The sequence below is a fragment of the Heterodontus francisci genome, chromosome 6 (assembly GCF_036365525.1).
Source record: "Heterodontus francisci isolate sHetFra1 chromosome 6, sHetFra1.hap1, whole genome shotgun sequence".
Taxonomy (NCBI): Eukaryota; Metazoa; Chordata; class Chondrichthyes; order Heterodontiformes; family Heterodontidae; genus Heterodontus; species Heterodontus francisci.
The window spans coordinates 99,608,719-99,897,076 of record NC_090376.1 but is presented as its reverse complement, the minus strand read 5'-3'; the positions used below and the strand labels follow the sequence as shown (position 1 = coordinate 99,897,076).

Here is a 288,358-nt window from a genome sequence, read left to right as displayed (position 1 = left end):
CTACCAGATGTTGAAAGTCAAGCATCTCTCATTTGTTATAAATAATGTACAACCATTCCACATTTAAATTCCAAAATCAACTGCTGATGTTGTGCAAGATTTAATAGCTGATAAAGAACCAATCAAGTTGAAAGGATTTTCTGTGATTGGGCTTCTCAGGATCAAGCAGCAGAAATCATGGGCTTGATTTTTACTTAACTGACCTATCCGGAGTGGTGAGATCGGTAAGGCACGGGGACGCCGACAGTTGGGATTGCCCCACATGCCGTGGAGTCTTAACTCCACAGTGTATGTGCAAGGACACCCACCAGTTCCCACCCAGAAGCCAGTCTGATTGATAGGCTTGGCTTCCAGTCAGATGGGGAGCAGTTCGGTGCGCCTGGGGTGGGACTCGATCCTAAGTGTCGGGGTGGGAAAGGGGAATTGGAGGCTGGTGGGGGATCGGAGGTTGCGAGAGGAGCTCGGGGTGAGGGTCGTTGGAAATCAGAGGCCAGTGGGGGTTCGGAGAGTGGGGAGAGGGAAAATTGGAGGTCAGAGTGGGGTGTATGGGAGTGATCGGAGGCTCCATGGAACCCACCTCCTTGGAACAGGCTAACTTCCCATCTACCATCCCGCCTCCATTAAAATGGAAGTAGGCAGTTGGGACGTGAGTTTAGGTCGGAATTCAGGTTTTTAATATTATCTCCTCCCACCTGCCCGTTTTTGAGGTTAAAATTCCACCCCCCCCACCCCCCACCCATCGCCATAACTTTTAAGCCTAAATGCTAACTCAGTAACAAAACATGTAAAGACAGTGCAGACAATTATGTAGGATCCTAACATACGAAGCACCTACCCACCAGAGAGATTCTCTGGTTCTCAAACTCATATTACTGATTATGCGCGTATCACTAAACCGTGAATAGAACATATATAATTGGCAAAGGCCACTGTGCTAATAATTCTGTGCCTCCCAAATCGTCTGCACATTCATCAAGTACAAGAAAAGAGAGACTTGAATTTAAATGCTGAAGGCTGTTTTTCCTGTTTAGCATGTCTAGAACTAGGGGTCATAGTTTCAGGATAAGGGGTCAGCCATTTAGTGCTGAGATGAGAAATTTCTTCACTCAAGGGGTTGTGAATCTTTGGAATAAAAACAGAAAATGATGGAAATATTAGCAGGTCTGGTAGCATCTGTGGAGAGTGAAACAGTGTCAACTGCCAGGATTTTACAGCTCTGAAGCAGTCTGCAATGAAGATGGCGGGGGTGGGGGGGGGTAAAATTGTGTGGGGTGGCATCAAGACAGACCTCTGATGTCATCATGTCGGGTCTGCGTTTTATCAGTGACAGATGGCAAGTCGAGTGAGAATGGAGAGCACTTTTTCAAAACCAGTAATTGAGAGCTTGTTAAGATGGTTGAAGACCTAATTCAATGGCATTTCACATGCCCATTTGAATTTTATGAGGAGTGCACAGGGGCCACGGGGCCTCGGAGCCCCAGCAGATATTTAAGGGCAGCAACGGGGCAGCAGCAGAGGTCATTGCAGCATTCAGCAGCCATAGGGTCAGGATGCTCTCCTTCATGGGAGGGCTGCTGCAGCACAGCCAGAACATTTAGCATGGAGGAGAGCCAGGGATCTGGGATGAAGCCTCCATTGTGCCATCAAGCTTCTGGCATGGGGCTCAATTGAGAGGGGCTGCAGAGTGGTGTGGGGTGGTCATTGTTGAGGAAGCAACTGGCAGAAAGACCCTTCAGACAGGGAGTGCACAAGCACCATGGGCATCATCAATTCAGGAGGCAGGTCCTCCAGCAAGGTGGAGAACTTGAGACAGAGTGGGGTGCAGGCACATGGATCTGGTCAGCAAAAAAACATCATCATGGCCACCTGCAGGGGCAATCTCGGAATGGGGAAGCGGCAGAAGGCTGCATCGGTAACGGCTTCACCCTCTCCCATTGGCAGGTCTACACTGCTGGCTGGATTCTTCTGAGACTGCTACAAAGGTGGTCACAGGCTGCTGGGGAGGAAGGTCTGAGACTGCTGGGCAGGATGATCTGAGGCAGCGTTTCGGTGCTGGTGACCTTTTAAAGATGGCGCCAGCACATCCAACAACGTCAGCAGATGACACAACCACTGCCTCAGATCCCACCTCCAGCCAGTGAATGGTTGGCCACCCTGCCTGCCATTAATTGGCCAGTCAGTGCAAGATTTCTCCAAGAACAGGGACCAGAGCAGAAACACCAGCGCCAACCATTTCCAGTCCCGGCTTCTCCTCCCCACCGGGTCATGTGAAATCCCAGCCATGGTTTCAGATCGATGACCTTTCATCAGAACGTGCAGGCTTTTCGTCAAGAGTTCTGACAAAGGGTTATTACTATCATAATGTAGGAAATGCAGCAGCCAATTTGCACATGGCAAGTGCTCACAACAGCATATAATCTGTTTTTATTTTATCGTGATGTTGGTTGAGGGATACATATTATTCAGGATGCCAGGGAGAACTACACTGCTCTTTTTTGAAATCATGCCCTGGGATCTTTTACATCCACCTGAGGGGCAGGTGGTTTCACATCTCATCCAAAAGGCAGCACCTCCGACAGTGATTGCTCCCTCAAGAACAGCGATGAAATGTCAGCCTGCATTTTATGCTCAAGACTCTGGAGTGGGATTGAATTTACCAACTTTTGGAGTTGAGAGTGGTACCACTGAGCCACAGCTAACAACATTCATTTTCAGTTTTATTCACTTAGAGCAGGCGCATTAATAAGCACTGACTAATATCTAACATGTAGAGTTATTCAGATACAGAAAAGAAAGTTAGCAATCTCAGCATGATGTTTGAGATCTGTGCTTGGATTTGTTATTTGGTTGTGATTGAAGCCAAAAAGGAAGCAAATAATAGTGTATCACAGAACTGTAAGGGCTGACCTCTACTCTTCTTCATTAACATGCTCCCTGGCAAGATCCAGCAGGAAAGCCCTTTCATTTTCACTGAATGTCAGTCTTCAAGCTGCTACAGAGCAATTGTTCATTGCAAGATTATTCTTTATTACCTGGAATTGTTTTATACACAAAATAGATTGCCTTAACCTTGTCTGACTAATTGGCAACCATTATTAAAAGGTTGCGTGCAACATTGGATGTTCTATTTTCAAAAGAATTGTAGTGCTTTAGAGAAGGTTGCATAGAATTAGTTTTGGATTGCCCTAGCAAAGAGCCAACACAGCCACAATAGATCAAATGGCTTTCTTCTGTGCTCTAAACTTCTATGGTTTGAAGAGAGGACAAAGTGATTCTAGCACTAATCTGTGATAGGACAACTATAGTTGGTCTGCATAACCTGCATGGGTTTAATTTCTTAGATTGTCATCATAGAATTCTACAGCACAGAAACAGGCCATTCAGTACATCGAATCTGCACATATGTTTCTCTTCACATGAGCTATCTATGCGCTTATGGACTCCAAATTCCAGAAAAAATTTCTGTAAGTTAAATCTGCTGCACTGTTGGAGATGCTATCATTCAAATCAGATGGTTAACCTGCCCTGTCAGGTAGAATAAAACATTGCTCGGCCCTATTTGAAGAAAAGTAAGTGTTCTGGACAGTAGTTAATCCTCAGCCATTATCATTAAAACAGATTTGCTGGCCATTCATCACATTGATCTTCTTGGGATCTTGCTGTGTGCAAATTTGTGTTGTTTTCTACACTACAACCATGATTACACTTTAAAAGTACTTCATTGACTGAAACACCTTGGGATGCCCTGAGGTCAAGAAAGGTGCTATATAAATGCAAGTTATTTCTTTCACTCTGCTAAATTACGTTTATCGTGATGAACAAAAATTCTCATATATGGATTTGTATGAGCAGAAGACAAAATTGGATTAAAAATTTGATTGTGTTGCATTGCAGGTGCGGGGATCGCCATGCATGATTACCCTGCCCTTCGCCCTGTTGAGGTGATGCAGGCAGAACGCAAACTTCGTGCTGCCTGCTCATCAACATGATTGTGGCATGCAGCCCAGCACTAAATGTGCTGCTGATTGGCTGCATGCTTCGTTGGGGTCCCAGGTGTGTACGTGGCCCACACAAGTTAAAGCTAGCTTGCACTTCTTAAAGGGAGCCTGCACCTGTTGAAGGAAAGGTGCATTTAGGCTGCAGTAGTTGGTTGAACTGTAGCAAAAGGTGGTTCAGAGAATGAATAAGTGTACCAATGGAGCAGCAGGCCAGAGAGGTGGACTCTCAGGCTATCTGATGTGATGCTGGAGGGCTTAGTCCAAGAAATGGAAAAGAGGAGAGTGGTCATGTTTCTGTAGGGAGCCAGGAGGACCTCCAGACATACACTGCAAAGGGAATGGGAGCAGGTGGCCATGGAGGTCAATTCAAGTAGCATGGCCCTGAGGACCTGGCTGTTGCGCAGCAAAAAGTTCTATGACCTCACACAAGTGGTCAAGGTCAGTGAATACAAGGTCAGTGAATGCATCTTCAAATGCCATCTCCTACCCATTGCACCACCAACCTCACACACTGCTCAAGGCACCGCACCACCATCACTCACTCATCGGAAATCTGTAGCAATCAAGACTCCTGCTGAACATTCAGGTGCTGCACCTCACCTTCACACATTTTCCAAGGCTGCAAGATTCACACCCACATCTTGCAGCTTCCACATTCTTCCAGCTGTTCAGTTATGACAGGGAAATCACCCAAACACATTGCAACACACTCACTGACAGTCTTCCCTCAATATCGCAGGAAGAGGTGGCACATAACAGACAGCAGTAGCAGAGAACTGACAGGGGACGGGCACACCTGTATTTCCTGAGTCCCTTGGAGGAGATGGCGCTGCAAATTATTATTGGGCCGACAATGACTGAGGCCATTGCAATCAACATTGCCAAAGTTATCTAGAATGTCTTCCTGTCTTATGCACCTTCTCAGATCCAATTTTGCCCTTATCCTGCTATCTAACATGAAGTGCAAGCTGCACATAGTGTGACCATGAACATCTTGCTTTCTACCCAACCCCCTGTTCTCTCACCCCAACCTCCCTTCCTGCTTTCATATACCCAAGAACTGATGCCTGTCCAGCCAGTGCAGCCTCACAGTGAAGGGCACATGCAACAGCACATGTCTGATGAAGAAGTGCCATCACTTGATCTGACACTCGCAAACACCAGCTCAGATTTTGGCATTGCAAGTACTTTAGAGAGCAGTATAGATGCAGAGGGTCAGTACATGGTGAGTCATCAGGCACAAGTGGGCTGCAGGAAGGTCAGGGGAAAAGGATATCATGTGTGCCAGAATCCTGGTGGGTGAGGTCACAGACAAGTTCTGCTGCAGGGGACTCAGGTGATGATTTTAACTGGGTGACATACAGGAGAAAGCTAATGGGAATGCACAGAGAGACGGTTGGTGCATTGGCAGGCCTGCCAGAAAGCCTGCTGTCATTGTTAATGAGCATGGAGGGCTCCAGCTTCAAATTGGCACAGAGCTTCCTGAAGAGCTTGGAGCCCATCCCTTATAGCTTGAAAGTGGAAGCCAACTCCATGACGTCACTTACAGATTCAGCCATGGTTTGTAGCATCAAACGGCCAATATCTCAGCATCCATTGCAGCACGGGCAGAAGCCACCCAACATCTCAGTGCTGCAGTGAAAGCTCAAACTGAAGTCCATCCTTGTTGCCATGCAAGCCCAACTTGGTGCCATACAGGCTCAGACTGCTGCCATTAGGACTGCGGATACCAGTGCTCAAAGGGGAATGCAGTCTTTCACAGCAGTCCAGCAATCTGTTCTCCAGCAGATTACTAGGATTGGGGAGGCGCTGCCTTGGGGGAGTGGTTGTGGCTCCATGGTGAGACCCTTCTGTTCTCTTTCAGGAGGACAGCATTCATGTTTCCACCACTGGTACTCTGCTAGTGTCCCTGCTGATGGTCAGTCAGCCAAGCCAGATTGCTGTCCATGTAAGGTGGTGTGGTCTGAAGCTGAGCCCTTAAGGCCCATATCTGCGAAAGGGTGTACTGCAAGGCAATCTGCAGTCACCCCCAGTGAAAGTCAGTAGCCTTTTAACAGCCACTGAGGTAGCACTGTGTAGGAACACCAGGTCAAAGGCACCTGCAAGTCAGGCACTAAGAGCTGAATAGTTCAGTTTTGTACGAATTATTGGAAGTGTTGGATAAAGTTATTATGGAATTTTTTTGGGGGGTGTCTTTTATTTCAGGATTTTGGCCAAAGGACACTGTGATGGTTTGTAGCAGAGGGATGGAAAGGTTTGGAATTGTGGAGCAATGGTGCTGTGGTGATGATTTTAGGGGAACCAGAACGTCATTAGCTGTTCACCGGCAGCCTGTCCAGGGCGATGGGGTCCCAGATGCTTCCTCCCTTCCTCCTACTCTTTGTCCTCCTGAGGTCCTCACTGAAGGCCTGGTGGAAAGGGCTGCACTCTTATGAGTCTGTTTGTGTAGCAGCAGACTACTGCAAATTTGGATTATTGTAGCAGTCCTCTGAACTGTCCAGGCAGTAGAACCATTGTTTTAGAAACCCAATGGTTTGCTGTATGGTGGTCCTGGTGACAATGTGGCTCTCATTGAACGGCACTGTCCACGTGTGGTCAGCTGGTGGAAGGGAGTCATGAGCCATGTGTAGATCAGGTAGCCCTTGTCAGAAAGTAGCCACCCTCTGGTTCTTTGTGGCGGCTCAGATATGATGGGAATGGCTGACTGCCACAGGGTAAAAACATCGTGGCTGCTGCCAGGATAGCTGGCGTTCAGAAACATGATGTTTATTTTTATATTTTATTTATATTTAGAGATACAGCACTGAAACAGGCCCTTCGGCCCACCGAGTCTGTGCCGACCAACAACCACCCATTTATACTAACCCTACAGTAATCCCATATTCCCTACCACCAACCTACACTAGGGGCAATTTACAATGGCCAATTTACCTATCACCTGCAAGTCTTTGGCTGTGGGAGGAAACCGGAGCACCCAGCGAAAACCCATGCAGACACAAGGAGAACTTGCAAACTCCGCACAGGCAGTACCCAGAATTGAACCCAGGTCCCTGGAGCTGTGAGGCTGCGGTGCTAACCACTACGCCACTGTGCCGCCCCCTGCGCCACTATGCCGCCCCATGTTCTGTACATGGTTTCACACCAACTGCTCGTTAAGCGAGTTGTCGTTCCAGTATCTCTCCATTGAAATGAGGTGCTTGTAGAACCACATGCTTGCAGTTGATAGCTTCCAGTACCTTTGGGAATCCTGCTAGCCTGGCAATGCTCGCTCTTCATGCTTCTCGCTGGTTAGAGAAAAGACAATGAAGTCACTTTTCCTTGTGTACAGGGACTCTGTTACCTCCCTGATACAGCGATGCATAGCGAACTGCGAGATGTTGGCGATGTCACTAGTTCCAGTCTGGAAGGATCCTGAGGTGTAAAAATTAAGGGCCACAGTGATCTTGACCATCACTGTAAGTGTTGTCCTCACCCTGCTCTGTGGCTGCTGGTCCAGTTGGAGATGGTGGCACAGCCTCCTCAGGCGCTGCTCCTGGCTGTGGTGGAGTAAAAGTAGTGCTCCCCAAATATCTAGGTAGCCACTTGTATTGAGGGCTCTTCTCCTTCTCACTCTGCACACAGCTTCCCCTCTCTGCTGCCTGTGCTCCATTTCCCTGTCATGCTGCAGCCCAAGAGGCACTGTAACCCCATTAGTGATAGCAAGCTTTCTGCTCAGAGGCCTTCAAACTCCACTGAACTCCTAGGAAAAGTCCAGCACAGCTCCATTCTGACTGCAAAAGAGACTTTTCAGAGCTTCTCCAACAACATAGTACACAGTGCTTCCACTAACTCTGCAGCAGCAAAAGAAAGTCAAAAGCACCTCACCTGAAAGTCCTATGCTAATACTTTTAAATAGTGTTAGCTGCTGTGTGACATCATGATCTACTCACTCTGCATGCTTCCAGTACACATAAGGCATGGCGCGCCACACAGCTGCACCGGAAATGACTGGAAGTGAACGGAAGCCATTTTCAGGACTCCGGGCTCCCTTAGCATCGACAGCAGTGGTGCTACAGACCTCAATTTTGTGGCCATTAAGTTTTCAGGATTAAATTACCAGGATAAATAAAATGGAAAATTACAGTGATTTTAAATCACTGGGAAAACACCCAATGCCTTCTTTGAAATAGCGCCAGGGGATAGTTTACTTACACTTGAGAGGGAGACATAGCCTCAGTTTCACATCTCATCTAAAAGACAACATCTCCAACAGTGCAGCACTCCCTCAGTACTGTACTGCGTTGAAGTGTCAGCCTGAATTTTGTGCTCAAGTCTCTGGAATGGGACTCCTACCCAGAACTTTCAAAAGTGCTACCACTCTAAAAGTACTATTCTACAGCATTGGTTGAAACTCTACCGCTCCCCAAAGTACCGGCCTGTAGCCTGGGTCAATTGCTCCCACTAACAAAGCACTGAATAGCAGACAGAGAGAAAGACAGGGGAAAAAAGGAGAGTAGAAAATATGAAAGAAATCACCAAAACTCAAAAAGGGAAAGAATGGAAGGAGACAGAGAGAGAACTAGAAGACAGAGAACTAAAAAAGGAGAGAAATAAATGAGAAAAAGGTAATGTAAGAACCAGAGAGAGAATCAAAGAGATGAAAGACAGTGAGTATTTGTGACAGAGTGACATGAGAGTGGGTATATGTGTGAGACAGTCACTGAGAGACAGGGAGTGCATCAGACAGAGTTCAAGAGAAATACATAAAGACAGAATGAGTATGAGAGTATCTGAGTCAGAGAGTAACAAAGGGTGACCCATTGCAATCCACTACAACATATCCACTGCCTTCCTCCAGCATGTTCTGGCCTATACATATGAAACTCAGCCTTCTCCAGTGGCCAGAGCCTCCCACTTCCCCAGCCCCAACGGCCAACCTTGGGTCATCAGGTGCATCCCTGATCCAATCCCTGAACTGTCCCAGTATTCAGACAGCTGTTTCTCCAATCCCTCCATAAGATCTCTGTCAGCCCAAACACCTGAATAGAACCAGTTTAAAACACAAAAAGTATTTAGTACGGTCTTGATCACCGGTATGTCGGCAAATATTGTAACAGTAGTTTTTGTATTTAAAACTTCATTACGGCTGGGAACAAACCTCAGACAAGTTTAGTCACATGGTCCTGGACCCACTCCATAAGCCCATGAGCCCACTTCTGTGTTCACAAGCTTTCGGGCCATCCTCCCAATGCTACAAGGCCCTGGAACCTCCCCCGCCGCCACCCACGCTATCCAGTGCTGCCATAATCTAAGACTGTCTCCCCAGTACTACCACATTCTGGGAGCCCCAATATAACCATCAACACATTGAGCTGAGTTTTATGCGGGCAGCAGGAGTGAGATTGAACGTGTGGGGGCCGTAAAATCAAGATAGACGCGCTCGCCCAGAAACCCAACATTGTGATGTCTGTTCCAGATTTTGTCAGCGGCAGGAAATCTCCAAGACAGCATGGCCGCCACAACGTGGCAGGACTGCAGAACAACTACTTAATATGAATTTGAATTTGAATTGAAGCTAATTTTATGGGGTGGGGGGGGTTCCAATTTAGTCAACTGCAAATGAGAATGACATGCCTTCTGATCCCTGGCCATTTAAAAGTGGCAGCGCAGAGGCAAGGACTCAGTATCGCCACGGAAAGGCAGTCATGGTGAACAGGAGTTAGGGGAAGAAGGGAATGTGGAGATCAGTGTTTCTACCAGTTGAGAAAGGGGTCTAGGGGTTCCCTTTCAGCCTTTTCCTGGTTTGATCGTAACAGGATTTAATTTTTAAAACACTGTGTTTTTAGCTTCCCCTCAGTGAATCCTTGCTCACTGCTCTCCAACTGTAATGGCAAAGAAATCAACCAAACAGATTTTCTTAAACTTACACCTTTCTTGTTTAAATCTATTAACCTTAAAACTCTAATTCGGTTCAAACTACTAAAAATGCGTGACACAACCACGCTAGCATGCATATGCAATGAACACACATGCAAATAGAGACAGAAAAGAAGAAAGAATGAAGGGGAAACGTTTGAAGCAATAGCTGGAGTTCATTTACTGTCCTTTGAGTTTGATGTAAAGTCTTTGATTGCAGTTCAATCTTGCCATCTTGTTGGGGCCCAGTGCATGCTTCCAAACTTGTTTCAATGGTTTCTGTCTTCTTGAAATCCAGTTTCAGTCTCTGCTTTTCATGAGAGAGGGAGAAAGAGAGGGGGGCGATGCTCTCTCTTCAAGTTCAGTTGCGGTCTGACCTCAAACTGTTGTGTGAATACAATTCAAACCAAACCTGGGCCAACAGGCCAGTCATATGACTAGCTCTTTTATTGGGACAGCCTGCCCAGCGAATTTTGTGGATTCTTTCAATCTTAGTAGATAGATATCCTCAGTATGGGGCTGGAATGCTGGCTTTCACACAGTCAATGCCTTGTGATCAAGATCCATTTGGTTAATTGAATCAGGGAGCAGTTCCATTGTCTTCTCCAGACAACTGTCTCTTAGAATTCAAATGTTTCCAGCCACTGTCCTGTTAGAATGCTGGTGCAGCATGTTTTCAGTCCAGTCAGAGTTTAAAATTAATGTTCCATATGATGAAATTAATATGCCTCTTCTTGGCAGGTATGGTTTTCATCACACCAGTGTCAGCTTGCAGTGCTGGGCTCTGTGCAAGGGTGGGCGCATTGTCGGGTGCTGGACTCTCTTCAAGGTTGGGTTAATTCCTGGGCTGTGGGCTTGCTGCAAGGTGAACACTGAGGGGTATTAATGCATCAGAGCAGAGTAGCAAGAGGAAGGCCCCAAGACAATATTGTATCTCCAAGGACAGCACACAGGAGGAGCAGAGATCAGCTAGCATGGGTCTCATACACCCAGTTTTTATGGACCCCTGTGCTGTGTAGCTGCGGGTCATTGGGAGGGAGGGCCAGTATCCAGTTGGACATGCCAGTAGCATTCGAATAGGAGAGCAGCAGCAGCAGACCATACCAGGAAAAGCCTATCCATGCCAGACAGTGTACCGGACTTGCCTCAACTGCCTGCAAATGGCTGAGTTCCAGGGAGTCCATCACTAACTTATGTGCTGTGCTGCAGGACGACCTGCGACCCATGGGCTTCAGCGGACACCCTAAGTCTGTGGCCTTCAAGATTACCGTAGCACTCAATTTCTAAGCCTCTAGCTCTTTCCAAGGATCCACTGGGAACATGTGTGGGGTCTCCCAGGCAGCAGCCCACTGCTGCATCAAGGAGGTGATCAATGTCCTGTTCAAGAGGGCCAGTTACAATGTGCGTTACTGGACCGACACTGACAGTCAGGCAGAGAGGGCCATTGGATTCAGGGCCATCGCTGAAATCCCCCAGGTGCAAGGTCTGATAGACTGCACACATGTGGTCATCAAGGCTCCAAGGGACCTGCTGCCTTTATCAACAGGAGGGGCTTCCATTAAACAAATGTTCAACTGGTCTGTGACCACCAAAAGCATCTCCTGCAGATGCCTACATACTTCAACAGTCCCAGGTGTCACAGCTTTTCAGGCGCACCTTTAGAGATGTATTCTCAGGACAAGGGCTACTCGTTGAAAACATGGCTACTAACGCTTGTGAGGAATCCTCGCAGCAGAGGAGAGGTACAACACTTGCCACGGTCCACCCTAGTGACCATCGGGCATGCCACTGGGCTGCTGAAGATGAGATTCCATTGCTTAGTTCTATCCAGTGGAGCCCTGCAGTACGCCCCAGCGAGGGTTATGTGTATTGTGGTGGTCTTCTATGCCCTGCACAATCTAGTACTATAGAGGGGGGAGGCCTTGCATGAAAAGGACATGATTGATCACCACTCCTCATCTGACAAGGAGGATGTGGAGGAGGCTACTGAGCAGGCAGCACTCAATCTTGCTTCCCTTGCACTGAAGGCCAGGGCCATTGCGAGATGTGCAAGGGGGGCACAGGACAATCTCATACATACCTGCTTCCTGCCACCATGATAACCTCTGAAAGTGAACTCAATAAAGACTCACCTCACTGTATTCCGCCTGTCACCTCCTTCCTATCTCACTCCAGTGCCTAGTTCCAAGGTTCACCACGCCTATCTGACATATCTGTGCCTACACTGGCAGCCCATTGAGGGAGCAAGGGTGAAGGTTCCAAGGCAACAGTGAAAACATGAGCCATTTACAGCAATGATTCTGACCTCCATTTATTTACACAATTGGAGCAACCAATGACAAGGCCAAAGTTCATACACCCGTGAAATCCCAAATGCACCTAAATGTTCTTCTATATACCATTTTGTGTGGCTGTACATGGTGCAACCACTGAGCTGGCAGCTGAGGTTAAGGCAGGCTGCTGAACATGCTGTCCCTTGGCCTGGGATGTCTTTGGCGGATGTCCTCTGGCTGACTGAGGCCTGGAGGGCCCCGACTAGCTGAGGGGTTCCTGCACAGGTGCAGGACTCTCCTTAGGCATTGCGGCTACTAGAGTTGGGCTCACTGGCGGAGGGGCTAAGGAGTCACTGTCCACACTCAGAGCGCCTTTAGGGGAGCCCTCAGATGTGGAGGGCAGTCTCTACTCTTCCCTTTCAAGGTTCACTTGCACTTCTCTGCTAACCTGAGAAGGACTAGGACCTGGCAGATACTCCAGTCTTCTCATCCTTCTCTCATCTTGCTGCATTCAGCTCATGGCCAAGATGATGGTGTGCAGGTTTGCATGCATCTGTGGGATCTGGCTCTCCATCAGGGTTGGCAACTTCTCAAAGGAAGAAACCATACGCTCACAAGCCTGGCAGCACTCATGGCATGGACGGACTCCTCCATCGTCCGCTCATGGCTGCGCATGGCCTCTGGCAGCTCTGCCAGATGTTCCCTTACCTCTTTGAAACTCCAGCATGTTCTGTGCTGCCAACACCAGAGGCTCATCATCAGCCTGGGGTTGAGCATAGGCCCGGCCTCCAACAGTTAGTGGCCTCGCCTGTCACAGGCTCTGTCAGCTGCTTGGGTATATGTAAGGTGCTCTCACCAGCTTGTTGCCCTGAATCTATGTTGACAGGGCTCTCAACCATGTCCGGCCCATTTCCCGCACCTCTACCCTCACCCCTTCCCCTCCCTCCCAGAACTGCAATAGGGTTCCCCTTGTCCTCGCTTTCCACGCTACCACTCTCCACATCCAAAGGATCATCCTCCGCCATTTCCAGCACGTCCAGCATGATGCCGCTACCAAACACATCTTCCCCTCCCCTCCCCTGTCAGCATTCCAAAGGGATCATTCCCTCTATGACACCCTGGTCCACTCCTTCATTACCCCCAATACCTCGTCCCCTTCCCATGGCACCTTCCCATGCAATTGCAGGAGGTGTACTTCCTGCATTTTTACCTCCTCTCTCGTCATTATCCAAAGCCCCACACTTTTCAGGCGAAGCAGCGATTTACTTGTACTTCTATCAATTTAGTATGGTGTATTCGCTGCTCACAATGCGGTCTTCTCGACATTGGGGAGACCAAACGCAGACTGGGTGACTGCTTTGTGGAACACCGCTGCTCAGTCTGAAAGCAGGACCTCAAGCTTCCGGTTGCTTGCCATTTCAACACTCCTCCCTGCTCTCATGTCTGCATATCTGTCCTGGGCTTGTTGCAGTGTTCCAGTGAACATCAACGCAAGTTTGGGGATCAGCATCTCATTTACCGATTAGGCACACTACAGCCTGCCAGACTGAATATTGAGTTCAATAATTTCAGAGCATGAAGGGTACACCTTTTTATTTTCAGTTATTTTTTATTTTGATTTTACTTTAGTTTGTTTCATCATTTTTTTTTACCATATGCCTGCTCAATTTTTTTTTCATATTTGTGCTTTGGGCCAGGGCTGTTCATTTTTCTGTCAATTAACACCCTCTCTGCACTAACGTTTTGTCTTTCAGCACACTATTAACATATTTAATTAGCATTTAATATTTATAGTAGAAATCTAGCACTAGGGACCATATAGTTAATAATAACAATTTAGTAAGGATTTATTTAGTTTATATTAATTAACTAATTAGTGCGAGAAATGACAGTTAGAGGGGTGAAGTGCTTCACATGCGAGATGTGGGAAGTCCGTGACGCTTCCAGCGTTCCGGACGACTACATCTGCAGGAAGTGTACCCAGTTGCAGCTCCTCACGACCGCATGGATCGGTTGGAGCAGCAACTGGATGTACTTAGGAGCATGCAAGCGGCAGAAAGTGTCATAGACAGGAGTTTTAGAGAAGTGGTTACACCCAAGGTGCAGGCAGATAGATGGGTGACCGCTAGAAGGGGCAGGCAGTCAGTGCAGGAATCCCCTGTGGCTATCCCCCTCTCTAACAAGTATACCGTTTGGATGCTGTTGTGGGGGGGATGGCCTATCAGGGGAAAACAGCAACAGCCAGAGCAGTGGCACCACGGCTGGCACTGTTGTTCAGCAGGGAGGGACAAAGCGCAGAAGAGCAATAGTTATAGGGGACTGTATAGTCAGGGGCACAGATAGGCACTTCTGTGGACGTGAAAGAGACTCCAGGATGGTATGTTGCCTCCCTGGTGCCAGGGTCAAGGATCTCTCTGAACGGACAGAGGGCATTCTGAAGGGGGAGGGTGAACAGCCAGACGTTGTGGTACACATCGGTACCAATGACATAGGCAGGAAGAGTGATGAGGTCCTGCAGGGGGAGTTTAGGGAGTTAGGTAGAAAGTTAAAAGACAGGACCTCTAGGGTTGTAATCTCAGGATTACTCCCTGTGCCATGTGCCAGTGAGGCTAGAAATAGGAAGATAGTGCAGCTGAACACGTGGCTGAACAGCTGGTGGAGAAGGGAGGGTTTCAGATATCTGGACCATTGGGATCTCTTCAGGGACAGATGGGACCTGTACAAGAAGGACGGGTTGCATCTAAACTGGAGGGGCACAAATATCCTGGCTGCGAGGTTTGCGAGCGTCACTCGGGAGGGTTTAAACTAGTGTGGCAGAGGGGTGCGAACCAGAGCAGTAGGACAGCAAGTGAAATAAATGAAGGGGAACTAGTAAATACGGCCAGTAAGACTAAGAGGAAGAGCAGGCAGGGAGATGTTGCGGAGAACAGCGGGACTGGTGGTCTGAAGTGCATTTGTTTCAATGCAAGAAGTTTAACAGGTCAGGCAGATGAACTTAGAGCTTGGATTAGTACTTGGAACTATGATGTTGTTGCTATTACAGAGACTTGGTTGAGGGAAGGACAGGATTGGTAGCTAAATGTTCCAGGATTTAGAAGCTTCAGGCGGGATAGAGGGGGATGTAAAAGGGGTGGGGGAGTTACATTACTTGTTAAGGAGAATATCACAGCTGTACTGCAGGAGGACACCTCGGAGCGGTCATGCAGCGAGGCAATATGGGTGGAGCTCAGGAATAGGAAGGGTGCAGTCACGATGTTGGGGCTTTACTACAGGCCTCCCAATAGCCAGCGGGAGGTAGAGGAGTAGATATGTAGACAGATTTTGGAAAGATGCAAAGGTAACAGGGTGTAGTGGTGGGTTATTTTAACTTCCCCTATATTGACTGAGACTCACTTAGCGCTAGGGGCTTGGATGGGGCAGAATTTGTAAGGAGCATCCAGGAGGGCTTCTTGAAACAATATGTAGATAGTCCAACAAGGGAAGGGGCCGGACTAGACCTGGTATTGAGGAATGAGCCCGGCCAGGTGGTCGAAGTTTCAGTAGGGGAGCATTTCGGGAACAGTGACCATAACTCCATAAGTTTTAAGGTACTTGTGGATAAGAATAAGAGTAGTCCTCATGTGAAGGTGCTAAATTGGGGGAAGGCTAATTATAACAATATTAGGCAGGAACTGAAGAATTTAGATTGGGGGCGGCTGTTTGAGGGCAAATCAACATCTGACATGTGGGAGTCTTTCAAACGTCAGTTGATTAGAATCCAGGACCAGCATGTTCCTGTGAGGAAGAAGGATAAGTTTGGCAAGTTTCGGGAACCTTCAATAACGCGTCATATTGTGAGCCTCATCAAAAAGAAAAAGGAAGCATTCGTAAGGGCTGGAAGGCTAGGAACAGACGAATCCCTTGAGGAATATAAAGACAGTAGGAAGGAACTTAAGCAAGGAGTCAGGAGGGCTAAAAGGGGTTATGAGAAGTCATTGGCGAACAGGACTAAGGAAAATCCCAAGGCTTTTTATACGTATATAAAGAGCAAGAGGGTAACCAGGGAAAGGGTTGGCCCACTCAAGGAGAGAGAAGGGAATCTATGTGTGGAGCCAGAGGAAATGAGTGAGGTACTAAATGAGTACTTTGCATCAGTATTCACCAAAGAGAAGGACTTGGTGGACGATGAGACCAGGGAAGGGAGTGTAGATAGTCTCAGTCATCTCATTATCAAAAAGGAGGAGGTGTTGGGTGTCTTGCAAAGCATTAAGGTAGGTAAGTCCCCAGGGCCTGATGGGATCTACCCCAGAATACTGAGGGAGGCAAGGGAAGAAATTGCTGGGGCCTTGACAGAAATCTTTGCATCCTCATTGGCTCCAGGTGAGGTCCCAGAGGACTGGAGAATAGCCAATGTTGTTCCTTTGTTTAAGAAGGGTAGCAAGGATAATCCAGGAAATTATAGGCTGGTGAGCCTTATGTCAGTGGTAGGGAAATTATTAGAGAGGATTGTTCGGGACAGGATTTACTCCCATTTGGAAACAAATGGACTTACTAGCGAGAGGCAGCATGGTTTTGTGAAGGGGAGGTCGTGTCTCACTCATTTGATTGAGTTTTTTGAGGAAGTGACAAAGATGATTGATGAAGGAAGGGCAGTGGATGTTATCTATATGGACTTCAGTAAAGCCTTTGACAAGGTCCCTCATGGCAGACTGATACAAAAGGTGCAGTCACATGGGATCAGAGGGGAGCTGGCAAGATGAATACAGAACTGGCTCGGTCATAGAAGACAGAGGGTAACAGTGGAAGGGCGCTTTTCTGAATGGAGGGCTGTGACTAGTGGTGTTCCGCAGGGATCAGTGCTGAGACCTTTGCTGTTTGTAGTATATATAAATGATTTGGAGGAAAATGTAGCTGGTCTGATTAGTAAGTTTGCGGACGACACAAAGGTTGGTGGAGTTGCGGACAGTGATGAGGATTGTCAGAGGATACAGCAGGATATAGATCGGTTAGAGACTAGGGCGGAGAAATGGCAGATGGAATTTAATTCGGACAAATGTGAGGCAATGCATTTTGGAAGGTCTAATGCAGGTGGGAAGTATACAGTAAATGGCAGAACCCTTAGGAGTATTGACAGGCAGAGAGATCGGGCGTACAGGTCCACAGGTCACTGAAAGTGGCAACGCAGGTGGATAAGGTGGTCAAGAAGGTATGCTTGCCTTCATCGGTCGGGGCATAGATTATAAAAATTGGCAAGTTATGCTGCAGCTGTACAGAACTTTAGTTAGGCCACACTTAGAATATTGCGTGCAATTCTGGTCGCCACACTACCAGAAGGACGTGGAGGCTTTGGAGAGGGTACAGAAGAGGTTTACCAGGATGTTGCCTGGTCTGGAGGGCATTAGCTATGAGGAGAAGTTGGATAAACTCGGATTGTTTTCACTGGAACGACGGAGGTGGAGGGGCGACATGATAGAGGCTTACAAAGATATAAGCGGCATGGACAGAGTGGATCGTCAGAAGCTTTTTCCCAGGTGGAAGAGTCAGTTACTAGGGGACATAGGTTTAAGGTGAGAGGGGCAAAGTTGAGAGGGGATGTGCGAGGCAAGTTCTTTACACAGAGGGTGGTGAGTGCCTGGAACTTGTTGCTGGGGGAGGTGGTGGAAGCAGGTACCATAGAGACGTTTAAGAGGGATCTTGACAAATACATGAATAGGATGGGAATAGAGGGATACGGACCCCGGACGTGCAGAAGGTTTTAGTTTAGGCAGGCATCAAGATCGGCGCAGGCTTGGAGGGCCGAATGGCCTGTTCCTGTGCTGTACTGTTGTTTGTTCTTTGTTTGTTCTTTGTTCTCTACCGTTTGCCTTTGTTGCATGACCTTCTGTTCAGTTATTCTCTGTGACCCTGTCCTATCAACAACTTCTCTTTTATTATCTCTTGCCCTATCCCCGTTTTATTTGCATAAAACCTTTTACACTTCTGACCTTTACTGACCTGAAACGTTAACTCTGCTTCTCTCTCCACAGATACTGACAAATGCTGGGTTATTTCCAGCATTTCTTGTTTTTACACCTGAGAGTATCTGCACTGGTGAAGGGTGCAGGGGAATGATGTGACGGTGCATCCTCTGACTGTTCTCCTCCTCCTCAGAGGTCAATGGCAGGCCCCCGTCCCAGTCGCTGAGCTTGCCTCCAAAGTGCCATGATGTGCATGAGAGAACACAAGCATTTGTGGGTTAGGTTGTTCAGATCTCATCATGCCAACCATTTGGGTCTCCAGAAGTGTGGTGGAAGCCACATGAACACAGTGTCTCCTCACTCTCTTGTGTAGACATTCCAGTCTCACCATCCACTGCCCTGGGCCCCTTCTAACTCCAAAGACTCCTCCTTTGCCGGCATCAGAGAATGCACATCAGGGATCCCAATGCCAGTCTTTGATGTCTCCCTGGTGTTAGGGCCCATTTCTACTGGAAGCAGAAAGAGGGATACAGTTAGACTTTGCATGAAGAACAACAGAGCATTTATGCTAGTGGCAGCCCCTCATCACCTGATGGGGTCTCCTATATAGCTCCTCCTCACATCCACTCTCAGGACAGAGTGGGGGTAAGTTCTGAAAGAAGGCAGCCTGTCACTGAGATGCAACCATGCATCTGACTGGATGTGCTGAGGCCTCAACCCCTCTTGCCGCCTCCTGGTTGGTCACTTCCTTTCCATAGAGCTCCCTCCTGCATAGCTACATGCAAGCCCCAAGGAGCAGATCGGTATGAAGAATTCATGTTGGCAGAGCAAACGAGGTTCATTGAGCCTGTTCAGGCACTGGACCCAGTTCCAGAGGGGTGGGGGAGGTGGGGTGACCACATGGCTGCTGATCTCCTCTGCAATCTATGTCCAGCCTTACTTGCTCAGGCAGGAGGATCTCTTCTTGCCATCCCTTGGGAATAGAATCTCCCACCTTTACCTTGTAGACTGGAGGAGAATCTCCAGGGAGGCATCGCTAAACCATGGGGTCACCCAGTGTCTTGTCTCAGACATTTTTTTATTTATTTTATTTAAAGATACAGCACTGAAACAGGCCCTTCGGCCCACCGAGTCTGTGCCGACCAACAACCACCCATTTATACTAACCCTCCAGTAATCTCATATTCCCTATCTACACTAGGGGCAATTTACAACAGCCAATTTACCTATCACCTGCAAGTCTTTGGCTGTGGGAGGAAACCGGAGAACCCGACGAAAATCCACGCGGTCACAGTGAGAACTTGCAAACTCCGCACAGGCAGTACCCAGAATCGAACCCGGGTCTCTGGAGCTGTGAGGCTGCGGTGCTAACCACTGCGCCGCCCTGGTCCCAGTTTCTCCCCATCCATCTGTTGGGTTCTCAGTTCTGGCACAGGGGCGCAGGGGGGTCCAGTGGCAATGACAGCAGTGGAGGATGGTCCAGTAGTAACAGTGGGCTGGGTCCAGCAGCAGTGGTGGGAGGGTGGGGGGTGGCAACAGTTACAGCAGCAGTGTTGGGAGGGGTGATGTCCAGTAGGAACAGAAGCAGTAGATGGATCCAGCAGCACTTCAGAGTTACTGCATCAGTGAAAGACAGCAGTGCGAGCAGGGCCGACAGCGCTTTAAAGATGGCACCAGCAACTGCCTTTTCATCAGCTGACACCGCACTTGTGACATGCACCAACAGCACCCACTTCCAGTGCCACTGCCAGGACCCATGCGGGCTGACAAAATTCAGCCACTGTGTGCAAGGCAACAAAGAAATCTGCTAATATTCCAGCTAAATAACGGTTAAAGTTTTGGGTGTCAGCAATGTTTCCAGTGGTCTAACAGCGCCAAGTCTATCTTGGATGGAGCTTATTAGTTTCTGACATAGGTAACAGAAAGAAATATGCAAAGCTGTTGCAATAACACCAATTAAGCTCATGAAGTGGAGGAGTGCATCCAATTAAAGCAGGCCATTTCATAAGGTTGGATCACTGAAGCAGTCTAAAAACATGTCGCCTATGAGTTGAGCTTGGGGATGGTGTTAATGAAACTAACCCCATACCAAATTTGAGCAAATTGGAATTTTGTCCTATCATGGCTGCCATCGTTCCTTTCAGATAAGGAATGAGATGAACAAAAGGCGAAAGAAAATACATTGCTAGCATTTCAGTTAAAAGAATCTCCTGTGGCAAGGTGAGAATTTTTTTTTTATTCATGGGATGTGGGCGTCACGGTCTAGGCCAGCATTTATTGCCCACCGCTAATGGCCCTTGAAAAGGTGGTGGTGAGCTGCCTTCTTGAACAGCTGCAGTCCATGTGAGGTAGGTACATCCACAGTGCTGTTAGGGAGGGAGTTCCAGGATTTTGACCCAGCAATGGTGAAGGAACGGCGATATAGTTCCAAGCCAGGATGGTGTGTGGCTTGGAGAGGAACTTGCAGGTGGTGGTGTTCCTATGCATTTGCTGCCCTTGTCCTTCTAGGTGATAGAGGTCACGGGTTTGGAAGGTGCTGTCTAAGGAGCCTTGGTGAGTTGCTGCAGTGTATCTCATAGATGGCACACACTGCTGCCACTGTGCATTGGTGAAGGGAGTGAATTTTTGAGGATGGGGTGCCAGTCAAGTGGGTTGCTTTGTACTGGATGGTGTCGAGCTTCATGAGTGTTGTTGGAGCTGCACCCTCCAGGCAAGTGGAGAGTATGCCATCACACTCCTGACCTGTGCCTTGTAGATGGTGGACAGGCTTTGGGGAGTCAGGAGGTGAGTTACTCGCCATAGGATTCTGAGCTTCTGACCTGCTCTTGTAGCCATGGTAATTATATGGCTACTCCAGTTCAGTTTCTGGTCGATGGTAATCCCCAGGATGTTGATAGTGGGGGATTCAGCATTCGTAATGCCATTGAATGTCAAGGGGAGATGGTTAGATTCTCTTTTGTTGGAGACGATCATTGTCTGGCACTTGTGTGGCACATTCCAAAGTGCTTCACAACCAATGTGGTATTTTTGAAGTGCAGTCACCATTGTAATGCAGTGAAATGCTGCAGACAATTTGCACACAGCAAGGACCCACAAGCTACAATGAGATAAATGGCAATATAATCTGTGTTTTTAGTAATGTTGGCCAGGACATTGGGAGAACTCCCCTTCTCTTTTTTGAAACAGTGTCATGGAATATTTTACATCCACCTGAGAGGGCAGATAGGGCGTTGGTTTCACATCACATCTGAAAGCTGACCACCTCCAAAAATACAGAATTCCTCAGTATTGCACTGGTACCTGTAGTGAGGTTTGACCCACAATCATTTGACTTAGAGGTAAGGGTTCTGAAACTGAGCCAAGACTGATAGAAAGCTGGGGGGATTGTGGTGGGAGTGGGGGGGTAGGAATGATTGTAAGCAGAGAATTTGGGGAAATGTGAAATTGGCCTTCGGCAGTCTCACAAAATGGCCTCATATCAAATCGGCAACTTGTTTTGTGCCGGATCCTAGTTTCTTTTCCATTGAAGTCAAAAGAAAATTGAGCATGCCATAAAACAGGCTGCTGATTTCCAATGAGGATGTTTCACACTACTGGCGAAGATCAATTTCACCCCTGAGCTGCCTCTGCAGTTGTTAGTGCCTAGTGCAATAGCAATGGTGTGACCGCAACTTCGGATGTGATGTGTGAATGGAGATTAGCAGTTGTGATCTAAATCCCAGATAATCTGGAATGCTATGTGAAGAAGAAAGTAGGAACATAGGAACAGTAGTAGGCCATTCAGCCCCTTGAGCCTGTTCCTCCATTTACCTGTCATTGATGCATATTTGATGATACCATAACCCAGCATCAACAGCATTTTGGGTGAGTGAATTCCTGATTTTCACTACCTTTTCTGTGAAGAAGTGCTTCCTAATTTCATTCTTGAATGGCCGAGCTGAATTTTGTGATTATGCTCCTTTTTCTGGATTCTTCCAGCAGAGAAAATAGCTTCTCTGTAACTACCCTGTTGAATCCTTTTAATATTTTAAACATTTTAGTTAGATCATCTTCAACCTTCTAAATCCGAGTGAATACAAGCCAAGTTTATCCAACCTGTCCTTATATTTTAACCCTTTAAGCCCTGGTATCATTCTGGTGAATTTGCAGTGTACTCCAACAAAGCTAATATATCCCTTCTGAGGTTTGGTACCCAGAACTGAACATAATACTCCAGATGGGGTCTGTTTGAGATGTCAGTTGGATACTACAGAATCAAAAGTATTGTTAGTGTGTGGGCTCTGCAAGGCAAATAATGGAATTCAGGGCTAACAATCATTAAAATAAAAGCAAAATACTGCAGATGCTGGAAATCTGAAATAAAAACAGAAAGTGCTGGAAATACTCAGCAATTCTGGCAGCATCTGTGGAGAGAGAAACGGGTAATGTTTCAGGTCTGTGACCTTTCAAACTCTGTTTCTCTCTCCACAGATGCTGCCAGACCTGCTGAATATTTCCAGCACTTCCTGTTTTTATGGCTAACAAACACAATTGACAGCATCTTTCCCAATTATTAAAAACTACATCAGGGAAATTCTACAGAACTGATCCTGCTTTGCCAAATTTCTGGGAAGTTAATAACAGCAGAAAGGGACAAACTCCAAGTAATTTCCTGACTTAGTTGCAGAGAATAATTGACACGTAAAGGAGGATGTTTACCAGATTCACTGGGTGGCTCTCCATATCAGCCTCTGGCAGCCTCTCCATATTCTCCACATCAGACAGTCCCACTATGATTCTTCTGCTGCAATGCACTCTATAAGGTTCCGTTGCCTCCTACCAGAATAATATCAAGGCCTGTCTTCAGTTCTGTGGAGAGACTAGAGAAGATGGGATTGTTCTTCTTAGAGTAGAGAAGGTTAACAGGAGATTTAAAAGAGGCATTTCAAATTGAGGGTGTTGATGGAGAAAATAAAGTTTCCACTAGCAGAAGGGTCAATGAGCAGAGGACATAGATTTAAGATCATTGACAAAAGAACCAGAAGGGAGATGAGGAATTTTTTTTTTACAGCAGGTTGTTATGACTTTGAATGCACTGCCTGAAAGATTTGTGGAAGCAAATTCAATGGTAACTTTCAAACATAAATTGAATATATTCTTGAACGGGAAAAGAATTGCTAAAATATGAGGAAAGAACAAGAAAGAAAGGAACAAGAAAGAGCCAGCACAGACATGATGGGCCGAATGGCCGCCTTCTGTGCTGTAAGATTCGACATTGGGGGCACACTAGTGGTTGAAGGCCAAAAATAGAAGTTCAGGTATAACCTGGGCCTTAACAGCACCAGCACCAAAAAAGGGATAGGCACATAGACGAATCAGAAGGATTTTCTTTTACACACACTGGAGCACAATTATTATTCAGACACAAGCTGATGTTGAATGGTAATGTATGTGTGCCAGAAACTGTTATTTTCAAATCAGTGGTCTTTTTGTTTGTTTAATGGTTATTTCCCTGTGAATAGTCAGTATTGCTGTGCTATGGATAGGATGGCAGCAGCACCTTAAGCAGTAGCCGTGACATCCCTACAATCTGCCTTAATGGAAACTGGTTGCGGTATTTGGACTGAAAGAACTCACACAGAGACTCTACTTAATCAACCATGTTGTCTCACTCTTTTATTCATCACTCCCCCCAACAGAGAAGGCATTATTACAATGTGATCAGCTCTTACCATATACTACACTCCCCACTTTAAAAAAACTCACAATACAATATGACTAACCAATCTTAACAATACCTGCAATTTAACAGGTTGGGTTGCATTTTTGTTTTTCCTGCAATCACGACCAATACATATATGATTGGTACAACCAGAGTAAATAACATGTTAAAAAAAACTTCTTTTGCCTCAACACCAGTATGTGTATAACGAAAATCATCATTTAACAAGAAATAATAAGAATAACTTTTTTTTCCAGAAATAACACTGCAATATGTAAATGTATCTTGCATTTTGTGTACTATTTGCATTCACACAGCCTCTAACAGCACTACTTCAAGTCTTTGTAGTCAAATATTTGATGTATCAAATTGAAAGAAAAAGAGTACAATTCAGCGAAGAGTAGTGACAGGTCAGAAGATTGGACAGAATATTAAAAAACAGCAAAGATTGACTAAAAGAATAATGAGAGAGAAATTAGAGTATGAGAGAAAGCTAGCTAGAAATATAAAAATGGATAGTAAGAGTTTTTACAGGTATTTAAAAAGGAAAAGAGTAAGTAAAGTGAGTGTTGGTCCTCTCTCGAGAGAGTCTGGGGAGTTAATAATGAAAAATAAGGAAATGGCGGAGTAATTGAAAATATTTTTTGCATCTGTCTTCACTATAGAGGGTACAAATAACATCCCAGAAATAATTGTGAATCAAGAGTCGAAAGGGAGGGAGGAACTTAAAACAATTACCATCACCAGGAAAAGGGTACTGAGAAAATTATTAGAACTAAAAGCTGACAAGTCCCCAGGTTCTGATGGACTTCATCCTAGGGTCTTAAAAGAAGTGGCTGCTAAGATAATGGATGCATTGGTTTTAATTTTCCAAAATTCCCTAGATTTTGGAAAGGTCCCATCAGATTGGAAGATAGCAGATGTAACTCTGCTATTCAAGACAGAGAAAAACAGAAAGCAGGAAACTTCCGGTCCTGTTAGCTTAACATCTGTCATAGGGAAAATGCTGGAATCTATTATTAAGGAGGTTATAGCAGATCATTTAGAAAATCTCAGCGCAATCAGGCAGAGTTAACATAGTTTTGTGAAAGGGAAATTGTGTTTAGATTTTTTGAGGAAATAACAAGCAATGTGGATAAAGGGGAACATGTGGATGCGATATATTTGGATTTCCAGAAGACATTTGGCAAGGTGCCACATCAAAGGTTACAAAACAAAATAATAGACTATGGTATAGGGGGTAACATATCAACATGGATAGAGGGTTGGTTAGCTAACAGGAAACAGAAAGTAGGCATAAACGGGTCATTTTCAGGTTGGCAAGCTGTAACTAGTGGACTGCCACAGGGATCAGTGCTGGGGTTTCAACTACTTACGATCCATATCAATGACATGGATGAAGGGACAGAATGTATGGTTGATAAATTTGCTGATGATACAAAGATAGGTAAGAGAGTAAGTTGTGAAGAGGAAATAAGGAGTCTGCAAAAGGATATAGATAGGTTAAGAGAGTGGGCAAAGATTTGTCAGATGGAGTATAATGTGCAAAAGTATAAACTTGTCTGGCTGGAAAAATAAAAAAACAACATGTTATTTAAATGGAGAGAGATTGCAGAACTCTGAGATACAAGGGGATCTGGGTGTCCTAGTACATGAAACACAAAAGATTACTAAGCAGATACAGCAAGTGATTAAGAAGGCAAATGCAATGTTGTTGTTTATTGCAAGGGGAATGGAATATAAAAGTAGGGATGTTTTGCTACAGTTGTACAGGACATTGGTGAGACCACATCTCGAGTATTGTTTACAGTTTTGGTCTCCTTATTTAAGAAGAAAGGATATAATTGCATTGGAAGCAGTTCAGAGAATGTTCACTCAGCTGATTCCTGGGATGAGAGGGTGATCTTATGAGGAAAGGTTGGACAGGTTGGGTCCGTATTCATTGGAGTTTAGAAGGATGAGAGGTGATCTTATTGAAACATATAAGATCCTGAGGGGACTTGACAGGGTGGATGTTGAAAGGATGTTTCCCCTTGTGGGAGAGACTAAAACTAGGGGGCACAGTTTAAAAATAAGGGACTCCATTTGAGACACAGATGAGGAGAATTTTTTTTTGTCAGAGCATCGTGAGTCTGTGGAACTCTCTTCCCCAGAGAATGGTGGAGACAGGGTCATTGAATGTTTTTAAGGCAGCCGTAGACAGATTCTTGACAAACAAGGGAGTCAAAGGGTATTGAGGGTAGGCAGGAAAGTGGAGTTGAGTCCACAAACAGGTTAGCCATGATCTAATAGAATGGTGGAGCAGAATCAAGGGGCCAAATAGCCTGCTCGTGCTCCTAGTTCATATGTTCGTATGTTCATATTTCAACATACCATTTACTGTAACGGTCTTTTATCCAACAATAAAAAAATACTTAACCTCTCTTGAAATGGGAAGTCGACTTATACTTCCCATTTTCCAATTCCTCTTACGTTCTTGCTTCTTCCTTCCTATATACTTTCAATTAACCCATTCTTCTTCTGTCTGGGTATTTTCTTCCATTTCCATTTCCATGAGCTTGACTCTGCTCTCTCAACATCACAGCCTCTATCAAACCTGAACATTGACTTTGTTTACCAATTAATGGTTGGGATTGTGACATTGGCTGATCAGTCTTAATCAAAGCCTCTGGCTCACTTTGTATTCTGCAACAAGTACAGAAACAGAAAAGTAATTTTTTTTTGTTCAAAAAGTCAAAATAAACACCTTTCTTGGCAATACCCTTAATACAGAAAACACCTGAACCAAACAGCAGCCTGGAATCAGTAGGGCCAGGAGTCTCTGGGAACGGTTTGACTCTGAACTGCACCAGGTGTCATTAGAGGAAGTTCCAAGTACAGAGGGCTCTGGAGCTTATTTGCATAAAATTTATATTGTCGTGCCCTCTTCAGCTGCTGCCAGGAACAAATACCAGAAAAATCAAAGAGTGAGTTTGAGTGCATTGCTATTCAGAAGTAAAACTGGAGCAAAGAAAGAACATCCATTCTTCCTTTGCAATGCACCCATTTTTTGGGCACTGCCTGGCAGAAGAAAATAAGCCCCATATTGTCTTCAGCACACCAAGAGGAGCAGCTCCTGTCACCAAGTTGAGTGGAATAGTCCTCATTTTACTTAGATGTTCTAGCATCCTGACAACCTGGTCAGGACTGTTTAGCTGTCTTACTTTAGGTTTTGATTTGTTTCACGATATTCCTTCCCAATGAAAATAAGCATTATAAAAGTACACACTGCAGCAAATCCCACACCTGTACATGTGCAAACCTAACATGGTTGCCAAGTTAAGAGCAAACAACAAAGTTTTCAAAGCAGCCTCTTCCTGTCTTTGATTTAGGATGCTAAGCTTGCTTGAAAATCCCTGTTAAGGTGATAATACATTTTTAACTTCAAATAGCTCAATTGTTAGGCAGTGTATATTTGCTGATTTTACCACTTAGAAATCTGCTCAGCTTGTTAGACCTTACTGCACTGATGAAAGATTGTGGTTTAAGATGTTAAAGGAGAATGATGGATAAATAGTGTGTGATGAAGTTCTGCATTTCATAGAAATGGAATGTGCTTTGCATTTTCCAAGGAACATTTTTTAAGGCTATGAATTTGAAAATTATTTTTAAAAGGAATGAAAATATTGTTACCTTTTCTAAAAGAAAAATTGTTCCATTAGCAAACTCCACTTTACTAAAGTGGTCCATTAAACATTCACTACGCATCTATTGATCTGCCTTCAAATAACTTGGACCTGAGTTTTATGAACTGTATTTACAGTGCTTATCCCTAAAAGGACAAAATGGCACACTACTCTTTGAATAGAAAGAAAGAAATTCCATTTTATACAGCACCTTTCACAACTTCAGAACATCCCAAAGTGCTATACAGCAAATGAAGTATTTTTGAAGTGTAGTCACTGTTGTAATGTAGGAAATGTAGCTGCCAATTTGCATACAGCAAGGTTCAATGAACAGCAGTGAGATACATGACCAGATAATCTGTTTTAGTGATGTCGGTTGAGAGGTAAATATTGGCCAGGACACCAGAGAGAAATCAGCTGCTCTTCTTTGAATTAGTGCCATGTCAATATTTATATGTCTATCTGGAAGGGCAGATGGGCCTCAGTTTAATGTCTCTTCTGATAGACAGTAATACACTCCCTCAGTACTGCAGTGAAGTGTCGGATTAGATTATGCGCTCAAATTTCTGGTATGGGACTTGGACTCAGAGGAAATAGGGGCTACAACTAAGCCACAGCTGAATATTGATCTTTGACTCCCAACTTTCATTTTGGTAAATGGTGCCCAAGCATACTTTTAAGTTTAAAGCTCACATTGGCTTAGAATCCTGCTCACTTTTTTATTCCTTGTCCACCCGGGCACCAGCACACTCTTCACCCTCTCAAAGGAATACAAGCTCAACTAATCCATCACAGAGCTCTCTGATCAATGGGATGGGTTCCAATCCAGAATCTTTCACTATAGCTATCCAACTCGCAAAATAATTACTGAGATTCACAACCCTAAGACCCCGTCCTCCACTTTACATCCTCATAACCCCACATCTACTTTACCTCTCTCTTGCCACTTGGCACACAGGCCTCAACTGCTAACTTTCCTCTCATTGATTCTGTCTGCTTGAAGGACAAAATGACACATAATTCCCACTATAGACAATGCACTGGAGGAGGATTCAACAACCTTAAGTATCGCACCCCTTTTGAGAAGAAGGTGATGGAGTTCATGGGGAGATTTTCAGCTCTTGCTATGGGAGATGGCAAAGTTGGCAGAATCTTTCTGGCGCCAGGTTACAGACTGAACACATACACTGTCACTATGGAATCCCTGTGAAGAAGCCCACAGACAGAACCTTCCAGTCCCCTTATTCCAGACTCCCTCACCAGCAAAAAATGTTTCTGTCTTTCTACCCTATTAATTCCCTTCAAAAATCCTAAAACTCGCAATCAAATTAACACTTAACCTTCAATATTACAGGAAATATATAACAATAACTTATATTTATTTAGCACCTTTAATGTAATAAAACATCCCTAGGTGTTTCACAGAGGCATTATAAAGCAAAATATGACACTGAGCCACAAGCCTAAGGAGATATTAGGTCAGATAACCAAAAGCTTGGTCTAAGAGGTAGATTTTAAGGAGGAAAGCAATGTAGAGAGGCAGAGATGTAGGGAGGGTATTCCAGAGTAGTGACGTCAACAATCAGGTAAGGAACCCATCACATTGGGTTTTAAAAACTTAAAAAAGCTTTACTTTTTAAAAGTCTGTTTATCTTTATCTTAGCCTCTGTCTTAATATAGCCATACATTTATTTTGCTATCTAAAAATTCAAATTAAAAATGGAAGGGTTTTAAGTGCTTTTAACTTCCTGGTTTGTTGCATGTGAATAATTTAATTTGATTGGTTGCCTACTTGCTTGCACGGTAAGACAACCCCTTTATTTATTGCCAGATTTAAACTTCAGTGGAAAAAGGGAAAATTCCCACCACAGAGATCTCTAGGTCTTTGTGGGAAGCTTTCTTCGAGGTCATTGGCAAATATCCATGCTTTGCCACTGACTGCAAAATCCAGGCCATTGTCTTTGTACTTGGTAGAGAGACCAAAAGGAAGAGAGATAGAGGGAGAGGGGAAGATAAGAAATCAAAGGAGAGCAGAGGCCAAGATTGAAGAGACTGAGATTAGAATAGTCTCATCTTTCACACCCAGATTTTTTCTATTACAACGTGGCCCATAAGCAGATGTGGCCTTTCTAGTCAGTTGGGAAAACATTCTTTTTGCAGCCCCTTTGTTCCTCAGTATTTACATTTGTTGTGGGATTGGTGGGAGAGGATGTTACAACTCAAATAGCCAAGCAATGAAGAATAGAGCTGAGTCAAGTACTTACACACTTACAAGCTTTTATTTTGTTGTTGGCTGTCCCTCGATTCAAGACCATTGTCTACTCAGGGTTGGAATTTCTGCGATGGGTCTTCATTTGACTGAGCAGGCCAATTTTCAACCTGCAGATCTTTGGCCACATGGGGCTGCCTGTCCCACAAGGTAGTAGGATCCGGAGTGAAGAATTTGCTTCCTTTTCTTTCCTTCTATGCTGTCACTCTGCCTCATCATGAGAGGTATAGACAGGGTGGATAGCAAGAGGCTTTTTCCCAGAGTGGGGGATTCAATTACTAGAGGACACGAGTTCAAAGTGAAAGGGGAAAAGTTTAGGGGGGATATGCGTGGAAAGTTCTTTACGCAGAGGGTGGTGGGTGCCTGGAATGCGTTGCCAGCGGAGGTGGTAGATGCGGGCACGATGGCGTCTTTTAAGATGTATCTAGACAGATACATGAATGGGCAGGAAGAAAAGAGATACAGACCCTTAGAAAATAGGCGACATGTTTAGATAGAGGATCTGGATCGGCGCAGGCTTGGAGGGCCGAACGGCCTGTTCCTGTGCTGTAATTTTCTTTATTCTTTGTTTGTTCTTTTTTTTTTATCATTAAGGCATTGGGACTCGAAGCACACTGCAGCTTGGTGGACAAGTCGTCGCCATTCTGAGCAGTTGGTAGAAAATTCCTTCCAATCGTTAAGGTAACCAAGAGGCTAATAAGAGTGAGGAACTTAAGGTAATTAATATCAGCAGAGTAAAAATATTGGAGAAACTTAAGGGACTTAAGGGACCTGAAGGCCTACATCCAAGGGTTCTAAAAGAGGTAGATGCAGAGATAGTGGATACACTGGTTATTATTTTCAAAAATTCCCTAGATTCTAGAATGGTCCCACTCTGTGTCCCCTAGTCCTTGTACTGTTAGTTAATTGCTACAGCTTTTCCTTGTCTAACTTATCTAAGCCTGTCATAATCTTGTAGACTTCTGTTAAATCTCCCCTCAATCCCCTTTGTTCTAAGGTGAATAAACTCAGCTTTTCCAACCTAACCTTGTAACTAAAATCCTCCATCCCTGGAACCATTCTGGTAAAACTCCTCTGCACCCTCTCAAGGACTCTCATATCTTTTCTGAAGTGTGGTGACCAGAACTGGAAGCAATACTCCAGTTGGGGCCTAACAAAAGCTTTATAAAGGTTCAGTATAACTTCCCTGCTTTTGTACTCAATCCCTTTATTTATAAATGCCAAGATCCCTTATGCTTTACTAACCACTCTCTCAGTATGTCCCACCAGCTTCAAAGATCGATGCACATGCACCCCCAGCTCCCTCTGTTCCTGCACACTCTTTAGAACTGTGCCATTAAGTATATATTGCCTTTCCCATTCCTTCTGCCAAAATGCATCACCTCAGATTTGTCAGTCTTAAATTCCATCTGCTACCTCTCTGCCCATTCTGCTCGCCTATCTATGTCCTGCTGCAGGCAGTTCAGATCATCCTCACTGTTTGCCACACCTCCAGGTTTGGTGTCGTCAGCAAATTTTGAGATTCTACTCCGTATTCCAAGATCCAAGTCATTTATATATACATCAAAAAAAAGTAGTGGTTCCAGCACTGACCCTTGGGGAACACCACTGTCTACCATCCTCCAGTCTGAAAAGCAACCATTTACTACGACTGTTTCCTGTCCATAAGCCAATTTTTTATCCATTTGGACACTGGCCCTCCTAGTCCATGAGCTTCAATTTTCAACCAGCCTTTTATGTGGTACCTTAACAATTGCTTTCTTAAAATCCACATAAATAACATCCACTGCATTTCCTTCATCAACCTTCTCTGCTACTTCATCAAAAAATTCAATTAAATTTGTCAAGCATGATCTGTCTTTTGTAAATCCATTCTGGTTATCCTTAATTAACTTGAACCTCTAAGTGTTCGTTGATATTTTCCCTGATTATACTTTCTATAACCTTACCCACCACTGATGGGTAAGGTTAAACTAACTGGCCACGCGCTGCCTACTGGAAGAACCTCCAAGACTGGGTGAGAGCCTGCCACCTCTGAGGAGGATGACGGAGCCTCAGAGGTTCCATCGTCACCTCATGCCCCTGCACTCTCCACCAGTGCAGGTGCTCGCATGTCAGTGGGTTTGCGCTCACCGTTAGATTCAGGTTCGTAACCTGGTGGACAGAGCACGCACGCACCTGAACAGCTGATGGAGGTTGTGACAGCCCAGGGCTCTGACAGTCGGAGGACTGTGGGCAGCCAGGCCCATGCTGAACCCCAGGCTCATGACATGCCTCTGGTGTCACCAGCATCACGGAAAATGCTTAGGCTGCAGCGAGAAGTCAGGCAACATCTGGCAGAGATGCCAAAGGCTATGCATGCCCAAGCACGGGTGATAAAGAAGTACATCAGGCTTTGAGCTTGGCACTCTCTCTGACTGGTGCATGAGTGGCGTCCTCCATTGAAATATTGGCGGCTCTGATGGAGAACCACATCCAGCAGAGCACTCAGTGTCTGCAGGAAATTCGTGCAGACCTACATACTCTCATCTTGACCATGGGCACAAGGCACCAGCGGCAAGGTGTGAGGGTCAGGGGACCTGGAGTCACCACCAGGTCCTCTACCCTCTCAGCTGAACAGGGAGGCAGAAATCTGCCTTGCAAGGGAGGAGGAGCAGCTGCCCTCCGCTGCTGGGTTCTCCTCTCATGGGGCTCCTGGTGCAGCCAGCAGTTCTTCAGCTGCTCTGCCAGTGATGCCAGGGCCTCCATCATCTCTAACAAGACAGGGTGCTACTGCTCTGTGCAGGAGGACCCCAACATGCTGGGGCCTTCCATGCCTCAAGAAATCAGAGGCCAACTGCCAAGTTTATCCCTAGCCAATGGGCAGCAAGGCCAGCAGCCTGCCTGCACTTCAGCTGACAGCGCTGGGGAGCACCTTGTAGAATTGCACATCAAAGAATGAAGACGAGCACCTAGAGTCACTGGATTTTCATGGGTGATTGTGTATTGTAGTTGGAAAGAGTAGCATCTGTTGTTGTTGAAACCTCTTCTGTAACACCTTAAGCACTTCGTATCAACCCAGGCTCTGTGAAGAGGCTCGAGCTGAGGCATCATGCTGCGAGGGGTCCAGTCTGGAGCCTTGCCAACTCAGCGCTGAACAACTGATCAATGAGTTTTGCTGAAAATAGAGACGTTTTGTCAAAGCTTTTTGTCAGGACAATTTGCAAAAATAGCAATGTGAGGGAAACAACAAATTTATACTGTTTGAGAAGAGAGTGCTGGTTGGTTGGCAAGTGGATTCCAATTGGTCGAGGCATTGTCATGGAGAAGGCACCAGTTCATGGTGACTGACAGTTAAATTTTGTTTGAAATTTAAACCAGGTAGCTCGACTCTGATTGGTCAAGGTATTGCCCTGAAGAATGAACCAGCGAATGGCTGCCACTTATTTTTTTTAGCTGAAACAGGCGCAATATGTGTACATGTTCCTTCTGTCTGCAAAGACCAGAACCCTGTGTATTAATATATGAAGCTTCCAGTATGCGCAAATTTGCAACACTGCGAACCTGACTGACAATCTTAAATTGGTTGTCAACATAATTCTTACTACAGTGTTGTCATGCAGGCCCCACCTGCCAAGAATGAGGCACATTAATTTCACCACATGGACATTAAATTTCAAATTGTTGCTGGAAAGAAAAGAAGGCCTGTTACAAGGGCTGCCAAACTGGCTGGAAAGACATTTTTGCATATCAACAGACAGTACTTGAAAGGACAAAGGGACTATTCCCTGTTCCAATTTAACCCACACTGGACCTTTGATCACCAGGTATTCTGTGCAGAGGAGACATTCCAAGGTCTGCCAGGACAAGACAATCCACAAGGGCCAGGACTGGTTAGGTGAGCTGGTCACATGACCAGCAGGTTTTTTTGAACTTGACATAGAGAATTTGAACTCAGAAAGCTCTGTGCTCCTGGATTGAAAAGACCTCCTCTCCTCCTGTCTGCACACATCTCTTTCTCACCAACTGCAGAATCCATTGACGACACATGAACCTCCAGAGAGAAAAGTCTCCTACAGTGAACAAGCTTTAAGAAGAATACTGGGCCCCAATGAAAAGCAAGATCAACCTACAAAATGACCCTACAGTGAGCTCAAAGAATCGTAACAAACTCTTCAGATATAGCCTCAAACCTCTCCACTTTATGATTCTTCTGCTCTTTTCTGTCTCTATTTGCATGTGTGTGTCGCGTGTGCATGCTAGCATGGGCACGTCGTGTATCCACAGGCGTCAACCACATTAGAGTTTAAGTTCAAGTTTTAATAAAATTTCACCTTTCTTCTTTAAACCCAAGAAAGCCTGTCTGTGCTCATTTCTTTGCCTTGTAACTGGAAAGCGGATTCACCAAGGGGGAACTCAAAATGCAGTGTGTTTTTAAAAAAAACCCTGTTACAGTAAGATCAGGTGAAGGCTGAAAGGGAACCCCTAGACACCTTTCTCACCTGGTCGTAACAGAAATTTGGGTCCGGAATTTTACCCACAGACAAACGACAGAAATTTGAAGTGGGAAGCCAAATTGTTCCCAATCAAAAAAAACAGCAAGATTAATACAGGTTTTCTTGTGGTTGTGTATGATTGAACACTAACATGTCTGCAATTGAAGCTAGTAGCTCTCCAAGCCAGGGTGAAGCAACTTGGGATAAGTTAAAAGCACCATCAATGGAGGAATTGAGGAAAATGGCTGAGCAGTGTGAGATCACTGTACGCGGCAAGGCTAGGAAGTCTGAACTCCGAAGGCTAGTGGCCAACCATATTTCCCTTGAATCTGAAGAAGCAGAAGCAGTGTTAGAAGTAGACCCAGACAGGGTACTGTTAGCAAAGATACAAATATACCACCTTTCTCACCTGGTTGTAACACTGTGGATTCATCTGGCGTTGCTTGGCCAGCTTCCTCCTCCACATCCTCATCGTCTGAGGAAGTGTCGCACTTCTCGCTTTCTTCATTGTTCAACGCCTCCGCCTTCTTTAGCGCCAGGTTGTGCAGTGCACAGCAGACCACCACGATACGTAAGACCCTCGCCAGGGCATACTGAAGGGCTCCACTGGACCGATCGAAGTACCTAGGAATCAATAGCCTTCTCTATGATTGCTAGTGTTGTACCGTGACAGGTGCTGTACCTCTCCTCTGCATATGTGCATGGGTTTCTCACAGGTGTCGGTAGCCATGTCCTCAGTGGGTAGTTGTTGTCTCAAAGGATCCATCCCTGAAGGTGGGAGGAAGGCTGGAAAAGTTCTGGCACCTGGGACTGCCTCAAAATGTAGCCATCATGGCAACTTCCATGGAAATATGCACAGACCTGAAGGATCCATTATGGTGGTCGTAGACCAGTTGTACATTGAGGGAGTGGAAGCCCTTCCTGTTGATGAAGGCCACTAGCTGTTGTTCAGGAGCCTTGATAGTCACATGCGTGCAGTTGTTGACACCCTGTACCTGGGGGAATCCGGCAATGGCCCCGAACCCGATGGCCCTCTCAACCTAAGAGCTGGGATTTGTGCAGAAGCTCACATAATTGCTGGCCCTCCTGAAAAGGGCATTGGTGACCTCCTTGATACACATGTCGTCAGTGAATTTCTGGAATGATCCAGAGGCATAGAAGTTCATCCATGGTGACCTTTGTTGTGTGATTGCCTTTAAGAGTAATGGACCTTGAAGATGTTAGTATGCTAATGAACTAAGTGCCAGGATGTAATCATGTGACTACATTCCAGTCTCACTCTGCTACTGTAACACCAAGAGGCAGGTCCTGTAATAGTTAGCTATGTACTGTATATATTAGCTGTTCAATAAACCTGTTTGAAAACTTCAATCAACTGGACTCCACGCATCTCATCAATGTTGCATCAGACAACATAAAACAAGCTTCTCATTGCATGGTGGCAGCTGTGGTGAGAACAAAATAATCCAAGTTTGAAGACCACAGGAAAACAGCTTTTATAAACTAAAAGCAAAATTCTGCGGATGCTGGAAATCTGAAATAAAAACAAGAAATGCTGGAACCACTCAGCAGGTCTGGCAGCATCTGTGAAAAGAGAAGCAGAGTTAACGTTTCGGGTCAGTGACCCTTCGAGTTCCGATGAAGGTCACTGACCCGAAACGTTAACTCTGCTTCTCTTTTCACAGATGCTGCCAGACCTGCTGAGTGGTTCCAGCTTTTATAAACTACCTCCCTACATCTGGAAGAGAGAAAGTTAAAGAAAAATAACGGTCCAAACAGGGAAAGATGAAAGTACCTACCTCAAGCTGTAGAAGACAGAGCTGAATGACGGGCTGCAAGGAAATTGGGTGAGTCGTTCTACCGACGGGCAAGCGATACTGCTTTAAAAAAAAAGCTTTGAAGTCCTTCAGCAGATCAATTTTTTTTCAAAAAGCTCTGAAGTGCTTAAAAATTGATCTTTTTCAAAGCCTCTGTTAAAAATAAATGGAGAAGACCTGACTTCCCTCCCAGGCAAAATGGTGGTCGGTGCCATTACAGGAGGTGCCCGACAGCAAAAAGCATGGGAATCCTCTTCACACAGATCACAACTGAAGCTATAAAAAGAAACCCCATTAAAACCACTCAACCGTGAAGGGCTTTCATTCACGCAACCTGAGATTTTAAAAAACTCATAAAAACTGCCTATGCAGAAATTCTGGCTGCAAAGAAACAGCCAGAAGCCACGGTAGGACATGAGCCAACAGGAGACAGGTGCAGCAGCAATGCAACAGCAGCAAGGAAAGCATCAGAGATGTGCATAATCGCCAGAGACATGCATAATCGTAAGCCAATACATGAGGTCCACAGCAAAACAGATCTGAGACAAGACCCAGAGAGAAGTAAGTCGAGGATGAGCAGGCGTTCCACATTGTGAACCTGACGCATCATGTCGATGAAGTCAAGCAACTGGAAGCTTTCACCACCATCAACATCACATGCCCAAAGAAAACTGGCAAACAGACATTCAAGGCCAAGATTGACACCGGTGCTAGTGCAAATATCCTGCCAGGCCGAATCCTCAAAGCTATGTACCAGAGGCATTGGAGATCGATGATACAACTGACAACTGCCAAACTATCTGCATACAACGGGTCACCCATCCCTTGCAGTGGCACATTAATAATACAATGCAAATACAGCAAGTCGGCATGGAAACCACAAATGTTCTACCTAGTAGACACAAGCGGACCAGCAGTGACAGGACTACCAGCGTGTAAGGATCTCAACATCATAAGTATCCAGAAGAGCAATGCCAAGGAAAAATCTTCAAGGACTGCAGCCTGCTCGCAGATTCTAACCAGCATCAAACAGTGCAATCTGGAAACCCAGCAACAGCACAACTATGCGCGACTTTGCTTCTGCTCTATAGAGAACCGCAAGCACTAGAACGAGCCAGAATGGACAGGTATCTTCCTGAGACCAAGTACTGTTCCCCCAACAAGTCCTCGACCTTGAGCCCCAAGCCTTCAGATGAGGAGGATGAGGAGAGGCGAAGGACACGCAATGTCCTGAGGAGGAATGAGTTGAAGCAATGTCAATTGGCTCTTCGAGATGAGGTTCCGGAACTTTCCAAGAATGACGAGACTTGAGAAAAGCAACAGAGTACGTTAGCAGGCTGAAGGCAGAGGAACAGAAAATGAATGTAGATAGGGAGAAACTGCAGAAAGAACAGCAGCTGATGAGACGCAAAGTCCCCGAGCAAGAGTTGTGAAACCACCAAGACGACCTATGGACTTTTGAGCCTCTATTCTTGTAAATTTCATAATCTCTAGCCATGTGTAAACAATTTTAATGTTATTGAGTTTTATGTATTTTCTACTTTTAGCATACGAGACTTATCTTTGGAAGGAAGGGGGATCTTGACTGTGCCTTTAAGACTAATGTACCTTTAAGATCTTAGGATGCTAATCAGCGAAGTGCCAGGATATGGTCATGTGACTACATGCTAGTCTTACTCTGCTACTGTAAAACCAAGAGGCAAGTCCTATAATAGTTAGCTCTGTACTGTATATATTAGTTACCTGTTTAATAAACCTGTTTGAGATTTTCAATCAACTGAATTCATTTATATTGCATCAGATGACATTGCATGGTGGCAGCTGTGGGATTTTTTTTTATTTGTTCATGGGATGTGAGCATCGTTGGCTAGATCAGCAATTATTGCCCATCAACCAAAAAAAAGTTTCTCATTGCAACCTTCAGCAGCACTGGCATTAGATTTTCACCAAGTCCCCTGGGGCACAGCTCACCCTGCATCATAGTACATTGGTCAGTGACAGCCTCCCTGGAGAGGTGGAGTCTTTGTTGGTACTGCCTCTCTGACATCTGTAGGTAATTGAGCCTCGGCCTGTAGACCCTCTCTGGAGGGTACCTCCTACTGCACAGGGAAGCCACCTGTCCTTCTTCTCTCTTCCTTCTCCACTGTCTGGAGGCTGCTACTGACCCTCCTGTGCCATCACAGGTAGTTGCGATGCTGCATCTCCACTTCAATAGGGTTCCCGAAGCCTGAATTAATAAGACCCATGATAGGTGGCCTCACCCTAAGTACAAGTCCTTCCCTGCCAGCGACCCCCACCCCATCCTTGCCCCCACTTGTCACCTCTGATGAGGTGGCACTTACCCTTTGCCCCCCCCCCCTTGGAATGGCACCCTCGCATTTCTGGGACCTTTGCCCCCACTCCTCAGATGATGCCTGATGTCCTCCCTTCTCCACCCTGCCTGGCAGTCAATGTTGCCGCTCCTGATTGCCTCCCCTTGCAGTCAGCAATTAACTCCCACCTCCATGTTGCCTCTTTGAAAAAGGAGAGCCTCTGAAACCCTGTGAATCTCGTGTGCCGTTTATAAAATGTCAAACCAAGAATAAAATTGGCCTCTTAAATACCTTAATTACCCTGCCCACCACATCGCTGCCTAAACCCCACCCTCCATCTTTGCTACCATTGATAAAATCGGGGTGAGACATCACAACGTTGGACTTCCTGTCTGACATCTCCCAACCCGATTTTATGGCCCCCTGCACCCACCCCCCGCCTCCATTCCCATCCCCAAAGTCCGCTTGAAATTCTGCCCAGAGAGTAGGACTAAAAGGACATTTTCAAGTTGGCAGGCTGTGACTAGTGGAGTGCCACTTCAGCTGTTTACAATCTATATTAATGACTTAGATGAAGAGACCGAGAGTAATGTATCTAAGTTTGCTGATGATACAAAGTTAGGTGGGAATATAAGCTGTGAGGAGGATTCAAAGAGGCTGCAAAGAGATATAGACAGGTTAAGCGAGTGGACAATAATGTGGCAGGTGTAGTATAATGTGGGAAGTGTAAGGTTAATCACTTTGTTGGCAAGAATAGAAAAGCAGAATATTTTTTAAAGGCATGAAACTTTCAAATTTTGATGTTCAGGTAGACTTAGGTATACTCATACAAGGAACACAGAAAGTTAGCATGCAGGTACAGCAAGTGATTAGGAAGGCAAATGGCATATTGGCCTTTATTGCAAGGGGTTTAGAATACAAGAATAAGGATGCCATGCTACAATTGTATAAGGCTTTAGTGAGACCACACCTGGTGTACTGTGTGCAGTTCTGGCCTCCATTGTAAGGAAGGATATACTTGACCTGGAGACAGTACAGCGAATGTTCACTAAATTGGTTCCTGGGATGAGAGGGCTGTTCGATGATGAGAGGCTGAGTAAATTGGGCCCATACTGTCGGGTTTAGAAGAATGACGGGTGATTTCATTTAAGCGTACAAGATTCTGAAGGGGCTTGACAGGGTAGACATTGAGAGGTTGTTTTGCCTGGCTGGGGAATCTAGAACATAGGGGCACAGTCTCAGGATAAGGGGTCAATCATTTAGGACCGTATATGGACTTCAGTAAAGCCTTTGACAAGGTCCCTCATGGCAGACTGGTACAAAAGGTGAAGTCACACGGGATCAGAGGGGAGCTGGCAAGATGGATACAGAACTGGCTCGGTCATAGAAGACAGAGGGTATCAGTGGAAGGGTGCTTTTCTGAATGGAGGGATGTGACTAGTGGTGTTCCGCGGGGATCAGTGCTGGGACCTTTGCTGTTTGTAGTATATATAAATGATTTGGAGGAAAATGTAGCTGGTCTGATTAGTAAGTTTGCGGACGACACAAAGGTTGGTGGAGTTGCGGATAGTGATGAGGATTGTCAGAGGTTACAGCAGGATATAGATCGGTTGGAGACTTGGTCGGAGAAATGGCAGATGGAGTTTAATCCGGACAAATGTGAGGTAATGCATTTTGGAAGGTCTAATGCAGGTGGGAAGTATACAGTAAATGGCAGAACCCTTAGGAGTATTGACAGGCAGAGAGATCTGGGCGTACAGGTCCACAGGTCACTGAAAGTGGCAACGCAGGTGGATAAGGTAGTCAAGAAGGAATACGGCATGCTTGCCTTCATCAGTCGGGGCATAGAGTATAAAAATTGGCAAGTCATGCTGCAGCTGCACAGAACTTTAGTTAGGCCACACTTAGAATATTGCGTGCAATTCTGGTCGCCACACTACCAGAAGGACGTGGAGGCTTTGGAGAGGGTACAGAAGAGGTTTACCAGGATGTTGCCTGGTCTGGAGGGCATTAGCTATGAGGAGAGGTTGGATAAACTCGGATTGTTTTCACTGGAACGACGGAGGTGGAGGGGCGACATGATAGAGGTTTACAAAGTTATAAGTGGCATGGACAGAGTGGATAGTCAGAAGCTTTTTCCCAGTTTGGAAGAGTCAGTAACTAGGGGACATAGGTTTAAGGTGAGAGGGGCAAAGTTTAGAGGGGATGTGCGAGGCAAGTTCTTTACACAGAGGGTGGTGAGTGCCTGAAACTTGCTGCCGGGGAGGTGGTGGTGGAAGCAGATACGATAGAGACGTTTAAGAGGCATCTTGACAAATGCATGAATCGGATGGGAATAGAGGGATACGGACCCCGAAAGTGCAGAAGGTTTTAGTTTAGGCAGGCATCAAGATCGGTGCAGGCTTGGAGGGCCGAATGGCCTGTTCCTGTGCTGTACTGTTCGTTGTTCTTGACTGAAATGAGGAGAAACTTCGTCACTCAGAGGGTCGTGAGTCTTTGGAATTGCCAACTCCAGAGGGCTGTGGATGTTCCATCATGAGTATATTCAAGACTGAGATCTGTAGCATTTTGATCTCTCAGGGCATCAGGAGATATGGGAAGAGGGCAGGAAAGTGAAGTTGAGGTAGAAGATCAGCAATGATCGTATTGCATGGCAGAATAGGCTCGCTGGTCTGAATGATCTTCTCCTGGTCCTATTCGTTATGTTCTCATGTTCTTAATTCTATCACTATGAATGTTAACTAATGCATGTAGCTCCTTGAAAGGGAAAGGATGGGCTTTAATCACAAAGTCGGTTGCTAGATCATTCATTTGCCGACAGTTAATTTGTAAATAGCTGTTGGTATTCCAGTATAATTTCTTTAAAACTGTGCTCCAAACAAATATCAAGGCCTTTAATACATCTGTCCTTGTTGGACTTGTGTTTCCTCTGTGCTTCAGTGGAAGGACTCACACCTCTGACTCAGATAATTATAGGTTCAGAGTCTCACTCCAGAGATTTGAGCATTAAATCCAGGCTGATACTTCACTGTCATACTGAGGGAGTGCCACACTGTTAGAGGTGCCATATTTTGGATGAGATGTTAAACTGAGGTCCCATCTTCCCTCTCAGGTTGGTTTAAAAGATCCTTTGGCAGTATTTGAAGAGGAGCAGTGGAGATTATGTTGGTGGCCTGGCCAACATTTATGCTAGGGTACCAACACCTAAAACAGATACCTGATAATTCATTTCACTGCTGTTTGTGGGAGCTTGCTTTGCGCAAAATGATTGCTGTGTTTCCTATGTTACCACAGTAACTACATTTCAAAAGTACTTTGTTGGCTGTAAAGTGCTTTGCGATGTCAAGAAAGTTGCTATACAAATGTAAGTCTTTTTTTTTTTAAAGTCCAGTCATAAATTGGAACTTCTATACCCAATCCTTGCCCATCAAGTGAGATTGTGTGGCAGGAGTGCCCTCTCCAGATATTCATCAGAAATCCATCTCCACTGAGTGGCACCAGTGAGCAGATATTAAAGGTTTCTACAAGCCCCATATTTCACTATTACTTTCCCTGCCATATGTTGAGAGGTTTGCTCTGCCATTCGACATCAAATGGTTTATGGATGCTGTTGAATTTTCAGTGATTTTTTTTATGTGGATGTAGAAAGTGAATCACTTTGCAATTTACAACAAATCTTTTGTGGCTAATAAAATAAATTGCTTATTTGACTTTCATATTTCCCACTGGCATAACTTTTCCCGCTATTTTTTCACAACAATTAAATTCTTTACTGCCTGGCAAATAAATCACAGTGGCAATAAGTGATGTCACCTGGCTTATCCTGAAAGTGTGTACAATTAACACCATGCTGTTTTTAAAATATAAAAATGAGGCAAAAGTGATTTTAAAATGGACATTACATTAAATAAGAATGTCTGCCAATGTTAACAATAAAGTTTATTTAAATATTCATATAAGTACAATTGCTATTTGTACATCCGTGGTACTAATATATTTATTATTGTGTGTATTCTTGATTGTTTTTCCCCCAAAACCTGTTCCTGTCATTACTTTCGCCTACATTCCCAGCACATCAATGTTCTGTACCTATCTCTCCATAGTAATTGCAGTATTTGTTTGTTTCTTCCTACTAAAATGTAACAATTTCAGCATTTGGAAGGAAGAGCCACCAATGAATTGAGCAAATAAGCAGGAGTACAAATGGCAATGTTTCAAGATGAGCTCCTTTTGCACAAGTTATTGTAAGAGAGTCAAATAAATTCAGGAGTACAGAAGGAATCATGGATATGCATTAATTTCTCAACTTCCAAATTTCCTTTTGTTTTACTGTTTAATTCACTGCCACTTCTGTTCCAGGAATGCCCACCTTGAAGAAGTTCTGCTCTTCTACCGGTATCTCCGAGAACCCTCATGTTTTGCTCCGATGGGATTTCTGTTTCCATTTCTGATGAAGGGTCACCGACCTGAAACGTTAACTCTGTTTCTCTCTATACATATGCTGCCAGACCTGCTGAGTATTTCCAGCAGTTTCTGTTCTCATTTCAGGTTCCAGCATCTGCAGTATTTTACTCTTACTCATTTAGTGCTTGCTCTTGCCTATTGTGGTATCTTAAGGGACAGCTACCAATCTGAACTGATGGATTGTTGTTTAATCTGGAATGTCACTGCATAATCATGGGAACATTCACTGCCTCCAAATAGGTCATGGTGCTCTGAATTTTGGAGGGAACCAGCACCATTGCTTCACCTGACTGCACATGCTTGAAATACTTAATTTTAAGAAGCCCACTGCACAAAGGAGGGTCAGATTCACACATGTAAATAATGAGCATAGCTTCTGTGCTTATCATGACATCATGATGTGCACTGGATGTCTGGGACATTGTGTTGATTCCAGCTGCTACATTGAACATTCAGATGCCTGTTGATTGGAAAAGCTGCAGGAGTGCCACTTACAAATGGAGCAGTTTAATGTGGTGCATGCTATCATATGATGTTGAAGCTACACCAATACCAGTGCATATTCAGCAATCAATTAGCAATGTGCCCATAACATCAATATTTAAGAGGAGAGGAATTCACAGCCAGAAAGGAGCATTTTTAAAAGGGCAACACTGAAAGATGCAAAATGACAGAAAAATTGAGGAAGCAGGGTGACACAAATAAGATAAAGCTGGTGGGGTGGAAGTCTCTGAAATAAGTAAGAAGGCTTAAATAATGTACATGGCAGTTCTCACAAGGCAAACTCTGAAAGTAAAAAAGGGAAGAAAATTAAGAAAGAGCTTCAAATAAAATAGTAGAAAAGATGCCCAGGTATAATTGGCATAATAGTTAAAGGCTGGGGGAACAGTGAACCGAATATTGTCAGCCTTGGCTCAGTGGTAGCATTCTCGCTCTTAGTTGTGGGTTCAAGACCAACTTCAGAAACTTGAGCTCATAATCTAGGTTATTATTTCTGTCCAGTACTGAGGGATTGCTGCACTGTTGGAAGTGCCATCTTTCAGCTGAGATGGTAAACCGAGGTCCCATTTGTCCTTCAGCTCACTGTAAAAGAATCCATGTCATTATTCGAAGAAAAGCAGATGAGTTATCCCTCAACCAATGCCTAAAAAGTAGGTAATGTGATCATTTATTTTGTGAGCCTTGCTGTGCCCATATTGGCTGCTGTGTATCCCTACATTAAAACAGTGACTATACTTCAAAAGAATTTCATTGGCTGTAAAGTGCTTTGTGATGTCCTGAGGTCATGAAAGGCACTATGTAAATGAAAGCCTTCCTTTCTTTTCTTTTAGTGTAGCCCATGAAAATGTAATTGTTCCCATTAAAAGCTAAGGGCATGGAGAATAAAAATCTTTAACGAGAAGCTTATGGAGATGAGCTGAGAGCAAGCATAATTGGCATAACCTAGACATGATTGAAATCAGATAATGGCCAGAAAAATAAAGTTATTCAAATTTAAATTGCGGTTTTAAAATGTTTGGAAGGGAAAGGGACATGGATAATAGTGTAAGGCTGGAGTAGATTTATTCCTCAGGATGGATTTAACATTCACTGAAATAATAGCCACATTTGACAAGAGATCTGAAAGAAATAATTTTAGTTAACATTTATGGCAATAGAGATATGAAAATATTTGGAACCAACTAGTGAAGATAATCAGGAAGGAGCTGCATCACTGGGACGGGCTCCACTTAAAGTGGAATGACATAAGGTCCCAGCAGAAAGGATAAGTAGGGTTGTAGATAAGACTTCAAACTGACAGTACGGCGGGGGTGGGGGGTGGGGGGGGGGGGTGGTGGTGGGTGGAATCTGATAGAAATAACAGTAACCTGAAGACAAAAGAAATAGGAGATGAGAGTAAAGATCAGGCCAAGGTAAGGAATAAGTAAGGAACAGATCAAGTTAGACAACAGAAGTATAAAATAACTGTTCAAAATAAAACCAGAAGAACAATTAATAAAAACAAATTAAATTGCCTGCACAGCAATGTACAAAGCATTCAAAACAAAATGGGAGATGTGGAGGCAATAATTCATATCAAGGAACCGGATGTAGTGAGGATAACTGAAATATGCCTTCATAAAGAAGAGGATTGACAGCTAAAAATTGCAGAGTACAACGTATTTAGAAAGGATAAGGAAAGAAGAGGAGGGTGGGGCTGTACTAATTAGAGATAACAATGGTAGTAGAGAAAAAGGACGGAACTAAGATTAAGATGGAAACCCCGTGGATTGAGATAAAGGATGAGAAGGAATTTACCATATTAATAGGAGTAATCTAACAGACAACCTAATAGTGGATGGGAAGTGGAGGGAGAAATATGTAGGCAAATCTATTGGATGAGTAAAAGTCAGAGAATAATAATCGTAATAAATTTCAACTACTCCCAAATAAGTTGGCAAGCAGAAGCAGTGAAAAGAGAAAAGGGAATGGAGTTTTAATACACTTTTTTACCCAGTACATAAGAAGAGAGAAATCACTGTGAATGTGATGATGGGAAGTAATCTATAACAGTTAAGAGAAGTAACTATTGGGGAGCATCTAGGCAATAGCGCTAACAACATGAAAAGTTTTAAAGTAATGATTAAGAGAGACACGAGTAAGACAAGGACCAAAATAATGGATCGGAAAAAAGTTAATTATGAGGGCATGAGGATGGAACTGGGGAAGGTTAACTGGAAAAAGAATTGATAAAGAGATAGAACAGTAACGGGCTTTTTTTGAAAGGTGATCAATATAGTTTAGGAGAAATAAATTCCGCTAAAAAAAACAAGGACAAAATTAGGAATAAAAAGGCATACATTAAGTAAGAAGCCAATAAAGGAAAGGATGACAAAAGGGGAGTACAAAGAAGTTAGAAAAGAAGAAAAAAGGAAGGAGTTAAATTATCAAGGAATATAAAAAGAAATAGTAAAATATTCTATAGACACATAATTAACAAAAAGAAAATGAAGGGCTGGATTTTTCGGTGTTGCCCGAAGTCTCACTACCGGGACCTGAAGCAGGAGATGTTGCCCTTCGGCCAGGGGTGTCGGACTGGGACGTGCTATTCTCCGGTAGCTGGCCAATTAACCCCGTGGAGGAGGAGGCACTGGAACTTGAAGGGATAGCATGGGGGCCATTCCATCACTGATGATGAGGCAGGAGTGGAGACATGAGAGAGTGAGTGGCCTAATGAATGGGTACAAGAGAACCTTTGGTGAACACAAGGCATTGTGCTTATGTGTCCACCTAAGGTCACATGATGTTGCACACTAGGAGTGGACTGAAGGGAGTGATGGAATGAGCATTATCCTCTAATTAATCTCTCTTACCCAAGTCAAAGGGAAGAGAAGACAGCTGAAGAGACCAGGAGGAGGAGGGAGCATAAGAGGACACACCATCACATCGTTTCCCCCACACCTTCCATTCGTGGAGATGCTGTCACATCTGTGGGCATCCTTTTGCAAGTAGATCTGGGATGACAATCTGGTGAGAAAGGTACAGATGCGCCTGAGCAGCTGACGTAGGCTGTGACAGCTGAGGCCACTGACACTCGAAGACTGTTGGAGGGCCTAGCGATGCTGAGCCTCAGGTTGATGACATGCCTCTAGAGTTGTCAGCAAGGTGGCAGATGCTGGAGCTACAGCGTGAGGTGAGGAAACATCTGGTGGAGCTTTCAGAGGCTACGCGCAGCCTGTCACAGACAATGGAGGAGACTATGCAGGCCATGAGTGTCACTGTATCTCTGTCGTGTGCATGCTTGGCATCCTCCATTGAGAGTTTGGCCCGACATCATCGAGAGCCATATCCAGCATACCACCCAGTGGATGCTGGAGATGCACACAGACCTCTCCAGCATCCAGTGCCTGGTCATCATCTTCCTCCATCGCTTCATCTTCAGAGGAGGCATCATACACAAAGATATTCTAATTGTTCAAATGCTCTCCCCTTTGTAGCGCCAGGTTGTGCAGGGCAGGGCATGGCACACCACCATACACAAGACCCTTGCTGGGGCATATTGAAGGGCGCCAGCAGATTTGTCCAGGCACCTGAACGACATCTCAGAAGGCACACAGCCTGCTCAACGGTTGCTTGAGTTGTGCTGTGGTAGGTGTTGTATTTCTCCTTTGCATCAGTACTTGGGCTCCTCACAAGCATCCGTAGCCACATATTCAATGGGTAGCCCTTGTCACCCAGTATCCATCCTTGAAGGCGTATGGGGGGGCCTGAAAAGATCTGGCACTGAGGACTGCCTTAGTTTATAGGCATCATGGCTGCTTCCTGGGTAACATGCACAAACCTGTAGGAATCACTTGCGGTGGTTGCAGACCAGTTGTACATTGGCCCTTCCTCTTGATGAAGGCTGCAGGCTGGTCTGTGGGAACCTTGTTGGCCACATGTGCAGTCGATGACACCCTGCACCTAGAGAACTCCAGCGATGACACCTAATCCTATAGCCCTCTCAGCCTGGCTGTCCCGATTGGTACGAATGCGCACGTATTGGCTGACCCGCTTGAAGATGGGTATTGGTGCCGATTGATGCAGCGATGAACTGCAGACTGGGAGATCCCACATATATTTCCAGTAGCTCTCTGGAATGATCTGTGGTGTAGACATTTAGTGCCACAGTGACAGTGAAGAGAATTCCAAAGACTCACGACCCTCTGAGAGAAAAGATTTCTCCTCATCTCTGTTTTAAATGGGCGACCCCTTATTTTTAAACAGTGACCCCTAATTTTAGATTCTCCCACAAGGGGAAACATCCTTTCCACATCCACCCTATCAAGACCCCTCAGGATCTGATATGTTTCAATCAAGTCACCTCTTACTCTTCTAAATTCCAGCGGATACAAGCCTAGCCTGTCCAATCTTTCCTCGTAAGACAGCCCACCCATTCCAGGTATTAGTTTAGTAAACCGTCTCTGAACTGCCTCCAACGTGTTTACATCCTTCCTTAAATGAGGAAACCAATACTGTACACAGTACCCCAGATGTGGTCTCACCAATGCCTTATATAGCTGAAGCATAACCTCCCTACTTTTGTATTCAATTCTCCTCTCGATAGACAATAACATTCTATTAGCTTTCCTAATTACGTGCTGTGCCTTCAGACTACCTTTTGCAATTCATGCACTAGGACACCTCTGCATCTCAGAGCTCCGCAATCTCTCACCATTTAGATAATATGCATGTAGATTCACTCAGCCTCCAGGGCCTCTTTCCATCCCTGTTTTATCCATTTAAGTGCCAGCTTCAATATGCCACACTGGTAGTATGGCTCCGCAGATCTGGCACCGTTTCCCCTTCTCCCGAATGACTCTGCCAATGTCCACACTATTCCACCCTTTCTGCCGAGGCATGCTAGGACTCACGGTGGCTGTCGTTTGGAGCCAGAACTGACCTCCCGCTAGCTCACCGCCTCCTTATACCTGGCAAGGTGCTGAAGCCCCGTCGTTACTGTGCACTTCTAGAAAAATCAGAAAACCCTGCTAAAATTCAAGCTAATTGCCTTTTTAACAGACTTAATTACCTGCCCATTGAGTGCAAGCCCGAGGTCTACCTGCCATGCTGGCCGCCCTTTGGAAGATCCAGTTAGGATGTGAAGACATTGCAGCTTTTAACTGATATGGGAGGGTCAACGGGTGCTGATGCTACAAAGTAGAAGGTGGGAAGTGGTGTCCCACATGGATTGGTGCTGGGACCTCTGCTGTTCACCATTTACATAAATGGTTTTGATTCGGGAATTGGAAGTACAATATCAAAATTTATGGATGACACCAAATTGGGAGTTTAGTTAATAGTGAGGAAGACTGTGACAAAATACAGGACAACATTAACAAACTTGCAGATTGGGTGTGTAAATGGCAAATGGATTTCAATATAAATAAGCGTGTGGTAGTGCATTTTGGTAGGAGGAATAAGGATGCAATCTACACATTGGAAAATAAGTGACTAAATAGAGTAGAGGTGTAAAAGGATCCGGGGTACAGATACACAAGTCATTAAAAGTAACAATGTTGGTTAAAAAGAACATTAAAATGGAAAGCACTGAGATTCATTTCTGGAGGAATAGAATTCAAAAGCAGAGAAATTAAGTCAAACCTATGTAGAACCTTGGTTAGGCACGCAGTAGTGATCTCTACAGAAGGAAAATAGAAGTGCTGGCGAAAGTATGGAGCATAGACACCGGTGTAGATCTGCTATTCTAAATGGCCTGTTCATGTGCTGTAAATGCTATGTAACTCTATGGAAGAGGGCCTCATGGAACGAAAATTCTTTGGGCAGCTGACTTTGATTTAATTTTAGGGAGTGGCTTTTAGATTTTGTGAAATAAATTGGGAACAATTTGGTTCATTGCCATAAACACATTTAGAATTTGTGCAGTATTACTCTTAACACAAGATGCAAGCTGGAGGAAAAACAGTTCATAGTGCCCCAGAATCTGTATATGAGCAAATATTCACGAGATTATAATTTTATTAGATTTCTTCTTCCAAATAAGCTGACAGTGAAAAGATTATACTGATGCAGTGGAGACATTAGGAAAGACTAATCAGAAATTAGAATCACTGGGGAGTATGTCAGAAGAAAAAATGAATTTAGGAAAAGTTTTAAGCACCACAATCAAAGTGTGATATAATGATGTACTGTAATTTAACTCTGAAGGTTCAAGTGAGTAAAGAGGGCATCAAAGATTGATGGAGTGAAAAGATAGTTTATTTTGGAATGAGGGAAAGAAGAAAACTGAAATCATAGAATCATACAGCACAGAAGTGCTATCTTGCCTATGCTAGCTCTTTGAAAAAGCTGTCCAATTAGTCCTATTCCCCTGTTTTCTTGCCATAGCCCTGCAAATGTTTCCTTTTAAAGTATATATCCAATTCCCTTTTGAAATATACTACATTTCACCACCTTTCAGGCAATGCAAACCAGATCTGAAAAACTCATTTCATTTCTCCTCATCTCTCCTCTGGTTCTTTTGCCAATTATCTTAAATTTGTGTCCTTTGACTACTGATCCTCCATCAGTGGAAACAGTTTCTCTTTACTTACTTTATCAAAATCCCTCAGTATTTTGAATACCTCGATTGAATCTCCCCTTAATCTTCTCTGCTGTAAGGAGAACAACCCCAGAATGCAGAAAAATCCAGGGACCCAACATTCCTTTATCACAAAAAAATGGAAGATATTATGATTTCATTGTTTTTTTAATTTCTGAATTAAGAAACCATTATCAAAATTGAAGATCATAGTTTTGAAACCTGTGGACTGGAATTTGACCTTTTTTGTCGGCTCCGTGTTCCGGGAGGCGGAGGCGGGTGCAGAAATCGCTCCTGCTCCTCGCCTAGCTGCCGCCGCTATCGTGCACTAATCATTCAATTAGTGGCTTGGCAGCGTATTTCTATCAGAAAAGGGCGCGCGCGTGCGGGAGGGTGAGTGGCGGTGAGGATGAGACTAGAGCCGGAAGAGGGTGCTGAAAGCCATTTAAAAGAGCTTTCAGCACCTCAGTGGCTCTGAGAGGCTTACCTGCAGCAAACAGCATGTTTGGATGAGCAGCATATTGGAAAAAGGAATACAGCAGCCTGAGGGTGAAAGGAATGGAGCAAGAATGAAAGGGCCTACCCATCCAGAGACCCACCAGAGGCCACTTGCAGCAATGGAAGGGAGATGCAGCCGCATGGCACCCAGGTTCTCTGAGGACTCCTTGCATTTCCTCCTCCAGGAGGCTGAGGCAAGGCGGAAGGTCCTCTTCCCATCAGACGGAAGGAGGAGGCCTCCCCAAGTCAGCAAGAAGGCGTGGCTGGAGGTTGCAGAGGAGGTCAGCAGCTGCGGGGTAGTGAGGAGGATGTGGCTCCAGTGCCGCAGCGAGACAATTACCTTCTGCGCTCTGCCAGGTTAAGGGGCATTCCGCAGACATCGCAGCTTTTAACTGATATGGGAGGGTCAATTGGTGCTGATGCTGCAAAGTCGAAGCCATCCATCTTCAGTGATTGACTGCAGCCCAGCCTTGAGCCATATACTGGGCACATCTGTGATGCACAAGGTCCAGAGGTGTGCCATCAAGGCACTTCAATGGCATTGGCTTCAGATGCAGCATGCAGCACAAGGGATGAGTGGGTGCTCTTTCAAGTCAAGGGACTAAACTAATTGCCTTGTGTCTCCACAGGTGAAGAGGGCACATAATGCCTGAGAGAGGGCCCGGATCGGTGGCGGAGTGGCCAACCTCGCCTTTTAAACCACATTGGAGGAGGATGCGTTGACACTTGCAGGCAAGGACAAAGGACGCTCAGTAGCTGATGTGAGGCCGTAACACCTGGCCAGGAGAGTGAGTTTCCCAGAGTGTGGTCGAGGGGCAGGTGCGGGGGGGGAGGGCCACGATTGTTTCAAGCAATGAAGGTTGCTCGCAAGGTTAAAATCACACACATGTGGCCACACTGCAGTCTATGATACGTCCTTCAGTCAGGAGTGCTGATCACAACTGATCATTCTGATTTTCCCTACAGGTGAAACACAGCAGCAGCCAGGCAGCATCACCGGGGCTCATCCGTCCACCTCTGAGGAGGAGGAGTGGACCTCAGAGGGTGCAGCGTCACATCCTCACCCCGCACCAAGCGCCAGCTCAGAGACGTTCACCTCGGTTGGGATGCGTGTTTCCTCGGATTCGTAGTCACAACCTGATGTCAGCACCGCACAATTGCCGGACCAGCTGCCAGAGGCAGTACCGGCCAATGCCTCTGACACTTGGAGGACTGCGGGAGGCCAGGCCAGTGCGGAGCCCCATGCTGATGATGAGCCTCTGCTGACATCTATTCGGTGGGACATGCTGCAAGTGCAGCATGTGGTGCGTGGAGATCTGGCAGAGTCGCCAGAGAGATTGCGTGGTATGACTCGGACTTTGGAGATCTCCAACTAGGCCGTGAGTAACTGCCCATCAGACTTCCTCCACTGACAGATTGCCAGCTGCTGTGGAGGGCCCAATCCTGGAGGCCCCGCAGAACTTCACAGAGAGAGTACATTTCATGGACCAGTTGCCTTAGAGATCTGGCTATGAGGCTGCTGCGACATTTGGAAGTTGCTCATCCCTCTGAGGTCAGCAGACAGGACCAATTGCCTCGAGAGGGCACAGGGGCAGCAGCAGGTTTAATATGGTAGCTCCTCTCAGGGCGCTTCTGATGCATTCTGCAGCTCCTTGTCCCCTCTGCTCATGACATCAGCACCACATAATCCCAGCGTGTCAGAGGGTGCTCCTGAGACTGCTCAGGGTCACCTCAACATGCTGGGGCCCGCACGGCCTCGGGCAGGCAGAGGACGCCCGCCAAAATCACCCAAAGTAACGGGGCAGCCTGCACAGCCACCTGCCTCTGCCGTGGCTGGCGGCGAGGGATCGTCCACACGTGTGAGTACTCGCAACCGTTTCAAATAATCACACGAACTGCACTACGGGGTCACTGGTGCAATTTGTTAGCATTTATTTGCTGTTGAAACTCACAAAAATTATTAAATTTTTCATTTGGCATTTTCATCTATCACAAGTCAATGCTGATGTTTTAGGTGATCTGGTTGTTCTGTATGAGAAGGATACTTGGGGAGGGGGCACATTCGGGCCGTATGGTGTTTGAGGGAAAGATGGGCTGTAGCAGCTGAGATTTTTCCCCAAAGGTGAGTGCTCCTGTGCTCCCAGCTCATGTGAAGGCCTCGTTTCAGACTGACATGTCAGTTGCTGGGTAATGAACCTCCGTTCAGGTCAAACATTTGAGTATTAGAGCCTCCCAGGCTTCCCTTGCACTTAACTCCCGCAAACCTCCAGCTCCCTCTCCCCGCCGTTCAGGTGTCTGCGCCCCCTCTTCCTCAGCCTCAGCCATATCACCATCCTTGTCTGAGGATGCCTTGTGCTGAATGAAGTCATCATTCTCCAGGGCCTCGCCCCTCTCCATCGCCAAGTTATGTAAGGCACAGCAGACGACAACAATGTGAGATACCCTTGCTGGCGAGTACTGGAGGGCACCACCTGAGTGATCGAGACACTGAAATTTCATTTTGAGAAGACCTATCATCTGTTCTATGGTCACTCTGCTGGTCGCATGGCTCGCATTGTAACGTTCCTCTGCCTCATTCCGTGGGTTCCTCACCGGTGCCATCAGCCATGTCTTCAGCGAATAACCCCTGTTGCCAAGTATCCATCCTTGCAGGCATTCAGGAGGGCTGAATAGTGCTGACACCTGGGAGTTCCAGAGAATGAATGTATCATGACTGCTTCCAGGATAACGAGCACACACCTGCAATATACCCTTACGATGGCCACAGACATGTTGCACGGTCATTGAGTGAAATCCCTTTTGATTAATGAAGGTCCCTGACAGATCTGTAGGTGCTCTAATGGCTACATGAGTGTAGTCAATTACACCTTGGATCATGGGGAACCCAGCGATGGCACTGAAGCATCTGGCTCTCTCGGCCTGACTGGTGGTGTCCGTCTGGAACTTGATGAAATGGTTGGCACGCCTGAATATGGCATCAGTTACCACCTTAATGCAGTGATGCACTGATGATTGCGAGACTCCGCACATGTCTCCTGATGAAGCCTGGAAGGAGCCTGATACACAGAAGTTCAATGACTGTTAGCTTCAGTGTGACTGGCATTGGATGGCCACTCATGCAGTTGGAAGCGACCTCTGCTGCCAGCATCTCACAGAGATGTGACAGTCTCTCGGGACAGGTGCAGTCTTCTTCAGCACCGGCGCTGTGACATTTGCAGAAAGCTCAAATGCGGGCGGTAGACCCTGCCTGCTGGGTAGGCTCGTCTCCTCACAGATGGTTGCACCCGGCGCACTTTGTGGCCTTCTTCCCCTCCCCCATTATCAGGCTGCACTTTGCCAGCAGGTTGCTGATTTCCCTGGCCAGTTGTCCTCCTGTCTCTCCTTGTGGCGTAGTCTTCCTCATTAGATTAGCCGCCTTCAGAGTGGACAATTCCCATGGCCGCAGTGTCCCAGAGATGTTATGAGGACAGGTATTAGCAGCCTGCTGCTCACAACCCCCCTCCCCTACACAGAATAAATCAATACTGCTGTGGCCCAACCAGGAGTAACTAACACTCAGGTGAACCCTGGTGAACCAGCAGAAACAACCCCAAACTTAAAGGTAGCGCACAGAAATATCACAGAATAATGAAAAAGAAGTACCTCCAACTCCTTCACAGAGACACTGCTTGCTGCTCTTTTAAAGCTGCCGGGTTCCCGACTCCACCTTCGACTCATTTGGCAGACGTAAAATTTGACAACCGACATGAGGCAAATAATGTGACACTGAACCAGTATGTCAACTAAAACATTCATCCAGCTGTGGAATTATACAACATTTGGCGAAAGTGATTGGACAACAACAAGGAAAAAAAGCAATTTAACAACAATGCTATGCTCGTGCAGCATCAGTGCAAAGCAAGGACATTTTTAATGAAATGTTAGTAAGTGTGTACCAAGTAATATATTAGAAAGAGAAGACGGCATAGTTGTGCAAATTACAATAAGTGCCTGCCATAATAGAAACTAAAAATTATTACAGGGAGGAATTGCAATAGGCCAAACATCTTGGTCAGTAATCTGCTTGGAGCTGCTGCTGCTCAGCTACTGAAACTTCGCAAGATATACGACAAAAGTCCCGCTGGCACGTTACTGCCATTGCACACCCCACAAAGTTACGCTGACCTTCAGGAGAAGCTCTGAGGGAATTTCACAGCCCCTGGTCTCAGTCCCCATGTGATTTAAAGCAAAACTAGCACATAAAAGGAGCGGGGGGGTGGTGTTGGCAGAGCAGGCAGCTTCTGGTGGAGGTCCATGGATTGGGGAATTTTCTTCAGAGCCTATGACTCATTTGTCTTGGAAGAAAGGTTGAGCTGTGGCGATTAAAGGAGAGAACAAAACTAAATGCTGGAATTTTACCAGACCATTCAGAGTGAGTTTGGAGATGTGGCGGGTTGGGTGGGGACGTTGGTGAACATGACGTTACTTCCGGATTTTACCAGTGGTGGGAACCGTGGAGGGCAGACCCCTAACATCAAGGCGGCAGGACACCAATTCAGGTATTTAAAAGGCCAATTAGCTCCAATTTTACAGGGTGTTTTGGATTTGATCAATGGGACATGGGAACTATGGAGCTTCTGGGGCCCATCTAGTGAAATGGGCAATGGCAAGGAAGCAGGGTATGTGCTGCATCTCTAACAAAATCATAGGGAGAGCCTTCACACAGTGACAGGAAGGGCGGTGGACAAAGGAAACTGCCAGATGTCAGCAGAAGTGGGGAGAAGGTGACTCGAGTATGAAGACATGTGACTGGGGTTACATTGGAACAGTGGCACTTGCCTTGAGAAGAGGACTCAGGGCAGGTTTGGAGGGTGAGGAGGGCCATCCTGGTGGAAGGCCAAAGATTCAGAGAGGGGCTACCTGCCATGGTTCTCATTCACTCAAGTCTCATGGCCCCCGTTGAGGAGGAGGGACAGCTCAGAAGGAGGGAGGGAGGTCCAGGCACTGATGGAGCACATCACCAACCTCACGAACAGCAAGAGGGCCAACCTCGAGGGGGGCATGGTGCAGAAAGGTGCAGAAGGGAATACCAACTACTATATGAGTGCAGAAGAGCCTATCCTCAGGAGAAAGTGTACTGCCAAGGCTCAATTATCTCCAAATGTCCAAGCAGCAGCATCAGCGAAGACTGTAGCTCTCCAGTGAGGCTGTCACTTATCTCTTTGCCAGACTGCAGGACAAGCTGAGACCCATGGCGTTTGGTGGACACCCAATGCCAGTGGCCCTGAAGATCACCATGGCTCTCAACTTCGATGCCTCCGGCTCTTTCCAGGGATCCACTGGAGATATGTGTGGGATCTTCAAGTCTGTAGACCATCAGTGCAACAAGCAGGTGGCCAATGCCATGTTCAAGAGGACCGGCAACTATGTGCGCCATCGCTGGATTCCGCCAGTCCAAGGTGTCATCAACTGCACACCTATGGCCATCAAGGCTCCCATGAAGCAGGCAGTGGCCTTCATCAACAGGAAGGGCTTCCATTCCATCAATATTCAACTGGTCTGCGATCGCTGAAAACGGATCCTTCAGGTGTGCATGGTTCCTGGGAAGGAGCCACGATGCCTACATACTTCAGCAATCCCAGGTCCCACAGCTTTCCCCCCACCCACCCCCACAATGTGATCCTTCAGGGATGGATAGGCGGAAACAAAGGTTACCCACTAAAGATATGGCTACTCATACCTATGAGGAGCCCATGCACGGATGCAGAGGAAAGGTACACCTGCCGCAGGTCAACACGAGCGACCATTGAGCAGGCCCTGGCCTTCTGAAGATGTAATTCGGATGCCTAGACCGAGCCGGTGGAGCCCTTCAGTCTGCCCCACCAAGGGTCTTGCATATCGTGGTCTGCTGTGCACTGCACAACCTGGAGCTGCAGAGGGGAGAGGCATTGAGCAATGAGGACATTGTTGATCACGGTGCCTCCTCCGATGATGAGGAATCCCTTGAACCATAGGCAAGGCAAAATGAAATATGCGCAAAAGAAGTTTGGGGCCCTCTAATACCATCTCCTGTGACCCTTCTGCCCCTCCAGAAAGATTCCAATAAAGCTTTACCTTTAATTAGTCCTGCTATCACCCGCTTCATTTTGCACTCCATCACCCATTGCCCAGGTGCACAGCACACAGTAGCATTGCTGAGGAGCTGAATGAGCTTAGTCCACCGCTTCAAGCCAATTGTGGGAGTAAGGGTCTAGATGCAATGTCACAGGGCACCAAGAAATAGAATGAAAAGCAGAAAGATTGAGTGAAACATTTATTGGGGTGTGCAACAAAAAGGAAACTTAACACCTCGGTATTGCATCACCTGTGAATCCCAAGTGCAACTCGGTGCCTTTCTTAACTCTCTTGCGAGTGTTCCTACCAGGTGCAACCCCTGTGCTTGTGGCTGAGGTGGAGGCCCTGTGGATTGGGATGACCTTGGGGGTCATCCTCTGACTGCCTGAGGCCTGGAGGACCCCAACATTCTAAGGGGCTCCTGCATAGTCCAGGACCCTCCTTTGTCATCACAGCTTTCTGAGGTGATGGTGCCATTGGCAGAGGGGCTGTGGAGCCGCTGTCCACTCCAGGAGCGCCCTTGAGAGGAGCTTCCAGAAGCGGAAGGCAGCTACTCCTCCTCCCTTGCAAGGGACACATACTTCCCTGCTGATCTGAGAAGGACCAGGACCTGGTGTAGACTCCAGATGTCTCATCCCCCTCTCGCCTTACCCCACTGCTGCATTGAGTTCATTGACAAGGTGATGGCATACAGGTCTGCACACATTTCCGGCATCCACTGAGTGGTCTGCTGGAGCTGGCTGTCCATGAGGGTCACTCCATCATCTGCGCATCAGTGTGTATAGCCTCTGGAAGCTCTGCCAGATGTTCTATCACCTTTCACTGAAGCTGCAGCAGTTGCTGTGTAAATGGCCAAAGGCACGACTCCAAAGTCACCTCATCAGCCTGGGGCTCAGCATACGTCGAACGTACCAAAGTCCTCCGACCTGTGGTCTCAGTTGCCACAGTCTCCATCAGCTGTTTGGGCACATCCGTGCTCTGCTCACAAGCTTGTGACCCTGAATCTAATCACGAATGCATACCTGCCGATGTATCTGTGCTGGTGGAGGGTGCGGGAGACATGATATGACCCTGCACCCTCTGAGGATCCCTGCTCCTCTCAACCTCTTCTTGTCTCTGCTTGACACTGACCTGCATGTGAGAACATAAACATGTAAGGGTTAAGGAATTCTGATTTCCTCATCCCAGCCATGCTTGCTGTGGAGCTCCATGTGTCCAGTGTTGGTCACATGGGCACTATGACTTCAGTGTGCCAGATGCACCCTTGTGTTCCTGCACTCGTTAACTCATCCTCTTGGTTTGGCACTCCTGTTTTGCCATGAGCAATTGCATGGCCGCCCCGGTGGCCTGCCATCTCCAAGGCCGCCTCCTCCACTGGGGGTTAGGATGCAGAGGTATGGCACCCCTTTGACGGTCTTGGCCCTCTCTTTAGTGTTGTGTACCATCTTTTCCTGAAAGCACAACAAGAAAGACAGTTAGCTGCCCCACGGAAACAAGCACAATGCCTATACTGGTGGCAGCCCAGCAGTTCCCGAAGGGGGGCACACAAAGCCACCTTATGCGGCCACTCTTGAAGGAACATGTGGAGATCAGCAATGCAGACGGCCGCCAATCACCGAAAGGCAGCTATGCCTCTTACCAGATATGCTTCCGCCTCACCCCCTTGCCACAGACTGGGTGGTCACTCCCTCGGCACCAAGCGAAGCCTCTCGCATTACTACGTACCAGCCCCAAAGGGAAAAGAGGTACAGAGTACTCACCTTTGCGGACAGAATGAGGTCATTGATGCACTGGTGGCTTTGGATCCAGGTTTGGGGTGTGACCCTGTTATCTTTTTGATTGTTTGCTGGATATTTTATCCCGCTGCTTTATCTTAGAACAATGCAGATATGACACTAGTCCTAAATCAACAACAGGTTTATTGACAGTACTTTAAAATATCTCAGCACTTAAATGATTTCAGTACAATGTCTTTCAGAATACTCTTGTATTTACTAGAATATTCCAGCCTGTAGTTTCAGTTTCAAAACGCTAGGCTTAAGTAATCAAGCACAGTGAACACTGATCAGTGAACAGACTAATCAATCGAGCCATTGAACACTACAACCCCAGGGCTGCTGACCTCTCTGGAATCGCCATCCAGGCATGCTTGGTCAGGCATTGCCCTCTACTCCTCCCATCCCTGGGGAAGAGGCCTGTTGACCTTGCCCTTGCAACTTGGAGGAGAACCAGCAAGGAGGCATCGCGGAACTGTGGGGCCACCCAAGGTCTTCCTTCTGCCATTATTGGTATTGCCTTCCAGTGAGCTCCTGGGTTGCTTTCAGTCTTCAGTGAAGGGAGATCTAGCAGTAGCAGGATGTCTCAAGGCAGCAGGAACAGGTCAACTCAAAGCAGCGGGTACAGGAAGAAGTCTTTTTTTTTATTCATTCCTGGGATATGGGCATCACTGACAAGGCCAGCATTTATTGCCCATCCCTAATTGCCCTTGAGCAGGTGGTGGTGAGCTGCCTTCTTGAACCGCTGCAGTCCATGTGGGGTAGGTACACCGACAGTGCTGTTAGGAAGGGAGTTCCAGGATTTTGTCCCAGAGACAGTGAAGGAACAGTGATATTGTTCCAAGTCAGGATGGTGTGTGGCTCGGAGGGGAAGTTGCAGGTGGTGGTGTTCCCATGCAACTGCTGCCCTTGTCCTTCTAGGTGGTAGAGGTCGCGGTTTGGAAGGTGCTGTCGAAGGAGCCTTGGTGCATTGCTGCAGTGGTAAAGGGAGTGAATGTTTATGGATGGGGTGCCAATCAAGCGGGCTGCTTTGTCCTGGATGGTATCGAGCTTCTTGAGTGTTGTTGGAGCTGCATTCATCCAGGCAAGTGGAGAATATTTCATCACACTCCTGACTTGTGCCTTGATGGTGGACAGGCTTTGGAGAGTGAGGCAAAATCGAATGTAGTGCTGGCAGCCCTTTAACTATGGCGCAACACCTGCTATGGCATCAACTGATGCCAACCTCGCCACCCGCGTTGCCGCCTTGGGCCAGGATAGAACGGCTCCCCGCACTTCACATTCCTTAATTGGCCAGTTTTTGTGAGATCCTATGTGGCCAGCCGCTTAACACAGAAACGGAAACAGCACCCACTTCTTCTGCTGTCGCTGTGGCCCACACTCTCACAAGAAAATACAACCCAATAGTACATACCAAAATAATCATGGTGGGTGTTATTAATAAGCACAGTGTATTCCTTATAAATAGCCCTACTTCTGCAGTAAAGGCTTAAGAGCATAACCTTGCTTCAGCTGTGGCTCAGTGGTAGCACTTTGATCTTTCAGTGAGGAAAATCATGGGTTCAAGCTCCACTCCAGAAACTTCAGCACACAATCCAGGCTGACACTTGGTTACAGTACTGAAGGAGTGCTGCACTTTTGGAGGTACCATCTTTTGGATGAGACATTAAAGCAAACCTGCCCACTCAAGTGGACATAAAAGATCCCAAGGCACTATTTCATGAAGAGCAGAGGAGATCTCCCTGGTGTCCTGGCCAATATTTATCTCTCAAACAACACCTGAAACAGATGGTCTAGTAATTTATCTTATTGCTGTGTCCAAATTGGCTGCTGCATTTCTGGCTATACAACAGTAGATACACATCAGAAGTACTGTAAGTGATTTAGGATGTCCTGAGGCCATAAAAGGTCCTAATTAATTGTAAAGTCTTTTTCTTTCAACTCTAAGATGCAATCATGACTGACTCCAACTCATTGAGCAATGGTTATCTATCAGAGCGACTTCGAAACCTCATTGATAACCATTGTTCTATCACACAGAGATCAGTAGGTGTTGTAAAAGGATGAACTCCATCTGTGGCATAGGGAGTTGCAGCTGGCCAACAGTTATGCCAGTGATAATTCTGCCGCATCACTGGTTCTGAGCAGGTGATAATAACCATCACCTCTGAAAACCCTGAACCCACAATGACTACAGCAATAAAATCCTCAGTAATAGATAAAATATAATCAGGGTTAGTCACAGATACATATAGTAGGCTTTGGAGCCATCCACTGGTGCTGCTCCCTTAAAAAAGGAGAGCAGTTTCAGTAGGGCACATCCAAGGAGAACGTTATGACACACCAGGGGCAGAAATAGCAGCAAAACACATCAAACATGTGCATTACTAGCATTGAAAATGAACTCACTTTTAATATATCTGCCAGTCTATCATTCAGCAGAAAATGAAATGTAAATTGTCTACAAGGCAAACAAGTAAAAGAGTTTGATTCCTTGTCAGTTCCCTGTGGGTGCCTGGAAGGTCATTAAGGTTGAGGCCAGTGGTGACATTCATTACCACAATAGTGCATTCCCAGATGGCTCACTGCCCCTCAAGTGCTTGGTAGACCAAATGGCACAATTCCATCACAGTCTCCCGAGTGAACCTCAGTCTTTTCTATCATGCACAGATAACTGACTCTGTTTTGTTAACACAGCAGTACTACCTGATACAAGCCTTGTGTCTCCTGTGCCCTCTGCATTTTTCGATTACTCTTTCCTCCTCCACTCCAATATTTCTATCACTGACATCTTCATCCATTGTCTTGATCGGCAAACTCCTCTATACCATTGTTTTCTATGGTAATATTTTGAAATCTTTCCTTCATTGAGTTCACTAACTCCAAGTCTCATCGGGAGTAAAGTAAGAAAGAAGTTACATTTATATAGCATCTTTCACAACCTCAGGATGTCCTAAAGCACTTTTCACCTAATGAAGTATTTCTGAAGTAATGGTCACTGTTCTAATATTGGAAACACGTCAGTCAATTACTGCACAGTAAAGTTCCACTAATAGCAATGGAAAAAATGACCAAATGTTTGTTTTTTTACAGTTGGTTAAGGTATAAATATTGGTCAACACACCAGGAAGAACTCCCTTACTTCTTCAGAATAGTGCCATGGGATCTTTTACATCCACCTTAGAGGGCAAATGGAGTCTCCGTTTAACATCTCATCCAAAAGGCAGCAGCTCTGACAGTGCAGCACTCTCTTAGTACAGCACTGAAGAATCTGTCTGGATTATCTGTTCAAGTCTCCAGAGTGAAGTTTGCACTCACAACCTTTTGAAGCGTGAGAGCTAGCACCGAGTCAAGGCTGGTGCCATATTAACTTGACTCGACAGCTCTAGAATGTTATGTGTGTTTATCATTACTGAATCAAATGACCTTTAACAAGTATGTTATTTTCTCACTTTTGCTTAGCCTTTTTTGCACTTTATTGGAGGGAACGGCAACATGGCAGATCATCCAATTGTACATCTATCAACACTGCCCCATTAAAAAAAAAGCCTACTTTTTTTAGCATAGGCAAACAGGAATATTCAAATCTTATGGACTCCTAAAAATACATTTGGGAAACCAAAAGAAAACTGATGAACAAAAATATTTTTTGAAGTACAGATACCAAGAAGACATCAAATCATTTCTCAGTTACAGTTAGAGCAAACAGTCGTGAAAAAAATGTTAAAGGTAGTCCTGAGTTAAATGACAAAGACATAGCTGAGATTCTTAGAATGTTTTCCCATGAGTATTTATAAGCAGCTAATTATAAAAATATCCAGAAACATGAACCTGAATTTTTCCTGATGCCCAGTAGAGTATACAAGTTCAAGTACTCAAGGAAATGTAATTAGAAAAAGCTGAAAGAAGTTATGCCATTCTGTCAAACAAGGATGAATCTGAAACTATTAAAGCAATTGAAGGAAGATGTACTGGGGAACTTTGGAACAGACCTTCTGTAGTTCATGAAAAATAAGCGCAGTGATAATAAACTACAGGATAGTTAGTGTAACACCACTATTCAAGAAAGGCCAGAAGCACATGCTTCATGAACTGCAGGTTTGACTTCGATCTTATGCAAAATATTATGGGGAAAACAATTCAAGGGCCATTAATCTAAATTGAACACGATCAATGACAGGCAGTGTGGATTTAGAAAGGGGAGGTCATGCAATATGACTCATGCTTTACAAACTCATTATGTTATTTTTCTGATGTCGTGGCAACAGCAGAGGAGCAGGGACAGTTGACAAGACATATCCGGATTCTCAACAAGCATTTTATAAGATGAAAGACTTTAACAAGCCTTTCACCAAGACATGTTTAAAGAAGGTGATGCTCATACACTAAAGAAGGGAATATGGAAATTGTGTAAAAAATTATATTCCGCTATCAGTGTGCTTATACATGATACAATTAAAATTGCGAAGAAAAAAGCCATTTCTTTGTGCCCACTGCAAATCCATTAACTAGCCACCAAGTCTATCCCTCTTCCTTGGTCACTCTCTGAGACTGTTAGCAACCTTGGGCATCCTATTTGTCCCTGAACTGAGTTTCTGAACTCCTATCATCTCCATCACCAAGACCACCTACTTCTACCTCCATAACATCATCAGTCTCTGCTCCTGCCTCATCTCACCTGCAACTGAAATCCAAGCCTTTGTTAACTGTAGACTTAACGTTTCCAATGCTTTCTTGGCTGGCCTCCCACCTTTTACGCTCCATAAACTTGAACACATCCAAAACTCTGCTGTCCGTATCCTAACTCACACTAAGTTCCATTCATTCATTACCCCTGTGCTTGCTGACATGCATTGGCACCTAGTCTGGCAATGTCTCAATTTTAAATTCTCATCCTTGTTTTTAAATCCCTCCATGGCCTCCCCCTCCAAATCTTTGTAACTTCCTCCAGTTCCACAGCCCTCTGAGATATCAGCGCTCTTCCAATTCTGGCTCTTGCGCATCCCTGATTTTAATCGCTCCACCATTGATAGCTGTACCATTAGCCACCTAGGCCTGAAGCTCTAGAATTCCTTCCCTAAACCTATCTGTCTCTCGATCTCTCTCTCCTCCTTTAAGATGCTCCTTAAAGCCCTACCTCTTTGACCAAGCTTTTGGTCACTTGTCCTAACACTTCCTTATGTGGCTTTGTGTTGAATTTTGTTTGAAAATGCTCCTGTGAAGCACCTTGGGACATTTTATTAGGTTAATACCACTATGCAAATGCTGTTTGCAAAATATTGTTGTAACCTTGAATTCAAATAATCGTTAGATTTCTCAAGCTGTAGTTTGTAGTGCTTTTCTTTCTCCCCTTGTGATTGGCTTCTAATGCAGATAATCTAAATTTGATGATGGTACTTTTGAAAGGAGTACAGAACTGCAACATCTCAAGAAAAATAAAGTAGAAAGCTGAATATGATACAAATATTTAAAGTGGTGAAGGGGGACTGGATGGTACAATGGATTATAGAATGGCCTTTCAATCATGGGACATGGATTTAAATCCAGTTCAAAATGATGGGTGCAAAATCTTCTCTAACAGCTGACTTCGAGGTCCCATGTAAAATTAATATGGACAGTTTCAATCTAGTTCCTAATGGGTATGGGTCACAATGTGAAACTGACCCTGCTGCTTCTCTCTGCTGTGCCGAGCAGCACATGATACAATCCATTTCTTCCACTGCTTTTTCTGCAATGATGACCCTTTGCATCTGGACAGGTTGTCAGTCTGACTTACAACACCCTACCTGCTAAACCAGTTAGGTGCAATGGGGTGGGGAGAGGGGTTGCCACTACATTCCTGTCAGACACAAGTGCCCCATGATACCAACTCAGTATTCAAAGGCAAGAGTTTGCATCTCCACCTGCTGGAGCTATCTGGAGTGGGATTTCAAAGAAGGACTTGCATTTATATAGCACTTTTCATGACCACCAGATGTCTCAAAGTGCTTTACAGCCAAGGAAGTATTTTTGAAGTGCAGTCACTGTTGTAATGCAGGAAACTTGGCAACCAATTTTCTCACAGCAAACTCCCACAAACAGCAATGAGATAATGAGCCCACAACTTTCTGACTCAGTGGTGGGTTTGCTACAACTGAATCACAATTAACTCCACTTTAGAATCAATTGTACTAATTAACAATTTCAGAGAAGCAAGCAGATGCAAGGTGTGGGTAATGGATAAATATAGAAATAAATAATTTATATAGTACATTTCCTAATCTCATGACATCCCAACGTGCTTTACAATGAATGAAATATTGTTGTAGTGTACTCACTGTTGTAAATTAGGGAAATGCAGCAGACAATTTAGACACAGAAAGATCCCAAAACAGCAATAAGGTAATAACCAGACAATCTGTTTTAGTGATGTTTGTTGAGGGATAAATATTGACCAGGACAACTGGAGATCTCTTCTAATATAAAAGCAAAATACTGCAGGTGCTGGGAATCTGAAATATAAACAATAAGTGCTGGAAATACTCAGCAGGTCAGGCACCACCTGTGGAGAGAGAAGCAGATTTAACGTTTCAGGTCTGTTCTGATGAAAGGTCACAGACCTGAAACATTAACTCTGCTTCTCTCTCCACAGATGCTGCCTGACCTGCTGAGTATTTCCAGCACTTTCTGCTTTTAATTTTGGAGATCTCTCCTGCTGTTCTTTGAATTAGTGGCAGGGATCTCTCCCTAGGAAGACAGACGGGGCTTCGGTTTAACATCTCATCCAAAAGATGGCACCTCCGACAGTGCATTGCTAGAGTACCAGCCTAGATATGTTCAAGCCACTGGATGGGTCTCAAACCCAAGACCTTCTGAGTCAGAGGCATTAGTGCTATGATTGCGGCAAGGCTACCACATCACACTGGTGTAATTAGGGACATTAATGTAAAGTCAAACTAAAGCAAATTGTTAATTCAAAGTAATGAAAGCATTATATACCATAGAATCATGCCTATAGCTGACCTGAGAGCTCTTGATATTGACACAGGGCCCCAAGAAATCTATGTCTTAGGTCTTACAACCATCACTTTGATAACTATAAAACTCAGCTAAGAAAGTAAGAATATGTTAAACAGGAGTCATAATATTAATTGCAGTGCATCCCACGTATATTGAACCCTGGAAAAGAACAGTGAAATGAAACCTGATGTTGCTGTCACAGAGCATTAAAACCCTTCTGTCATTACACATCAAGGACATGGTCCACACTGACAGCAGCACAAACCACCTAGAAATGGAACACAACTGCGCAAACAAAAGCATGTCTGTTACATAATGCTAGTATTGATCTGGGTTGTGTTCTGCCTGTCAATTACACTTGATCAATTGTTTACTTGGCATCTGGTACTGTTACAAAAATTGTGATTATTATTAGTCTAGTAGGCATTCTCAGGTATAGAACTAGTGATCAAATGGACAGTGAATGGCACCATGTCCATAAGCTACCAAGTAATCTACAGATACAATGGAACTGGTCAGTTAGACTGCTGTACTCTTTCCCAAGCTTCTACCTTCCTATGTACCTGGAATCATACAATCATACTGCACCGAAGGCTCATCCTGCCTGTGCTATCTCTTTAACAGGGGTATCTAATTAATCCCACTCCCCTGCTCTTTCCCCATAGCCCTGCATTTTTTTCTTTTTAAAGTATATATCTATTCATCATGCAAGTAAATTTGAAGCTTATCTGAGTTCAAAAAACATTTACAAATCCATCCTACATCCTCTGATAGATTACAGCTTCCCACCTCCCATGCACTATTTATTCTATTTGCAATGAAACTCTGCAGCTTAGTTGGTGTAAAAATTTGGAGAATGCAAGTTACCAAATACTTCTTCAGAAATCTCTTGCAGAAGGTAACTGCCACATGGAATAAATTGGCATCAGCTAGACCAAACGGTAAAAGCACAGCTTCACTAAAAAATTCATTAAACAGGAATCTGAAATATTTTTGATATGTGTAAAAAAATGCATTTAGATAGTGTTTTTTCACAACCACCAGACATCTCAAACCACTCTACAGCCAATGAAGCATGGTCACTGTTGTAATCCGAGAACTTAGCAGCCAATTTGTACAAAGCAAAATCCCACAAACAGCAATGTGATAACGATCAGATAACCTGTACTTTTGTGACATTGATTGAGGGATAAATATTGGCCAGGACTGCAGGGATAGCTCTGCAGTTCTACTTTGGTAGTGCTGTGGGATCTTTTACACCCACCCAAGCAGACAGATGGAGCCTCAGTTTAACATCTCATCTGAAAGAAGCACCTCCAATAATGTAGTGCATCCTCAGTACAGCACAAATTTTTAATCTCAAGCTCTGGAGGAAGACTTGAACCCAAAATCTTAAAACTCAGAGACAAGCATGCTACCAACTGAACCACAGTTGACACTGATTGAGAAGAAGAATCGGATTTATAGATGTTTGTGCTTGAAGTGAAAAGCTGATAGAGACTGACTATATCATTAATCACTGATGCCTGGAACATAATGGAGCCAGCTAAACTGTCAAAATGGGCTTGTCTTGTTCCTGATTCCTTGCAAGTGGCTACCTGAAATTACATCCACATTAACTGTCACCTCAATACTTCAGGATCTAAATGTTTATAAATGGCTGCCTTCAATGCAATATTTTGGCAAGATGTCTTTTGCAGCCAATTTCTCAAACTGTTTGCCAGTAAACAGTTGCAGTGATATTCTTAATAAGAGACGATCACAAGGGGTTTTAGTGACTATTTTAATAAGGTGATAGAACCTTATCCATTTAGAGACACATGTGCAAAGAACACAAAACCCTGAGCTAATAATTACAAGGACAACAGTCACATTGTGAAATCTCCATTTATTCCACATTAAGAACAATTTAATTTCACAACTCTGCCTGTTAGGATTGTAGACATCTGTTGTGTGCTGTAAATATCTCCAGCAACCAAAGTGTCAGATGCCAGGGTAGAAAATCCAGATTTGTACATTTAATCTTCACAAAGCTATAAATGGTGAAGCTTCCTTATGAATATTTAGCAGAAATATAGAACTTGCTATATAGGGTATATAGAATAAAATATATTAATCACAATATTGACTGGTGTGTAACATATCAAAACAATTAATACTCAGGTGCACATATTTCTCTAACAATTCTGTACAATTTCTATGTTTTTAATTCATTAAAAATTTATAAATTAAATGTATAGAATCATCTTGGTTCAGTAGTTCACTTGTCTAAGTGATGAAAGTGTTTAGTGTAAGTCCCATAGCTGTCGTTCATTGGCACACAATTGTTTCAGTTGAGGAGTAGCTTCTGGTCTGACAAAGGACTAGAATGCAAGGTGCATGTCACTTGTACGAAGACTGGCACAAACAGGAATACAGCATCTACACCAAATACCAGGGATTAGTTCCTGAGTGGATCTAACTATAGTTACATTGAACACAGTGCAGCAACAAAAATGTTTTGATTTGGAATTAGAAATACTATGAAATGTGAAGAATCATAGTACTAAAGTGGTCAATTACTGAAGCTGTTGAACAGAAATCTCAGGCTTTCTGGACCCATATATGGATCAGACAAAACTCACTGGGCTGGATTTTAAAGGGTCCCTGACACTGAGAATGGTGGTGGGGGGTGAGGGGCATGAAGATCGCTACGGATGAGGCCTGCCACCGACCCTGACGCTGGCAGGGCCCGGCCCGATCTCAACGGAGATGGAGAGGCCTCATGGCGGCCTCCCCGCTGCTCGGCAACGGGACCACGATTTCCATATGTAAATAAATTTACCTACCTAAATAGATGAAGGTCACGTTGCCTCCTTATTTGCCCCACCAATCTTCATTCTGGCAGCCGGCAATGCCACACCTTCAAATCCCCATCCGGGGAAAGGAGGCGCGGCTCCTTTGGGGAGGGTACTTTTCTCAGTTCGGGAGTGGGGGAGCGGGGTCAAACTCCTTGGATTGGTTGGGGGAGTTGATGGGAAGGGGTAAAGGACAAAGGTTCTGCACTTTGAGGGCAGGGAGGGAAGGTCAGATATTAATGGTAGGTATTCTAGGAGGAGTATTTGCTGGAGTGGTTGGGGAGGGTTTAAACTAAAATGGCAGGGGGATGGGAACCTTTGCAAGGAGTCAGAGGAGGGGGGATCAAAGACAAGAATAAAAGACAGTAAGGGAATAAGAAAAGTGATAGGCAGAGAAATCAAGGACCAGAATCAAACAAGGCCACAGTGAAAAATAGTGGGAAGGGAACAAGTAATGTTAAAAAGACAAGCCTTAAGGCCCCTAGTATAGGTAGGTGGTAGGGAAATATAGGGACAGGTGGGGATGTGGTAGGAATATGGGATTAGTGTAGGATTAGTATAAATGGGTGGTTGATGGTCGGCACAGACTCGGTGGGCTGAAGGGCCTGTTTCAGTGCTGTATCTCTAAAACAAAAACAAAACACTAAGGGGCAAAAAACATTAGTGGGGGTTGTATATAGACCCCCAAACTGTAGTGGTGATGTTGGGAATGGCATTAAACAGGAAATTAGAGATGCATGTGATAAGGGAACATCTGTAATTATGAGTGACTTTAATCTGCATATCGATTGGGCAAATCAAATTAGTCACAATACCGTAGAGGAGGAATTCTTGGAGTGTATACGGGATGGTTTTCTGGACCAATACGTTGAGGAACCAACGAGAGAACAGGCCATCCTAGACTGGGTGTTGTGTAATGAGAGAGGAATAATTGACAATCTAGTGGTGCGAGACCCCTTGTGGATAATATGATCGAATTTTTCACCAAGATGGAGAGTGACGTAGTTGATTCTGAGACTAGGGTCCTGAATCTTAGTAAAGGAAACTACAAAGGTATGAGGCGCGAGTTGGCTATGACAGATTGGGAAACGTTACTTAAAGGGATGACGGTGGATAGGCAGTGGCAAACATTTAAAGAGTGCATGGATGAACTGCAACAACTGTTTATTCCTGTCTGACGCAAAAGTAAAACGGGAAAGGTAGCCAAACCATGGCTTACAAGGGAAATTAGAGATAGCATTAGATCCAAGGAACAGGCATATAAATTTGCCAGAAAAAACAGACCTGAGGATTGGGAGCAGTTTAGAATTCAGCAAAGGAGGACCAAGGGATTGATTAAGAAGGGGAAAATAGAGTATGAGAGCAAGCTTGCGGGAAACATAAAAACTGACTGTAAAAGTTTCTATAAGTATGTGAAGAGAAAAAGATTGGTGAAGACAAATGTAGGTCCCTTACAGTCAGAAACAGGGGAATTTATTATGGGGAACAAAGAAAATGGCTGACCAACTAAATGCATACTTTGGTTCTGTCTTCACAAAGGAGGACACAAATATCATACCAGAAATGTTGGGGAACACAGGGCTTAGTGAGAGAGAGGAACTGAAGGAAATCAGTATTAGTAGAGAACTGGTGTTGGGGAAATTGATGGGATTGAAGGCCGGTAAATCCCCAGGGCCTGATGGTGTGCATCCCAGAGTACTTCAGGAAGTGGCCCTAGAAATAGTGGATGCATTGGTGGTCATCTTCCAAGATTCTATAGACTCTGGAACAGTTCCTACAGATTGGAGGGTAGCTAACGTAAACCCACTGTTTAAAAAGGGAGGTAGAGAGAAAGCAGGGAATTATGGACCAGTCAGCCTAACGTCAGTAGTGGGGAAAATTCTAGAGTCCGTTATCAAAGATTTTATAGCAGAGCACTTAGAGAACAGTGGTAGAATCGGGCAGAGTCAGCACGGATTTACGAAAGGGAAATCATGTTTGACAAATCTTCTAGAACTCTTTGAGAATGTAACTAGTAGAGTTGATGAGAGGGAGCCAGTGGATGTGGTTTGGACTTTCAGAAGGCTTTCGACAAAGTCCCACATAAGAGATTAGCATGTAAAATTAAAGCGCATGGGATTGGGGTAAGTGTATTGTGATGCTTAGAAAACTGGTTGGCAGACAGGAAACAAAGAGTAGGGATAAATGGGTCTTTTTCCGAATGGCAGGCAGTGACTAGTGGGGTACCGTAGGGTGCTAGGACACCAGCTATTCATAATATATATTGATGATTTCGATGAGGGAACTAAATGTAATATCTCCAAATTTGCAGATGACACAAAACTGGGTGGGAGGGTGAGTTGTGAGGATGATGCAGAGAGGCTTCAGGATGATTTGGACAAGTTGAGTGAGTGGGCAAATGCATGGCAGATGCAGTATAATGTGGATAAATGTGAGGTTTGGTAGCACTTTGGTAGCAAAAACAGGAAGGCAGATTATTATCTGAATGGCAAAAACTGAGAGAGGGGAATATGCAGTGAGACCTGGGTGTTCTCGTACACCAGTCGCTGAAGGTAAGCATGCAGGTCCAACAGGCGGTAAAAAAGGCAAATGGTATGTTGGCCTTCATAGCGAGGGGATTTGAGTACTGGAGCAGGGATGTCTTGCTGCAATTCTACAGGGCCTTGGTGAAGCCACACTTGGAATATTGTGTGCAGTTTTGGTCTCCTTATCTGAGGAAGAATGTTCTTACTATAGAGGGAGTGCAGCGAAGGTTTGCCAGACTAATTCGTGGGATGGTAGGACTGACGTATGAGGAGAGATTGAGTCGATTAGGATTATATTCGCTGGAGTTCAGAAGAGTGAGGGGGGATCTCAAAGAAACCTATAAAATTCTAACAGGACTTGACAGGATAGATGTAGGAAGGATGTTCCCGATGGTGGGGGAGTCCAAAACCAGGGGTCATAGTCTAAGGAGACGGGGTAAACCATTCAGGACTGAGATGTGGAGAAATTTCTTCACCCAAAGAGTGGTGAGCCTGTGGAATTTGCTACCACAGAAAGCAGTTGAGGCCAAAACATTGCATGTTTTCAAGAAGGAGTTAGATACAGCTCTTGGGTGTAAAGGGATTAAAGGGTATGGGGCAAAAGCGGGAACAGGTTACTGAGTTGGATGATCAGCCTTGATCATAATGAATGGTGGAGCAGGCTCAAAGGGCCGAATGGCCTACTCCTGCTCCTATTTTCTATGTCTCTATGTTTCTATTCCGGGGTGGTGGGGGAGGCAAGAATGATGTGTAATGCCAATGGAGGGGTGAGAGAGGGCATGGGAAGATTTTTAAAAATCATTTATAATAGTTTTTAATCCACTATACCTTTAAAAATGTAAATGGTCATTTAGGGCTGTAAGCCCTTTAAAAATGGTCATAGAGTCATAGAGTTATACAGCACAGAAACAGGCCCTTCGGCCCATCGTGTCTGTGCCAGCCATCAAGCACCTACTTATTCTAATACCATTTTCCAGCACTTGGCCCGTAGCCTTGTATGCTATGGCGTTTCAAGCGCTCATCTAAATACTTCTTAAATGTTATGAGGGTTCCTGCCTCTACCACCTCTTCAGGCAGTGCATTCCAGATTCCAACCACCTGAGTGAAAGAATATTTCCTCAAATCCCCTCTAAACCTCCTGCCCCTTACCTTAAATCTATGCCCCCTGGTTATTGACCCCTCCGCTAAAGGAAAAAGTTTCTTCCTATCTAACCTATCAATACCCCTCATAATTTTGTATACCTCAATAATGTCCACCCTCAGCCTTCTCTGCTCCAAGGAAACAACCCTAGCCTTTTCAGTCTCTCTTCAAAGCTGAAATGCTCCAGCCCAGGCAACATCAATGTGAATAAAAGCAAAATACTGTGGATGCTGGAAATCTGAAATAAAAACAAGAAATGCTGGAACCACTCAGCAGGTCTGGCAGCATCTGTGGAAAGAGAAGCAGAGTTAACGTTTCGGGTCAGTGACCCTTCTTGGGAACTCTGTTCCGAAACGTTAACTCTGCTTCTCTTTCAACATCAATGTGAATCTCCTCTGCAACCTCTCTTGGGCAATCACATCTTTCCTATAGTGTGGTGTCCAGCACTGTACACAGTACTCCAGCTGTGGCCTAACTAGCGTTTTATACAGCTCCATCATAACCTCCCTGCTGTTATATTCTATGCCTGGCTAATAAAGGCAAATATCCCAAAAGCCTTCCTAACTACCTTATCTACTTGTGCTGCTGCCTTCAGTGATCTATGGATAAGTACACCAAGATCCCTCTGACTCTCTGTACTTCCTAGGGTCCTACCATCTATGGTATATTCCCTTGCCTTGATAGTCCTCCCAAAATGCATCACCTCACACTTCTCAGGATTAAATTCCATTTGCCACTGCTCCACCCATCTTATCAGCTCATCTATATCATCCTGTAATCTAAGGCTTTCCTCCTCGCTATTTACGACACCATCAATCTTCGTGTCATCTGCGATCTTACTGATCATACCTCCTATATTCACGTCTAAATCATTAATGTACACTACAAACAGCAAGGGTCCCAGCACTGATCCCTGCGGTACACCACTGGTAACAGGCTTCCACTCGCAAAAACAACCCTCGACCATCACCCTCTGCCTCCTGCCACTAAGCCAATTTTGGATCCAATTTGCCAAATTGCCTTGGATCCCATGGGCTCTTACCTTCTTAACCAGTCTCCCATGTGGGACCTTATCAAAAGTCTTACTGAAATCCATGTAAACTACATCAACTGCTTTACCCTCATCTACACATCGAGTCACCGCCTCGAAAATTTCAATCAAGTTAGTTAGACACGATCTCCCCCTGACAAAGCCATGCTGACTATCCCTGATTAATCCCTGCCTCTCCAAGTGGAGATTAATCCTGTCCCTCAGATATTTTTCCAATAGTTTCCCTACAACTGATGTTAGACTCACCAGCCTGTAATTACCTGGTTTATCCCTGCTATCCTTCTTGAATAAAGGTACCACATTCGCTGTCCTCCAGTTCTCTGGTACCTCTCCTGTGGCCAGAGAGAATTTGAAAATTTGTGTCAGAGCCCCTGCTATCTCCTCCCTTGCCTCACATAACAGCCTGGGATACATCTCATCTGGGCCTGGGGATTTATCCATTTTTAAGCCCGCTAAAACAGCTAATACTTCCTCCATTTCAATGCTAATATGTTCAAGTATATCACAATCCTCCTCCCTGATCTCTTCACCTATAATCGTCCTTCTCCTTAGTAAACACAGATGAAAAATAATCATTTAAAACCTGACCTATGTCCTCCGGCTCCACACACAAATTGCCACTTTGGTCAATAATGGGCACTACTCTTTCCCTGGTTATCCTCTTGCTCTTAATATACTTATAAAATACCTTAGGATTTTCCTTTATCTTGCCCGCCAGTGTTTTTCCATGTTCCCTCTTCGCTCTCCTAATTACTTTTTTAAGAAGCCCCCTACACTTTCTATACTCCTCTCATGCCTCTGCTGTTTCCAGTGCTCTGCATCTGCCATATATCCCTTGACATCCAGAGTTCCCTGGACGGGAAAGTCCTGGTGCAGCGCCTATGCACTGGCGCAGGACGTCAATGCCGGGGACAGCTCGCCTACCCCCTCCATCTCATCGGGGGTGGGCAGCCGCCTTGGCCATGCTAATGATCCGCTGCGTTTGGAATCATGGCGGCTCCACAATATGCGCCCCGTGTGTGCGGACCACCATGTTCTTTGCCCGTCACTTATTTTGATGGCGGGCATTCAAAATGCAGCCCACTTAATGACCCGGGTGCAATCTTACCAGTCCCCCAAATTGAATTCACAGGTCATGGCAAACCCTTTCACTTTGCCTGATGTTTCATGCTTCCCTCTCCCTCTGCTATTCCGCAGCAATCATTTAAACCTCCTCTGGACACATCTTTCATTTCTATACTTGTCTCATTATCATCCTCTTTTGCCTCACACTATCATCCCTTTTATCATCTCATCACTCCTGCTCTCTACCTATCACAGACGTCTCCGTTTTGTTCTTTCCCTGCCTCCCTTTCCCCTGACTCTGCACTTACTTAAACACTGTGCATCTCTAACATCTTTCAGTCCTGATGGAAGGTGATCAACCTGAAAACTTGACTCTGTTGCTCCATCCAAAGATGCTGCCTGACATGCCGAGTGTTTCCAACATTTTCAGTTTTATTTCAGATTTCTAGCATCCACAGTATTTTGCTTTTGTTTGAATGGTGCACCCTGCTGGCTAATTGTTAAACAGCCTCAAGGAAATCCTGTTGGAACTTCGACAATGCTGGTATGGGAGAATATTCTGCTTGAGAAAGTGGTATCATCAGAGACAAATAAAAGTTGACTAAATAAAAACTGTAACACCACTTTCCTGAATCTTCCTAAAGTGTAAACTTAATATTTCACTGAAAAACAAATATCTATCATGCAATTTTTACAATCTTTATTTTTCTTAATTTAAACTTCTTCAATTTGAAAAGTCCAATAATTGCATTTTTAACAATAACTTCCAATTTTTCTGTGTCATTTACATTACTTAATTTGAGTTAATGTATAATTCAAGTTTTTCAGTGTAAAAATGGCTTTAAGTTATCAAGAGTAGCCTGTATTAATTTTTCTGAAGCAATATCATGATTTTACTTTACTGAGAATCTTGCTTTACAATCAGCCCTAAATCATTGAAGCCACATTTATGATATTACCTTGGAAATGACAAGTAGATTCATAGATAAAGGACAATGTTAAGCCAATGTCAATATTCCTGTGTTCATTAGGATTTTACATTTTTTGTTCTTATTCTTATGTTTCTCTTCAGTTGCATAGTTTATCAGAATCACACATACCTCACATACCTTTAGAATTTCAGGAATCACATCTCTTGCCTAAAATGGTCACTGACTTCAATCAAAATGGCTACCACAGCCAAAACATTCCAAGTTTTCAAAATGCACAATATCCGAGGGTGCAAGACTTACAGGCCAGGCAGAAAGGCTGCATTCTGCCATGTATTTTCTGTCCCTTTTGGTTGCTGTGCAAAGCTTACAACACATAGCAACCAGTTTCTCTTCTCTGCATAATTTTCAGTGAATTAACTACTGACATGATTTTCTGGTTAAGCTACACAGCACAAAAAAGCCTTGAGAGGCTGATCAGAGTAATGTAAAACTAAGCAGAAGAGAAACAGCAGAGAAAAAATACATTTTTTGAAGATCAGAAAAAATGTTGAAAAAATGAAAGGAAAACAAAGAAGTCACTAGAAGAAGAGGAAACAGTCAGAAAGAAAGAAAAGAAAGACTCACATTTATATAGTGCCTTTCATAACCTCAGGATGTCCCGAATTGGTTACTTTTAAAGTATGGTCACTGCTATCTTTTTCTTTTCTTTCTTTCTTTTGGGCCTCCTTATCTCGAGAGACAATGGATACGCGCCTGGAGGTGGTCAGTGGAGTGACCTCTCCATGGCGCATGCCTGGGCAAATTTATGGAGGTTGAGAGTTGCCCAGTCGTCAAAACCTATAACGTAAGAGAATGTGGCAACAATTTACCCCAAGCAGCAATGAAATCAATGACCAATACATCTGTTGAGGAGGTGGTTGAGAGATAAATGTTGGCCAGGAGACTGTGGAGAACTCCCCTGCTCTTCTGTGAATACTGGTGTGGGAACTTCTACACCCACCTCAGAAGGCAGACAGGGTCCCAGTTTAATATCTCATCTAAATGACAGCATCTCCAATATACAGCATGTACTTAGTACTGCACTAAAGTGGCAGTCTAGATAATATTCTCATGTTTCTGAAATGGAGCTTGAACCTACAACTCTCTGATTCACAATTGAGAATGCTACCACTGAGCCAAGGCTGAATGAAGAGTTCGCGAAACATATTTCAGAGAAATTCTGGGACAAAATCATTGAAAATAGTGGAAATATAATTGCAAGTCTTCAATATAGATAAAATATCAATACATAAAGAATTTTTTTAACTTTCTTCCTTATTTCCTCTTTTATAATCTTCCTTTATTCCTGGACCAAAAATCAGTTTATGCGCAATGCTTTTCCCAAGGTAGCACGTATTGGATCAGGAACTGGGGTTGATCTTGCCTTTGTATGACAGAGTAAAATAGGTGATGGTGAGCCTGTAGCTTATTTTACATCTACTTGAAATGAGTAGAAATAAAAATGGGGAGAGATGTAAAATCGGCTACCAACTTGCTACAATCCATTTTACGCTATCACACAAAGTCACTAACATTAAAATAAGCAAAATAACAGTAATGAAGAAAGAAATGGCACTAAAGAGTGACAAATCCCCAGAACCAGCTGATTTCCATCCTAGGGTTTAAAGGAAGTAGGTGAGAACATTGCAGGTGTCTTAATTATAAAGTTCTTTCAATTCAGGAAATGTTCCTGTAGACTGGAAAATTGCACATGCCATTCTGTCATTCTGCACTGAGTGTGAAGAAGGGAGTTTGATAAGAGAGGGAGTTCAGGAAGGATAGGCATTATAAATTAAGAAAAAATAAATTTGACTGCACTGAGAGCTGCTTTGAGTGCACAGAGTGTAAAATGGGAGTTTGGTGCATGAGGGGAGGCTTTCTCTTTTTCTCTCTCTGTCTTTCTCTCTTTTGTACAGGGGAAGAAGCTGACTGGTGAGTAACTGGTAAGTTATTCTATTGTAATAAAACATTTTTAAAGTTCTCTTATGGCAAGTCAGCTCAACCAAGTGGAATGTACGTCCTGCAGTATGTGGGAAGTCATGGACGCACCACATGTCCTAGACGAGCACATCTGCAGGAAGCGTCACCGGCTGCAGAAGCAGGAGCTCAAGTGGCGGCTGGAGTCACTGTTGTGCATCCACGAGGCAGGGGACTATGTGGATAGCACGTTTAAGGAGGTGGTAACAGCACAGGTTAGGAGATGCAGGCAGAGAGGGAATGGATGACTGCCAGGCAGTCTAAGAGAACCAGGCAGGCAGTGCAGGAGTCCCCTGATTCCAACTTGCATGCTAATCTGTTTTCCATATTGGATACTGGTGACAGCGATGGTTTCTCAGGGGGGGTGCAGCCAGAGCAACGTCCAAGGCACCACAGGTGGCTCAACTGCATAGGAAGGGAGGAAGACTAGTGGAAGAGCAATAGTGATAGAGGATTCGATAGTCAGGTGATCAGACAGGTGATTCTGCGGCAGTAAACGTGACTCCAGGATGGTGCGTTGCCTCCCTGGAGTCAGGGTTAAGGATGTCACGGAGCGGCTGCAGGACATCCTTCTGGGGGAGGATGAACAGTCAGAGGTCGTGGTCCACATTGGTACCAACAACATAAGTAGGAAGAGGGATGAGGTCCTGAAAGCAGATTTTAGGGAGTTAAAAAGCAGGACTTCAAGAGCAGTAATCTCAGGATTACTCACAGTGCCATGTGCTAGTGAGCATAGGAATAGGAGGATTAATCAATTGAACACGTGGCTGGAGAATTGGTATAGGAGGGCGGGCATCAGATTTCTGAAGCATTGAGACTGGTTCTGGGGCAGGTGGGACCTGTACAAGTTGGACGGGCTACACCTTAACAGGACCGGAACTAACATCCTCGCAGGGAGATTTGCTGATGTTGCTGGGGAGGGTTTAAACGAGCTTGTCAGTGCGGGGGGGCGGGGGGGGGAACCTGAGGTGTAGCTCAAATTGTAAGGAAGTAAAGCTGGTAACAGGAGGTAGAAAAGTGGCAAGTGACATTAGAAGGCAAGTGAAAAAAAGGCAAACATGAACTCGGATCAGAATGCAGAATAATGTCAAGAAGACAAGGTTAAGAGCACTCTACCTGACTGCATGCAGCATTCGCAACAAGGTAGATGTTTGAAAGGCCCAAATGGAGGTAAATGGGTATGATCTAATTGTCATTACGGAAACGTGGCTACAGGGTGACCAAGACTGGGAACTGAATATTCAAGGATATTCAACATTTAGGAAGAACAGGCAAAAAGGAAAAAGAGGTGGTGTTGCACTGATAAGGGATGGGATCTGTACATTAGTAAGGGAGGATCTCAGATCGGAAGAACAAAATGTGGAATCTGGGTGGAGCTAAGAAACAGCAAGGGGCAGCAAACATTGGTAGGAGTTGTTTATAGCCCACCAAACAGTAGTGGTAGTGTGGGGCATGGTATTAGTTAGGAGATTAGAGAAGCATGTAGCAGGGGTAATACAGTAAAAATGTGTGACTTCAATCTGCATATAGACTGGATAAACCTAATGAGCACTAATGCTGGGGAGCACGGGTTTCTGGAGCGTGTTAGGGTTAGTTCTCCAGAGCAGTATGTTGAGGAACCAGCTAGAGAACAGGCTATTTTAGATCTAGTATTATGCAATGAGAAAGGACTAATTAATAATCTTCTTGTAAAAGAACCTTTAGGGATGAGTGACCATAATATGATAGAATTTTACATTATGTTTGAAAGTGAGGTAGTTTAATCTGAAGCCAGGGTGTTGAATTGGAACAAAGGGAATTATAAAGGTATGATGGACAAATTGGCTGAGGTGGATTGGGAAAATACATTAAAAGGTATCACAGTTCATAGGCAATGGATAGTCTTTAAAGAAATATTACATAGTTTACAGCAACTATACATTCCTTCAAGGCACAAAAACCCCAAAAGTAAAGGCAGTCAACTGTGGATAGAAAAGGAAGTTACGGATTGCATAAGATTAAAAGAAAAGGCCTATAAAGTTACCAGTAACAGTAGTAAACCTGAGGATTGTGAGGATTTTAGAATACAGTAAAGGAGGACGAAGAAACTGATAAAGAAAGGGAGAATAGAATATGAATGTAAGCTAACAAAAAACATAAAAATGGACTTTAAAAGCTTCTACAGGTACGTAAAAAGGAAATATTTGGCTAAGACAAATGTGGGTCCATTACAGGCAGAGTCAGGAGAATTTATAATGGGGAATAGAGAAATGGCAGAGAAGCTAAACGATTACTTTGTGTCTGTCTTCACTGAGGAAGATACAAGAAATCTCCCAGAATTAGAAATTCAGGGGATTAGGGACAATGAGGAATTATCGGAAATTAGTATTAGTAAGAAGTTTGTATTGGAGAAATTGATGGGGCTGAAGGTTTATAAGTCCCCAGGACCTGATATTTTACATCCCAGAGTGTTGAAAGAGATAGCTATGGTGATAGTGGATGCATTGGTGATCATCTTCCAAATTCTATAGATTCTGAAATGGTTCCTGCAGATTGGAAGACAGCAAATGTCACCCCACTATTTAAGAAGGGAGGGAGAGAGAAAACAGGGAATTACAGACCAGTTAGCCTTACATCAGTGGTTGGGAAAATGCTAGAATCTATTCAAAAGGATGTGATAAATTGACACGGATAATAATGATCTGATTGGGCATAGTCAACATGGATTTATGAAGGGGAAATCATGTTTTACGAACCTGTTGGAGTTGTTTGAGGATGTTACTGACAGAATTGATAAAGGGGAGTCAGCGGACGTGGTATACTTGGATTTTCAGAAGGCTTTTGATAAAGTCCCCCACAGGAGGTTGGTTAGCAAAATTACACTGGCATGGATTAAGGACTGGTTAACAGAAAGCAGAGAGTAGGAATAAATGGGTTATTCTCGCGTTGGCAGGCTATGACGAGTGGGGTACCGCAGGGATCAGTGCTTGGGCTCCAGCTGTTCTCAATATATATCAATGATTTGGATGTGAGGACCAAATGTAATATTTCCAAGTTCATGGATAACACAAAACTAGGTGGGAATGTGTGTTGTGAGGAAGATGCAAAGTGGCTTCAATGTGATTTGGACAGACTTAGTGAGTGGGCAAGAATGTGGCAGATGGAATATAATTTGGAATAATGTGAGGTTATCCACTTTAGTAGGAGGAATAGATGTGCAGAGGATTTCTGAAATGGTCAGAGATTAGAAAGTGTAGATGTACAAAGGGACCTCGCTGTCCTCGTCAATAAGTCACTGAAAGCTAACATGCAGGTGCAGCAGGCAATTAAGAAGGCTGGTGGTATGTTAACCTTTATTGCAAGAGGATTTGAGTACAGGAGTAGTGAAATCTTGCTTCAATCATATAAAACCTTGGTTAGATCGCACCTGGAGTACTGTGTGCAATTTTGGTCCCCTTATCTTAGCAATAGAGGGAGTGCAACAAAGGTTCACCAGACTTGTTGCCGGGATGGCAGGACTGTCCTATGAAGAGAGATTGGGGAAACTGGGCCTGTATTCTCTCGCGTTTCGAAGAATGAGAGGTGATCTCATTGAAACCTACAAAATACTTAAAGGAATATACAGGGTAGATGCAGCTAAGATGTTTCCCTTGATTGGGGAGTCTAGAACCAGGGGACACAATTTCAAAATAAGGGGAAAACCACTGAGGACAGAGATGAGGAAAGATTCCTTTACTCAGAGGGTTGTGAATCTCTGAAATTCTCTACCCCAGAGGGCTGTGGAAGCTCAGTCATTGAGTATGTTTAAAGCAGATATTGACAGATTTCTAAATACCATTGACATAAAGGGATATGGGTATAGTGTGGGGAAAAAGGCATTGAAGTGGATGATCAGCCATGATCGTATTGAATGGCGGGGCAGGCTTGATGAGCTAAATGGCCTACTCCTGCTCCTATGTTCCTATGTTCCTAAAAAAGGTGAGAGAGGAAAACCAAGGAATTATAGACCCATTAGCTAACATTAAGGATAGAGTAATTAAACACCTGAACATTTTTCAGCTGATCAGAAAGTCAGTATGGATTTGTAAAGTGTGGGTCATACCTGATGGATCTGATTGGATTTTTTGAAGAGGTGACTAAAAGTAGTGAACAGGGGAATGTCTATGGATATTATTCATATAGATTTACAGAAAGCATTTGATAAAGTCCCTAATCAGAGACTGTTAGCTAAAGTTGAAGTGCAGTGAATTGAAAGCAAATTGTTGACCTGGTTAGGAAATTGGCTGAGTGGCAGGAGACAGAGAGTAGGGATAATGGGCTGTAATTGACAGAATGCAACTAGTGGTGTCCCACAGGGATCTGTATTGGGGTCTCTGATAGTCACCATATTAATTAACAATTTAGCTGAAGAGATAGAGAGCCACATATCCTAGTCTGCCAATGACACAAAGCTATAATATGCAGTTTTAAGGGAAGCATAAAATTACAAAGAGATATTAATAGATGGAGTGAATGGGCAAAACTGTGGCAAATGCATCTCAATGTCAGCAATTTTTAGCTCTTCCATTTTAGACCTAAAAGAGGATAGATCAGAGTACTTTCTAAATGGTGAAAAGTTAGAAACAGTGGAAATTCAAAGAGACCTAGAGGTCCATGGACATAGATCATTAAAATGTCATGAACAGGTTTAGAAAATAATCAAAATGGCTAATGGAATGTTGGCCTTTAGACCTAGAGGCTGAGAATACAAGGAGATAAAAATCATGCTTCAGCTATACAAAGCCCTAATTAGACCACACCAGGAGTACTGTGTTAAGTTCCCGGCACCACACCGTCAGAAGAATATATATAAGGCTTGGAGGGAGTAGAGCATAGATTTACCAGAATGATACCTGGACTCTAAGGGTTAATTTACGAAGAGCGATTACACAAACCAGGATTGTATTCCCTGGAATTAAAACGCTTAAGTGTGACTTGATTGAAGTTTTTGAGATATTAAGGGCAACTGATTAGTTTCTCTCTATCTACTCTATTTCTGCTGATTGAGGAGTGAAGGACAAAGGGACATAGGCTATAGTTAGAGCCAGACTTTTCAGGAGTGAAATGCAAAGGTAGGAAATACTTCTACATGAAAAGCATGGTAGTAGTTTGGAACAGTCTTCTAAAAATAGCAGTTGACGCTCAATGTTAATTCAGAGATTAGTAGATTTTTGTTACCAAAGGCATTAAGGAAGATGAGGAAAAGATAGGTATATGGAGTTAGGTCACAGAACAGCCACGATCTCATTGAATGGCTCAAAGGGTTAAACTCCTGTTCCTATAGATCCTATCCTACTATGTAAGACACTGTAGGTACAAATCCATGTCCTCCTACCATGTCCAACCTCAGTCACTACCATTCATTTTCCCAGCTGTTGATTCTCATTTCCTCTCAGTGCATATGGTGTTGCTCCAGAATATTCCTCCTCAAAGATTAAATGCTCTTTTAGTTACATATATTTTGAAAATCTGCTAACAGACAAAAAAATCATTTTATGACAATGTTTGAAAATGCACTGTTTTGATTTACTAAATGCTGCACTTTCAAACATGATAGAGCACAGTCAATCAACACACGCCAACAGCTGGCAGTGTGCTGAGTAATCACTCCTTTCAGTATGTCATAGCAGAAATGAAGCATTTTCTACCACTCTCCAACTGTGCACTTTTTGACCATTAGGCAGGATATTTTGTATCATGCAAATGACTTCTAAAGATACTTTCAGTTGTTTCAACCAAAATTACTTGTTATCTATTAGTTTGAGGTATTCCGTATTGTTGACCTTTTATTATATCTGGGTGCACTTTCATGCTGATTAAGAATTAAGTAGTCTTTTGCCTTTTGCAGTGTTATAGTCTGGAACAAAGTATGAATGAGAATAATATGATCACACTATTGTTGGGAACTTTGTCAATACTTTGCAATATCAAGTACATGTTTTAGCCAGTTGCTAGACATAGGAACATAGGAATTGTTGGATGATAAAAGATTGAGATCTATCCAGTTTGCCTGCCACCATCCTGGTATTCATCTGATGCAATGATAATGGAGTTGTTGACTAATCATAGAAATCAATCTCTACCAATAAATCTACAATAGAACCAGACATGACGGGAGGAAAACCCCAGTGGCGGAGAACTTTGGGAGCAATAGGTCTCAAGCCATCTGTTGCTCCCAAGCATGACACACTTACCACAGCATATCTCAAATTACTCACATGTTGTATCCCAAAGTGTGTTGGCATTATTCAAACAGAGACGGCTTTGGTGGATCGAACACAGCCAGGATGGAAGATGGTCGCATACCCAAGGACCTTCTGTATGGTGAGGTAGCAGGGGCCAGATGACCAGTGCGACACCTAAAGCTCCGCTTTAAGGATGCTTGCAAGTGTGACATGAAGGCCCTAAGTGTTGACAATCGCACCTGGGAGTCACTAGCTGGCGAAAGAGGGAAATGGTGGCACAGCCTGTGGACTGGTGTGCACTATTATGACAACTAGTTGCTGTAGCAGCTTGGAAACAGGTGTCAATGTCAAAAACAACTTGCATTAGCATTCTCTCTGGACTCATGCTTTTTCTTTCACTACAACTATTTAGCAGTCCATTTGCATTCTGCTCTATGACATCTCTGTCATTTAATCTCTTCCACCCACCCCCCACCCCACCATCCTATCACAGATCTTTCCTCTTGTTCTTCATCCCCCTCCCCCTTCCCCCCTTTCACTTGGTCAAAGACTGTTACATTTCTAACTTTTGTCAGTTCTGATGAAGGGTCACGACCTGAAACGTTAACTCTGTTTCTCTCTACACAGATGCTGCCAGACGTGTTGAGTATTTACAGCACTTTCCATTCTCATTTCACAGCATCACTTGGGCAGCTTTATGTGCAGCACTTGTGCAGAAGCTGCCTCTCAAGGATTGACCTTCACAGCAAAGGTGCACCAGTGGAAGACACCCCACCTAAATGGTTTATTTGCTGCGTGTCCACCATCTTTCATAGATGGAAGGATGCCAAACCTGTATCCCAAAATATTAATTGCATGAAAGAAATCTAATTTGAATGATTCAATTCCAACTGTTTCCACCATCTCCCTAGGGAGTCTGTTCTGAAGGTAGATAGACCACTCGGTCACTGAAATATTAATGTGGGCTACTTTAACCTAGTCCGCCCATCAGAAAACTGACGGGATCAGGTGCAATGCTGGTTTTACATCCTACCCAATTTTATGCCCTATTGAAGCCATAGAAATATTGGGGGGGTGGGGGCGTGGTAGGTGTGGTGTAAAACTGGCATGCCGCCCAATCCTGTGTAATTCTCACCCAGGCAGTCAGATTAAAATTAACCCGATTGTTTCTGCAGATTAGTTTTGTATTTACCTTCCCCTTAAGCACAAGCCGTATCCTCGGGTTCTGTTGTTCTGGACGAGGTGAAATATCTTGTCACGATCTACATTATCTGGTCTCTTCCAGATGCTAAAAGCAGAAATCTTCTCGTCTCTCAATGTTCCCTTTTCCAGCGAGAACATGCCCAATTTGCATAATCGCTCTTCTTAATCCAGTTCCTCTATCCACTCAAGCACTCTGGTTTCTCTTTTCTGTATCCTTTCAACAGCTGCATTTTTTTTCTTATCTTACCTTTATTGCTCAAATATAATCAGAAAGCTGCTGCCAAGTCCAAAATCAAGTGGGGACAAGAAAGGAACAGGCAAAGTGTGTGGTTGATAGCCTGAATTGCAATGTTTTCTTTGCTAATTATGAAAAATTAACTGAGCACCTTAATAACTAATACTTCCACATCATAAAACACAAAAACAAAAGATCAAAGCAATTTTAATAATCAGGAAATTGTGGATGTAACGCATTAGAATTGGCAAAATATACTGTTGGTGCTTCATCAGCAGCAGAAACTTGTAAAATGATGCCTTAAATGTCAAGATTATCTAACCTTCTTATGCTCTTACATAACCATACATTCTATATACAGAATTGATCAAATCATTTGGAGTATTGTCTACAGGACTTGGTACTTACAAAAAGGCACCGTTTTTGGAAAGCGTTCAGATGTGGTAACAAAGAATGGTGCTGCTTCTTAAATTAATGAGCTATGAGAAGAGGCTGATCAATCTAAATCTATTCGTACTGTAAAAAAAGACTTTGGTGAACATAATCCAATTTTTTAAAAGCATGAAGTGAACTAGTAGGATGGATAAAGAGTTAAATTTTATACTGAAATGGGAGACAAGTAAGAGCCAAATTCTAATTTAAGAAAAGAGGGAGCCAAACTTGAGTTTTTGAATAATTTTGTTTTATTATTCATTCATGGGATGTGGGCGTCGCTGGCTAGGCCAGCATTTAATGCCCATCCCAGATTGCCCTTGAGAAACTGAGTGGCTTGCTAGGCCATTTCAGAGGGCATTTAAGAGTCAACCATATTGCTGTGGATCTGGAGTCACACGTAGGTCAGACCAGGTAAGGTCAGCAGATTTCCTTCCTTAAGGGACATGAATGAACCAGATGGGTTTTTACAACAATTGACAATGGTTTCATGGTCACCATTAGATTAGCTTTTTAATTCCAGATTTATTGATTGAATTCAAATTTCACCATCTGCCATGGTGGTATTCAAACCCATGTCCCCAGAGCATTTGTCTGGGCCTCTGGATTACTAGTCCAGTGACATTACCACTGCGCCACCGTCTCCCCTGTGATAATAAATACTTCACTCTTAGCTTGTGAAATAAACTGCCACCTTGCGCAGCAATTGTGAACTTGCCTGAACACAAATAAACTAAACAGCTCCTTAGTTCAATGGCGTGGTTCTATGGGAGTAAGAAAGTAAACTGGGCAAGTATATAGAACCAAATGACAAAACCAGTTTGATGATCGAATAGTCTTTTCTTATCCTTACCAGATTAGGTTCATAAAATATTTGCCTATCATTTCTGCAACAATTGTAAAGCAATCCATTTAATTTAGGTTATTGATACAGTAATAATTTATAAAATACTTGCACACACAAGTATTTTAAACCAATTAAACAATGGTTAGTTTCTCAGTATAGCACTTACTTCCAGTCAGTTAATGAAATTACACCCCTAGTCTGGCACTCTAATCTTTTAAAACCACTTCTTCCCGTCTTTTGATATCAAGTCACATGGCAAAATAAAGCAGTCTTAATGTCATTGATAAGGAAAAAGCTGGTTGCAGTTAAATGAAGATAAACATATGAAGGGAAACAATATCAATGGGAAAATTGGACTATATAATACAGACCAAATATTGTCTAGGAGTGTGTTCAAGGATACAACTAGGCTTTCCATTTCTGGTATTTTATCTCAGGGGAAGATTTTTAATGGTCAATTTTAAACAGTTTCTCAGTTCTACTAAATTTCCTTCATTTTTATATTTGAATTTAAAAAAGTAAAAAATTGGGATAAAATCTCTCCAAGCATGGCGAAGAGCTCAGCCTTTTCAATCACATGATGCAGGGCTAGTGTGAATCCAAAAAATGCTTCGCACTAACATTAAACCAGGGAATGTAAACTGGACATGTGAACTGACTCCAAAGTGAAGCAAGAAAGAGTCCTTCCTCCAGCAAGTTTCAATCCACTTGATTCAAACCTCATGTTGGCCCCAGAAGTCAGATTCAGATTACATTTACACGATAACTTCAGCATCGATGCAAAGTGACAGCAGTTTGTACTGACTCTACAACTGCAGTATAACTGCACTCTTAAGTGCTATTACTGAACAGCTCAACTCACATGAATTATGCTCTGAATCTGGCCAGCCTATACATTCTGTGACATGCAGCCCAAAACATCCCAGTCAACCTTCCCCTGATTGCAGCTTATCCTAATAGATCCAAGAGAATCCCAACAGTTGTCCAGAAACACCTGCATAAATATGATTCAAACCCCTGATTTAGTAGGTTATTTATTACTGGTCCATTTATTAATAAATCTTAACAAAGCAGCATAATCCCAGGCATTCTGCTTGTAGAAAGTGTCCAAGCTTATCTGAGAATTTAATAAAGAACTTGGATGACCTAGTTACATTCAACTACTTGACAGCATAATGGTTTCAGGTGCCTGTCTGTCTGCAAATTGTATCAATATCTATATCTCCATTCTTTAAAAAAAAGCAAGCATTATTCAGTTGCTTTCCTTTAAATAGCTTTTTTAGTGTCCTTTGATAATTATTTATTTATAAAATGCTGTTCTTCAGCTTCAGGTTTACTCTGTCTTCCTCTATTTGACCCTCTTGATGACCTTTGCTCTGAGATGTGTTGGTTCTTGACTGAGTTTTCTTGTCTTTAGGTCTTGGCTTTCAGACTTCTGTGATTTGGTTTCATCGCATGATCTCCTGCCTCCAAACATCCTGCCCCCGCACTCCCATTTTTGGTCACGTGACATGTCCTTCTTCACAGCCTTTCCCTCGCCAACTGAAAAATGAACAGATTATGTGATTAGATAGTTCTTGATTGTCAATCAAATTTTTCACCACATCTAATATTTTTAGAACTAATACACAAAGTTTTCAAAGAAAATGAAAATAAACAAACATTTTTTAATGTTCTAATTAGTTTTCTCCAGCGTTATTTGCAGCAGTGTCCAGGAGATTAATCTTTAATTACTAGAGACTCTAGAACAATCCAGGAAAGTTGCCAACCCTATTTGGGATAGGATTTACAAATTTCACCACAGATTCCAGGCTTTAGTTTCAAAAGTCATGCCGGTCCGGTTTATCAAGCATCCTTCAATCTAAGTGTTGTGCGATTGAATTTCTTACATCATATTTGTCCTAATGTTTTGTGGGATGATGAGTCTGTTCTTTGAATTAGGTCTCATCTTCAGCAAATATTTCAGCTCAGAAATGCTAATCCTAGAAGAGAAAGAAAGAGCTTTCATTTATATAGCACCTTTCACAAGCCAGGGATGCCCCAAAGCACTTCCCATTCAAGTGTAATCACTTCTTTTGTAGGAAACACTGCAGCTAAGTACAGCAAGTTCCCACAAACATCAATGTGATAATAACCAGATAATCTGTTTAGTGATGTTGGTTGAGAGTCATTGAAAAGAACTCTCCTCTTCTTCGAATTGTGGGATCTTCATGTCCATCTAAGAGATCATACAGTGCTTGAACAGGCCCTCAGACTCGCTCAGTAAATCACTGAAGTGCCAGCCTAGAATATGTGCTTAAGTCCTAGAGTCACAGCCTTCTGACTCAAAGGCAAGAGTGATACCAATTGAGCCACAGCTGACACCTCTTCAATCTCCCAATGCATTTTTGCATAATGGCCAGCCATATAGAATTGTATGTTTCAACTTTTGAAGGGTTTGATTTTTCTGGCTTTTCTGCTGGATTTCAGTTAGAAGTTGTTAGAAAGAGACTGCACCATACTGATGTTCTCAATTTCTTCAATTAATTTACTTGAACTCAAGAGTACTTCATAATCGCTACCACAAGCTTTACATATCTGAACGAGTAAATCCTACACATAATTTCAGCAATGCTTATATCCTTTCCTTCCATTTTAAGAATGTATTGCAAATATACAGCATTCTTTGTAGCTATTTGGTTGCACATAGTAACAGGAGTAGGCCATTTCAGTCCCTCAAACTTGTTCTGCCATTCAATTAGGTCATGGCTGATCAGTATTTCAAGCCCATTTACCTACCTTGATTCTGCATCCCTTAATACCCTTGCCTAACAAAAATCTACCAATCTAATTTTTGGGACATTTTGAGGTATTGACAAGTGTTAAATAAATGCAAGTTCTTACTTTTCTGCTTCTTTAGCCTCTTCCTCTACTTTGAAGACCAATACAAAGTAATTATTTAGCAAGTCTGCCATTTCCTTATTTTCAATTATGATATCACCTGCATCTGTCTTTAGGGGGCTTAGATTATCCTTAACTACCCGTTTTCTCTTAATATACCATTTGCGACTCCTCAGATACTGAAGCAGTCTGTGTAAAAATGCAGCAAGACATGGACATCTAGGCTAGGGCTGATAAGTGACAAGTAACATTCATGCCACACAAGTGCCAGGCAATGACCATCTCCAACAAGAGAGAATCTAATCATCTCCCCTTGACATTCAATATCATTATGATCGCTAAATTCCCCATTATCAACATCTTGGATGGCACCATTGACCAGAAACTGAACTGGAGTAGCCATACAAATATTGTGGCTATGAGAGCAGGTCAGAGGCTCGGAATCCTGCAGCGAGTAACTCATCTACTGACTCCCCAAAGCCTGTCCACCATCTACGAGGCACAAGCCAGGAGTATGATGGAATACTCTCCACTTGCCTGGATGTGTGCAGCTCCAAGGAGCTCGACACCATCCAGGACAAAGCAGCCAGCTTGATTGCCACCCCATCCACAAACATTCATTCTCTCCACCACCAACACATAGTGGCAGCAGTGTGTACCATCTACAAGATGGACTGCAGCAATGCACCAAGACCCCTTAGACAGCAGCTTCCAAACCCACGACCTCTACCACCTAGAAGGACAAGGGCAGTAGATGCATGAGAACACCACCACCTGCAAGTTCCCCTCCAAGCCACACATCATCCGGACTTGGAACTATATTGCCGTTCCTTCACTGTCGCTGGGTCAAAATCCTGGAACTCCCTTCCTAACAGCACTTTGGTATACCTACCCCACATGGACTACAGCGGTTCAAGAAGGCAGCTTGCCACCACCAATTAGACAATTAGGGATGGGCTATAAATGATGGCATAGCCAGCGATACACATCTGCCATGAACGAATAAAACATAAATATTTGTAAAACCTTTAATATTGGTCTTGATATCCCTCACAAGTTTTTCTCATATTCCCTTTCTGCAGCTCTTACTACTTTACTTGTATCCCTTTGTTGTTCTTTACATTTCTACAAGTCCGTGTGATCTGCACTAATCTTCGCATTTATTTTTATATTATGTCTCACCTTTTATTGGCCAAGATTGTTTAATTGCTTAAGTAGAGTGCTTGCACGTTGGGTGTATATGCTGGTATTGCATTGTATATGGGAAGTTTCTTAATAACTTTCTCCAAGAGTTAATGATCAGCCTCAATCACACGCAAATTGCTCATATGCAACAGCAAGCATTTCTTTCTCAATGTGTGTACTTTTATCGGAATGAGTGTTCTTGAGGCACATGCTTCTGACTGTCGTTTTCTCAAAGCTGAAATGACATGATTCTATTGCATCAGACTGTAATACATTCTCCATATCACACTTTTACCTTCTATACATTTCAGTAGTTGGTAGCACTCTCGCCTCTAATTCAGAAAGTCGTGGGTTCAAGTCCCAGTCTAGAGACTTGAGCACAAAATCTAGGCTAACACCACAGTGCAGTACTGAGGAGGTTTTGCCCTTTTGGATGTTCTGTCTTTTGGTGAGACGTCTAACATCTTCCAGTTCCGATGAAAGATCAACGACCTGAAATGTCAACTATTTCTCACTCTCCATAAATGTTGCCTGATCTGCTGAGCGTTTATATCATTTTCTCTTTTTATTTCATGATTTTCCTACGTTCGTGGTTCATTGGTTGTCTTGTTTTTAACAACATTTAGGTGATGAATTGGTACACCAGCTATCAGAAACTTCAGAAAGTTCAGTTTCAGACATTCAATAATGATGTGGCATCTTTCCCTACAACTTTTTGGAATAGTTAGGTGCTTGATGGCTGGCACAGACACGATGGGTCGAAGGGCCTGTTTCTGTGCTGCATAACTCTGACTCTAACTTAAAACATAAAAGTGTACACCAGTCCACCTCTACTATGACTGTCTACAGGTAACTACAGATTATCTAGCAGGAGGATCAGTAACCAGAGGACACATATTTAAGATAACTGACTAAAGAACTAGGCAGGGAAATGGGAATTTTTTTTACACAGCATGATCTGGAATACACTGCCTGAAAGGATGGTGGAAGCAGATTCAATAATAATTGTCAAAATGGAATTGGATGTATGTGTGAAAATGAAACATTTGCAGAGCTGCAGTGAAAGACCTGGGGAGTGGGACTAATTGGATTCCTCTTCCAAAGGGTTGGAATGGGCAGGATGGGCTGAATGGCCTCCTTCTGGTTTACATAATTCTGTGATTCTAAGAATTATTATACAATTAGTTTCATGCTTCTGGAGTTGGAAATAGAATCATAGAATGGTTACAGCACACAAGGAAGCCATTTGGTCCATCGTGTCCATGCCAGCTTTCTATAAGAGCTACGCAGCTAGTCCCACTCTCCTGCCTTTTCCCCATAGCCCTGCAAATTTTTTCTCGTCAGATAATTATCCAATTTCCTTTTAAAAGCCATGATTGAATCTGCCTCCACCACACTCTCAGACAGTGCATTCCAGATCCTAACCACTCGATGCATAAAGACGTTTTTCCTCATGTCGCCTCTGACTCTCTTGCCAATCACTTTAAATCAGTGTCTTCTGGCTCTTGGCCCTTCTGCTAATGGGAACAGTTTCTCCCTATCTGCTCTATCCAGACCTCTCATGATTTTGAACACCTCTATCAAATCATCTCTCAATCTTCTCCTCTAAAGAGAACAGCCCCAGCTTTGGCAATCTATCCTTGTAACTGAAGTCTCTCATCCCTGGCATCATCCTTGTAAATCTCTTCTGCACCCACTTCAATGCCTTCATATTCTTCCGAAAGTGTGGTGCCCAGAATTGGACACAATGCTCCAGTTGAGGCCAAATCAGTGTTTTATAAAGGTTCCCATAACTTCCTTGCTTTTGCACTCTATGCCTCTATTTATAAAGCCCAGGATCCCGTATGACTTATTAACCACTTTCTCAGCCTGCCCTGCCAACTTCAATGATTTGTACACAGATCCCTCTGCTCCTGCACCCCCTTCAGAATTGTATCCTTTATTTTGTATTGTCTTTCCTCGTTCTTCCTACCAAAATGTATCACTTCAGATTTCTCTGCATTAAATTTCATCTGCCACATGTCTGCCCACTCCACCAGCATGTCTATGTCCTCTTGAGGTCTATCAATATCCTCCTCACAATTCACAATACTTCCAAGTTTTGTGTCATCCGCAAATTTTGAAATTATGCCCTGCACAGCCAAGTCTAGGTCATTAATATAGATCAAGAAAAGCAGTTGTCCTAATTCTTAGCCCTTTGGGAAGCTGACTATATAACGTCCTCCAGTCCGAAAAGCAATCATTCACCACTACTTTCTGTTTCCTGTAACTCAGCCAACTCCGCATCCACGCTGCCACTGTTCCTTCTATGCCATGGGCTTCAACTTTGCTGATTAGCCTGTTATGTGGCACTTTATTAAATGTCTTTTGGAGGTCCATGTACACCACATCAATCGCATTACCCTCATCAACTCTCTGTTAGCTCATCAAAAAACTCAATCAAATTAGTTGAACACAATTTGCCCTCAACAAATCCATGCTGGCTTTCCTTAATTAATCCGCATTTGTCGAAGTGACTGTTAATTTTGTCCAGGATTAGCCTTTCTAAAAGCTTCCCCACCACTGAGTTTCTCCTGGATTTCCTATAGCATTTATGTACTGTTTGAGTGGGAGTGAATGACACACAGCTGCGCTATTTGCTGAAACTTGGCATCTTCATATTGTTGAAGCTCATTATAAAGTAATTGTAAACTGTTATATTCCACCTCCTTATCTACTTCAACTGTGTATAATGTTTTAGAATTTTGCTCATGTCACTCTACAAAGTCCAGTTCTTTCCCTGTCCCTTTCTTTTACAAATGTAGTAAAATTAGTTTCTAAAACACTTCTTTTAGCCTTGGCTGAGGCCTGAACATTCATGAACTCAATTGGTTCATTAATGTGCTTTAGGGAAGGAAAGTTGCTTTCCCTACTCAATCTGGCCTATATGTGACTCATGTCCAACACCAATGTGGTTGACTCTTAACTGCCCCCGAAGTGAACCAGCAAACCACTCAGTTATCTAAAGCTCTTATTCTTACTTGAGCTACTTGTGGCTGCTGTGTTATCATTTACAAGATGCATTGCAACAACTCTCCAAGGCTTTTATGACAGCACCTCCCAAACATGCAACTTCTACCACCTAGAAGAACAAAGGCAGCGGGTGCAATGGTATATCACCACCTTCAAGCTCCCCTCCAAATTACACACTGTCCTGATTTAAAAGTATTTCACTGTTCCTTCATTGCCCCATGGATCAAAATCCTGGAACTTCCCACCTAATGGCATTGTGGGAATACATTCACCACATGGACTGCAGCAACTCAAGAATGTGGCTCATCACCACCTGCTTAGGGGCAATTGAGATTGGATAGTGAATACTGGCCTTGTCAATGATGGCCAAATCCCGTGAATGAATACATTTAAAAGAAAATGTTTAAACTAATTTAGAACTCTTACAAAACATGTAGCTGACCTCTTTACATTCAGATGAATGCAAAATACTGCAGATGCTGAAAATCTGAAATAACCACAGAAAATGCTGAAAATACACAGCAGGTCTGGTAGCATCTGTGGATAGAGAAAAAGAGTTAATGTTTCAGGTCTGTGACCTTTCGTTCAGGTTGCTTAAAGACATAATCATATCCCTGGAAGCTGTCTCTCTATTAATTACACCAATAACAATATCAGTCTGGAAAGAGGCAAGTGTACCACAAAAAAATCACTTCCCAATCTGACACAGTAGCACACTCCCAGATATATTATTCTGGATTCTGTGCCTTGCTCAAGAAAGGTAACACTAAGTTAGAACAACTGTTTGACAGGGGTTAGATCATTCCCTACCACCAGTTTTTAAACAATCTTTACCACAGTCAGACAGCCGATACTGCTATCTCCAGGATCCATCCAACAGTCAAATTCTGTTGGCCTGAGTTAACTCCCTGGAATTGTGTATCTACTTCCTGACACCTTCATCCTTTGTATTATGTTTATCAACAGATCAACAGACAAAACAAAAAAAAGGGCCAGGAAAAGGATTAAGCTGCCAGATAACAGAAGAAATGAAGAGGGATATGGAAGTCAGCAATTACAATTACCACATGCAGCAGTGAGTGCCAGCTCAAGATAACACAATAAATATATTTCATCTATTGAATTCCATTCCTCATTGAGAAATGACTATTGGAGGGGGTGTAGCCAAAACGGCTCTGATGGATATGTTCTAGTCATCCCCTGATATTCAGGCATTTTGTACAGCAGTCCAGAAAGCCACAGCAACATGGTCCTTGCAATTCCTATAGATCCACACTTTTGATTAAATTATGCTGTTGCTCCACTTGCTGATACTCTCCTGTTTAAAATTAGAGTACGATTAAGTGATGGGCATGTTGATAGTGCAGTACCAGCTGGTTACTGCATCGTGGTGTTGGCCAATTGAAATTGCTTATGAGCCACACATGTTCCTTTAGCAACACACTATTAGTTGCATGTAATAATTTTAGCAAAAGTATAGAATGGGTATATTTACTTAGCAAACATTTACCACCATTCTGTAACTAAGAAAGTACAGCACTCACAATGAATGGAAAACACTCACATGCATTGTTTTTTATCTTACCATTTTACCAACAAGCACATGAAAATGTAAAAGAGCACGTGCCTACATCGTGCGAATGAGAGTATTGAGATCACAAACTCAATGATGATGGCTATTACTCATTTTTTATTAGCTGACCAGAAATGCAATTAGACTATTCCAATGCACACCTGGGCAGTCTCCCACATTCCACCCTCCATAAATTTGTCATCCAAAACTTTATTATCCATGTGCTTACTCGCACCTAATGCTGTTCACCCATCACTCCTCTGCTCGCAGATCTACATTGACTCCGGTTAAGTGACGGCTTGATTTTAAAATGCTCGTCCTGGTTTTCAAATCCCTCCATGGCCTCACCCCTCCCTATTTCTGTAAGTTCCTTCAGCCCCACAACCCTATGAGGTATCTGTGTTCATCTAATTCTGGACTCTTGAGCATCCCCAATTTTAATTGCTCCACCATTGATGGCCATGCCTCGGCCCTAAGCTCTGGGATTCCCTTCCTATACCTTTCTGCCTCTCTATCACGCTTTCCTCCTTTAAGACACTCCTTAAAACCTACCTCTTTGACCAAGCTTGTGGCCATCTACTCTAATATTGCCTTTTGTGACTTAGGGTCAAATTTTGCTTTATAATGCTCCTGTGAAGCACTTTGGGCATTTTATTATGTTAAAGGCACTAAGTAAATACAAGTTGTTGTTGTGGAAGACCAGAACTTGCACTGGGCATTGGGTATTAGTTGCAGGCCCACAACCCTTAAATTTCCATCCATGAAAATAAATGGACTGAAAATAATAACCCTATAAATGTGGTTTCTTACTCAGAGCGCATGGAGTGAGTGTTCATAGTAAGTTAATAATTCTTAAGATTAAATGTTCATTACAAAGAATTTTACAACACAGAAATAGGCCATTTGGCCCAACAGGCCTGTGTTTATGCTCCTCCTACTCTACTGCATCTCATACTATTAGCATAACCTTTGATTCCATTCTCAGTTATGTACTTATCTAGCTTCCCCATAAATGCAGCTGTTATTCACCTCAACCACTCTGTGTGATAGTGAGTTCCACATTCTCACTAAAAAGTTTCCTGAATTTCCTGTTGGATTTATTGGTGACTATCTTGTAGTTATGGGCCTTGATTATGGACTCCCAAACAAGTGGAAACATCAGCTCTATGTTTACTCAATCGAAACACTTCATAATTTTAAAGACCTCTATCAGGTCACCTCTCAGTCTTTTTTCTACAGAAAAGAGTTCTAACTTTCTCAGTCTTTCCTGATAGTGTACTCTCTTAGTGCTGGTATCATCCTTGTAAATCTGGTATAATTCTTATAAATCTACAATTGATTGATTAATTATATAGTTAAAAAATTGTGGGACTGTTAAAGTGCATAGAGTGAAAAAAAAACTTTGCTATAAGATGATTGCATTGTACAGCACAAATACAAATATTTTTTCTAAAAAATATTAGAAAAGAAAATGAGTGAAATCTCTTGTACACAAGTTCCTGGAAGGATTGTGTAGGAAAACCTTTAAAAACAATCAAATCATTGGTTTATGCAGAATTCCTGCTGTGAATGCTTGCTCATATTTAATCTGTATTTTTTTGGTGTTTTATCGATATTTTCAAAATAAACACTAGTTTCAAAATTTTGAGATGGATAATGATGTATTGAGTACTATCAGAATCATAGAGTGGTAACAGAATGGAGACACCCTTCAGCCCACCGTGCCTCTGCTGGTTCTCTGTAAAAGCTGCTCAGCTAGTCCCACACCCCTGCCTTTTCCCCAGTAGTCCTGCATTTTTTTTCTTCAGATAATTATTCCCTTTTGAAAGCCACCATTGAATCTGCCTCTATCACACTCTCAGGCAGTGTATTCCAGATCCTGACAGTCGCTGTGTAAAAAAAGTTTTCCTCGTGTTGCCTCTGGTTCTCTTGCTAATCATCTTAAATCAGGGTCCTCTGGTTCTTGAACCTTTCACCAACGGGAACAGTTTCTCCCTATCTGCTCTGTGCAGACCCCTCATGATTTTGAACGTCTCTATCAAATCTTCTCAAACTTCACTTCGCACCACCTCCAACACCTTCACATCACTGGGAAATTTGAACTCTTGGCATAACACGCTGGCTGGGTTCATTAGTCTGTAAACCAATCGAATCTCACTCCCATAGCCGATCAAGATGTATCGGAAACATCAAAACGTCTCATCAATCTCTCACAGCCCTCTGTTATTTTTTTTACATAATATACACAAGCTACATTGTTTCCTTGTAATATAGAGTGAAATAAAATCCAATATCTCAGCAGTTCAAATTGCATGATACAATAGCCCTTTTGCTTAGAACTGTGCGATTTAATCATCGGAGATTCGCCTCTCTCCACGGTACCTGTCAGTGGCGAAAGCAAAATCTGTTACCAGAACCCGAACAAATCGCTGTTTCGAAGAGAGCGTCATTGAAACCGCTCCACTCGCTACTGCAGGAACAAATAATTTCAAATTCAGCCTTTTCTAAAAAGTTAAATTTGTCGATTACTACATGGCATTGCTTTTTTTAAAAAAAAAGTATGGTTCTTTCCAAGTTAACTTGTGCTACATTAGGGCTACAAAAACTTGCTACACACCCCGCTTTTCGACCTTCAGTCGTTTTACCGAATCGATCGCAATTAAACATTTTCACCTACTTCTAAACAGGTACCGAACTTATAAAACTTGCACCTTCTAGATCAATTTTAACATTGAAAATCAGAATACTGTAATATAAACTATTGGCGGCTGGAATTACACTGTTTATTGGTTCATTTTGATACGCCTTACATTCTATAATTTCGTTTGCAGACAAATTTAAGATATCTGTTACCGTCTATTCTTCCAATAAAACTCGTAATTTATTTTTTTAAATTCGTGATCTTGTTATGAAGATCCAGCAAAGCCGGGCACTCACTGCTCAGCTTCTCGAATGCATGTATCAAACCCAAGAACGTGTGCTTAGGTTAATGCTACTCTTATAATTCAGTAATTTTTATTCAGCCAGCTAACCGGCAATTTTCCATTCAAAATGACATGGAATACAAACTTCTGTCTTTGATTACAATGAAGAAATCTGCTTTAAGATTGCAATGTCCACGTCCCCTCTGAACTGTGAATCGACTGCTAAAAACACGTACAAGAACGATGACAGATGAGGCATTTACTTTCGCCATTGTCATCACTCTCCAGTCCGCACTCACACATCCTCTCTCCTACCTGTTTGCATCATCACTTTCCATCAGTCTGTCCACTTTTTAATAAAAGTGAATACATTGTGGCAGCTTTCCCCCATGGCGATCATTTTTTTAAGAGAAATTGCAATATTCCCTCATAAAACTCTATCGAGTGCCCCCCCCCCCACCCCCCGCCTCCAGCCGTCAGCACTGACGTACACTAAACGCTGTGTGAGTTCGCATTCATTTGTTATATGCAGTTCTGCTGTCGTTCCCGTACAGCTGCGCTGTCATCCTTCAAAGTACTTTTTTGCCATTTAGGAGTTTGGTTTTAAAATTTTTGATTAAAATAAAGCTTCTAATAACACTTCTTTTTGGAACCCACTCACACGCAAGTGGAGACCGATTCATTCATAAAGAATTGAGGGTGAAATTGCACGAGAGCGTGCCCGCGGTCCGAGAGCGAGCACCGGGGTCGCGCATTACAATGCTCGCTCCCTCTCGGAGACCTCCCCACTCGTTCCTGCTCCCCACCGCCAACCCCTCGCCTCCGACGCCAGACTTCCCCCCTCCATTGGCCGAGGCCGGTGTGCTCGGATTGGGCGGTGCCAGAGGACGCGGGCACTTCATTGGCCGGAGAGGCTTTGGTTTCTGTGCAGCCCTGTATGTTTTAACGAAGCTTGCAGGAGGGGGAGGCAGAGACCCGGAGCGTGTCGGCGAGAGGTTCATGTCCAAAAAGGACGCCGAACTGGGCGAGTGCAAGCAACACCAGGAGCCAAAAGCAGAGGGAAAGAGCACATCTCTGACTGTTACCCATGTCCTGTTCTCCTGCAGCACAAGGCTGGACCCAAGACTGTTGCTCATCACAAGTGGAGAGAATCAACAGGGAAAGTAACGAGTGTCACCGGGAGCTTGGGGCTGACGCAGATAGCGAGAGGGAGAGAGGGGCAGAGATTTGATTCTTCTTGCCTTCACTAAGTGTTATTGAAGGTTTGTTTTGCTTCCGATCGTTTGATGGGAACCTTTCACGGGAATCCTAGACGTGCCAATGAAAGCTTTTAAAATTAAAACTGCTCATCTTCGACTGTGGGAAGAAGAATCAAAATAAGACTTTTTTCCTTGCGGTCTTGTCCGAGTCACATACAGCAGCTGCTGCCGCTTATTTTGAGTGGAGATAGGCGCGTACACACACAGATAGATATTCATCCAGTCGGTGTGAGTGTGTGTGTGTGTGCAGCATGCAAAATTCTCGGCAGCTGCATCTCTGAAATTGGAAGGAACACATCGCAAGCCTTGAAACTGGTACATCGGCTGCACCGCACTTTGCAAACGCTTGGATTTCACTCGGGAAAAGCAATCCAGATTTCGCATTGAGTACCACAACCCGTGCAAATAGATCCTTGGGTGGTTAAGGGGAGAGGGGGGAAAGAAAAGTGTTCGGCACGATTGTTATTTCCCCCCATTAAGGATTTATAATGCAAGATGGTGACGAGAGACTTTTGTCGTCAAACTCAATAACGTTTTGAAATGATTATTGTAAGGTGCATGGATGCTCACACACCGCTGCAGGCTCGTCTGTTTTCCGAGCTGTAAATCAACAGGTTTAACAGAAAAAAGCAAGTGCTGGGAATGTACCTGCATATTTTGATTTTCCTCTTACACTGGACTGGAGCTGTGACCTTGAAGAATTTGAAATACACGATCCTGGAAGAACAGGGACCCGGGACCGTGATCGGGAACATTGCAAAAGATGCTCGCCTGGCGACCAGTCCCGAGCAAAGGAAGCCGAACTTTCGGGTTTTGGAAAATTCTGCTCCACATTTGCTGGACGTCGACCGGGAGAGCGGGTTACTTTACACCAAGCAACGCATCGACCGGGAGACTGTCTGTAAACGGGCTGCCAAGTGTGTCGTCTCGCTGGAAGTCTTCGCCAACGACAAGGAGCTCTGCATGATCAAAGTGGAGATCCTGGATATCAATGATAATGCGCCAAGTTTTTCCACCGAACAGATCGATGTCGAGATCCCCGAGAACGCGGCTCCGGGGACGCGCATTCCCCTGACGAGCGCGCACGACCCGGACACCGGCCAATTCGGCCTGCAGACCTACCAGCTGAGCAGCCCCAACCGGCTATTCGGCCTGGAGGTGAAGTCGCGGGGGGACGGCACCAAGTTCCCCGAGCTGATCATCCAGCGGCCGCTGGACAGGGAGGAGCAGCCCCGGCATGTGCTGGTGGTGACGGCGCTGGACGGCGGCGAGCCCCCCAAGTCGAGCACGGTGCAGGTCAGGCTGGAGGTGGTGGATACCAACGACAACAGCCCGTCCTTCGAGGAGCCCAGCTTGACGGTGGAGATCCCCGAGAACACGCCGGTTGGCACCTTCCTGATCGACGTGAACGCCACGGACCCGGACGAAGGCACGAACGGCGAGGTTGTCTACTCCTTCAGCCCGTATGTGAGCGACAGGATCCGGGAGCTCTTCTCCATCGAGCCGCGCTCCGGAGTCATCAAACTCCATGGTAACGTGGACTACGAGGAGAGCAGCATCTTCGACATCGACGTGCAGGCCAAAGACTTGGGTCCCAACTCCATCCCGGCTCACTGCAAGGTGTCCGTGCGGCTCATCGATGTCAACGACAACGCGCCCGCCGTCAACTTCGTGTCGGTTCACCAGGGCTCGATCAGCGAGGCGGCGCCGCCCGGTACCGTCATCGCCCTGGTCAAAGTCACCGACCGGGACTTCGGCCGCAACGGCCAACTGCAGTGCCGCGTGCTGGGCAACGGGCCCTTCAAACTGGAGGAAAACTACGACAACTTCTACACGGTGCTGAGCGAGCGCCCCCTGGACCGCGAGCTCACCGACCAGTACAACCTGACCATCGTGGCCCGGGACAACGGCTCACCTCCGCTCAACGCCACCCGCTCGTTCACGGTGAGGGTGGCGGACGAGAACGACAACCCGCCCCGCTTCACCAAGCCGGTGTACGTGCTGCAGGTGCCCGAGAACAACATCCCGGGCGAGTACCTGGGCTCGGTGCTGGCCCACGACCCCGACCTGGGCCAGAACGGCACCGTCTCTTACTCCATCCTGCCGTCCCGCGTGGGCGACGTCTCCATCTACACCTACGTGTCGGTGAACCCGTCCAACGGCGCCATCTACGCGCTCCGCTCCTTCAACTACGAGCAGACCAAGTCCTTCGAGTTCAAAGTGTTGGCCAAAGACTCCGGTACTCCTCACCTGGAGAGTAACTCCACCGTCAGGGTCACCGTGCTGGACGTCAACGACAACGCTCCGGTCATCGTGCTGCCCGTGCTGCAGAACGACACGGCCGAGATCCACGTGCCGCGGAACGCGGGCCTCGGCTACATCGTGGCCACGGTGCGGGCGGTGGACAGTGACTACGGCGACAGCGGCCGCCTATCGTACGAGATCGCCGAGGGCAACGAGCAGCACCTCTTCGACATGGACCCGAGCAGCGGCGAGATCCGCACGGCGCAGCCCTTCTGGGAGGAGGTGGCCCCCAGCGCCGAGCTGGTGGTCAGGGTGTCGGACCACGGCAAGCCGTCCCTCTCGGCCGTGGCCCGGCTGGTCATCGTGGCCTACCTGGGGGCGGCCCCCAAGGACGAGCATCGGGTCAACAAGGAGCAACGGCATTGGGACATGTCGCTGCCCCTCATCGTCACCCTCAGCTCCATCTCGATCATCCTCCTGACCTCCATGGTCACCATCGCCGTCAAGTGCAGGAGGGAGAACAAGGAGATCAGGACGTACAACTGCAGGATCGCCGAGTACTCGCACCCTCACCTGGGCAAGAGCAGTAAGAAGAAGAAGATCAGCAAGAACGACATCATGTTGGTCCAGAGCGAAGTGGAGGAGAGAGATGTCATGAACGTGGTGAGCAGTCCCTCCCTGGCCTCTTCTCCCGTTTATTTCGATTACCAGACGCGCCTGCCGCTCAGCTCCCCCAGGTCAGAAGTCATGTACCTGAAGCCCACCTCCAACAACCTGACCGTCCCCCAGGGCCATGTGGTCTGTCACACTTTCTCCGGACAGGGTTCAAATCCGACTGATGTAACGTCAACAAGAATGTCACTGATTCAGGTAAAACACGCACACACACACATGAATGATTTCGTTGGGTGGAACCTGTTGCTTTCAGAAAGTTATTGACCAAATTGTGCCATGCGTCTTTAAGAGTTGGGCAATGTGCTCTGTGCACTTCATATCTATGATAAGTCAATATTTCTTTAATATAACGTGTTCCCTCGCGTGAAGTGTATTGACTCCGTTATTGACCTGCATAGGGATTTATGTCTAAAGACCAATTGTGTAAGGCATAAATTGGATCCTTGAGTGCTGGGCTAGGAATTATAAGTCCCCCTCAAAAGCAGCAGTGCAACGCTTAGCCAAAACCTGAAATTATTTTGCCCTGTAAAACCATTTTTAAAAAAAATTTCCTTGTTTTCGAGATACTTTCCGTTATGTTTGTTGCACCGTTGCTCAAAAATAAACACACTTTCAGAAGCCAGTTTGAGGCTGAACAGACTTTGGATTTATTGTCTGGCTTTGAATCACATTGATTTTCGGAGGAAATGTATCTGTAAATGTTACAGTTTTATAGATCCACAGAATACGTTTTGGTTTCATTGATAGAGTGCAGAGTAACAATACATAATGATGGATGTATAAAAGTACTTATTAAATCGTGTCAGATTCTTAAGAGAGAGTTAATTTTATTCACATTTAAAGTTGCTTCTATTAAAATAAAATGCTTTTGATTTTTCCAAGAAAAAGCATAGATGCATCATACAAATTTACCTTTAAGATTGCTTAAACCATGGTCACTTGATGAGGAAATGGTTTTCGATTATCGCAAAATAGCATTCGCAATAAGCAGGAGAAGAATGAAAAAAAATTTGAATGTGGGGAAATACTTATATCAACAATGTGACATGTTTGACCTTTTACTGCATTGTAATGAATTTAGCTTTACTCATATAGAGATGTTTATTCAATAGAAAAAAGCTTTAATTCTAAAATATATCAAGTATGGTGAAGACTATGTTACCTGAATGCACTACAGATAGGAAGTGGGAGCAAACTTAATAATCATTGTTGCTATATTTATCACAGCACCTTTTTGCTACAATAAACACACATACATTATTTCTAATCGTGAATAATTACTGTATCTGTTTTAAATGTGCTAGGGAAATTTCAATGGTTAGCTGTAGTACACAACATTTGAATGCACTTCCTTTATGGTGTCATTTACATTCTTTCTTTATTATTAAATCTTGGTAAACGGGCATCACTGACAAAGGAGTGTTTATTGCTCATCGCTATTTGCCCTGGTAGGGTGGTGGTACTAATAAGTGGCTTGCTAGGCCACTTTCAAGGGCAGTTAAGAGTCAGTCTTGTTGCCGTGGGTCTGGAGTCACATAAAAGCCAAAATGAATAAGAGCAGCTGCTTTCCTTCCTTAAAGGACTTAGTGAATCATTTGGGTTTTTCCAGCAGCTTTGTAGTCCCTTTTTACTGATATCCATGGTTACATTTATCACTTTAAATACTTTGCATTTGTCAACTGACAATAGAAATGTAACTGCAAACAGCTACATTGACTTTAGTGTAAAGGTGAAATGTGTTGGCATGTAAATGTGGTTGTTTGATGCAAATATCTGCTGGGAAGTACTGACTGATTAAGTTTGATCCTACTTTCATTTACAGAAATATTCTCATTTGGTGCAATATGAATTATTACAAGTAAGAATAAGTCATTAAGATAATTTCTTTTAAATTGTGAAATAAGATCCGTTTTCCACTCCAGTTCCAAAATGCCTTATTTATTGTTGCGCAGTAAAGGCTGAATTTTATGGGCCCTTGGAAGCTGGGATGGGAGTCGGAGGGGGCCCATAAAATAGCGATGCAAGGTGTTGGGGGGTGGGGTGCGGAGGGGGGTGCGGGTGCACAGTGCCCGTCGCCCTGCGATTAAGTCAGGGGCAGGAAAAACTGAAGATGGCCTTCTTGCCCAGAGGCCAATTGAGGTCCTTAAGTGACCAATTATTACCCACTTAAGGACCTCTTCCCACTGCCACTGGTATCAACCCCCAAGGGGTGGGGGTTGGAGAGGGGCCATGTGGGGAGTTTGCCCAGTAAAACGAAGTGGCCTCCCTGAAGGCTTTGAGACGGGCCTCCACCATGGGCAATCTGTGGCCCACAGAGGGCCCCTGGCAGCAAAGGCTGCTCCTCCACTAAGACACCCCCCCCCCACCCTTAACAACCACACAAACCCCCCCCACCCAAGCTCATCGGGACCTACTGGACTGGCCCCGGTGACTCCGGCACACTTATCTGGGGTCTGGGGCTCTATCGATGGACCTGGTCCTGGGCTTCTTGTAATACTAGCAGTGAGCACAACTCCCAGTGATGCTGCCGATACAACTGAACTGCAGCCCTCTGATTGGCTGGCAGTTCTGGGAGGCAGGGTCCCCGTCACCCCGGCACTGGGCAGTTAATTGCCTGTGCACCGTTAAATTGAGCCGAGGGGTCACAAAAGTACGCCCTGCCTTTTTGGCCTGGTGTCAGGACCCCCGCCGGCTCAACAACTCAGCCCTCAGTCTTTGACACCTTTCTGTAGGTGAATAGAGATAAGGGCCATGAAATACCCCTTTACTACACTTGCCAGCTTGTCTGGCATGTGTTATAACCACTCTGCAATATTTAAAAGACGAGAGTTGCTAGTAGCATAAATCATTATTGCATGAACAAATTCACCTTAGTAGCCTTTGAATTTGCCTGTGGGACAGATGATGATACATCGAGCTTCTACTTTCATCTGCGCTCAGAAAGTAACCAATTAACTATTAACTGCATCCCAAACTGATTAAACCTTTTAGAAAGCTTGTGATTGAATTGGACTGTTTTAAAATGTTAAAATCTCATGATGACAATTCAGTTTGTTATTTCTGGATTGCTGCATAAGACTTTTTACGTAATTACATAAGGAATGAAAATGGCATAGCAGGCCATTATATGTAGCCACGGCTTGGCAGTACCAGCTGTCGAACAAGTGTGTGGTTATTTTATTATATCATAAAGACAGATGAATATAACTGTCTGCGTGATGTCATAGCAGTTATCATTAGGACTTTAAGTGATTCAATATTGTTTAAAATAACTTGATATATGCAACATAGAAAGAAAGAACCTACATTTTTATACATATAGCACCTTTTATGATCTCAGAGCATCGCAAAGTATTTTACAGACAATTAAGTACTTTTGAAGTGTTTTCAATGCTGTAATATAGGAAATATGACAGCCAATTTACACACAGCAAATTGCTGTGAGATAAATGTCCAGATAATCTGTTTTATTGAAGCTGATTGAGGGACAAATATTGGGCAGGACAGTGGGGAGAACTTCTCTTCAAAATAGTGCTGGGGGATCTTTTACATCCACCTGAGAGAGCAGAAGGAGCCTCGATTTAATGTCTCACCTAAAAGGCAGCAACTCTGACTATGCAGAACTCCCTCAGTAGTGCACTGGAATATTACCATAGATTTTATGCTCGAGTCTTTTGAGTGCGAATTGAGCCCATAAACATCTTTTCAGAGGCGAGAGTGCTACTGCTGAGTCATCACTGACACGCTAAGTGTTTGATTAATTACCTGCTGTTTTACCTCTCATACTGCGTCGAATGCACAGTTAATAATAGTGGTATACCAACTTTATTCTGATGTGTGATCTTTGCTATCCATTCAACTTTGCCTTTGACTTGGGGTGGGGGGGAAGGGGGTGCTATGTGGGATCCAGTCCCCTCCATCATAGAATAGATGATATATCACACAGTTGCCTCTATTTGATTCATTCTGAAGGTATTTTCTTTAAACCTACATAGTTTTGTGCTAATGAAAGGGTTAAAGTGCCGCACATCCACCTTAGGCAAAGCAATTCTAAGAAAGAAAAAGAAAGGATTTGCATTTATATAGTGCCTTCCACAACCTCAGGATGTCCCAAAGCACTTTAGAGCCAATGAAATATTTTTTGAAGTGTGATCACTTGTAACGTAGGAAAAGCAGCAGCCAATTTGCACAGAGCAATCTTCCATGAGCAGCAGTGTAACAATGACTATATAATATAGAAGAATCGCCTATTCAAAAAATGGTGAATTCAGTGAATTGTTTTACCAATAATTCCTACTGTAGAGCCACATATTCTGGCAAATAGATGGTGAATATTGTCACAAACATTTGAATTTACAATTCATGACAGAGATACAGACAGTTAGTAAATGTGTCAGATTTTAGATCTGTTGCAATTTCAGTCGCTGGTTGTTGCAATTTAAAATTATGCAAAGTGACATCCACCCACATTTATAAAATTCTTATTTTTTTCATTACTTCTCCATAAGCCCATGGTCATATAAAGTTCAATTCTGCCAAATCAACATCATGTTTCTACAGTATATTCCATATACCCAGGGGTAACCGTGATAGTACTCGTCAGGATTTATTGGTAACATTTTCAATATAGGTTCAGTTATAGACACAGCAGAATGAATGTCATGGTATCTTGTAATTTCTACAAGATCTTTTGAGCATTCACACATATTTTCTGTTATAGACAAATTCAATGCAACAAGACACCAGATAAGAAAAACATGAGTACTCGATCTCCTTCAGTCAAAAAACAAGCTCAGGTTAAAAACTGTTATTTTCCTCTCATGGGAAGTGTGTATTTGACAAAACTGAATACATAGAGGCAGGAGAACACCTGTATTATAGTAAAATAGTGTGAATCAAAAATAGATAAATAAGAACTCATAAATCCAATACATCAGTCGTTTGCTGAACCTTTTATATTACAGTCTATAATATTTTAGGTGAGATACAGAAGTTATTTCATATTTAACATTTTCAAAAACTTTAGAGCTTAAAAACTGGTAACTACACTTGTAAGCGGAGCAGCATTTATTTATGGTGTCTTTACTGTGTTTGATAGAAAATTGAAATGTGGCAATATAATTTGTGTCTATCTTTATCTTATTCAGTTTGCAGATATTGAAATCATGTGACCTGAATATAAAATACTAATGTTAATGCTCTCTCCTTTCCAAAACCAAGGTGAATGTATTATTCATAACATGACATTGCCCATCTGTGCCACAATGATTTTTGACATATTACAAGCATCAATATTATACTAATTAATAAAAGGAATTCAATGGATTTTAACTAATCTTTACATAGGATTCCATAAATAGGTGTAGAGTACAGTTATATTGCCACATATGCATTGATACAAAGCATTTTCTTTGTGCAGCAAAGCAAAAGTGGTCAGGTTAATGCAAGAGTCCAATCCCACAGTGCAGTAGAGCAAAGCAATGTGAAATCCCCTCCCCACTATCAGTGTGAAAACCCCTCCCAATATCAAAGACCTCCCCACCCAAGTCACTCAAGCCCTCACAGTCAGTGTGAGGCCCCGTCAAGTCAGTGTGAGACCCCGTCAAGTCAGTGTGAAACTTCCTAGTTAGTGTGAGACTCCCCAAGTCAGTGTGAACCCCTTGTCATAGTGAGACGCCGCTGGTCAGTGTGAAACCACCCCATCAGTGTGAGTTCACAGTCAGTGAGAGACCCTCCATCAATGTGACACCCTCTAGTCAATTTAGGATCCAGTGTGAGATCCACCGCTCAAATCAGCGTGAGACTCTTCCAGTCAGTGAGAGAGCTGCCCCCCCCCCCTCCACCAGTCATTGAGAACCCCCAACAATTTGAACACCCCCCATAAGTGTGAGACACCCCCAGACAGTGAGTGGCTTGCCAGTCAGTGAGAGCCCTGGTCAATGCCAGATCCTCACAATGAATTTAAGACATCCCAGTCAGTGAGAGGCCCACCAGTCACTGTGAGACCCTCCCAATGAATTTGAGACCCCCAGTCAGTGTGAGACGCCCCCATCAATGTGAGACCCCGGTAAGTGTCAGACTCCTCAGTCAATGTGAGCCTCCTGTCAGTGAGACCTCCATTAGTGAGTGACCCCCAGTCAGTGTGATGGTTTCCTCACCTCATGCACTGGGAGACCTCCACTGGCCCCAAACAACATGAACACCTCCTTCCCCCCCCTAGGGATGAGACCCCTTTCAGGATGTGATATTGCAATCCTCACCAATCCCCAAACAGTATGAGACCCCCTCCACACCGCAATCAGTGAGGCACCCCCTCCTCCCCCCCACCACGTCCCCTCTCCCAACAATTAGAACCCACAAGACAGTTTTATCCCCTCCCCCAGGCAGGGTATGATGTCCCCTAGGCAGTGGCAATCCCAGAAGTATGACCACTCCACCACCCCCTGGCAGTGAAACCCTCTCCCCCCGGACAGCGTGCGACCCCCAACCCCCGCCCCTCCCCAAGACAGGGTGAGACATCCCCAAGGCAGTGTGAGATTCCCACCTCCCTAAGCCAGTGTGAGCACCCAGGCAGTGAGATTCCACTGCCCCTCCCTCCCCCTCCCCTGTTCTCAGCTGTATGTCTGTTGTTAACACCATGTACTGTTGCTTGTTAACTGGTTGCACTTAAACATTTACCAGGTGAGCAGAGCTCAACATGTATGGTTAGAATATTGAGGGGTCACCTGTTCAAGTGTTTAAAATGTTCAAATGATTTGATAGGGTAACTACAGAGAAACTATTTCCTGTAGTGGGTGAATCAAGAATGAGTGGACACAATCTTAACATTAGAGCTACGCCGTTCCGGAAGGAAATCAGGATGAACCTTTCCACACAGGGTAGTAGAAATTGGGAACTCTTGCCCCATAAGTCTGTGGATACTGGGACAATTGGAGCTTTCAGGACTGATATTGATGGATTTTTGTTAGGTAAGGGTATCAAGGGATATATAACAAAGGTGGATAAATGGAGTTCGGTACAGATCAGGCATGATCTAGTTGTATGACAGGGCAGGCTTAAGAGGCTGAATGGCCTCCTCCTGTTTACATGCAAAAGGTATGTAGAGCTCGGTCCTGAAAGGCAGAGTGCACTTTATGGCCAGGTATTGTCTACAATATAACTAGAACTTGCCAGCTAAACTTCACATGTTACAGTTACTGAAGTCAGACCACAAATTTAATATTTTGCCGCTTTGTATGTTACCTGTGCATTCTCGACTTCCTTCGCCCACAATTGCTGGGCCTGCCTTCAGCAGTCTGGGTCCTAAGCTCTGGAATTCTGTCCCTAAACCTCTCCACCTCTCTCACCTCCTTTAATGAATTCCTTGAAACCCACCTCTGCTGTCCTAATGTCTCCTCCTTTGGCTCAGTGCCAATTTTTGTCCAATTATGCTTTTGTGAAGTATCTTGGGATGCTTTACTACATCAGTGGTTTATATAAATGCAAGTTATTATTGTTATATATCTCATTACACTTTAACTTATTGATTTTATCACAATAAACACTAAGAGGTCCTTTCACAAACAGGTGCACTGAGAGGTGCAGATGCGTACATATGTTTGGACACATGAACCTAACAGCTCTTTGATTTCAGTTAGCATTTAAATTGTTTTTGCTTCAGAAGCAAGTGTTGATAGTATTACTATGTGTACTAGATTGGTAGGATTACACAAAATATCTTAGTACCTCAAACAATCATCATCTGCTGTTAAAACAGAAAAACTAATTTTAAAAAACAGAAAAGTAATAGTCAAAATAATTATTTATAGTTTTGGCTTCAAAATTTTCCCTTTTAAATTATATATTTTGGGGAACAGTAGGAAATTTTGTGCTGATCGGGGTTAGGAATATTAGTGTTGTGGAATTTAATAGTTTTTCCCCATTACTTCCAGAGCATGTATATGAACATACGAATTAGGAGCAGATGTAGGCCATTTGGCCCCTCTAGCTTGCTCCACCATTCAATAAGATCATGGCTCATCTGTTTGTGTTTCAAAGTCCACACTCCCATCTACCCCCGATAACCTTTGATTCCCTTTTCAACGATCTAGCCCCACCACCTTCTGAGGCAGAGAGTTCCAAAGTCACATAACCCTCTGAGAGAAAAATTTTCTCCTCATGTCTGTCCTAAAAGGGAGATCCCTAATTTTAAAACAGTGCCCCCTAGTTCTGGACTCACCTACAAGAAGAAACATCCTTTCCACATCCACCTTTTCAAGACCTTTCAGGTTCTTATATACTTCAATCAAGTCTCCCCTCACTCTTCTAAACTCCCGTATATCCCAGCTCAATACAGAACAAAGTTCCCTCTACTCTGCTCTAACAAGGCGCCTTAACCTCAATCTCAGAAGAGTTGTTCCTTACTGCACCGGTGTGACTTGTTTAATTTCCCACACCAACTACCCTCAGAATTTCTCCGAGTCACATTACCAGTTTAATGCAGATTCTTTGGTAGTTTTGTGCTTTTGAAACATGCCCACAAAGAGATGAGTTCTGACTGCTCAAATTGGTTTCATTATCTATTAAAATCAATAGAACAAGAGATAACTTTCATTTGATCAGAGTTGGCTTGGATTCAGATCCAGATCTCAGTGGTGACAGTATACTGTAGTAATTCACACACCAGTCAGCCCCACTATGAAAGTTTAAAAAATACTCTGACTGTCTTTGTTAATGTATAATTTGTATGTGTTAATTTTAGTTAAAGTTTCCACAAGTAAATTTAGGGGTGTTTAATATGGCAGATTAACTAATGCCAGTTGGCATGTCTGTTCTGCATGTTCATGGCTTCAGTTTTCAAGTGCTGATAAGAAAGGGGAATTCAGTTTTCCATCAGATTTAACATTAGTAGTTTTGTGCCAAAGGAAAGATTTGAATGCTGGCATTTTAGAGGGATTTTTCCTTTAACTGGCTAAATGTGGTTAATACTCAATAAATCAAATATTTATACCATTGCTGTATTAAAACATAATAAGCTTCAAGCATCAGAATAAGTTTGTTAACACTTCCAAAAGTATAGAATATTGGTTTAAAGAGAGAATGATGAACATAAACAGACAAAACAGTAAGAAACGGCACAAAATTTTCAAATTAGTTCTTGTCTTTGTGATTTTTAGAGTGAGGGGCATTTAGGAACACTCATTCAAATCAGCTCAAAAAACGTTTTAGAATTTTTTTTATTCTATGCAGTAAAAATGTCTGCCCAATACTTGTGTGGAACCTCTTGCGTATGCACTGAAAAAATTCATTCAGCCAACATATCCTTTCCAGCAGCTCTTCAGTTTCAAACCACATTTACAAGTCTGTGTCTACTTTCATACTCACATTTCGATTTACTCACTGAACAATCTCCAAAAGCTTCTCCATCAACATTCATTTCAGAGGGATTTTTATGTTTGAACGTGGCTCATCTTTCTAATGATTTTTAGTAGAATATAATCAGAAAGGGAAGGATTACTGTATAAATGTAGCAACACACCATCAAATTAGTTTGCCATTTAATGAAAAGTGCCAGGCAGGAGCCATCTTAGCTAAATAATTTCCCATCAGCAAACGTAAGTGATATTTTGGTATTTCAGTGAGATGGTAGCTAGTGAATATCTTTCAGAATTGACAAGACCATTGCGTCTAAAAATATTTTAGTGTCCATCAGTGGCAAATACTGCAATATATGCAAATGCAGTTCTTGTAACATGCAAACTACTGTACATTCGAGCAAGTAAGTTATTTGAAACCCATTACTTTTATCTTCGTTTGCTCTCATGCAAAATTATTTAATGTTTGTTATTTGTGCTCATTGAGAAATATAGCATTTATAGATTTTTTGCTGCATAAAGCGTACCTTTCTCAAAACCATAAAGAACTGATGTAACAGAAAATTTCTTAGTGAGTATAATTCAGTTTTGTTTGGCAATGTTAGGCTTCAGTGTTTTCTTGCATTTGTTTCATGGACAAGCTAGATTGGTGGCAGTCTAGTGTAGTTTAGTGTAGTGATGCCTGGCTTTAAATGTACTGAGGTGTTAGCCTTGGCTCAGTGGGTAGCACTCTTGCCTCTGAGCAACAAGTCCCATTCCATGAAATTTGAACATATAATCTGGTACGGTGCTGAGGGAGTGCTACACTGTCAGAGGTGCTGTCTTTCAGATGTTAAACCAAGGTCTCTCAGGTAGATGAAAAAGATCCCATGGTACTGTTTGAAGAAAAGCAGAGGACTTCTCCCTAGTGTCTTGGTCAATATTTATCCCTCAATCTACATCAATAAAACAGATTATCAGATCATTTCATTATCATTACTGCTGTGTAACCATACTGGGTTGGATTTTACTGGGCCCCCGACGTGGGCTGCATGGCGGTGGGGTGGGGGGGGGTGGGGGCGCAGAAGATTGTTCCGGCAGAGACCCGCCATGGAGCTTGATGCTGGGAGGGCTTGGGCCAATCCTCCCAGCGGTGGTGAGGCTCCGTGGTGTTCCCCCCCCCCCCCCCGCCACTGGGCGATGGGACCTGAATTTCAATATGTAAATCAATAAAATGAATCAATTTAAATACATTCACCTCCAATCTTCCAGGCCCGCCGCGATCTTCAGTGCGGCAGCTGGCACTCTCGTGCCTTCACTTCCTGTCTCGGGAAAGCCAGCATGAAACTGGTGGGGAGGGGGGAGAGTTAAGATTTTCTGGGCAGGGGGACGGGGGTCAAATACATGTAGTGAGTGTAGGAGATGGTGGGAAGGGGTGAACTTTAAACTTTGTACAGTCTGGGGGGTGGGTGGTGGGGAAGGTCAGATTTCAAAGGTAAGTGTTTTGGGGGGAAGGGAAAATAATTAATGCATGTTTTATTGAGGGGTGGGAAAGGGGTATTAGGATTTTATTTGATACATTTTGGGGGGGGTGTATCTTTAAAAATTTAAACTTGCCAGCAAGGCTGGCTGCCCTTTAAAATGGCGCCAGCGCCTGAGCACAGACAGCTGACGCCATTGCCTGCATCGGACGGCCTGCCCCTTCCATGTGGTTTGGTGGTGGCAGGGGGGGGGTGGGTGGGCCGCCCTGGTTATTTAAATGAGCTGCCACGCAGGAGATCGCGGCAGCTCTGAGGCATGCAGCCCTTGTGTGTGGGCCACCATTTTTTTCACTGGCAAGCTCTTAAAATCCAGCCCACTGTGTGCAAATTGGCTGCCACATTTCTTGCATCAGAATGCTTCAAAAGTATTTAATTGGCTGTAAAGTGCTTTGGGATGTCGAAAGGTTGTGAAAGGCATGGCATAAGTGAAACGTTTTCCACCTCTTTCCACCTTCGTATTCCAGCTTTCCTGTATGTGCAGCCTTGAATGCACCCTTCCTCTTTTCCCGTTACATACCAAAACCATTTTGCTTGCTATCAGATGCATGTACTGTAACTCAGTGTCTGCTACCATTGTGCTGTTAAATAACAGTTGTCACAGTCTCCATTGCTCCATAGAAATTAAAATCTGTTACAGTACTTTTTAAAATAATCAATGGATACCAGAGTTACCCTATTCATTACCTGCATTCAGGATGATTCCAAGACTGTTGTTCATTTGATATGCATGTTATTTGACACTTATTACAAGCATATTCATACACACACACATATTGAGGGACCCACACAGTTTAGCAGTTAGATCTCAGATAAAATATCATATTTCTGGTAAATTTATATGCAGTGCATCAGATGGACACAGAGTAACCCTATAATCCCATTCTGTAGATACTGGAGAGGTTGAGAAATAAGAAATCAGATGATATTGACAGGATAGCACCATTAATAGGATTCAGAACTGGTTTATTGACAAGACAGTGCTGTTAATATGACCTAGTGTATTAAATTGACAGGAGAAATCTGGCAATAGAATCCTTTCTGTGCTGTAATTGACAGGGAAGCCCTTTCAATAGGGTCTTAATGCGCTTTTTATTGACAGCGTACCTACTGCTAAGTATATATCTTTGCTGAATGATGTAAATACGCTGAATGCCATAATACAGTCAAGCCAGCAGCATTGTTATTGGCGCTGTTGGATTGCATAATGGAATAATGAAGTGATATGTATGAAAAGGTACGTCATGTAATATGTTCATAAAAAAATTAATAAAATTGTCAACAACCACTCCAATTTCCTCATACAATTTGACATATTCCACATTTTTCAAAATGGATAAAGACAAACAAAGTGATTTTTTAGTACTGAGGTATTTCTTCCCAACTGTTCCTGCTCTGTAGATTTTTAAGTGTGTTAGACTTTGTGTGAAATTCATTTAACCCGCCAAGTCTTGGATTATCTTAACACTATCAAACACAAAGGAAACAGCAATGAGTTCTCATTGGAATGTAGTGGTTAAATAAGGTTTTAGTAATTCCCATTTTTTTCCTCCCAAATGTGAGTTCACATTTAGGAGGATTTTGAGATAAGGTGCTATCTCAAACTAGCCCATACAGATTTAAGTGCCTGATATACTGGATGAATTTACTGTGTGGCACTGATCTTCATTATTCCATGGCTTTCAATAGATTTTCTAAAGCTGTGATCAGACTTGCAAAGAATTCTGATTTCCAGGATTGTTACTTGGGAAGCATTTTGCTAAAATATCTATGGCTTTGCTAAAAAAAAAAGGGATATTAATGGGCAGGAGAAATAATAAGCAATAATGTGTGTTTCAACTGGGTGGTTCATGTGCCCTGTTGAGGGTTCTGTTGCAAAGCTCATAAAAAGGAAGGTAAACCATTAAAGTGAGAAGGTTGATCCTTTTGTGTATCTGTTTGTTCCATCTCCCTCTTTAAATGGGGTATTTTGAATGGTGAACAAAATCATGACCTGGCTCATTAGAGCTAGTTTAGAACAGGCCCCTATTTGCATGTCACAAACAAGAAGCCTAAAAAAACTGGCATAATATAAACAACTAGTGGAGCAACAGTAGGAGAAATAAAATACAGTTGGGAAATTGGATATGGTGCATTTATGAGAGCTCTCAGGACCATCCTTTCTACTGCGCCGAGAAACCAGGAATAGGAGTAAGCCTCTCAGCTCCTCAAGCCTGCTCGACCATTCAATTAGATCAGGGCTGATTTGCACCTCAACTCCATTTTCCCCTCTGTTCCATATCCTGTGATGTCCTTACCGAATAAAACGCAAGCTATCTTGGTGTTGAAAGCCCCAATAGTCCCAGCATCCACAGTGTTTTGTGGAGGGGAGAGTTCCAGATTTCATTTGCCTACTTTAGATTACTCCCAAGAAACAGACTTGGTGGTAGAATTTCCCTGATGAGTGAATGTGAGGTCCATCATAGACAGCTAGCGATCATGCCAAGTATATTACACTGCATCATGTTAGTATGATCTAAACAGAAAAATTATTATCTGCCCAGCAAGAGCTGGGCATAAAGTCAATTGAAGGTATAATGTTACACATGGAATCACAGATTCCATCACAGATCATCTGCATTCTCTTGGCATGTCAGTAATCCTTCATTTTGGGAATGTTATGTGATAAATACATTTTGGGGCAATTGGAAAGACTGTTATTTACTACAACTCCTGTTTGACTTCTTGTTGTCACAAGGATCTCATATAGCATGAGGATCTATCACCTGAGAACACAATATGACATTGATGGTTAACTAGCATCAGAAAATTCCCTTCATCTGATGAACCCAAGGCAAAGTTAGTTAATGCTAGTGTGACCTTCACATGGACTGGCAGAGCATGATTTGTGGCAGTGCTAGACTTCAAATGCACCTAAGCTCACTCGGCCAGTGATGCACTATAAGCTGATTAACCCTGCACCTGATGGTTAATTTTTATGCACCTCCTCAATCCTGGAAAATTAGCTCCAAGAACAACATTCACAAGTGGAAAGAAAATAACCATGCATTATATGCAGTACTGTGATTAATACTGTTTTTGTAGAAATAACAAGATTTGTATATAATTTATTGTCCAGCAATTAGCAGAACAGCAAGATTTAGGGACAGGGACTGAAATGTTAATTTGTGTGAACACAAATTACTTAAATGTTTCGCGGTTAAATTCAGCATTTTCTACATATGGGGATCTAGTTTCTATGGTTGTGACTGACCTGCAAATCCAAACAGTGCTTGTAGTGCACTTACATGAATATGCAGCAGCCTGTTTGTTACTCAGTGTACATAGTTATAGACCAAAAACAAGTGTTCAAATGTCATAGTATCGAATGAATAATTTCTTCATGCCACACAGTATAATAAAATAGGCTATTTGAATATCTAAATAAAGTGTGTTTCCAAAACTCGTACTTTTACACTTGGTAAAAATTGTTCCTCAGAATATTCCTCATAAGAATAAAGGTACAAACATTTATTAATGTTTAAAACAACTAAGGTGGCATTTCATGATTACCTTTGCATTAGTATTTTTACACTAAAAGAGATGAAACTTCTTAATCTTTTCTAACACTACATTGAAGGCAGGAATTTTGCATGGTTAGTAAGTTCCTTGTGATTCTGTTTAACAGTTTTCCACTTTGAAAAGTGAGAGTGGGGATTTTTACAGTTTTTTAACAAAAACATGATTATTTTGGAAGTTTCAAGCTTAACCTCCACTGAACACTGCCTAATGTATTCACACATCATTCTTTGTGTGTTACTTGAACACAGTCTTTCATCCAATTATTTTAAATGCCCTAAAATAGTTCACTAAGAAACTTGACACAAGCACATTAAGCAGCACTCTATCAGAGGAAATTAAACTCCTTTCTGTTTTGAAGGGGAAAACTGTAGTTGCAATTCTGTAAATTATATAATTACTTCTGAAACTAATCTAATGGAATAATGAAGATATTTTAAATTGTGAAGTGATAATTTTCTGTATTTCATAAGACATTTTTGTCCATTGTTGTTTTAAAAGTAAAAATGATGAATTGAAAATCCCAGCCCAGAATTGCTTAATGCTGATGGAGAACCAATGTTCCTCCTTAGCTTTATGCATGTTCTAATTCAGATTCAACAGAATAAAGGGATATTTAATTTTTGATAGTTGCGTTAAAACCAGTAAAAGTCTTGCCCTGTCGTAATCTGTTTGTTTAGGATATGCAATAATAGAGGTGGGGGATTTTTGAAAGTAATTCTAACAGACAAATCTAAAGATAAAAAGGAATTTTTGAATTATTAATCATCTTCCTCTAGGAAATTTTGTTTCACTCTAGGAGATTTTAATATGTACCAATATACTTAAATTTCCTCATCTATTCTTCACAGACAGACAATTTTCCCACAGAGCCCAATTACATGGGCAGCAGGCAGCAGTTTGTTCAAAGGTAAGTCCTATTAAATGTCTTGCTCATCTACAGCATTTGCATTCCTGTCTACATTGCTCAGTCAGACCTATTTACTCAAAACTGATGTAGTGATGAACAGTGCTGTGTTTTGTTTCAGCAATTCCACATTCAAAGATCCAGAGAGGGTTAGTTTGAGGGACAGCGGACATGGAGACAGTGACCAAGCCGACAGCGATCAGGACACTAATAAAGGCTCCTGCTGTGACATGTCTGCCAAGGACGCACTCAAGATAAAATCTACGACAACCAAACCCCCAGTCCCTGAACAAGGTTAGTTAAAGCTGTAATGACTCAAGAGCAAAATGCTCCAAGCTGCACCAAACATTTTTGAAGAGGAAATTTGATGTTTCATTCTTTATTAAAAATGTAGCAGTCATATTATTTTTATTGTGGGTGATGGAGAATCTATTGAAAATAGTAATGCTGAACAGATGATTTATTTTTATCATACACTCTTCAATAATTAGTCACTTTATTCCATTGGAACCTTATTTAAGTTCACAATTAAAGAGCTGGCAGGTAGATTTTGTAAACTCACACTTCCATTGGGGGGGTTTGTGTGCCCAGAGTACCAATAGGAATTTGGGCACAGAGGTTATTGAGCACAGCAGGATTTCCCATGAGTAATGCATAGGGAATCCTGACAGATGTGCTGACCTTTGTGCTTCAGTACCAGATGCTGGCTCCCATTTTGTGAAGCTGTGGAGTGCAATTTTGGAAAATCTACTCTTGGATATTACATTGATACATGAATTTTTAAAAATAAAAATATCGCCTCCCACATATTGCATGTACCTAAAAGGTGGAGTAGAAATTGGACTGTGTTGCACCCGATTTTTCTGGTCACAATAGGGGCAGAAATATCCTATTTTGCGAGACCATGTCCTGCACACCAAGGGTTGGATTTTGTGAGGCCATTTGGAGCGGGAATAGAGGCATCGGGGCCAGAGAATAGCGTCAGACAAGTCCGCCCGGAAATCCGACATTGTGACATCGGTTCCGGATTTAGTCAATGGCAGGAAAGCGCCAAGGCGGCGTCACCACCGCAACGCGACACGAGTGTAATTTAAATTGCTGAACAGATAGTTATAATACATTTGCATGCAATTGAAAGCGATTCAATGGGGGGCTTGGAATTAAGTGGACAACGGGTGGCCCTCATGTGCCTTCAGATTCCCGGCCATTGAATGGTGGCAGCACTCGGTGCTGCGATGGGAAGGCAGTCATGACCAGCACTGGGGAAGAAGGGGAAGCGAAGGACATTGTCGGCCTGCAGTACTGCACACTTTGCATGGGTGGGCATGATTCCGGGTGACATTACCAAGTGTGCATATTGCTGGGTGGCATTACTGGGTGGGCGTGCTGCCAGGTGGCATTACCAGGTGGCCACACTGCTGGGTGATCAGCATGGGTGGCCATTTTAACAGGTGAGAGACTCTCAGCAAGGGTGGGCGCTGAGGACCATAAGCAAGGAAGCGGAGAAGAGTAGCAAAGGCAAAGCTGCCAAGGCAACTTCATCTTTGCAAAGACAGAGGCCTCGTGATCACCTGGCATGAATCTCATACATCCTATCTTTGTGGAACCCCGTGGCGTGATGCAGCGTTTCCAATGGAGGGAGGGCCAGGAAGCAACTGCGATTGCCTATGAAGCTCCACAAAGAGAGCAGCAGCAGCCGGCCATGCCAAGAAGGGCCCACCTGTGCCAGAGACTGTACCGGATTCAAACCAACTACTTCCAAATGTCTGAACGGCACTGTCAGCGAAGTCTGTGGCTCTCCAGGGAGGCCGTCAGCAACTTAAGTGTCACTCTGCAGGACGATTTGCGACCTATGGGATTCGGTGGTCACTGTATGCCTGTGGCCTTGAAAATCACTGTGGCATGAAACTTTTACGCATCTGGCTCTTTCCAGGAATCCACTGGGAACAAGTGTGGCATCTCCCAGGCAGCAGCATCAAAGAGGTGACCCTGTTCAAGAGGGCCGGTGACTATGTGTACTGCTGGACCAATCCTGACAGTCAGGCAGAGAGAGCCATCGAATTCGGAGCCATTGCTGGATTCCCCTAGGTGCAATGGTGTGATAGACTGCACGCATGTGCCCATCAAAGCTCCAATGGACCAACCAGCCACCTTCATCAACAGGAAGGGATTTCACTCCAACAATGTTCAACTGGTCTGCAACCACCAAAAATGTTTCCTGCAGGTGTGTGCCTGCTTCCAAGGAAGCAGCCACGATGCCTACATACTTCAACAGTCCCAGGTGCACAGCCTTTCAGGCCCCCTGCTCGCCTAGAGGGATGACTTCTCAGGGACAAGGACTGCCACTGAAGACATGGCTACTGATGCCACTGAGGAACCCTCGTACTGCAGCAGAGGAGAGTTACAACACCTGCCACAGTTCCACCCAAGTGACCATCGAGCAGGCCATTGGGCTGCTAAAGATGAGATTTCGGTGCTTCGATTGATGCGGTGGAGCCCTGCAGTATGAACTAACGAGGGTCTTGTGTGTCATGGTGGTCTTCTGTGCTCTGCAAAATCTAGCCCTGCAGAGGGGGGAGGGATTGATCGCCACTCCTGAAGCAACAAGGAGGATGCGGAGGCGGCTAATGTGCAGGTAGTACTGGATATTGAACCCCTTGCACCGGAGTACAGGCACATTGAGTGACAGGCCAGGGAGGTAAGAGACAGTCTCATACTTCCAGTCACCATGATGGCCTCTCAGAGTGAACTCAATAAAGACTCACCTCGATGCATTCAGCCTGTCGCCTCATTTCTATTTGAGCTCTATGTCGAGTGCCCAGCTTAACCATGCTCTATGGCCCATGGGAGATGCTTACCGAAGGAGGGCTATGCCTACACTGGCAGCCCAATAAGGGAGAAGGGTGCAATCAGCATCTCATAATTAAGGCATGTAAAAATAAGCAGTTTCCACAATGAATGCTAACTTTAAAGTGAAAAATCTTTGTAACACAAAACAAATGTCAAATGTCAAACACCCGTGAAGCCCCAAGTACGTCTAGCTGTTTTTTATACTTTTTTGAGTGCTTCTACGAGGTGTGACCCCGCTAGACACTGGGCTGGAGGAAGGCTGCTGATCAGACTTCCCCTTGGTCTGTGATGACTTTGGCGGGTGTCCTCTGGCTGCCTGAGGCCTGGAGGGTCCTGGCTGCCTGAGGGTTTCCTGCGCAGGTGCAGGACTCTCCTCAGTTGTCACGGCTACTAGAGCTGGGCTCACATGCGGAGGGGCTGAGGAGCCAATGTCCACACTCAAAGCGCCCTGCAGGGAGCCAGCAGATGTGGAGGCCAGCCTCTCCTCTTCCCTTTCAAGGATCACTTGAGCCTCCCTGCTGATCAGAGAATGATGAGGACCTGGAAAAGATTCCAGGAGCCTTGTCCTTCTCTCGCCTTGCCACTGCTGCATTGAGCACTGTGGTATGCAGGTCTACGCGCATCTGTGGGATCAGGCTCTCCATGAGGGTCACCTACTTCTTGATGGAGGAAGCCATGTGCTCACATGCTTGAGATATGGCAGCACTCATGGCATGGATGGACTCCTCCATAGTCTGCTCATGGCTGTGCATGGCCTCTGGCATCTCCACCACATGTTGCATTACCTCTCTCTGCAACTCCAGTTTGCCTTGTGCTGTTGACACCAGAGGCTTGTCATCAGCCTGGGGCTCAGCATGGGCCTGGCTACCCACAGTCCTCTGACTATCAGAGCCCTCGGCTGTCTCAGCCTTAGCCAGCTGCTTGGGTGTGTATGCTGTGATCTCACCAGCTTGTGACCCTGAATCTAAAGCCGAGCATAAACCACCGAGGTGAAAGCATCTGCGCTGGTGGAAGGTGCAGGGGATTCATGTGATGGTGCATCTCCTGACTGCTCCTCCTCAGAGATTGACTGCTGTCCCCCCTTCCAATGGAGTTTACTGCGGACATCCACCTGCATGAGAGAACACAAACATGTGTGGGTTAGGCTGTGCAAAGCTCGTCATGGCAACTATGCATGATGTGCATCTCCAGAAGAGTGTTGGATGTCGAATGAAGACAATCCTCACTCTCTTGCATGGCGACTCCAGTCTCTCCATCCGCTATTGAGTGGCCTCCCTGGGTCCCCGCTAACTCGAGTGCTTCATTCTCAGCTGTCAAGAGAGGCCAAATAAATCCAATTCCTCCACCAGTCCTTGAGGTGTCCCCGTTGTTATGGGCCTCCTTGTCCTGCAAGTGGAAAGAGGGAGATAGTAAGACTCCGCAGGAAGAGCAACAGGACAGTTATGTTAGTGGAAGCTCCTCGTCCCCTGCTGGGGTTTTCTATATGGCTCATCCCCACATTAACTCTCAGGGGAGTTAATGGGGGTGAGCTTCGTAAGATAGTGGTCTGTGGCCGAGATGCAGCCATGCTTCTGGCAGGATATGGTGATGCCTGACACCCTTTGCCAGCACCTTTGTGGTGCCTTCCTCCCCACGTCCTGCTGTCTCCTGCATAGCCATATGAAATTCCCAAAGAGGAGAGAGGTATGGAACACTCACCTGCACTGCACCCATGTTCGGGGGGTGACCCCACGGCTGCTGACCTCCTCTGCGATCTCCATCCATGCTTGTTTAGTCAAGCGGGAGGATATTTTCTTGCCATCCCTGGGGAAGGGGACCTTGTGCCTTTCCCTTGCAGCCTGGAAGAGAATCTCCAGGGAGACATTGCTAAACCATGAAACATGGGGCCAGCCATTGTCTTACCTCTGTCATAGTGTGGTGTCCTTCTCCTGGGGGTGCAGGGTGCAGGAGTCACTCCAACACCAGTTTCAGCAGTGAACAGCAAACAGCAAATGACTCAAAGGCAGCAATGAAAGCAGGGCTGGCAGGGCTATAAATATGGCCAGCACCTGCTCCGGAGTTATCTGACGGCGCATTCGCCACCTCGAAATCCGTGCCTGTCGCGTGATTTGGACAGGTCCCACGCCTCCATTATTGTAATTGGCTGCCCGCCGCATGATTGCAGTGGGTCCGCTGCACACATGATGAGCACCGACAGTGCCCACTTCCGATCTGCCACCGGAAGCTGCGACGGAAACTCTTTAACTCCAGCCCCAAGTGCCTGAAGTACATCCAATGCCATATTAACTTGGGCAATATTCAGGCATTCCTAGTGGCTGCCTGAAACAGATGGTAGTTTTTTTGCATATGCTAATGAGGGGCCCCTCATTTGCTTCAGGATGCCTCTCAGAAGTTTTCCCATTATCTTCATATGCAGCTAAACTAGTAGTCCATAAAGGGCCACCAACAAAAAGGTAAGTTTAAGTTTTCTTTTGTAACTTAATATGTGGAGCACAGGAAATACCTCAGGTCTGCTGCCAGCATTCCAAGAACAAAGAACAGTACAGCACAGGAACAGGCCATTCGGCCCTCCAAGCCTGCGCCGATCTTGCTGCCTGCCTAAACTAAAACCTTCTGCACTTCCGGGGTCCGTATCCCTCTATTCCCATCCTATTCATGTATTTGTCAAGATGCCTCTTAAACGTCTCTATGGTACCTGCTTCCACCACCTCCCCCGGCAACAAGTTCCAGGCACTCACCACCCTCTGTGTAAAGAACTTGCCTCGCGCATCCCCTCTAAACTTTGCCCCTCTCACCTTAAACCTATGTCCCCTAGTAACTGACTCTTCCACCTGGGAAAAAGCTTCTGACTATCCACTCTGTCCATGCCGCTTATAACTTTGTAAACCTCTATCATGTCGCCCCTCCACCTTCGACGTTCCAGTGAAAACAATCCGAGTTTATCCAACCTCTCCTCTTAGCTAATGCCCTCCAGACCAGGCAACATCCTGGTAACCCTCTTCTGTACCCTCTCCAAAGCCTCCACGTCCTTCTGGTAGTGTGGCGACCAGAATTGCACGCAATATTCTAAGTGTGGCCTAACTAAAGTTCTGTACAGCTGCAGCATGACTTGCCAATTTTTATACTCTATGCCCTGACCGATGAAGGCAAGTATGCCTTCTTGACTACCTCATCCACCTGCGTTGCCACTTTCAGTGACCTGTGGACCTGTACGCCCATATCTCTCTGCCTGTCAATACTCCTAAGGGTTCTGCCATTTACTGTATACTTCCCACCTGCATTAGACCTTCCAAAGTGCATTACCTCACATTTGTCCGGATTAAACTCCATCTGCCATTTCTCCGCCCAAGTCTCCAACCAATCTATATCCTGCTGTATCCTCTGACAATCCTCATCACTGTCCGCAACTCCACCAACCTTTGTGTTATCCGCAAACTTACTAATCAGATCAGCTACATTTTCCTCCAAATCATTTATAGATACTACAAACAGCAAAGGTCCCAGCACTGATCCCTGCGGAACACCACTAGTCACATCCCTCCATTCAGAAAAGCACCCTTCCACTGCTACCCTCTGTCTTCTATGACCGAGCCAGTTCTGTATCCATCTTGCCAGCTCCCCTCTGATCCCATGTGACTTCACCTTTTGTATCAGTCTACCATGAGGGACCTTGTCAAAGGCTTTACTGAAGTCCATATAGATAACATCCACTGCCCTTCCTTCATCAATCATCTTCGTCACTTCCTCAAAAAACTCAATCAAATTAGTGAGACACGACCTCCCCTTCACAAAACCATGCTGCCTCTCGCTAATAAGTCCATTTGTTTCAAAATGGGAGTAAATCCTGTCCCGAAGAATCCTCTCTAATAATTTCCCTACCACTGACGTAAGGCTCACCGGCCTATAATTTCCTGGATTATCCTTGCTACCCTTCTTAAACAAAGGAACAACATTGGCTATTCTCCAGTCCTCTGGGACCTTACCTGTAGCCAATGAGGATGTAAAGATTTCCGTCAAGGCCCCAGCAATTTCTTCCCTTGCCTCCCTCAGTATTCTGGGGTAGATCCCATCAGGCCCTGGGGACTTATCTACCTTAATGCTTTGCAAGACACCCAACACCTCCTCCTTTTTGATAATGAGATGACTGAGACTATCTACACTCCTTTCCCTCGGCTCATCATCCACCAAGTCCTTCTCCTTGGTGAATACTGATGCAAAGTACTCATTTAGTACCTCGCCCATTTCCTCTGGCTCCACACATAGATTCCCTTCTCTGCTCTCGAGTGGGCCAACCCTTTCCCTGGTTACCCTCTTGCTCTTTGGTATATTGGTATTCAGCAGGCTGGTTGCCCAATCGTCTGTTGCTCCACAGAATTAGTCAAGTGAAGCCAGAGGCCCAATTTGGGACAAATCTCTGGTCTCCAGATTCTGGAGCGTGCATTGCCTAATTCAGGCTGGAAAACGAGCCTCAATCAAATTCTACCCTGTTAAAACACCATTGTGTAGCCATTTGATTTTGTTGAGCAGAGTAATGTTGCTAGTATTAAATCGCTTGGACCAAACAAGAATGTCATTTTCCTTTTCTTCTTCTGAACTGTGTCTAGGAATTGACTTGGCATTTTTGCTGTTTTGAAATCGGCAACAAAAACAAGATTTCCTGCAACTGTAATTGAATGTTTTTTTTTAAAGAAACACCCGGGGCAGTGGCACTGGAAGAAAACTACATGGAAATGCAACATTTGGAAAGAGAAATTGTGTCTCCCATTAAAAGTTCTGCAAAGAGAGCAGTTATCTTTTGATATTTAATGGGATTTCCCCCCCCAATGTTTTAAAGTAGGCAGACTTTTCAAAGTGGATGTAGGTGGTATCCTCAAGGGGAAGTTGAACAGTATTTCCAATAAGAAGCAGCTCCCATAAGAGTATGGCAGGGATTCTAGACAGAATAACTGAAGAGCAAGCCTCAAGAAAACGAACATCATGGGGCAGGATGTCAGAAATGCTCCATCCATCAATATTGGCGACCACGCTCTGGAAGTGGTTCAAGAGTTCACCTACCTAGGCTCAACTATCACCAGTAACCTGTCTCTAGATGCAGAAATCAACAAGCGCATGGGTAAGGCTTCCACTGCTATGTTCAGACTGGCCAAGAGAGTGTGGGAAAATGGCGCACTGACACGGAACACAAAAGTCCGAGTGTATCAGGCCTGTGTCCTCAGTACCTTGCTCTACGGCAGCGAGGCCTGGACAACGTATGCCAGCCAAGAGCGACGTCTCAATTCATTCCATCTTCGCTGCCTTCGGAGAATACTTGGCATCAGGTGGCAGGACTATATCTCCAACACAGAAGTCCTTGAAGCGGCCAACATCCCCAGCTTATACACACTACTGAGTCAGCGGCGCTTGAGATGGCTTGGCCATGTGAGCCGCATGGAAGATGGCAGGATCCCCAAAGACACATTGTACAGCGAGCTCGCCACTGGTATCAGACCCACCGGCCGTCCATGTCTCCGTTATAAAGACGTCTGCAAACGCGACATGAAATCATGTGACATTGATCACAAGTCGTGGGAGTCAGTTGCCAGCATTCGCCAGAGCTGGCGGGCAGCCATAAAGACAGGGCTAAATTGTGGCGAGTCGAAGAGACTTAGTAGTTGGCAGGAAAAAAGACAGAGGCGCAAGGGGAGAGCCAACTGTGCAACAGCCCCAACAAACAAATTTCTCTGCAGCACCTGTGGAAGAGCCTGTCACTCCAGAATTGGCCTTTATAGCCACTCCAGGCGCTGCTTCACAAACCACTGACCACCTCCAGGCGCGTATCCATTGTCTCTCGAGATAAGGAGGCCCAAAAGAAAGAAACAGGCAGCTCTGACTTCTTTGAAAACCCTTGGCTTTTTTTTTAACAGACAACACAAATGAAGAAATTGTGAGCTATTTACAAACTAAAATATCTTTTCCTACTTAGATTTATTGAGATGTGCAGAATAAAGGCTAATATAGTATATGTTGATGCTTGATACCGGCATAGCCAAGCTCATTGCTTTGTGAAATATTCTGGCTTATCATCTTCAGAGATCTGCTAAAAATTTTGCAATATTCTGTCAGAACAAACCCAAAAATTTGTACGCAACTGCCCAACTTGGGAGTGCAGGCATAGAGGTAAGTAAACCGGATGCATTGCAGGTGCCTTTCCCATTGTGGCTTCTTTTTCATTGTTGTTTCTGTTGTTGCTGCAATCCAAGTTCATTGTTGAGATCTTTCACACAGTACAAATGTGACATGCTCTCCTAACTCTTTAGAATTTTGTGTCTTTTTAAAAACAAGCTCATTTCTGTCCATCCAGTCAGCAAAGGTGCTCATTAAAGGTTCCCTGACAACGTAAGAATTGCCAAGAAAACACATTTAAAAAACAAGCCGAGTGGGATGAAATGTGCAACTAATGTAATTTGCTCAGTAAAGATTATGAATAATACAAACTGTATTTCAAAGAAGTAGTATCTAATTGAGCTTCTTAAAGTTTATTTAACAAGAAAGCAAATTTTAAAGCCTGTGGAAATGCATTCCAAAAGGCACCACCATTGTACATTAATGAAAATTAAAAAATAAAAATTCCTTTAACTGAGACAAATAGAAATTCAAATACAGTGTACTTTGAATTCCCTTTTGATATATATAATCTTAAATCTTACCCAAGTTCTACAGCTGATTTCTAATGTAGTGCAGTGCATTAGAGATGATGGACATTTACTGCTTGCCATACAGTCACCCAAGACTCTTTCTATAGATTTCAATAAAAGATTTTAATAGAGAAGCTTTTGAAATTATATTGCTAGCTCTACTTTCAAAACACTGCCAGACATCAATGGAGTTTTAGGGACTGTTTCAAACACAATATATATTCAGTATAAGATCTTATCGCTGTCTCATAATGTTTGAGCATCAGAATGAGAAAGTCACACAATGGCTTTACTTCATTAATAGAGCTTAAAATATCCTGCTGTTTCTATTGAATTTAACTTGCTTATCCTGCTTACATTTGAATTCACTTGAACCACAAATGTATTAAAAACCTAAAACTGATGTTAATTGTTGATAATTAATGAAGGACTGAAACCAAGTCAACTTTCACAACTTTCACACTGCAGGACTGTGATGTTGAAACATAAAGTAGCGTAGAATTGTATTAATTATATACAGCGCAGGTCTCCAGCAAGTTCACCATCAGCAACAGCATTGCAGAGTCACTTTTCACAGCTGAAGAGGATTAGTCCCCCCCATGAGAGATAACACCTGAATGAATGATTGCAATTACTTTATAATGGAGTCCTTCTAAACATGTTGTTTAACGTGCACTTGAAGGATTTTGTTGCTGAGCTCTTGTCATACCGTGTTAGTATCTGCCTGTTTTTAACAAGATTGATATTTCCATCCCATCGTCACTTTTCTGTGATCTGATTGGTCCATGTATAGGTGACAAGACTGATCTTTAGTTGAAGCTCCATAAAACTGCTTCAAAAGTTTGAAACAGAAAGTACGAAATAATCAAGCTGCTGCAAAACAATTTTAAGAGCTGGTAGCAAATGAACAATTGTTGCATTTTTTTGCAGGGGGAGAGCGGAATGTTTAATAAATACTTGAGTGTAATTTTCAACTTATCGCTGAAGACTAAAATTGGATTTTGAGACAGACACCGTGTTGCATAAACTGCCCAATTTTTCTTCCCATTCATCAGTTTGAAAATTACCCCCTTGGCGTCACTAGAAAATTTGCTCAGTATGGACTTTCAAAATGTCATTTAAAATCGGACATGGAAAAACAGTGGCACCACAGTCAGTTCAATGGCAGTGATTTTATGAAGCATTTAAACATGAAAAGTAAAAAAAAAATCAATAAAGAACTACTGGAGCTCTTCAAGGATAATTAAAGTCTCAGATTCAGCAACCTGCTGGGAAAAGAGTAAATATAAATAAAATTGGGCTGCACAAATTTGGCACATTGTAACCTCAGCTGAAGCGCCCCATGGTTCTCACCTGATGTCATTGCCAATCTATATGAGAGAAAGGAAATCCTTTACAAATGCTTTCAGCACACTATTTTACAATGACATAGAGGAACAGCAGGAAAGAGATGTTGAGTGAGAGGGGAGACAGTGTGGGGAAAATGGCCGGAAGACACTCTGGCACTGTGCTGGGCAGAGAGAAACCCTGTTTTGGGGAGAGGGGGCTAGAAAGACATATAGGCCAGTAAATGCGATTGACTGCACCGTCTTACAGGTGAAAAATGGGCACCAAACAGGCCAGTATGGCGGGGAACCGTGCTCACACACACTCTAAGCCAGAAGTGCATTACCCTCGATATTGATACATGCATCAAAGGAGGCATCTAGGGCCTAGCCCAAAACAAACGCTAGGCCGTTTTTGCACCCCTTGTCTACATGTGGCCTAACCAGTGGTCCTTAAAGGGACCAATGCAGACTAACACCAAAATGGTAACATCTTAAAAAATACTTACCTGATTGTGGAGTGGGAATGTGCAGGAGTTTCCTCCCAAGCCCACATTAAAACCATAGTCCATTGACAGCCAGCACTTGACCCCTCCCTCCCGATCGTTACCTCGACCTCCACCCCCCTGTCTCTTCTCCCTCCCACTCAGTTGCTTCCCCCTCCCAACACTGGGTTTTCCCATATTCTCCCCTCTCCTGGTCACTCCCTCTCCCAGTAACACTTCCTTCTTGAAAGATATCAGCAAAAGCAGTGGCCTGCAATTCAATTTTTTTTTGCCTTCAAGCTGCCTGGCAATTTTTAGCAGTCATCTGCAGCTCGCCAGCCGAAAGTGAACGAATCTTGAGGCTGTTTATCAGGTGTGCCTCGGTTCAATCATTCTAGTACAAAGACCCCGGATCTCTCCAGCCCCACTATCGATGGCCCCCTCTGACCCTCACCGGCGTTTCCCCCCACCCAATCAATATTCTTCTGACCCCATTCCCTCTATATCTGCTCTCTTTTCCCAATTGTAACCTGGTGCTGAAGGCCTAATCACCCAACAGCCAGCCAGCTTTTCAATCTGGTTAACTGTGGCTGGGCAATGGAGTCCAAAAATGGCAATTAGGTCCATTAACTTCAGTAATACCTGAGGGAAATCCATTCTTCCAGGATTCTCAACTACAAAACTGCTCTGCCACGCCCTCCCTGCCTACCTTTTAACATCAGTATCACTGTTTCAGGTCAATGACCTTTCAGCAGAACTGGATTTTCTAGGCCATACTCTCTTCAGAAGAAGGTTTGAAGTTGAAGTGGGGGGGGGGGGGGGTGGGGTCAAGGAATGTATTCATATTTTTTTCATCATTATTCTCCGAGCCATTGCAACAGTCGTCCAACAAGAATAGGACATGACCCTATGCACATGGCTTGGTAGAGGGCCTGGAGTAGGTGTAAAGTGGCAGGATTAGGGCAGGGGTATGTTTTGCAGGTGTGTTTGGAGAGATCATCCTCGAAATCAACAGATGAGAGACACGCTGCGGCTCAGAGCAGGGCTGCATGATCCAAACATTGTGTAAGTGAGGATTTGAAAGGTAAGCACCGGAGAAGATCTTTTCAAAAAGAATTGGATAAATACTTGTAAAAGTAACAATTGCAGGACTTTGGGGGGAAGAGTGGTGGAGTGGGACTATTTGATAGTTGTTTCAAAGAGCCAGCACAAATACAGTGGGCTGAATGGCCTCCAATGCTGCAAGATTCTATTATTCTATGAACTCTCAGTATCTTTTTAAGAAAAAACTTGTTTATGAGCAGCACAATTGAGTTGGTTACAAAGAAACACAGGCACAATAATAAAGAAAGTATCAGAATTATAGACAGAGAAGAGGGATGCATAAAGCCAGGGAGACAGAAGGAATTATGGAATGGGAGAGAAGCAGAGATAGCTAAAGGAGAGATACACATTTTAAAATGAGTTTACAGAGACCCTGTTCTGGGAGATGAGCTGGAGAGAATAGAAGGATTAGAGTCTCAGTTGAGATGGGGGAAAAAGATAAAGTCTGTTGGATGAAAGAGGGAAATGAATGCTGTGAGGGTCCTGGATAGAGAAAGGGAGAGAGCATGTGACTATTTTGCTTAAAGACACCCTCAATGAAATCTGCCACCTGCCGTAGCCACAATTGCCCCGTCGGATCAGGGCAAGAACTAGCTTATCCTTCCAGGCTGGAGCTGGAGACATTTGCAACATCTCAGAGTTTGCTGTTCACTGGTGCATAAGGGATGTCACTGAGGTTTCTGTTCAAAGATAGATGACTACATTTCATTCTACCTTGCCAGAGAGCAACAAGTCGAGTGTACATGTGACTATTTTTTTTTGTTCTTTCATGGGATGTGGGCGTCGCAGGCCAGGCAGCATTTATTGCCCATCCCTAATTGCCCTTGAACTGAGTGGCTTGCTACGCCATTTCGAGGGCATGTAAGAGTCAACCACATTGCTGTGGATCTGAATCACATGTAGGCCAGACCAGGTAAGGACAACAGATTTTCTTCCCTAAAGGACATTAGTGAACCAGATGGGTTTTTACAACAATCGACAATGGTTTCATGGCCATCATTAGATTAGCTTTAAATTCCAGATTTATTAATTGAATTCAAATTCCACCATCTGCTGTGGTGGGATTCGAACCCGTGTCCCCCAGAGAAATACCTGTGGCTCTGGGTTACTAGTCCAGTGACAATACCAGTACACCACCGCCTCCTCCTAAATGCCTCCTTGGTGGAAGGTGGCATTGCCTGCACACACAGCAGTCCTCTCTCAAAAAGACAGCACGTCAACTCTGTGATGTACCACAACCGAAAGGGATTCCACTCCCCCAATGTACAGCTAATGTGTGACCATATGCTGAGAACCATAAGAACATACATGTAAGATCATAAGAAATAGAAGCAGAAGTAAGCCATTCAATATGTTCATGGCAGATCTACTTCAATTCCGCCTTCTCAGATTATCCTCATTTCCCTTAATTCCCTTAATATCCAAAAATCTGTTGATCTCTGTCTTGAACACATTGAATATAAAATCTCTGTCTTGAATATAGGACATGCAGATCAATGCCTGGTATCCTTGCAACAGTGTATCGTGCCACCCGCATTCGAGCCACCATGCTAAATCAAAGGGTGGCTAATGAGGGTTACTTGCTGATGACATGGCTCATGATTCCGATGCACAACCCATGAATATGTGAGCAGCATGAAAACTGTCATGCTGCCACATAAATGGCTGAAATTTACCGGTCCCTCGACGGCACGGGTCGCAGCGCGGGGTCTGCTAAAATTCTGTGGAGAGAGGCCCCTCTCGACCCGTGACATGGAGATGGGCCCACCGCAAATTACCGGCGGTGGGGGGACCTCAGTGTGGCCCCCTCCCCCCGGCCGAATGGCGGCGGCACCACAATTAGCATATGGTAAACTGCCGCCTCTCCATTGACACTTCCTGATTTTTTAATGAATGGGTGACCATCACGTGCCGTCCTCTTCAGGACTGGATAAGCATGTGGGTCCACAGAGGCAGAAGATAAGTTTTGTTTCAGGGGTCTCACTGTGCATTCCTAAAAAGAGGAGGGAGGGGGGGATACACAGGGGTCTTACTCTGCATTCCTAAAGGGAGGAGGGAGGGGGGGGGATACACAGGGGTCTCACTCTGCATTCCAAAAGGGAGGTGGGGGGGTATACACAGGGGTCTCACTCTGCATTCTTAAAGAGAGGAGGGAGGGGGGATACACAAGGGTCTCACTCTGCATTCCTAAAGGGAGGAGGGAGGAGGGGGATACACAGGGGTCTCACTCTGCATTCCTAAAGGGAGGTGGGGGGGGGGTATACACAGGGGTTTCACTCTGCATTCTTAAAGAGAGGAGGGAGGGGGGATACACAAGGGTCTCACTCTGCATTCCTAAAGGGAGGGGGGGGGATACACAGGGGTCTCACTCTGCATTCCTAAAGGGAGGTGGGGGGGGGGGTATACACAGGGGTCTCACTCTGCATTCCTAAAGGGAGGGGGGGGATACACAGGGGTCTCACTCTGCATTCCTAAAGGGAGGTGGGGGGGCGGGGTATACACAGAGGTCTCACTCTGCATTCTTAAAGAGAGGAGGGAGGGGGGATACACAAGGTTCTCACTCTGCATTCCTAAAGGGAGGGGGGGGGGATACACAGGGGTCTCACTCTGCATTCCTAAATGGAGGAGGGGGGGTGGATACACAGGGGTCTTACTCTGCATTCTTAAAGGGAGGGGGTCTGGGATTACTGGAGGAAAAGCTCTGCTGGCATGAAGGGAGGTACTGTGTACCATCACTCCGTTAACAGTGTATGCTCCATGTTAGTTTGTTTTGTGAGGGAGCAATGGCACACTAGGCACCCTGTGTGTGGGGAGGGTGCCAGAAAGGGCAGGAGCATTAAGGTTATATGGATGGTGGGGGCAATCGATTCAGCTGGTAGGATCTTGATGTAGTCATGCTGTGCCACTCTGAGTGTTGGCCAAGATGGGCAATGCCATGGCACACCACATAGTTGATCCAGGAAAGCAGCGGATGTGCCCGTCAACTCCAATCCCTGCCCTGTTAGGAACCTTCGAATACATGAAGGGTTCAACTTTATTTATCACATGGAAATAGGTATGGCTCATCCTACATTGTGTGATCATCTGCTCGTGAGGATCCGTATGCACCAGAGGCAATATCAACAGGCAGGTGCGATCCACGTAGAGGCCTCCGGTCATGAGCAGCAGCCCCCAAAGGGGAGCCCGCCATTACGTTTGCCGTGCATCTACAGGCCCCACATGACATGCCATCGGATGTCAGAGCACCAATGTCAGAGGTGATTGCGCATGTAGAGAGGGTGGTGACACATCTTTGTGCCCTGCTCAAGGATGACCTGCAGCCCATGGGCTACAGTGGACGTCACATGCCTTTGTTCCTCATAGTGGCAGCGGTTCTCAAGCCTGACACCTCTGAAGATTTTTAGGGGCCCACCAGAGACCTTTGTGGGGTCACACAGTCAGCAGTGCACCGCTGCATCAGGGAGGTCACCAGCGCCCTGCACTGGAGGGCCAGTGAGTATGTCCGCTTCAGGACGGACTATCACAGCCAGGCCCAGAGGGCCATTGGTTCTGGCACCATTGCCGAGAACCAGAGGTTGTAGTGTTCATAGACTGCACTCATGTGGCCATCAGGCCTCTCGCCAGGCTACTACCTGCAGACGTCACCATTAAAGCAGCCCTCTCAGTCTAGGTGAAGCTGGTATGTGATCACCGGAGATGCTTGCTGCGAATGTGTGACCGCTTCTCAGGCAGCTGCCATGGCACCTGTGTCTTGTGCCAGTCCCAGCAGCCACTGCTGTTCACTGAACTGGCTCAGATGGAGGGGTGGCTTCTTGGAGATAAGGGCTATCCTTTGCAGATATGGCTCCCGACACCAGTGAGAGATCCAACCACTGCTGCAGAGGAGAGATACAACGCCAGCCACTGTGCTACATGAGCCACCATTGAGCAGGAGATTGGCATGCTGAAAGGGTCCCCCCAATGCCTTTATGGATAGGGTGATGTCCTTTACTACGAGCTGAAAAGGCCATCTCCTTTCTTTGCTGCTTTGCACAACTACACACACAATAGGGGCCAGGCCTGGCATGATGAGGAGAGACGTCAATAGGATTCCTCCTCGGACTATGAGTAGAGCATGGCTACCCGACCTGAACCCGACAGGACTCGACGACATGTGTCGGGGTCGGGTCGCACTTCCGGGTCTGGCATTCGGGCTCGGGTTGGGTCGGACACGCTCTACCACCACCTCCGATAAGTGGCTCCAATGTGAATGTACTTTTTGGACTTGAAAGGTCGTTTTGTTACAGTTTTTTTAAGCTTGTGCAGATAAGCAACAAAGTGAAAAACGGAAGGTAGGTTAATTGATGATCGGTTCGGGCACGGGAATAAATGAAAGGACTCAGGCCGGGTCAGGCTCGGGGTCTGATGTGATTCTGTCAGGCTCGGGCCAGGTTTCATTTGCATACCCGAGCCGGCCTTTAACTATGAGGACGCAGAGGACCTACAACATGCATGGGAGGGCAGATGGCAGCCAGGCTCTGCACGCAGGGCTAGCAGCGAGCTCGGGATTTATGGCAGTGGCTTATCAGACAAAGGCTGTCTGCTCCATAGGAACCAACATGAGCTCTGCAAGCCACACATCACCCTCGTTCCCCTGCTGTGCATCAGCCCACATCTGCAGCATCCCTGTGTACAAAATGAACATTTCAAACCCTATTTATAAATCAAACCATGCCATATTGTATACGAATATAAACTTTTTGCTTTCCCTTATGTGCCTGTCTTCCATGTGTCTTTGCCTGTTCTAGTACTCTTACACAGTGCTACCCCAGTGGCTGCAGGATGACTAGTGGAAGGCTGCTGATTTTCAGTGGAGGAGACTGCAGATGGCCTTGGAGGATGAACCCGAGCAGCGCTGGACCTAGAAGGCCCAGCTGCGAACTGAACCATCTTGGCATGGGTGGTAGCAGTTTGGGCTGGCTGACAGGCAACAGCACGGGCACTGGTGGAGTGACAGAAGTGGACGGATGAATGCTGTCTTCCTGAGAGACAGCAGCAGGTTCATGCTCCATGGAGCCATTGACACTCCCCCGGAGTGGCACGTCAGCAATCCTAATAATGTGTTGAAGGACAAATTGCTGGTCTGCAAACCCTTTTGAACACTGACACGACGGTCAGCAGTTTGAGCTTGCATGGCAGCGAGCTGACCTTGCATGATAGAAGTCTGGGCTTCCAAAGCAGCACCCAGACATTAGGTGGTTGCTGCTTGTGCTACAATGAAAGTTGAGACACCGGTCATCAGACATTGCTTCATGGTTGGATCCACAAGTATGCTAATGGAGTTGGCCACCACTTTCATGCTGTAAAGGATGGGTTCCAAAGTCTGTGCAAAGCCCTATGCAAGGTTGGTGCCAGAAGCCTCCATGCTCCTTAACATTGTATGCTCCTTGGCATTGCGTACAGGCCTGCCAATGCACCAAGCGTTTAATTGTTCATACCCATTAGCCTTCTTATCTGTTTCTCCCCATTGAAGTGTTCATCTGAGTCCTCTGCAGCAGAACTCATGTGCGACCTCACCCTCTGGTGAGCTGGCACCTGCACAAACCTTGCCCATTTCAGGCCACTCATGCCTAGTTACTCACCACATGCAGATGCTGCCTTAATGCAGTCCTCGAAATTACATGCGGCAATATCTGAGCTGGTGGCTTCAGGTGTTAAATCGAGTGATGGTGTTTCTTCATCATCAGTGTTCTGTTGCTCTTCCACCTGCTACTGTTCCACCAATGCCTGCCCAGACTGCAGTTCTTGGTTGTCTGAAAGGTGAAATTCACAAGGATAGGATTGTGGTGAGGGGAGGGTGGGGAAAGCAAGAGGTGCATGCATAGACCATCTGCAGCTTGTAGATCAGAGGAGATTGTGGGATGAGGAGGAAGTGGGATGTGAGCAGGAGGGTTAGGTATTAGTATACTATCAGATTATATTTTTTGAGCCCTGTTGCTGGCCACGACGTCAGCAATGACGATTCCCAATGATGGCAAGCATCGTCTCCTCCTTCACACAATCGTGCCTATACACTGCCGCTAGTTCCTGCTGCCTCTGGTTATGTGCCACCTTGTCCTGCAAGAGTGGGGGCAGTGTATCAGTGAGTGTGATGCAATGTGTTTGTGTGGTGTGGCTGTCATGGTTGAATAGCTGGCAGTGTGAGATGAAGGTGGAAGGCTGCAGCAGTGCTAAGTGTGTGAAGGTGAGGTGAAGCTATGAATGTTAGGTATGACTCCTAATTGATAGAGATTGTTGGTAGGTGAGGGATGGGGTGTGGTGCATTGAGCAGTGTCTGAGACCAGTGATGCAGTTGGTGGGATATGGCATTTGAAGATGAATTCACTGACCTTGACGACTCGTGTTTGGTCATTGAACTTTTTACGGCACTGCATCCAGGACATCAGGGCTTGACTCTTGGCATTGATCATCACATCTATCTGATCACACTGCCTTCTGAGCATTTGTCTGGGAGCACCCTGGCCCCCTGCAGATGCAGCACTTTTCTCCTCCTTTGCACCTCCTCCACCAAGGCCTCCAGTGCAGCATCCAGGAACCTTGGAGCATGCTGTCCCCCATGTTGTGCCATTATTCAGTCTTTTTCAACATCAGTGACTAACTGCTCCAGCCACAATGCACCTATAAGACCTGCAGGCTGGCTTTAAGTATTGTTGACTAGCTTTAACTCATGCTAGCCTCTCGTGATTTTGGGCCCTCTGCTCAGTTTTGCAGCCACTTACCAGAACAGTTAGCACTGGCTGCACACTGCAATCATAGTAATGAGCAGTCAGCATGAAATTGGTGTGCTACCTACATCACATTGAATGGGCATGGGGTAATCATGCAATGTGAGGCTCTCGCCTGTTCTTGGGGTTGTCCAGTTTAGCCCCTTTGGTCGCTTGTGTGCAGAAGTTCAGGTGCACAGTTGCCCATTACTTGCTGAGTCAGAGCTTAATGCAAAACCTGTTTTTTCACTGCACCCAGTATGTTTACCTGCCTCTGCTGCTTTCCCCACACCACCCCTCCACCATTCCCCTTGGTCACCAAGCCAAACCTCCCAAGGTTCTTCCCTGCCCTTGCCGTGAATCCACATCTTTCACTGGTTTGTCTCATATCATCCCTCATGCCTTTTCAGAGCTCAGCTTGTCCACAAGACCTACTTCCTGTTCTCTTGATTCTATTCCCACTAAACTGCTGACTATCCAACTTCCCTTCCTGACCCCGATGCTAGCTGACATTATGAATTGATCCTTCACCTCAGGTAATGACCCATCCCTTTTAAAACTTCCATGATCACCCCCTTCTTCAAAAAATACCTTCGACCCCTCTCTGACTTGCAAACTACCACCTCATCTCCAACCTCCCCTTTCTCTCCACAGTCCTTGAACATGTTATTTCCTCCTAAGTCCATACCCATCTTTCCTGTAACTCCATTTTTGAATCTCATCAATCAGGTTTCTGTCCCTACTACAATACTGAAACTGCTCCAAAGTCTCAAATGGCATCCTCTTTAATTGTGACCATTGTGCACTCATCCTCCACATCCTTCTTGATCTCTCTTCAACCTTTGAAATGGTTGACCATGCCATCCTCCTCCTACCCTGCACCTCCACCTTGCAGCTGAGTGAGATTGTTCTCACCTGGTTCTATTCTTACCTTTCCAGTGGTAGCCAGAGAATCTCCAGGAATTTTTTCTTTAACTGTCTCTGCCCTGTTACCTCTGAAGTTTCCCAAGGATCCATCCTTAGGCCCCCTTTATTTCTCATCAACATGGAAACTTCGGCCTCGATATTTACAGGGAGGTGAGGAGGGAGTGGGGGGAGGAGTTCTGGACAGGAAACCTGAAAGTATGGGTTTCCCGAAAGTCCTGCAGAAATTAACTGCAGGACCTATTTTAAATTTTTCGCCAGGTTTTCCGCCCAACAGCTAGCCTGATGATTGGCTGCCTGGCTGCTGTGCGGGAAAGCCTGCAGCACAAGAACACAGCCAAGGAACAGAGAGTAAGTAGTGAGGGATGGAGAGATCGCTGGGAGGGGCAGTCTATTGTAGTCGGGGTCGTGGGGGGAGATCATGACTGGAATGGTGTGATCGAGATGGGCAGGGGGAGATGTCATGTTCTGGGGTGGAAATCGTATTCGGGGAAGAGATCGTAATGAGTGGGGGTGGGGTGGTGAGGGCTTATTCGGGAGGGAGAGAGATCATATTGGGGGCAGATCATGGTCAGAGGAAAGATTATGGGGAGGAGAGAGAGCATGGAGGTGGGGGAGATTCTGGTGTGAGGGGTAGATTGGGGAGAGTCTTTAATCACTGAGAGGAAAGCAGGTGAGCATGTTTAGCCTGGAGGAAACACTCCTGCTGCTCCTGGCTTACAAGCAGTGCTGTAAATGCACTTACCTTATGGATCCAGCTGAAATGGATTAAAAATAAATAAAGTGTAAAAATGGAGACATGCAGCCTCCTGAAAAGCTTTTCCTGAGCAACCCAACTCCTCAAAGTGGATTGGTCACCAGCCTTCAACCTGCTTCCATAAAACCGGAGGTGGGCGGTTTAGGTTGGGTTTGAAATTGTTCCAGTCTTAATTTCTCACCTATTCTTGGTGATTAAAATTACCCCCATCATCTGAGGACATGACATCAGGTTCCACGTGTCCACTGACAGCACCCATTTCTACCTATCCATCTTCTCAAATGACCTCTCCACTGCCTCTGTATTGTCTGACTACTTGTCCAACATTCAGTGCTAAACGAACTGCATTATCCTCCAGTTAAAAATTAGGAAACTAAAGCAATCACCTTAAGCCCCCACCATACTGTACCCTGGCCATCAGTTTCATCCTCTTCCACAGCCTTCACTTCAAGGTGAATTTCTGGCCCCATACCCTCTCAATTACAAAGAACACCTCTTTCCAGAACTGTAGCATCACCTGTTGCCACATCTGCCTCAGTTCATCTACTGTTGAAACCCTCATTCATGCCTTTTCATTACTAGATTTGACTATTCTTATGCTTGTCTAGCTGGCCTCCCAACTTCCACCTTCCATAACTGAGGTCATCTGTTGCCTGTATCCTATCCTGCACCAAGTTCCCGCTCACTCATCTCATGTGCTTGCTGATCTACATGGGTTCTTGTTCTTTAATGCCTCACATTTAAAATTCTCATTCTGGTCTTTAAATCCCTTCAGGGCCTTGGCCCTCTCAATCTCTTTCTTTCCCTATAATCCTTTAAGGACTCTTCATTGCTCCAATTCTGGACTTACTGCACTACTCTTGCCCCACCATTGACAGTCGTGCCTTCAGCCAGCTAATCCATAAGCTCTGGAATTCCCTTCATAAACGTCTCCACCTCTCCAGCTCCCTCTCCTGCTTTAAGACTACATTCAAACCTACTTCTTCAGGCAAGATTTTAGTCACCTTTCCTAATATGTCCTTTGGCTCAGTGTTGATCTTTATCTGATTGCACTCCTGTGAAGTGCCTTGGGATGTTTTTTTCTGCATTGAAGATGATATAAACATAAATTAATTATTAATTTCTTGAGGCTACTCTGTGTTCTGAGAGGCAATTTATCTGTAAATCTGTCCTCATTAGAATTGCTTTCAGATGAGCTCTGTTGTACATTACAAAAAAACAAACACCTGAAACTCGACTTGCCTTTAAAACTATTTTATGAAGATTATATACAATGGCACTGTATTGTAAGGGATGTAAGTGTGAGATTTATTTTCCTGAAGCTGGTACATGAGAATGTGTACAAATTGCCTGGAAAATGTTACATAGATCCAGTTCTTTCAATTATTTTTTTAAAAATTAAGACTGCTGCTTACAATATAACAAAACAATTTTAGATTTAATAATAAATAAATTGGGTAAATGCAAAGAATGGCTTCTAACTATTAAATGTCATAAATCTTCACGATAAAGCTGACAAAATGTGGGTCTTGATGTTCTGGTGTCACAGGCTATCTTAAAGTATCACTGTTATAGAAAAAACAACAACTTGCATTTATATAGTGCCTTTAACATAGTAAAACACCCCAAGGCACTTCATAGAGGCATAATCAGACAAAACTGAGCCAATGAGAAAGGTGACGAAAAACTTTGTCAAAGCTTTATCAAAGACGTTGGTTTTAAGGAGGTTTTTCTTTCCTCCAGAGAAGGGTGACCTAGGGCTGCATTTTACTGCAGCGACAGGGGAGACCCTGCCTCTGCCCTCCGTCAGACCCGCTAAGTCATTTGACAGCGGTCAGCCAATTAACTGCCCACCATCGAGGACACCATCTCTTTGGGGGACATGCTCCCGCCTCCAAGAGCTGCTGGCCAATCAGAAGGCTGTCAGCTCTGCAGTACCAGCAGCGCCACTGGGAACAGTAGCCATTGCCGGTACTGCAGGAGGCCCTGCAGTTCTTCAAGAACACAAGATTGGAGAGAGAAGACCCTGGGACAGGTGAGTGAGGTTGGGGTCATTGGGGCCATTCAGACAGGCCCCGGCAATGGGGTGCGAGGGGGTTGATCAGGGTGGGGGGGTCTTACCAGGGTGGGGGGGGCAGTGATTGCTGCTGGGGGGGCCCTCCTGGGGCCCTCTATTGCCCTCAAAGGAGGGACTTTCTCCCCAACCCCGCTGAAAATTGAGGTGGAGGCAGGAAGAAGCATTTAAGCGTGAGAATTGTTTTTAAAAATTTAGCATTAAAAATAAATCCAGCAATAAAAGCATTTCTTTTTCCAAAAACTTCAGGTGAAAAAAATGGTCAAAATGTTGATACATAACAAAAACTCAAGGGTGAAAAAGGCCATTCGACCCATTGCAGTCTTCCAGTACAAAATGGCAGGGGGCCGGGGCAATGTCCGGAATGGTGCCACCTGCCATTTTGTCTGCCCCCACGTCCGCACCCACCTCCAAGAGCAGAATTTTATTCTGTCTCTAATGTTTCTACTTGAACATTCTTCTAATGTATCTTGGGAGATCAAACTGAGGGGCCATCAATATAAGATAGTCATCAATAAATCCAGTTAAGAATTCAGGAAAAACTTCTTCACCCAGAGAGTTGTTAGAATGTGGAACTTGCTACCACATTGAGCAGTTGAGGTGAATAACATAGATGGCTTTAAAGGGAAGCTAGATAAATACATAGGGAAAAAGGAATAGATGGATTTTCAGAAGTAATAGATTAAATAAGGTGGGATAAAGGCCTGCTACCCGACCCGAACCCGACGGGACCCGGCGACATGTGTCGGGTTCGGGTTGGGTTGGGTCGCACTTCCAGGTCTGGCATTCAGGCTCGGGTCGGGCCAGATCGGACACGCTCTATCACCACCTCTGGTAAGTGACTGTAATGTTAATTTACTTTTTGGACTTTAAAGGTGGTTTTGCTACAGTTATTTTAAGCTTGTGCAGGTAAGAAACAAAGTGAAAAACAGAAGGTAGGTTAACTGATGGTCGGGTCAGGTCGGGCGTGGGAAAAAAGTGGAAGGACTCAGGCCAGGTCGGGTTCGGATGGGGTTCTGTCGGACTCGGGTTGGGTCTCATTTGCAGACCCGAGCAGGCCTTTAGGGTGGGATGAGGCTCGTATGCAGCATACACAACACAGACCAGAAGGGCTGCTTCTGTGCTATGCTATGTCTTAGAGGAGATAGGTGAAGAGGCAGAGAGATTTAAGGAGGGAATTCCAGAATTTAAGGCCTAGATGTCTGAAAGCACAGCGGCCAATAGTGGGGCAAAGGAAATAAGGGATGCACAAGAGGCCAGAGTTGGATGTACGCAGAATTTTCAGAGACTTATAGGGCTGGAGGAGGTTACATAGAATTTACACTAGAGAAACAGGCCATTCATCCCAACTGGTCTATGCAGGTGTTTATGCTGCACATGAATCTTCTGCCACTGTACTTCATCTTGCCCATGACAGAAGGGAGGCTGGCAAAAATAATATGCTCGAGAATGTAGCATAACAGTAACAAGAAGGGCAGGAAGATGCTGTGAAAAGTGTTATATTACATTTACTACCTTGATGATGCTCTGGATATACTTTATACATTTTCTCAATGGTCAGGAATGAGGTGTGTGAGTATTCAAAGTAGTGTTGGCAGGAGAATAATCTATCCAAAAACATATGTACCCAGATTTCCAGTTCTCTTTCATGGTATAAGTCTCTATTTAATATGTTAGAAAATTTAGGTCATTGAGTGTGTGTGATTTCTTATTATGATATGCTGTGGTAACTTTTAAATTATTTGCTGCCTAGTTATATTGTGATGCTGTTATTCTCTTGTTTAATGCTTTCCAATATCATTATTCTCAGAACAGCTATTGACAGCACACTGATGTGTGCTGCCACAGTGGACACTGTGCCCTGATCAAGGAACATTGTATTTTTGTTGTTGCTTAGAATTTCTCTTGCCTGGGATGGTTATCTTACTTTGCTCCCTTAACGTAATAATGAAAGGGTCGTAACATGCTGTTAAATAGCTGCATTGTTCACTCTTTTATGTAATTAAGGAAATGTAGGCTTTTTGAATTTTAAAATTGATTAATAAAATAAGATGTTTTTATTACCAGACATTTGAATTCCCTTTTCTGTTTAATCAAGCAAAGTAATGCCAACTGCCTTATGATAGCCACTGCCTTTTTTGGTAAATATATATGACAGCTGCATCAGTTCTGTATGAAAAGGTTTAATGATTTTGTTGTAGTGAGAATGCTATTGGATTTTCTTTTCTTAACACACAGTTAATTTAGTAGCTTTATTGCAACTTGCAACTGGATTAGAGCCAGGCTTAGAATTTCCATACATACTTGAGTGCTGATATACAACAGCAGTTACAAATTGTACCCTCATTGATATTGTCTTTTTACATGTAGAGACTTCTGTAATAGCTTGACAACTAACACAAATGCTTTTCCTCTTCTGAACAAAACAAAGCAGATATAAAAATAAGTCTGTGCTGTCTACAGTATTTATTACTGTCGAAATGTAAAAACTGCTTCAAGGCAACAATGTGCTCTGACAGAGAACTAAATCTATGTACGTTCAACTTAATACATTTTTATCTGTTGTGGCAAATCACCTTCAGAATAATGAAATAACAATTAGTCAGAAGATTAAGACAGAAGGTAAAAGTGCATGATGTCTTCGAATGATTTGTTCCATAGCTGACTGCGAGTAGGATTTATCAATATGTAAAAAAAACAAATAAATGACAGTTTTAACAATGCAGGAGATGGAACAGTACAAAGTTATTACTGCATTATCAGGTCAATGACATGGCATTTGTAAACCAAGGACTTTATTATTCAAACATATGCAATTGAGCCTAATCAGTGAAATTTCTAGTGAATTAAGTAAAACTTGCATTGCCTTTCACTTTATGGGTGTAGCAGAAATGGAAAATGTATGTACAAATCTTCTGCATTATCCATAATCTGTCATAGATGTCAACATTGAGACTCAATCTATTCAATTCCCAGTCTAAGCAGGGAAATCTCAAGAAGCATGAATGGGAAGGGTCTGAATGATTCTATCATTTCCTTGCAATTGGCTCCAAGGATGCATTGGCAACAATCTGGGAGTAGGTTGTAGGGGTGAAATTCATGCTGCCGCCTGTTATATGACCTGCCTGATATTAATTTTTATTAAAACCAGTGGAATTGAATATTGGATAGGATGTATAGCAGGCGACCGATATCTGTTTTGTGTCTCCGCCCAAGTCCAGTTTCACCCTCCCGTGTGTCCACTACCTGAGCTGAAGGTGCCAGGATAAGGAAATGAAAAGAAATGAGATAAATATACAAAAAGGCATAACATAGTGCATAAATAAGAAAAAATAAAATCTACCTGATGCAATTTGATATAAAATAAGATTTACAGCAATCTCATCTGCATAAAGGAGATATTGTAACTGTTATCAGCAGTAGGAAAAAAACGCTCTTCCAAATTCAGAACCAAGTAGAAAATGCTCCTTTATTACACCAGAGGTACAAGATAGAAAGCCAATCTTCTTCTGACCAAATAAAAGGGAAAATAAATTGAAATTAGGACAGAAAAATATAGAAAGAAAGAGAAATTTGTAAGAGAGGAGAGAAGAGAAAGAAACAGACTGTTTCCATACTAAGTTAGAAATGTAAGCTTTTGAGAAGTGAGTTTCTGTGAAATATCACACTTATTACTGGTTATATGGCTTTTTTATACCAAAGCGCAAACCGTTGTAACATTTAGGATTAAATGCTGATTCTTTTTATGGAAAATACTGAAACCAGCATCCACAGACCGACAAGGAAAATCTGTTGCGATTCAATGCCGAGACCAGGTATTTTGAAATTAGGATGTCGTTGTTTGTGCCAAACCCAAAGAAAATATATTTTTAAGTCTTGCAGTCAAAATTAAAGGCACAGGCATGGGCACAGCAAAATACTATGAATTTTGGAACTCTGAAATAAAAAACAGAAAATGCTGGAAACACTCAGCAGGTCAGATAGCTTCTGTGGAGAGGAAAACAAAGCTAACATTTCAGGTCAATGGCCTTTCATCAGAACTGGAAAAAGCTTGAGATGTAAACAAGGTTCTAAGCAAGTACAGAGGTGGGGGCGGGAAGAAAGAACAAAATGAAAGGTCTGTGATAGAGGAGGCAGGAGAGATTAAATGACAAAAGGGATGATGGTGCAAGGCAAAAGGAGATAGCAGTGGGACAAGACACAAAAGAGGTGTAAATGGGAATAGCAGAATCATCACCAACAGCTGCTGTCCAAAAACAAACCACAAAAAAGTGGGGCAGAGGTTATGATCTGAAACTGTTGAGCTCGATGTTTAGTCCAGACAGCTGTAAAGTCTCCAATCGAAAGATGAGGTGCTATTCCTCAAGCTTCCATTGAGTTTCATTGAAACAGTATAGGAGGTCCGGTCAGAGAGGGAGCGGGGTGGGAAATTAAAATGGCAAGCAACCAGACGCCCGGAGTCATGCTTGCGGACTGAAGGGAGGTGTTCTGCAACCGGTAGCCTAATTTGTGTTTGGTCTCCTCAATGTAGTCTGCAACATGAACAATGAATATAGTGTAATAAATTGAAAGAAGTAGAAATAAATCACTGTTTCACCTGGAAGGAGTGTTTGGGCCCCTGGGTGGTGGGAAAGGAGGAGACACAAGGGCAGGTGTTGCATCTTCTGCATTTGCCCAGGGAGGTGCTGGGGGAAGGGGACAGGGATGTTAGGTGTAATTGAGGGGTGCACCAGACTGACACTAGAAGGAATGGTCCCTTTGGAATGTTGAAAGGGGAAAGGAGGGTATAATGTGTTTGCTGGTAGCATCACGCTGGAGATGGCGGAAATCTCAGAGGATGACCCGCTGAATGTGGAGGCAGGTGGGGTGGAAGGTGAGGAGGTGAAATCTATCATTATCTGAGAGGGAGAGGGAGGGGTGAGGACAGAAGGGCAGGAAATGGTACGGCCATTGTCGAGGGTCTTATCAACCATGATGGAGGGAAACCCTCGATTGAGGAAAAGGGAAGACATACTGGAAGCATCGTCAGAACAGATTCAGTGTAGGTGAAGAAACTGGGAGAATGGAAGCAGGGTGGGAGAAAGTATAGTCAAGGTAGTGTCACGCCAGTGTGCTTTGTTGAATGATAATGCTACAACACAGGACTACTTGCATGCCAAACAGCGGAAGCAACATCTGATAGACAGGGCTACGTGATCCACAACCAATGGGTCAGATCTAAGCTCTGCGGTCCTGCCACACCAGTCGTGAATGGTGGTGGACAATTAAACAACTAACAGGAGGAGACTCCACAAATATCCCCACCCTCAACGATGGGGGAGCCCAGCACATCAGTGGAAAAGACAAGGCTGAAGCATTTACATCCATCTTCAGCCAGAAGTGCCGAGTTGATGATCCATCTCAGCCTCCTCCTGACGTCCCCAACATCATAGATGCCAGTCTTCAACCAATCCAATTCACTCAACGTGATATTAGGAAACAGCTGAAGGTACTGGATGCTGCAAAGGCTATGGGCTCTGACAACATTCGGCAATAGTACTGAAGACCTGTGCTCCAGAAGTAGCCACACCCCAAGCCAAGCTGTTCCAGTACAGCTACAACACTGGCATCTACCCAGCAATGTGGAAAATTGCCCAAGTATGTCCTGTATACAAAAAGCAGAACAAATCCAATCTGGCCAATTACCACCATATCAGTCTACTCTTGATCATCAACAAAGTGATGGAAGGGGTCGTCAACAGTGCTATCAAGCACCACTTGCTCAGCAATAACCTGCTCACTGATGCTCAGTTTGGTTTCTGTCAGGGCCATTCAGCTCCTCACCTCATTACAGCCTTTGTCCAAACATGGACAAAATAGCTGAACTCCAGAAGTGAGGTGAGATTGACTGCCCTTGACATCAAGGCAGCATTTGACTGAGTATGGCATCAGGGAGCCCAAGCAAAACTGGATTCAATGGGAATCGGGGAAAACTCTCCACTGGTCGGAGTCATACCTAACACAAAGGAAGATGGTTGTGGTTGTTGGAGGTCAATCATCTCAGTCCCAGGACATCACTGCAGGAGTTCCTCAGAGTAGTGTCCTGGGCCCAGCATGATTGCACAATGTTCAGCACCATTCGCAACTCCTCAGATAATGAAACAGCCATGTCTAGATGCAGCAACACATGGACAACATCCAGGCTTGGGCTGATAAGTGGCAAGTAACATACGCACCACACATGTGGCAGGCAATGACCATCTCAAACAAGAGAGAATCTAACTAAGATAAGAGCAAAATACTGTGGATGCTGGAACTCCGAAATGAGAACAGAAAGTGCTGGAAATACTCAGCAGGCCTGGCAGCATCTGTGTAGAGAGAAACAGAGTTAACGTTTCAGTTCTGTGACCCTTCATCAGAACTCTAACTATCTTCCCTTAATGTTCAATGGCATTACCAGCACTGAACCCCCACTATCAACATCCTGACCAGAAGCTGAACTGGACCAGCCACATAAATACTGTGGCTAGAAGAGCAAGTCGGAGACTGGGAATTCTGTGGCGCGTAACTCACCTCCTGACTCCCCAATGTCTGTCCACCATCTACAAGGCACAAGTCAGGAGTGTGATGGAATACTCTCCAATTGCCTGGATGGGTGCAGCTCCAACAACACTCAAGAAGCTCGACACCATCCTGGACAAAGCAGACCACTTAATTGGCACCCCATCCACCACCTTTAACATTCACTCCCATTACCACGGACGCACAGTGGCAGCAGTGTGTACCATCTACAAGATGCACTGCAGCAATTCACCAAGACTCCTTTGACAGCATCTTCCAAACCCGCGACCTCTACCAGCTAGAAGGACAAGGGTAGCAGATGCATGGGAATAGCGCCACCTGCAAGTTCCCCTCCAAGCCGCACACCATCCTGACTTGGAACTATATTGCCATTCCTTCACTATCGCTAGATCAAAATCCTGGAACTCCCTTCTTAACAGCACTTAGGGGTGTATCTACACCCCAAGGACTGCAGCAGTTCAAGAAGGCAGCTTGCCACCACCTTCTCAACGGCAATTAGGAATGGGTAATAAATACTGGCCTAGTCAGTGACACCCACATTAAAGCCTGGCTCGGGTATAAAATTAAAACCCGACCTGGGCCCGACCCGACAACAGCCAACCCGAATCCGATGCGGGCCCGAATCCTTTAATTTTTTTAAATTGCCCGACCTGACCCGAAAATAGCAAACATGTTAGATTAAATGTAGATTTAAACGAAAACAATACGAAACAAAACAGTACAGTCCAGCCCGACCCAACCAGACCCAAGCCCAAATGCTGGACACTGAATACAGACCCGACCCGACCCGAACCCGACACGTGGTCGTGTTCGGATCGGGTAGTTTTAACCCACATCCCATGAACAAATAAAGAAAACCTATCTGTGTGTGTGTAAACCTCTAGTGTGTGTGTGTGAGCTAAAGTTGACGCTTGGTTATTATTTTTATTAGTTTGGTTTAGTTGCAACAAAGTTAACCTCTTTTTTTGTTAAACTCAAGAAAACCCCTCTGGATGGTTCTTGTTATAGTCATAGCAAGTAAGCAATCAAGCACCTACTGAATCGGCCAATACATCCACTTTAAGAAAGAATTAAACCTATTGTGGTCAAACAAGGAGAGGAAAAAGGGAAGCCCTTCAACCCCTCCTCGCTTGACCGTAACAGATATTTGGGAGCTCAGGTCTGGGATCAAATCCAAAGACAAATGGGAAATTGGCAGCTGGAAACCAAATTGATCCAGAGCAATAATTTAAAAACTTCAATACATGTTTTCTTGTGGTTTTCAGTGCTAGAGTACTAAAATGTCCACATTCAACGCCAGTACTTTCCTAGATCAGGGTGAAGTAACTTGGACCAGATTAAAAGCTCTATCTGTTGAAGAGTTGAGTAATGTAGCTGGGCAGTCAGAGATTATTATCTGTCTAAAAGCTAGGAAGCCTGAAATCCGAAAACTTCTGGCCAGCCATTTTAAAATTGACACTGAAGAACCAGAGACAGGCATAGAATCGGAACCAGACAAAGTAACATTAGCTAAGGTACAACTAGAACAGAGGAGACTAGAATTAGAATTCCAGAAGGACAAAGAGCAGAGAGAGTTTCAGGAAAGGGAGAAAGAAAGAGCTTTCCAGAAATGGGAGAAAGAAAGAGCTTTCCAGAGAGAGAAAGAGGAGAGAGAATTCCAGGAAAGGGAAAAAGAAAGAGCTTTCCAAAGGGAATTAAGGCAGCTCGAACTGAATAGGGGAAGACTCAATACAACCAGTGAAGGCACCGCTAGTGAGGGAGTTACCCCTAGCTCAGGACCGGGTGCTGAGCTGTTAAAGTTCTCCCAATTGATACCAAAGTTCAATGAGAGGGACGTGTAAGCATTTTTCGCCTCTTTTGAAAAGCTTACAAAACAGCTGAAGTGGCCTGCAGAGAGCTGGACATTGTTATTGCAAAGCAAACTAATAGGAAGAGCCCATGAGGTTTATTCACTGTTGCCTGAGGGGAGTTCATCAGACTATGAAATGACTAAAAACACTATCTTGGGCGCATATGAGCTAGTACTGGAGGCATACTGCCAAAAATTACGAAGCCTCCGAAAGCAGCCTGAACAAACTTATCTTGAGTTTGCAAGAGTTAAGCAACTTGCTTCTGACCAGTGGATATGGGCACTTAAGAAAGATAGAGTCCACCTTTAAAAACCTCAGAGCGGTGATTATCCTCGATAAGTTCAAAAACTCGCGTCCCCTTTCCATAAGAAAGCACGTGGAAGAACAAAAGGTTCCAAGATCCAGGCAGCTAGCAATCCTGGCTGATGATTATACACTTTTTCACAAGCCCTTGTCCCAAGGGAAACCCTTCCCTAGTCACCTCCAAAAACCTGAAAAGGATAGAAGTTGGGAGGGTGATAGGAAGATGAACAGTCATGGGCGAGAAGGGAGAGCTGAAAACACTGGAGGCCCTCCTCAGGCCAAAAAGGACGATGCTGAGAACAGGAGTGATGCCCAAAAGCCTGTATGTTTCCATTGTAACAAGGCAGGTCATCTTCGAGCTGACTGCTGTAAGTTACAGGGAAAACCCATAGGTTTAGTCAGGGTATACCAGACCAGTGCAGGAAAAGGGGCCCTGATGGAAAGCCCAGCAGACAATGCTGTGGCTTTAGCTGCGACAGTAAAATCCAGTAAACCTACTGCTGTGAGTGCGGGAAAACTTAACAAAATCCCTGAAAGTTACCAGGATTTTGTGTCCAGAGGAAAGGTGACCCCATACCCCTCGAGTGAGGTGAGTAAGCCCATAGTCATACTTAGGAGGATACAGGGGCCACCCAATCCCTTCTGCTGGGGAAAGGCATGACGTTTCCCCCAGAGAGTGCATTGAATACCCGAGTGCTAGTAAATGGTATCGGAGGAAAGTATATGCCCGTACCTTTATACTGGGTGCAACTGGATTGCGACCTTGTTTCAGGACCGGTAACTGTGGGGATTGTCCTAGTTTACCTTTGGACAGGGCCAGCCTGCTTCTGGGAATAATCTATCGGGGGCGAAGGTGGTAGCTTCCCCAGTGGTTTTAGAGAGACCGAAAGAGGTCAGGGAGATAGAGCAGTTACAAGATAAGGTCCCCACCATTTTCTCTGACTGTGTGGTGACCCGGTCCATGGCCAAACAGGTTCTGGCACAGGAGACAGAACTGGCACTGCAGACAGATGACTCTACTGTCTGGTTATCTGAAACCTTCTTTGGTAAGTTAGAGTACCCAAAGGATGGGTTAAACAGGTATTCCTTGGTCGAGGCACAGCAAGCTGACCCAGGATTAAAGAAGTTAGCACAGACTGCTCAAACCGAAGCTGAAGCAGAGGGAGTTCCAGAGTGCTACTATTTAAAGTTTGAGGTGCTGATGAGGAAGTGGAGTGGACAGTGGTTCACCAGCTAGTGCTGCAGTTGAGGTACTGTCGGGAAATATTGAGGATAGCCCTCTAGATTTCAATGGCTGGACATGTTGGTATGGAAAAAGCCAAGCCTGCATCAGACAGCATTTTCACTAGCCACAGCTCCACAAGGATGTGATGGAGTTCTGTAAGACTTGCTGAACATCCCAGGTTATGGGGAAGCCTCAACCTGCAATATTATCTGCACCCCTAATTCCCATACCGGCTTTTAGGGAACCGGTCAGCAGAATGCTGGTATTGTGTGGGGGCCCTACTGAAAACAAAAAGGGGCTACCAGTATCTTCTCACCATTTGGATGTGGTTACTCAGTTTCCAGAGGCTATCCCTCTAAGAACTATCTCTGCCAGAATAGTGGTGGAGGAGCTAACCCAATTCTTCACCCGATATGGGCTGTCTGCTGAGATCTATTCGGATCAGGGCACAAATTTTATGTCCAGTGTTTTTCAAAAGATCGTGGGTAATCTGGGCATAACCCGGCTAAAGTCCTCAGCCTACCACCCACAGTCACAAGGGGCTTTGGAGCAATACCACCAGACCCTAAAGACAATGATCAGGGCATACTGCTATGAGTACCTCCATGACTGGGACAAAGGGCTTGGATTTCTTCTGTTTTCTACCAGCAACTTACCAAATGAGTCCACTGGCTTTAGTCACTTTGAATTAGTTTATGGACACGAGGTGAGAGATCCTCTAAAACTAATCCAGGAGATGTTTTTGGGACACGGGCATGAATCGTCCCTCTTTGACTACATCTCCATGTTTCAAGAATATCTCATGAGAGCCTGTGCAGTGGTTCAGGAACACCTAAAAATCTCCCAGACAACCATGAAAAGGCAGGCGGATAAACACCCCAAGGATAGAAGATTTCAGCCTGAAGACCATGTGTTAATGCTATTACCAATACAGGGAGAACCACTGAAGGCCCAGTTCAGTGGCCCGTACAGAGTAATAAAGAGAATTAGCAAGGTGAATTATATAATTTACACCCCAGATCATAGGAAAAAGCAAAGCCTGCGCCACATCAATATGTTAAAATGGTATCGCAGGTGGGAAGGATACAAAGAAGCACAAGTCTATCAGGCAGTCAGGAAAGAGGAGGGCGAAAGGGACAGTGAGGACGAGTTAGAGCGTGGCTTGGAGGATTCCCAGATTGAAGTACCTACCGTCCGGTTAGCTAACACTGAAATGTTAGGGAAATTAGACACCATACTCTACTATTTAAACGCAGATCAGAGAGGACATACGAATTAGGAGCAGGAGTAGGCCACTTGGCCCTTCGAGCCTGCTCCGCCATTCAATAAGTTCATGGCTAAACTGATTACTCCACATTTCCACCTACCCCCGATAATCTTGCTTCTACCGCCTTTTGAGGAAGAGAATTCCAAAGACTCACGACCGTCTGAGAGAAAAAATTTCTCCTCATCTCTGTCTTAAATGGACGACCCCTTGTTTTTAAAACAGTGACCCCTAATTCGAGATTCTCCCACAAGAGGAAACATCCTTTCCACATCCACCCTGTCAAGATCCCTCAGGATCTTATATGTTTCAATCAAGTTGCCTCTTACTCTTCTAAATTCCAGCGGATACATGCCTAGCCTGTCCAATCTTTCCTCATCAGACAGCCCACCCATTCCAGGCATTAGTCTAGTAAACCTTCTCTGTTCTGCCTCCAATGCATTTACATCCTTCCTTAAATAAAGAGACCAGTACTGTACACAGTACTCCAGATGTGGCATCACCAATACCCTGTATAGCTGAAGCATAACCTCCCTACTTTTGTATTCAATTCCCCTTGTGATAAACAATAACATTCTATTAGCTTTCCTAATTACGTGCTGTGCCTGCATATTAACTTTTTGTGATTCATGCACTAGGACACCAGATCCCTCTGCATCTCAGAGCGCTGCAATCTCTCACCATTTAGATAATATGCTTCTTTTTCATTCTTCTTGCCAAAGTGGACAATTTCACATTTTCCCACATTGTACGCTATTTGCCAGGTCTTTGCCCACTCACTTAACCTATCTATATCCCTTTGTAGTCCCCTTATCTCCTCTTCACAATTTACTTTCCTACCCATCTTTGTGTCATCAGCAAATTTAGCAACCATACCTTTGGTCTCTTCATCTAAGTCATTTATATAAATTGTAAAAAGTTGAGGCCCCAGCAGAGATCCCTATGGCACACCACTCATTACATCTTGCCAACCAAAAAATGACCCATTTATGCCTACTCTGTTTCCTGTTTGCTAACCAATCTTCTATCCATGCCAATATGTTACCCACTACACCATGAGCAATAACTTTTGATGTGGCACCTCATCAAATGCCTTCTGGAAATCTAAGTACAATGCATCCACCGGTTCCCCTTTATCCACAGCACATGTAACTCCCTCAAAGAACTCCAATAAATTGGTTAAACATGATTTTCCTTTCATAAAACCATGTTGACTCTACCTGATTACCTTGAATTTTTCGAAATGCCCTGCCATACCGTCTTTAATAATATCTTCTAACATTTTCCCTAAGACAGATGTTAAGCTAACTGGCCTGTAGTTTCCTGCTTTCTGTCTCCCTCCCTTTTTGAATGAAGGAGTTACATTCACTGTTTTCCAATCTAACAGAACCTTCCCTGAATCTAGGGAATTTTGGAAAATTAAAACTAACGTATCAACTATCTCACTAGCCACTTCTTTTAACACCCTAGGATGAAGTCCATCAGGACCCGAGGACTTTTCAGCCCACAGCTCCAACAATTTGTTCAGTACCACTTCCCTGGTGATTGTAATTTTCTGGAGTTCCTCCCTCCCTTCCATTTCCTGACTTACACCTAATACTGGGATGTTACTTGTATCCTCAATAGTGAAGACCGATGCAAAATATCAATTCATCTGCTATCTCCTTATTTTCCCTCATTAATTCCCCAGTCTCACTTTCTAAAGGACCGATGCTCACTTTGTTAACTCTTTTTTAAATATCTATAGAAACTCTTACTATCTGTCTTTATATTTCGAGCTAGCTTTCTCTCGTATGCTGATTTTACCTTCCTTATCAATCTTTTAGCTATTCTTTGCTGTTTTTATATTCTGTCTAATCTTCTGACCTGCCTCCCATTTGCGTAATTAAAGGCTTTTTCTTGAAGTTTGATACTATCTTTAACTGTTTTAATTAACCACAGATGGCGGGTCCCACGCTTGGAATTTTTCTTTCTCGTTGAAATGTATCTATTCTGTATATTCTGAAATATCCCCTTAAATGTCTGCCACTGTATCTCTATTGACCTATCCCTTAACCTGATTTGCCTGTTCACTTTAGCTAGCCCTGCTTTCATGCCCTCATAATTGCCCTTATTTAAGTTTAAAATGCTAGTCTTGGACCCACTCTTCTCTCCATCAAACTGAATGTAAAATTCAATCATATGATCGCTGCTACCTAGGGGTGCCTTAACTATGAGGTCATTAATTAATCCTATCTCATTACACAATACCAGGTCTAGTATAGTCTGCTCTCTGGTTGGCTGCAGAATGTATTGTTCCAAGAAATTATTCTGAAAACATTCTATGTACTGCTCATCTAGACTACTTCTGCCCATCTGATTTTTCCAGTCTACATGTGGGTTAAAATCCCCTATAATTATCTCTGTACCTTTCTGACAAGCTGCCGTTATTTCTTCCTTTATACCCCATCTTACAGTGTGGTTAATGTTAGGTGGCCTGTACACCACTCCCACAAGAGACCTAACAAGGCTGCTCACAGCGTTTAAAGAGATCTTCAGGGACAAACCAAGGTGCACAACCCAAAACCTACACGATGTGGATGTAGGAGAGACCCCTCCCATAAAACAAAATCCCGATTGCCTAGGTCCCAGGAAACTGACCCAAGTTTGGGAAGAAATTCACTATATGCTGGAGCACAAGCTGATTGAGCCCAGTCAGAGCAGTTGGAGTTGTGATTGTGCCCAATCCCAAATAAAATTAAACCAGAGCATTGCTGTGAAAGTGAGACTGATGAGCGTGTGTGTACGGTTTCTTTTTAATTTGTGATATCATAATGAAATGTTCCTGTCATCACATTTCATTTTGCATGGTGGGGAGGTGTCACTCAAATGGACTTTGTTGAATGTTAATTTTCTTTAACCTACTGGCTGGAGATCTGAATTTATATTTTCTGAAGAAATTTTAAAAAGAACATGAAAAATGACTTTGCTGGCAGCTTAGGATGGCCACCTAATTTGCAACACTGTATCCAACATTGCAAGGCTTGTGAGGAGGGAGATGAAATGTCAGCTCAGTCCCCAGAAAGAACTAAGACCCAGGAAATTTAAGAGAACTAGCTTTTTTTTAGCAAGAGAGAATTACTGCTAACTGCTTTTTTTGAATCACTGTCATGTAAGCCCCTCCCCATCTGTGGTTTAAATTAGTGTTTTCTCTGCAGCAAAGGAGAAGCTTCTGCATTTTAACATGTGCTGACCCAAGTGGGGGTCCCCCTCTCTCTCCATTCGAGCTTGAAAGTTTCAAATCCTGCTTGATGACTGACTACCTTTGCATACTCCAGCTACAATCAGAAACCTTGTTGGAGGAAATCATCCACATCACTGTCTCCAGGAGACACACCAAACCAGTCATCTACCTCTTCAAACTAAAAGCCTCAGGATCACCAAATTCAGCTAGAAGCCAGCCGAATCACCAAACCTCATAGACTGTATACCCCTTTTTTCTATGGACTCTAACTCAACCAATCTACTTTTCCCCACTCTGCAACCTGTTTGTGTGTGTGTAAAATGCTCGTATGTGTGTGTGAGTGAAAGTTGGTGCGTAGTTTATTATTTTTATTAATTTGGTTTAGGTACAATAAAGTTATCCTCTTTCTTTACTAAACTCAAGAAAACCTGTCTGGTTGGGACTTGTTATGATCATAGCAAGTAAGTGATCAAACACCTACTGAATTGGCCAGTACTTGACCATTACAGTAGCTGTATGACTCAGTGGGCTTATATTGGATATTGGTCGATAACCTATTCCCAGAAATGGAAACAGAGAAGTTGAGGAAGGAAAGGGAAAAGTCAGAAATGAGCCATGTGATGGTGGAAATTGGAAGCAAAGTTGATAAAATTTTCAGTTTGGGCAAGAGAAGGAAACAATACCTATACATTCATCAGTGTACTGGGAGAAAAAGGTAAGGAAGGGGACCTGAGTAGGACTGGTATAAAGAATGTTCCACATATCCCACAAAAAGGCAGGCATTGCTAGAACTCTTACAAGCAACCTAATTCCACCTAAAATAGGGCCTCAATAGAGTGACTTAAGATATATTTTAGAAATATATATCAGACCTTGTGGTTTGCCTTTGTGCTTTGCTTAAAGGGAGGTGCATCAGTCAGTCCTGTGTGTGAATACATAATCATCCCAGTACATGGGAAATATCAGCAGTGAAGCTGCACACATCATTCTATACTGTCACCTGCCAAGAATGAGACACGTTAATTTTGTCAGATGAACATCGATTTTAAACTGTTACTGGAGTGAAGAAAGGACTTGTCTCACTAATTTGATTGAGTTTTTTGAGGAAGTGACAAAGATGATTGATGAAGGAAGGGCAGTGGATGTTATCTATATGGACTTCAGTAAAGCCTTTGACAAGGTCCCTCATGGCAGACTGGTACAAAAGGTGAAGTCACACGGGATCAGAGGTGAGCTGGCAAGATGGATACAGAACTGGCTCTGTCATAGAAGACAGAGGGTAGCAGTGGAAGGGTGCTTTTCTGAATGGAGGGATGTGACTAGTGGTGTTCCGCAGGGATCAGTGCTGGGACCTTTGCTCTTTGTAGTATATATAAATGATTTGGAGGAAAATGTAGCTGGTCTGATAAAGTTTGCGGACGACACAAAGGTTGGTGGCGTTGCGGACAGTGATGAGGATTGTCAGAGGATACAGCAGGATATAGATCGGCTGGAGACTTGGGCGGAGAAATGGCAGATGGAGTTGAATCCGGACAAATGTGAGGTAATGCATTTTGGAAGATCTAATGCAGGTGGGAAGTATACAGTAAATGGTAGAACCCTTAGGAGTATTGACAGGCAGAGAGATCTGGGCATACAGGTCCACAGGTCACTGAAAGTGGCAACGCAGGTGGATAAGGTAGTCAAGAAGGAATACGGCATGCTTGCCTTCATCAGTCGGGGCATAGAGTATAAAAATTGACAAGTCATGCTGCAGCTGCACAGAACTTTAGTTAGGCCACACTTAGAATATTGCGTGCAATTCTGGTCGCCACACTACCAGAAGGACGTGGAGAATTTGAGAGGGGACAGAAGAGGTTTGCCAGGATGTTGCCTGGTCTGGAGGGCATTAGCTATGAGGAGAGGTTGGATAAACTCGGATTGTTTTCACTGGAACGACGGAGGTGGAGGGGTGATATGATAGAGGTTTACAAAGTTTTGAGCGGCATGGACAGAGTGGATAGTCAGAAGCTTTTTCCCAGGGTGGAAGAGTCAGTTACTAGGGGACATAGGTTTAAGGTGAGAGGGGCAAAGTTTAGAGGGCATGTGCGAGGCAAGTTCTTTACACAGAGGGTGGTGAGTGCCTGGAACCTGCTGCCGGGGGAGGTGGTGGAAGCAGGTACGATAATGACGTTTAAGAGGCATCTTGACAAATACATGAATAGGATGGGAATAGAGGGATACGGTCCCCAGAAGTGCAGAAGGTTTTAGTTTAGGCAGGCATCAAGATCGGCGCAGGCTTGGAGGGCCGAATTGCCTGTTCGTGTGCTGTACTGTTCTTTCTTCTTTGTTCTTTGTTAAAAAAAATCACCAGACACTTGGCTGGAAGGATATTTGCATACTAACAGCGAGTGCTTGTGGAGGCAAAGGACTATTCCCTTGTCCACTTAACCCACAATGGACTTTGATCACCAGACATTGAAGGTGTAAGGAAGCACATTCCAGACCCTGCTGAGGCGATACAATGCACTGAGCCAAAACTGGTTAAACCAGCTGGTCAAATGAGTAACTCGCTGGTCCAGGTTTTTTTGAACTAGCCACAGGACAGTTTGAATTCAGAAGGCTGTTTGAACTGGAACTTGGAGCAAGGAAGCCTCTTTCTCTCTCTGTCGCTTTCTCACAAGCCACCGGACCCACGGAAGACACGTAAACCTCAAAAGAGAAAAAACTTCGACCTCGAAACAAGTTGAAGCGTGCACTGGGCCCCAACGGATTGCAAGTATGACCGGCAACCAAAGACATCACAGCAATCAAAGGACAGTAAAATAGAAACCCATCTATTGCCTCAGACTTTTCCCCTTTATTCTTTTCTACTTTTCTGTCTCTATCTGCATGTGTTATCGCGTATGCATGCTAGCGTGGTCACATCACATATTCATATTTGGTAACTGGATTAGAGTTTAAGATTAATACATTCTACCTTTCTTGTTTAAAATCTAAGAAAACCTGTCTGAATTGATTTCTTTGCCTTACAATTGGAGCAATGAACAAGGATTCACTGAGGGGAAGCTAAAAACACAGTGTTTTTAAAATTAAACCCTGTTATGGTTAAACCAGGCAAAGGCTGAGAGGGAACCCCTAGACTCCTTCTCACCTGGTCGTAACAAAGTTGGGGGCTACCATCCTGGATTTGACCCACAGACAAACAGGAGAAATTGGAAGTGGGAAACCAAATTGATCCCAAACAAAAGAGAAAAGATTTCAATATCGGTCTTCTTGTGGTTGTGTGTGCTAGAATACTGACATGTCTGCGACTGAAGCTAGCAGCTCCCCAAGCCAGGGTGAAGTAACTTGGGATAAGTTAAAAGCACTATGGAGGAAATGAGGAAAATGGCCGAGCAGTGTGAGATCACTGTACATGGCAAGGCTAGGAAGTCTGAACTCCTAAGACTAGTGGCCAACCATTATTTCCTTGAATGTGAAGAAGTAGACCCCGAAATGGTATTGCTAGTAAAGCTACAATTGGAACAGAGGAAACTTGAATTAGAGGAGAAAGAAAGAGATAGGAGAGAGAGAAAGAAAGAGCCTTCCAGAAGGAAGGTGAAGATAAAGAGAGGGAGGAGAGAGAAAGTACCTTCCGGAAGGAATGCAAAGAGAGAGAGCGGAGACGACTTGCCTTAACTAAGGGGGAGCGACAGAGTAACCCCAGTGAAAGCATGGCCAATATGGAGGAGCATAATTCAGGGCTGGGTACAGGATTGTTAAAACTTTCTCACCTGATCCCAAATTTCAATGAGGAAGATGTGGAAGCGTTTTTTGTGTCTTTTGAAAAACTGGCAAGGCAGTTAAGGTGGCCAGCTGAGGCCTGGACTCTTTTGTTACAGAGTAAATTAGTAGGAAAAGCCCATGAGATTTATTCCATGTTGCCAGATGAGAGTTCATCCAATTATGAACTGATAAAAAATGCTATCCTCGGGGCATATGAGTTATTACCGGAAGCCTATCGCCAAAAGTTTAGAAACCTCAAGAAGCAAGCTAATCAACCTTACCTGGAGTTTGAGAGAAATAAGCAGCTGGCTTTTGACCTGTGGCTGAGGGCTCATAAGTGCAGCTCAGCAATGAAAATTTCGGAGAAGTAATTTTTCTAGAGGAATTTAAAAATTCTCTCCCACTCTAAAAAGACACATGTAGAGGAACAGAAGGCTCATAGAGCCCAGCAAGCCGCAGTTCTGGCCAATGAGTTTGCTCTCATTTATAAGTTGGTTTCCAGGGGAAAGCCTTTCCTAATCACCACCACAAATCTGAAGAGAACAAAGGGTGGGAAGGTGATCGAAACACAAGCAGTCCTGAGAGGGAAAGAAAAGCAGGGGACCTTCCTCCAGCCAAAAAGGAAATTGCTGTAAGCAGGAGAGAGACCCAGAGACCTGTGTGCTTCCATTGTAATAATGCAGGGCATTTAAGAGCTGACTGCTGGAAACTAAAGGGAAAACCTGTAGGGTTAATCAGGGCACACCCGCTCAGTGAGGAAGAGGACCTGATGGAAAGCTCAGCAGAACAAGCTGTGGCTTTAACTGCAGTGAGAGTGAGACCCAGGAAGCTTACGGCTGCAAGTGCAGGAAAAGTTAATAGGATTCCTGAAGTTTATCAGGGTTTTGTGTCTGAAGGGAGAGTAACCTCATACCCCTCGACACAGGGGTCACTAGATCCCTTTTACTGGGAAAAGGCCTGACCTTTCCCCCAGAGAGTGCAGAAAACTCCAGAATGGTGGTGAATGGTATTGGAGGGCAGTGTATGCCTGTACCTTTACACTGGGTGCACTTGGAGTGCAACCTAGTTTCGGGACCGGTGACCGTAGGGATTGTCCCTAGTTTTTGCCTGTGGACGGGGTTGACCTGCTGCTAGGTAATGATCTGGCGGGGATGAAGGTAGTAGCTTCCCCAATAGTGAAAGCAAGACCGCAGGAGATCAGAGAAACAGGGCAGTGGCAGGAGACGGTCCCCTGAAGTTTCTATGAATCTGTAATGAATCAGGCCATGATAGACATAGACATGATCAAACCAGCTCCCCCAGAGAAGACTGAATTGGCACTGCAGGCAGATGACCATGAGGTCTGTCTGTCCGAGACTTTCTTTGGAAAGTTAGAAGACCCAGGGAATGAGTTAAATAAATCTTCCCTAGCTGAGGCTCAGCGAGCTGACCCAGTGTTAAGAGTTAGCACAGGCTGCCCAGTCTGAAATTGAAGCAGAGGGAGTCCCGGATTGCTACTACTTAAAGAATGAGGACTTCTCCTCACAGACCTGAGAGTAAGGAGTGGACGGTGGTTTACCAGTTAGTGGTGCCACAGAGGTACCGGAGCGAAATAGTAAGAATGGCCCATGAGACTACAGTGGCTGTACATGTCAGTATGTGAAAAACCAAAGCCTGCGTAAGACAGCAGTTTGACTGGCGAAAACTCCACAAAGATGTGGTGGGAATTGCCATATTTGCCAGGTTGAGGGGAAACCCTAACATACAGTAAAATCTGCGCCCCGAAGTCCTGTATCAGTGTTTGGAGGACCCTCCAGCAGAGGGCTGGTGAACTGTAAGGGACCCCCTGCCGAGAACAAAAGGAAACAGGGAGGCATCAGGCTGGCAACAGGTTAGAAAGGAAAGGGGGAAAAAAGGGACCAAAAGAGTAGGTTAAAGGAAATCCGGGAAGAATCCTGGATGAAAACCCCTGCTGTCTGGTCAGCCAACCCCGAAATGTTTGAAAAGTTAGATCCCTCACCCTCCTATGTAAATCCAGATGCTGGAAGCACCCCACTAGGGTTGCTAACAGCATTTACAGGCCCCTGCAGAGACCAAGAAAGTCCTCAAGAGGATAGAGAAACAGTGAGGGTGATGGCTCACCTAGTCGAAGTTCCGTAGGGGAGTGCAGTAGAATCTAAATACCAGCAAGCAGGTGTCCCAGATGACAAAGGGAAGATCAACAAAGAATCTCCCCCCACAGTCAGGAAAAAAGGGAACCAGCTATCCCCTGAGGTGAAAAGCCCTTGCATGACAAGGCACTGAAAGATAGTGAAACCACCCACTGCCGCCACCCCTGAGCAGAACTCCAACCAACGTCGGGCTAATTAAACCTAACCCTCCCCCTGCAAACTTCAAGAGCAAAGGCCCTTAGGCAGTCCTGGAAATGTGCAAATTGAAAAAACTGCCCCAAAAACCGCGTGTTTATTGGGATGCCAGAAAGTGCCGTTTAGAGCAGCACTGCCATCAAGAAAAGACAGGCTGTAATAATTGTTAGGGTTCTGAATGAATGAGAGAGATGCACATGTGTGTTCCTGTCCTTCTCTATAGTCCCTTTTAATGAAATTCTCTTTCAAAAATCGCATTTCATTCCGCTGGGCGTGGAAGTGTCACGTAGACCCCCACCTGCCAAGAATGAGACATGTTAATTTTATCATATGAACATAGATTTTAAACTGTTGCTGGAGTGAAGAAAAGACTTGTTAAAAAAATCACCGGACACTTGGCTGGAAGGACATTTGCATACTAACAGACAGTGCTTGTGGTGACAAAGGACTATTCCCTGGGTCACTTAACCCACAATGGACTTTGATCACCAAATGTTGAAGGTGTAAAGAAGCGCATTCCAGACCCTGCTAAGATGATACAATCCACAGAGCCAGGACTGGTTAAACCAGCTGGTCACATGACTGGTCCAGGTTTTTTGAACTAGCCATAGGACAGTTTGAATTCAGAAGGCAGTTTGAACTGGAACCTGGAACAAGGAAACCTCTCTCTCTCTTTCGCTTTCTCCCAAGCCACCGGACCCATGGAAGACAGGTAAACCTCAAGAGAGGAAAGACTCCGACCTCAAAACAAGTTAAAGCATGCACTGGGCCCCAATGAATTGCAATTCTGACCGGCAACCGAAGGCTTTACAGCAAACTCAAAGGACAGTAAAATAGAAAACCATCTATTGCCTCAAACTTTTCCCCTTTATTCTTTTCTACTTTTCTGTCTCTATCTGCGTGTGTTTATCACATATGCATGATAGCATGGCAGTGTCGCATATTCGTAGTTGGTAACCGGATTAAAGTTGAAGATTAATAAACTTCTACCTTTCTAGTTTAAAATCGAAGAAAACCTGTCTGAATTGATTTCTTTGCCTTACAATTGGAGCAGTGAACAAGGATTCACTGAGGTGAAACTAAAAGTATTGGTGTTAAAATTAAACTTTTCTACGGTTAAACTAGGCAAAGGCTGAGAGGGAACCCCTAGACTCCTTCTCACCTGGTCATAACAGTACTAGTTGCTTAAAACAGACTCTGTAGTCTTGTTAATAATTAGAAGTAAATTATGCTTATGCCTGTTAGATTAATATTTTGTCATCTGTAGATTTTTAGGTGAATGTTCATGTGGAGTTGCAGATTCCCTTATTAATCAGTTATGAAGTACAGCAGTGTCAAAGTAAAATCATAGGAGGAAATAATAGCTTTTCATATTTCAATTGAAACTTCTGTAATTTTCCGCTGATCACATTGGATTCTTTTCAAATGTATATTTGTGAGAAGTGAATCCAGTTTTGTTATAGAGTTGTCACTTAACTGGAACTGACTGCTCTATTAATCAGCTAGTTTATTATTTATAACAAAGCTAATTAAAGTTGGGGAGTGAACTGAAATGTACCTTGCAGAGCATTTAACCGGAGATCTTTTTAGTTATTATTATTTTTCATGCCAGAAACCAAACTAGTAACCTTTTCTGTTTTGGATACGGATTTTATGTTTAAGTGCTACCCCCTTCAGTGCACGAAATGAGTGCAACTGAAAGCTGAGGGAAATGCCAGTCTTAGTATTGGATCATTTCTCTGCTGAGCTGTACAACTGCTTTGTCACCAGCATAAAGCTTGGGGCTCATAATACGGTTGAAGTTTAAATTATAAATGCTATATCGAAGACAATACAGTTAAGCATTTTACTCTTTATTATTACTATTATATTCAAAATTAGGTTTTGAAACAGGTTAGTGTGGCTTTTGAAATTCTAACCACATTAGCACCCGATGAATATGATGTGCACGATTGTACATAGCCATTGCAGATTAACAGCATAAAACAAATAGGTACATCTGCATTCACTGTCATGCCAGTCCACTTCCCGACCCAACCAGTCATCTGATATCCCCACTAAAACCTGATTCTCTAATTGCCCAGACTCATTTGTTCGTTGTTACACAGCGATGTGCCTGTTCCCACCAGTAATGTACCCTCTATTATATAATGATGTACCTGTACCTGAGTATGATACCCTATATTACAGTGACAGACCTGCAGCTATGGTACTATTTGAACAACAGGGGAGTTCTTCCCAGTGACCTGGCCAATATTTATCCCTTAACCAACATCACTAAAAGAGATTATCTGGTCATTATCACATTGCTGTTCGTGGGACATTGTTGTGCGCAAATTGGTTGCTGTGTTTCCCTGAAGTGACTACACTTCAAAAGTACTTATTTGTGAAGCACTTTGGAAGATTCTGAGGTCTTGAAAGGCACTATATAAATGCAAGTTTATTTGTTGTATTTCGCAGACTGATAATTCTGTCCATTATTTAGAGATGAAGATGTTCTTGTTTGTTGGGAAGATTTCAGGTTTTGTTCATGTGCACTATGGTTATTGGGAGTCTCCTTTTACCTGTACATTATTTAAAAGAAGGAACATATTGTGCATTACTGACATCACAAAGTGCATCAGAGATATTGGTAAGAAAAGGAAATTACATCCCTTGGGATATAGTGTACTTTCAACAGTTTTACACTTTCAGCTTTTTCTTTAGGTAAATATCCTGACTCATCCCTGGTAATTGCTGAATTAACAGTGCAGTGAATGTTTTTCTCGGCTCATTCTTGCTGCAAAATTAGCTTCTGTTCAAAAATTGTTTGCTTTTTCTTTTAAAAGTAACATTGTACTTCCTCACTGAAAGGAACAAAACAATAGCATTGTAATTTCGAAAATCCAGCTGTTCCTGGAGGTGTATGCTGGCAGTTAGAATTTGCAGCTGGGATTATGTTGAGTTATCTGTTACAGCCCCCACCACCTTGGAGATGCACAGGGCAGAAGTCAAGTGTTCCCTAGGCAACTCGCAAGGAAAGTCATCCCAGTGCTTACCTCCTAGCAACAGATTACTGGCATAGTATCTGGATGGTGATCCCATTCCAGAGTTAGTGTTTGGCATAAAGAGATTTGGGATAATGTTTGAAGAAAATTACACTAAAGGGTGCCAGACTAAAAGAAAATACAGCACCTACAACAGTGCAGTGCTTCCTCAGTACTGCATTGGTGTCATTTTAAAATGCGTTCAAGTCTCTAGAATGAGGCTTGAATCCGGAACCTTCTGACTCAGAGGCAAGTGTGCTACCACTGAGTGACGCCTAAAACCACAATAAAAACGAGGAGAAATACCAAAGGGGCATCTGATTCGTGATCACCCATTTTACACTACCACAAAAAGTCAAAATCTACTCCACAGAGTGAAACAAAACCAGGTATCACCATAGTTCAAATCATATGATACAACAGAATTTATTTGGTCACAGGAATGTGCTGTCAGCCATGACAACTGCTACCAAAAACAATAATACTGCCCTGCCAATTCAACCTATATATGCTTAAAAGGATAATGCAGAATGGAGTGAGGGTTCAAGACATAATAGGTAAGATGTTCCTTGATCTGTAACCAGGCGCACTGGGTTGCCAGAGTGAGGCAAATATCGGAACTTTAGACAGATTAGAGTGCACTCTCCGTAAAGGAACCCACTCAATTTTCTTTCTATCAGAATTAATGGAGAAGAGTTCTTTCACAAATACTCCAGAAATCCTTTTCCAATACTGGCTGCACCCAGACAATTAATTACAGAACCAATTAGTTAATGGCCGGCACGGACACGATGGGCCGAAGGGCCTGTTTCTGTGCTGTATAACTCTATGACTCTAACCACAAAAAAGTCCCCCCAAGATATCCTGGAGTTGAGATGTTATTAATAAGCTCTTTGAGTATTACTGTCCCTCCTTACCAATTCATCAGCAGAATAATTCCTCCGATACACTGGTTTTGCAAGTTAACTACCCAATTCCCAAATCATTAACAACATAAATGAAAGTGAACATGCTTTCAAAGTGTTTCCCCACCATTTCTTTTCCTCTATCCTCTCCTGACAGAATTGATTCCAAGATTACAGCCCATGGTCATACGAACATACAAATTAGGAGCAGGAGTAGGCCACTCGGCCCTTCAAGCGAGCTCTGCCATTCAGTAAGTTCATGGCTGAACTGATTACTCCACATTTTACCTCTGCCTTAAAAATATTCAAAGACTCTGCTTCCATTGCCTTTTGAGGAAGAGAATTCCAAAGACACACGACCCTCAGAGAAAAAAATGTCTCCTCATCTCTGTCTTAAATGGGTGACCCCTTATTTGTAAACATTGACACCTAGTTCGAGATTCCTCCACAAAGGGAAACATCCTTTGCACACCTACCCTGTCAAGACCCCTCAGGATCGTATATGTTTCAATCAAGTCGCCTCTTACTCTTCTAAATTCCAGCGGTCATTGGTCAGCGTCTAGTATCTTGTTCATTCTTTATGTGAATCTATGTTGCAGGCTTTTCATCCATCACAGCATCCTCCTGCCCTCACCAAACATGCACTTCCAGCAGGGATCATGGATAGTGATCAGCACTGCAAACATTGGTCGATTTTCCCCTCCTTGCCTCAGGGGTACTCAAGCCATTGTATGAACTCTTACCACTACCCAATCACAGATCAGGTAATCCAGCACAGACTAGGACTTGAATCTTGGATCTCCTTTGTCCATATGATTTACCTACATACTGGGCTGAATTTTACTGGCCCCTGGACGCCGCGGGTCGTGGCGCTGGGGCCGGTAAAATGCTGCGGGAGGGAAGCCTGCCTCGACCCACAACGATGAGAAGGGCCCGCCACATATTACTGGCGGCGGGACCTTGGTGCGCCCCATCACACCCCCCACCCCCCCCACCCTCCTGGTCCGTCAGCAGGCGTTGGGCCCTTTATCTCCATATTAAAATAAGACCTAATGAAATGCAAATTCACCTACCTTCAGGCGGCGACCATCCTACTCCGATATTACGGCTGCCATTCATGCTCCGCGCGCCTTCGGAATTCCATACGGAGTTCCGGGCAAGAACCTGGTGGGGAGGGGAAAGTAATAAAATTGTCAGGGTGGGAGGGGTGGAGGAGTGGGGAGAACACATTTTATTGGATGTGGGGATGGTGGGAAGAGGTTAGAGGCCAAATGCTCAAAGGCTCGGGGGGAAGGTTTGGGAGGGGAACAAATTATTTTTTGAGAATAAATGCTGCTTAAGTGACCAGTGAAGGGGTTGGGGAAGGGCCTCAACATCTTTATTCATTGCCAATAAAACTTCCCAATGACTGCACCTTTAAAAATTAAAATTACTTTGTGAGGGCTTAAAGCCCCTCTTAAAAAATGGCGCCTGCGGGGCAGCCGCTCCCTTACGTCATCGTAATATCGCAGGGGCTCAGGGATGGCGCATTTGCACGGGATGCATACCGTTTTTAGAGTGCGCCGCCATGAACTGCAGCGCACTCATAAAATTCAGCCTTCACCAGTCAGAAAATTGCTTATTGAAATGTACTTTATGTGACTGGGCTTCATATCCTGGAATAGCCTACACCAGTCAATAACCTAATTGTACTGGAGATTTGAAAGCATATAGTTCAGAAAGAATCTTGCCCCATGGAAAACAAAATAATTTTGCCTATTTTTCTCAGGTTTCCTGAATAAAGCCACTGATTCCCAGGTTAGAAATAGCCTGCTCAATAAATGAAGATACCAGCTTTACTGCTGTATGTGTAGCCTGGTGCTCTACCCAAATTTATTTTTCCCAACACAGCATCTATACTCAAGCACACTCAGTGATTTAGATTGTTTATACAAGAAGCTTGTATTGACACATTTCTGAAAATACATTTTTGAAAAATCAATATATCATCAAGTATCAGAAACCCAGAACAGGCTTTTAAGTATCAAGCATCAAAGGAGCTATCCTAGTAGATTTCTGTCTGCAGTGTGCTTTCTGTCATGTTTACATTAATGATTGAATTGCTGATAGCTGATTGAATTCCTAGTATCTGCTAACAAAATTACATTTTGAAAACTACAAATCCTGCTCTGAGGATATAGAGAAACAGTAAGCACCTGTGAAGATAGTTTTTGAGGTGTGGGCCGTAAAGGATTTAGGTATTTCTGAGATTGCAGAGGTATTAATGGTGATTAATTATTATCTAGCCATAGTAATTCTTCTCCTGGATGTAAGGTTTTATACACTTAACCTATCAAGTATGAGAATCATCAAGTCATGCTGGCCTGTGAACAGGCAGCAAGATGGTTTTTCTAGCTCCAGTTTTTATTTGGCTTGTTTCTTGTAGTAAAACCACTGCTAGATGCATGGGTTCAGATTGACTTCTGTAGCGTCTGCATTTGTTATGTGAACCCTCATCCACTATGGACTGGGTTGTGACTATTTTGTGTAGGATGCTTGCAGCTGATAGTCTGGGATGTATCAGAACCCAGGTGCCTGAGGTAAAATGGCAGTGTTTATCCCATTGTGCCCAGTTGCAAAATAACTATCGGAGCATTTTTCCTACCAGTCTTCTCCTCCCCCTCCTCTCCTAAAGGCATTGCCTCCTTGCGAGGGAATAGTTCAATTCTCCATTTCTCACCCATGTAGTGATACCTCATGCGTTATAGTAGCTCAACCATTGGAGGACATTGCACGCCTAGCCAATCATATCTGCACATACACTTCCAGTAGGGGTTGCTGGATCAGGATCCAGGATGTTGAGGCCAATTGCAGTTGTCCCTACTACCGCTCAGGCTGAGGTCAGGTAGCTGTGTACACAATCAGCTGAGCTATTGAGAGAGGTATTTTAATTGGACTAGGTCTGTCACAATAGTGGTACAGTATGTTTTGTTGACTTTATCATTTTTCATCAGTTATGGACTATACTGGATACACATATTGTCCTCAATCCACTAATTACTTTTCTAAGATCCAAATTTCTTTCATAGTAGACCCACTTAATATTTTAAATACAATGTCACTTTTTATTGTTAAGTTTTCTCAGTTCTTACCTACTGTTGTTTTTGCTGATAGAAAACTTGTAGATACGCAGTTATGTATTATAATTTTCTTGTCACCCAAGTCGGATGCAAGTATTTAAAGCTCCCTCTGAATGGAAACTGGGATAAAAAATCTGCACAAAATTGCTGTAGATGATATTACTAATGGCAATCAGCTATTTTACTGGGATTTTATTGTTGTGTGGATGCCCTTGCATGCTGTCTGAGTAAACGTACATCATACTGGGGAGAAATGCTGTTATTGTCACTTTATGCTTATTATCATTTCAAGGGTTGTAATTGAGAGTGACAGTAACAAGAATCCATTGTATAAAATAATACCTTTAACTATTTTCTTCATGTACTTTTTCTTCTTATTGCTGAGTTTTCTTGTGGTACCTCTTGGACTGCAGCAGAGACAGGAACATCATGTTTAAAACATAAGAACCTCCCAAATGAGAGAGGCCCATTTGGTTTGTTCCAAGCAGTGAATTGGTACTTCAACCACAATCTTTTCCATTGACCTTTTTCTCTCTCAATTAAGAGTGCATCTGTCCTGTATTCTTTTGCGTTTATTAAACTAAGTGGAGACTTTTGGCATGAGAAAGTATATAGCAAATAACAGCCCTTGTGTAGAATTGTGAGAAGTTCATTTTGAATCCTCAGTCTGGATTCTAAACTGTGATGCTTGTCTTATAACTCCTGATTCATTTCAAAGAACTTTTGACCACTTTCACTGTATCCAGTCATCTCAAAAAAAAGCATGTTTTGCTTCACACCTTGTTTTGAGCTGTTAGCCTGTTATCAGAATCCAGTGTTCTAGGTGTGAAAATCTTCTTTGCTGCTTTTCTCTACATCATTTGTGATCCATCAATGTTCCTTTGGAATGCAGCATTCTAGAAGTGACCTCACTGATGTCTCAAATACTATTGATACACCACCATGGACTTGTAATATGTGTTTTGACATTGACTCCATCATTCCCTTTGCCTTATTAATCACTGTTCCACTTTGCAGAGACATTTTAACAGGCTGATCTATACCAATTCATAGATCTTCTCTTTTGCAGTGCTCCCTTCAAAAATTATTAATCTTGTAATCAAAGTTAACATTATTCGAATCTTCATGCATGGCTTTGCATTGGTCTATTTTATATACCATTTGCCAGCTTTTTAGTCCAGCTGCTAAGACTCTTGAGGTCTGAACAAAATCTGCTTCTGCAGTGCATTTACTAAACCTGTAGAAATTTGCATTTTGGCTAATTTAGTAATTCTTATCTGTAGATCCATTATTAGATTTTGATAGGTCTTTTGTTAATGGAAGAATGAGGACAGATGCATGCAAAGTTTGAATACCATGTATTCATACAGCTATGAATTTTGACTCTGCAAAGTTGTAAATCAGACATACTGGTTCTCAGGATTATACCAATTTGAATGCATGTATGTGCCGATATAAATATATAAATTTGTGGCTCAAAGTTTTTTAGACCAGGCAAAACATTCTTCCTCTGCTTCCTGTTTGTGGTCTTCCCCAGTGCTGTCATATCCCATGCCATCCCCTGAAACTAATTGCCAATTGGTGAACAACCACTTAAATTGACTGAACAATGAAAAATGTGAACACATATCCAACGTGCACACATACTCAGTCGAGGAGATTTGTTTATCCTGCATCGCATGAAGTCCCATTTTGGAAAAGTAGTCGTGTTCTGGTGGAGCTACCAAACATTATAATGGAACAAATCAACTTGTATAGATTCACATTGCTGAACCCAGTTGACACCACTGCATTTTGGCATAAACAAGACCATAGCAGTCCAAAGACTAAATCAGGGGAATTTTATGATTCATGACTTATTTCTCTCCAGTTAGCCATTTATGATCACATTCTGTTTTATCCTAATAAGCCAATTTTTGATGAAGCGCGTAATTCTAACCTAATCCTTCTGGTGAGAAACTGACAGGATTGGATTGTCCCTCACCAACTGTTGCCACCACGCTCCCCGCCCCCCCAACTACTGCACCCCCTCTACCGTCAACCACCAACACTATTCTGCATCCCATCTAATTTTACTTCCCAATGACTTCAGTTAAATGTCAAAGTGGGTAAAGTGTAAAATGCGTTGCTGATATTATTCTGTTAGTTTCCCATCGCACAGGTTAGGTTAAAATTAACTCCTGCGTTTACTGCTTCTCCTTTGACCATAAGTTGGTTCTTCACAACAGATTTCTTCTGTATTATTTAATCTGTCACTTTCAAAGAATCAAGATCGAAAGTAACTGCTGGATTAGCTAAGTCAATCAATCCTTATAACCAGACCTCCATTTGGCATTTGTCACATTCATTTCTTTCTATACAGTACCACTAGCTTCTTCTCTGTAGCCTTTCCCTAGCCAGGATGCAGTCTATCAATGACTAATCTTCAGCCACATGACACACATGTCCTGCTCCTCTTCTTGTCATAATGCATTCCATTAGTGCATGTAGGTCATTCATTATTAACTTTGTTCCAATACTGAACAGGCGCAATAAATCTGTACAGTATTAATTCATACTGACTCTTACTAATCATTTTTCTTTGATAGAACATGCTTAATTGTGTTCCTGTCATGGTCCTGAGAGTCTATACTTTGCTGTTGTGAGGTTCAGTGGCCTTTAATTGTCAATGCTGTATTTCTCCCCTTGCTTGAAAATTGTATCTCATTAGCTACCTCCCTGTCATCAGGTATATTCCTGCCAACTGTTGAGTGAACATGTCTGTCAGACCTCCCCTAGGTCTTCGTTCTTTTTTCAAGAATTTCTGAGCTGTTGCCATCAGGTCTTGGTGTCTCACCTACTCTCAGTGTCTCCAGTTCTTAAAATATTTATTTCTTGCCAATTCCTGTCTTCTTGACACAGTCTTCTGACACCCTGTTCATTTCTTTCAAAAATAGATGAACTCATTTTAAAATTCATCCTTCCCCTAATCTTCTGTGACTAATCTGTCAGTCTTTCAGAGGCCCAATTTATTTCTGCCTGTTATAGATATAGCTGAAAAACCTCCTCCTATTCTTTTCCCTCTTTTGAGCTCCGAGGGCAGGGGATGCTATTGCGGTGGAATGGAACACTTTCATATTTTGGGAAGCCAAATAACTATATCAGATGCTGTCAGCGAGCTGGAGGTGGACAGAAGTAATTTTATCGATACAAGAGGGCGATGCTGAGCAGCAAAATCATTTCTAAATATATTTTAAACCTGTGTTTGCTCATGGCTTACTCACATAAGATCTCCATCCTTGAGAATAAATTAATTCCTGTAAAAATCCATCTTCCACAAGGAGCTCTTTCTGATGCTGTAAATTTAATAAAACGCATCATAGATATAAGCTTGCAAATTACAACACACGACTATTGCTTATCACATTTCTGTGTCGTTCCTCCATTTGTTCTTCCAGTGCAGGTATTAAGCCATTTGTACTAGTTGGTCTCCCATGGGCAGGAAATCAAGACCAAGTGCAGTTTTAGAGCGTGGGAGATAATTGGTCCCAGGTGGGGATGGAGAAAGAGGCGAGGGTGAGGATATACAAGGCATACCAGGAGAGTAGGGAGAGGGAATGAAAGTGAGAATAGTAGTATAACAGCACTAGCAGGAGGGGTTACAGGAGTGGAAGTTACGGGGGGGGATGGGACAGGCAGATGAAAGGTAGCGAGCAGCTAACTCTCAGCGGGGAGGGGAGATTGAATTATCAGAAGCTCCCTCAGATCTCAACTTTTAGCTTAATGGTGGCGGGGGAAAGGACTAGAGTGGGTTCACTACTCTCTCAGCCTTGAGTTAATGTTCAGTGCGATAGGGGCAGAGAGGGTGTTCATTTCACTCTCTGGACACATGTTTCTTCCCAGTGTTTGGGAGGTGGGTGGGTGGCAAGGAACAAGTTCATGGCACCCACTGGTCCTGAATTTTTGCTGCTTTAGGGGGCAAAGTTCATTCATCTCCTTGGACCTGAGTTCTTGATCAGTTGAGTTGGGGTAACAGAGTGCTCTGTTGTTCCCATGCTTGGCAGGTGGGAAAGTGGCTCTGTGGTCTGGGGGGAGTGGTAATGCTACAAGACATTCCATTTGGATTGTCAGTTATGGGAAGCCTAGCTGCATTGATGACAAATTTTCTGGGGTTTCATCAGAACAGAATAGATTCCAAAATTATTTCAATGAAACAACATAATCTCAAGCCTAGTGACTTGGCGCTGGAGCTGAATGCCAAGTCGCACTACCAAATCACATTAACACTGGAAGGCTCTGCAATTAACATTATTTCACAGACAAGAAACAGGAAGTTGCTCAGAGCTGCATCACTCCACCAATGTAATTTCACCAGAAGTGTGGCAGAAATGCCACTTATGCATGTGAATGGGGTTTCCAGTGAGATTACATTTCTGGAGCATCATCTGTTGACACCTTTAATAAGGAATTTGCCCATTGAGAAAGCCTGACATAGAAATCTACAATGTGTATTCAGATTAATATATTACAGATGGTTAACACATCTGCTAATGTAGCTGACAGGAGAATGTCATATTAGCTTGTTAAATATATGTCCAGTAATATTATTAACTGTAATTTCGAGCATTTGTAATGGTTGTAGTTCAAATTAATAATACAAAAAAATTACAGTATATTTAAAACATGGATCAGCACTGTCTCTTTAACTCTTAGACTATCCATGGCGTTTTACAATAAGAATATTTGGTAAAATAGAATGTTGAATAAAATCAGACTTGCAACTAGATTATCTCAATATCCAGAAGGTTTTCTTTGATTAGTGCTTATAATTATACTTAGTCACTTGAACGCAAATAGTATTAATCGGATACTAGCCTCTGAATTATTTTTGGAAGCAAGAAAAAATATTTATAAACCATGTTTCAGAACCTCATTATGTCCCAAAGTGCTTCACAGCTAATGGAGTACTTTTGAATGCTTATGGTACTTCTTAACTTTTAGGTATCAGCCATGGCTCAGTGATAATAGTCAACAGCTTGCATTTATATTCTCATCTTTGTCTTCAAATCCCTCCATGGCCTCGCCCCTCCCTATCTCTGTAATCCCCTCCAGCCCCACAATGCTTCAAGATACCTGCGCACCTCTAATTCTGGCCTCTTGTGCATCCCTGACTTTAATCACTTCACCATTGGGGGCCACACCTTCAGTTGCCTAGGCCCCAAGCTTTGGAATACCCTTCCTACACCTCTCCGCCTCTCCACCTTGCTTTCCTTCTTTAAGATACTCCTTAAAACCTGCCTCTTTGACTAAGTTTTTGGTCACCTGACCTAATATCTCCTTTTGTGGCTCAGTGTCATACTTTGTTTTATAATGCTTCTGTAAAGCACCTTGGGATGTTTCATTACATTAAAGGCACTGTATAAATATAAGTTGTTATATAGTGTCCTATCAGGTGTACATAAACGATTCGTTGCCACCATTTGAAAAACTGCAGGGGGTGGGGTGGGGTTGGGGTTGTGGGGCGGGGGTGGGGGTTCTCCCAGTGTCCTGGGCAATATTTATCTCTCAACCAACACCTAAAACAGATGATCCGGTCATCATCTCATTGTTGCTTGTGGGATCTTGCTGTGCACAAATTGGTTGTAAAGCTGAGTTTGTGAAAGATGCTATTTAAATGTAAGTTCTTTTTATTGGTGATTATCTTCTTGGTGGTTTAATATTAGTTCCAATTCCAGCAGTTTAACTCCTCAAATTCAAAATAACGAATTTGCATTCTCGATTTGCAAATTCAGGGAAAAGTTCCTAGGACTTGTGAAAGGATGTCTTAATCCCAAAGTCAGAAGTGCATCTCCCCACTACGCCAATATGATATTTCCATTTGCTCCACCAGGCCACTAACTGAAATAGCCAAATTAGTGCCAATATAAATAATTAGTTCCAAATTGGGAGCACTTCAGGGATGTTGGCTCACACTCATTATCAATATATTTGATGTTCACAGCCACCAGAGAAAGTATGCTTTGATTCCATCAGATTGGATTTCGCTAAGTTGCCAGAGGTGAAGGAGGCCCATCCTTGTAATGTCTATGTCACGTCCTTTCCAACTTTGCTGTTATTCTATTTTCAATAATCCACAGCTGCTTTTTAATGACTGATTTCCCAAATTACCAATGGTGAAACCTCAGTGAAAAGCGGGAAATCTGAGGTGCACTGCCCACTATTTTGCACCATTAACTTCCTGGTGTGCAAAGCTGACGGATGACACTCATCGCCATGACAAGTGTTTGTAAAATGACCCACTTATGTTTTAGGCCCTTAACTCTTTGGTAGCCCTCTTTCCCAAGTCACAAAGTCATGGTTTGAAACCCAATGACAGAGACTTCAGCAAAGAATTGAGTAACGACCTTCCAATGCAGTACTGAGAGAGCACTCCACTGTCAGAAGTGCCACCTTTCTGATGAGGTGCTAAACCAAGGACCCATCTTTCCTCTCAGGTGCGTGCAAAAGATCTCATGGCACTATTTGAAAAAGAGTAGGGAGCTCCCCTGTGTCCTGGCCAACAATTATCCCTCAACCAACATCACCAGAAACAGATGATCTTATTTATCTGATTGCAGTTTGTGGGAGCTTGCTGTGCACAGGTTGGCTGCCACGTTTTCTGTATTGCAACAGCAACTACACTTGAAAATATTTATGGGAGTATGAAGTGCTTTGTGTTAATTGTATATTTATTGTATGTGGGTGGTGGTTGTACTCCTGTAAATAGGAACAGACTGAAATTATGGTAGTTGGGGTTAGGAGGTGCATGTTTTGTGTATCTCTGCAAAAAAAAAGCTTATAAAAGTGTAGAAAGATTGACTCCAGTTGTATACTTCACCACCTGGCTTTTTGGTATGTAACACTTCGGGTCATCTTGAGGTCGTGAAAGGCGCTTTATAAATGCAGTCATTCTTCTGCCAGTGTTCTTTATTTTTTGATGACCGTACTTTGTCTTTCTTGAGCCTTGTTGAATTGGACACCTTCACTGTCAGGTACATTTGATGTTGCTGATTTACTCGACTGGCCTGCAATTCCCAATGCCTGCCCTTCCATAAAGATTGCACCACAGAAGCTAGCTGCAGTCATTGCTGCCTGATTTTGTTTCCAATTTCCTCTAAAAGCATTTCCATTACAGTTCATTCTTTCTTTTCTAATTTTAGCTGTGCTGGTCTGTAATTTACTGCTCTGAGGTCAGTCATTTTCATTTTGTGCTGAGCCTTAACCTGTGTTACTGTATTAATTATATTATTTGTTGTACCAAGTGTTCCTCGATATATAATACTAGTAGTTTTTGATTTGCTACTAAGTATTGAATATACAATGTGGTATCTTCCCTGTTACACCAATACACATTGTGGTTCAAAAACAGTCGGTGGCGGGGGTGGGGGGGCTACCTTAGTTCAAGGATTTCTTGCCCCCAGTGGTAAGCTGTATTCTTCCCAGTCAATGGAGTTATTTATAATCACAGCTTTACATTGGTTCTCTACTTCCCATATTTGTCTGTACAGTTCCATATTGACTTGTTCACTTTGACCACAGCCATGACCTAGAAAAAATTTTCTACGCCTGTTATCTCTGAGTTACGCCCAAAACAGGCGCAAGGGGAGAGCCAACTGTGTAACAGCCCCGACAAACAAATTTTTCTGCAGCACTTGTGAAAGAGCCTGTCACTCTAGAATTGGCCTTTATAGCCACTCCAGGCGCTGCTCCATACACCACTGACCACCTCCAGGCGCTTACCCATTGTCTCTCGAGATAAGGAGGCCAAAGAAGAGAAGACACCCAAACTGATTGCGACATTTTCCCTTCCAGGGATAAGCCTTTACTCTTGCACATTTAAATCCTCCCTGACTAGCAATGGCCCCTTTCCTCTATTTTGTTACTCTTTTCTGAACTTTCTAACTATATCTGCAGTCTATCTCTAGACTCTAACCAAATCTCAGGCCAGTTTAAGTTTGTCTTTTCATTCCTTGTATAAGGAACATAGGAACAGGAGTAAACCATTTAACCCATTGAATCTGTTCCACCATTCAGTGAAATCACAGCTGATCTGCGACCTAATTCCAAATACCCGCCTTTGCCTCAAATCCCTCAATAGCTTTGGCTAACAGATATCTATCAATATCAGTTTCAGAATTTACAACTGCTGTTTGCGGAAGAGAGTTCCAAACTTCTGACACCCTTTGCGTGAAGAAATGTTTCCTAATTTCATGTATTAAAGGTCTGGCTCTAATTTTTATCCGTGCCCCCTAGTCCTAGACTCCCCAAACAGTGGAAATAGTTTTTCCCAATTACCCTATCTTTTCCCCTTCATATCTTGAAAACTTTGATCAAATCACCCCTTAACCTTCTAAATTCCAGGGAATACACTGCTAGTTTGTGTAATCTCTCCTGGTAGTTTAACTATTGGAGTCCAGGAATCGTTCTGGTAAATCTATGCTGCACTCCCTCCAAGGCCAGTATATCCCTCCTAAGGTGTGGCGCCCAGAATTGCTTCCATTACTCCAGTCGTGGTCTAACCAGGGCTTTGCATAGCTGAAGCATGGTTTCTACCCTCTTGAATTTTATTTCCCTAGATATAAAGGCTGGTATTCCATTAGCTTTTTGATTATTTTTTGGTACCTGCTCTTGACATTTTACAGATCTCTTTGTACCGAGACCCTCAAGTCACTTTAGATCTCCACTGTTTCTAGCTTTCAGATCCAGCATTTTACTCCTGATGTTTCTGGTTTTCTCGCCGATCCTTCTTCTGTTTCAGATCATTAGGCGTGTCTTCCCATCATTTTTTTGTGTTTGATCTCAATTCCTTGTCCTCCTGTGCTACGTTACTCTGACAGCAAATGAAGTGGCTGACATACATTGCCCACTTTTGTGATCTCAAAAGTATAACAATCATTTTTGAAAACCTGTGTTCCACTGCAGCAGTAGTATAACCATTGCTCACTATCTGTTTCCCAGTTTTGATATATATATTAAATGAAGCATGTAGTACAAGTACTGTCAAATGGGATACTTCATGAATTTGATCTAATTTTTCATTTTCACTTGAGGTTGACCAGCACTTAGAGCAAAGAATTCAGGTTTGCTGTAGATATTTTCTCGCATTTAGTTGTATCATTCACTTCCTTAAATGGGCTGAGCAGTCTTAAAATTAGAGCCAGGCCATTCAGGAGTGAAATCAGAAAGAGCTTTTTCATACAAAGGACAGTGTAAATCTGAAACTCTGTCTCCCAAAAGGCTGTTGATGTTGAGTCAGCTGAAACCTTCAAGACTGAGATTGACAGATTTTTATTACGTGAGGATGTCGAAGAATGGGAGTAAAGGCAGGTAAATAAAGTTGAGGTACAGATCAGTGATAATCTATTGAATGTTGTAACAGGCTCAACGGACTGAATGGCCTACTCCTGTTCCTATGAGCTTCTTTCTTTTATGGGAGTTGATTCACACTGCCCTATATCAACTTTGTTCAGTCCCTCCAAAGGAGGACCAAGTTGACACTAGATGAGGCCATACTTTGTTCATTTCGTTAAACTACTTTATTCCACATCAAGATGAACATACAGAGAAATAGTTAAGATTAGATTCACTTTACTCAATTGATACGACTTAGCTCCATGTAGTAATATGAAAATAATGTACAAATTATGCTGCAGTAGGTCATCTTGCTTGGCTTCAAACAGACAAACTCCTCTGTGTTCCAACTTTCTGAGCCTACTTCTCTCTTGCCTTTCTGTCACAGCTGCAGCTTCTGTTGTAGATGGACTTTTGATACCAGTGTCTCTTTTTAATCCCTATTTCACAGACAGGCATCACAGATTTCTCAGACACAGTGAGTGAAAGGTGTTTTACGCAATACCCAGACAAGCTAATGAGTCATTTATTATTTAGTCTCGGAGGGAGCAAGTTTTGTTTAGCATATTAACCACATTTTCAGGGTGCCCTTTTGTTTTAAGTGTGAGAATTGTTTTTAAAAATCTAGCATTTAAAATAAATACAGCAGTAAAAGTATTTCTTTTTCCAAAAACTTCAGGTGAAAAAATGGTCAAAACATTGATACATGGCAAAAACTCAAGGGTGAAAAAGGCCATTCGACCCATCAAAGTCTTCCAGTACATTCAATCTCCTATTATGGTGCGTAATTGTACTTTAAATTGGCTCAGTGTTGTGCTACCCATTACCTTGCTTGGTAGAATATTCCGTACGTTTGCAGCTGTATGGGGTAAACGCAGCAAGGGTACGCCTCTGCCGGGAAGTCTCGCTCGATGGAGACATGAACTGCAGAATCATGCATGAAAACGTAGAAAACCTAATTCACAGCTAGCCACATTTTCAGAAAAACACTGACCTATATGTTTGATTCTCTGTTCTGCAATCTGTTGAATTGAGGCTCCAAAAACAACAACTTGCACTTATAGGGCTGGATTTTGTGTAGGAGGTGAGGCTCCTGGTGCCGGGCCAAAAAGGCAGGGGAATCCCGCCTCGGCCTTTTTGTGCCTGGCCCACGGTACTGCAGAGGCCTTGGACACAGGCTCAGCCGGAACCCCAAACCTCAGGTAAGTGAGCCGGGGTCGCTGAGGTCAGTCTGGAAGGCCCCGGCGAGGGGGACGGAGGGATGGTTGTTCAGCCCAATAGTGGGGGATGGGGTGGGTCCCAGGCAGTAAAGTGGTTCCCAGTGAGGGTCCTCCGTGGGCCACAGATTGCCCACGAAGGAGGGACCCCCCCCACCCCACCAAGCCTGCAAGGAGGGCGTCTCATTTTACAAGGTGCCTTCGTGGCGGAGGCACGCCCCGCCGCTGTTAAGATCCAAGCAGCAGAGGGAAGAAGCCCTAAGTGGCCATTAATAGGCCACTTAAGGGCCTCAACTGGCCTGTGGGTGGGAAGGCCGTTGTTGGCCTAATCTGCACCCAGGATGATCACTTGGTGACGGGGTGGCGATGGGCCCTCCTGCACCCCGCCCCCCCGTCTCCGGCCCTGCCTCAAGAGTCCCATAAAATCCAACCCATGTAGTGCCTTCACTGGAAGAAATTCACACCAAGCCAAAGAAGGAGACATTAGGCAACCAAAAGCTTGATCAAAGCGGTCTATTTTTAGGAGGGCCTTAAAGGACGCATGAAAGAAGGAAGTGGTGAGGATGAGGGAGGGAATTCTAGAGCTTTGGGCCTAGGCAGCTCAAAGTCTGGTTGACAGTGGTGGAGCAAAAGAAGTGAATAGTGCAAAATACATCAGAGTTGGAGAAATGCAGAATTCTCAAAGGGTTGTCGGCTCCATACCAGGAATGTAGCTTTGCTGGATGTGTTTATTTGGATAGTTTTTGCTGATAGTCTGTTCTAATTTCACTGTTCACCATTTACATCTGCTGGTTCTAATTTCTTGGCATGCTTTAATGTAGCAATCGTAGTTTACATTCTCAGTTGAATATTTTATATACTGCAATAATGTCCCCTCGCTTGCAACACCAATTGTTTTTTTTTCAGACTGTACAGGCTGAATAATTGGTTTCCTGTTTTCAGGCATGGGGATCGTGCTTTGTAATCTGCCTGAACCTGGTCCTATTGAGACAGCATGCAAACTCCATGCTGTCTCCTCATTTGCCTGATTTTTAGTGTTCAGTCGAGCACAACCTGCGCTGTTGGCTGGCTGAACACTCAACAGGAGGCCAAGCAGTGTGTGCGGCTAGCACATGTTCCAGCGAGCCTGCAGCTCTTAAAGGCAGCCTGCCCCTCATACAGAGGAACTGCACTCATTAGAAGGAAGCTGCTGCTGACTGCCTGTGGTGCAATTAGCAGTAAGTACAATCTAAACAAATGAAGCACCAGGGAAGAGAGAGGGCTCCCAGGTTCACAGATACAGCACTGGAGGCTTTATTGATGGAGGTTGACAGAAGGAGAGAGGCCATGTTTTTGCAGGAAGTCAGGAGGCTCTCAAAAAACACCTATAGAAGGCAATGGGAGCAGTGGTCAGGGAGGTCAACGCCCAGGAGCTGGCCCAGAGGACTTGGCAGCAGTGCCGCAAGATGTTTGCTGACCTTGTGCGGGTGGCCATGGTCAGTGCATGCATCTTTAAAGGACCTCATACCCACTGCACCACCAACCTCTCACGCTACTCAATGCACCATGCCCCCACTGTTCACCCATAAGCAATCTCTAGCAGTCAGGATTCAGGCATAACATTCAGATGCTCCGCCTCACCCTCACACACTTTCCAATGATGCAAGCCTCAAATCCACCTCTTGCAGCATCCATATACCTCCAGCAATTCAGGTATGGCAGGTCTATCACCCAATCACAGTGCAACACAATCACTGACATTCTTCCTGCTCTTTTGCAGGATAAGATTGCATACAACCACAAGGAGCAAAGCAGAACTTGCAGGGGCTGGCATGTCTGCGTTTCCTGAGTTCTATGGAGGAGAAGGTTCTCTGCATCATGGGGCTGGCTGCAACAGAGCCTGTTCCATTCGGCATTACCAAAAACATTGAGAAAGTGGTGGTTAACTCTCTGGCAGCACTTCTGAACGCAATGTCTCAGTGGCGCAATGAAAATTCAAATGGAGGTTATGAGATCCATGCATGCTGCCATACAGGCTCAGATTGCTGCCATCATGGCTGCAGATCTCAGTGCTCAAGGGGCATCCAGGCTCTCCCAGCAGTCCAGCAATCTGTCCTTTTGCAGATTAGTATGATTCCTAAAATGCTGCCCTGAGGGAGTGGCACTGACACCGTGGAGTACAAACCTGCTCTTCTATCTGCCACTGCACTCGGCCAGTGCCCTTGCTGGTGCTCATCAGCCAGCCAGCTCAGACTGCTGCCACCCATGCCAAGGTGATGCAGTTCAAAGCATGGCCCATGAGGCCCAGAGCTAATTCATCCTGCAAGGCCATCGGCATCTCTCCCAGTGAAAGTTAGCACCCTTCCACCAGCCATGGTGCAGTCTCTGGCAGTACTGCTTAGGAGCACCAAGGCAGGCAAAGGCACCCTAAGGGAATGTACAAAGGTGAATAGTTAATTTTAGTTAATAATAGTTAATGGACGACAGTCGCCTGCCCAAGATCGTGTAGTATGGAGAGCTGACCACTGGTAAAAGGAACAGAGGGGCCCCACACAAACACTTCAAGGACTCCCTGAAGAAGTCCCTCTCTGTATGCCACATCGATCATCACCAGTGGGAAGCGCAGGCCATAGATCTTAATGCCTGGAGATGCTACATTTGGAGTACTACAGACACCTTTGAGACTGAGCGAAGAACCATCAATGAAAGAGAAACGGAGGAGAAGGTTCGATCCATTTGCCCCCAGCAGCGACTACACCTTCACTTGCACCCGCTGTGGGAGAATCTGCCAGTCAGGATAGCCCTGACTAGCCACCAGCAGACCTGTAACCGATGAGTACAATCTTCCCAAAGTCTTTGTCTGCGAAGAAATGCTAAGAAGAGGGCAACAAACTTGGTGACACACTCCAGGGAATATTCTAGGGCTCCCCCCGAGCAGTTCAGTCATTGGAACCATTGCTTAAGAAAGTTGCTGGTCTGCTTCACGATGTTTCTGATGGCAGCATGGATCTTGTTGTAGGCCCATTATTTTCATGTAGTCAGGTCGCAGAGGACAGTCATCAGCCATGTGTACCAGGGATATCCCTTGTCTTCTGAGGAGCCAGCCTCTTCTTCGTCATGGTGGTCCAAAGACCAGCAGATACGGCAGATTACCACAGGATGAAGGCAACATGGCTACTGCCCGGATAACAGGCATTCACAGACATGATGGTTTGTGCATAGTTGCTTACCAACTGCACATTAATGGAGTGGAACCTCTTCCGGTTCCAGTAAATCTCTTCATTGACGTGGGGCCCGCAGAGCTATGTGAGTGCAGTCAGTAGCTCTCTGTACCTTTGGGAATCCCGCTACCCCAGCAAAGCTATGTGCCCGCTCATCCTGCTTCTCTCTGGTTAGAGAGAAAATGATTATCACGCATCTTCTGGCATACAGGCCTCCTCACCTTTCAGATGCAGTGATAGATGGTGTCCTGGGATATGTTTGCAATGTCGCCCGCTCCCACTTGGAAGGATCGAGTCAGAGGGAAGTTTAGAGAAACGGTGGCCTTGATGGCCCCTGACAGCACCATCCTCACCCTGCTGTGAGACTGTAGAGCCTATTGAAGGAGGCACAACTCTGTGACTTCTTCCTTGTTGAATCTGATGCACTTCAGGCATTGCTCCTGTCTGAGGCGGAGGTAGGAGAAGTGCTTCCTGAAAATCCATGATGGATGGGGCCTTCTGTGAGGAGCCCTCCTCCTCCCTCTACACAGAGCTTCCCCTCTCTTCAACTTCTGCTCCATTTGTCTGTCATGCTGCAGACCCAGAGATACAGCAACTAAACTGTGGGCAGATCACCACATCCTCTGTCCTTCCTGAGAGGATGCAGCAACAGTCCCTCCCAAATCCTGCAACTCCCCACAACAACACTACTGTACTACCACAAACTTTATATTAGCATATTAAGTCAAAAGCACCTCACCTGCAAGTTGGATGGCTGGCCTTTTAAAGCGTGCTATTGGGTCGTTCCTTTTGCATGTTCAGCTGTGACTGATTCGCACAGGCATTCACGGGACCTGCATGTCCAAGTTTCAAAAACATACATCAAATCAGCTGGAACGACTGTTTGTTCGACGTCACGATCTGCCCAAGCCGAAAGCTTCTCATCCATGCATGGCGTACCTGCACTAGCTTCTTCCCAGCATGGGTGTCACCCGGGCCACACTGGAAGTGGCCGGAAGCATGCTGCATGACATTTCTGACTTTGGGTCTTCTGGCACCAGCAGTGCAATGGAGCCTAAAACTGAACACAGTTTGTCGAGCATTTCTTGACTCGTTCGTTGCAAAGTTTTAACAAGCTTCTGTAAGCTTGTACTCTACTGTTCTAATTGCATATCACAGTATTTGGTTAATTACCTTGCCACATTGTCTGGAGTTTTATAGTCACTGCGTTTATGTTAAGAAAAATTACCCAGAGCTTGAAAGATATGCTCTTTCAGATGATTTTGTTATTTGTTAACCTCTGCTTGATAAATTGCCTGCTTCTCAAACAGCTGGACTCTCTGTAGGAAATCATTGGTTAATATTCACCTTGAATGCACAACTAATAGTATAATCTCAAAGTGAGATTTCAAGCAAGTGCTGGATATTATATAATGTGACTAACAGAATATTACAAAGCTATAAGGTATTAAGTGAAACATTATTATGGATATACTTGTATCATCCACCTTTTTGAATGAATATTGGTAATTTATTAAACCAGGTACTTGTTTGTAAGTGTATTATAATGTGAATGCACAAATATAGTAGTTTTGGTATGAAAGATAAAAGAGGCATCAAGGGCTATCACTGCAGTACTGACAGCATTTCAGTAACAGTACAACCAGGAATAACTGTTCTCCTGCCTGTTCACTTTGCTGAGATAGGAGAGAGCTTCAGTGTCCATCAAAACGCTGGTACAGAGCTGTGTTTACCATCCACTGAATAGAAGCAGTTCCTTCTGTTTAGCAAAGTTGTAAGCAATTTTCTATCAGTTCAAAAAAAAGAAATGGCATTCATCTTACACGACTTCAGGATGTCCCAAAGTGCTTCACAGCCAAAGTGCTTCTTTTTTTTTAAGTATATCACTGTTGTAATTTAGGGAAATGTGGATGCCAGTTTGCACACAGCAAGGATCAACAAACAGCAATGAGTTAAATGAGCAGATAATCCCTTAGCATTGCACTGAAGTGCCAGACTAGTTTACATTCTTAAATTTTATGAAGTGGGGTTGAACTCAAGAATCCCCTGACTCAGAGGCAAGAGTGCTATCTGAGTGCTGTATGAGCCAAAGCTGACACCTTTGCTGCGTGGCAGTGAATTTGCAGTAAAAATTGAAAGGCAAGATGCTGTATTGTCTGAATTGTAAAAAAAACACTTTTGAAATGTAGTTACTATTGTTATATAGGAAACACAGCAGCCAATCTGCACACAAGGTCCCACAAACAGCAATATGATAATGACCAGATAATCTTCTTGTGTTGTTGATTGAGGGACAAATATGGCCGTGGACACTGGGGACAACTCCCCTGCTTTTCTTCAAAATAGTGCCATGGAATCTTTTGCATCCATCTGAGAGAGTAGATGTGGGCCTGAGTTTAACCTCTCATCTGAATGAACTTTCCTCCTGCAAAGCCTAAACTCTCCAGAAGGACATATCAGGAAATTATGAGCATGATTAATCTACCATCAATTAACAGAAGGAAACTCCTGCCCGCAGTGTCCCATCACGCACTTCTGACAGAACACATCCATAAAAATGGTCCTTGTGTCTGAGAGGTGCATGTAGTCATCTAACATCAGCCTGCAGCAGCAGCAGCCCTCGTGCAATCCTGACACCAGAGACAGGAACTAACAGACAGTATAAAAACAGGGCAGAACATTGAAGAAATGAGGAACATGACATATGACAGTTCTCTGCTTTTCCAGCTGCTTCTCAATATCATTAGCAAATGATTAAGAGAATCAAACAGTTGAAATCGATTCCACCTGATGTTAATTGACATCGACTTTGTCTGCAAGCTGTTCAGACTGCCAGGTGTTTCACACCTGTTTAGCCCCAAATTTATGGAATTGCCAGCTGATTCAGACTTAATTCAGCATGAAGTAAATTCATGTGTGTATCGAGAACAAAATGCAGGAACCAGGCCCTCCTCCTCAGACAGCTGGAGTCAGATATTATCTCTGTGCACTGGATGGAGATGAGTGACAACTAGGAATGCAATAGTTTTTATAGATTCAAATCAAATACTAATTTCAAGGAAGTGTGAGGAAAGACTTTTTTAAAGGAGCAGCAATTTTTGTATTTTACCCTCTAACTTCAATCCTCTCCTCTCCTGAGGATGATGACTTCTGGCTAGTTTATATTAGCAATTATCTCAACCATTCTGGAGAAAGAAAGAACTACCATTTATATAGTACCTTTCACTGCTTAAAGACATCCCAGAGTGCTTATAGCTAATTAAGTATTTTTGAAAATGTAGTCACTGTTGTAATGTACAGAATCGTGGCATCTGATTTCTGCACTGCAAACTTCCACAGAAGTGTGATAATGACCAAATATTCTGTTCTCGTGATGTTGGTTGAGGGATAAATGTTGGCCAGAATGCCAGGTAGAAGCTCCTACTCTTGATTAGAGATACAGCACTGAAACAGGCCCTTCGGCCCACCGAGTCTGTGCCGAACATCAACCACCCATTTAGACTAATCCTACACTAATCCCATATTCCCACCAAACATCCCCACCTGTCCCTACCACCTACCTATACTAGTGACAATTTATAATGGCCAATTTACCTATCAACCTGCAAGTCTTTTGGCTTGTGGGAGGAAACTGGAGCACCCGGAGAAAACCCACGCAGACACAGGGAGAACTTGCAAACTCCACACAGGCAGTACCCGGAATCAAACCCGGGTCCCTGGAGCTATGAGGCTGCGGTGCTAACCACTGCGCCACTGTGCCGCCCCTGACTTCTTTGAAATAGAACCAAGGGATCTTCTATGCCCACCTGATAGGGCAGACCGGGACTCGGTTTAACATCTCATCCAAAGACGGCATGTCTGACAGTACAGCGCATGCAGTACTGCACTGAAGTGTCAACTTAGATTATGTGCTTAAATCTCAGAAGTGAGACTTAAATTCACATCCTGGAGGTGAGAGTGTTACCACTGAGTCATTGTTGATACCTGCATGTTATTCACATGTTCTTCATATGTGAATCCAGCCAGTCGTTGTTCGCAGGCAGTTCCAGCATGGGAGCATCATAGCACATCTCACCTGTCCTCATCCATACCTGTTCAGTTTCCCACAGAAGCAACTGCATTGCCATTAGGAGTGGGAGCCATTGCTGATTTTTGCCCTTGCCACTGTGGGGTGATGAGACTAATTGTGGCACTTGGATTGTTGCCCCAGCTCAGATCAGCATTTTTTTTGACTCATTCGGGGGATGTGGGCATCGCTGGCTAGGCCAGCATTTATTGCCCATCTCTAATTGCTCTTGAGAAGGTGGTGGTGAAATGTTGCAGTCCTTGGGGTGTTGGTACAGGAAAGGAGTACCAGGATTTTGACCCAGCAACGGTGAAGAAACGGCGATGTAGTTCCAAGTCAGGATGGTGTGTGGCTTGGAGGGGAACTTGCAGGTGGTGGTGTTCCCATGCATCTGCTGCCCTTGTCCTTCTAGGTGGTAGAGGTCATGGGTTTGGAAGGTGCTGTTGAAGGAGCCTTGGTGAGTTTCTGCAGTGCATCTTGTGGCTGGTATATTGTGCTGCTAAAGTGTCTCAGTAGTGGAGGGAGTGAATGTTGAATGTTGTGGATGGGGTGCCAATCAAGCAGGCTACTTTGTCTTGGCTGGTGTTGAGCTTCTTGAGTGTTGTTGGAGCAACACCCATCCAGGCAAGTGGAGAGTATTCCATCACACTTCTGACTTGTGCCTTGTAGATGGTGGACAGGCATTGGGAATCAGGAGGTGAGTTACTTGCTGCAGAATTCCCAGCCTCTGACCTAGACTTGTAGTCACAGCATTTATATGGCTGGTCCAGTTCAGTTTCTGGCCAATTGTGACCCCCAGGATGTTGATAGTGGGGGATTCAGTGATGATAATGCTATTGAACGTCAAGCGAGTGAGTTAGATTTTCTCTTATATAATATAAAATAAAAACAAGAAATGCTGGAAATACTCAGCAGGTCTGGCAGCATCTGTGGAGAGAGAAGCAGTGTTAACGTTTCAGGTCAGTGACCCTTCTTCAGAACTGGGACTGTTTGTGGACTGTGCAACCCAGTTATGTTCCTGTTTTTATGAAGTGGCTGTGGCTCAGTGGTAGCCTCTCTTGCCTCCCAAGTCAGAAGGTTTGGGTTCAAGTCCCAATCCAGAGACCTGAGCGCACAAACTAGGCTGGCACATCAATGCACCACTAAAGGTGTGCTGCAATGTTGGAGGTGCTATCTTTTGGACAAGATGTTGAACCAAAGCCCCGTCTGCCCTCATGTAGATATAAAAGATCCTATGGCACTATTTCGAAGAAGAGCAGCAGAATTCTCCCTGGTGCCGTGACCAATAATTATTCCTCAATCAGTCCCTCAAGGAAATAATTATCTGGTCATTATCACTCTGCTGTTTGTGGAACCTTGCTGTGCACAAATTGCCTGCCATATTTCTTACATTACAACAGTGACTACACTTTCAAAGTACTTTGGCATGTCTTGTAACTCATCCTAAACTCTGCTGCCCATGTCTCAACTTGCACTAAGTCCCATTCACCTATCACCCCTTGTGCTTGCTGTCTGATATTGGCTTTTCGTCAAGCAATATCTTGATTTTGAAATTCTCATCCTTGTTTCCAAATTCTTCCATGGCCTTGCCCCTCTGAAGTCTCCTTTAGCCCCACAACCCTCAGATATCTGCTCTCCTCTAATTCTGGTCACTTGAGCATCCCAGATTTAAATAGGTCCACCATTGGTGGACATGCCTTCAGTTGCCTCGGCCCTAAGCTCTGGACTATGCTCCCGACACCTCTCTATCTTGCTTTCCTCCTTTAAGACACTCCTTAAAACCTGCCTCTTTGCCCAAGCTTTTGGTCATCTGCCCTATTATCTCTTTATGTGGCTCGGTGTGATATTTTGTTTTATAATAATGTTTTAGATGAGCACTTGAAATGCCATAATATACAAGGCTACGGGCCAAGTGCGGGGAAGTGGGATTAGTTTTGGACGGATGCTTGATGGTTGGCGCAGGCGCAGTGGGCCGAAGGGCCTGTTTCTGTGCTGTAAAACTCTATGACTCTAATAATGCTGTGAAGTACCTTGGGATGTTTTATTACATTAAAGGTGCTGTATAAATATAAGTTGCTGTTGTTCTGAGGTTGTGAAAGATGTTATGTAAATGCAGGTTCTTTCTTTTGTTGCTGCTCTGTCTGCCAGTCTACCCTTTTCGCAGTTACTACATAAACAAAAATGAGTAGACTTTATAGGCAGACCCAGTGGCGCAGTGGTTAGCACCGCTGCCTCACAGCTCCAGCGACCCGGGTTCAGTTCTGGGTACTGCCTGTGCGGAGTTTGCAAGTTCTCCCGTGACTGCGTGGGTTTCCGCTGGATGCTCCGGTTTCCTCCCACAGCCAAAGACTTGCAGGTTGATAAGTAAATTGGCAAGTGGGCAAGTGGTTAGCACTGTAGCCTCACAGCTCCAGTGACCTGAGTTCAGTTCTGGGTACTGCCTATGTGGAGTTTGCAAGTTCTCCCTGTGACCACGTGGGTTTCCTCCCACAGCCGAAGACTTGCAGGTTGTTAGGTAAATTGGCCATTGTAACTTGCCCCTAGTGTAGGCAGGTGGTAGGAGAATGGTGGGGTTGTGGTCGGGAATATGGGATTAATGTAGGATTAGTATAAATGGGTGGTTGTTGGTCAGCACAGGCTCGGTCGGCTGAAGGGCCTGTTTCAGTGCTGTATCTCTAAAGAAAATATAGAGACTGATTAATAAAGACAAGACTCTGTTGACCTGCATTCACTGCCGATATTTATGGTGTGCTGTCCACCTTTAAGACAGGCAGCATTAGGACATCCCATTTTTACAGATGTTTGTTGCTTTCATCTATAACACAGCATAGATCTTATTTGACTCAGTGATTGACATACTGTGGTGCCAATCAAATCACTGCATGATGGGATCGCGAGCTGATGGTGCATGTGGTCTGTACCATGTCAGGGTAGGGCATACTGGATACACCAGACGGTCTTTTCCTTTTTGAATGTTCATATATTTTGGATCAATTTTCCTTTTTTGTGTGTGACTAATAATGAAAGAGTGCTGTGTGTTCCTTCAGTGTGCCAGAACAGGAACAACATTTTAGCAGATATAAAGGCAAAGGTGTGATCTTAGGAAGTACATGAAAGAGGATGAAATTAAGAGTCTGTTTGAAATTCTAGTTTTATGGGAACTACAAATAGTTTTGCCATTGGTTTTAAAGGTGATAATAGAGAGAATCGCATCGCTGAAAGTCTTTCTTAGCATGGGAGGTCGAAAAAACCACAGCAAGAACAGTCAAAGTGAGAATTTAGGGGGAAGTGTTAGGGAAAGAGCTGTGAAAATCACGGCTGTTACTGCAGACAGCACAGGTGTAGACTGTAGCACCTAGGGTGATAGACAGTAAGTGTTTTACAGAATGGCAGTCATTATTTACAATGCTAAACCAGGTTGTGTAATACTAAGGCACAATTAAAGGTTTATAATTTAACCATTTACACCACTTGAGAATCATCACTGTCATCTATTCAAAGAGTAGGGGAATCGTGCAGGCCAACAGTTATCCCTCAACCAAAATATATTGATTGTTCATTTATCAATGATTATGCTCCTGTGCAGCACCTTGGAATGGTTTACTAAGTTAAAGGCACTGTAGAAATGCAAGTTGTTACTTACTTGCAGTATTTGCCTAAGTAACAACAGTGACTGCACTCAAAATAATTCATTGACTGTAAATGCTTTGGATGTTTGAAGGTGTGAAAGGTACTACATAAATTCAGGCTCCTCTTGTTTAAAGATTGTGAGTTTCCTGCGTTTGTAGTTTAGCGGAAAGAAACAGAATTTAACTGTCACTTCCATGGGAGTCCATAGTGCAAACTATATAATAGGAGTACATGGGACGATAGGAGCAGGAGTAGGTCATTTGGCCCTTGAGCCTGCTCCACTATTTGATAAGACCATGGCTGATCTGATTGCGGTCTCAACTCCACTTTCCTGTCTTCCCCTCCATAACCTTTAACTCATTTGTCTATCAAAAATCTATCTCACTCAGCCTTGAATAAATTCAATGACCTAGCCTCCACTGTTTTCTGGGAAAGAGAATTCCACAGACTAACGACCCTTAGAGAGAAAAAAATTCTCATCTCTGTCTTAAAAGGGAGACAGACCTCTTATTTTAAACTGTGTCCCCTAGTTCTAGTCTGATGCACAAGAGGAAACATCTTCAATATCCACCCTATCAAGTCCCCTCAGGAACTTACATGTTTCAATAAGATTATCTCTCATTCTTCTAAACTCCAATGGGTTAAGGCCCAACCTGTTCAACCTTTCTTTATAAGGTAAGTCCTTCATCCCAGGAATGAGTCGAGTGAACCTTCTCTGACTGCCTCTAATGCAATTATATCCTTTTTCAAATAAGGAGACCAAAACTCTACACATTACTCCAGATGTGGTCTCACCAAGGCTCTGTACTGCTGCAGTAAAATTTCCCTCCTTTTATATTCCATTCCCCTTGCAATAAACATCAACATTCCATTTGCCTTCCTAATCACTTGATGTATCTGCAGACTAACGTTTTGTGATTCATGCACTAGGACACCCAGATCCCTCTGTACCACTAAGTTCTGCAATCTGTCGTCTCTCTCCATTTAAGTAGTATACTGCCTTTTTATCCTTTCTGCCAAAGTGGACAAATTCACATTTTCCCACATTATACTCAATCTGCCAAATTTTTGCCCACTCACTTTATCTATACCTTTTTGCAGACTCTTTACCTCCTCTTGACAATTTACTTTCCTACCTCTCTTGGTGCCATCAGCAAATTTAGCTACCATACATTCGGTCCCTTCATCCTAGTCATTGATATAGATTATAAATAGTTGAGGCCCCAGCACTTATTGATCCCTGTGGCACTCCACTCGTTACAGTTTGCCAACCTGAAAAAGACCAATTTATCCAGACCCCCTGCTTCCGGTTATCTAACTAATCCTCTATCCATGTTAATATGTTACCCCCTACTCTATGAACTCTCATTTTGTATAGTAACCTTTGATGTGGCACCCTATCAAATACCTTTTGGAAAACCGAGTACACCACATCTACAGTTACCCTTTTACCCACCTTGCTTGTTTCTTCCTCAAAGAACTCTAATAAATTAGTTAAACACGATTTCCCTTTCACTAATCCATGTTGACCCTGTCTGATCCCATTATGATTTTCTAAGTAATCCGCTATAACCTCATTAATAATAGATTCTGACAATTTCCCTTTGACAGATGTTAGGCTAACTGGCCTGTAGTTTCTGGCTTTCTTTCTCCCTTCTTTCGTAAATAAAGGTGTTACATTTGCGATTTTCCAATCAGCTGGGACCCTTCCAGAATTTAAGGAATTTTGGAAGATTATAACCAATGCCTTTACTATCTCTGCAGCCACTTATTTTAAGACCCTGTCTGTAATCCTATTTTCTACTTACACTGCTAGAAATATTAATTTACCTGTTTTAATCTGTCTGATATAAATTTACTAATAAAGTGTGTGTGTCCTCAATCCTTAAAACAAAATCAGTTGTTGCAAAGAGAAATGACTAATTGACTTAAAAAATATACACTGAGATGACCAATAGTTTAATATTAATTGGTGTGGTGCTGAACCATACAGATCATAAGGATATGAGGTTCAATCCCTAGTCTGTCTCAAATTAGCTGAGCTCAACTGAGACAGCAATACAAGCAAAAGTATCTCCAAAAACAGTTTCCATTGGGAAGTCAGTGCTGTTCGAGAAAGCTGAGAGCTCGACTTCATGTGCTTCAAAGAACTATTATTTTCAGGTACCAGACTACAATTCTCAGGATTGTTGGCATGGCTAATAGCAAGACTAGCCAGTCACAGAGTGTGCCAGGACTTGCTGTTTGTAAGTCTCAGCCTCCTGTTCTTCCACAGATTGGAGGAGTATTGGCAGCACAAAGGAGAAAAGCCTTTTTTTGTGGTTTTAAAGGTGCTTTTTTATATGAAAAAATAAAAACATGAACAACTTTTGAACATTTTTGGTGGCAACATTTGACAGGAGTAAATGTCTGTGTTAAACATTCATGGTGATGAGCTTTGTATTGCTGGGAGTGCATGCAGAAAATTGATAGAGTAACATGGGGGAATGCACCAAATTCCCAACATGTACTCCAGATGCATAAAGCTCTGTACTGGAAGCATTGGAGATGTCGATGTAAATAATGTATTTAGAAAAGTCAATTTATTTATTATTCCAAAGACATAGTCCTCCCATTACTACCCCCCGAGCCATTACCTTCACCTCCTCTCTCAGAAATACCACTCTAGTTTGGTCTATTACTTAAAGTGTGCAGGCTGGGGTGTTAAATATCGGGGGAACTTTAAACCTGATCACAATTGAATACTTGGCCAATTTCCCCCATGCCCCATACAATCATGATCCCAACCTGCCCTTCTCCCCTGTTATATGTACAGGCTTATTTCTTTAACCATGGTGTTCTGAGGTGCACTTTTTTTTCAGAACTATCTGACTGCAATGGGTAACGAAAACATTATGGTGAATTTTCGCCACTCACAGGAACATTGCCCCTGTTAAATTCCTGTGATGAGCCCTTGGACGTTTCACTCTGGTATATAAATGCAGATCAGTGTTATTTTTCAGAAACTGCTCAAAGCAATCACTTCATTGTTTCTGGACAAATCTCTTAGAAAATCCTTTCCACATCTTTCGGGGGAAATGTGCCCTTCACTCCTTCCAGGATCACTTTCCTCACCTCTTCATATCTTACAGCAGTTCACCAGGAGTTCTGTTAGTAGTTTAAAAAGTGCAATGAAAAATAGCATTTAACTAGATTGATGAGCACAAAAATTCTTATTCATTCTTGGGATATGAGCATCACTAGCAAAGCCAGTATTTATTACCCATCCCTACTTGCCCTTGAGAAGGTGATGGTGAGCTTTCGTCTTGAACCGCTGTAGGCCATGTGTTGTGGGTACATCAATAGTGCTGTTAGGGAGGGAGTTCCAAGATTTTGACCCAGCAATGGTGAAGAAACGGTGATAAATTCCCAAGTCAGGATGGTGTGTGACTTGGAGAGGAACATGTAGGTGGTGGTGTTCCTATGTGTTGCTGCCCTTGTCCTTCTAGGTGGTAGAGGTCATAGGTTTGGACGGTGCTGTTGAAGAAGCCTTGGCGAGTTGCTGCAGTGGGTCCTGTAGATTTTATGCACTGCAGCCATGGTCTGTTGGTAGTGGAGGATGTAGATGTCCAAGGTGGTGGACTGCCTTGTCCTGGATGATGTCAAGCTTTTTGAGTGTTATTGCGGCTTCCTTCATCCAGGCAGTGGAAAGCATTCCATCACACTCTTGACTTCTGCCTTGTCGGTAGTGGAGAGCCTTTGAGGAATCAGGAAGTATTTTTACTCACTGCAAAATACCCAAATTTGATGTTTCTACTGCAACATTTGGCAAAGAAAATAAAAACATTTGTTGGTAGTGGTGCGCAAAGGTCTCATAATCACAGCAGTTCCCACTCAGACCATTGTAATGTGGGCTTTTGGTATCCAGAAAGTGGAGGAGTTTCAGTGCTACCAGAGATTAATCCTTCTTTAAATCAGTTACATTGCAACGAAACAAAAGTTTTCTCTTCAATCGTATAAAGTAGTCCCAATAGGAATTGTTAGCAGAAAACAACTCTCGTCATGTCAAATTATAGAAAGTATACACCTCTTACCAGTGCTCTCTGTATATGGTTAGTCTGTACAGTGTTGACAAATCAATAGGTTTTTCAGTGGAATAGCTTGTGGCAGACGCCTGATGGATTTGTATGATTGGAAACAAAGTGAAATGTTCATTCTACCATTTTGACTGAGAGAAGCCATGTTGCCCACATCCCCCAGCAATAGATTTGCCTAATGTATTTGAAGTACATAAGCTTAGAGATCATGTTGATCCTTGTTTCAGGATTTGGGTAAGTAGGCTTTAAGGGATTATTAACTAACTCCAACTGCCTGGCTACTGCCAATTGAGTACCAAGACATAAAGGCAGTTCTTTCTAATGCAAAGGTTTACTTTCTGATGTCCTAATTTTCCCAAGGATGATTTTTCTTAAGTGCATATGGGTGTATCTTGAGTAGAGGCAAAACTAGACTTAACTGCGACTTCTCATGGTGAAATATCACTCACTGCCTCAGATCAGAAATGAAAAACAGCCGCTTGATCAAGATATCAGGGTACTGCTAGTGTTTTGTAAACTGTATCCCCAACACAATTCAGCACATTCAGGAGAACAGGAGATGGAATTGAAAAAAAATTAGGTTATAAGTTGTAGCAGAATAAAAAATATTAAAAGAGATGAGGCAAACTGCTATATCATAGGTAAAAATTCTAATCGGAAATCTCTGTTTTGAACCTAATGGTGTTTTACTAATAAAGTGGAGTCATCTGATTATGAATCTCAATTTGTAAGTTAATTTGATATTTGGCAGGCTTTAATGCTAAGCAGGCTTACACAGATCTCAAACATTTTGGGTTCATGCCCCACTCCAGAGAATTGAGCACAAAATCTAGGCTGACATTCCAATGCAGTACTATAGTACTGACTGATGGAGTGCTGTGCTGTCCAAGGTCCCATCTTTTAGATGCAACGCTAAATCGCAACACCACCCCCCCCCCCCCCCCCCCCCCGTCTGTACTCTCAGGTGGATATAAAAGATCCCACGGCACTATTTTGTAGAAGAGCAGGGAAGTTCTCCTTGATTTCCTGGCCAGTATTTATCCCTCAACCAACATCACTAAAACATCTGTCATTTTACCTCAATTCTGTTTTTGGGGTCTTGCTGTGTGCAAAATGGCTGATGCATTTCCCTACATTACAACAGTGACTACTATACAAAATACTATGATGCACTTTGGGAGGCCCTGAGGTTGTGAAAAACGCTACATAAGTGGAAGTCTTTCTTTAGATCTAAAGGTTAGGTTCAATTAGGTAAAGAAGTAAAAACCATAATTGAGAAAGAGAGATAGTATAACTACTGGACCATTGCAGGTTTGCTGAATAGGCGTGACAGTGGTAATCTGGAATTAATAATAGGTCAGTGTAATATTCATCTTTCAATAGGAAGATGAGTCCCTATAATTACTCCAACAAAGTCACAGAAAGCTGTCGCCCAGGAATGTGTGATTTCTGAGAATGAGGTTTTGTTGCAAAGTCATTAATTACTTTTTAAAAAGAACTGGCATTCTTCCATTTTTCACGAGAAGCAGAGATTCACCCCAGGGTAATTTACACCAAGGCTAGGTGTGAATAGATTTAAATGTGTGTGCACATGATGTGTGGTTAACTGATGTTTTACACCTTAGAAAGGGGTTCGATAAGGGCCTAAATAGGGTAAAATGTATGGCAGCAAATTAGAAATAAGCAATAAGCAGATTATGATAAGCATGGTGCAGTGTTTTGTAATGTGTATTTTTGAAATTGAAATTACATATATATGTCTTTAAAGAATAAGAAATATTAGCAATTGTATCATTATCCTCAATTTCTTCAGCAATATTGAAGCAAGCCTAAGTAATCTAAATAAATTTTATATATAAATTAACTAGGTTACAGCATAACATTTAGTTGTTGCTGCTGGGCAGGTAAATTGATGAAAGTACTGAGATCTTTAGTGTGGACAGTCAGTTCATATATTTCCTGTTCAAAAATAACACCTTGTTTTCATAATGTGTGTCAGCTGTGGCTCAGTTGGTAGCACTCTTGCCTCTGAGTCATAAGGTTTAGGGTTCAGGTCCCACTCCCACTCCAGGTCTTGAGCACAAAAATCAAGGCTGACATGCCAGTGCCCTATTGTGGGACTGCTGCACTGTTGGAGGTGCTATTTTTCAAGTGAGATGTTAAAGCAAGGCCCAGCCTGCCCTCTGAGGTGTATGCAAAAGATCCCATGACACTATTTCAAAGAGGTGCAGGGAAGTTATCCCTCAATCAAGAACACAAAAACAGTTTATCTGGTTATTATCACATTGTTATTTGCTGTGTACAAATTGGCTGCTGCATTTTCTACATTGTATGGTGGTGGACAACTAACTGGAGGAGGTGGCTCCACAACTATCTCCATCCTCAATGATGGGGATCCCAGCACATCAGTGCAAATGATAAGGCTGAAGCATTTGCAACAATCTTCAGCCAGAAGTGCCAAGTGGATGATCCATCTCGGCCTCCTCCTGAAGTCCCCAGCATCACAGATGCCACTCTTCAGCCAATTCGATCCCCTCCACGTAATCTCAAGAAATGACTGAAGGCACTGGATATTGCAAATGCTATGGACCCCACCCCGACAACATTCTGGCAATAGTACTGAAGACTTGTGCCCCAGAACTTGCTGCTTTCCTAGCCAAGCTGTTCCAGTACAGCTACAACACTGCCATCTACCCGACAATGTAGAAAATTGTCATCCTGACTTGGAACTATGTTGCCGTTCTTTCACTGCTGCTGGGTCAAAATCCTGGACCTCCCTTCCTAACAGCACTTTGGGTGTACCCACCCCATATGGACTGCAGCGGTTCAAGAAGGCAGCTCACCACCACCTTCTCAAGGGCAATTAGCGATGGGCAATAAATACTGTTCTAACCAGCGACATCCACATCCTGTGAACGAATAAAAAGAAACAATGACTGCACCTCAAAAAGTACTTCATTGGCTTTAAAGTAATTTGAGACATTTCGTGGTTGTGAAAATTGCTATATAAATGCAAGCCTTTTTTTGTTTTAATGCGCACACTGCCTGAAGAGGCTAGAATTTTTCTTCTTAGGCCAGAGAAGATACAGGGAAGATTTAACAGAGATAAAAATAAATAGGTAGAAACTGTTTCCAATGGCAGGTGGGTTGCTAACCAAAGGACACAGATAGAATAATAAAAGCTTAGAAGGTTTACAGCATAGAAAGAGGCCACTTGGCCCATCGTATCTGTGCCAACCAAAAAACAAGCCACCCGGCCTAATCCCACATTCCAGCATTTGGTCTGTAGTCTGAAGGTTACAGTACTTGAAGTGCATATCCAGACATCTTTTAAATGAGTTGAGGGTTTCCGTCTCTACTACCCTTTCGGGCAGAGTGCCAAACTCCTGCCACCCTCTTGGTAAGAAAACTTCTCCTCATCTCTCCTCTGATCTTTCTACCAATCACTTTAAATCTATGCCTCATAGTCGCTGACCTCTCTGCTAAGGTAAATAGCACTTCACGTCCACTGTATCCAGACCCCCTCACAGTTTTGTACATTACAATCCAATCTCCCCTCAGCTTCTCTGTTCCAAGGAGTACAACCCCAGCCTAACCAATCTTTCCTCATAGCTGCATTTTTTCAGTCCTGGCAACATCCCTGTAAATCTCCTCTGTACCCTCTCGAGTGCAATTACATCCTTTCTGTAATCATGTGACCAGAACTGCACACAATACTCAAGTTGTGGCCGAACTAATGATTTATACAGTTCCAGCATAATCTCCCTGATCTTATATTCTACACCTCAGCTAATAAAGGAAAGGATTCCATATGCCTTCTTACCACCTTATCAACTGTCATGCTACTTTCAGGGATCTGTGGACATTCACTCCAAGGTCCCTCACTTACTCTACACCTCTCAGTATTCTCCCATTAATCGTGTATTCCTTTGCCTCGTTTGACCTCCCCAAATGCATCCCCTCACATTCCTCCGGGTTTAATTCCATTTGCCACTTTTCTGCCTTCCTCACCAGTCCATTGATATCTTTCTGCAGTCTACATCTGTCCTCCTCGCTATCAACAACACGGCCAATTTTTGTGTCGTCTGCAAACTTCTCGATCATGCCCCTACACTTATGTCCAAATTGTTTATATATATATATTATATACACCACAAAAAGCAGGGGACCCAGTACTGAGTCCTGCAGAACGCCACTGGAAACAGCCTTCCAATGGCAAAAACGCCTGTCCACAGTTACCCTTTTGTCATGCACGCCCCCACCTGCCTAGAATGAGACACATTAATTTTATCACATGGACATTGATTTTTAAACTGTTACTGGAGTAATGAAATAACTTGTTTTAAAAAAAAAACACCAGACCCTTGACTGGAAAGACATTTGCATAATAACAGACAGTACTTGGAAAGGACAAAGGGGCCACTCACTGCTCCAATTAAAATTTAATCCACAAGGGACTTTCGATTACCAGACGTTGAAGGTGGAGAAGCTAGCATTCCAGGTTAACTGCTAAGATGGCCGAATACACAAACAGACATGGTCAGACCAGTTTTGTCACATGGCTGTTGGAGTTTTTTTAATTTGAACTTGCCATAATTTTAAAACTCAGAAAGCTGTTTGCCCCTGGACTGGAAAAGACCTCTCTCCTATCTGCTCTCATCACATTCTCACCAGCTTTGGAATCCACTGAAGACATATGAACCCCAAGAGAGAAAAGTCTGCAACAGTGAACAAGGTTTGAGAAGAATACTGGGCCCCAACGAAAAGCAAGATCTACCTACAAGCAAGGACTACAGCGAGCTCGAAGCACAGTAACAAAAACTCTTCTTCAGAGATTGCCTCAAACTTCTCTACTTAACTTTTCTTCTGCTTTTTTCTGTCTCTATTTGCATGTGTGGATCGCGTATGCATGCTAGCGTGGGGCGTGGCATGTAGGCATTAACCAAATTAGAGTTAAAGTTTTAATAAATTTCACTTTTCTTCTTTAAACCTAAGAAAGCCTGTTTGTGCTCATTTCTTTGCCTTATAATTGGAAGTGGTGAACAAGGATTCACCAAGGGGGCGCTCAAAACACAGGGTGTTTAAAAATTAAATCTTGTTACAATAAGACCAGATGAAGGCTGAAAGAGACCTCTAGACACCTTTCTCACCTGGTTGTAACAGAAATTTGGGTGCTAGCGTCTGGAATGTTACCCACAGACAAACGAGAGAAATTGGAAGTGGGATGCCAAATTGTTTCCACTCAAAAAAGAGCAAGATTAATACAGGATTTCTTGTGGTTGTGTGTGATTGAATACTAACATGTCTGCAACTGAAACTAGCAGCATTTCAAGCCAGGGTGAAGTAACTTGGGATAAGTTAAAAGCACTGTCTATGGAGGAGTTGAGAAAAATGACTGAGCAGTGTGGGATCACTGTACGTGGCAAGGCTAGGAAGTCTGAACTCCTAAGGATAGTGGCCAACCATTTTCCCTTGAATCTGAAGAAGCAGAAGCAGCGTTAGAAGTAGACCCAGACAGGGTACTGCTAGCAAAGATACAATTGGAACAAAGGAAACTTGAATTAGAAGACAGGGAAAGAGAAAGGGAGAGACAGGAAAAAGAGAGAGAGAGGCAGGAGAGGGAGTAAGAAAGAGCCTTCCAGAAGGAACGTGATGAAAAAGAAAGACAGGAGAAAGAAAGAGAGAGACAGGAGACAGAGAGAGAAAGAATATCCCAGAAGGAATCTGGAGAAAGAGAGCTGAAGCGGCTTGAGTTAACTAGCGGGTGACAGAGTAACCCCAGTGAAAGCATGGCCAATATGGAGGAGCATAATTTTGGGCTGGGTACAAAATTGCTAAAACTCGCTCAACTAATCCCAAAATTCAATGAGGAAGATGTGGAAGCATTTTTTGTGTCTTTTGAGAAACTGGCAAGGCAGCTAAAATGGCTAGCTGAGACCTGGTTTCTTTTACGACAAAGCAGGCTAACTGGAAAAGCCCATGAGGTTTATTCCTTGTTGCCAGATGAGAGCTCATCAAATTATGAACTGACCAAAAATGCTATCCTCGAGGCATATGAATTAGTACCCGCAGCCTACCCCCAAAAGTTTAGAACCCTCACAAAGCAAGCTCATCAAACTTATCCGGAATTTGAAAGAAGTAAGCAGCTGGCTTTTGACCAGTGGCTGAGGGCTCTTAAAATACAGCTCAGCTATGAGACTCTCAGAGAAGTAATTCTGTTAGAGGAATTTAAAAACACTCTCCCACTCTCAATAAACACCCCTGTTGAGAACAGTGAGTTCAGGGAGCCCGGCAAGCGGCCGTTCTGGCCAATGAGTTTGCTTTAATTTGTAAGTCGGTTTCCCAGGGTAGAACTTTTCCTAATCACCCCCACAAATCCAAAAGGGACAAAGGGTGGGAAGGTGATATCTGCCCAGGCAGTCCTGTGAGAGAAAGGAAAGCAGAAGACACAGGGGGCCGTCCTCCAGCCAAAAAGGAAGGTGCTGTGAGCAAGAGTGAGACCCGGAGACCAGTGTGCTTCCATTGTAATAAAGCAGGGCATTTAAAAGCTGACTGCTGGAAACTAAAGGGAAAACTGCTAAGGTTAATCAGGGCACACCTGCTCAGTGAAGACGGGACCCTGATGGAAAGCATAGCAGAACCAGCTGTGGCTTTAACTGCAGTAAGAGTGCAACCCAGGAAGCTTACTACGGTCAGTGCAGGAAAAGCTAATAGGATTCCTGAAAGTTATCAGGGTTTTGTGTCTGAAGGGAAAGTAAACCCGTACACCTCGAGTGGGGCAAGCAAGCCCATAGTGATTCTCAGGAACACAGGGGCCACCAGATCCCTTTTACTGGGAAAAGGCCTGACCTTTCTCCCAGAGTGCAATGAGCACCAAAATGGTGGTGAATGGTATTGGAGGGCAGTGCATGCCTGTACCTGTACACCGGGTGCACCTGGAGTACGACCTAGTTTTGGGACCGGTGACCGTAGCGATTTTCCTAGTTTGCCTGTGGACGGGGTTGACCTGCTCCTAGATAATGATCTGGCGGGGGTGAAGGTGGTAGCTCCCCCTGTAGTGAAAGAAAGACCGCAGGAGGTCAGAGAGACAGGGCAGTGTGAGGAGACGATCCCCTGCAGTGTCCCTGAATGTGCAGTGGGTCTGGCTATGATCAAACCAGCTCCCCGAGAGGAGACTGCATTGGCAATGCAGGCAGATGACCATGAGGTCTGCCAACCCCAAAAAATGTGAAAAGTTAGACCCCACATCCTCCTATGAAAATGCACACTCTGGAAGTACCCCACCAGAGTTGTTAATAGCATTTGCAGCAACCTGTAGAGACAAAGAGAGATCTCTAAGGGGCACAGAAACCAGGGATAATGCCTCACCTAGTCGAAGTGTCACAGGAGAGTGCAGTTAAGTCTGCACACATACCTGCAGGTAGGAGTGTCCCAGAGAACAAAGGGGAGATTAACAAAGAATCCTCCCCCACAGTCAGAGAAAAAGGGAACCACCCATCCCCTGAAGCCAAAAGTCTTTACATGACTCAGCAAAGCACTGAAAGAGTGTTCAGAATAGACCCACCCACTATTAACTCTACTGGAAAAAAACATTACCTCAACGGAACAGAACCCTGGGCAGTCATGGCAATGGACAAACTGAAGAAAAGCTTTCCCAACGAACCACATGGCTACTGGGATGCCAAAAAAGGGGAAATTAAAGCAGCACTGGCACCCAGAAAAGGCAATTCTAATAGGCTTTAAGATTTATGAATGAATGAAAGAAATGCATGTTTTTTCTTTCTGTATCTTATATTTCTCTCAAACCTTTTCATGAAATGCACTGTTTTATTTTTCAAATCGCATTTCATTCCCCTGGGTGTAGAGGTGTCATGCAGGCCCCCACCTGCCAAGAATGAGACACATTAATTTCCCCACATGAACATTGATTTTTAATCTGTTACTGGAGTAACAAAAGAACTTGTTTTTGAAAAAACAAACACCAGACCCTTGACTTGAAAGATATTTGCATAGTAACAGACAGTACTTGGATGGCAGTGAACAAGGATTCACCAAGGGGAAGCTCAAAACACAGTGTTATTAAAAATTAAATCCTGTTACAAATAAGACCAGGTAAAGGCTGAAAGAGACCCCTAGACACCTTTCTCACCCGGTTTTAATACTTTGTTTCCTGCCACTGAGCCAATTTTGTATCCATCTTGCTACATTTCCCTGACTCCCTTGAGCTTTTATTTGTTTTTTTATCAATCTGCCATGTGGAACCTTGTCAAAAGCCTTGCTAAACTCCATGTAGACCACATCAACTGCATTACCCTCATCAATCCTCCTTGTTACTTCTTCAAAAAATTAAATCAAGTTGGTCAGGCAAGATCTTCCCTTAACAAATCCATGCTGACTATCCTTGATTAATTTGTGCCCTTCTAAGTGACAGTTTATCCCTTCTCTCAGAATTGATTCCAATAATTTTCCCACCACTGAGATTAGACTGACTGGCCTGTAATTATTCAGTCTATCCTTCGCTCTCTTTTTAAACAAGGATACAATGTTAGCATTTAGATTTAAAGCATTAGATTTAAAATAATTGGTGAAAGAACTGAGGGGAAATGAAAATAAATTTGTTTTACATAGCAAGTTGTAATGATCTGGAACGCACTACCTGACAGGGTGGTGGAAGTAAATGTAATAGTTAAAAATGGAATTGGATATCGACTTGAAAAGGAAACCTTTTCCAGGAAAGAGCAGGGGAGTGAGACTTAGTAGATAGCTCTTTCAGAGAACTGGTAAGATACTTACCTTAGGCCTCCATTGTTAGTTATTTTAAACATTTTAATAAGCTGGAGCATTTAAAGAACTAATATTAAAAACCCATAGTGCAATGGACAAAAGGGGAAAGTTTTTTTTATATTGCTTCTAGCAGCAGTTGAAAATAAATTTATTGAACTGTGTGTCAAGTTGATTGAGCTCAATATAATTTATTCAGTGGCAATTATTTTTCACCACATTGTTCACAAGCTAGTTAAGAATGTGCACCTGCCATGTGTATGGCCAGAAGTGTTTACTAAAGAGACTTTTTTTGACAAATTGCTTTAGTGTTAAAGAGGAGATACCTTGTTTGGCTTTAGATTATATGAGACTTAAATTAACTGCATGCATTTTTCTCTCAGTGAAAGCACGTTGATTCTTTCAAGAGTTCAGCTCCCTGAGCAGCTGAAGTTTATGAGACTGCCATACTTTTATAGTTTGAAAGCTATTTAAAATATCATTTTAATTTTACATGATCTATTGACACATTCTAGAGTGGAATATCTAATTGAGTTGACAAATTGACTTAATTTAAAAAAATTAAAATGCTGGAAATCTGAAACAAACATAGGAAAATGCTGGAAGCACTCAATAGATCAAGCAGCATCAGTGAAGAAAATAGACAGGTTAAAGTTTTGGGTGCTGCTGTATTGACAAAGGGCACCACACTCGACTCATTAACTTGTCTAATTTGTCCACAGATGATGCCTGACTGGTTGAGTGTTTCCATCTTCTATTTCTATTCCACAAATTGACCCTTTACAGTAAAAACTAATATTTTGCACCATTAAAACACAAATGTTCAACACATTCATAAGACATGACTTTGTTAAATATTTTATTGGAGATGTTAAGCAGTTTATTTTAAGCATTCATATGCTTTACTTAAATATAATAACCTATTAAGGGGATAAATACTGAATTATCACTCATTAAACTGAGAAACTGACTTAAACCTGTGGAATGTTACAGATTATCTAGAAAGCTGTTTTAGAAGATTTTATAATACATTAGCGCACTCATTTCGTTTTAGCGTTCATCAGGTTTTGGCAGCAAATATTTTCCCAGAGGAACTGTTAGGAAACCTGACCTGACAATAAAACTAAAGAAACAATAATAATAGGAAAAACATGATAATACTTAAAAACATAATAAAGGCAGACTTGTTTACACAGACAGACATCAGCTAGAGTGGTGAAGTATTGAGCGTACCAAGATGTCAGTTTACCAAGATGTTCCAAATTCACATAATCTGCTAATCCATGTTGAGCTAATCTTACTTTTATCGCAAAAAAACTCATGTTTAGATATGTTGCACCGTGTATCGGCTTTTTTCCTCTGAAGGATTGTTTCTAGTTGACTTAATTGCCAGTTAATTCTGAAATGAATGTGCCTTTGGGAGAATATATAGTTCTTTAGATTTTATAGGATAACCGAGCCATATAATTGGCATGGAGATTTGAATGAGTTTTATGTAGTTACCTCATATTTAGGCATTATATTTGTGTGTAAAAGGGTATCACCTAGTTTTAAATGGAGTTGCATTTGCTTCGGTATTTTGTTGAAACATTAGTCAAGACGTTACCATCACGATGAAAATATTTGGTCTTTGGGCAACAAGGTTTGATCATCAATGTATTACATCAAAGAGTTGGTTCCAAGCTCCTTCATGAATATGACTCAAGGAGGAATGAGACATTTAAAAAAAAAAATTGTCAGATCTTCTGCGGAGTTGCATATGCTAAGATGGGTGGTATGTTGTTTTGTAATGATAGGAGCATCATACTATGTAATATACCATGGCCAATAAATTCACCTGAGCAATGCCCAGTTTTTGGTCACTAGCTGGCCTACTAAGCCCTCAGGAAGTACGCACAAATTTCTGGCTGGTAGTACTCCACACGCCATATTGGGAAAGGAAAAACATCATTGTCCCGTGCCTAGGTCTGAAGCAGACATCAGGCCCTTTGAATATGAGCCGTCAACTACATGATTCATTTGCCCTGTGGTTCTCCCTACCCATCAACCCAGGTCCCACCCTGGCCTTCATTTCACATCTTGGTTTCCTCCTCACCTGCTGGCTGTTTATGCCACGTCAGCATTGAAAGTGAGGCCTGAGGCCCAATATCGGGGGCATCTTAAACCTCATCATTCAGGCATGGGCCATGCCCTGAATTTCTACCCATTGTATTAGATAATACAAGGATAATCTTTCTTTTAGGGTGGGTGACATCATTATTATTATACTTTTTCTCAGGCCTTCGTCAATGCTGCTCAGCAGTGGACAGCAACTCGAGACTGTCCAATTTTATCTGTATGCTCTTGTGGCAATTTCATGGAAAGGCAGTGCCACGCTTCTCCGAGGCATCCCTGGGCGGGATGCTGCGGGTTGTAAGGGCCCCAGGGAGATTCTGTTCCTCGCCAGACGGGAGGAAGAATGCAGCCTTACAGAACGTGCAGGTGTGGCTGGAAGTGGCTGAGGAGGTGAGCAGCGGGAGTATGACATCTTGCTTCTAGATACAATGTCGTAAGAAATTCCTAAAAGATTCATTCATCTGATTGGAACAGGATAGGTGAATGGCATGGAACATTCAAGTACAAACACTCTCACTCTGCTTTCCCCAGACTACTTCTGCATATCACTCCTCAGACCACCAAACCTTGCAAGTGCCCCCATCCAATCTGTCGCGGCACCTCCTCACATTCCCATCTGACCAATCACAACTGATACCCTCATCTCACAACAATGTCACAGGCATCCTTCGTAGTGCCACCCACAAATGTCTCAAAACACTCCACAGCTCACACATAGGTCTCTTCTTTCTCTCCTTGTACGAGAAGAGAGCACAGAACACCAGGGAGAGGCAGAAAACTAGAGGGGCTTGGGTGTGGCACAGTGAATTCAGAATTGGTGTGCCAGCTGGTTGTACTGCCTCTGATTAACTGAGCGTGACTGAGTCCGTCCCAGGCATCCTAGCAACTCAGTTAAACGTTACAGGTGCCCTCACTACATCAGGCTCCTGCTCCACCTCTAAAGATGCACAGCAGTCATTATCTTGCCCCTCCTTTTGCTCCTGTCCTCACTGCTGTGCATTTTTGTGCAAGGCACAGCAGACCACTACCATTCTGGAAACCCTGGCTGGTACATATTGAAGGGTGCTCCCGGACCTATCCAGGCACCTGAATCGCATGATCAGCATCCCAATTGCTTGTCCAATTACAACTCTTGTGCTCATGTAGCTTCTGTTGTACCTTTCCTGAGCATCCTTGATAGAGCTTCTCAAAGGTGCCACCAGTCACATCCTGAGTGTGCAAGGAGCCATCTGCAGAATTTGCTTTGAGGTGGGAACATCTGTGGGAGACTTGACTAGTGCAGAATGAACACATCACGACAGCTTCTTGGGAATCTTGCACAAACATGCATGATGATCTTGCGGTGGTTGCAGACCAGTTGACACTGATGGAGAGGAATCCCGATTGGATGATGAAAACTCCTTGGTGATCTGGGGGCGCCCTGATTACCACATGGGTTCAATCTGTGGCTTCCTGGACCTGTGGGAATCCAGCCACAGCAGCAAATCCGAGCGTCCTCAGAGTCTGACTGGCCACTTCAATAAGAAAGTGCACGTAACTGCCGACCCTGGCAAACATGGCATCCAACACTTGAGAAATGCACTTCTGTGCAGCAAATTGTGAGGTTCAACAAATATCACCAGCAGATCCTTGGAAGGTTCTGGATGCAAAGAAATTCAGGGTTATGGGGACCCTGACTGCCACTGGCACTGCATGCCCACCTGGTCCACTTAGAAGGAGGTCTTCTTCCAGGTGGTTGCAAATGTCAGCAACCACCTGACGGAAATGTCTGAGCCTCCTGAGGCATTGGTGCTCAGTCATGTCCAGGAAACTAATCCTCTGCCTGTATATCTTCTGCTGGGGGTATCGCCTCCTACGAGCTGGAGCTTTGTGCTTATCCCCTTTGTCCTGTGGAGGTAAAGAAGCTGAGAGGTTTAAGTAGGGAATTCCAGAACTCAAAGACAGTGCAGCTGAAGACACAGCCGCCATTGATGGAGCGATCAAAATTCGGGATATTGAAGATACCTGAATTCGAGGAGTGTAGATATCTTGGAGAATTTAGGGCGGCACAGTGGCGCAGTGGTTAGCACCACAGCCTCACAGCTCCAGGGACTTTTTTTTCTTCTTTTTTTTCTTTCAGAGATACAGCACTGAAACAGGCCCTTCAGCCCATCGAGTCTGTGCTGACTATCAACCACCCATTTATACTAATCCTACACTAATCCCATATTCCTACCACATCCCCACCTGTCCCTATCACCTACCTATACTGGGGGCAATTTATAATGGCCAATTTACCTACCAACCTGCAAGTCTTTTGGCTTGTGGGAGGAAACCGGAGCATCCGGAGAAAACCCACGCAGACACAGGGAGAACTTGCAAACTCCGCACAGGCAGTACCCAGAATTGAACCCGGGTCGCTGGAGCATGGACGAGGACGAGGCAGTGGTGCAGTCTGGCACACAGTTGCTGGTGATCTCAGATCCACCATTTTAAGTGGTAATGTTTTGTCCCAGATCCTCGCACCTGTTGTCTCACAGAACCACTAAGATAATTCCACAGAATGAAGAAGAAATTGCAGGAGCCACACAGGTTATTGTGGAGTCTGAGAACGTTCTGACTGATCTCAAAACCCAGGCAGAAAGCTGATTGAAGAGGACAATAGCAAAAAGAGATTGTTTTCAGAGAGTCAGCTGTCAACAAGATATTGATGAGAGATGGTGGAAACTGAGTCTTTGCAACAAAAGATTCATTTACAGCTCTCAGGAACATGAAAAAGGTGTTGAAGGCCATTAACAATGTCCACTTATCCAAAACTCTTCATATCAAGCACAGAAATATCTTGAATTCCTTGTGCATAGAAATACCGAGAAAAAAATGTCCAAGTACACTGAGCCAGCCAGACGATGTTCACAATCAAAACGTGGAGGAATTCAGTTTAGAAGGATTGAATGGTTACAAACCAATATCAAGAGTTGTCATATTGAACAGACTTGACACCACCTGAAATCATTTTAACAATTTATTTATTTTATTTAGAGATACAGCACTGAAACAGGCCCTTCGGCCCACCGAGTCTGTGCCGACCAACAACCACAATGAGGAAGAGTATTTGGCTGATGCTCAGCAAGAGGTGCAATGAACAGCTGCTTGGGACAGGAAAAGTTTCAGGAAAATCTAACATCAGATCACTGTCCCAGAAGCTCCTGGAAGCTAGATCAGGAGCACCATAGATACAGATCAGGGACAGGCTTGGCAATGGAAGAGCAAAACCTTCGACATAATAGGAAAGATCAAAGTGAAATTTTCTATGCTGTTTCAAAAAAAGTCCCTTTATATGTAAGACGTAAGAGCTATGCCAAATATACAGGCCATGAAATTGGGCCCCATGGTACTTCTGGTGCTGATGCTATGTAAGCCTCGAGGTCAGCAAAAGGTATGCACAATACTTCCAGCCACTTCTAGCGCAGCCTGTAGCCACTCTGTCACTAAACCTTCTTGCTGTGGGCAGGATAGGCTGACGACAGAGGCCAATTGAAACCCTTAAGTGGCTTATTAACGGCCAGTTAAGGACATCTTCCTGCCGCCGCTGGGATCAAACCAGTGGCGGTGGGATGCCTCCGCCATGAGGGGAGGGCCCTTCCTCCCTGGGCCACAGATTGTTTCCCACGCGTGACCCTCCATGGGCAATACACATCCCAGGACCCTCACCCCTGGGCTTTGCGACTGCCACCCCTCCCACAACCCCCCTTGCCGGGGCCTTCCAGACTGGCCCAGTGACCCCACCTCACTTAACTGAGGGCTCGGTTCCAGCACAGAGCCTGGGTCCAAGGCCTCTGCAATACCAGTGGTGGCCACTGCTCCCGGTGGCACTGCCAATACTGATGAGCTGTCAGCTCTGTGATTGGCCAGCAGTTCTTGGAGGCAGAATTCCCATCTTTAAAGGGACGGGGATCCTGGTGGGGGATTCATCAAGGAGGTGGCCACGGAACTATGCCGCCGCCTTCAACAGACCCTGCAGTCTTCCAGCTGGATTAGGATGGCACTGCCAGTGGCGTCAAGGTCACCATTTTAAATTTCTACACAATCAGATCCTTTCACTTGGGAACAGACAACGTATTAAACGTCTCCCAGTACACCATCCATTGCTGCATCTGGTAGGCGATGGAGGCCCTGTATGCAAGGAGGGATGAGTTCATCGCTTTCTCTTTAAACAGAGGAACAGGATGAGCAGGCACATGGATTTGCTAAAATAGCGGGGTTCCCATGTGGTTCTGCGGGCCCCACAATGCAACCCCTGCACCTGAAAACAGGAACAAATAAATCTTTAGCCCATAGTGTTTACTGATTCATGTAATGAAAGTAATCCATCAATGTACAACAAATTAACAAAATTGACATTAAAATCTTTCTGATAATGTACCCATTTTAAATATGAAAGGCAGGTGTGATTAATTTCCCAGTGTACTTAATAGTTTGATTTTATTCCTTGCAACTATTACGGTGGATTTGTTTTTAAAGAGCAACAGTGCTGGGTAGGTGATTCTACGTTTAAATTATACAACTATATTCCCACTGGAAAAGAGAAGGTAGAGGGTTGATGCTTTTTGTTTTAGGATTGTAAAGGGATTAGCTAATATAGACCATGACAAGCTATTTCACTTTGTCCAGTTCAGTAAAACTAGAGGACACTGCCGCACATGAAGGAAACATTTTCAGTGAGCGGGTGGTCAATCGTGGAACAGGCAGTGGAAGCAGTTGGTATTAATTCATTCAAGTGCAAATTAGATAGATTGCTTTCAGAAAATACAATTTTGTGATATTGTATGAGTTATTTGCTGCATGACATGCAGTAACTGTAGCATGCTCTTCGAAGTAGTGCCATGACATCCTTTACATCCACCTGAGAGGGCAGACAAGATCTTGCTTTAAAGTCGCATCTGAAAGGTGGAACCTCCAACAGTGCAGCACTCCCTCAGTATTGCAGTTTAGTATCAGCCGAGAGTTTTGTGCTCAAGTCTCTGGAATGGAACAATATTTTTGACTGAAAAATGTAAGTGTTGCATGTCCTGATCTGCCTTTTCCGCTATCAGCAGCTCTTGCTCACTAGTGCTGAGTGATTCACCCTGCGCATACTCCTCTATCTCAGTCTTTGTCCCACCTAGAGCACTGATTTCTCTGGTGGTCTTGAGAAGTACAGAGTGACTAATGATGGTGGAACTTTACGAGGGTGGCTCCCTCCCTGTCTTGTGCAAAAGGGCGCAAATCATGTGACGGACCTGAAAAAAAAGAAGAGGGACAAGGGGCAGCAAATAATGGGAAGCTTAGGCAGTGGCTGATGAGTGACAGTGCCAGGTTGTTATGCTGCCTGTATGTGTGAGCGCTTGAGGAAAGAGAAAAGGAAATTGCCAGACACTCCTTACTGCACTTGGCCCCCAGTCTTGCCATCATAAATGCTCCTGCTGCAGTCCGTTCCAATGATCTCCCAGGCTTCTTCTCCCAGTTGAGTGAGGGCTTATACATTGACTGGCCCTCCCCTGGTTCTGGTCCTCTCCCAGTTGTTGCTTACCAGCTTGATCTGCTTGTACAGCTGAGTGCCTTCCTGTAGGGTTCTTTGAAAGGGTTACGCAGATGTTATGCAGAGGCAACTTCAGAGAGTGTGCAAATTGACAGGGAGAAGAAGGAAGTTGTGAGCAAGTAGGTGTAAGTGGGAATGTGCAAGAAAGTATGAAATGTGAAAGATGTTAGTGCATGAGTGAAATATTGTTAGTTCCCACCATTTAAACTGCCCACCTTTAAGTCGGGCAATTGTTCAAATTCAGTGAGTTGTGCAGACCATTTCCCATTACGATATTGTTAATTACAAAGTCACCACTTCCAGCATGTTAAGCGTGCCAGTTTTCTCGGCCAGAAACAGGTGTTCACTGAGTAGTTTGCACCTCGTTGAGGTGTAATTATCGATTATAATGCGTCACCTCTATCTGGTGTCATATACAAGATAGCACCTTAGCAGTATTCTTTTTATACATTGGGTCGTGAATTAGGAGTTGCCTGATAAGTAAAACACCGGCATTTCCACAAACCTTTTTTTTGGTCATGGTGTCAATTTGGGAATGTCCATTTATGCACATTTTTGATTCAGAGGATAAATAATCTGGACTGAATAATCATCACTGTCTCTGCGAGAGGGTGATCTTAACAATAATTTGCATTTATAAAGCACCTTTAATGTAGTGAAATAAGCGCTTCACAGGGGTGTTATCAGACATCGAACCAAAGAAAGAAATATTAGGACAGGTGACTAAAAGCTTCGTCAAAGAGGTAGATTTTAAGGATCGACTTAAAGGAAGAAAAAAAGATGAAGAGAAGGAGAAGTTGGGGAGGGAATTCCAGAGCTTAGGGCCTACGCAACTGAAGGCACACCCACCAATGGTAAAGCAAAGGAAGTAGGGGATGCACAAGATGCCAGAGTTGGGGGAATGCGGAGATGTCAGAGGGTTAGAGGACTGGAACAAGTTACAGAGAAAGGAAGAGGAAAGGCCATGGAAAGATTTGAACATGATGGACCAGCTTTGATGGACCAGGAACTAAGGTAGGATAGTGAGCAGATCTCATCAGGGAATCGAAGATTATGATGCAGATTTTATTGACTATGCTGCTTAACACCAGGTACAGAGCTACAATAACAAAATTCATATAAGCTGTCCGACACGCATAGCAAGCAAATTGTATTATCACCAATGTGCCCGCAGTAAACGGTGGATATGGTACCAGGGAAAATCAGAATGCTGTTACAACCAAATGCGAAATGTGTCTAGGGTTCTGTCACTATGTTCACCTGGTCTTATTGTAACAGGGTTTAATTTTAAACACACTGTGTTTTGAGCTTCCCTTTTTGTGAATCCTTATTCACAGTTTTCCAATTATCAGACAAAGAAACCAATTCACACAGGCTTTCTCAGGTTTAAAGAAGAAAGATGAAATGTTATTAAAACTTAAAACAAACTCTAATACTGTTCACGCCTACAGATATACGACACGCCTATGCTAACTTGCACATGTGATATACACATGCAGATAGGAACAGAAAAGAGAAGAGGAAAATATAGTAGAGAGGGGTGTAAGGCAATATCTTGTTATGGTGCTTCAAGCTCACTGTAGTCCTTTTGTAAGTAGTCTTGCTTTTCATTGGGGCCCAGTAGTCTTCTTAAAACCGTGTTCACGTAGGAAACTTTTCTCTCTTTGAGTTTCACATGTTTTCACAGGATTCAGTTCCGTGGGAAGGAGATGGAGCAGGCAGACACGAGAGGAGGTAATTCTTGCTTCAGTTCCAGGAGAGATCTTTACTCCATGAGCATACAACTTTGTCTGGGTTCAAATCCTTTGTTGGAAGTTCAAATTCTCTGCAACAGCCAATTAGTCATGTGACTAAAACTGGTCTGACCACTTCTTCTGTGTAATGGGGAAGCAATGACTGGGTCCCCATTGTTCCAACATTGTTAATACTATGCAAATGTCCTTCCAGTCAGGGCTTGCAATTTTAAGTTTTAATGTTCATGTGGCGAAATAATGTGTGCCTCAGTCTTGGTAGGTGGGGGATTTGCCTGACACCTCCATGCCCTCGGGAATGAAATACAATTTGAAGAAAACGGCACATTTCATTACAGAGTTGGAGAGAAATATAAGATGCAGAAAAGAAAAAACATGCATTTCTCTCATTCATTTCCATTCATTCCCCAATCTTAAAGCTTATTAAAAATGGTCTGTTCTGGGTGCCAGGGCTGCTTTAATTTTCTCTTTTTTTCCTCAGGGAAGTTAGTAGTGGGGTGAATCTATCCTGAACTCCCCGATTCATGCAAAGACTTTTGGCTTCAGGGGATGGGTGGTTCCCTTTCCCTCTGACTGTGAGGGAGGAATCTCTGTTCCATTTGTTCTTTCGTTCCTTTGTTCTATTTATTTTTTTATTTATTTAGAGATACAGCACTGAAACAGGCCCTTCGGCCCACCGAGTCTGTGCCGACCAACAACCACCCCTTTATACTAACCCTACAGTAACCCATATTCTACAGTAATCCCATATTCCCTATCACCTAGGGGCAATTTACAACGGCCAATTTACCTATCACCTGCAAGTCTTTTGGATGTGGGAGGAAACCGGAGCACCCGGCGAAAACCCACGCAGACACAGGGAGAACTTACAAACTCCGCAGTGCCCAGAATTGAACCCGGGTCCCTGGAGCTGTGAGGCTGCGGTGCTAACCACTGCGCCACTGTGCCGCCCAATCTCTGGGATATTCCTACCTGCAGGTATTTGTGCAGACTTAACTGCATTCTCCTGTGACACATCGACTAGGTGAGGCATCACCCTCACTTTCTCTGTCCCCTAAAGGTCTCTCTTTGTCTCTGCGGGTTCCTGTAAATGCTGTTAGCAACTCTGGTGGGGTGCTTCTAGAGTCAGCATTTTCATAGGAGGATGTGGGGTCTAACTTTTCATATTTTTCTGGGTTGGTTGACCGGGCGGTAGAGGTTTTCATCCGGGATTCTTCCTGGACTTTATTTAACCTGCCCTCTGGGTCATGTTCTCCCCTTCTCTTTCTAAACCTTTCCCTGCCGTGTGCCTGCCTGTACCCTTTTGTTCTCGGCGGGGGTCCCTTACAGTTCACCAGCCCTCTGCTGGAGGGTCCTTCTAACACCGCTACGGGACTTAGGCGTGCAGGTTTCACTGTAGGTTGGGGATTCCCCTCAACCTGGCACATGTGGCAACTCCTGTAGTACTCCACCACATCTTTGTGGAGTTTTGGCCAGTCAAACTGCTGCCTTATGCGGGCTTTGATCTTTCATATACCGGCATGTACAGCCACTGTAGTCTCTTGGGCCTTTCTTAATATTCCTCCCCGGTACCTCTATGGCACCACTAATTGGTGAACTACTGTCCACTCCTTGCCCTCAGGTCCGTGAGGAGAACTCCATTTCCTCATCAGTACCTCATTCTTTAAATAGTAGCAGTCAGGGACTCCCTCTGCTTCACTTTCAGTCTGGGCAGCCTGTGCTCACTCTCGCAATACTGGGTCAGCTCGCTGAGCCTCACCTATGGAAAATCCATTTAATTCATTCCCTGGGTCTCCTAACTTTCCAAAGAAAGTCTCGGATAGGCAGACCTCATGGTCAGTTGCCTGCAGTGCCAATGCAGTCTCCTCTGGGGGAGCTGGTTTGATCATGGGACTCTGCAGTGGACTGTCTCCTGCCACTGCCCTGTCTCTCTCACCTCCTGTTTGTGGCTGTTCGGCAGACAGCCACCAAGATGCGTGTATGAGAAGGAGCGGTTGCTGCAGTGTCCCATTATGATTGGAGGAGATATATGTGGAGTGGGAGAGTGAGTGCTGTGGAATTAAGGAGATTTGTTGAGGGTTTGGGAAGATTTTTGAGGGTTTGGAGGAGATTGTTGATTTTTTGGGGGTTTTTTTAGGGGGAGCTGGGGAGAGGGTTGTTAGAGAACTCGGGGGGATTATTTGAAGTTCGGGGGGATTGTTGGGAGGTAGGGGGATCTGAGGTGATTGTTGAGGATTGGGTCTATTATTTTGGTTGGGGGTGTTTTTTATGCTTTCATGGGATGTGGATGTTGCTGGCAAGGCCAGCATTTATTGCCCATCCCTAATTGCCCTTGAGAAGGTGGTGGTGAGCTGCTTTCTTGAACCGCTGCAGTCCATGTGGGGTAGGTAGACCCACAGTGCTGTTACGAAGGGAGTTCCAGTATTTTGACCCAGCGACAGTGAAGGAACGGCAATATAGTTCCAAGTCAGGATGGTGTGTGACTTGGAGGGGAACTTGTAGGAGTTGGTGTTCCCATATATTTGCTGCCCTTGTCCTTCTAGTTGGTAGAGGTTGCAGGTTTGGAAGTTGCTGTCTAAGTAGCCTTGGTGCGTTGCTGCAGTGCATCTTGTAGATGGTACACACTGCTGCCACTGTGTGTCGGTGGGGGAGGGAGTGAATGTTTGTAGATGGGGTTTCAATCAAGCAGGCTGCTTTGTCCTGGATGGTGTTGAGCTTCTTGAGATTGTTGGGGCTGCACCCATCCAGGCAAGTGGAGAGTATTCCATCACACTCCTGATTTATGCCTTGTAGATGGTGGACAGGCATTGGGGAGTCAGGAGATGAGTTACTCGCCACAGGATTCCTAGCCTCTGACCTGCTCTTGTAGCCATGGTATTTATATGGCTACTCCAGTTCAGTTTCTGGTCAATGGTAGCCCCTAGGATGTTGATAGTGGGGGATTCAGCAATGGTAATGCCATTGAATGTCAAGGGGAGATGGTTAGATTCTCTCTTGTTGGAGATGGTCATTCCTGACACTTGTTTGGCACGAATGTTACTTGCCACTTATCAGCCCAAGCCTGGATATTGTCCAAGTCTTGCTGTATTTCTACACGGACTGCTTCAGTATCTGAGGAGTCGTGAATGGTGCTGAACATTGTGCAATCATCAGCGAACATCCCCACTTCTGACCTTATGATTGAAGGAATGTCATTGATGAAGCAGCTGAAGGCGGTTGGGCCTAGGACACTACCCTGAGGAACTCTTGCAGTGATGTCCTGGAGCTCAGATGATTGACCTCCAACAACCACAACGATCTTCCTTTGCGTTAGGTATGACTCCAACCAGCGGAGAGTTTTCCCCCGATTCCCATTGACTTCAGTTTTGCTAGGGCTCCTTGATGCCATACTCGGTCAAATGCTGCTTTGATGTCAAGGGCAATCACTCTCACCTCACCTCTCAAGTTCAGCTCTTTTGTCCATGTTTGAACCAAGGCTGTAATGAAGTCAGGAGTTGAGTGGCCCTGGCGGAATTCAAACTGAGCGTCACTGAGCAGGTTATTGCTCAGCAAGTGCTGCTTGATGGGGACTTCAGGAGGAGTCCCAAATGGATCATCAACTCGGCACTTCTGGCTGAAGATTAACTGAATTTAAATTCTGCCAACGGCCGTGGTGGGATTTGAACTGTGTCCCCAGGGCATTAACCTGGGATTCTGGATTATTCGTCCAGTGATATTACCACTATGCTGCTGCCCATGGGGTGATGGATTGGCAAGGTGGTGCTGTGGCCTTGTCATACCCTGAGGAAAACAGATAGCAAGACCTAATTCTCACTTTTACTGTTCATGTAAAGACTTTGAGCTTCTTCCAGTACTTCATCTATGTCTTAGGCATGATACTTCAAGTGTTAATGTTCTCAGCCAACCCGCCCCACCACCACTCCCCTTATCACCATCGTTCCCCTCACTCCAACCCTCCCCACCACTCCTCCCCTCACCCCAACCCTTCCTGCAGCATCTACCTGGGCATCTATCTGCCATTCATGGGGCAAAGAACCTCTCTTAGGGTTTCACTTGCTCCACCTGGACCTCCACCACTGCATCACAGAACCAGTGAGCTCTTGCAGGGGATATCAATCACATATTCATCAAACTTAAAGCACACCTCACTTGAAGAGGTGCAAGCTCACTTTAAGTAGATGTCAGTCTCGTTGACAATCTCAACCTCAAAGTCAAGCTGCCAGCCATCTCTACTAACACATAGGCAGCTTGTCCGTGATATTTAAATGAAGTCCTCTTTCAAACAAAGGGTGGTGGAGCTTTGCAACTCTCTCCCCCAAAAGGCTCTGGGTGCTGGGACAATTGAAGCTTTCAAGATTGAGATTCATGGAGTTTTGTTAGGTAATGGTATCGAGGGATATGGAGCAAAGGCAGCAAAAGAAGTTGAGGTGCAAATCATCCTTGATCTAGTTGAATGGTGAATCATGCTCAAGGGGCTAAACGGCCTATTTCTGTTCTTTATGTTCCTGTGTTCCCCAGCAATCAAAATTGTTCAGGTCTATTGCCCACTCACCGCCTGCCCACTGGAACCTCACGTGAAAATCAGCAGTGTAGTACTGAATGCTTCTTCATTACTCATGCTCAGGATCACTAATGTACAATGAGTGCACTGAGGAAAATTTGGTTTCAATCAGTTGGGATTCTATGGTGTTTACCATAGACATTGAGTTAATTCCATCCCTTTTTCCATGAAAACCATAAAATAGTGGCCTTGCTCTGACTTGTGTGTTTTCACCAATCAAAGGCTGGTGGCTGAGAATTATTTTTCATGAGAATTAAATAACAACACTTCAAAACTCCCAAATTCTCTCCCACGGTTTCTAAGAAAGTTTATCGACTGCATTGTTTGTGATGTGGTGCAAGGGAAGGAATCACAAGAAGGAGAAAAGGTATTGCGTATATACTTGAAAATGAAAATAATGCAGGGCTATGAAGAAAGAGCAAGAGAGTGGAACTACTTGGATAATTCTTTCTAAAAGACAGCACAGACATGCTGGACGGAATGATCTACGTTGTAAGATTCTATGAAATTGGCAAAGCCATAGTTGTTAACAAACTGTTGTTCCCTGGTCTGACAACCATGCAGAAAATGGCAGAATTCAGCAGTATTTGCTATTAAAATATTATCATCACCAAAACAAAATCTGTCCTGCAGCAGTAACAGGATTGTAAGTTGTCTGTTTTAATAGTAGATGCGACTATTGTACTTGTCAGTGGAATAGTACTAGTTGTGCTTTCAATTCCTATTGTTTACATGCCCGAAGCGATGCAAATAACCTAGTGTGGATAACAATAATTCCACACCAGCCTTGGGGCATGTTTTAGAGAGAGAAGGGCTGTTGTTCTGCCTGGCAATATTTCCATTTGATCTCTGGTTTATTCAGCAAGATAGCTGTTGGAATATAATTTCCAAATCAGCTAAAAAAACAACTTGGCAGCAAAATAAAACAATCCACCCAGCTGAAATAGATACAATTAGACACATGTAAGGAACACCTTAGTGTTTCAGTAAATCTTATTTTCTCACTAAGAACCCCAAAATAGGAAAAGTTCTGTCATTGAGGCATACTTCAACAAGATGTAGGGTTGCCAATCTCAAGATAAATCTGCAGGAGGAACTTCCCACAGAGGGGAGGGAATTTGTATTCTACTGGGATGAGCAATATTGTCAGATGCCTGGAAGCAGGTAACCGGCTCATTTCCTTTGGCATGACTACAATGTATGGTGTGTGCAGGTGGCAGCTAAAAGCAGATGGGAAAAAAAGAGAACTTTCAAAATGGAGAGTAAAAAATCAAAAGAGGCTGGGAATTTCCTCAAGAGTTGCTTCTACTCCACTGCTATAACTTTGCCAGGAGTGCGTTGGAAATCCCGAGTGACCCTATGGTTACAGAACGGAAGCAGTTCTGAGGAAATTCCCAGCTTTAATTGGAAAGATAATTGGACCTGCTATTGACAGCAGGGAGGCTATTATGACTGCTCTAAAGTATATTTTATGCAATTCATTTTTATATGATTGATTTTTTTTTGCTTATCAAACACAATGTTGGTCAGCATTAAGCACTCACAGGCCAGGTTAGATGCAGAGTTTTCTGTATTGCATTCCAATGATATTGATTCTCAAGGAATAGGTCTCCTGATGCTTAACATGCATTTTCATCTTTGACAACTGCTCTTGTGACCTATTTTGAGAGAGATTGCAAATTTGGTGTCAAATTACAGACAATTACAGGCTGGAGCTCATGACCACTTCAAACTGAACTGAGCCTGGTCAAATCATTTCATATAGCATCTCAAAAGCTAGCAGAATGTGGAATAACAGAACTTCAAGCTCAGCATTGCAAGTTGGAAGAAGTAACAGTTCTTAGTGACTGTGTGGAACTTTCATTTTCTGTCTGTAGTTTTATCTAATCACTGCTGACCAGAAATCAAATTCCAGAATTAAAAGGTTAGTGTTCTTCATGCCATACTTTCACTCCACATTCTAAAGCTTTTCTACATGTTGGTTAAAATGTATGACTGGTACCTTGGATGTTTGTGATAAAGGTGAAGAAATGTATTATTTTTCAACAGCACTGTAATAGTTGGAAGAAGTGACAGTTCCTCTGGTTATTGGGACTTTCATTGAATATATATCATCATTTTTTATCACGTGTGTAGGATATACTCGGCTTGTAGTTCTACTTTCTTCAATATTCAGGGAAACGATGAACAGAAAATAGAAAATGCAGAGAAACAACAGAAAGAATGAACAAACTCATTCATTATTTATAGGATGTACAATGGAATTTGATGTAAAAAATTAGTACATCAGGTAACCTCAGGTGACAGTGCACACAAGAATGACCATCAGCGATAAAAGTTCAGTTCACCTTTCTATATCACTAACTTTGTGCTCTTTGACAATTTGTGGGCTGTAGTTGGTGTGAAACTTAAAAGACTTGTCCTAATACTATAACCAAAAACTGTTACAGTTTAACTTTAGTGCTGCTTGATGGGATGATCAAAGCCTGTCTTATTTATTCCACAAAGTTTCAGGACATCTATTTATTTTAAAAGAAGCAAGTTAAGTGGCGAAGGTGCTCGAATTTGGGCCAGTTGGTCTGTTACCATGCCAGCAGTTTCAGAGATGCAATTTGTTATAGATCAGTGGGACTTCAGATCTCGGTCTGTGCTTGTGTAGCCAGATGCTAACATTGCTGGAGACTGACATTGTCATTTCAGATATAGTGTTGACAGGAAGGTTTGGTAAACTGAGAAGTAAGTGAGATATAAACCCCGAGACAGACTGGGAAGAAATTAGCAAGTGAGAGCAAGACTCGGTACAGTTGCTAAGGGATCAGCCTGAATATATTATGACCCAATTTCTGTAACAGCACTTGATCCAAGGATAAATAACATATTTCACAGCTACAGGAGAACTGCACTGAGTGATACCAGAGATGAGGGACTTCAGTTACGTGGAGAGACTAGAATAGCTGGGATTGTTCTCCTTAGAGCAGAGAAAATGAAGAGAATCTTTAATAGAGGTGTTCAAAATTATGAGGGGTTTTGATAGAGTAAATAAGGAGAACTGTTCCTGCTGGCAGCGGAGTAGGTAACCAGTGGACACTAATTCACGTAAATTGGCAGAAAAAAATAGAGGGAACATGAGGAGAAATTATGGGGTGCAGCTCTGCCACCAGAAATATAGTGGAGCAGGACTCCTGGCTGCTGACAGCGGAGGATGTGGACGTCCATCTGAAATCATGGGGGTGGGGGGAATGGGCAGGGGCCTTGAAATAGTCAGGGCAGACCCCTACCATGAAGAAGTGTCAGGAAGTGTCCTACCCTAATGGGTAGGAAGCAGAGACCCTTAAAGATCCAAAGGGAAATTATCTTTAACAAAATAGTTTCCCTCCAAAATGGGAGAATTGTGACCAGAGATGGTAATCAGTCCCATTGTTGATTCACATTCTCCCTCTGCTGTAGGGGCATTTGAAAGGCCCATAGAGGATGCTTCCAACAGACATGGCATCCACTGTGCTGTCAAGTATGCTGGGTGCAATTCCCAGGGTAGCCCAGAATGCCCCAGACTTATCCCAAAGCCTTTGGGAGACATAGGGGAGGACTTGCCTGCAATCCCAAACCAGAAATTTGGTTCACAGGGTGCAAGGAACAAAAAACCAACAGATCCAAATTCCATTCCAAATTTTCAACACAAAGATGGTCTGTCCTGTTTCCTCCCTCATATATCTCTCAAATTTCAGGTCCACAATGTCCAGCTGTATGAACCCACAGTTTCTAAGGTTGAAGAAACTGAGAAAACAGGTGGTTAGAATACATAATTCCTTAGCCATTACACCTTAGAATTCTTATTCTGCTGTGTGCATGTAAAGAGGGAGCCTTAGGCTGACAGAAATTTTAGTGTGCAACACTTGATATGACCTCGTCAGTTTCCATCACTATCCCTAAATCCATTACATCATCCCAGTAGTGACAACTCAGTTGGATCAATATTATGAAACTGGAAAGTAATTAAAACCTTATTTGGACCACTCACCCAGACATGTCAGTTGAGGGTTCTTCACCATTAAGTTTAGTTTAGTTTAGAGATACAGCACTGAAACAGGCGCTTCGGCCCACCTAGTCTGTGCCGACCATCAACCACCCATTTATACTAATCCTACACTAATTCCATATTCCTACCACATCCCCACCTGTCCCTACATTTCCCTACCACCTACCTATACTAGGGGCAATTGCTAATGGCCAATTTAACTATCAACCTGCAAGTCTTTGGCATGTGGGAGGAAACCGGAGCACCCGGAGAAAACCCACACAGACACAGGGAGAACTTGCAAACTCCACACAGGCAGTACCCAGAATTGAACCCGGGTCGCTGGAGCTGTGAGGCTGCGGTGCTAACCTGCTGTCTTAACTCCAAAGACAAGCTGTTCTGTGCCTAGTAGGAGAGGAATCTAATCATCAAATACATTCATGGTGAGACAAATGAAAAACTAGTTTCATTCATAAAAGAAAATTACCTTAAAATTGAAAGCCAAGATAAATGTGTGAAATATGGGGACAAAATTTAAAACTAGAATAATATTGAAATATCTTTTCAAATGTTGCAAATCAAAAGTTGCATTTCTGTTCTGTACATAGTCCATGATGGGTTTTCCGATTGCTTCACCTCTTAGCTATGGAAGTAAGGAGCCACCATCAAAGCTTGGAGAAGGAACGGTGTAATACTGTTATGTCGAGCAATTCCCATTAAGTAATTGTGGACAAGTTCACGTTGGTCTTAGCATCCTTCATGGTATATATATTTTATTTATAATTCCTGGGAACTGAATATCCTCAGAGAAACCATCACGCTTTTTCTTTTACGTCAGCCATGTCAGTGGTAGCATTTTTGCCTTTGTGTCAGATGGTTGTAGGTTCAAGCTGCACTGCGAAGACTTGAGCACACAATCTAGGCTGACACTTCGGTGCAGTACAGAGGGAGTGCTACACCGTCTGAGGTGTAGTTTCGCGGACAAACGTGAATGATCCCATGACACCATTTGTTTCCTGTATTACAACAACGACTACACTTCAAAAAGTACTTCATTGGTTCACTTACCTAGTGAGTGCCTGTGGTGCACCTCAATGGAGGAATGCTATTGAAGCTTGTGCCAGGACTGTACAAAGCTGTGGGATCTTGGGGGAAAACCAGAGCTCAATGGTGGCAACAGGTGAGTTTTTGTGAACCCTCCCACCGCCCCGCCCCCCACCAAATGGTACCACCATTGTGCTCCATCTGTCAAGAATGTCATTTTATATAGTGCCTTGAAAGACCTTAAGATATCCCAAAGCACTTTGCAGCCAACACAATACTTATGAAGTATAGTAACTGTTATAATGGAGGAAATGCAACCGCCAATTTGCACACAGCAAGATCCCACAAGATCACACTCAGATAATGACCAGATAATCTGATCTTTAGTGATATTAGTTGAGGCATAAATATTGGCCAGAACTTCACTGCGTCGGGAGAATACCCATAAGATCTTTTATATTTATCTGTGAGGTTTTATGTCTCATCTGAAAGAAGACATCTCGAACAGTGCATCACCCATTCAGTACTGCACTAAAATATCAGCCTAGATTTGGTGCTCAATTCTCTAAAGTGGGATATGAACCACAACCCTCTAATTCAGAGATGGGAGTACTGCTACTGAGCCAAGGCTGAATCTGGGCCTTAATTAGGTTCGAAAACAAATCATGGAACAAATTAAAGGCCCCCCACTTGACACATAAATCGTATGAAATTGGTTCAAGTAACTTATAGGATGATCAGAACTGTTGCTTACATGTTCAAATTCTCTGGGTATAATGATTGCAGAAAACAAAAGAAATGGGAGGGAGTCAAGTTTAATTTCAAAACCAGTGATAATTTAGCTACCAAGATCGAACCTATGTACAGTCCCCACCTTTTACACCAGCCACCCTTCCCAAGGGTAGCCCTGGATCAGGCAAATGACACTAACCATTTGCATTTTTAAAAATTCATTCATGGGATGTGCACATCACTGGTAAGGCCAGCTTTTATTGCCCATCTTTAATTGCCCTTGAGGAGGTGGTGGTAAGCCGCCTTCTTGAATACAACTGAGTGGCTTGTGAAGCCATTTGAGAGTCAACCACATTGCTATGGACCTGGGATCACATGTAAGCCAAACCAGGCAGATTTTCTTCCGTAAAGAACATTTGCAGCAATTTTACAACTGGCCAGTAGTTTTGTGGTCACCATGACCGATACCAGCTTTTTAGTCCAGATTTTATTTAACTAATTGAAATTAAATTCTCCAGCTGCCATGATGGGATTTGAACTCATGTCTCAGGATCATTAGTCCAGGCCTCTGGATTGCTAGTCCAGGCCAGTAACATTACCACTATGCTGCCGTACCATAGGCATCAATTACAAATCCACCACTTAAAACATATTGAGCACCCTGGTTATTTTGGGCAATTCAAGCAGCTGTTCACCTTGGTGAAATGAGATTATATTAATGACCTAAATAACAGTAAATCTTTTCATGAGTTATATAAATATAAGATTTTTTTTTTTCTGTGACTTAAAGCAGGCACCCCTGCTGCCTCCAGGTCCCATCAGCCCACTAAGAATCTCTTAAATTCCTGCAACTTATGCGAGCCCTTCTAACCAGCTAACTTGTCACCACCAGTGGGCAGAGCTGAATTTCTCAGGCTGGTTTACAGCCTGAATGTTGGCCAGATGGTGCCCTGGGCAAGGGTGACACCAGCCAGCAGCTTGTTGTGCTTCTTGTTGTTGCGGATGACGAGTTGCTGGTGATGGGGGCCAATGCGCAAGTTTTTGTTGTCCCACGTTTCCTGCCTGCTCAGGGATCTCGGTCGTGAGGTACTCGAGGACAGTTGGAAATGTTATTTTCATCACATTTAGAAGATCATCCTTTATACTGTGTAAGTCCCAGACTCCTGCATTACCATCCCTGGGTATGTCCTGACCCACCACAGGACAGACTCACCAGAGATGGTGTTATAGTGGCAGGCAGTTGGAAGGGAGTGGCACTGGCTGTCCTCAATATTGACTCCGGACCCCATGAATCTCATGGCATCAGGTCAAACATGGGCAAGGAAACCTGCTACTGATTACCACCTACCCCTCTGGCTCAGCTGATGAATCAGTAGCCCTCCATGTTGAACACCACTTGGAAGGAGGACAGAGGTTAGTGAAGGCACAGAATGTACTGTTGGGGAACTTCAGTGTCCATCACCAAGAGTGTCTTGGTAGTACCACTACTAACCGATCTGGCCAAGTCCTGAAGGACATATCTGGCAGACTAGGCCTGAGGCAGGTGGTGAAAGACAAGAAGGAAAAAACTACTTGATTTCGTCTTCACCTGTCTGCTCGCTGCAGATGCATCTGTCCATGAGAATATTGTAGGAGTGACCACCGCACAGTTCTTGTGGAGATAAAGTCCCATCTTCACACTGAGAACATCCTTCATTGTGCTGTGTGACACTATCACCGTGCTAAATGTGATAGACTCACAAAAGATCTAGCAGCTCAAAACTAGGCATCTATGAGGCACTGTGGGCCATCAGCAGTATTGTACTTAACCACAATCTGTAACCTCATGGCCTAGCATATCCCTCATTCTACCATTACCATCAAGCCAGGGGAGCAGCCAGGGTTCAATGAGGAGTGTAGGAGAGGATTCCAGGAACAGCATCAAGCATACCTAAAAATGAGGTGCCAACCTGGTGAAGCCACAACACAGGGACTACATGTATGTAAAACAGCAGAAGCAGCAGGTTATAGACAGAGCTAAGCGATCCCACAACAAAGGGACCAGATCAAAGCTCTGCAGTCCTGCCACAGCCAGCTATGAATGGTGATGGACAATTAAACAACTAACCAGAGGAGGAAGCTCCACAAACATTCCCATTCTTTTTTTTTATCCTTCACAGGATATGGGCTTTGATTGCTAGGCCAGCATTTATTGCCCATCCCTAATTGTCCTTGAGAAGGTGGTGGTGAGCCACCTTCTTGAACTGCTGCAGTCCATATGGTGTAGGTATACCCACAGGGCTGTTAGGAAAGGAGTTCCAGGATTTTGATTCAGCATTCAGGATGGTGTGTGGCTTGGAGGGGAACTTGCAGGTGGTGGTGTTCCCATGCATCTGCCGCCCTTGTCCTTCTAGGTGGTAGAGGTTGCAGGTTTGGAAGGTGTTGTCGAAGAAGCCTTGATGAGTTGCTGCAGTGCATCTTGTAGATGGTACACGGTGCTGCCACTATGCATCAGTGGTGGAGGAAGTGAATGTTTAAAGTGGTGACTGGGGTGCCATTCAAGTGAGCTGCTTTGTCCCAGATGATGTTGAGCTTCTTGAGTGTTGTTGGAGCTACACTCATTCAGGCAAGTGGAGAGTATTCCTCACACTACTGATTTGTGCCTTGTAGATGGTGGACAGGCTTTGCGGAGTCAGGAGGTGAGATACTCGCCACAAAACTCCCAGCCTCTGACCTGCTCTTGTAGTCACAGTACTTATATGGCTGGTCCAGTTCAGTTTCTGGTAAATGATAATCCCCGGGATGTTAATTGCAGGGGCTTCGGTGATGGTAATGCCTTTGAATGTCAAGGGGAGATGGTTGGACTTTAGCTTGTTAGAGATGTTCATTGCCTGGCACTAGTGTAGCACGAATATAACTTGCCACTTATCAGGCCCTAGGATGTTGATAGTGGGGGATTCAGCAATGGTAATGCCATTGAATGTCAAGGGGAGATGGTTAGATTCTCTCTTGTTGGAGATGGTCATTCCTGACACTTGTTTGGCACGAATGTTACTTGCCACTTATCAGCCCAAGCCTGGATATTGTCCAAGTCTTGCTGTATTTCTACACGGACTGCTTCAGTATCTGAGTTGTCATGAATGGTGCTGAACATTGTGAAATCATCAGCAAACATCCCCACTTCTGACCTTATGATGGAGGGAAGGTCATTGATGAAGCAGCTGAAGATGGTTGGGCCCAGGACACTACCCTGCGGAACTCCTGCAGTGATGTCCTGGGACTGAGATGATTGACCTCCAACAACCACAACCATCATCCTTTGTCAAAGGTATGACTCCGGAGAGTTTTCCCCCGAATCCCATTGACTCCAGTTTTGCTAGGGCTCCTTGATGCCACACTTGGTCAAATGCTGCCTTGATGTCAAGGGCAGTCACTGTCACCTCACCTCTGGAGTTCAGCTGTTTTGTCCATGTTTGGGCCTAGGTTGTAATGAGGTCAGGAGCTGAGCGGCCCTGGCAGAACCCAAACTGAGCGTCTGTGAGCAGGTTATTGCTGTGTAAGTGCCACTTGATAGCACTGTCGGTGACACCTTCCATCACTTTGCTGATGATCAAGAGTAGACTGATGGGGATTAATTGGCCAGGTTGGATTTGTCTGGCTTCTTGTGGACCGGACATATTTGGGCAATTTTCCACATTGTCGGGTAGATGCCAGTGTTGTAGCTTTACTGGAACAGCTTGGCTAGGGGCACAGCCGATTCTGTAGCACAAGTCTTCAGTACTACTGTTGGAATGTTGTCAGGGCCCATAGCCCTTTGCAGTATCCAGTGTTTTCAGCTGTTTTTTCATATCATGTGGAGTGAATCAAATTGGATGAAGACTGGATTCTGTGACGCTGGGGACCTCAGGAGGAGACCGAGATGGATTATCCACTCGGCACTTCCGACTGAAGATTGTTGCAAATGCTTCAACATTTTCTTTCGCACTGATGTGCTGGGCTCCCCCATCATTGAGGATGGGGATACATGTGGAGCCTCCTCCTCCTGTTAGTTGTTTAATTGTGCACCATCATTCACGACTGGATGTGGTAGAACTGCAGAGCTTGGATCGGATCTGTTGGTTGTGGGATCATTTAGCTCTGTCTATCGCATGCCGCTTCTGCTGTTTGACATGCATGTAGTGCTGTCATGTAGCTTCACCAGGTTGACACCTCATTTTGAGGTATGCCTGGTGCTGCTCCTGGCATGCCCTTCCGCACTATTCATTGAACCAGAGTTGATCCTTGCAAGATGGTGCAGCCCATCACATCAGTGCAAAAGACAGGGTTGAAGCATTTGCAACCATCTTCAGCCAGATGTGGCGAGTGGATGATCCATCTCAGCCTCCTTTGGAGGTCCCCAGCTGCCAGTCTTCAGCCAATTCGATTCACTCCACGAGATATCAAGAAAAGGCTGAACACACAGGGTACAGCAAAGGCTATGGCCCAAACAATGTTCTGGCTGTAGTACTGAAGACCTGTGCTCCAGAACTAGCTGCACTCTTAGACAAGCTATACCGTACAGCTACAACACTGGCATCTACCTGACAATAGCCTGTCCACAAAAAGCAGGACAAATCTAATTTGGCCAATTAATGCCTCATCAGTCTACTGTCAATCATCAGCAACATAATGGAAGGTGTTGTTGACAGTGCTATCAAGCGGCACATACTCGGCAATAAACTTCTCACCGATCTCAGTTTGGGTTCTGCCAGGGCCACCGGACTCCAGACCTCATTACAGCCTTGGTCCAAAAATGGACAAAAGAGCTGAATTCCAGAAGTGAGATGAGAGTGACTGCCCTTGACATCAAGGCAATATTTAGCTGATTGTGGCATAAAGGAGCCCGAGTAAAATTAATGTCAATGGGAATCGGGGGAATACACTCCATTGGTTGGAGCCTGGCACAAAGGAAGGTGATTGGCCTCTAACAACCACAGTCATCTCAGCTCCAGGACGTCACTGCAGGAGTTCCTCAGGGTAGTGTCCTAGGCCCAATCATCTTCAGCTGCTTCATCAATGACCTTCCCTCCATCAAAAGGTCAGAAGTGGGATGTTCGCTGATGATTGCACAATGTTCAGCACCATTCACAACTGCTCAGATACTGAAGCAGTCCATGCCTGCATACAGCAAGAACTGAACAACATTTAGGCTTGGGCTGATAAGTGGCAAGTAACATTAGTGCTGCACAATTGCTATGCAGTGACCTTCTCCAGGAACAGAGAATCTAACCATCTCACCTTGACATTCAACGGCATTACCATCACTGAATCCCCCACATTCAACATCTTGCGAGTTACCATTGGCCAGAAACAACTAGATCAGCCATATAAATACTGTGGCTACCAGAGCAGGTCAGAGGCTGGGAATTCTGTGGCGAGTAACTCATCTCCTGACTCACCAAAGCCTGTCCACAATCTCCAAGGCAGGAATCAGGAGTGTGATGGAATACCCCCAATTGCCTGGATGAGTGCAGCTGCAACAGCACTCAAGAAGCTCGACGCCATCCGGGACAATGCAGCCCACTTGATCGACACCTCATCCACCACCTTAAATGTTCATTCCCTCTACCACCATTGTATAGTGGCAGTAGTGTGTACTATCTACATGATGCACTGCAGCAACTCGTCAAGGCTCCTTCGACACATCTTCCAAACCTGTGACCCCTGCCACCTAGAAGAATAAGGGCAGCGGGCACATGGGAACACAACCACCTGCAAGTTCCCTTGAAAGTCACACACCATCCTGACTTGAATTATATCGCTGTTCCTTCACTGGCACTGGGTCAAAAACCTGGAACTTCCTCCACAACAGCACTGGGTATACCTACATCACTTGTACTGCAGCAGTTCAAGAGAAGGTGGTAGTGAGCTGCCGTCAAGGTCAGTTAGGGATGGGCAGTAAAAATTGGCCTTGCCAGTGATGCTCACATCCCATGAACGAATTTAAGAAAAGTATATGGGATTTACTTTTTTGACCCCATCTCTGTAAAGTATTCTTTTTTACATTTTTGGTTACAGCACACTGGAGCAAATTGTGCTGACATCAATTTATATACATCTGCTATAGTATGTTGTCAGTGTCCTCAATTTCAGAAGTTTAGAAATATAGAATTGTCCTCACCTAACAGTATATTGCTACACAATAAAACCAGAAAGCATAGAATGGTATATTGCTTCCTAGTTTATAGTCAACAAATGAAAAAACTAATTGCAGAAACAGCCATTCTCTCTTTTTCAGTGCACTTAACTAGGGTTAGAAAATAGCTTATTCTCTTTTCAAAAAGCAAAAGCCAGTGAAATCGGCCTATTACTGGATGTTAGTTGTTAAGTGGTGACTGTGCTCAATGAGTCACTGCTAACATTGACATTTAAAGAATAAAGTATCCGAGGTGCATATTATGAATGTAATTGTCTTTCACATTTTCCTGGAGAGTTATTTATTTTCTCTTAACCATTTCCAAATAATCCTATTATCCTCCATTTTTTAAGTGGTAAGTGATATCAGACAAGTAGGAGCCCTCTGGAATATTCACACATCTTACTGTTGGATTCAGTATGGTTTCAAAGATAAACTTTATTTTGTTTACTTTTTTCACTCCATGTTCTCTGCATTGTTATATCACTAATGCTTCTCTGTTAAACTGTTCACTGAGGGAATTGGAGACACAGTGTACAAGTTCTTTAATATGATTCTTAAAATGAAGTAAAAAATAACAGAGAAATATCAGGAGTTATGTATTTATCCACAAGAGTTGCCTTGCTTTTTTAAAATCTTGAAATTATAAGAATTAAAGGGTAAGTTCTATAAATTCTCACATCAAGAGCCTTTATTGAGATGTAAGTGCTGGAATCCGCAGCTGCTGTGGGATTTTCTGTCATTCCCATTAGGTGTGCAACATCATAAGATATAATTTAAATTCCTTTCCTTATTTTTTGGGGAACAGTGGAGCCACAAAATGTGTTAATGAGGGAGGCAGTGAACCTAGTGATTTCAAACAAATGATGAGGCGAGCTTATCACTGGTGGATTATAGGCATCTGTGCTTGAACAGATGCTTTTCATTAAGTACCAGAGATACTTATTTCTGTCATTAAAAGGGGAAGTTAAGTGAAACTGCGTCAAGGGTCTATGAGAAAAGGAACTTGGCCATGTGAATGAAAGAGCCTGTAAGTTCAATTGTCCAGCCTAGTTATCAGAGAGAACAGTGAAAATAATTGTTTGAAAATTTGTACACATTCTGCTGTAAATTTCCATCTAATTGTATTATTCTGTCCTTTTTAAATGTGGTTTTCTTCCCTTTCTTTCTCTAACCCTGCACATGCTGCTATTCCCTGGCTGATTAGTGAGCAGAAGACCTCTGCACTTTCTAACGAAATATTTCTAAATGCATATCACAAACAACCTGGCATAAATCACTAAATTAAAAGCAAAATACTGCAGATGCTGGAAATCTGAAATAAAAACAAGAAATGCTGGAAATACTCAGCAGGTCTGGCAGCATCTGTGGAGAGAGAAGCAGAGTTAATGTTTCAGGTCAATGACCCTTCTTCAGAACTGGCAAATATTAGAAATGTAAAAGGTTATAAGCAAGTACAGTGGGGGTGGGGCAAGAGATAACAAAGGAGGTGTAGAAAGGATGAGGTCACAGAATCGACCAGAAGGTCATGGAGCAAAGATATGTTCATGGTATGTTGAAAGACAAAGCATTAGTACAGAAAGGGTGTTAACGGACTGAAAATTGAACAGCCACAAGTACAAACATGAGAAAAACAGTGGGTAAGCAAACTGAACAAACTAAGATGAAATAAAGTAAACACAAAAACAATTTTTTTTAAAGTAAAAAAAAAGTAAAATGGGGGGCCCCGTCATGCTGTGAAATTATTGAACTCAATGTTCAGTCCGGCAGGCTGTAGTGTGCCTAATCCATAAATGAGATGCTGTTACTCGAGCTTGCGTTGATGTTCACTGGAACCCTGCAGCAATCCCAGGACAGAGATGTGAGCATGAGAGCAGGGGGGAGTGTTGAAATGGCAAGCAACCGGAAGCTCGGGGTCCTGCTTGCGGACTGAGCGGAGGTGTTCCACAAAGTGGTCACTCAGTCTGCATTTGGTCTCCCCAATGTAGAGGAGACCACATCGTGAGCAGCGAATACAGTATACTACATTGAAAGAAGTACAAGTAAATTGCTGCTTCACCTGAAAGGAGTGTTTGGGGCCTGGAATAGTGAGGAGAGAGGAGGTAAATGGGCAGGTATTACATCTCCTAGGCTTGCAGGAGAAGGTACCGTGGGAAGAGGACGAGGTGGTGGGGGTAATGTGTGTTTATTTTATTTTATTTCATCTTAGTTTGTTCAGTTTGCTTCCCCACTGTTTTTTTCATGTTTGTACTTGTGGCTGTTCAATTTTCAGTCCATTAACACTCTTTCTGTACGAATGCTTTGTCTTTCAACATACCATGAACATATCTTTGCTCCATGACCTTCTGGTCTATTCTGTGACCTCATCCTTTCTACACCTCCTTTGTTATCTCTTGCCCCACCCCCACTGTACTTGCTTATAACCTTTTACATTTCTAATATTTGCCAGTTCTGAAGAAGGGTCACTGACCTGAAACGTTAACTCTGCTTCTCTCTCCACAGATGCTGCCAGACTTGCTGAGTATTTCCAGCATTTCTTGTTTTTATTATGGCATAAATCACTGCCAAATTTTTACTTTCCTTCAGGTGGTAAAGCATCTGGCCTCTGCTCAGCATCATCACTTGGCAAATTAAACAGGACTTTCAAGCAAATCTGTGGTGAACAGAAGTGCACAGGAGGGGCTGCATCCTACCACAGCACTGTAGCACAAGCCCTGCTGCCATTGTTGTTATTTTGATGTATTAATACAGAGATAAATTAATGTTAAGATTTATGAAAAGAAAGAATTTGCATTTTTTTAGCACCTTTCACAACCTCAGGACATCCTAAAGCACTTTACAGCCAATGAGCTACTTGAAGTATATTAACTATTGTAATGCAGGAAACGCGGTAGCCAATTTGCACAAAGCAAGATCCCACAGGTAACAATGCAATCAGGACCAGATAATCTGTTTGTGATGATGTTTGAGTGCTATATATTGCGAGGACAGTGGGGAGATGTCTCTGCTCTTCAAATAGCGCAAATCTTCGCATTGCTTAGTGGAAGCTTTGACTTTGCTTGCAGTGCTGTGAAGTGAATTGGGCAGCACTACTCTTCAGGAGTTCCAAGAACCACGGAGAAGAGCTGGTGGCTCTGCTGGCAGGACAAACACAGACACTGCTGCCAGAAGCAGAGGCCACCATATTTTATGGCCCTGAGTGGGTTGAGATGTGGATTGCTGGTTGTTGATCTTGCCAAACACCACTCATCTGCAGGGAATGGTGCAACAGCTAGAACCAAAGGAGCAAAGGGTCGATTCCACAGTGGCAGCAGTTTCAGACTTGCAGAACAGTGCATATTAAATCAAGGTTGAGCTGATTTGGCAATTTCTCAATCAATACAGCAACAACAGCTTGCATTCATATTGTGCTTTAATATAGCAAAACTTACCAAGGCGGGTTCTTTTACACCCCAGTTTAAGGTTTCATTCAAAAGAAGGTATCTCCAACAGTGCAGCACTTCCTTCACACTGCACTGAAATGTCAGTATTGGTTTTGTGCTCAAGTCTGTTGAGTTAGATCAAAACCACAACCTACTGACTTCGGGATGAGAGAGGCTACCACTGAGCCGCAAATATGTTCATAATTTGATGTACTCTCTGCTCCTTTAAGACACTCCTAATGATCTACCATTTGGACCAAACTTTTGATCATCTAACCTAATATCTTCTTCGGTGACTGGCTGTTTTGATGGGTAATGTTCTTGTGAAGTGCCTTGGAAAGTTTTGCTACATTAAAAGCACTATATAAATGCAAGTTGATGTTGTTGTACTGATTGAGAAATTGCCAGATCAGCTCAACTTTGATTCAATATGCACTGTTCTGCAAGTCTGAGACTGCTGTCGCTATAGAATCGACACTTTGCTCCTTTGATTCTAGCTGTTGCAGGTGAGGGATGTTTGGCAAGGTCAAACATCTGAGTGATATATATTGCGAGGACAGTGGGGAGATGTCTCTGTTCTTCAAATAGCGCAAATCTTCGCATTGCTTAGTGGAAGCTTTGACTTTGCTTGCAGTGCTGTGAAGTGAATTGGGCAGCACTACTCTTCAGGAGTTCTGAGAACCACGGAGAAGAGCTGGTGGCTCTGCTAACAGCACAAACCAGCAACCACATCTCAACCCACTCAGGGCCAGAAAATATTGTGGCCTCTGCTTCTGGTAGCAGTGTCTGTGTTTGTGCACACACACAAATAGGTTACAGAGTGGGGAAAGGTTGATTTGTTGAGTTAGAATCTATAAATAAGTATACAGTCTGTGGTGTTTGGCGATTCAGCTGCCTTCTAGCTGAATTCAGCCGTCCTGAGGCTTTTAGTTTGAAGAGGTAGATGACTGGTTTTGTGGGTCTTTGGGAGACAGCGATGCAGGTGATCTTCTCCAACAGGTTTCTGATTGTAACCAGAGTAGGCAAAAGTGGTCAGTCAACAGGCAGAATTTGAAAGCTTTCAAGCTGGAATGGAGAGAGAGAGAAATCCCCACTCAGGTCTGCACCTGTCAGAGTCCAGTTGCCTCTCCTCTCTCTGCTACAGAAAGACACAAGCTTAAAATCACAGATGGCTTGTCACATGACAATAGCAGTTAGCCGTATTTCTCTAAAAAGAACAGGTAGTTCCTTTAAACTTTTTGAGTCTTGGTTCTTGCTGGGGCATGAGCAGACATTTCAGTTCCCTCCTCACAAGCATTGCAGTGCAGGATGCAGTGTTGCAAATTAGGTAGCCATCTTAAACTGCCAGCAAAGTCATCCTATTAGCTGGTCTTTTAAAAATGTCTTCTAAAAAAGATATAAATTCAGACCTCCAGTCAGTGGATTAAAGAAAATTATCATTCAACAAAGCACATTGGCATAACAGTGCTGTATAAATGCAGATTAATTCTTACTTAAATGTTAGGTAGTAACAACATCAAGGTGGAATGACACATTTATCCCTAACAATTCCAAGGATATTCTTCTGAAAAGCTCTTTATAACTGGCCATTACATGTAATTATATTATAGTTTTTTTTTAATTACCCATACCGCCTTAATGATCAGTATGAGAAAATCCAGATATCTATTGTTATTCATTAGCAATCATCAAACTACTAAACCATACTAAGCAGTGAACCTACAAAGTCTAGCAAAGATTTTGCGAAACCTTTTCTTCAGAATAAGGTTGCAACCAAAATAAGTTTTTAAAAAAAATTCAGATATGAATAATTAAAATTAAAATGTCATCTCCAAGTCATTTCAGAACCTTCTATATATCAGCAATTTTAGTTTCAGAAAGAATATTGTAATGTTAATCTGGAAGTTATTCTTATAGAAATGCACTAATTTTGGGAATAATTTTAATACATTTTAATAGTTGCATTTATAACATGGCATTTAAATTGGCCTTTACTCAGCTAAGATACATATTGAGCATGAGGTATATGTTGACTATAGATGCTGCACATAACTGTTAAGGAAAATGTCACCTCTTGTTATTTATTATCATTTACATTTGAGTTATTTTAGCTTTTGAGATCTGATTGCTTGAGGTGACACTTCTTCCTATGCTCCCAGCTTCTGATTTCCACTACCCAGAACAGCTGATTGAACTGTTTTAGTATGAGTGTTCTGCAATCTAAAGTAATTTGTTTTCTAAGGCATAACAGGTTTTGTTTGCTTTCTTACAGAGAAGGAGGACTGTGTCAACTGTACAGATGAATGCCGTATCTTGGGTCATTCAGATAAGTGTTGGATGCCTAAGTTCCCTGTCCCAAACCAAGCTGAATGTTCAGATTATCGCCGGAATCTTTTTGTACCAGCAGTAGAGACCACAGTTGAATCTGAACCTCAAGAAAACACGACTCCTACTGGGAAAAAAACTTTCTGCACTTTTGGGAAGGACAAACGAGAGCACACCATTCTCGTTGCAAATGTAAAACCCTATTTAAAAGCTAAGCGCGCTCTTAGTCCTCTCTTGCAAGAGGTCTCATCAGCTGCAAGCAGTCCAGACAAGTCTTCAATTGCAGGTAGTAACAACTCGAGTAAACGACCTTTGGGTGCATTTGAGGTGAAGCAGAAAATGGCCGATACACCAGGAGAGTCAACCAGCCAATATTTAACATCTGATACCCACTACCCATCACCTGATAAACAGCGTGACAGCCACTTCATTACACCTGAAGCAGTGGCAACCGTCTTTGCAGATGTGCACTCGAGAATTGGCCGTGAGTTCAATGAAGTGGACACTGTCCTGGATCAGTACGAGCCCACAAGCCGGGACCTAGGACGGGAAGGAGTGGACGCTGAGCAGGTAGTTCGAGAAATCGACAAGCTTTTACAAGATTGTCGAGGAAGTGACCCTTCAACTGTGAGAAAGTGAACACTGTAATTAGTCACAGTTGACTATTCTTCTGAAGGACGAATCGCTCAAAAGTTTCAAGGCAGCATTTTTTCAGGTGATGAAGCACCAGTGGCAGAATACAAGGAAAGATGATGCTGTTTGATGTCTGTGAGTTAGAATTCAAAGTGCCCATTTGTGCACTTTTCATTGGGTTTTTTTGTGTCTTAGAAAACAGAAGCTTCTTCCGTTTTCACCAAAATAGTTATAAAAAAAAATTGCTATGTTTCATTCGCTGAATTAAATTGACAATCTTAATATATGCCCTTCCTTAGAATGAAGAAGTGGAAAGTGCAGGTGCTATCAAGCTAACCAGTGAATCCAGCTCTGCATATAAAAAAATCATTGTTTAGCAGAAAACAATGAAGGGTAGCATTGATATGAAGCAGGTATCCGCTTTCTAGTAAACATTGCGAATCTTTAATTCAGAGTGTACAGTTATTGTCAGCTGAGGTAGATGTCCTTATGAACTAGGTTTATCTGCAGTGAACAGTGCATCATTGATTGTCACCTCACGGGATATTTCATTCTAAATCATTACGCAACGATGCACATCATTTGTATAAACCCACTTTAAAATATTTCCATAAAATGGGTTCTACAAAGAAATTATTTGCCCCATGCTCTCAGATCTAATAAAAAAGTACAAAATGATTATTCTGGTTATTCTCTAAGCTGTACTACCAAAGAGTGACATTTTAGTGTCCAGTTGTTTAAATTCCTCCTCTGCATTTTAGTCATCAAAATGTTGTCACCATATTATTGTCCGATGGTAAAATATATTGTGTCCCAGATGAAGAAATACTGTTCCATATTTGTAGATGGACACTAAAATGACTCGTTAAGGGGAATACCTATCAAGTACTAGCAAAACAAAACATATCGGTGTGCAAATGTAAGAATCATGGAGTGTTTACACTGAATCTAGCTTTTTAATTGATTTATTGCAATATCAGTGCATATGAGCCAAACTTGTTAATTGTACTAAGAGCTATATTGTGTATTTTATTAAATTAATATATAGTTGTGTTGCAAAATATTTGGGCTTATATTGTATTTGGCAAATGTTGCCTTAGTAGCTGTCAAACTCTATGAGTTTAATTTCACTATTTTCCCCTTTTTCCCTCTGAATGTGGGAAGCAGTGTACACAAGCAGATTCTGTTTAACAAGCCAGTAATGTATGCTTCAAAGTAACCCTTCAAGTATATCAACCATTCAAAGTATGGTGACTAAATTAGAAATATGTATTGTCAGTAATATCTTGGAATTGTCTCCATATTTTGAAATGTTTCTATATTGTTGAATTTTTTTTCTTGTGTGCTGCAGTTTATGTAGAATCGACTGATGTCAGGTTAACTCAACTTGATAGCTAAAAAGGAACAACGCCCTTGCCTACTAATTGCTCGCACAAGTGAAAACAAAGAAAAGCAACTTGAGCTGAAAGCTCGTCTGTAACACTATTGAGTCACTTTGCTGCCTATTCATTATTTAGTCACTTTATTGTCCATTTTCTGTGAAGTGCTTTCCATTAAGTCCATACCAGCTTTATAAAAACATAACCTCAACATTTTAATTAACAACAAAACAAAAAAAAAGTAACGCTGAATAGTAATGAGGTATTTGCACAGCCTCATTAAGCTGTACTTTCAGGCTATTTGTTTTCTAATTTGAGTAGAAGTCATCAAGGTCAACAGCTAGTCCTGATAGTCAACATAATATACACCAACTCATTATTGTCTAATTACATTATTTTGGCATCAAGCAACATTAATCAGAGCGGTATTCGGGAGGGAATTTTGCTATCAAGGTTTGTTGACTTGAAATGTAATTGAATGAAGCCTAATTGAGGTCCTGACTTCCCCAGCCCCACTTGGTCCTTAGGCCAATGCTCGGCATTTATCAGTTCTTGTCACCCCATGGGGCTTAGAGCTACATTGGGCAACTGGTGAGAACAGCATATGTTGTATGGAATAACTCAACTGCTATTGTTAAATGGTTGTGTTTTAATGTGATCTATCTGGAAAATGAGGACAAAGAATTAAAGCAATTACTAACATCAGCGATACATGCTTTTGCATTCATTAAACCTATGGAAGTTGCTAGCTGTCTGTACCACAGGACACCTCTCTGTGATTACAGATGTGTGGCTCTAGTGAGTAATGCAAGGTGCTTTAACTGTCAAAACCAGTTATCTGCTTGCCAACAAATTGCACCCCTTGTTTAGCAGATTAGCCAAAAATATATTCTTACTACGAGAGTGTGTCAGCTGAAGAAAACTGCTGGCATTGTGATTAGGTATTAAAATGGTACCCCGGTCTTTGTTGAAAAATAACAGCTCAAAATATCTTCCAAAAGATATGAAATTTCACAGTTACTGACCCCATTGTGTATATTGCTGTCAACTAGATGTTGCCTCGGAGCCCTGTGTATGATCTAAATTGGGGATTAAACCCACATCTCACAAGAAATGAAGAATTTTGTAATGTCAGTCATATTATAAAGCACTAGGATCAACAGTTTGCATTTGCTAATGTCAGTGTGATCACAAACAGCATAATAGCATAAAAGTCCAGTCAAAAGAAGTGAAAAATTATTTTTCCAAGCTTTGAAGAGCAAAACCAAGTCACGATTTTGTGGCAACATTAATTCAAATTAATGCCACACTGTAATGTGGCCAATTAATTACCTGATAGTAACATACCAGTGTTGAAAAAATATATTGTTGATTCGGTAACAACGTCATAAACCTGGCTTTCCAGCAAATTTATAAAGTTGTTATTCCATCTTTCATGGAAAAATGTAGCCAGAATCATATAAGAAGCTTTCAATGTCGATATCACTCTGTAGGAGATTTCAACACATTCGATTATATGATGTTTTAATTACCAGTCAGAAGAAACATGTGACATTCTGAGAGATCAATGTGCATGAGAAAAGAAGCTGCAACAGTAGTACCTGTAAGCACAAAAGAATAATTTAGTACAAAAGTTGTAACCAAACGTAACACAAAAGATGGATTCATGGGTAACGAACATGAGCATAGAGCCCTGGTTAGGCATAACAAAGAGCAAAGGAATCAGATGACTGCTGATTGTCTTTTTTTCTAGACCAATCAGTCTTTGTAACAACAAAATGAGAAGCTACAAATCAAGAATGTGCAAACCAGCATATAGCAAAGAACCAAATAGAAGAGCTCTTTGGGCAAAAAAGTGGCAGAGCATATCTGAGAGAGCAGAACCATAAACATGTTGAAGAATAAATGGATTTTAGATTGGATATGATAAGGAAGGATCACATCTTATTTTGCATGTGTGGGAGGAGAGAGAGGTGAGAGTGTCCGTGCAGAAGCACATAGCAGCAGATGAAACCAAATTAACTTGTTTATTTTGTTGAGTTAGTCTACTTAAAGAAAAATGATGGCTCGCCACAAAGCAGCAAAAAGTTAAATCTATTTTACAGTATCTGACTCTCTGAGTACCCAAAAAAGGGACATGGCCAATGAAGATCAAAGAATCAAAGCAAGGCACTTACAGAAGATATTTTCTTCCCAGGGATTTAAGTGGTCAAAAGACCTGACCAGTTAGCCATGAAATGGGACCAAAGAAGTGTTTGCATAATTTAAGTGAAATAGGATTTTGAAGTGTATACAACCTAAGCCGAATTAGAGGATGACAGTGAAGGGAAATCCTTTATACAAAGTGAAGGGAAGCAGAAGAAAGACAAGAAATCCATCATTTATCTGTCATGAAGTGACTATGGAAAAACAAATACAAGAGGGACCATTCTGTATAAAATAAACATGGAGTGTATGTTTGGGATCTAAATGATCTACAATATCTGCCTATTTTAGGGAGTTGAAAGATAAACGGTACATCACAACTAAAAGCAAGAGTTCATACAAGTGGCCTCACTAATACACATAATAGCACTTACCCACCAACATCTCACAATTAGTAAAAGCAGAACCAATCCTCAAGTGTAGTGATGAATAATCTGTTAAGGGTACTAAGGATAAAAAAGCTGTAGAGGCCAATGACTAAACTGCTTCTTTAGAATGATGCAGTGTCTCTATGACAAGCCATTTATAACTAGCTTCATAAAAACTTTCATAAAATATTTTTTTGGTCAACTAGGCATCTCACACCCATAAAAGTCTCCAAACAAAACTAAGAGATCAACAAATTTCTGTTTGGCTGTTATGGAGGACATTCTGACTTCTCAAAGCTCGGAGAATTTAAGCATAGGTTTTTTTCAAAAAAATGTACTTTATTCATGAAATTAGTTATAATGCAGTACATAACTGTTCAAATTTCACATTACATAAAGTGCAAAACAGATCAGTTTGTTTTAATACAGTACATGGGGTGCCTCACTACATTTTCCTTTACAGGTTATATTTGCAAAGTGCATTTTACATTCCACATCAAACATTCTCTGGTGCTTGCAACCCGAGGGGTTTTACATGTTTCCAGCCTACATTGGCAGGATGGCCTTTCAGATAGGCAGGAGCCAGGGCTTAGGGACCCCAGCCTATGCCTAAACTGCAGTTGACTAGCAGGGAACACAGGAGAACAAATACATTGCTTTGTCAAGCTCGGACCAATCAGCCTGTTCGAGCACTGGGTTAGAGTTATCAAGGAGGAATTTAAACCCTCGGTGGTGGATCAATCTTTCTAGGTTTCCGTCAATGAACCAGCTCAAGCTTGAGCCATTAACAATGAACAATAGCCATGAGGACTTCATCCTGAGCAATCATGGGCATTGCATCCTGAGCAGGCACGAGCACTGCATCCTGAGCAAGCACGAAGACCTCATCCTCAGCAGCATGATGAGCAGCAATGTGTGAATGCATTGTCATTGCCACCTGACCACATCATAGACACACACACCACACTCCAGTGAATGGTGATTCCATCAGTTGGAGGTGCAGAACTTAAGCAGTAACTGCTTGCCTCTCTGCATCCAGCCAAGGTTAGGCACTAAACCCTTGAGCGTGGGTTCATATAATTGTCCTCCACAATTGTTGTCCAAGCCTTAGAATTTCCTCATTAAGTTTCCAATAGACATTGACCTTCAACTTGCTGGAGGAAGCTACACAGAACATGACAGCCACCTTAATGTTGTAGATATCTAAGTTGAATGTAAAAGGTAACTATAAGTCCGTGTCAAAGTGAACCAGACATGGGCCTTTGCAAACATGCCAACTGCTTCTGATCGATAGCGTTCAAAAGTTGGAGGCGATGAAAGATCCTTCCCCAATAGAAAGTTTGTAACATATGAAACTGCAGCTGGTTAAAATATTTACAAGGACATATGCCTGAGGTATTTGAAAATCTCATTAGTAATATTGATTCTGGGGTGCACATCACTTAGGAACTAGATAAAGTGGTCATGAGTAATTGGGAGTCTTTTGGGCAGGATATTCAGAAAACAGACGAATTGTTGGACAGTAGATTTTTGAAGCAAGAGTGTAATGATATTTCTAAGAGGCAAGTATGTGAATAGGCCAGTAATTATGCCAGCTGCAGAATGAAAAAGTGTAATGGAATAAGGCTGATGACTCATAACATGGATAAAGCCAGTGACAGTACTTCATTTTGAGCCAAAAAAGCCCAAGGTGAAGGAGGATTGTGCAAAATGTACAGTGAGAGAAAAAGATGTTCTGATAATAAGCTTGAGGTATAATGCATATAGTATATGGGCCATGAAATCAGAAACATTTATAAACTGTGCACCAACTATAAATCACAAAGCAAAGCAATTGGTGGCATCATGGAGGGAGCAATGAGGTGGACACCCTGAGGCAATGTAATGTGATGGAAGGGTCCATCATAGCACACAGTAGTGTGTGTGAGACAAGGTTGGTGTAGTTGCTCGTATACTAAAGTAGTTTCAAGAAATAGGACAATGCCGCAAAATTCTCAGAAAATTTACAAACAACACTGCCCCAATTTTAATTCCAAGTCAGTTTACGATCAGACCTCATAATAATTTCCACTGAATTGGCTAACCCAAGCGGAAACACATCCACTTCCAGGGTGCAATTTCCAACAGATCAGCTAGAGGCCTATTTAAAGTAGGAATGCACCTCTTTAATTGAAGTTGCAGTCCCTTATGGCATCTTTCATTTGCAGGGTACTGGAAGAAGAATCATCTGAGAAACAAGTCACAGGTGAGGTCCTAGGTTCTCAGAAGCCTTCTAAGAGGTACTTGTAGAAGAGGTGAAGGCGAGGCAGAAACTCCTGTTCCCCAGTAATGCCAGGAGCGTTGGCAGGCACACTGTCCACTAGATGTCGAGAGATTGCAGAGGTCGTCATCTCCAGGAGTGTTTCCCCACCCCGCCCCCAGGACCTGAGTACAGTGCAGAAACTCTCAATGACCACACGAGAGTGGAAAGGGTGAGTACTGCTCTTCATTTATCCCTCTTTCTCTAGAACACATAACAGCAGTCTTCACCCAACTGTCCCAGCATTTTCAACAAATCCATTCCCGCCATCATTTCCTTCACCACCCAGTACAAAACCATACAACATGACCTCTCATTCATTATAAGCACATACTCACCTCTTTCTTACTCCCTTCACACCAGCCATTAATATTCTTCTCTCATGTGCTGGCCTTTTGCAGAATCACCAACTTCTCTCACAACTCCTCCCATATTCCACACTCCACACATCTGCTTCCCATTCAACATCTCCTCATCTTGCTTGCACATCTCCCTCTCAGCATTTGCACTACTAACACAAGGCCCACACATCTGCACTCTCCTTTCCAGTAGCCATTCATTAACTCACGCTCTTTCTGTCTGCAGGACAAAACAGCACACAGTAATCATGAGCGAAGGAAGATGTGAAGAGGAGCAGCTAACCTCTTACTCCTCAGCAAGCTAAAGCAACAAGCCGTGGAAATTTGTGGATCTGCCAGAGCTATGCACATTGGGCATTTCGAAGTTGGGGCCTTCACTGAACAGGGGTCTCTGACAATTGTATTCCTTTATTGAGCATTGCAAAAACCACACATTAAGTCAGCTTGACGATATCAAATTACATTGTGATGCATGTCTTCTGTAACTGTGCAGCCTCCCTCTCCCCCTACTATTATCCCTTTTTTTCCCTCTAAGTCCTTCTCAACAGCCAGAGCCCCCTGAAGAAGACAGGTGGAGAATCCTTTAAAGGAGGTTCCACCACTACCAAGCAGAAGAACAGAGACTGGCACCGCAGCTGGGTTAGAAAGTGAGGTAAATCAGTCTGCATATGGTGAGTAGCAGCAGGTACTAGTGACAGGGACAACTCAGCAGACAGTTCACCAGAGGGCAAGGTCCTCTTCTAGCTCTGCTGAGAAGGGCAGAGATGCTGCCGTCAGAGGCAGGGGTGGTGCAATTGGACCCGCTCAACAGGAGTTCTTGTTTTCATGCATTACAACTTTGGTGGACGTTCTAATGGCTGCCATACTCAAATCTGTACTTCTCCATGAATAGATTGGTGGAGAAAATGAATTGGGGCTATGAAGGACATATCATCTGTGGAACTGATGAGCCCCAGCCCCATTAGAGAGGCAGTGGTACTGCAGGAGTGGCATGTGTTGCCCTCTCTCAGGATCTGGGTACTGCCTGTGTGGAGTTTGCAAGTTCTCCCTGTGACCGCGTGGGTTTTTGCCGGATGCTCCGGTTTCCTCCCACTGCCAAAGACTTGTAGGTGATAAGTAAATTGGCTGTTGTAAATTGCCCCTAGTGTAGGTAGGTGGTAGGGAATATGGGATTACTGTAGGGTTAGTATAAATGGGCGGTTGTTGGTCGGCACAGACTCGGTGGGCCAAAGGGCCTGTTTCAGTGCTGTATCTCTAAATAAATAAATTAAATAAAATCTCAGCATGTTTGTTCCCTCATCACCCCTCAGCCAATACGGTGCCAAATAGCCTGTTAGGCTAGACTGCCCAGGGAGCAGCCGAGGTACACTGGTCTGCCTATCAGGCTCAAGCATCCATATGTTGCCAGCCACTGTCATCTCTAGGATCACCACATGAGCAACACCAGCTCTGCTGAAACTACTGCTGGATTACTCATCGTGATAGTAGAATGCAGAAGTCTTCTGTCAAGAAAAGCACAACAGGTTGAGCTCTTAGGCATCAAGAGATTTTAGTTCAATCCTCTGTAAATAAATTCATCGTTCTTTCGGAATTTGGTGTAAGAATTCAGGGCACTGGTGAATTTGACAACCTCTGGGGAAGCATGGACCCTGGTCCAGCAAGTTATACACATCCATAGCAGCTGGCTTGGTGAAACACTGCCTCCTAATGCACTGCTTCTCAGTGATAGCCAGGCAAGTGTCTTCTAGTCTGTAGATCCTGTGGGCTAAGTACACCTTTGTCATGCTCACAAAGGGAGCAGTGAGGAAATAGAAAATGAACTGGAGGAATTATGACATAAAAGTTAACTGCTGAACTGAACCATAAGAAAATGGACGCATTTGTGCCACAGACAAAATGGAGTAGAGGTCAGGTGACCCCTCCTGTACTGTCAATGAACAGATCTGTCTGTTGAAGATGAAACCAACTATACATATCTGAATTAGCTTTGGGGAAAGCACATTGAAATGTAGAACAGCCCATTCCATGCAAACAACTCCTATCTTCAGGAATGGAGCTAACAAAGTCTATTGTAGACAGACTGACTCCGCAACCATGACTAAAATAATAGGTGTGAAGAGCACCTATTCATCAGAATGGACCACATTCAGACATCATCATGGAACAATGGTTCCAATATCCTGGAACATTGTATGAATCACCCCAGGGGAGAGAGCCCTTGCCACCTGACCAACACCCCGACCTGACAAAAATCTGGAGAGAGAGGGGCAGAACAGCAGAACAGCCAGAGATGGTCTTTTCCAACCAGAACAGCTGTGAGAAAGTTCCAGCTAAGCAGGAGCCCTGCTGACAACACATTTTTACTACTGCAGCAGAGAAATTGCAGGGTGACTTTGAAACTCCCCCACCTGTGAAAGTGAACCAAGATTTCCACCATCAACTTCGGATTAAGGATTAACCACAAGGTATCTGAGACACTTCATCTTTTCAAGGCAAAGAACTTTCAGGCTGCACCATTGCAAGATTTTCTCCCAAAACACTTCTAAAGGTTTTCTTAAAACAAAAACTCTCTTCTCACAATTGAACTGTAATTACTGTAATTGCATGCTACGCCTGTATTCTCTCTATCTTTCTTGTGTGTGTGTGTGGGGGGGGGGGGGCGGGGGGAGGGGGAAGGGGAGGTGAATTCATGAGTGGGTGAGGTCACAACCATTTTTGGTTATTCTGTAAAATAAATATTTATCTTTTGTAACCTAAGAGAAAATTTGTTTATTTATTTGACCCCTAAAACAAGGGTCAGGGACTAAAGCACTGTTTTTAAAAACACTATCTGTGATCAGTTGGGAGGTGAAAAGTGGAAGTCACGCACACCAGCTCCCACCTGTCCATAACACCTTCACGAGCAGCCCCCCCAACCTCACCTGCTAAGCTCTACCTGATCCAGGTGCTGCTCATCCTCGTTGTTGAGGATTGTACTGTTGCTCTTCTTCCAACTGTTCATCCATCCCAGAATAAAAAAGCAAATATCACATCCATAATAACCTAAAAATGCTTTGTGAGGGTGAGCAAGAAAATAAAAAAGGCAATTTCCGAGCTCTGAAATACCTTGGGAATCCAGTAATCAGGAAAGCACAGAGACCCTACAGATCCAAATGGCAACAGGTGAGTGTCACATTAAATAATTCTTACCGTCAATGTAAACTAAATGGTACGAAGTGATTTGAGATTTACATACATAAATCTTTGAAGGTGAGAGGACAAGGTCAATAAAACTGTTAAAAACGGGAAACCATGGTTTTATGAATAGAGGCATAGCATGCAAAAGGAAGGAAGCCGTGGTAAACCTTTATAAATTACTGGTTAGGCCCCAGTTGGAGCCACACTTTAGGAAGGATGGCAAGGCCATGGAGAGGGTGCAGAGGAGATTTACCAGAATAATGCCAAGGAAGAGGGACTTCAGTTAGATGGAGGGACTATAGCAGCTGGGATTGTTCTCCCTAAAGCAGAGAGGTTAAGGAGGAATGTAATAGAGATTTTCAAAATTATGACAGTCTTGATAGAGTAAATAAGGAGAAGTCATGAAGGGGTGGGCGGTACAGATAGAAGATAATTGGCAAAAGAACCCGAGGGGAAATGAGGCAGAAGAAATTTACGCAGCAAATTATTATGATCTAGATTGCACTGCCTGGATGCATTGGTAAGTGAAGTATTATGCAATGTGATATTAGTATACCTCATGGAAGATGGGCTCCAAATATAAATTATGTTAGTTGTATAATTAGGTTTCTTAGTGCCTGTTGGTTGGGTTCTACGGGTGCCATTTGGGGATCAAAATGGCATCCGAGGTAAGCATGCACATGTCTACCATGAATTGCGGCAGATGTGACCTTGGTAAGGGCATTAGTGTGTGTAGATAATATCTGTCAGAAGCATGCAGAGCAGGAAGATCATGATGTCAGTGACTTGATGTCAGCGGTGCCATTTTAGAGCTCAACACTCCAGCCGATACCCTCTCTTAACCTTGCACAGCTGAAAACATGTTAAGCAGGTAAGGACTGCCCTACCAACACTATTTAAAGGGATCATCAAATACTTACAAGTTGGTTGCTGGTTGATTGCTTCTGGCTGTTGCAATGATTCTGCAAGTATTTGGTGCTTTGCATAGTTCTTCCAAGTTGCAAAGGTCTGTAGGGAGTGGTGTGGCAGGTGCTGAAGGACTTTTTGCTGACTGCAATGCTTCCTCGCAAACCAATTGCTTCCAGACATAGTTGCACAGGCAGGCATTCCCGTTGGAATACAGACTGACTGAGAATAAGTAGAGGCAGTGCTGAACAAGACAAGCTGCTAGAAGAGGAAGGAGGAAGAGAGGGAGAAGAACTCTCAGTAGGATGTCATATATGCCCAGGGTTTCAGGAACTAATTCTCCTACCTGAACCTCAGCGAGGAAAATGTGTGTGCCATCTGTGCTCAATATGGATGTCCTCACTGAAATCTGCCATCTGTTGCAGCTACAACTGCAACCTCAGAGCAGGACAAGGACCACATTGCCAGTGGCTGTGAAGGTGACCACCGGCATGAACTTTTATGCATCTGGCTCTTTCCTAGCTGGAGCTGGAGATATTTGCAACATCTCGCAGTTTGCCAACCACAATGTGAGGTCAATGAGGTTCTCTATTCAAAGAGAGGTAACTACGTGCAATTCTGTCTTGCCAGAGTCCAGCAGGCAGAGTGTGCATGCGGCTTCCCAATGGTATAGGGTTCCATTCACTGCATGCACATCGTTTTGCAGGCGCCACATGTCAACACTGCCCTACACCGAAAATGAAAGGGATTCCACTCACTCAATGTCCAGCAGGTGTGTGACCATAGGCATCAACTCATGCAGGTCTTTTCCTGGTATCCTAACAGTGGTCATGATGCCTTCATTCTGTGGCAGTCCTCAATGCCAGCTGCATTTGGGCCACTACGATAAACCAAAGGATGACTACTGGGTAACAAGAGAGAGAGTCTAACCATTTCCCTTTGACATTTAATGGCATTACCACCGCTGATTCCCCCAGCATCAATATCCTCGGGGTCACCACTGATCAGAGCCTTAACTGGACCAGCCGTTGTTGTGCCGTTCTGCAATGTATCCCAGGTCAGATTCACTTTCTGAACAACTGTCAGCATGTGCTCCAACCACAATACACCTTCCATTTAAGAGGTGCAAGTTCGCTTTAAACAGTGCAAGCTGGCGTTAAGTAGTGCCAGCACATTCCGATTTTGGGCCACCTGCTGATATGTGCAGCCAATGAATAGTGCGATTAGCACTGGCTGCATGCAGCAATCATTATAATGAGCAGGCTGCATGAAGTTGACGTTCTGCCTGCATTTCAGTCAATGGGCACAGTCAATTGCTCATCGCAATCTCCTTGCCTGTTTGAGACTGTCCAATTCAGCCCCCATATTTTCCACAATATCTATTTGCTGTTATCTTGTTAAAATTACTGATTGACGGTTATATTTGTGATGCAGGAAACGAATGTAGGTCAATGATAAAAGGCTGTTTTCATTGTTCTCTGAAATTAATACCATTTTTTGTCACTGCGTTGAAAGACGAGGCTTTACCGACTTCTGTTACAGACCTAGCAACATTCAAAAAGACAGATGTTTTAGTAGAATTCTTACAGATGTGAACAGGAAGTTTCAAAGTAGTTTCATAAATCATGTGTTCATGGTATTCCAGTACTACCTAATGCAGAATATGATCTCATTTTACGTTAGAAAAAAATGGATTTGTATAGCGTCTTTCACGACTTCAGGACATCCCAAAGCATTTTACAACCAGTGAAGTACCTTTGAAATGTAGTCACTGCTGCAATGTAGGAAGCGCAGCAGCCAATTTGTGCACAGCAAGCTCCCATAAACACAAGTGAGATAATGGCCAGATAATCTGTTTTTATGGTGTTAAGGTATAGTTAAGGTATAAATATTGGCGAGGACACTGGAGAATTACAGCTTTTCTTCAAATAGTGCTATAGGATCTTTTACGGTCACCTGAGATGTAAGATGGAACCTCGTTTGTACTTCTGATCTGAAAGATGACCCATCTGACACTATAACAGTGCTTCAGTATTGCAGTGAAGTGCCAGCCTGGATTATGTGCTCTGGAGCGGAGCTTGAACCTGTAACCTTCAGATTCGGGGAAGGGAGTGCTACAAACTGAGACTGGACACCTAAAATTCTGTGAGGCAAACAGTTGAGGGCTGCAGTTGTAAACTATTAACCCAAGGATTAGAGAAGGAATCAAGAGTGTATTCCAAGATTAAAGGTTGAGGACATTTTATTTCACAGACCGATATTAACGAGGAGGCAGGAAGGGAGTGGCGTAGTTTTGAGGTCAGGCAAGAGAGAAGAACAAGTTTCACTCAGGTCCTGCCCAATTTAATGGTAGGACCTGATTACTATTTCTTAGATCCATTTCCTGGCTACAGCCAGCCAGATTAAGAAGCTATCTGGCTGTCGGATGGATAGATATTTGGCACCAGCCGAGAAGTGGAGAGGAGAGAGGCGGGAGAAGTCAGGTGGGAGGTGGGACATCAATGGGGGTGCTGGAGAAACTGGGGGCAGGAAGGAACTGATGAGGGGCCCCAAGATAATAAGTGTCAGGAGGGGATATTGATGGATGTGCTGGAGAGATGGGGGCATTGGGGGACATTAATAGGGGGCCAGAGTAATTGGGAAGGAGGGGTAAAAATCATGGAAGGGACCAGAGAGATCAGGGAAGAAGGGGAGAAGATCGCGGTAGGGCTTATGAAAAACAAAGTAGAAGTATTGGGAGGTGGTACAGTAGCAGAGTGGTAATGTCACTGGAGTAATAATCCAGAGGGCGGGACTAATGATCCAGAGACATTAATTCAAAACCCACTATGACAGCTGTGAATTTAAATTCAGTTAATTAAGTAAATCTAGAATAAAAAGCTAGTAATGGTGATATTGAAACTATTGGATTGTCGTTAAAAACCATCTGGTTCACTCATGTCTTTTGTGAAAGGATGTCTGTCATCCTTCCATAGTCAGGCCATTACATGACTCCAGACTGCCCTTGCCGCTGAGTTGTATTAAACCACTATGAAAAACTCAAATAGGACAAAACCGGTTGGGCCACCCGGCATCAATCCAGGTGGCAGACATGACATAGGCATGCCCAGCCCAGTTGACCTTGCAATTTCCTCCTCACTGTTACGAACAGGTGGAAAATGGTGTGGGTGTCTTCCCTGGGTTGTTCATACAAAGTCCTAGAATGTGGAGACCATTGTTATATAATGGCATCTGAATGTGGCACCATTTGGTAAGTACACTTATTATTTTGGCCTTGGCTTTGGAGTCTGCAAAAGCCTTTGCTGGCCCAATTTTTGATGACAGGAGTCGTTAGAGTGGAATGGGCTGTTTTACATAACAGTGTGCTTCCTCAAAGGCAGTTCTAGATGTTAATAATGGTCCCACCTTCAACAGACAAACATGTTGATTGGCAGTACAGGAGGGGATCACCTGACCTCTCCCTGCATGTTGCTGGGTAGCAAAATGCCCATATTCCTGTAACTTAGTTCAACAGTTTACTTTTATTTCATAATTCCTCCAATTCATTTCATATGTCATCACTGTTCCCTTCGTGACAACCTTTTGGAGACAAAATCCCATCTTCCCACTTAGGACACCCTTCACCAAGTTGAGCGGCACGACCACCATGCAAAATGGGATAGATTCAGAAAAGATCTAGCAATTCAAAACTGAGCATCCATTAGGGGCTGTGGCGATCAGCAGCAGCAGAATTGTATTCCACCAGAATCTGTAACCTCATGGCCCTGCATATCCCTCACTTTCCCAATATCATCAAGCCAGGGTACCAACCCTGGTTCAATGAAAACTGTAGGAGGGTATGCCAGCGCAGCACCAGGTTTACTTAAAAATGATGTGCCAACATGGTGAAGGACAACATGCATGCTAAACAGCAGACACCGCATTCTATAGATCCCACAACCAATGAATCAGATCAAAGCTCTGCAGTCCTGCCACATCCAGTCGTGAATGGTTGTGGACAATTAAACAGCTAAACAGGAAGAGGAGGCTTCATGAACATCCCCATTCTCAATGACGGCAGAGCCCAGCACGTCAGTGCAAAAGACAAGGCTGAAGTGTTGGCAACCATCTTCAGCCAGATACTCCGGGCCGGATTTTGTTTTGAAGATGCTGGTCCTGCCATTGGGACCAGAAGCGGGTGTGCATTACATCGGGGCCAGGAGCGGCCAGCCGCACGTAATCCAGTGGTGGCCGGCCAATTAAGGGCAATGAGGTGCAGGGGCCAACCTATTACAAGGTTGCTTGTGGGGACGGGGGCAGAGGCGGAGACACCAGAATCAGCTGACATCACAGCAGGTGATGGCTCATTTTTTAAAGGGCTGCCTGTCCTGCATTCAATCTTGCTATGTGCACTGAGAGGATTTGCAGAATGCTGAAAGGCTGCAGGGTAATGGCGGACAGTAGACCCCAGGTGCCCCTGCGCTTTAGTGATGCCTCCCTCCAGGTGCTCTTACAAGCTGCCAGGGAAAGGCAGGAGAGCTGGGAGCCTGACCAAACAAGCTTGGCTACAGATTGCGGAGGAGATCAGCAGCCCTGGGGTCACACCAAGGACCTGGATACAGTGCAGTGAGCGGCTCAATGACCTCATTCAGGAGGTGAATGTGAGCACCTCTTCACTCCCTCCACTACTGGTGCATAGTGGTTGCAGTATAAGTCGCTGGGTCAAAATTCTGGAACTCCCTCCCTAATCACACTGTGGGTGTACCTACAGAGCATGGACTGGATTCAAGAAGGTGGCTTCCAACCACCTTATCAAGTGCAATTAAAGATGGCCAATAAATGTTGAACTTGCAGCGATGCCCACATTCCATGAACGAATAAAAAAAGTTCTCTGGATGCAGAGGACATTGGGAGGGCATTGGATCACACGGTGATCTCTGGGGAGGTTAACAAGGTACCTTGATGGGCCGTTGCGAAACACTCTTGCTTTTTCAGGCCAACGAGCAGTGCTAGAAAGGTACTTAACTGTTCCATGTACCAGTCCTTGTCTCCCTTTAACTACCAGGTTTCCCAAAGCCTGGAGAACCTGTCCGGCCAACATTAAAGCTGGAACGGGGAAATAAATCAGAGGCACGCAGCCTCCTTAAAATATTTAAATATGCCATCTGCTTCCTGGGAGCAGGTTGGTCACCCAGCACCTGTCCTGCCGCCGTTAAAACTGGAAGTGGGTGGATTTGAGGCAGGTTGGGTTCAGATTTTTAAATGTTTACATTTTTACTTCTGACCTGACCCAGACCCACCTGTTCTGGGAGGTTAAACTTCCCCCAGTGTGGCTCCTGTGGCCTCAGGGTCAATCACATAGACCAAACATGAGTTTTCCACATAGATCAAAGGTTAAAGTCAATTTTTATTTTGTTGTACCCTTACACTTAGTTAATTGCAAAAGTAGGAAACACTTTCACCCCTGTAATTTTCTAGCAGGTGTTTCAATATCATCTATTATTTTTAAACAATTACAGCTCTAAATTAACAGTCAGAAAATTACCTGTTTATTAAATTGTAATTGTAGAACAGCTGCTTAGAGTTGATATTAATCCACTTCAGTTAGTATTGTTAATACGCTAGTCAATGAAAGTTTCAATCAAATCAGAACAGGAAATCCTGTTCAAACAGAAGATCAGAAAGGTTTGCAGTGTCCTGTATTCCGCTTGGTACTACAAGTATCACTTATGTAGATAACTTATAACAAGACCGATGGATAGAAGCCCCAATCAAAATTCATTATGGACCTTTCCCATAAACTTACCTGGGGTGTTTACAAAAAGCAACTGCCAACAGTCCATTCAGGCTTAGTAACTCAGAACATAGCTATAATGGTACCAAATATAAAATATTATTCACACAACACTGAAGGTGTGTGTTGAATGTAACTAAAACAATCCAGGATCATATACACATCTGTATTTCACCCTTGACTATGATTTTCAGTTATTCTATATACCTATCATCTCACTGACTAATACATCAACTGTGACTAACAAAGTCTCTTCCAATTCCCATTTCATTATTATGAACATCTTATGTTTTATAATTGCTCTCTTGTTCATCATCTGGTTTCAACTAAGTTTCACAAAGTCTCATGGTACTCATCTCTTCAGTGGGTTGCATATGTAACTAGTTCTAATACCTTATTCTTTAGTCCTTGTGTTCTGATTATTTTCAATGTTTATATTTGTTAATTTTCAAGCCCTACAATCTACAAAAACACATTGTGTCCTGATCAGAGAACTCCTCTACACTGATGATGCTGCACTCGTCGCTCACATGGAAACTCAGCTACAAAGACTCTTGCACTGTCTCTCCCATGCCTGTAACTTGTTGTCCTTGACTATAAGAATCAAGAAAGCTGTGGTTATGGGACAAGGTGTTACATCTCCACCCATGATCACACTAACATCCCACTGGAAGTGGTTAGCAAATTCTGCTACTTTGGGCCCAGGGTGACAGACAATCTGCACCTTGATGCAGAGCTCAATACACGCATAGGGAAAGCAGCTACCACCTTTGGCTGAATCACAAAATGCACGTGGGATAACACCAAGTTGACCCTGAAGACCAAGCTAATGGTTTATAAGGCCTGTGTTCTCAGTACCTTGCTGTATGGCTGTGAAACATGGGCAACTTACAGTTACCAGGAAAAATGCTGAATAATTTACATTTTCACTGTCTGCAGTGCATGATGGGTACATCCTGGCAGGACAAAATCACAAATGCAAAAGTCCTCTCAAAGGCAGAGTCCTCAGGTGTGTTGGCATTAGTCAAACAGAGATGGCTTCAGTGGATTGGACATGTCTTCAGGATGGAAGACAGTTGCATACCCAAGGACCTTCTGTATCGTGAGGTAGCTGAGCCAGATGACCAGTAGGCGCCCAAAGCTCTGCTTCAAGGATGCTTGCAAGTATAACATGAAGTCCCTAAATATCGACAATTGCACCTGGGATTCAGTAGCTGGCGAAAGAGGGAAATGGCGACAAATCCTGTGGATTGTTGTGCACTACCACAATGACCAGTTGCTACAGCAGCCTGACAACCGGCACCAATGCCAAAAACAACAACTCACAGCATCACTTGGCAGCTTCACGTGCGCTGCTTGTGGTAGACACTGCTTCTCAAGGATTGGCCTTCACAGCCATCAGCAAAGGTGCACCAAGGGAACACACCCCACCTAAATGGTTTGTTTGCTGCGTGTCCATCAACTTTCATAGATGGAAGGATGCCAACACATTTGTTCATTTTGCTCACAAATACTTACCACTCTTTGTTCCCCTGGTTACAGATTTCACATCTCTTGCGCATTGCTTTTTCAATGCTTGTGCAGTTGCCTACTTTTCATCTCCCTTCCCTGCCCCTTACCTAAATTAAATATAATTCAACAGTAGTCTTCATGTTCCACACCAATAATTTAACTGCAAATTGAATTCAGGAAGTCTATTCTTCCAAAGAAATATTCTAAAAGTACACTAACAATTTACTTTTACTCATTGCTGTAAGAGTAATTTTGGACTTTATCATAGATATTGTAATATATTAGCCAGAGAAATGGTGAAGGTTTTTTTCATCCTATGGTACTGTATTTGCTGCACTCTCGAGGTAAATGAAACATCACTGCTGCCTTTAGCCACTTCCAGAAGCAATGCAACTTCAGCAAGAATTATAAACATTCTGTTTGGTGCCCTTGGTCACCAAAGGGAAATGTGTGCTTCATTACAGTTCACTTCAAAGAGCAGCTCTGAAATGCAAGTACAACAGCTGTTTCATCTGTACATCCCCATTCTTATACTCCGCCCTGAATATCACAGAGTTGTTTGGGCTATAACTGCGTGGTTTGTCTGTCGGTGTGCTGGTGTCTTCCTGTGTCAGAGGCCAGCTGGATATGACTGCATAGGTGTTGCCAGTAGTCATTTGCGCAGCGCCTGACTCTTCTTTGTGCAGCGCTTCTGGCAGCTTTAAGTGCTACGGATGTTAACTCGCTGGGGGCTTTCTTGTAGTTCAGCAGTGCAATGCGCTTAACGGCTATGACAGGTTCCAGCTCTTCAATGTGAGATTGAAACCAGTCTACATTCCGCTTCACACAATTGCCAGAGGTGGTCATTGCTGAGTCATAGATGGCGTCTCTGATGTGGGCCCACTTGGTCCCTGCATCCCCTGTGGGAGTGTTTTGGAGGGCTTTTTCAAGTGAATTTAGAAACTTGCGTAACAGCTGTGGATGAGAAATTCTGCTAGTGTTGATGCGCGGGCAGCCCTTCTGCTTGGAGTGATGCAGCTTCTTTGGTTTGAGGCTAACCTTGCTGCACACCAGGGAGTGGTCGGTGTCGCAGTCCGCACTGTGGAAGCTGCATGTGATTTGAACACTGTTTAAAGAGGCTTGCCTTGTAACGATGAGGTTCAGCTGGTGCCAACGACGTGATCTTGGGTGCCTCCAAGAAACCTGGTAACAGGGTTTAGTGTGAAAGAATGAGTTGGTGATGCAGAGGTTATGATAGGTACACAACTCAAGCAGTCTCTGTCCATTCTCATTCATCCTTCCAATGCCAAAGCGCCCAAGGCAGGAAGGCCATGAGTCATGGTCAGCCCCAACCCTGGCATTAAAGTCCCCCAGCAGGAATAGGTGTTCGGTGTTGGGGATGCTACTAATGATATTATGGAGTTCCTCATAGAACTGGTCTTTAGCTTCATGTGGGGAGCAGAGTGTTGGAGCATAGATGCTGAGCAGGTGTACTAGACCAGAGGTGGTGAACAGTCGGATGGACAGTATGCCTTCCGAGCCATTTGAGGGTGGCTCTATCATGCTGAACAAAGAGTTTCTGATGGCGAAGCCCACTCCATGCTGTCTTGGTTCTTCAGGATCCCTACCCTGCCAGAAGAAGGTGTAGTCTTCCTCTCTTAGAGATCCGCTCGCAGGGAGGCGTGTCTCCTGAAGTGCTGCAATGTCCACATTGAGTCTACTGAGCTCGTTGTTGATGATGGCGGTCTTCCGAGAATCGTTGATTTGTGTAAAGTCATCCGACAGGCCAGGACACATAGTTCTGATGTTCCAGCTTGCAAAACGAAGGGCTGGTACCTTCTTTCCTTTTTTGGTCGTGCTGTTTGGTGCGGTGTTACAGTCCACTTGTCGGGCAATGACCCTGAGCTCCAAGCACCCATTGAAGCAGGTGGACTGTGGCGGGACAGAACCTTACTGACTGTATGATGGCATTAAGAGAGCTTTTCGGCCAACCGTCAAGAAGATTGCCCCCCTCAAATCTAAATCAGGGGACACAATCACTGACCAACGCAAACAAATGGACCGTTGGGTGGAACACTACCTAGAACTGTACTCCAGGGAAAATGTTGTCACTGAGTCCGCCCTCAATGCAACCCTGTCTCTGCCAGTCATGGATGAGCTGGACGAACTGCCAACAAAATCGGAACTCAGTGATGCCATTGATTCTCTAGCCAGCGGAAAAGCCCCTGGGAAGGACGGCATTACCCCTGAAATCATCAAGAGTGCCAAGCCTGCTATACTTTCAGCTCTGCACGAACTGCTTTGCCTGTGCTGGGATGAGGGAGCAGTACCACAGGACATGCGCGATGCCAATATCATCACCCTCTATAAGAACAAGGGTGACTGCGGTGATTGCAATAACTACCGTGAAATCTCCCTGCTCAGCATAGTGGGGAAGGTCTTCGCTCGTGTCGCTTTAAATAGGCTCCAGAAGCTGGCTGAGTGTGTCTATCCTGAGGCACAGTGTGGCTTTTGAGCAGAGAGATCCACCATTGACATGCTGTTCTCCCTTCGCCAGCTACAGGAGAAATGCCGTGAACAACAGATGCCCCTCTACGTTGCTTTCATTGATCTCACCAAAGCCTTTGACCTCGTCAGCAGAAGTGGTCTCTTCAGACTACTAGAAAAGATTGGATGCCCACCAAAGCTACTAAGTATCCTCACCTCATTCCTTGACAATATGAAAGGCACAATTCAGCATTGCGGCACCTCATCAAACCCCTTTCCAATCCTGAGTGGCATGAAACAGGGCTGTGTTATCGCACCTACACTGTTTGGGATTTTCTTCTCCCTGCTGCTCTCACATGCATTCAAGTCTTCAGAAGAAGGAATTTTCCTCCACTCAAGATCAGGTGGCAGGTTGTTCAACCTTGCCCGTCTAAAAGCGAAGACCAAAGTACGAAAAGTCCTGATCAGGGAACTCCTCTTTGCTGACAATGCTGCATTAACATCTCACACTGAAGAGTGTCTGTCGAGACTCATCGACAGGTTTGCGGCTGCCTGCAATGAATTTGGCCTAACCATCAGCCTCAAGGAAACGAACATCATGGGACAGGATGTCAGAAATGCCCCATCTATCAATATCGGCGATCACACTCTGGAAGTGGTTCAAGAGTTCACCTACCTAGACTCAACTATCACCAGTAACCTGTCTCTCGATGCAGAATTAAACAAGCGCATGGGAAAGGCTTCCTCTGCTATGTCCAGACTGGACAAGAGAGTGTGGGAAAATGGCACACTGACACAGAACACAAAAGTCCAAGTGTATCAAGCCTGTGTCCTCAGTACCTTGCTCTACGGCAGCGAGGCCTGGACAACGTACGTCAGCCAAGAGCGACGTCTCAATTCATTCCATCTTCGCTGCCTCCGGAGAATCCTTGGCATCAGGTGGCAGGACCATATCTCCAACACAGAAGTCCTCGAGGCAGCCAACATCCCCAGCATATACACCCTACTGAGTCAGCGGCGCCTGAGATGGCTTGGCCATGTGAGCTGCATGGAAGATGGCAGGATCCCCAAGGACACATTGTACAGCGAGCTCGTTACTGGTACCAGACCCACCGGCCTTCCATGGCTCCGCTTTAAAGACGTCTGCAAACGCGACTTGAAGTCTTGTGACATTGATCACAAGTCGTGGGAGTCAGTTGCCAGCGATCGCCAGAGCTGGCGGGCAACCATAAAGGCGGGGCTAAAGTGTGGCGAGTCGAAGAGACTTAGCAGTTGGCAGGAAAAAGGACAGAAGCGCAAGGAGAGAGCCAACTATGTAACAGCCCTAACAACCAATTTTATCTGCAGCACCTGTGGAAGAGTCTGTCACTCTAGAATTGGCCTTTATAGCCACTCCAGGCGCTGCTCCACAAACCACTGACCACCTCCAGGCGCTTACCGATTGTCTCTCGAGACAAGGAGGCCAAAGATTAAGATTAAGATGTGCTGGCGTCTTACATATATTTAACTTCCTTGTGAAAAAGTGTCTCATTCACACTGGATTTTAAATTAAGAAGGTCCAAGATTGTGCAGGAGATCAAAATATTTTCAAGGAATTCAGCTTTGACAATGCTGAAAAAGATTCAAGGGCTTAACCAGTGAGGGTCAATAGACTACTTGACCATGACAGCTCATTACAACAAGCCAATCCTATCATCAACCAACAACTACACCATGTACTTTGCAGAAGGATTTTCTGACTCCCGACCTGGAGTAGGAAACCTGATTGATTTTTTCCTCTCCCTGTCTCAGGGCATTGAGATTGCTGCAGTATTAGGGATTAGCCAACTCAGAACAGACTGCGTTTAAACCAATGTCCTTGTTCTGTGTAGCTCATTTCCACAATAAACAATGCATGTATCAACTAAGTTACTGGAGGAGTGGAGAGAAATTCTATCATTATCTGTGCAAACAAGATTATTTTCTGTGTTTTTGGCTCTTGCATTTGGCCATTTTACATATCACATTATGACAGATGTCAGGAGAATAGTTGCTATGTGTGGTTAGAGCAATGATTTTTTAAAGTTATATTTTTATCTATTCATCTGCTGGGAACAATTTTTTTCCCCTGATATAGATGTGCTGAGTGAGTCATTATTAGTTAGTAATTTTGTATGTTGCTATCATATTTTTCACTTTTTTCATTTTCTTTTAATATTACTTTGTTTGCTTTAATAAGTAATAAGCAATTTACTGCAAACTTGCAAATTTCATCAGGATTTACTTTCTCAGCATTCCACATTAGTTTCCTCAATTTGAAGCTACTGTGAAAGCCAGCAGAGTGAGCAGAATAGGAGAAATGTTACAGAAAAAACCATGGCAGATCAATTCAATGAAGACATGAGCATGAGTGCAGCATGAAGTGTGTCAGTACTGGATATTCTGAAACCCGCTCCAGAAACTTTAGCACAAATATAGACTGACACTCCAGTGTAGTGCTGAGAGAATGCTGCACTGATGTGACATTTTCAGATGAGACATTGAAACAAGACCCCTTCTGTCCTCTCATGTGTATATAAAAGTTCCCAATAGCACTATTTTGAAGAAGAGCTGGGGAGTTTTCCCTGGTATCCAGGCTAATGTTTATCCCTCAACCAATATCATTGAGAAATAATTATATGGTCATTATCACATTGCTGTTTGTGGTACATTGCTGTGCATAAATTGTCTGTTGTGTTTCCTACACTACAATTGTGATTACACTTCAAAAGTACTTAATTAGCTGTAAACCACAGCAGGATGCCCTGAGGTCAGGAAAGGCACTACAGAAATGAAAGTCTTTCTTATACCTCACAGAGGAGGAGAAGGTAGAACAGCAGAAAATGAAAAGTCAAGCATTTTGAGAGCAGAAGAGGTGGACCATCAGAACTCATTAGCATTCAATGCAGCATGAGTACTGCAAATATGCCAGGTACCTTGACCTCCATGAGGAAAGGAGTGCATGGAAACTATGCCTCACCAGTAACTCAATCAATAATCTGTGGCAGGATTTATCCCAGCGACGGAAGTCTTGGCGGTGGGCCGAAGCTGGTGGGACACCCCGCCTCAGTCCTCTATCGGACCCCCAGTGCAATATCACAGCAGACAGCCAATTAACTGCCCACCGTCAGGGACACTGTCCCTTTAAGGAACAAGTTCCAACGGCCACTCAGAAGGCCGACAGCTGTGCAGTACCAGCAGCAGCACCAGGCGCAATGGCCATTGCCGGTACTGCAGGAAGCCAACAGAGGACAAGATGTCAGAGACCTCTGGATGCAGGTAGAAGGGGTTGGGGTTGATGGGGCCACTCAGGCAGGCCCTGACAATGGGTTGGGGGGGGTGGGCGTGGTTGGTGTGGGTGGGGACAATATTAATAATTACATATGATATAAAAACATGAACAATTATGAGATATTTTTGTAAGGTAAAGCAAGAAAACCTATTTCCGTTAGTTATTGAGTTGGTAATCAAAGAACAAAGGTGTGAAGTTTGAATCCATAGTCCCACCTCCACCCTACAGAAGCCAGAGTACCTCCACGTGGGACACACTATGCTTCCAGTCACTTCTGTTGCAGCCTGCACAGCAGCCAATACAAACATACGAACATACGAATTAGGAGCAGGAGTAGGCCACTCGGCCCCTCGAGCCTGCTCTGCCATCCAATAAGTTCATGGCTGAACTGATTACTGCACATTCTCGCCAATCTCTGATAACCTTTCACCCTCTTGCTTATCAAGAATCTATCTACCTCTGCCTTAAAAATATTCGAAGTCTCTGCTTCCACCACCTTCTGAGGAAGAGAATTCCAAAGACTCACGACCTTCTGAGTGAAAAAATTTCTCCTCATCTCTGTCTTAAATGGGTGACCCCTTATTTTTAAACAGTAACCCCTGGTTCTAGATTGTCTCACAAGAAGAAACATCCTTTCCACATCCACCCTGTCAAGACCTTTCGGATCTATATGGTTCAATTAAGTCGCCTTTTACTCTTTTAAGTTCCAGCGGATACATGCCTAGCCTGTCCAATCTTTCCTCATAAGACAGCCCACCCATTCCAGGTATTAGTCTAGTAAACCTTAAATAAGGAGACCAATACTGTATACAGTACTCCAGATGTGGTCGCACCAATGCCCTGTATAACTGAAGCATAAGCTCCCTGCTTTTGTATTCAATTCCCCTCGCAATAAATGATAACATTCTATTAACTTTCCTAATTAATGCTGTACCTTTTGCAATTCATGCACGAGGACACCCAGATTCCTCTGCATCTCAGAGCTCTGCAATCTCTAACCATCTAGATAATATGCTATAATAAAAACATGAAATGCTGGAAATACTCAGCAGGTCTGGCAGCATCTGTGGAGAGAGAAGCAGAGTTAATGGTTCAGGTCAGTGACCCTTCTTCAGATAATATGCTTCTTTTTTAATTCTTCCTGCCAAAATGGACAACTTCACGTTTTTCCACATTATACTCCATTTGCCAGATCTTTGCCCATTCACTTATTTGGACTTTCAGAAGGCTTTCGACAAAGTCCCACATAAGAAATTAGCATGTAAAAGTAAAGCGCATGGGATTGGAGGTAGTGCATTGCGATGGATAGAAAATTGGTTGGCAGACAGGAAACATAGTGTAGAGATAAATGGGTCTTTTTCCAAATGGCAGGCAGTGACTAGTGGAGTACCGCAGGGATCGGTGCTAGGACCCCAGCTATTCACAATATATATTAACGATTTAGATGAGAGAACTAAATGTAATATCTCCAAATTTGCAAAACTGGGTGGGAGGGTGCGTTGTGAGGAGAATGCAAAGAGGCTTCAGGGTGATTTGGACAAGTTGAGAAAGTGGGCAAATGCATGGCAGATGCAGTATAATGTGGATAAATGTGAGGTTATCCACTTCGGTAGCAAAAACAGGAAGGCAGATTATCTGAATGGCTATAAACTGAGAGAGGGGAATATGCAGCAAGACCTGGGTGTTCTCGTACACCAGTCGCTGAAGGTAAGCATGCAGGTGCAACAGGCGGTAAAAAAGGGCAACTGGTATGTTGGCCTTCATAGCAAGAGGATTCGAGTACAGGAGCAGGGATGTCTTGCTGCAATTCTACAGGGCCTTGGTGAGGCCACACCTGGAATATTGTGCATAGTTTTGGTCTCCTTATTTGAGGAAGGATGTTCTTGCTATAGAGGGAGTGCAGTGAAGGTTTACCAGACTGATTCCTGGGATGGTGGGACTGACATATGAGGAGAGATTGAGTTGGTTACGATTATATTCGCTGGAGTTCAGAAAAGTGAGGGGGGATCTCACAGAAACCTATAAAATTCTAACAGGACTTGACAGGGTAGATGCAGGAAGGATGTTCCCGATGGTGGGGGAGTCCAGAACCAGGGGTCATAGTCTAAGGATACGGGGTAAGCCTTTCAGGACTGAGATGAAGAGAAATTTCTTCACCCAGAGAGTGGTGAGTCCGTGGAATTCGCTACCACGGCAAGCATTTGATGCCAAAATATTGTAAGTTTTCAAGAAGGAGTTAGATATAGCTCTTGGGTCTAAAGGGATCAATGGGTATGGGACGAAAACGGGAACAGGTTACTGAGTTGGATGATCAGCCATGATCATAATGAATGGCGGAGCAGGCTCAAAGGGCCGAATGGCCTACTCCTGCTCCTAGTTTCTATGTTTCTATGTTTCTATCCTTCTCCACTCTGTAACTGTTATGATAAGGTGAGAAAGAGGTCTAGGGTTCACCTGGTTTTACTGTAACAGGGTTTTATTTTTAAACATACTATTTTTAGCTCCCCCTTGGTGAATCCTTGTTCACCGTTTTCCAATTATAAGTCAAAGAAACCAGCACCAACAGGCTTTCTTAGGTTTGAAGAAGAAAGGTGAACTTTTATTCAACTTAAACTCTAATTTGGTTGACGCCTATCGATACAGGACACACCCACACTAGCATGCATACATGATACACACATGCAAATAGAGACAGAAAAGAGCAGAAGAAATAAAGTGGAAAAGGTTGAGGCAATATCTGAAGAGTTTTTGTGACGGGTGTTCGAGCTCACTGTAAAGTCCATGATTGTAGGTAGATCTTGCTTTTCATTGGGGCACAGTATTCTTCTTAAACCTTGTTCGCTGTAGGAGACTTTTCTCTCTTGGGGTTCATGTGTCTTCAATGGATTCAGAGTCTTGTGAGAAAGAGATGGGAGCAGACAGGAGAGAGATCTTCTCAGTCCATGAGCAAACAGATAATATCTTCAAACTCTATGTGGCCAGTTCAAAAGAAAACCCTGGAATAGGCATTTAGTCATGTGACAAGCTGGTCTAACCATTCCTGGCCCTTGTGGATTGTATCCTCCATAGTAGGCCCTGGAATCCGCTTCCTCACCTTCGCTGTCTGTTAATATGTAAATGATTTTTCCAGACATGGCTGATCTGTTTAGCAAGTCTTCTCTTCACTCCAGTAACCGTTTACAAACAATGTTCATGACAAAATTCATGTGCCTCATTCTTGGCAGGTGGGTGCCGAGCATGACAGTAACATATTTGTGTGTGTGCGTGTGTGTGTGTGTAAGTTGGAGCAAGTGTGTGTAAGTATTTTTATTATTTTACTTAGATCAGTTAAGTACAATAAAGCTAGCCTCTTTCTTTGTTAAACTCAAGAAAACATGTCCGATTGGTTCTTTTTATGATCACCATAGGTAAACAGTGAAACTAATTGGCAAGTACATGACTTCAAAAAGAAATTAACCTGTTGTGGTCAAACAAGGAGAGGGAAAAGAGGGGAGCCCTTCAACCCCCTCCTTACCCAATTGTCACACCTTGTTTAGAATTGCAGTCATGATATTCAGCAGCAGCCTCCTGTGGTTCAGTGCAGCTTCCCTTTAAGAGGGACAGACTGACTGCCTTTAAGAGGAGCAGGCTGTCTTCACCATGTACTTTCTGCGAACACAGCTCAACCCCTTGCTCAGCACTCAGGCAGCCAGCTGTACAGTATTATATAAGACAAAAATACTGCCGATTCTGGAACTCTGAAATGATAACAGAAAGTGCTGGAAATACTCAGCAGGTCTGGCAGCGTCTGTGGAGAGAGAAACAGAGTTAATGTTTCAGGTCTGCGACCCTTCATCAGAACTAACAAAAGTTAGAAATGTAACAGTCTTTGAGCAAGTGAAAGGGCAGAGAGGAAAGAAGAACAAGAAGGAAGGACTGTGATAGGATGGAGGGGGGAGATTAAATGACAGATGTCATGGACCAGAATGCAAATGGAGTGCTCAATAGTTGGAGCGAAAGAAAAAGCAAGAGTTCAGAGAGAGTGTTAATGGCAGAATAATGAACAGCTCTGTATCAAAGCAAAAACATGAAAAATAAGTTTAAGACTAGCACATTGTTAAAAAAATATAAATATAAAAGATAAAATAACATTAAAATAATAAATAAACAAAAATAATGGGACTGATGGTCTGAAATTATTGAACTCAGTATTGAGTCCAGAAGGCTATAGCGTGCCTAAGAGGAAGATGAGGTTCTGTTCCTTGAGCTTGCATTGATGTTCACTGGAACCTGCAGCAGGCTGAGGAAAAAAACATGGTCAAGGGAACAAGGTGGAGAATTAAAATGGCAAGCAACTGGAATCTTGGGATCATGCTTGTGGACCGAGCAGAGGTGTTCTGCAAAGCGGTCACCCAATCTGCGTTTGGTCTCCCCAATGTAGAGGAAGGCTTGGCCCTTTCAATGTTAATGGCCAGGATGGCTTTGAATGTCTTGCTAATGAAAGCAATCTTCGGTAGTTCAATCAATAGAGCAAGCCATTGTTTTAGGTGCAGGCTCATCAGACATGTGTCTCCTCTTTGATGCCTTGGAATATGCAAGGTGTTCAAATGCAAATTGCAGTGGCCATCTTGGCTACCATCTTTTTAAAAAAAAAATTAACTGTAGGATTCCAGCTCTTTCGGTTTCATTAGCAGTTTAATGGAGGTTTCCAATCAATGAATGAAAAAATCCTCCTTTGGTATAGCAGGTTTTATTGACAATAATAATAAAGACAGGAATGAAACTAAATGGATAGCCCTGTCAGAGAGCACAATGAATACCGTGGCCTCCTCCTGCACTATAAATTTTTAGAATTCTGCAATTCGAGAAACTTCTATGCCACTGATTCACTCTAGACACTATCAGGAGATATCTTAAGGGTCAGTCGGTTCCAAGTTCACCACTGCACAACAAAGATAGCAAACCTTCCATTTCTTCTAGTATTTATTCCTTGAGTCCGTTATATACAATCTCAGCACTAGGGTAAGCAGCACTTGGAAAGATAGATCGAATTTTTTGTGTCTGTCACTGATTCCGCCCGTGTTAACATTCATGCAGCTCTAGGCAATGCTGTTCCTTTATTTTACAGATACAGTTAACGCTGTACAATGTCCAGGTGCTTATTCTGCATAGGTTTAGAGTAGTTCGGGAAAGAGAAGAGGAACAATAAAGATGAAGATGCACAAATGGACGAGAACTAATTTCAGTGAACTGAAAAGGGATCTGGCCTCGATAGATTGTGAACAAAGATTGGCAGATAAAACAGTAAGCGAGCAAAAGAATGCCTTCACAGAGGAGATAGTTCAGGTACAGACTAGACACATTCCTGTGAGGGGGTAAGGAAGGGTATCGAAAGCTAGAACTCCATGGATAACTAAAGATATTGAGATCAAAATGAAACAGAAAAAGGAGACCTCTGATAAATGTCAGAATCATGATACAGTACAGAATCAAGCAGAATACAGAAAGTGCCGAGGAGAACCAAAAAGGAAGTAAGACGGTCAAAGAGAATGTATGATCAAGGATAATTAAATAACATAAAGGGAACACTGAAGTTTTTTTTATATAGATATATATAGTAAAAAGTTAGTTAAAGGAATGGTGTGCTTGATTAGGGATTCCAAAGCAGATCCTTTTGGGAAAGAGAGGGTATGACTAAGGTACTAAATGTGTACTCTGCATCTCTCTTCACAAAACAAGAAGATGTTGCCAATGTCACAGTAAAAGTGGAGATAGTAGAGATCTTGGAAATGACAAAAATAAGGAGCAGGTACTGAAAAGATGGGCAGCGTCAAAGTAGAAACGTTACCTGGTTTGGATGGAATGCATCCAATGTTGTCTTTCAAAATTTTGTTCTTGTGCATGGCTTTTTTAATGCGCAGTACCTTTAAGTTGTTTTGCATGACTGTGCTGTTTTTAAATGGAACAAGGACTAGATGTGTAGATGAGGGTAAAGCAGTTGATGTAGTCTACATGGACTTCAGTAAGGCTTTTGATAAGGTCCCGCATGGGAGATTGGTTAAGAAGGTAAGAGCCCATGGGATCCAGGGCAATTTGGCAAATTGAATCCAAAATTGGCTTAGTGGCAGGAAACAGAGGGTAATGGTCGAGGGTTGTTTTTGCGAGTGGAAGCCTGTGGCCAGTGGTGTACCACAGGGATCAGTGCTTGGGACCCTTGCTGTTTGTAGTGTACATTAATGATTTAGACGTGAATATAGGAGGTATGATCAGTAAGTTCACAGATGACACGAAGATTGGTGGTGTTGTAAATAGTGAGGAGGAAAGCCTTAGATTACAGGACGATATAGATGGACTGGTAAGATGGGTGGAACTGTGGCAAATGGAATTTAATCTTGAGAAGTGTGAGGTGATGCATTTTGGGAGGCCTAACAAGGCAAGGGAATATACAATGGATGGTAGGACCCTAGGAAGTACAGAAGGACAGAGGGACCTTGGTGTACTTGTCCATAGATCACTGAAGACAGCAGCACAGGTAGATAGGTGGTTAGGAAGGCATATGGGATACTTGCCTTTATTAGCCGAGGCATAGAATATAAGAGCAGGGGGTTTATGATGGACCTGTATAAAACACTAGTTAAGCCACAGCTGGAGTACTGTGTACAGTTCTGGTCACCACACTATAGGAAGGATGTGATTACACTGGAGAGGGTGCAGAGGAGATTCACCAGGATGTTGCCTGGGCTGGAACATTTCAGCTATGAAGAGAGACTGAAAAGGCTAGGGTTGTTTTCCTTAGAACAGAGAAGGATGAGGGGAGACATGATTGAGGTATACAATATTATGAGAGGCATTGATGGGTTCGATAGGACTTTTTCCCTTAGCGGAGGGGTCAATAACCAGGGGGCATAGATTTAAGGTAAGGGGCAGGAGGTTCAAAGGGGATTTGAGGAAAAATGTTTTCACCCAGAGGGTGGTTGGAATCTGGAATACACTGCTTGAAGTTGTGGTAGAGGCAGGAACCCTCACATCATTTAAGAAGTATTTCGATGAGCACCTGAAACGCCATAGCATACAGGGCTACGGGCCAAGTGCTTGAAAATGGGACTAGAATAGTTAGGTGCTTGATGGCCGGCACAAACACGATGGGCCAAAGGGCCTGTTTCTGTGCTGTATAACTCTATGTCTCTATGACTGCATGGTACCTTCCAGGCTGCTATGCAGCCGCGCACTTTAACAGGAAACTTCGATGCAACCTAGCTTGCTGAAAGAAGTAAGGATAAAAATAAGAAAGGATCCAGCCAAATTTAACATTCCTCCTTAGATATGGAAGTGGTGCCAGTGGACTAGAGATTAGCAAATATTGCACCCCTGTTTAAAAAAGGGGACAGAGATAAACCTTATAACTACAGGCCAGTCAGCTTTTCATCAGTGGTGAGAAAACTTTTAAGACAATAATCCAAGACAAAATTAATTGTCACATGAAAGACATGGATTAATAAGTGGCAGCCAGCACAGATTTGATTGAGGCATACTGTATCTGACAAACATTATTGAATTCTTTGATAAAGAAACAGAGAGGTTTCAGTATGGTTGATGTGTATGGACTTTCAAAAGCCACTTGACAAAGTACCATATAATTGACTTGTTAGCAAAATTGAAGCCCATGGGATTAAAGGGGCAATAGCAGCATTGTCTAAGGATCAGAAAGCAGAGGGTAGTGGTGAATAGTTCCCTATCAGGCTAGAGGGAAGTCTTCAGTGTTGTTCCCCAGGAGTCAGTATTGGGGCCATTGCTCTTTTTGGTCTATATTAATGACCTGGGCTTGGGTATACAGAGGATAATTTAAAAGTTTGCTGATGACACAAAACTCTGAAATGTTGTAAACAGTGAGAAGGATTGTAGCATACTTCAGGAGGGCAAAGACAGACTGGTGAAATGGGCAGACATGTGACTGATGAAATTTAAAACAGAGAAGTGTGAAGTGATGCATTCGAAAGGAAGAATGAGGAGAAGCTATGCATTCGAAAGGAAGAATGAGGAGAAGCTATGGATTTACGTACTCAAATCTTTGATGGTGGCAGGACAAATTGAGAAGTTTGTTGAAAAAGCATATGGGATACATGGCTTTATAAAAAGAGGCATAGAGAACAAAGCAAAGAAATTATGCTAAAACTTAATTAATCACTGGTTAGACCTCAGCTAAAATATTGCGAAAATCCTGGGCTCTTCAATTTAGGAATTTGCAAGGGTACAGAGGAGATTTATGAGAATGACACGAAAGATGAGAAACTTCAGCTATATGGAGAAATTAGAGAAGCTGGGCTTGTTCTCCTTAGAGCAGCAAAGTTTCCACAGAGATTTAACAGAAGTGTTCAAAATTATGAGGGGTTTTGTAATAGCAGATAGGGAGAAATTATTTCCACAGGCCACAGAGTCAATTTCTGGAGGTCACAGATTTAGGTAATTGGCAAAAGAACCAAAGGGGAGTTCAGATGATTGTTTTTTTTTAACACAGTGAGTTGTTATGATCTGGAAAGCACTGCCTGAAAGGATGGTTGAAGTAGCTTCAATAGACTATAAGCAGATCCTGCTCCCAGGAGGTGGATTGACACTTAAATATTTTCATGAGATTAATGGCCTCAGATTTAACTGGTGGGCCAATTTTCTCAGGCTTCAGGGAAACCAAGCAGCTCAAAGGAAGTGAGGATAGCTTTGAGGAGAAGGTAGCTGCCTTTATAGTACAGCTTGTGGGCCAGGAGGAACAGCATAGTTTCTCCTGACTCCTCAAACTCCTGCCCTGTCAGAACTTGTCCCACCCAAAGACCGCCACCTGTGGTCGGGAATTGGGCACCTCCCGCAACCTCGGTCAAGGATCGAACCACCATGCCAGGGTTGGGGATTGAGTCCCGGGGTTGGGGATCAGACCCTGCCCCCTACCCGGAGTTTGGGAATCGACACCCCCCCCATCTGGGGGTTAGGAATCTGACCCACCACCACCACCCCACCTCCACCTTCCCCCATGATCCCAGTAGGAGCTGCAGGCGGCTTACCTGGAACTGCAGCCTGCTCTGGAGTGCTTATCGCCCAACTGCAGCCAAGCCTGTCAATCAGGCTGACTTCCAGGTGGGGAACCTACAGGTAAAAGCTTCTTATTTTCTGGCATCAAAAGCATGTTGGGAAATGCAGACTTCCAGTTTTCCTGACGGAGACTCCACCACCCCCCCGCCCCCCGCCCCTCGCCCCTGACAACTGTGCTCATACCACCAATCCTGTCAAGATCGGGGCCTGTGATTCTGGCTATGAGGCTTGCACGCTTTGCTGTGACTTCTTGTCATCTACCCAAAGCACTTGCTTTGTCAAAGAACTGGTAACAACTTAAAAACCACCAACCAGTTCCAGTCCTGCATAGATGTGACTTTAATTCAAAAAACGAGAGAGACAGAGAGCAGGAAACTACAGGCCAGTTAGCTTAACATCTGTCTTAGGGAAAATATTAGAAGCTATTATTAAATATGTTATGGCAGGGCACTTAGAAAAATTCAAGGCAATCAGGCAGAGTCAACATGGTTTTGTGAAAGGGAAATCATGTTTAGCCAATTGATTGGAGTTCTTTGAATGCTGTGGATGAAGGGGAACCGGTGGATGAAGGGGAACCGGTGGATGTATTGTACTTAGGTTTCCAGAAGGCACTTGATTAGGTGCCACATCAAATGTTATTATGGAAAATAAAAGCTCATGGTGTAGGGGGTAACATATTGGCATGGATAGAAGATTGGCTAGCTAATAGGAAACAGAGAGTGGGCATAAATGGGTCATTTTCTGGTTGGCAAGATGTAATGAGTGCAGTGCCATAGGGTTCTGTGCTGGGGCCTGAACGTTTTACAATTTATATAAATGACTTGGATGAAGGGACCAAAGGTATGGTTGCTAAATTTGTTAATGACACAAAGATAGGTAGGAAAGTAAGTTGTGAAGAGGACATAAGGTGGCTACAAAGGGATATAGATAGGTTAAGTGAGTGGGCAAAGATCTGGCAAATGGAGTATAATGTGGCAGGAAGATTAAAAATGAAGCATGTTTTCTAAATGGTGAGAAACTGTAGACCTCTGAGATGCAGAGGGATCTGGGTTTCCTATTGCATGAATTGCAAGAGGTTAGTATGCAGGGACAGCAAGTAATTAGGAAAGCTAATAGAACATTATTGTTTATTGTGAGGGGCATTGAATACAAAAGTAGGGAGGTTATGCTTCAGTTATACAGGGCATTGGTGAGACCACATCGTGAGTCTGTGTACAGTATTGGTCTCCTTATTTAAGGAAGGACGTAAATGCATTGGAAGCAGTTCAGAGAAGGTTTACTAGACTAATACTTGAAATAGACGGGTTGTCTTATGAGGAAATGTTGGAAAGGCTAGGCTTGTATCTGCTAGAGTTTAGAAGAGTAAGAAGCGACTTGATTGAAACATATAAGATCCTGAGGCGTCTTGACAGGGTGGATGTGGGAGAATCTAGAACTAGGGGTCACTATCTAAAAATAAGGGGTCGCCCATTTAAGACAAAGCTGAGGAGAATTTTTTTCTCTCAGAGAGTCATGAGTCTTTGTAACTCTTTTCCTCAAAAGGCGTGGACGTTTAGTCTTTAAATATTTTTAAGGTAGAGTAGATAGATTCTTAATGAGCAAGGGGGTGAAAGGTTATTCGGGGTAGGAAGGAATGTGGGGAGTTGAGGTTACAATCAGATCAGCCATGATCAGAAAAGGAGTGCGTTGGGGAAAAATGTGTCCAGTGGAGAATCTGGTTACTCTTAATCGATGCTTGTTCTCACTCAGATGAAGGAGACTCTCATCTCCAAATGTCCTGCAGTCTGAGTCTCGCTCAGGAGAAACGTGTGTGGATCAGAGTGGCTCTTGCATCCCTGCCATCCTGATAAGCGATCAGCCTCCTGAGCCTACCATAGCAACATCCCTGCAAAGCACGGGAACTGTTTTCCAGTTCCACTTCAGTCTCCTCTTCAACTGCCTCCTCCTCTTCCTTCTCTTCTTCCTCTCTGAGGAGCTGTGCTGTTCAGAGCTTCTCCATCTTCAAGGTCAACACCTCTCTGGAGGGCCATGCTTTCGAGTGCAGCAGACCACCACGATACATGAGACCCTTAAGAGAGGCTACTGGAGGGCGCCACCCAACCAGTGAAGGCACCTGAACCTGATCTTCAGGAGGCCGATGGCCTGCTCAATAATGATCCTTGTGCTCAAGTGGTATCGGTTGTAGTGTCTATCAGTTTCTGTGCCAGAATAATGCCCTGGAGTTATCAGCCATGTCTTCATATGATAAGCCTTATCCGCTAACAGCCATACATGGATTTCCAATGACTCCATGCAGAGCTGTGACTCCTGCGATTACCGAAGGATAAAGGCATAATGGCAGTTTCCAGGATACCGTGCTCACATCTGCATAAAGCTCTTGCTGTGGTCACATACCAGCTGAATGTTCGTGATGCAATGCTCCGCTTCTACCTGCGAAATGCCACCAATGTCTGCTGCTGCTTCTTGGAAGGACCCAGTTATAAACAAGTGCAAGATCACTGTGACTTTTGTAGCCATGGGAAGGCCATGGTGATGTTTTCTGCGAATCCTTAGATGACCTTCAATGAGGGCGCACAGGTCAGCAACTATCTGCCTTTCAGGCGCAGCCTTTTGTGGCACTGATGCTCCGCAGGTAGCTTTTCCTTTGGTGGTAGACCCTCTGCTAAGGGTACCGCCTTCTTTGCTTTCCTGCCCTTGTTCCTGAACCCTATGCCCCTGTTGCCCAGGGGTCTGCCTCCACTCCTGGAAATGCTGCTTCTCATCACGAGTCATTCCAATATTGAAGTAGTTTAAACCAATTTCCTGTCATGTCCTTCCTTCCTTTCAAATAGAATGTGGAGTCTTCCTGAGCACCCCCCTCATGAGGCCCTGAGGCCTGCATGCAGAAGGACCCGTCCACCCCCAAAGCCACACTTTCCTCCCGAAAAATACACTTTTCAAGAGTGAAGAGATTTTACAGGTAATTCTCCTGACACTGCACAACTGGTTGCTGGTGAATGAAGGTTTTCTCTGAACCTTCCCTCTTCAATGGTTGCTTTTGCTGCTGTCCCTCCATTGTGACTTGCTCCCCACTGCCTCTTTCTCCCTGTTGTGTGTGAGACCCTGTGTGGATATCATGCATCATAAAGAAAATTCAAAACTGGCCCTTAACGAGCTGACAACAATCTCATTAAGGGCTCTAACTGGCTATTTATCCATTTCAGGCGAGTTGCCTCTTCCCGCTCTCCTTGGAGCCATTTAAACTTTCAGCGAGTTGGTTTTGTGTTGGGAAACCAGCATGCTGACTGCCCACCTCCCTTTCTACCCTCACATTTGAATTGAAATATCACCTAATGAGTGTATAAGCTTATCATTGTGCTAACCAGGAGAGTCATTGGGCAGGATTTTCCCTGTGGGCTTCAGGACCTGCCAGCAGACTCAAATGGGAGTCAGAAGCCGGCACTGTCTGGGGAACAGTCACTTATCTGTGATTTTCCCTGAATTGGCCAATTGGCTGAGAGGGGACGTGAAGAGGAATGTAAGACTGGAAAAAAGAGAATATGAGAATGGAATGGCAGTTAATGTAAAAGGCAACCCAAAAATCATTTACCGACATGTAAATAGTGAGCGGGTAGTAAGAGGTCAGGTGGGCCTTTTAGGGACAAAGAGGGTGATATATGCTTAGAGGTGCAGAGCAAGGCTCGAATACTTAATGTGTACTTAGTATTGGTGTTTACTTAGGAAGAGGATGCTGATAAAATATCACTAGAAGCAGAGATGGTAGAGGTAATGAATGGGGTGAAAATTGAAAGGATGTACTGGAAAGGCTGGCTATGCTTAGAATGGATAATTCATCTGGTCCAGATGGCTTGCATCCCAGATGGCTAACAGAAGTGCGAGTGGAGATAGTGGAAGGGCTTGACATAATCTTCCAGTCTTCCCTGGATATGGGGTGGTGCCAGAGGATTGGAGAATGGCAAATGTGACATCCTTATTCACGAAAGGGTTTAAGGACATTCCTAGTAACTACAGGCCAGTCAGTTTAACATCAATGGTGGGAATGTTTTAGAAACAATAATCAGGGTAAAAAATCAACAGGCACTTGTCGAGGTTTAAGTTAATTAAGGATAGCCAGCACGGATTTGTAAAAGGCAGATCGTGCGTGACTATTCTAATGGAATTTTTTGATAAAGTAACCGAGAAGGTTGATGAAGGAAATGCAATGGATATGCTCGATATGGATTTTAAGAAAGCATTTGACAAAGTAGCACATAAAATATTGGTTAACAAAATTGAGATTCATTGAATAGGAGTGTCAGTGTCAGCTTGGATAATAATTTGGCTTAAAAGCAGAATACAGCGAGTCTTGGTAATTTGATGTTCTTTAGACTGGAGAATGGTGGACAATGGTGTTCCCCAAGGGTCAGTGCTAGGACCACTGCTTTTTTTGATATATATAAATGGCTTGGATCTTGGAATACAGAGTAAAATTTCAAAATTTGCTGACGATACCAAACTTGGAGGTGTGACAAACAGTGAGGATGATACAAATTGACTGCAACAGGACATGGATAGGTTAGCAGAATGGGAAGACTAGTGGCAGATGGAATTTAGTACAGAGAAGTGTGAGGTGATGCATTTTGGTAGAAGGGATAGGGAGAGGCAATATAGATGAAATGGTACAGTTCTAAAGAGTGTGCAGGGACAGAAGGATCATGGGGTCCATGCGCACAGATCATTGAAGGTGGCAGCACATATTAAGAAAGCAGTTAGCAAAACAGATAGGATCTTGAGCTTTATAAATAGGGGTATTGAGTACAAAAGAAGGGAAGTTATGCTGAATTATTATAAACCTCTGGTTAGGCCACAACTGGAGTATTGCATCCAGTTATGGTCACCACTCTTGAAGAAGGATATGAGGTTCCTTGAGAGGGTGTAGAGGATATTAACCAGAATGCTTCCAGGGATGAGGTATTTTAGCTATAAGGTTAGGTTGGACAAGCTAGGTTTGTTCTCCCTGGACCAAAGGAGATTGAGGGGAGATTTGATACAGGCGCACAGGATTATGACAGGTTTAGTTAAGGTAAACAAAGCAAAGCGGTTCCTACTGGTTCATGGTACAAGGACTTGGGAACACAGATTTAAGATTGTGGGTAAGAGATGCAGGGGGATGTGAGGAAGACCATTTTTATGCAGCAAGTGGCAGTGACCTGGAACTCACTGTCTACAGGGGTGGTAGAAGCGGAGACAATGAATCATTTCAAAGGATATTGGATGGGCACTTGAGGGAAATAAACTTGTAGGGCTACAGGATAGAGCGGGGGAATGGGACTGACTGAATTGCTTTACAGAGTTGGCATACACTCGATGGATGGAATAGCCTCCTTCTGTGCCCTGATGACTCTATGGGCTGTATTTTCCAGCCCTTTGAGGAAGGGCTGGGAAGCGGGAAGGCTAAGAAAATGGCATAGCAAGGTGTTGTGCAGTGTGCCCAACACCTACCCACGCCTTGCCCTTTGGCCAGCAGCAGGAAAGGTGTCAGACAGCCCATCCACCAGGTCCCCAATTGAGCCATTTAAGTGGCCAATTCAGGGCCTCTTCCCACGTCCATGGGCATTTTGCCCGCATTAGGAGGGCCTGTTGCCGCGTGGAAAGACCGTCAGGTAAAGCCGGGGGTTGGGGGGGTGGTTGGCGAGTGATGTGGACCTACATTTTGGGCATTCTTTGCCCACGGAGGGGCCCCCAGTCGCAATAGGCACCGCCCCCACGGCAATGGCACCACCTGTCCTCAGCATCTCCCGCCTCCACCCCTCGCTGGGGCCTGCCTGACTGGCCCTGGAGCCCCTATAACCCATTTACCTGACTTTGATGGCGCACGGCCATCGATGCACCCTCATTCTCCAGGTGCAGCCCTGGCGGTGAGGCTACTGAGCTGCCAACCGTCTCTTTGGGCCAGCAGCTCTTGGGGGTGGGCCACTGCCCTTAATAGGGCAACATCCCCAGCATCAGCCTTTTAATTTGATGCCACCGGCAAAATTCAGCCCTGAGTCCCATCGCCCGCTGAAGCATGGTCGCGCCCCCCCCCCCGCCCCCCCACAACCCCGCCCCCCCCCACAACCCCCCACACTTTAGGCCCTGGTGGCAGGACTTCTTCTACTTCTGCAGATTTCTGCCTATGACTCAAACATTCTAGGGATTATGGCTAGGGGCCGGGCTCACCTTCCAATTGGGGGTGAATAGGAGGCTCTCCAGCTTGGAAGCAGCAGGAGGCTGCCTTTGCAGGTAAGTGAGGAAGAGGGTGCCCCAAGATGGAGGCACCATCTCTCCAACTTTTTTAAATTTAAAATTAGAAATGCCCTCAGCAGCTGGACCACCATTGTTGGGGAGAGCCCTCCACAGAGCAGCCTGTGGCTTCAGCTTAAACCAGGCAGGCAAGGAGGGCCTATAAGCCTGCCTGGAGTATTGGCCTCCCTGGTCTTCCGCCAGGAGGCTGTCTCCAGGCAGCTACAATGTTCTCCGCCGCCACCAAGAACCTGGAGGCTGACTGGAAATTTCCAGTTGGGTTCTGACAATAGGCCTTAATGGGCTCTAAACTAGTTAAATTGGCTACCCCGCCACTTGTGGGCAGGTAGCCTTGATGTCCCCCATCCCACCTCAGGAAAATGGCCCAAGGGCAGAATGGAGCCGGCAACCAGCATGCTCGCCGGTGGCGTGAATTTTTGCACCACCTCCCTCTGTATCTGCCCCTACTGGGGACTAAAAATCCTTCCCATTGTCTCCTCAAAATTCAGCAGCCCGCTGACCCTGTATAACCTCATAGACTATAGTTTCTAATGTGGCCAAGGGTCTTACTGGTGGAGTCCCACCACCAGTCACCATGCACTGTCTCCTGTTGAAAGCCACCTCATTCTACAAAAAGAACACGATGATTTATATCAGACAAAAGCAGGTTGCAGCACATTGTATATGTAGCTTAGTAGAATCACATTTCAAATAGTTGAACTTAAAAGAACATTGTAGGGGCATTTATATTTTCAATTCTACCTGTGCAAAATCAATCATCAGTCTTTTTCATCTGCAGCTTTACATGTTTCAATTTAAATACTTCTGAAATCTCCTAATTGTCTCTCTATGTGCTCCGCTTCAAGCAGGTTACTGCGTAAATTCAAATTAGCAATAATCTCAGATGAAGCCATTATATGGCTGATGCTTCTAACTTCCTTGGATACCCATTCACCTTAGCACTTTTTTCAAATTGAGCATCTTCTTCTACATTCTTCCTGTGTGGTGGAAGGGAGGCACCACATTCAGCAGTTCAGTCAGCTCCCATGACTGGGTTTTCCTTCCACCCAAAGAATACATTTCATTGTTGCTTTACAGCAGACATAATAATCCACAGAGTATCACTGGTGAAGAGGGCTTTTTGTAGTCTCTTTCTTTGATCCATTATTCCTTATTTTTGCACAATTCACAATTGGATTTACCCTTTACACATTATTTACAGCATTATGTGGCAATTTGAATAGTTGATCTATGATTAAGCGGGATTATTGGAATTTCACTAGTTGTTATAACATATCTGAGCTCAAAGAAAGTGCATTAAGTAAGGCAACTTGTAACTGTGAAAACTTGATTAGCACCCCATCCACAATTTTAAAAATCTACTTCTTCCACCATCGGCATATCATAGCTGCAGTGTGTACTACCTATAGCAAGTCACCAAGTCTTCTTTGGAAGCACCTCCAAAACCCACAACCTCCACCAACTAGAAAGCGAAAGGCAGCAGGTGAATGGGAACACCTGCTGCTGCAAATTTCCCTCCATGTCATACACCATCCAGATTTGAACATATATCACCATTCCTTCATCACCACTGGGTCAAAACCCTGGAGCTCCATACCTAACAACATTGCAGGTGTACCTTCACCACATAGACTATAGCAGTTCAAGAAGAAGACCCCCCACCACCTTCTGAAGGGCAACTAGGGAGGGCCAATATATGTTGGCCATATCCTGGGAATGGATAAAGAAAAGGGAGAAACATGAACTCTCTTTAGCAAACTCCTTAAAAAGAAATTCACAACTCCCAGGACCCTTTGTCTCCCTCCCACAATGCAGAGGGTTGGCAAAACAACTGTTCATCATCAATGAAATTCTTATATTTAAGTTGGGTATTTTAACATAAATGTCATATTTTATGTAAATGAAGCCATGCCATAAGGTTTATAAACAAAAGTCACTCAAAGAAGACATGCAAATTTCAAAAAGATCGTTATCCAAGTGCCAACAGGAGTTTATAAGACTAAATATAAAACTTTACCACGATCAAAGTCAAGGACTTAAATGGGACAATAGAAATGTAGGTGAGAATCATAGTTAAGAATTCAAGTTAGTTCTACTCTCAGAAACTGCAGCTGGTACAGCAGATCTTAGAGACAACCTGGCATGCCAGCTTCCATCAACAAGCCAGAGAAAATGCAAACAGAGAACTATTTATTTTTCTTTAGTATAAGCTAAGCAATTTTTTTCTCCTATTCAAATGGAAAATGCTACAATTTGAAATGAGCAATGATCTGCTATTTCAGATTTGTCATTGCAGACAAGAGTTTAGAGCCTTGTAACCCATTTATACTGCAAAAATACTCCAGTCCATAAAATAAATCAGCTACCTGCATTCCAAATTCACTTCATCTATATTGGAATGTGATCTTATCCCTTTGCTATGGTAGCAAATCATGGCTTCACTGGGTTGTTTGCCTTTCTGACAATACTTTTGCAATTGATGGCCTCCACAGACCTTTTCCCTAATATTTTTCAGTATTATTAATTCTCTGAATTATTATTGCAGGCCTTTGGATAACTACAACAAAATCAGAAATACTGCAGATGCTGGAAATCTGAAATATAAACAGAAAATGCTTGAAACTGCTAGAAAGTCAGGCAGCAACTGTGGAGACAGAAACGGAGCTGGATTTTGTTCACAGCCTGACATCGGGTTCCATGGCGGGGTTGGAGGATGGGGGTATGAGCAATGAACCCGACACCAGGTTTGCTGGGGCTGATCTTCCTTTGGATGGGATAGGCCTTCTGACCCAGAGGCCAATTGAGGGCCATAAGTGGCCTATTGACAGCCAATTGAGGGCCTCTTCCCGCCACCACTGGGATTTTACCAGTGGTGGGGGTGGGGGCTCCGCTGCACGGGGAGGATGTCTTGGAAAAGGAGGCGCCCTGCCTGCAGGCTTGTGGGGGTGTCCCTCCTTCACGGGCAATTCATGGCCCACAGAGGACCCTCCCAGGAACCACTGTACCCTCAGGACCCCCGCCTCCTTGACCGAGTGCCCACCCACCCCCTCACCCGATCACTGGGGCCTTCCAGACTCCGTCTCCCTAACTTGGGTCCGGGGTTCCACCACTGGGCCTGAGTCTGAGGCCTCTGCAATACCAGCAGTGCTTACCACTCCCAGTGACGCTGCCCATACTGCTGAGCTGCCACCCCTCTGATTGGCCAGCAGCTCTTGGGAGGCTGTATCTCCGTCCCTGTTAAGCGTTTAAAGGGATGGGGATCCTACCTCCTTAAACTTTGACCCCCCCCCCCTAACTTTGTATTGTCAGCAAATTTGGCTACAATACACTTGGTCCTTTCATTTAAGTCATTAACATAGATTGTAAATAGTTGAGGCCACAGCACTGATCCCTGTGGCACCCCATTAGTTACAATTCGCCAAACTGAAAATGGCCCATTTATCCTGAAACTCTGTTTTCTGTTAGTTAGCCAATCCTCTATCAATGCTAACATATCGCCCCAACACCAAAGGCTACTGCACAAGATAAGAGCTCATGATGTGAACCTTATCAGATGCCTTTTGGAAATCCAAATACGCTACGTCTACTGCTTCCCCTTTATCCACCCTGCTTGTTACATACTCAAAGAACTCTAAGTTTGTCAAACATGATTTCCCTTTCATAAAACCATGTTGACTCTGCCTGATTGCATTATGATTTTCTAAATGTCCTGCTACAACTTCCTTAATAATGGATTCTAGAATTTTCCCAATGACAGTTGCTTGGCTAACTGGCCTATAGTTTCCTGCTTTCTATCTCCCCATTTTTTGGAATAGGTGTTACTTTTGTGGTTTCCCAATCTACTTGGGTCTTTCCAGAATCTAGGGAATTTTAGAAAATTATAATCAATGCATCCACTATCTCTGCAGCCTCTTCTTTTAAGACCCTAGGATGCAGGTCATCAGGTCCAGGGGACTTGCCAGCCTTTAGTCCCATTAGTCTGCCTAGTTTATTTCCTCTAGTGATCGTGATTGCTTTAAGTTCCTACCTCACATTTGCCTCTTGATTTTTTGCTATTCTTGGGACACTTTTTATGTCTTCTACTGTAAAGACAGATACAAAATACTTGTTCAAAGCCTCTGCCATTTCCTTGTTTCCCATTATTAATTCCCCAGTCTCATCCTCTAAGGGACCAATGCTTACTTTAGCTACTCTCCTCCTTTTCATATATTTGTAGAAGCTGTTACTGTCTGTTTTTATATTTCTTGCTAGTTTCTCTCATATTCTAATTTCTCCCTTTTTTTAGTCTTCCTCTGCTGGTTTCTAAAATGTTCCCAATCTTCTGGCCTACCACTTATCTTTGCAGCATTGTACTCCTTTTCTTTCAATTTGATACCATCCTTGACTTCCTTAGTTAGCCACAGATGGTGCATCTTTTTCATAAAGTCTTTCTTTCTCAATGAAATATATCTTTATTTGCAATTATGAAATATCTTCTTAAATGTCTGCCACTGCTTCTCTACTGTCGTACCTTTTAACGTATATTCCCAGTCCACTTTAGCCAATTGTGTCTTCATATGCTTGTAATTGCCTTTATTTAAGCTTAAGACATTAGTTTCAGACCCATATTTCTCATCTCAAACTGATTGTGAAATTCTATCATGTTAGATCACTCTTGCCGAGAAGATCCTTTACTCTGAGATCATTTTGTTAATCCTGTCTCATTACACATTACCGGGTCTAAAATAGCCTGCTCCCAGGTTGGTTCCAGAAGGTATTGTTCTAAAGAACTGTCCCTAATATACTCTGTGAACTCATCCTCCAGGCTACCTTTGTCAATTTGATTAATACAATCTATATGAAGATTAAAATCATCCATGATTATTGCAGTACCTTTCCTGCAAGCCCGCATTATTTCTTGATTTATACTCTGTCCTAGAGAGTAGCTACTCTCAGGGGGCCTATAAACCACTCCCACCAGTAACTTCTTTCCTTTGCTATTCCTTATCTCCCCCCAAAATGATTCTACAGCTCGATCTTCCAAGCCAACATCATTTCTCACCACTGTACTGATCTCATCCTTTATTAACTGAGCTACCCCACCTCCTTTTCCTTTCTTCCTATCCTTCCTAAATATCAAATATCCTTGAATATTTAGTTCACAGCCTTGGTCACGTTGCAACCACATCTCTATAGTGGCTATCACATCATACCCATGTATTTCTGTTTGCCTTTTAGGACAGAGATGAGGAGAATTTTTTTCTCTCAGAGCGTTGTGCGAGTTTGTAACTCGCTGCCTCAGAAGGTGGTGGAGGCGAGGTCATTGAATATTTTTAAGGTGGCGGTAGATAGATTTTTGTTAGGCAAGGAATCAAAGGTCATTGGGGGTAGATGAGAGTGTGGAATTTGAGACACAAACAGATCAGCCATGATCTTATTGAATGACGGAGCAGACACGAGGGGCCGAATGGCCTACTTCTGCTTCTAATTTGTATGTTCATATGTTCGTATTTCATCCAACTTGTTACGAACGGTGCATGTATTCAGATAAAGAGCCTTTAATTTTGGCTTCTAATCATTTTTCCCTACTGTGACCTTATTTGCTGGTGCACTGTTATGTCTGTACACTCTGTCCCTTCCTGTCACACCCGGCACTATTGCCTTGTCCTTTCTTGTTAACTTTCTAAATCATCCCTCACCTGAACCCTCTACACACCACCCCCAACCTTCCCCCCACCACCCACCCACTGCCCCCAGCCAACTATTTACTTTAAAGCAAATTCTACAGCTCTAGTTATACGATTCACCAGGATGGTTCAGATAAATTTCGTCTCAATGGTACAAATCCCTCTTTCTCCAGTACTGGTGCCAGTGTCATATGAATTGAGGAGATGCTGATGTAATGGTAATGTCACTGAACTAATAATCCAGAGATCCAGGCTAATGCCCTGGGTACATGAGTTCAAATCCCAGCATAGCAGCTGGTGGAATTTAAATTCAATTAATTCATAAAAATCTGGTATTGAAAGCTAGTCTCAGTAATGGTGCCATGAAACTATCATTGATTGTTGTGAAAACTCATCTGGTTCACTAGCATCCTTTAGGAAAGGAAGTCTGCTGGCCTACATGTGACTCCAAACCCACAGCAATGTGGTTGACTCTTAACAGCCCTCTGAAATGGCCGAGCAAGCTATTCAGTTGTCAAGAGCAATTAGGGATGGACAACAAATGCCGGTCTTGCCAACGACGCCCACATCCCATGAAAGAATTTAAAAAATTGAAACCCATTTCTCCCACACCAATCTTTAAGCCACGTATTCAACTCTCTGATCTTATTTACCCTATGCCAATTTGCTTGTGGCTCAGGCCATATTCCACGATTATTACCTTTGTGGTTCTGCTTTTTGATCTAGCCCCTAGCTGCTCATACCCCCTCAGCAGAACCTCTTTCTTAGTTCTACCTATGTCGTTGTTACCCATGTGGACCACGGCAACTGAATCCTTCCCCTCCCACTCCAAGTTCCTCCAAGGTCCTCAGGGTAGAGATTGCAATGGGGGGATGGAAGGTACAGTGGGGTTTTCAGGGTCATGGGCTAATTGCAGTGTGGGATTCGGAGAAAGATTGGTGCAGAAATTTGGGGTCAGTCTTCATAAGGCGATTAGTGATTACTGGGGGGATCTGATCATGGGGGGCATCTGATCTCAGGGTGGGACGGAGGGGTAGTGGGAAGCAGGTTAGTTGGGGGCACTGGGGGAAGCACTCCTGATCCTCTTGGCTTACAAGCAGTGCTGGAAAAGCACTTACCTCTTCCACAATCCTCACCTTCCTTCAGCTACCGATTTTCCTGCGGTGTGGGAAACCTGGTCAGCCAGGATTGAAGATTGACATGAGATAAAATCTTAGGCATGCAGCCTCATTAAAATATTTAAATGAATCACCTGTCTCCTGAGACCAGATTGATTGCTCAGCCTGTTCATCCCACCACCATTAAAACCAGAGGTAGGTGGGTACAAGGTGGGTTAGGTTCGGGTTTGAGATTTAAATTTTTTTTTAACATCCCATCCCCCGGAACTAAACACATGCATTTTTGGGGATTAAAAATTATCCTTGTGTTTCTCAGTAAGGATTCTTCACTCTGATTGGTTGACGAGACATGCTGTTGCTTGCCTTGTTCTCACAGGTCCCAGGTCCCCTGTAGAGGGTGCCGAGCTGAAATGTCTCTCCAATTACATAAGCTGCCACACAAAAACCCACTAAACGTCTGTGGGCATCTGTAAGCATAAAGAGCAGCAAGCTCTTTTGTTTGCTAGTGACCACAAAATCTAGGCCAATGTTTCTGATTGATGACGTTTCACCTCCATAACATCGCCTGACTCTGTCCCTGCTTCAGCTTCTCTGCTGCTGAAATCCTCATCTATGCCTTTATTACTTCTAGACTTGATTATTCCAACACTCACCTGGATAGCTTTCCATCTTCCACCCTACATAAACTTGAGCCTATCCAAAACTCTGCTGCCTGTACCCTAGCACACTAGAGGCCTGCTACCCGACCTGAACTGAACCCGACGGGACCTGACGACATGTGTCGGGTTCAGGTTGAGTTGGGCCCATCTTCCGGGGGCAACTTTTGGGCTCGGGCTGGATCGGGCTGAGTCCAGGTCGGGTCACGCCAGACACACACGGTAAGTGCTCTGCTGGTAAGTATTAAAAATAAAAAACTTAGTTAAGCTGGGAGTTTGGGACGAAACTGAGTCTGCACAGTGAGCGAGTGACGTCACTATGATGTCATTGCGCATGCGCTGCAGCTTCGTGGAGCTTCCCAGTTGGAAGGTAAGTCAAGGGATGGTCGAGTCGGGCCGAGCCGGGGGCGGGTTCAGGTTGGGTCAGGCTTGGGGCAAAATCGGAGGGACTTGGGCCGGGTCGGGCTCAGGTCCGCTGTGGTTCGGTCAGGTTCAGGTCTGGTTCTTTTTCCCAACCTAAAGCAGGCCTCTGTAGCACACACCAAATCCTGTATACCCATCACCCCTGTGGTCACTGACCCACATTGGTCCCAGTTTAGCAATGCCTCAATTAAAAATTTTCATTGTTGTTTCAAATCCCTTGGTCTTGTCCCTCCTTTTCTTTGTAACCTCCTCCAGCCCTATAACCATCCAAGATCTCTGCACTCTTCCAATTTTATGTTCATAGCAAAGCATAAAGAACATTTTAAAATATTACATTGAAGAAATCCTCTGCAGATAAAGTAACTGTAAATATCTATTACCTGCCTCTTCTTCAATTCTTTAAGAGGGTCAGCTGGTTTGGGCAGAAGTGGTACATCCTCAGCTGCCTCATCCATGCTTCTGTGGTCCAAGCCCTGGTTGCTTGATATCCCTGTTGACGACAGGGATCGATGTGGCAGAAGATCTTGCACCACATATTAGGAATATGAAGCCTTTCATCAAGATTATCTCAAACTGATCTGCAATCCTCTCCAAACCAGAAGTGACATTACCTTCAAATTAGAGCCATGACATTCAGGAATGAAATCAGGAAGCAGACAAAGGGTAGTGAAAATCTGGAACTCTCTCCCCCAAAAGGCTGTGGATGCTGGGCTCATTGAAGCCTTTAAGACTGAGATCTATAGATTTTTCTTAGGTAAGCATGTCAAGAGATATGGATCAAAGGAGAATTAATGAGGTTGTGGTACAGATTGCTCCTAATCTAATTGAATAGCAGAACAGGTTAGAGTAGCTAAATGGCCTACTCCTGTTCCAATGTAAAAGTGACAGCCCCATGTGAATTGAGCTTCAGGCCTCAATAGCTGTAGTCATGGTGCTTGTGTGGAAAATGCTTCTTCACTGGTCTCTATCCCATGGACTTACCGACAGAAAGTCATGGAGTTTCTCCCAGCTCTATGTGAACCACAACTTTGCCAGTTCCTCTCAAATTATAACACAGCTATCAAAGAAACACTTTCACTTAATCTCTGACATACTTTCAGGAAGTTTGAACATTTTCAAAGGATTGCATGAGGTGCCTCTTCTCATTAATGAGCTTCCTTCTATAGGAATCCTTTGTATGGTAAGGATCATGGGCCATGCAGCAGAAGAACATCTGGTCCTGGCCCTCCTTTCAGGTTGTTTTTTGTCTTCTGTAAGCACGTACATTTGCTTGTCCTCAGACATGTTATGTGGTTCACCAGTTGTTTAATCCTTACCCTCACTATCCGATCCCCCCAATGTGAATTTGTCTATGCTGGTACCTACATGGTCAGGAGTGTGTGATGGATGCTCATGAGAGGTTCCTCTGTGTTAGCACCTACATCACCTTGGGCTGCCCCTACATCAAATGAAGGAGAACATGGTGTTTGCATGAAATTGCTGAAGACCCAGTCTTAACGATAATAATTCTGGGCCATGTTGCTGTCGTACAGGTGTACCTAAACATTAGTGAGTTAGCGATGTCATGCTGGCCCCCACCTGCCAAGAATGAGGCACATTAATTTCGCCACATGAACATTGATTTTAAACTATTACTGGAGTGAAGAAAGAACTTGCTTTTAAAGAAAAAACAGTAGACCCTTGACTGGAAAGATATTTGCATATTTACAGACAGTGCTTAAAAGGGACAAAAGACCACTTTCTGCCATATTCAATCCACAACGGACTTTTGATTACCAGACATTGAAGGTGGAGGAGCTAGCATTTCAAGTTGACTGCTAAGATGGCCAAATACACAAATGGACGTGGTCACACCCGCTAGTCACATGACTAACCTGCTGGACCACCTGAGTTTTTTGAATTTGAATGTGCCAAAGAGTTTTGAACTAACAGCAATCTCTTGGCTCCTGGATTGAGAACATTGCTCTCCTGTCTGCTCTCATCTCTTTCTCATCAGCTTTGGAATCCGCTGAAGACACTTGAACCCCAAGACAGAAAAGTCTCCTGCAGTGAACAAAGTTTAAGAAGAATACTGGGCCGCAACGAAAAGCAAGATGACTCTAGAGTGAGCTCGAAGCACAGTAACAAGAATCTCTTCAGATATTGCCTCAAACCTCTCCACTTTATTTTTCTTCTGCTCTTTTCTGTCTCTTTGCATGTGCATATCGTGTATGTATGCTAGCGTGGGACTTGGAGTGCATCTGTCGGCGTTAACCGAATTAGAGTTTAAGTTTTAATAAATTTCACTTTTCTTCTTGAAACCCAAGAAAGCCTGTTTGTGCTCATTTCTTTACCTTATAATTGGAAAGCGGTGAACAAGGATTCACCAAGGGGGAGCTCAAAAAAGGGTGTATTAAAAATTAAATCCTGTTATAGTAAGTCCAGGTGAAGGCTGAAAGGGACCCCGAGACACCTTTCTCACCTGGTCATAACAGCGAGTTTGAAGGAGAAAGTAAGGAGAAGTAAAAGAGGACAGCTGTCTGGTTAGGCTGCCAAGCTTTCTCTGGTCCTTAATTCACTGCCTCAAGATGTGAAGGATTATCTCCTTGTTACAATTCAGAATTTGGCGACTTACCACCAGTCTGGTTTTTCTCTCTCCCTCTTTCTCTGATTCTGTTCTAGCTTCTCCTTTAAAAGTGAACAAAATGTACAGCCATTTAGCACAAATTGGCATGCTGGAGCCCAGACTACATTGCACCTTCTGTAAATGATTGACTACAAAACATGTAGGTAATTTCAGGAAAATATGCAACAGTTCCCATTTATTAAGTGCTGGCCAGAAAGTTCAACTTGAAGCCTAATTCTCTGAGCTACGAGACAGAAGATTCAGAATTTTAGAACTTCAATTTTTTGAATGTGAATAAAGCACCAATTCTCATCTCCATTAAAATTAAAATTTTACCAGCTTTCAGAGGTAAGCTTGCCCTGCTAAGCTCTACAATTGCTGGCCAGAGAACATTGTGAAGCCTGAAGAATAATTCAAATCTGCCAAGTATTTCATACTGATCCTGAACTGCACCAAAAGGACAATAATGGTTATTTTGATGTAGGAGTAACTTATGAGCTAAGAATTACAATTTCAGCAAAACCAGATAACTCTTAAAAAAAAGTTCCAATTCAATTTTTCCAACAGGATACACCACAAAACTTCCAAGTAATCACAAAAACTGCAATTTCTCACAAAACTACTTTCACAGAGGTGTTTGGTGAATAAAAGCCGTGGATTAGAACCATTGAAGTTAATAAATTATAAGAAAAATGTGAATGAAGATTTACCAACCTTATTTCATTTTTACTCAATACATTTGTAAAGCTGCATAGAACCTCATGAATGCACATTTTTAGACTTGCAGAAATAGCTGAAAAGCACATTGCAAGCCATTGGTTTTGCCAGGACAGCAGACTGATGAGGCCTATTTACTGTAGCAGTTGACAACTTGTGATGAAGTGACAGTATACATAAGCCTTAATGATTGAGGAAGAACGGCAAGCAGAGAAAACAAGCATATGCAAAGAAGAATGAAAGAATTTGCATTTACACAGCGCCTTTTATAACCCCAAAGTGCTTTACAGCCAATTAAGTATTTTTAAAATGTTATCACTGTTGTAATGCAGAGAAACATGGCAGCCAATTTATGCACAACAAGATCCCACAAACAGTAATGAGATAATAATCAGATCATCTGATTTTTTCAATTTAATATTTGATTTGTTTGCCCATCCCAAATTGCCCTTGAAAAAGTGGTGGTGAACCACCTTCATGAACCGCTGCAGTCCTTGTGGTGTAAGTACACCGACAGTGCTGTTAGGAAGGGAGTTCAGGATTTTGACCCAGCGACTGTCAAGGGCCGGCAACGTGTCCGTACACAGACACCAGCATCAGTTAGAAAAATGTTGAGGTCCGTGACTGGTAATTTCAGGGATGAAAAATTTCCCAACGGCTTCTTCTTTCCGACCAGTCTGACTTCTAAAATATCGCAGCCGTCAGTTTCACAGCTGATAGGTGCTTAGAACAGAGGCCGCGCTTCCGAACCTCAGACAATTTGTGGTTTTCTGGCAGATTCTGATTTTTTTAAAGCCCGTCGAAAACCATGGACGTGCCCAAGGTTCACAAGTGCTGTCTCTGCTCTAGGCACCTGTCAGCTGTGAAACTGATAGTTGCGATTTTTTAAAAAAAAAAGGACATTTACAAAGCTGCTCAGCGGAGAGTTCCCGCTCTCTGCAACTATCAGAGAGAGGGAATGATAAGAACAAAGAGAGACATAGAGAGAGAGAGGGGGGGGCACAGAGAGAGAGAGAGAAAGAGAGAAGGGGGATAGAGAGAGGGGGCAGAGAGAGAGAGGGGGCTGAGAGTGAGGCGGGCAGAGAGAGAGAGAGGGAGCAGAGAGAGAGAGAAGGGGCAGAGAGAGAGCGGACAGTAAGAGAGAGGGGCAGACAGAGGAAGAGAGGAGCAGAGAGAGAGAGAGAAAGGGGGGCAAAGAACGAGGGGGAAGACAGAGAGGGGGATGACACAGAGAGGGAGGAACACAGAGAGAGGTGGGAGAGAGAGCGATCAATATCACTCCTGACAGATAGACGTCTATCTGGAATACTTTCCATTACTACAAGTGTGCAGGCAAACATTGACTATTTCTGCAAGCAAAACTTTGCTAGGTATCTCACTAAATCAGTGTCCAACAGAGTGACCAGTGACCAAAAAGTCAATAAATTAGTCTTCTCTTCACAAAAATGCACCTTTGTTGTTCTTCTGATTAATAGTAAGATAAACCTTTAATGCCTTTATCATTCCGAAATTGTCTCACCAGCCGCCTATGTGAAGACAAAAATTGTAATCTGGCCCCTCCCACCTCCATGTGAAAATGTTGGACACCCCTGCCCCAAGCCGTTTACATTGTGTTTTAAAATAACTAAGCAGCTAGCTTATTTTAAAACACAAGATTAAAGGCTTGTATTATGTAAACTCATTTTAAAATGGCAATAGTCACTTAGGGAATATCTTGATCTCTACACTCTGGCACACATGACTTTCACCAGGGACACAAGCTCAGTGACGTGTCGAAGGTTGCTGGACTCTTACTTCTACATAAATATCGCAATTCCGCTGCTATCCAATTGGAATCATGTTGTTCTAGAACTTGTAATGAGGGGAAAACAGTCAAGAAAATCCAAGGAATCTTCAGACGTCAGCATTGTAAGTTCCTCATGAATGCAAGAGTGTAGTGTAATGGGGCTGAGTGATATTTGCAAAAACAGGATGCTGCTGATCCATATGTAATGGATGGCTTTAATAAATCTTAATCGGTGATGAACTGTCTATGATTCCTTAACAAAATCTATGGTGCATTTGCAATTATAAAAACTGTTGGGGAAGACATAATAAAAATGTATTATGTTTCAATGACCATGTTAGAACAGTCATTAACTGAGTGTTTTTTTTGCTGTGAATTGGATTAAAGGAAACATTTTACAAGTATGTCAAAGATCAATAATTGCAATGTGCATCATTTACTAATCAGTTTGAGGGCCGATAACCTGAGTGGCTAATGTCATTTGAAAGTTGTCTATACTATATAGTTACATTATGTTAAAAGTGCACCTTTGCTAACAGGTAATAGATTTGGCTTGGACATAAATTAACAAGTCTGGAGTAGAATCTTACAGGTAGTGATTAAACATTTTTTAACTGAATAATACATGCAGTAACAACCACTCAACCTTTTACAGAAAATCTTTTTGTTAATAATTATCTTGTCAGAGCTTAATAGGAATCAACAGTGATAGACTGAGATATGGACATAAATGAATTTAATAAAATCACTTTATTGGAAGAACTGATGGGTGCTCTTTATTTGTAATTGTGCTTATCTAATTTTGTCACTGGCTTTGGTGAGCAAATGACATTTTGTCCATGAGAGACTTTGTTGTTTCTGGACTTTAACATCCAATATCTTTTTAACAGCCTGTCAAGATGAATATACTAGTCTTGGCTACCTACCGTCCCTTCCTATCCCAATCTGCATTTCTGTTTTACATGACTTCTGAAATACTATCTGCTTCACCCTATAAAATTCTCCTGATTTGGAGATCACTGCCCTTTTGTTGGTGCCCTGTGTTCAGTCATATATTACAAGAAGGTGGAGAGGTTGCACAAACATAGACCATCATGGATTAAATTGTCTTGTGACAACAGCAGTGTAAGAAATGGTCCGTCTTCCGATTGCTGACTTTTTCACTGCCTTATCTCAGTAACCACAATAACAATTCTCTCCTTGAATTTCATGGTTAATAGGATGAATTTGCACTCCTGGCACAGTGTGAATCCACAGAGGTAATCCGATAAGGTCCCTCTACCTCCCTGTGACATGGTGTACCAAGCTCTATTCTGTCAACAAAAGTAATTCGTATTGGCATTGCATACTATTTTGCTTGCTAGCTAGCTAATACATTTGTGCTGCTCTCCATTGGTGTTTGTATGCTTAACTACTTTATTTATAGGGAGAAATGTGTTTTAAATTGGACTGTATTTTGATAGCATTAGATTGGCTATACACTTCATATGCAGATTAATTGCCCCCATGTCCATAGCTCAGTCAATAATTTTGTCAAATGTCTGTGGGGCAACATGTCGGTGCCTATCCCTGGAGGCAGTAAGGAATGGCAATACATTTCTAAGTTAGGATGGTGTCTGAGTTGGACAGGAACTTGCAGATGGTCATGGTGTTCCCATGCACCTGCTGTCCTTGTTCTTCTAGGTGGTAGAGGTCACAGGTTTGGAAGGTACTGTCAAAGGAGCTTGACAAGTTTCTGCAGTGCATCTTGTAGATGGTACACATGGCTGCCACTGGTGGAGGAGAGAGTGAATATTTAAGGTGGTGGATGGGGTGCCGATCAAGCGGGCTGCTTTGTCCCGGATGGTGTTGAGCTTCTTGAGTGATCTCCACTCATCCAGGCAAATGGAGAGTATTCCATCACACCCCTGGCTTGTGTCTTATGGATGGTGGACAGGTGTTGGGGAGTCAGGAGTGAGTTACTCACCACAGAATGCCCAGCCTCTGACCTGCTCTTGTAGCACTGTATTTATATGGCTGTCCAGTTAGGTTTATGGTCAATAGTAACCCTCAGAATGTTGATGGTGGGAGATTCAGCAATGGTAATGGAGTTGAACATCAAGGGGAAATGGTTAGATTCCCTATTGTTGAAAATGGTCATTACCTGGCACTGTGTGGCATGAATGTTACTTTCCATTTATCATCCCAAGCCTGAATCTTGTACGGGTCTTGCTGCATGCGGGCACAGACTGTTTTGGTAGCTGAGGAGTTGTGAATGCAATCATCAACAAACATCCCCACTTCTGACTTTATGATGGATGGAAGGTCATTGATGAAGCAGCTGAAGATGGTTATAAGT

General features: G+C 43.8%; 1 protein-coding gene across 3 annotated transcripts; it reads left to right on the top strand.

Moving 5' to 3' along the window:
• The first annotated feature begins 98,271 nt into the window (after positions 1 to 98,271).
• Positions 98,272 to 236,040, top strand: pcdh17 (protocadherin 17). 3 transcript variants are annotated; one of them, XM_068034111.1, is made up of 4 exons: positions 98,272 to 101,457; positions 116,749 to 116,807; positions 116,926 to 117,098; positions 233,271 to 236,040. In XM_068034111.1, the coding sequence occupies exons 1-4, from the start codon at positions 99,193 to 99,195 to the stop codon at positions 233,960 to 233,962; spliced, it is 3,189 nt and encodes a 1,062-aa protein (XP_067890212.1). In that variant the 5' UTR covers positions 98,272 to 99,192; the 3' UTR covers positions 233,963 to 236,040. The 3 variants fall into 3 exon arrangements, with proteins under 3 accessions (XP_067890212.1, XP_067890211.1, XP_067890213.1); XM_068034110.1 differs by having other exon boundaries at positions 98,272 to 101,664; XM_068034112.1 differs by lacking the exon at positions 233,271 to 236,040 and adding an exon at positions 125,617 to 125,645 and having other exon boundaries at positions 98,272 to 101,664.
• Positions 236,041 to 288,358: the final 52,318 nt, after the last annotated feature.

Bases quoted from the DNA above. Each gene is read 5' to 3' on its own strand.
- pcdh17 (XM_068034110.1), top strand. From the start codon at position 99,193: ATGTACCTGCATATTTTGATTTTCCTCTTACACTGGACTGGAGCTGTG. The intron at 116,808-116,925 runs GTAAGTCCTATT...GTTTTGTTTCAG, and splicing joins AGGCAGCAGTTTGTTCAAAG to CAATTCCACATTCAAAGATC. The intron at 117,099-233,270 runs GTTAGTTAAAGC...GCTTTCTTACAG, and splicing joins ACCCCCAGTCCCTGAACAAG to AGAAGGAGGACTGTGTCAAC.